Source organism: Sarcophilus harrisii, chromosome 5 (genome assembly GCF_902635505.1).
Source record: "Sarcophilus harrisii chromosome 5, mSarHar1.11, whole genome shotgun sequence".
Classification (NCBI taxonomy): Eukaryota; Metazoa; Chordata; class Mammalia; order Dasyuromorphia; family Dasyuridae; genus Sarcophilus; species Sarcophilus harrisii.
In genome coordinates, this window is record NC_045430.1 from 207,746,508 (window position 1) to 208,034,865 (window position 288,358).

At 34.8% G+C, this 288,358-nt stretch overlaps 1 protein-coding gene across 4 annotated transcripts; it reads left to right on the forward strand.

Moving 5' to 3' along the window:
- Positions 1 to 38,022: 38,022 nt before the first annotated feature.
- Positions 38,023 to 203,501, forward strand: UBE3C (ubiquitin protein ligase E3C). Of its 4 annotated transcripts, none has more exons than XM_031939550.1 (23): positions 38,023 to 38,586; positions 68,460 to 68,513; positions 72,629 to 72,703; positions 73,307 to 73,453; positions 73,857 to 73,972; positions 77,607 to 77,764; positions 80,819 to 80,972; positions 83,554 to 83,774; positions 85,162 to 85,316; positions 87,859 to 88,046; positions 109,764 to 109,850; positions 118,102 to 118,259; positions 118,413 to 118,645; positions 130,064 to 130,168; positions 132,709 to 132,808; positions 142,016 to 142,113; positions 143,203 to 143,335; positions 149,708 to 149,955; positions 176,048 to 176,260; positions 190,541 to 190,729; positions 190,822 to 190,888; positions 193,220 to 193,350; positions 201,786 to 203,501. In XM_031939550.1, the coding sequence occupies exons 1-23, from the start codon at positions 38,521 to 38,523 to the stop codon at positions 201,954 to 201,956; spliced, it is 3,267 nt and encodes a 1,088-aa protein (XP_031795410.1). In that variant the 5' UTR covers positions 38,023 to 38,520; the 3' UTR covers positions 201,957 to 203,501. The 4 variants fall into 4 exon arrangements, with proteins under 4 accessions (XP_031795410.1, XP_031795411.1, XP_031795412.1 ...); XM_031939551.1 differs by having other exon boundaries at positions 132,709 to 132,796; XM_031939552.1 differs by having other exon boundaries at positions 132,709 to 132,796; positions 142,019 to 142,113.
- The last annotated feature ends 84,857 nt before the right edge of the window (positions 203,502 to 288,358 follow it).

Sequence of the window (288,358 nt, forward strand, 5' to 3'; positions counted from 1 at the left end):
AAAAGTTCTTAAGCATATCTTACCATGTTACTTCCTTGCTCAAGAAGATTCCAAGACTCCCACTTTTCTCTTGAGTAATGTATGAACTTCTCCATTAGACATTTAAAGCCCTTCAAAATTTGGTTCTTATTTATCTTTCTAGACTGATTGCACATTCTCCAACTTATAGCTTCTCACTTGCTATTGTCTATGCATGATCTTCTATTTTCTATTTCTGCCGTTACACAGGTCCCATTCTTCCAAATGAACATGTCACTTCTCCTATCACATCCCCCCATGTTAACTCCTGCAGCATAAAGCATGTTTTATTTTTGTACTTGTATCTCCATTGCTTAGACCAGTGGCTGCCACTCAGTAGGTGTTTAATAAATGTTTGATATATTTAAAAAAAGTAGTAGACTCTCACCAATTGTAGATTCAGATCCTACTCAGTTGCGCCAGTGCCACAAATGTGTTGACTTCAGGTCTAGTTATACTCTATTTAAGTAGTGCTATAATGGGAATAGTTCTGAATTTGGAGTCAAAAGCCCCAGCTTGTGGTTCTGGTGATATGAGAGTTAAGTGGTCTTGGCCATTCCTCGCTATTGTCCATTCTTCCCAATGAGACACTGTGTCTTTTGGAACAGTATACAGCAGGTTTTTGGGAGGAATATTTTATTAGCAGCCTTTGTTAGTAAATGTCTTGGCTTTGAGCCATTCGTTACTACTGACTCTCAATGGGAAGCCCACAATTCATAAGCTACAGAGTTAGGTGTGGATACAGGAGGGTACCTCTAGAACATTAGTTAATAGCCAATCTCAGAGACCTAGATACTAATGTGAGTATTTGCTGGGAGATCCCTAGGGGAGGGATGTACCTATGGAAGAAGAGGAAAAGGAAGAAGGGAAGTTATAATTCTACTGTACCCTGATCAGATCTCATCTGGAGGAATGTGTTCTGTTCCAGGCAACACATTTTAAGAAGGACATTAACAAGCTAGAGAATAACTAGAAGATGGTAACCCAGATGATGAAGAGACTGGATACCATATCATATGGAGATGGTTAGCACAAAAGTAGAGAAGACTGGAAATCTTTATCTCCAAGTATTTATTTGATGGATAGTGATGGGAAAGAGATGTTTGACTTATTTTGTTTGACCCTGAAGGCAGAATTAGGAAAGTGGATGCATGTTGAAGACGTAGGTTGGTGGATATTGAAGAAAAGAAATTCCTAATAATTAAGAGTTTTCAAAAAATGGAATAGGTTGCATTGGGAGGAACTGGACTCACCATTATTAGGGTAAGGATTCTTATCCTGGGATCCATGAACTTGCTCTTTTAACAGTTTGACAACTGCCTTTCAACATAATTGGCTTCATCTGTAATTCTAGGTATATTATATGATGCATTTAAAAATAGTATTCTCTTTTTTTAATTAAAATATTATTCTCAAAGGAATCTATAGGTTTCACTAGACTATCAAAGGGGTCTATGATATACAAAAAAAGTTAAGAGCTTCTGAATTACAAATGGGATAATTTGTTAGATGTATTATAGAGATTTCTGTTCAGGTAAATTTTAGAGGAGATGACTTCTAAGGTTGCTTCCAATTCAGAGACTGTAAAAATGTAAAATGAAGAGAAGTTCATATGTCAGTTCATAAGATCAGGGTTGAGTTAGATAGGGATGAAAAAAAATTGAAAAATTAGAAACACACACACACACACACACACACACACACACACACCTGTTTTTCCTTTTCTATTTGAGAAAAATAATCTGGGAACTTGAAAACATTCCAACATAAGTTTGAAATCAAGAGCTATGTATTTAAGCCATCCAGAAACTAATCTACTACTGCTTACCTCTGCAGAATTTTAGGTAAATTCCACCTGGGACACATCCCTGTGGCTTTGAAAATTAGCAAACATGACCAGAGAAATGATGTATGGCCAGGGAAAGGTGAATGGATTTATGTTGAACTCAGATCCACAGGAATGTTTTTTTGAGTATCAAAGGCTCACTTTGCACTCAGATGACACTCTTGAGTCAAACCATCATTAGTTTAAAATGTGAGACCTTATAGTCCTCAATCTAATCAAAAGCATGTGGTTAGTTGCCCCATAAATGTGCACTTTGGCCTTTAGTACAATAGTGACAGGAGCCATAATTCAACCCCTTGGCTGTTAGCAATTAATGATTTTCTAAAGAATGAAGTGTTTTCTAACTTTTGATTCTAAGATAGAATTTCTAGAAAGCAGAGATACTAGTGAGTTGACATTGGGATCAATTAGAAAAGAGCTTGTTACAGTAGTATTAAGACTCTTCATCTGAGTTTTTATTTTTTTTTAGGATAAAAGTATAGTCTTGAGTATGTGAGAGAGATGTAGTATGCTTTGTGAAACTTTGAAAATACTTGCAAAGACGAGATCAACCAAATCATTTCTAATGGAGCAGTAATGAACTGAACTAGCTATGCCCAGAAAAATAACTCTGGGAGATGACTAAAAACCATTACATTGAATTCCCAATCCCTATTTATGCACACATGCATTTTTGATTTCCTTCACAAGCTAATTGTACAATAATTCAGAGTCTGATTCTTTTTGTACAGCAAAATAATGTTCTGGTCATGTATACTTATTGTGTATCTAAGTTATATTTTAATATATTTAACATCTACTGGTCATCCTGCCATCTAGGGGAGGGGATGGGGGGGGCGGTAAGAGGTGAAAAATTGGAACAAGAGGTTTGGCAATTGTTAATGCTGTAAAGTTACCCATGTATATATCCTGTAAATAAAAGGCTATTAAATTTAAAAAAAAAAAAAAAAAAAAAAAAAAAAGAAAATACTTGCAAAGAAACACAATCAGGTTTTTAAAAAAAATTGGTGGGGAAGGCTTGTTCCATGTGCCTTCAGCTTATGTGGTGATCCAGGGATTTGATTCTTTCTTTGCTAGATGTGGAGTTAGTTTGTATTGGAGACAAGTCTAAACCTGTATGTAGGTGACCAGAGAAGGAAGGGATAAAATATAAAAGATAAAGGTAAATTCTGTCAACTTTTACAACTTTTCCTAAGCTGGGTTCCGGTTATAGAAATGATCTAGATTTCCTAAGGACAGTAATGTTCCCTAAATCTTGAAATACTTAAATGTAGGGACACTTTATGAAACTTGATTAAGGCTCCCCTTACTCTTTGCAGAGTAAGAAACTATAGTTGTGCAACACTGCATGTAATGTCAGACTTTTAAAAAAAATTTTGCCCACCTCCCCCCCTTTTTTATTCCTTATTATATGGGATTGCTTTTTGGGAAGGGAAAAGTTATACTGGGAAATGTAGGTGATATTTTTTTAAAAGATTGCAATAATCTTGTTTAAAAAAAAATAAACTGAGTTGAGGTAAAAGGAATATAAATAAAAGACAGCATGGCTAAAGAAAATGATTAGAATAGGAGGAGTCAATCAAACGATGGGTTTGGATTAATTAGATTATATTTAAAGTCCCTTCCATCTGAAAAATCTAAGATTCTATATTATAAATTCAGTCTGGGATATTCTTCTCAAGAGTCTTTTTCTATTTCTATTTACAAGAAGTCTGTGATTTTAGGGGCAAGTACACAAGAATATAGCAGGAAAACTTTAATGAGTTTTCCAGCAAGTTTTCATTTTCTACCCCCTTCTCCCCCTGAAAAGCCACAGCTGATATCCGTTAATATATTTTTCCTCTTCAGGCCCTCTGGCAAATGTTTCACCATACCTCAGTGGAGTTGTATATGGAAGAATAATGCCTTGTTTGCAGCAAACTGGAATAATTTCCCAGCTTACTTTGGAAATTTAAAAAAAAAAAAAGATACCAGCTGGGCTTTAGATATTTCACTCTTAGATTCTAAGTCAGGGGAATATATCCAGGACATGAACCTCAATATAAACTCAACTATGAAAAGCAGAAATAGAGTGAATGCCTCCCTTCCATTCCACATGGAATAAGTCAGGGGAAGGACTATACCTTCATGACCTAATTTAATATCATCTTCAATTTCTCATCTTCCCCAGAAACAACTATTAAATGTAAATGTATAGCTATGAAATCCTTATTAACAGGAATGAAGGGTGGAAACCAATCCACTACCTTTTTTAATAGTAAAAAGCTATCTGCCTAACCAGAAGGATTCAGTGGTAAAAGTAAGAGCAGAGGAGTCTAGCATTTAAGATATCCCCTTAAGGGGTGAGAAGATAAATTTGAATTTGGCTTTTTTTTTTTTTAATTGGAAAAAAAAAAGGATGGAGCTGGATAGCCCCTCCGTTCCTTTCCTTTAATGTTAGCAATTCAAATGTATTGGCCAATCTTAAGTATACCCCAGGAAGAGTCAGATAAGTTCCTCCTCCTCTTTTGTCTCCTTAACAAAGTATGGTCTTTGGTGTGAATTATTATTGCACTGAGTTCTCATTGCTCCTCTGAGACTTGTTTTGGCAGTGACGAGTTCATAGCTGGTTTCATCTTTTTTAAAAGGAGTCAGGAGAGTCAGAGGTCTGAAGTTAGACACGGCATGGACCTGGGACAGACTCAGTTTCCTGGAGAGATGCCTAGTGAGTCCATGTAGCCCTTCTAAGGAACCTTGTCAGTAAGGAATTCGAACCAGATAGAAGAACAAACCAGTGCAGGGAGTCCCAGACATAGTCCCTTTTCAGGAATCTATTACCACAACCAGGAGGGCAAAGCAACTGATCTGGGAAGCAAGAAAGCAACAGCCCTTGCCAATAAAAAGGTGATCCTTTCTGAGGTGATCCTATAAGTAGACTATAGGGGTAGCCTGTCCACTTCAGCTAAGGTGTTTTCTACCATCATCATGGAGATAATCAAAGTTGAAGAGTTTCCCTGTGTTTTTTTGCAAGTGACAGTGTGCTGGTTTCCTCAAGCCCAGACTCTGTAAAAACCTTTTTAGTTTTATGGATCTTTATCTATAGCCACTTGAAAGAATTGCTACTAACATTCACAGAGGAAAAACCATATGAATGAATGTCTATTGCCTGGGGTATCCATGAGTTTCCTGGATACCATCTATATATCAGAATATGTATGTGTATAATATATATGTGTGTGGTTCAGACAGCATTTAAAAAAAAAGCTGGAGAGATACCTAGAAGCAGAGCAAAGTTTATTATACGATCTCGAGAATCGGGCGTCCCACCCATGGAGCAGACAATCCAAGGGAGGAAGCGCCCTAGGGGGCAGGGTCAACACTTCTTATCCCTAACGCAAATACCCCCTCCCACCACTGACCCTCATCCTTATTGGCTGAGGATCTTACATTCTAAACGAGGGAACTACCCAAGAAATTGAACTTGATCAATAAGTACATAGTTGCCCATATTTGACCTAAACAGAAAGACACTGATATCATAGGAGGATAACAAAGGGACTTAAGTATGCCCTTAGGGGATAGCAGGGAGGGGACTTAAGTATGTCCTTGACTTGATCCTTCAGGCCTACTCCAACTCTGAAATAGATGAAGCCTTACTCAGTTTTCACAACTCTCTTGAAAGATCTCACCTCATCTCGTTCATATGTATACACACACATATATATATATACACACAATATGTATACATAGAATTATAATATATATAATACAGCACTGGATACATACATACATATTCCAGCTTGAACAACTTAGGAAAGCCATTTATTAAATTTTTAATGTCAGCATTTATATCTAAGAAACTGGTTAACTCAAGGCTTGATTTAGTGTTTATTGATTATCTAGACTTAAGAGACTGAAGGAGAAGAATGTTACCAATGCAAATTAAACTTAAAAACATGCCCTGGGGACTTTTTTTTTCTGAAGAGTTGATTGTTTACTATCATCCTCCTGTACATACAGATATATAGCACGCTAGGTGGGGTCATAGTGCATAGAGTGTCAGGCCTGAAGTCAGGAAGACTCATCTTCCTGAGTTCAAATGTGGCCTTAGATTTATTAGCTGTGTGAATCTGAGCAAGTCATTTAAGCCTGTTACATGCTTTAGATATTTCACTCTTAGATTCTAAGTCAGGGGACTATATCCAGGACATGAACCCCAATATAAACTCAACTATGAAAAGCAGAATTTTCTTTCAATTTCTTATTTATAAAATGAGCTGGAGAAATGGCAAACCACCCCAGTATCATTGCTAAGAAAAGCCCAAATGTGGTCACAGAGAACTGAAATGACTCAATAACAAAAACTGGACACATATATAATGTCTGAAGACTATTAGATGGTATCTAATAGATTCCTACTTATTAGCTATACAATCCTTGGCAAGTTATTTAATCTCTTTCTGACTCAGTTTCTTCATCTGTAAGATGAAAATAATAAGAGCATTTCTTCCCAGCATTTTTGTTAGGATCAAATGAGATAATAATATTTGTTAAGTACTTAACAAACCTTAACGTGCTATAGAAATACTAGCAATCAGCGAGCATATCTATAGAGAACTATCTATTTACCTATCAACCTATGACAAATAATACAAAGGGACAATAAGGAAACTACAGAGATCTTTTAATGACTCTAAACTTTTCCCCAAAATAAAGGATTTCAGAAAAAGACATAAATCAAGATTGACAGTATATACAATATTCTACATCCACAGTCTTCCATTTCTGCAAAGAAAGGGAAAAAGTACATTTTCTTAATTTTTTTCTAGGGAAAGGTTTATATTTTTATACCAGAATTCTATTGCCCTTTCAGGTCTGTCATCCTGGAATATCCCTCTGTTCCTACATATATATCTCATGCTAGATGACCTTTCTTTTCCTTTAGCCTTCTCACAATGGAAGGTCCTTCTGCCCCTGTGGACCCTCTTGCTCTGAGTAGTGATTACCTCTTGGAATTTCCATTTTAAGGAAGAGCTTCCAAGTAGTCATGTTTGCTCTTTTCTTACTCTCTGAGCATCCAGTTCCTTCCTGGCTCTGGATTTCTTTCTCCATCTCCACATCTTTCCTCTTCCTTTAAGCTTTTTTTTAATGTATTGTCTTCCTCCATTAAACTATAAACAGGATAGGCTTTCTTTAGCTTCTATTTGTATCCCCAAAGCATTTTCTGTCCAACTCTTCATGACCTCATTATGGGATTTTCTCTGCAAAGATGCTGGTTTGCCATTTCCTTCTCTGGGATTAAGGAAAATAGAAGTAAAATGATTTGCCTAAAGAAACTGGAAACTGAATGTTCATCAATTGGAGAATGGCTGAATAAATTGTGGTATATGAATGTTATGGAATATTATTGTTCTGTAAGAAACAACCAGCATGATGAATACAGAGAGGCCTAGAGAGAATTACATGAATTAATGCTGAGTGAAATGAGCAGAACCAGGAGATCATTATACATGGCAACAAGATGATCAATTTTGATAGATGTGGCTCTCTTCAACAATGAGATGATTCAAACCAGTTCCAATGATCTTGTGATGAAGAGAGCCATCTGGACCCAGAGAGAGGACCATGGGAACTGAATATGATTCACAAGATAACATTTTCACTCTTTTTGTTGTTATTTGCTTGCATTTTCTTCTTTTTAAATTGGTTTGATTTGATTTTTCTTGTGCGGTACAATAATTGTATAAATATGTATGCATATATTGGGTTTTTTTTTTAATGAATCGCCTAGAGTCACACAGCTGGTAAATGTCTAATCAGGTCCTCCTGACTCTAGTCCCAGCACTTTCTCCTTTAAGCCAACTTGCTATACCCTCCTTAATTTCCTCCCCTATTTTATTCCTTAAGAAAAGTTTGATAGAGGTATAAAATATCAAATGGGCTAGGCTGCAAAGGGCCGACTATGATACAAGTAACACAGTACTTGGTCATTAGAGTGAGAAAGAAAACTGCAGCAGGCCCCTGGCATGGCTGTTGCCCCAAGAGAGAAGAATGGTCTGAATAAATCAGGCTCCAAGAGGAGAGGACTTGCCCAACTATCCCACATTATCTGGGCTTCCTCTACAAAGACCTTCTAGTTGAAAACCTAGGGAAGAATCAAGCATGTTTGTTTTTTACCTGCAGACAATAGTAAGTGCTTACTATATGCCCGTAGATTTAAATAGCTATGAGACATGGAATAAATAGTCTTTGAGGAACAGAAGATGAAAATGAGTTATTTCACAAAAAGCAATGGAAAAGTGCTTGGCTTCTTGAACAGTACAACTATTCAAAGAATATTAGGAATAATGGATATCACTTGGGAAAAGATAAGGTTAAAAAAAAGAAGACAATAGCCATCAACATTTGGACAGTGGTAATCGATTCTGCTTCCCCTAGTAAATGATGACATCTTTTGAATCCTTTCCTTTGCTCAGATAATCCTGAGATCCCTTGCAGCCAGAGGTTGTAAGATCTTGACAGTATTCCACAATTTTATGTAGAATCAAAATAGATCCAAAGAAAAACAAGGAAATAAAGATGATTCACTAACCCAAAAAATAAAAAAGAAGAAGAAGGAAGTAGAGCTATTTTAAATGGTTTAGATTTTAAGTGAAATTCAAAGATTTTATTTTCAAAAGTACATGATTCTAGATGGCTTTTAAAATGGCAAGGCAAAATGAGAAGCTCTTGGAGCAGCAACTTTGGTTTAAAACTCTTGGGGCAGCTAGTTGGTATAGCAGATAGAGAGAGCACCAGCCCTGGAGTCAGGAGGACCTGAGTTCAAATTTGCTCTCAGACACTTAATACTTCCTGGTTGTGTGACCCTGGGCAAGTCACTTAACCCCATTGCCTCCGCAAAAAAATAATGATAATAAAATAAAACTATTTCTGCAAGTACATAGTGATAATAAGTCTGTTTTTTACATATAAGATGTTGTTATCTAGCAACAGCATGAGCTCTGAGTTGTTTTTTTCCCAGGGATGGGGGGTATATTTGTACATTCTTATTTATTCACCTGACACTCTTTGTGATCAACAAAATAAAATCTTTAGGTAACAATGCTATCCTCCCTGCCCCTAAACAAATCCACTTGGAATTAAACCCATAGCCATCATATTCCTAGTCCCCATCTTGCTTATAATATGCACAGTTGTACATATCGGATTCTATTAATACTATCCATCATGCTAGATAGATCTCCATGGAGGATTATTAAAAGAAGCCAAAAAGAATCATGGCAGGTTGAAAAGGTATGATAATGAACATAAGTAAAAGGAGTACCAAAAGAAATTATCAATTCACTTGAGGATCAAAATTTGCAGATATTAAACAAATGTTTGCTAAATTGAATTAACTAAATCTTGATTAAGTTTAAACCACCATAGTGGGGATTGATTCTGTCTCAGAACACTGAAAAAATCTCTAGCATCTCTGTTTCTTCAGTTAGATACTGGCCATTTCTTTAGGGTTATTACTGCCTTTGGCCTTGGCTCTTGAATAAACTCCTTGTTTCAGAAGAGATTTACTACCCTAACTATATCTGTATCTCAATTTAATGAAAATGTTAAGGATAATTTGATGGTCTCTTGCCAGTGTAATTTTAAATAAAATGTCTTCATTCTTTGGCAACATGTGCTGGCCTGATGTTTAACTATAGAAAAGTACTTAATTGAAGTGCTCTTTACATTATTGTCTTGCTAGTGTCTCCTTTTACAGAAGATACCCAATTCTCAGCATTTTACTCTGAGTAAATAAGGAAAAGAAAATGGAAACCCACTTATGTTCATTATATCTTTGAACCAAATATTCATATATATTGCTAGAAATGTAACCTTGGCTAGATATAGCATTTGGAATGATTTCAGACTGTAGCATTTTATATACTCTAGGATCTTACCTTAATATTTTTAGGTGACTTTGAACAGAACTGTATTAATCTCAGCAAAACACAAGGCATTTTGAGGCTGCTCAGATAATATGTATTTAGCACTTTCAGGGAGGAATTCTCCTTGACCATTCTGGCTAGCTAACAGATGTTTAAAGCAGTGTAGACCACTTGCAATTTGGCTTCCAGAGTCTCTGTTATTGAATGTCTGCCAAACAAACTGTTAATTGTCTATCCTTTTTAAAAGATGAAAGTGGTGGTGGTGATGATGATAATAGTCAGAAATAGAATTGGTACAATATTAATAAAGAATTACAAGTATTTTGTCTTTATCACTTAAAAAAACCTGAATTCAACATAATGCTCTATTGCATATATTTGGGGCTTATAGCAATACTTTGAAAAATTTCCATTTCCCTCAATTTTTAAATCACAAAAGTAGAGATCTAAGAATTGGAAAATTTCTTAAGAGATCATCTGATCTCCTAATATTCAAGTACATTGGGGTCCATTTAACAAATGAGGTAACTGAAAGTCAGAGAGGTCAAGCCATACAACTTGTAAATATGATTAGAATAATAAGTCAATCAATAAACATTTATTAAGCACTTACTATATGCCAGGCCCCTGCCAGATCACTGTCTTATTGTGGCAGAGGAGATTATGTAATTCAATGAAACTATAGCAGGCTTACCCAAAATGGACAGGTCATATTGGAGAGTCTTGACAAAAGGTGATCCACTGGAGAAGGAAATGGCAAACTACTCCAGTATCTTTGCCAAGAAAACTCCATTCATACTATTAAAATTATAAAAGAGATGACACCAGAAAATGAGCTCCTCAGGTCAGAAGATGCCTAACACACTACTGAGGAAGAATGGAGGACAATTACAAGTAGCTCTAGAACTAATAAAGTGGCTGGGCCAAAGATGTAAGGAAATAGCTGTAGATGTGTCTGGTGATAAAAGAAAAACCTGATGCTGCGTAGGAACCTGGAAAGGAGTTTTGTGAACCAAAGTAAGCTGAATGCGGTCAAACAGATTAAACATCCATATCTTGGGTACCAGTGCACTTAAATGGATAGAAATAGGTGAGTTTAATTCAGGTGATCATTAACAATCTTCTGTGAGTAAGAATCCCTCAGAAGAAGTGGAGCAGATCTCATAGTCAATAGAAGAGTGAGAAAAGTTGTATTAGGATAGTATGTAAAAAATTGCAAAACAATATCTGTTTGAATCCAAGGCAAACCATTCAACATCATTTTAATACAAGTCTGCTCCAACTATAGATGTTGAAAAGGTCAAAGTTGATCAGTTCTATGAAGACCTACAATATCTTCTAGAAATAATACCAAAAAAAGATATCATTTTCATTTTATGGGATTGGAATATTTAAGCAGGAAATAAAAAGATAATTGGAATAACAGACAAATTTGGCTTTGGAGTACAAAATGAAGTATGGCAGAGACTAATAGAGTTTTGTTAAAATAACTCACTGGTTATAACAAACACTCTTTTTTTTTTTAACAACCCAAAGATGACTTTACAGATGAACATCACCAGATGGTCAATTTCAAAATCAAACTGTTTATATACTCTACAGCCAAAGATGGAAAAGCTCTGTGCAACCAGTTAAAACAAGATCTGGAGTTGACTATGGCTCAGATCATGAGCTTCTGATTGCAAAATTCAAACTTAAATTCAAAAATTAAGGAAAATTACCAGAATGTACAGGCATAATCTAAATAACCACCAAAATTATGAATATGTAGTGGAAGTGAAGAAGAAACTTAAGGGGTTAAATTTGGTAGATAAGAGTTCCTGAAGAACTACAAAGTTTTCCAGTATTGTACAGGAAAAAACAACAACAAAAAGCTTTCCAAAGAAAAGGAGTATGATGTATAACTTATATCAGATTAGGAAGGGAGGAGGGGAAGGAGGAGGAAGAAAAAATTTGGAACCCAAAATCTTGCAAAAATGAAAGCTGATATTTCTAGCCATATGAAAAGATGCTCCAAGTTATTATTAATCAGAGAAATGCAAATTAAGACAACTCTGAGATACCACTACACACCTGTTAGATATTTATTATTGGCCTTAGATAAGGGCAATGGCTAGAATGACAGGGAAAGATAATGTGGAATGTTGGAGGGGATGTGGGAAAACAATACATTGTTGGTGGAATTGTGAATACATCCAACCATTCTGGAGAGCAATTTGGAACTATGCTCAAAAAGTTATCAAACTGTGCATACCCTTTGATCCAGCAGTGTTTCTACTGGGCTTATATCCCAAAGAGATTTTAAAGAAGGGAAAATTTTCCACATGTGCAAAAATGTTTGTGGCAGCTCTCTTGTAGTGGCCAGAAACTGAAAACTGAGTGGATGCCCATCAATTGGAGAATGGCTGAATAAATTGTGGTATATGAATGTTATGGAATATTATTGTTCTGTAAGAAACGACCAACAGGAGGATTTCAGAAAGTCCTGGAGAGACTTACATGAACTGATGCTGAGTGAAATGAGCAGGCCCAGGAGATCATTATATACTTCAACAACAATATTATATGATGATCAATTCTGATGGACCTGGCCATCTTCAGCAATGAGATGAACCAAATCAGTTCCAATGGCGCAGTAAAGAACTGAACCAGCTATACCCTTTTACATAAACCTTTGCAATATTATTACAATTCTTAGCTCAACATAAAACAGTCTGAATTCTGGTTCCTCTTTGAATTTATTTCTGAACTTTATTTTGAACAAAAATAAAGTGAAAATAACATACTGTTGAGAAAAAGCGAATCATGATATAACAGATGGATTAAAGGGGAAAAATGAACAAAAAACAATGTACAAATTTTGTAATGAAATTTAGCTACATGTGGAAAAACTTAAAAAGGCAATAATAGACAAGTTAATTTAAAATAAATATTATTAAACAATTCAAAGGAAAAAAAAAGAATCTACCTGTACCTCAATTTCACACTAAGTCTTTTTAGGATTCTAAATTCTTTTTATGGTTAGCTAGCCAGTCAAGAGAATTCATTAGTAACTTGTCATGCCTTAATGGCAGCTTCCTCCTTAATAGACCATACTTTATGGTGTCCTTTCATTGCTATAGCTAACCTGTATTAAAACCCTAACTCCTTTTTAGGGATAGTCTACCAATCAATGGTGTAATCCTCCAATTCTTTGCAGGTTCAATCAGAATTTTCTATACCTAATGGCATCTTCTGCTATTATATGCCTTCCCCTGGTTAATTGTGAATTCTGCTAGGAAACTTAGCTCTCATTTTTCCCCTTGATAATGGCTAAAAATGGAATATGGATTTTAGCTTTCTGTTAGCAGTGTAATAAAATCTTTGCCTCTTGATTTGGAGATGGTATAAGCAAGCCTACAAATTCCTTCAAAACACTTGATGACACCAGCCATAATTCCAATATGCTTTTGGGGTCCAACACTCACTCATTGGTGGCTAATCCCATCGCAAAAAAACTAAGTATGTACAAATAAGCTGCATATAAGATAAATAGGACATAATGAAAAGAGGGAAGTCATTAAAAGGAAGAGGGATTGGGAAAGACTTCCTGTAGTAAAGGTGTGATTTGATCAGTCAGATCTGCTTTTTAGAAATATCAATTTGCTACTGTGTGAAGAATGAGTTAGAGAAATAGGATTATAAACTAAGAGTCAACTGTGATAATCCTGACAAGCAATAATGATGATCTGAGATATGCTGTGTAAATTAAGCGGCTATACAAGTGAACATAGGATAGACGTGAGAGATGGACAGGGAAAACAGAGAATATATAATTGCTTACATATGAGAAAGGCAAGAAGAAAGAAGACTCAAAGATGATTCTGAGATTGTTGAATTTAGTTACTGGAAGGATGGTGGTATCTCCAAACAGAAATAGGGAGATTTGGAGAGAAATGCCTATGAGAAATCTAGATGGAGATCAGGTGATAATATAAGTTCAAGAAAGAGATTTTGGCTAGATACATGGTTTAGGGAGAAAGAGGCTTAAAATGATGGTGATTTAATTTATGGAAACTATTGAGATAATCAGAGAAAGAAGAGGACCAGGATAGAACCTTGAGTGATTCCCACATTTAGTATGATGTAGGATGATGATGCAGCAAAGGAATTGAACACATATATTGCTGACTTCAATTCAAGAGAAAACAGCCAAAATATAGTAAAATGGAGGTCTTTAATTAGGACAAGTGAACTGCAGCTCAGGATGCTATACATGAAATGCTGAGCCACCTAAGGTGGCTAGAAACAGGATTTATAGAGGTAGTAAGTCAGAGTAGATGGTCAAACTGCAAGTGGGAGAAGTTGGGGTGAATTCACTGTTTCATAAAGTAATTTGTTTTGCATAATAAGCATAACTTCCTAGAGAAAGCTTGGGAATCTGGAGAGAAAGTTAGGGAGATTTACAAAATAATCAGGACCCCCAAATGACCAAGTCTGGTCAGCTCCAGGCAATTCATTGATCTGGTAACAGAGACAGAGTCAGCTATAGTCAATCTTGCAAGGTCAGCTCAGGTTCAGTAAGTTCATAGTCAATTGTGTTTATTGCAGCCAAAGATGGTATAGTGAACAAAGAATCAGGAAGACTTGAATTCAAATTCTATCTATTGTGATCTTTAAAATGTTTGAGACATAGTTTCTGGGTAATTTAATAATTTTATTAATAAAACCAGTAAGTTATTAATGAAAGGATAGTCATTTGATTATCTCTCTTAGACCAAAAACAATTATGGAAGTGAACTTACAGTTCAAAACCAACAAGTGGTCCATAAAACAGTAATCAAATCTAATTGATTACATGATGGGAGGTGGAGTATATTAAAATGAAGGGCTGAGTATCTCTTGAATAGGGAAAAATATCTCTATACTAGACCACCCATAGCTTTAAGCTATCCATTCAAAGAAGGTATACCCCATCCAAGGCTGAACAGAATACAGTGTTTCCCCACCCTAGATTAAATTCCTTGAAAGGCTGGGTGAGGTCTGACCAAGATGGGGTGAGGTCTGACCAAGATGAGGTGAGTCAATGCAATCTCATTATCAGTAATGATAAGGGGTTATGATTTTGAAACTCTAGCTTACACCACTAGGTTTGCCTAGTCCTTAAAATCCTATATTATATGGAGTTGGAGGCAGAGGAGTAGAATTTGAATCCTGTTAGAATATTTAGTTAGCTATGTGGTTTAATATCTATCCAACTTAGTTTTCTTAAAATGAGGTTAGCCTAAATGTCAGTTAGTGTATAAGGAAGTTAGGTAATCTTATAGCTATTAGCTTAAAAATATAGATCACCAATCTTAGTAGATGTTGGTTTTAGATTGGTCTTAACTTGATTGTTTTTAATGCATAAAAGTCTGTCTCCCAATGTATTTGGGGTCCAGTGTTGAGGAGGGTGACTGGTTCAAATTTGTTAATGTTTTCTTGGCAAAGATACTCATGTGGTTTTCCATTTCCTTTTCAATCTCATTTTATAGCTGAAGAAACTGAAATAAACAGGGTTAAATGCCCTGAGTTACAAGTTAATAAGTGCTTGAGGCCAGATTTGAACTCAGAAAGATGAATTTTCCTAACTGCAAACCTGGAAATCTATCCCCTATGTCACCTAGCTACCCACTGGCATTTAATAGACATTTAAATTCTTATGGGTATTCCAATACATTTGTGATGGAGCAAGCCATCTGCATTTCACCCTTGTTGTTTGTTTGTTTTTTTTTCTTTTTGATCTAATTTTTCTTGTGCAACAAGATAAATGTGGAAATATGTATACAAGAATTGCACATGCTTAATATATATTGGATTACTTGCTGTATAGGGGAGGGAATGAGGGAAAATATTTGGAATACAAGGTTTTGCAAGGGTGAATGTTGAAAACTATTTTTGTTAAGCAACTGACGTGTATTAGTTAATAAATCTGAGAGTAAAAAGATTGAAGATTAATCATTGTAAATATTTTAATGAGTTTTGAGATACTGCTGCAGAACTTGTTTTAAGGAAAACTAAGAATTAAATTTTGCAAAGTTTTAGGGGTAAATAGAAGTTAGATAATCCTTACTGTTTGGGACAAAAAGACCTATCCAAACTGACTAGTCAGAGATCACTCATAGAATGAGCCAAATTTGCAGCAGGAGAGAGCCACTCCCTTGAAAATGTTTACAGCTTTTATACATTTCAGAAAAAGAACCTCCAAAATTCTACGTTCTATATGTTGTGATTGGTCACATAAACCTTTATTCCCCTATTTGGTCAGTGGAATGCAGTAGACAAGGTGATATACAGCTTCTTCAGCCATGTAATTCCTTCTTTGGACAATGGAATACAGTTCAGGCCTTATGTAAAAAAATCACATGACTGGGGCCTATAGGCTTGATCTAACAGTCTCTGATCAATAGGTGCTTAATCTGTAAGTTCTTCACCTTTCCACACATTACCTACCCAACCCAATAAACCTTTTATTTTAGTGAATTGAAGAAAGGCAGCGAGATTGAAAGTAATCCAGAATAAATATATCGCATACATACATATAAATGTATGTGTTATCGTGTGGGATGGGTGCTAGACCCCCTTTCCCAAATTAACTGATCAGAGACATCTTCAGGTACAAAGAGAAATCACTTATTTAATCCCTGCAGGGAGAGGTCCAGATACAAACCTGGGAGCCATCCTAACTCCCACCATGTGCTCCTGGAACCTGGCCAGCTTCCACTTTGTCCAGGACTTAAAAACAAAAGACCCCAGCCTTTTCATTAAATAGACTAAAATGACATAACCATCTTTGACCAATGGTCAGCAATGTTGTCTGCTTCCTGTGGGTCATGTCACTTCCTATAACTTCACTAACTTCTTGCATCCCAGGATTCAAGGCTGGGAATAGGGATCATATGATTTAGGCCCAGTCCCACAAACTTGGGGAAACTTCATCCAATCAGTTCCATTCATTATCAAAAGACCCCATGGAACTCAGGAAGGTTGGGGGATAAGCCTGGAATGAGCTGTCACTGTCCATTGCTTCCCCAGCTGCAAGCTAATCCAGGAGTAAAGTTATAACTAACAGCCTTTTTAGAATGAGTCCTTTATTTAGCATTTCTCATGAGAAGTGGGTGTGCTCCCGATTGAGACATACAACAAATACAGAAGTGAGGAGCAAGCAAGCTTTATACAGTTAGTTTGGTTCCTTACTCTTTCCTTCAAGGTTCCAATTGGTCAGATTTACCATGCTTGTTACAATTGGTTGGATTTATAATCCAAGTTACAAATCTTTCTTATCGGCCCATTCCTTATGTCAGAAAATGTCGGCTGTCCTCTCCTCCAGGGTGTCAGTTAATATGTATGAGATACTTGCAAAAAGCTTGTGCCTTATAGCTACTTTAGGCCTGGCTCCTTTATCAGGAACTGTGTTGTTTAGCAGGTTTGTTGACACATAAAATGATTAGTTGGAGATCTCTTAACATGATATTTTACCTCTCTCTTCATCCTTCTTTTGGCAATATTTGTGGAAACCAAACTTTTCATACTCCTCACAAATGTATGTATGTATGTGTGTGTATATATTTATGTATGTATGTATGTATGTAAGGTTGTCGTGAGGATCAAAATGATATAATGATTCTGCAGTGCTCACATAGAAAGTGGTATATGGTAAGCACTATATATAAATGTCAACTATTATTATTTAATTGGATGTAATTACTCTATACTTGATAATTATATATCAGATTTTAGATGTGATAGTGTAAAATGTCAAGGTAAAAAGATTAATGATTTTCTATTTAAGATAGTTTGGAAATGCATTAAGGTGGATTAAGATGATGTCATCTGACTGGTAATAAGTTTTGTTTCATGTTTTAAATATATAGTATCATGTGTTTATTATTGGGTTTCTGAAATTTTCTCTTATGTTTTTAAATTTGTGAAATCATTGCACTAGTATCTGGATGCTGTTAAATTATAAATTGAAAAATAGATTTTTGAAATGTTTAATGGGGTATATTTTGTTTTAAAGCAGGTAATAAATTTACTATAATAGGGAGTTTTCATGTAAACATTTTTTGCTATCACTATAGAAATTATGAAAGTGTATAGGTTTAAAGATACAATTTCAATTTGATATGATTTTGTAGTCCTCTGAATTTAGGGGAGGCTTCTGTTCTAACAATAAGTCAGTAAATCCCAAATCTTCTGGTTTTGGAGTCTGCCTCAGGGCCTCCCCATACTCCTAATCTAAGAATAACAATCTATCTGATTCTGAAGAGACCATTCGTCAATTCATTGCTGACTGACAATACTGTCTATGATAATCTGGTCAGTGAGAACCAAATTTCAGAGAGCCCTCCTCTCCTACCTCAGGGTCATAGAATTAGCAGGTCAGTGATAGAAAGCTGGAAAAATGTGTCTCTTTGCTTCTATTTCCTTGTCAATTTCTTCTGGAGTTAGCCTGCTTGTTACAATTACAATGGTGTTACAGTTACAATAAACTTTCCCCCTTGACAAGGAAATGGGTTCAAGCCTGCACATTCTTTTGAGACATCTCATCATTCCAGTCTGTGACCCCAAACTTTTGGGGTCTCTTCCCAACTTCAACAAATTTTTTTAATATGAGTCAATTATCATCTATTTGTTCTATGTAGGAAACCCCAGAATGAGGTTTGTTTTAATTTATAAATAAAGAATAAATGAAACATTACTGTTAGGGAGACATGAAATTAATATTATCCAAGCCCTAAACTGTGGTTGGAAAAACTTTGCTATTTAAGATGAAAATTCTTAAGATTATCATTTATTATTGTTTTGGGTTTTTGATTACAGGAATGATTGTCTGCATTGTCATGAAACAAGTTAAGAAAGGGGCATGTGAAAAAACTCTGAGGTACCACCTCACATCTCTCAGATTGACTAAGATGACAAGAAAAGATGATAAGATTTTGGAAAGGATGTGGGAAAACTAGAATACTAATACATTGTTGGTATTAGTGTGAAATCATTCAACTGTTAAGGACCATGCCAAAATGTGAAGGGGTAGGTCAATTCTCCAAAAACAACCCCACAGCTATGAATCATACCACCCCTGAAGAAATTGCAAATTAGCTTTTACTGACACAGATGTTGCTTGTGGATTGGGAGTGAAATAAAGTGGAAGCAAGAGGGAAGAGGAGAGAAATCAGAAAATGTAACTGCTTCTCAGTCTTCTTGTATCATTATCATCCTCTCACATGAAGGGATCTATTCTGCTGGTCAGAATTAGATTCCCCAGGAGCCACTAGCAGGTTGCTCCTCTAACAAATGGCACTCAAATAGAGACACAAAAAACATAAGAAATAAAGAAGCAGCACTACTGGAGAGCTGCTTGTGAATAGGATCCTTCTAGGAGAGTTTCTTCGGTAACCTTTGGGGAAGGAAAGGGAGAAGAGACCCGATAAGGCTTTTCAGTCAGGGTTATTAAAATGGCCAACACATCAAAGGGCCGAGCCAAGAGACTGATAATCTTGTGAAAAATGCCTACTCTGACTACAATCCTACTTTTCCTTTTGTCAGAAAGTTTGCCTCCATGATGAACTATTATAATGTTAGAGCAAATGACATCTCACAAGATTCAACATCTGCTATAGCATCTCACCCTGCAACCATTTCAGAGGAATAGGAAGGAAAAGACTTTGATAGTGCTATTTGCATTCCTCAGCATATGGACTCAGATAACAGCTGCTTCACAATATCGGACAAACTTATTGATCATGTTGTTGGAAGGGAAATAATCATGTTCCCATAAAACAAAAAATGGGGAATTGTTAAGGACCATACCAAAGTGTGAAGAGGTAGGTCAATTCTCCAAAAGCCCCCCACACCTGTGAATCATAATTCCTCTGAAGGAATTGTAAATCAGCTTTTACTGATGTAGATGTTGCTTGTAGATTGGGAATAAAATAAATTGGAGGACAAGAGAGAAGAGGAGAAAAGTCAGACAATCCAACTGCCTCTCAGTCACTAGCCAGTTGCTCCCATAACAATTCAGCCATTCCAAAGACCAATTTGAACAATACCCAAAGGACTATAAAACTATTGAAACAGCAGTCTCATTAAAGCGTCTGTGTCCTAAAGAAATGATAAAAAAGGGCAAAGGACCCATACGTACAAAAATGTTTGTAGCAACTTTTTTGAAGTGGCAAGGAACTAGACATTGAATGTATGCTCATCAGTTGGGGAGTGACTGGATAAATTGTGATGTGAATGTAGAAATATTATTGCTCTATAAGAAATGATGAGCAGAACGATTTCAGAAAAGCCTGGAAAAATCTACATGAACTGATGCTGAGTGAAGTAAGCAAAACCAGGAAAACATTGTATACAGTAATAACAAGATTATGTGATGATCAACTGTGATGGACTTGGTTCTTCTTGACAATGTAATGAGGATTCAAGAGGCAAAGCATAGTATTTTCACCTTTTTTTTTCTTTATTATGGTTCCCTGTCCCTACCTTTTGGTCTGATTTTTCTTGTACAACAAGACAAATATGGAAATATGCTTAAAAGGATTACATTTATTTAACAGGTATCAGATTGTTTACTGTCTTGGGGAGGAGAGAAAAAAAATTAGAAAGTTTTGCAAAAACGAATGTTGAAAACTATCTTTTAGAAAAATAAAACAATATACAAAAAAGAAAGAAAGAAAGTGGCCTATATTGTAGTCTGAGAACAGCTGGAGGTAGATGTTTGCCCCTGGGAAAAGTTGAGGGGTTGACTTTGATATGGCCTAGGGTAGGATCCTCTTAATTCAGTCTTACCATTGTATTATTTCCTTTCTGAACAGGAAATTTCCCCATCTACTTAGTAGTCTGGTTTCTTGATTCCCTATTACTACATGATTAGCTAACAGATATGACTCATATCTAGAATGAAACTAAGCCAGTTTTTTTCTTGTTATAGTATATGTCAGATCAGTCTGTACTATTGAAGGAGGAGCCTTAATAATTATTTCCCATCTTTACTTTTATAACAAATTTTTAAATACAGGACAGGTGAGCAATAGAATCTTTATAAGTACAATACTAAATCCAATAGATTTATACTGGAATAAAATGGAAAAATAAATTTTGAGAAAGTAACAAGATTAGATTGTTTTCTCTGAAAACTATATGCATATGTATATGATTGACTTCTAAATGTATCTAGTAGGGAAATTCAGTTCTGAGTATGTTTTAGTAATAATTTCTCAAAATTGAATTAAGGATTTTACATATTACATTCACAATTGTAAAAAAAAAAAGAATAAATATTTTCCTATTTTTAAAGTATCTAATAATTTTAAAAGATTGAAGAGTTAATTTTGTAAGTTAGATCCTCAAATTTTTTTTTTAAAGATTCTTGTATCAGGTACAAGGTTTAGGTAAAGATAAAAACAGCAGTATATGAAAATTTCTAAAGTCTCAGGTGAAGTATGGGTTCCTAATTTGGTGTTCTTTTTTATAGCTCTATAGTTAATGGTTAGCTCCATTAGAATTTATCTAGTTTTCAACACATAAAAAACTAAATATAGTAGGGTGTATTAAATTATATTGCTTTGTTACTAGCAGATTTTAGCAGAATTATTTAGGAATTTCTACAAGTAAATTGGAAACCAGAAAAACAGAACCCCATTCAGAGCTGCCTTGAGAACAATGCCTATTCCAAATGTACCAATGAAGATATTCAGTAACTAGAGATGACTATATAATACACCTGGGATTCATGTTGTGATGTTTAAATGGATACTGGGAGTGAATTACTGAGATACAAAGAGACTGAATGTTAGTTAATATTGATCATCATTGTACTGTTTTGATTTTCTGTTTTATGCTTACGTTTTAAGTTTTCTTGGTTACCTTGATGACATGTAAAATTCTCTCCTCAAATTAATCCTTGGTCAAACTTATGAATAGTTGGATCTACAGTCTGACCTATATAAACTTTATTAGATTTGATTTATAGGTAAGTCATCAATGATGGGGGGTTGCTACTCCTCTATGAATCAAAAGGAAGGAGTGAAGCAATTGAGGGGATTTAAATCTGTCTTCCCTTATATTTAGGGTCTGGTGCTGAAGCTGAGGAAGGTGACTGGTTCAAACTTTTTAGGCAATTGACATGCATTCCTTACCAAATCCATATGTTTGTAAACTTGAACCTTTGTTTCCTCAGTCATTTAATTTTTTACCTGATACACTGGTCAAAAATCATCAGCGGCTCACTAAGTCCTGTAATATAAAAATATGGGGGCCCTAGAATCAGGAAAGCCAGAGTTCAAGTCTGGCCTCAAACACTCACTAGCTATGTGATCCTGGGCAAATCATTTAACACCATTTGCCTTGATTTCCTCTTTTGTAAAATAAGCTGGAGAAGGAAATGGCAAATTACTCCAGTACCTTTGCCAAGCAAATCTCAGATGGGGTCACAGAATGTCAACAGCACTCAACAGCACTCAACAGCAATAAATATCTTACTCCATAGCCCATTTCCAATTTGCCTTTCTTGCCTTGGAAATTACATAGCATATCTCTTCATCAAATATATATTCCAGTCAACCAGGACTGCAAGCATGATGATCTTCTATCTCTCAGCATTCGCATAAGGTTGTTCTCATGACCAGAATAAACTGCCTTTCAACTACTTTTTTTCAGAATCATTTTGAATGGGACCAGGTGAAATTTTCTCAAAAAGTCTGTGAGATGGAGTAGATCAGACCTTAGGCCCAAGTTGCAGGAAGTCACATGATCTATTAGGCCTAGAATTCTCCAGGGCAAGAAAGGCCAGACCCTAGGAAGTGACAGGAAGTGATGTGACTCACAGGAATCAGACAACATTGGTGACCATTGGTCAATAATAATTACTTCCTTTTTAGTCCACTCAATGAAAAGACTAGTGTCTTTTGCTATTTAACCAGCTTTACTATTTCCACCTTGCCAGGTCAGGCACATGCTGGGAAATGGGAGCTGATGTTTGCCTGGGCGTGCTTGGGTCTCTCCTTGCCAGGACTGAATAAATGCTTTCTCTTTGTATCTTAAGATATCTCTGATTGGTTAATTTGGGCAAGGGGATCTAGCACCCGTCCCATACAGTTTATGGGGGCTTGTCCAGGATCTGTGACTTCCCAGAGAGATGGCTAGGGTTCTGATTCAAGGAAGATAACAGGTTGGATTTTCTCTGATTGTCCTTGGGATCATACCTTCAGCCTCCCTCTCTGTGGAGTATGGGAAGAAGGCATTTGAGAGAATGCAAGGGCATGAGGAAACCACCTCTGAGTTCTTAGAGATTAAAAGAAAGTACGAGAAAATATTCCAGTCTGGATCTCTCAGACCCAGACAATGGGTCTATGTTTAGGATACATTTTGTAACAAACCAGACATAAGCAGAAAGTTACAAAAGATAGACATATGGAATCATAGGCCATTAGGAGACATTGGAGGAAGGATGATTTGGCCAAAATATGGATCTTTTGAGGATTAGAAACTAAACTTGTATGAGAATGGGAAGAACCTCTAAATCCAGAAGAAGTAGTTTATACAAACCTCTGACTGCTTGAGGCTCCTTTTGTAATGTCAGCGTTAGCTTTCTGGAGGTCCTCTGAAAGGGCCTTGGTCTCAGCAAAATAGTCACCACGAGGATGGACAAGAACAGAGTCCAAAGTCTTTATTGTCTCCTTTCATAGTCTATGTCTGTCATAGTCTGAGCCAGTCTCAGTCTGACGCAGTTTCCTCCAGCAGTCTCAACCAATCTCAATCTGAGTCTGCCTTTGTCCCCAGTTCTCTCAGCCCTTAAATACCCAATTACAATTACAACATTACAGTACACTGAGCATAAGCCAATCTAGAGTGATTATATCATTATATCAAACTAGAGCGATTATATCATATCATACTACATATATGTGAACTAGAGAACCATTATCTCATCAATTCCACTGAGTTAATACCTTGTTTCAAGTATACTTCTCCAGAGTTCTGGCCCTCTACATCCTTTCACAAATAAAGGAGAAAGGGAAAGAATTAACTCCCCTTCTTCCCCCCTGCTTCTTAGAAGTAAGAACAAAACTGCACTCACAGGAGCTCAACCCTCTCCCCCCACTGGTTGACACGTTAGTTGCTTTTATTGTTTAAAGGAATAGCTTACATTTACATGCTGTTAATAACTGAAAGTTTGTTTTTATTTTTCAAGTCTATGGCTGCTTTAAGGCAAGGTCATTTTTGATGTTTTATCAAAAATTCCACTGCTTAGCAATGCAAGAAACTTTTAAGAGGTTTGCTAGAATTGTTAGGTCTCTGAAAGTGATTACCAAGATCTCCATCTGAATGCAGCAAATTATTTAATATTTATTTAAGTGCATAATCATCTCCTTGTTTAGTGAATATGATAACAAATGTGATCTATAGCTTTCTTGAAGTACCTAGAGACTCTGAAATACCTTGAAGTACCGAATTTTAACCTGATTTGATGGGGTATGCAAAATTGTTTATGAGACTTTTTGTTTTTATGTGGACCTAATGCCCCTGGTTGTTGTATCTGTTATTTATATTTCCAAAAAGTTTATAGGGACTCCTCAATTAGAGGAAGTTGAACTAATATTTTTTTAGAATAAAGAAATTATTAATGTTAATGCTGATAAAGTTCTTTGTGTGAAATTAGGATATTCTGTATTCTGTATGAGTGATTAATTGATTAAAGTTGTACCCATTATTTAAAGGGACTCTGAGAATAACAGTTTTTGCCTTTGTCCCTTTGAACATGTTTCTGTTATGGGCAATATGCAATTTAGAATTTTTCTATGTATTGAGCATTTTAAAAGCAAAATGATTTGTGTAATGTTGAACTTAAAACCATCTACTTAGATATTAACATAAGCTGTGAACTTTCTAGAATGAATTTCTTACTATCAATATAAGGTCATAATCAGTATCTACTCAGGATATGTGATCCTTGAGACCTAGATTCAGCTGAAGCTTTGATTAATTAGAATTGCTATTGGAGATAAAATCTTTTAGGACTGTAGTTAATATTATTTGGAATTTTATATTCAGGTCTACTGTCTGATAGATCATCAAGCCAGTGATTCACTATCTGAAAAGAATATGTCACAAGCTACTCAGAAGAATGTGATCCTCAACTGTTACAGGTGGAAGTTAGTATCTGTGCAAGAGTTGTGAGAACAACTTTAGCCTCTGTTGAGGTAGAATCCTTCTGATTCAGTTTCCCAGTAGTATTCTTTTGAATAAGAACCTACCTGATTATTCCTGAGTCTGGCTTAAGGTGGAATTGTTACTACATGATCAATTGAAAACTAGGACAATTACCTGAAGTAAAACTGAGTTAAAGATGCTTTATCCCATATCATGAATGTGCTCTCAGGTCAAGACCTGAAGGACCAGTTTTGACACTAGTTAAATCATATCCCTGTTTTTCTCTCTTATAGCAAATTTCTGTAATCAGAGCAAGTGGTCTGTGGAAGATATGAGGTACAATACAAGTATATAGATGATATTTTGATTTACAGTCCAGCCCTGGAGGATTCTCTGGCTACAGCAATAAAATCTTTAACTTTCTTGCTTCCTGGAGTTAGAGCTTCTTTGTCTGAAGGCCCACTTTGCTAAGTATTTGGGGCCACCTCTCACCTTCTCTTTTGCTCACTGGAGAAAGCAGACAATCTTAGCATGCCCTAATCAGGGCAAGGTTTTTAGGACTCTGAAAGCTAAACTAATCTTCTACCTAAAATCTTTTACACTGTACATTGATGGAAGGCAGATCTAGGTCCTAGGGGATCTCTGGAACCATATCTTAGACCCCTTGCCTACTTCTCAAAGATCTATGCTGACTTTAAATATGCTTTTATGATTATGGGGGCTATATGGAAAGAAAGAGGATTTTTGACAGACAAACAATCTCCTATTAAGTATTCAAGGGAAATAATTACTGCAAGCTGTACATGGACGTAGCGAGGTTTCTGTTTCCTAAAGGAAGGGGAATTCATTTCAGGTCAAGGGAAACAAGCTTACAGATCAGCTGTCTGTGCTACTGCCTGTTTGCCCTTAATCACGCTCCTGACTCCTGCATTCCCTCATATAGTTCCCAGGCAAGTAAATTCTGAAAGAAATATTAAAAAAGGCCTACACATATGCCCCCTTGCAGGAACTTCAAACTGTTTTTGCTTTTATTAACACCTGTACTAATTGGGTAAAAGCCTTCCCTTGTAAAACTGAAATTGGGTAAAAGCCTTCCCTTGTAAAACTGAAAAGGGCTCTAAGATTATTGCTAAAAGAGAGCATACTCACTGAAGGCCATAATGTTCCACCCATTGCCCCACTCCTTTAAGGAAACAAAAACAGGAATTTGGGGAAAACATTCTTTGGTATTTATCCTAGGAAAAGCTGTTTGAATGAGAGGCATTCATGATAGTCTCATTTTCTTCTCTCTCCCCCACTCCCTCCCATCTTCCTCTGGGTGGGATTCCTTGGTACTGTCCCTAGTAACCTCCCTAGTAACTCCACTTTTGTTTATTCTGTTTCTTTTGCTCATATTTGGTTCTTGTATTTTTAATATACTTGTCAGAGTTGTTTCTTCCAGACTCCAGGTCATAAAATTCCAACTACTTGGTCAACCTGAAATCACCTGATACCTGATTCTGACACTCAGCTGCTGAAGTCTACAAGTCACTTGTCTCCCCTCCTCAGTCCCCTCCTCACCCTTGGGCCATGGCCAGCTATACTATACGTCCCTTGTCAGCTTGAAGCAGCTCCAGAAGATGAGACCTTCGCTCTTTTGTCGCAAATGAATCTGGGTCTGGACTGCTTGAGGTGGGAATGATGCAACAATGGCCCTGAGGCCTCCTGGGCCTCCACCACAGTGTTGTAGTTCTATGGATAACTGGCTGCTAGTTGCCAATTGTTGGTCTGTGATAACTGGGTTTCCAAGACAGATAGTGGAAAATGATGGAAGCGGAGTCTCTGATTCCTACTCATTGTTTTAAGCAGCAATATCCTGTCACCGGCTTGCTTATGTGCTTAATCCTAAGAATAGTTCAAGATTTCTTAGCTAAAGTGGTTCCTGAAAGTGCAGGTATTGGTTCTAAATGGTAGAGGACACGTTACAGTTAATACTGAAGAGAGGGATGAGCCTGAAGGCCTGGGTCACAAAGATGTAGTGGAAGTGATATATCAGGACTGGTGTGAGAAATCTTCAAACGTTTGAAAAAGACGGGGACTGAGTGAGACCAGGTGAAGTTTTCTCAAAAAGTCTATGAGATGGAGTGGGTCAGACTTTAGGCCCAAGTTGCAGGAAGTCACATGATCTCTAAGCCTAGAGTTCTCTAGGGCAAGAAAGGCCAGCTTCAGGAAGTGACAGGAAGTAGCATGACCCACAGGAAGCAGACATTGGTGACCATTGATCAATAAGGCTACTTATTTTTTAGTTTATTTAATGAAAAGATTTGGGTCTTTTGCTATTTAACCATCTTTACTATTTCTAGCTTGTCAGGTCTAGCAAATGTTGGGAGCTGAGATGCCTCCCAGGTGTGGGCCTCTCTCTGAAGGGACTAAATAAATGCTTAATCTTTGTATCTAAAGATGTCTCTGATTAGTTACTTTGGGTAAGGGGGTCTAGCACCCATCTCACACAGTTTTCCTTGAAGGCTCACATCAGCTGCCAACTCTTATAGGAGTGGGCCTTTGTAAAAAAGAAAAAATGATTTCTATCATAAATCACTGAAGAGAAGATTTGTTTGACTTTAACACCACAAGGATATGCAATATATAAGCAGGGTTAAGCTTCTGTAGCAAAGTTCCATCTCTCCTCTACTTATACTATATACTTATACCAGAAATTTGTCTGGTAGTTGGAAGGATGTGGTAACTCTAGGTGAGTAGAACTACTTTTGTCCTTGGTGGACCAGGAAGCTAAAGAGAGACTGGGGCTAATTAGTTTCCAGAGACACCCACCTCTCTCTGTTGTTATTGCTTGCATTTTGTTTTTCTCAGTTTTTCTTTTTCTTCCTTCTTGATCTGATTTTTCTTGCGCAACAAGATAATTGTATACATTTGTATACACATATTGGATCTAACATGTATTTCAACATATTTAACATGTATTGGATTATCCGCCAGATATGGCAGGGAGTGGGGGAAAGAAGGGGAAAATTTGGAACAAAAAGTTATGCAAGGGTCAATGTTGGAAAAATTACCCATGAATGTACTTTGTAAATGAAAAGCATATATATATATATAGGCATAAAGGCATAATGTTCAACATTCACCCTTGCAAAACATTGTATTTCAAAATTTTTTTCCCTCCTTTCCCCTAAGTAATCCTATATAAGTTAAACATGAGCAATTCTTCTATATATATTTCCCCAATTATCATGCTGCACAAGAAAAATCAGATCAAAAAGGGAAAAAATGAGAAAGAAAACAAAATACAAAATACAAACAACAACAACAAAAACAATAACAAAATACTATGTTGTGATTCATACTCAGTCCTCATTGTCCTCTCTCTGGCTGCAAATGGCTCCTGGAAAGATTTTATTTAACATTTTTGCAAGAATGCGTTCCTAAGCCAGTAGGCACACTTTTAGTCTTTTGGGTTTTTTTTGAAACTACAAAATTAGTCTTTCATTTCCCACCTTGAAGGGCAAGTTTCTCCCCCATTCTTAGTTAACTGGATGTTACAATAGTTACAGAATATGAATTTCCTCTCCTCTTTACTTAAACCAGTCCTTGCTCTCAAGAAACATTCTTTTGGGGAAAGATAACCAGGGTAGGGGAAGGGGGCAAAGTCCATAGGGTTCCTTTTCAAATCGATTTTGTAATTAGAATGTAATTCAAATCACATTACAAAAGTCAGTCCCTTTTCTCAAGGAGCTTACATTCTTTTGGAGAAAAATAATGAGAATTGTGAGAAATGACTTCCAGTGGCATTTTCTCAGTCCCACAGTCTTATTTATACATACAGGTTCAGCTTTACAACTCAAGATGAGGTAATGCAAAAGCCCCCTTTCAATTGGATGCTTTCAAATTTGGTGAAAGGAAATATGTGATAAGCATTTGTTGAATATTGTGTTCTGATAGGTCATAGATGGCTATGAATAATTAGGATAATGAAGGATTAATATTGTCTTGCATGATTTAGTTAAGAAAATTGTGAGCTTTCTTATCAGCAAATGGTAGGGTGAGATTGGGAGTGCTGGGGACTCCATTTAAAAATAAAAGTTTTGCTTTTTGTTAAGTTCTTTGCACTCCCTGGCTGTAGTTGTTTGAATAATGGGGGTTGTGCTCTTTTTATCATGAGTAAGAATAAAGATCATTTCTGATCTCTGACTCAGACTCCAAACTTTTGATTATGGTGACTTTTTGTCTCATACATAAGGAACCAGAGAGGGGGAAGGGGGCAAAATCCAGAGGATTCCTTTTCAAACATTCTTTGAGTCCTTGTGGATCCCAATCTTCTATTTCTTTTTTTTTTTTTTTAATTTTTTTAAAATTTTATTTATTTATTTTTTTAATAGCCTTTTATTTACAGGTTATATGCATGGGTAACTTTATAGCATTAACAATTGCCAAACCTCTTGTTCCAATTTTTCACCTCTTACCCTCCACCCCCTCCCCTAGATGGCAGGATGACCAGTAGATGTTAAATACATTAAAATATAAATTAGATACACAATAAGTATACATGACCAAAACGTTATTTTGCTGTACAAAAAGAATCAGACTCCGAAATATTGTACAATTAGCTTGTGAAGGAAATAAAAAATGCAGGTGGGCATAAATATAGGGATTGGGAATTCAATGTAATGGTTTTTAGTCATCTCCCAGAGTTCTTTCGCTGGGCGTAGCTGGTTCAGTTCATTACTGTTCCATTGGAAATGATTTGGTTGATCTTGTTGCTGAGGATGGCCAGGTCCATCAGAACTGGTCATCATATAGTATTATTGTTGAAGTATATAATGATCTCCTGGTCCTGCTCATTTCACTCAGCATCAGTTCATGTAAGTCTCTCCAGGCCTTTCTGAAATCATCCTCCAACCTTCTATTTCTTAAGATTCAATTTTCTAACGTTTCATTTTTCCAATTAAATTTTTCATAACTCTGGAAATTAAATCACCATCCAACAACCAATCACCAATACATCTAACATTAAAATTATTAAGTAATGCCTCCTTAGATTAAGTGGTAAACTCCTCAGGTCAGATTTTCATTGCTTGTTCATCACTTTGTGGGGCATTTAATTAACGATATATAGAGTTTAGAAATGCAAAAAAAATTTATAGAATATCTAATCCAACTACCTTATCTTTAAAAAGGTCATAACAGCAATCCTATCCTGGATAATGCTTTATTGTGGTAGAAGGATTTGTGTAGCTCAGTGGAAAGAATTATCTTAAGCAGGCTCATCTAAGGTGGGCAGGTCATAATGGAGAGTTGTATGTATCAAAAGATAATCCACTGGAGAAGGAAATGGCAAACTACTCCAGTATCTTTGCTAAGAAAACCCCATTCATATTATTAAAATGATAAAAGAGATGACACCAGAAAATGAGTTACTCAGGTCATCAGATATTCAACACTACTGATGCAGTTAGTAGCAGTGCAGAGAGTTGTGGGAACCCCTTCTGGTTGACTCAGGTGCAAAATGAAAAGAATTCCTGAACCCTAACAGTTTGAATGGCCAAAGGGAAGTTTATTCTGTTGGCTGAGAAGCCAGCTTTGCTAGGAAGACTGACTTCTGAGTGGCAAGGTTCTGGCAGAGCAATGAGAAGTTTTCACTAAGAAGAAGGTCTCTTCACAGCGGGCAGGAATCCTGGTAGGCAGGACTATATTATTACATATTATATATAATTAATTAAGCATCAACCCACACTTAACACCATACACACCAAGATAAGGTCAAAATGGGTTCATGAACTAAACATAAAGAATGAGATTATAAATAATTAGAGGAACACAGGACAGTTTACCTTTCAGACCTGTGAAAGAAGGAATTTATGACCAAAGAAGAACTAGAGATCATTACTGATCATAAAATAGAAAATTTTGATTATATCAAACTGAAAAGTTTTTGTACAAACAAAACTAATGCAGACAAGATTAGAAAGGAAGCAATAAACTGGGAAAATATTTTTACAGTCAAAGGTTCTGATAAAGGACTCATTTCCAAAATATATAGAGAATTGACTCTAATTTATAAGAAATCAAGCCATTCTCCAAATGATAAATGGTCAAAGGATATGAACAGACAATTCTCAAACGAAGAAATTGAAACTATTTCTAGCCATATGAAAAAATGCTCCAAGTCATTATTAATCAGACAAATGCAAATTAAGACAATTCTGAGATACCACTATACACCTGTCAGACTGGCTAGAATGACAGGGAAAGATAATGTGGAATGTTGGAGGGGATGTGGGAAAACAGGGACACTAATACATTGTTGGTGAAACTGTGAATACATCCAGCCATTCTGGAGAGTGATTTGGAACTATGCTCAAAACGCTATCAAACTGTGCATACTCTTTGATCCAGCAGTGCTACTACTGGGCTTATATCCCAGAGATCATAAAGAAGGGAAAGGGACCTGTATGTGCAAGAATGTTTGTGGCAGCCCTTTTTATAGTGGCCAGAAACTGGAAACTGAGTAGATGCCCATTAATTGGAGAATGGCTGAATAAATTGTGGTATATGAATAATATGGAATATTATTGCTCTGTAAGGAATGACCAACAGGATGATTTCAGAAAGGCCTGGAGAGACTTACATGAACTGATGCTGAGTGAAACGAGCAGGGCTTACCTATATAGTATAGTCTATATAATAATATAGTAATAATGAATATTATTAATTAATATTAATAATTTATATGTACTATATATATATACCTATATTATATACTTCAACAACAATACTATATGATGATCAATTCTGATGAACCTGACCATCTTCAGCAATGGGATGAACCAAATCAGTTCCAATGGAGCAGTAATGAACTGAACCACCTACGCCCAGCAAAAGAACTCTGGGAGATGACTAAGAACCATTACATTGAATTCCCAATCCCTATATTTTTGCCCACCTGCATTTTGGATTTCCTTCACAGGCTAATTGTACAATATTTCAGAGTCCGATTCTTTTTGTACAGCAAACAACGGCTTGGTCATGTTTACTTATGGTGTATCTAATTTATACTTTTAATATATTTAACATCTACTGGTCATCCTGCCATCTAGGGAAAGGGGTGGGAGGAAGGAGGGGAAAAATTGGAACAAAAGGTTTGGCAATTGTCAATGCTGTAAAATTACCCATACATATAACTTGTAAATAAAAAGCTATTATTTAAAAAAAAAAAAGAAAGAAAGAATACACCATGAGGTAGGAATATGCTATTGACTGGCAGTACCCTAAAAGAATTAGTTATAAGGAGAAATATGTAATGGGCTGAAGCTCTTGAAGTTCTCCTTGCACTGAGGTCCCTCTTAGCAGTTGAGGCTAATTAGCAATTGGACAATACTCATATGCTTGGAGCAAGAATGGCCCCGCCCATTCTCTGTGCAAGTTTGATTTGTTGTATAGGAGATTGTGTAAATGATTTGGTGGGTGGAGTGAGAGGCAGAGGCACTGCTGGCTGCATTGGTGTTGTGATTGCTCTCACTTCCTATTGTCATTCCTCTTCACCTCTGCAAAGAATAAAGATCAAGCATTTTCCCTTATTCTGACTCCGGTTGATTTTAATATACTCTAGGTGCTAAACTTGGTCTTCACAGAAAGACATGGCGAGGCATGGGGAAGGGGATGAGAGGAAAGACAACCATAGGCAGAACGCTATTAACAGGTTAACCTGTAATACTGAAGAAACTGAGCAAGACAGAGGTTAGACACCAATTTAATAGTTTATTAAATGGAGAGATATACTGAGACCAAATGGATCTTGGTCCCAGGGCTGGATGAGATTATCATCTCAAAGACTCCAGCCCCAATAGTGGGACAGCAAGATTTTTATAGGATAACAAGAACAATGACATAATGGGGGAGGTACCTGGATGGGGATAACCTAATGGGGGGAGGCACCTAGGATGACACAATGGAGGGAGGTACTGGAGAGGTTACTGATATTCTAATGGCATCTAAAATAGATAAACCTTTATCCTGTCAAACATTAAGAAGGAATGACTATAATCTAAAGATATAAAACCTTTATCTCATCAACCATTTAAGAGGGAATGATGGGGCAGAGAGCAAGTGAGGTAGACTTTTATCTCATCAAACAAGTGGGAAAGGTGATAACCTGAGGCAGAGTAACTAAATAGGACAATTAGGGAAACTCAGGACATCAAAAGGGAACTGTGGCACAACAAACCCAAAAGGGATTCAGTCAAGATGACATGAGCCATAGACAGATTTATAAAACTTCTTCACCAAGACCTGATCACTGCTGTGGGCAAGAATCCCTCAGAAAAAAATATGGATTAATTTTCAGTCAATAGAAGGGTGAGAAAAGTCATACTGGTGATGAGGTCCTGATTAACTAGGTGGGGTTGGCAGAGAAAGCCCTGAAATATTGATAAAAATACTTTCTAAGGCAAGCAGGGAAAGGCAATGATGGGGATCAGTTCAAAGTTATAGTCCCACCCTCTGTGGAAGTTGTAGGTAGTCACACCCTGCTGGATCCAGTCAGAACTCCAAGTTATATTAAACCCCCATTTAATTTCCTCTATAAATCTGTCCATGGCCCATGCCATCTTGGCTAAATCCTTCTTAGGTCAAATCTTCCGTAGCAGCATTCTGCCTTTTTTTTTTTTTTTTTTAATTTAATAGCCTTTTATTTACAGGATATATGCATGGGTAACTTTACTGCATTAATAATTGCCAAACTTCTTGTTCCAATTTTTCACCTCTTACCCCCCACCCCCTGTAGCATTCTGCCTTATGGTGACTTTCTCTTCCCCTTTCCCCCCACCACCTTGCTTGCCCTAGCCCATGCCTCATGGTGTCTTTCCTTTTTATAGATAACTTTTTTAGGGTGCTAAATCTCTGTTTGGATTTAGTCCTGCCAGTTAAGGGCATGCACCCACCTCATAGACAATAGTCTTTCTCCTAGTTAATTGTGAGTTCCACTAGGGAACTTTTCCTTTCCATTGTTAATTTTAAAAATCTCTTTCCTTGCTAATTTATATGCTCTCCCAACTCTATTTCATATTTACCATTCCTTGTTGTCTATTGAATCTCTTCCATGCGGTGCTAGTGGTGTGAGAATTGAGGTGGGGAATTCCCTCTGTTCGGTGATGCAGGTCCAATTGGAAAGAATTAAAAAACCCGAAAATCTGAGGCAAAAGGGAATTTTATTGGCGCTAAGAAGCCAGCTTTGCTAGGAAAGACAGACTTCTCAGTGGGTAAGATCCTGTCAGGGAAAATGGCAAAGGTTAACACTGAGAGGAGAATATTTTCACAGTGGGCAGGAGTCATGCTAAGAAGAGAACTTCATTGGCAAAGCATAATCCTACTTTGGACTTTTGCAGAGATCTGGAGTTCAGAATTGTCTTTTATTAGAGCCCTAGAGAAGCTAGGGCTTCCATTCAAAATTGAATGAGAATCCCTCAATGTTGTCAATGCCCTGAGGCCTAGATTTCCAGTTGAAAAGACTACTTGTCTTGGAGTTTCTAGCCACTCAATAGGAATATCAGGTTAAGATTTCCAACTAAATGAAACCACTTGTCTTGATTCCCTGAGGGTGGGCCTCTCCCAGAGGAGAGTTTCTCAGAGTTCACCCCCATTTCTTCCCCCCAAAACTCAAGGGGGGCCCAATTTAAATAATCTTCATTTTGTATGTAATCTCCTCTCCAAAATAAATCTATCTTTTGCCAAAGAGAATGGCTATTATAAATTCTTCACATGACTAAACTCCAACAATTGCTTTTTTCCTAAATCTCATCATCTGGTGACTGAACCTGTCTCATTATTTGCTGCTAGAAAGTGCTGACCTCCCAAACACATCATTTGGCTAGGAGAGGAAAGACAACCATAGGCAGAAAGCTATAACAAGTTAACCTGTAATACCGGAGAAACTGAAAAAGACAGAGGTTAGACACCAATTTAATAATTTATTAGATGGAGAAATATACTGGGACCAAATGGATTTTGATCCCAGGGCTGGATGAGATTATCATTTCAAAGACTCCAGCCCCGAATAGTGGGACAGCAAGCTTTTTTATAGGATAACAAGAACAATGACATGATGAACATACTTGTGAAAAATAATACTCGGACCCTTCACAATAGCTGTGGTGAATGAACAAACTTGGGATGAGTGAAGCAGTTTAAACTTTTTAATATGTTCCAAAACGCCATATGAATTTAAGCACACAAGTCAGATATCAGAGTTAAATCCTCAGCGTTTCTACTGGAACCCCTTCAGAAGTCACACATGTCATTCCATTCCCACTATATATACTCCTCAATATGTCCTCTCATTCCTGATCAAACATCCCATGTGCAAAGATAGCAACTAATCCCACCTTAAGGGTGTGTCAGTTAATATACATGAGGTTTGTTAAGCATATGTGCTTGCAAAAAGCTTGCCAAAAAATAAAAAGACAAGATATCAGCTGGTTTCAGTCCTGGGCCTTATCAGAAATTTAGATCAATTCTATGAAAACCTACAACATTTTCTAGAAATAACACTAAAAAAAGACAGCACATTCTTCATAGCTGATTGGAATGCTAAAGCAGGAAGTCAAAAAAATAATTGGAATAACAGTCAAGTTCAACCTTGGAATACAAAGTGAAGCAGGGCAAAGACAAATAGAGTTTTGTCAAGATACTTAGCGGACACTTTTCTTTGAAAACCCAAAGATGACACTACAGATTGTCATGATCACAGTCAGTCTGACTATATTCTTTGCAGCCAAAAAAAACTACATAGTGCCTTGTACATAATAAGCACTTAACAAATGAATGGAATTGAACAGGTTCTAAACTTTGTTGTTTGTGCCTTGGCCCACCTGGGCAGTCTGGCAGATCTCATTTCAGACTGTTTTTAAATGAATACCACAAAATACATTTTATCAAACATAAAATGAACAATACGGACATCTATAAGTTTATGTAAACACTCAGTGTATATATGAACAGTATAAATAAGCACATATACACACACACAAGCATGTTTATACAAATGTTATGTTTATTTCTATATATATAAAAGCAGGCACACCTCTATGTACACACATGTGTATATATAATATATATCCATATATATATATATACCCATCCATCCATATCCATTCATATATGTATACCCATCTATCCATCATATATATCTCTATATATAGTATTTATCCATATATCTGCGATCCTATCGTATCCTTTCCATATGATGACCATCTATTCATCCGTATATATGTCCTATGTATCCAGTCACATCTGACTATATTCTTGATATATATATAACTCATGCCTTGATATCAGCATCCATATCGTAATGTATGACTAGGTCTATCATCATCCATTATGTATGCCCATTGCTAGTCCAGTCTGATATCCATCAGTACTATTTATACCATCATCTATCATCTATATATATATCCATAAATATGCCAATCATATATATATATCATCATCGTATATATCCATCCATATAGTATACACCATCTATCCATCTATCATGTTAATCATCATCCATCTTACGTCCATCTATCTATATATGTCCATCCAAATCATGTCTGTCTATATAATGTCCATCCATCCATCATCTATCTGTCTACTATATGCCCATCCATCTGTCACTCCATTCATCTATCTATATATCCATCCATCTATAATACCCATCCATCTTATCCATCCATCTGTATCTGATCTATCATGTAATCCATCCATCTATATATCTATCTATATATCCATCCATCTATATCTATCTATCTATATATCCATCCATCTATATACATATATATCTATATATCCATCCATCTATATATCTATCTATCTATGTATATATCCATCCATCTATATATCTATCTATATATCCATCCATCTATATACATATATATCTATATATCCATCCATCTATATACATATATATCTATATATCCATCCATCTATATATATATCTCCGTCTGTATGCATCATCTCCAGTCATGTATTATGATCATGTATCCAAATCCGTCTTATGTCGCATGTATCTGTCTGTCACGTCCGTCTGTATGCTGTATCTGTGTATCCGTCCGTCTATGTGCATATGTATCTGTGTATCCGTCCGATCTGTATCATATCCTTCTGATAGTATCCGTCCGTCTGTATGCGTCATGATTATCATCTTGTAATCCGTCCGTCTATGTCTATATCCGATCCATCTATGTACTGATAATCCTATAATACTTATATCCATCCGTCTATGCTATGTATCTATGTATCCGTCCATCTAGTATGCGTATTAATACAGTCATTATATCACTCCATCTTATCCATATCATATCTATATCCAGTCTCTCATATATCTATCTTATGTATCCAGTCCGTCTGTATGCTATGTATCATGTATCCATCCGTCTGTATGCATATCGTATCTATATATCCATCCATCTATCTATCTATATATCCATCCATCTATATCTATCTATCTATCCATCCATCTATCTATCTATATATCCATCCATGTATATATCTATATATACATCCATCTATATCTATCTATATATCCATCTATATCTATCTATCTATCTATATATCCATCCATCTATATCTATCTATCTATATATCCATCCATCTATATCTACCTATATATCCATCCATATATATATATACATATATATCCATATATCCATCCATCCGTATCCATCCATATATATCTATATACCCATTTATCCATCCGTATACATGGTTTTGGGACCCGTGACTTAATCCAATACGGAAAGTTTCCTAAAAGGCTTACAACTGCACCAAGACTCTCGGGACAGTGCGTGACACAGATGGGGGGAGGGAGGCGCGTACACGGGTAGAACCGCGGGAACCCAGAGGACCCCGACCTTGAGGACCCCAGGCTCAGCAAAGCCGGCTCCCGTTTCCGCGTTTCAGAGGCGCTAGCGCGAGCCCCCAGTTCTGGTACGTGCCTCCCGGGGGCGCGCACGCCGGGACGTGCTCTCGCCGGGTCGATTCCTTTGGCCTGCGCGGAGCGAGGATCGCCGTTGTCATCGATGGCGGGGGCGCGCTCGCTCGCCGGGCCGCGGGGCCGCGGACGGGAACTGCAGTCGGCGGCCATCTTCTTTCCCAAGCCGGCTGCTTCCTAGTGCGGCTCCGGGAGTCCGCCCCCTCGGGTCCGGGTGCCCCGCGGCCTCGGCGGTGACCTGTAGTGGTGGTGCCTACGGTGGCGGCCGGGGACGAGGGAGGGAGGAGAGGCGCCCTCGGCCCGGGTCACCGTTACTCCCCTTCAGCGCGCTCACTCCCCCCCAATTTCCTTCGGCCGCCCCCCAGCGGTCCCAGAGGGCAGAGGGAGCGGTGGGAGTCCCCGCTCCCTGACCCAGCCCCCTCGCTAGGCAGCCCGAGCCCGTCCTCGCGTCTCCTCGCCTCGGGTCCTGGGCTGGCCGAGCTGAGCTGGGTCCGCTACCCCCTCTCTCTGCCTCCCCCAGCCCCCGCGGCCGCACCTGCCCTCCCCCGCCCCCCGACCCTCCAGGCCGTGCGGGGGTCGCGCCCACCTCCTCCTAGATGGGATAAGCTGTAAAGATGTTTAGCTTTGAAGGGGAGTTCAAAACCAGGCCCAAGGTGTCCCTTGGAGGTGCAAGTAGGAAGGTAAGAGACCTGCCTCTTCTCTCGGCCGCTTCTCCCCCTCTCCCTCTCCCCCCCCTCCCTCTGCCCCCCGCCCCCCCCCCCCCCGCCCCCGCCCCCCCCGCCTCCCCCCCCCCCCCCCCCCAAAGACCGGGGCTTCCTCTTTGTTGTTAGTCATTGCACGGCTGGTTCCGCTGTCTTAAGTTTTCAATCAGATGGAAAAAACTTCTCGCCCCTGAGAGGCCGGCTTCCTTTCGTTTTGCTGCTTTTAGAGGGAAGATGCGAGTTTTTTTAAAAGGGGCAGAGGGAAGTGATTTGGCTGCATCAGTCTCGGGCCTTCTTAATAGCATTTTGCTGTTTTAGAGCTGTTTAAAAAAGAGCCGCAAGAGAAGTAATTTGGTTGAGTTTTATTTAGCTTTACTATTCCCATTGGCCCTATAGGGGAAGGTCAAAACCAACCGAAAATAGTTCTAGTTAGCAACATTGGCACTTCCTAGGAACGGCAATCAATGATTTCTGTGTTGTCATCATAGGTGAGGAGCTGTTTGTAACAGTAGTGATGCAACATTCTTCTATGATAGATTTAAAGAGGATACAAAAACTCTTGAACGCTAGTATTTTAAAATTGACAGTTTGAAGTTATGAAGTAATTCTTCCATTAGAATCGGAGAATTCCTGTGCATTGCATTTCACAGACAGCAAGTATGCTTTTATTATAATCCTTGCTATCGGTCTTAAGGAAGCCACATTTTAAGCGGTTTTTTGAGTCTCAAAGTTAAGAAATTTTTGTTCGCAGAGGTGGCAATTGGAAGAACATAACTTTCTTTAGGAACAAACAAACATTAGGTATTTTTTGTAACTGACATCAAACTGTGATTGCTTTTTAAAATTACTTCAGTACAATAAATATCAAGCTTAATTGTGTGTAGAGTAGCAAAGCTACAATTTTAAGATACAAAGTTTAGATTAAGCTTGGTCCATTTCTTCCGGGAATTTAGAGTCTAATAGAGGATACAACAGCTGGAATTGCATAAAAGTTGCAAGACAAAGTGCAGTGTGGAACTTGAGGAGTAATACTGTTAATGCTTGTGTGGGAATCTGACTTATAATTGGAGCAGACAGTTGAGTTGGGCTTTAAAGGATGCAACAAGTTAAGTGCGGAAGGGAAACTTTGTGGGGGTGGGGAGTGGGATAGCAGCATAAGCAAAGGTACCCAAGTAGAATGCAGCCAAGTTGGGGTGGGGTGGGTGCCAGACTGAAGAGTGGTTCAATTTGGCTAAAATGTAGAATTCACAGAGATGGGGTTAAAATTAAACGGTCAACAAACATTTATTATGTAGTTACTCTGGACCAGGCATCCGGGGATACAAATAGAAATAATAAAACTCACAACTTTTGATTTGGGGCAGCTAGTTGGTGTTCTGGAAGACTACTATTCCTGAGTTCAAATCTGGACTTACACACTTACTAGCTGTGTGATCCTGGGCAAGTCACCTGATTTTGCTTTCCTCGGGTTCCTCTTCTGTAAAATGAACTGGAGAAGCTAATGGCAAACAACTCTTTGCCAAAAAACCAAACCACACCAAAAGCAAAAACAAAACCAATGCCACAAAATGGGCTCAGGAAGGGTCTGATATGATTGGATAGCAACACTTATATGTATATATGTTATTTGCACATATGCCTTTTGGACATTTTCAATTGTCCAAAGCAGAACTCATTAACTTTCCTGTCAAGCTTATTCGTTTCTTTGGAGAGCCATTTCTGCTCAGGAACAATTAGGTGGCAAGGTTGACTGGGCAAGGAGTCGGGAAGACTTGTGTTCAAATTCAGCCTCAGACATTCACTTTCTCTCAACCCCATATCCTGTATATTGCCAAGATTTGCTGATATCTACTGGTGGATAGAACCCCTAGAATAAATACAAAATAATCTGGTATTCAAAAGCTAGTTCCCACCTATCTTTCCAAGTTTACACCCAATTCTGCCACCATAAGCTTTGGCTTCCTGGCTGTACCTTGCATTTGGATATTTTCCAAGGGTCTATGTTGGGATTTCAGGATTCTACCACTGCCCTGGCTTCCTTTAAGTCTCAACCTTTTGTAAGCTTTCCCTATTCCTTTTAATTCCCAGTTTCCCTCTTAATTATTTACTATTTATTTTGTATATTTGTATGTATATGTATATATTTATTGCCTCCTCATTAGATTGTAAGATCCTTGGGAGCAGGGACTGTCTTTTCAGGGTGCTCAAAAGTAAGTGCTTAAATAGTGGTTAATGAATTACTGTGTGACCTTGGGCAAGTCACTTAACTTGTTTGCTCCAGTTTCCTCTCCTGTTAAGTGGTAATCATAATAAGTCCTACCTTCAAATAAATAAGACAATATTGTAAAGTGTTTAGTAGACTATACACTATTATAAATGCTATTATTATTTATCAAGATGCCACCATCCATTCAGTCACCTTGGCATTGTCCTTTACTTCTCACTTTGTCATCACCATCCATATGTAATCAGTTGCCAAACTTTGTGGTTTCTAACTCTACAACATGTCTCAAATTTGACTTCCTTCATGTTTATACAACTACCACATTAATTCATGCTTTTATCATCTCTATAATTCTAATTGATCTTCAGGTCTCAAATGTTTCTTCATTCCACTTCCCATTCACACAACTACCAAATGTACTCCTTAAGAACGTGTCTGGTCTTGCCACAGTCTTTGCTCAATAAACTGAATAGTTTGTTCAATCACAGTTTGTCTCCAGTCTACCTTTCCAATCTCTTTATACACTGTTCTCCTTTACAAACACAATAATCAGTTAACATGGCTTTCTTGATAGTTTCTTAAAAAGCTCTTTTCATGTGACACCCACTGGAAGGTATTCCCGATTTCCCCAGGATTGTTATGGGTTTGTTGTTCATTCAGTTCTCTCTAATTGGACCCCTGGGACAAACTGTTGATGGAGGTTTTCTTAGTAAAGATCCTAGAATGCTTTACTATTTCCTTCTTCAGTTTTATGTGGGCAATAGTTAAATGACGTGTCCAGGGACACACAGGTAATGCTGAGGTCAAATTTGAATTCTGTTCTAGTGCTCTATCCATTATCTACAACTCTGCCTATCTAGATGCTCCAGGATAATCTGTATAAAGACATTTCAAATTCAACATGTTTAACAAATTCAAACTCTTCTCCTAAGCCCTTACCTTTTTCCTAAATTGTTTTTCTGTTGAGGACTACAATTATTTTTCTCGATAGAAATTTTTTTTTCTCAAATACATGTAAAGATAGTTTTCAACATTCATTTTTGTAAGATTTTGCATCCCCCATTTTTTTCTCCTTTCCTCTCTTCCTTCCCTCCGCAAGACAGCAAACAATCGAATATAGTTTATACATGTTAAACCTATTTCCATATTTGGAAAACAACTTATTGGTCTTATTACTCAGGCTTTGCAATTTCTGTCATCCATTCTAACTTGCTACATCATCCTCTTTTGCCTTCATTCCTTTCTCTTCACGCAGTCTTCATTGTAGCTTATGTGCTATTACCTCTACTTTGGCCTATTCTAATAGCATCCTAATTGAGCTTTACTTCTAATCTCTCTTCCAATTCATCCACACACCAGCCAACGTGAAAGTCCTCAAACATAGATCTAATCACATCAGTGAGTTCCAGCGGCTCCTTACAAATACATGTGAAAACAATTTTTAACATTTGTTTTTTAATATTTCGAGTTCACAATTCTCTTTCCCTGTCCTTGAGAAGTTTTGATATAGATTACACATGTTCCCTGTTAGCCATGTTGCAAAAGAAAATAGACCACTCCCCCCTCCAAAAAAAAAACAATAAAAAGAATATTTTTATATATATATATATATATATATATATATATGTATATTCTATACACACAGATATGTGTGTGTGTATACTATTCTATACTATTCTGTGTATACTATTCTATACACACACCATAACTTGACTCTAACATAACTGATCTAATTTTGGTCCTCTTAGAGAATGGACAGCAACTGTTGTTGAGTCAAAGGGTGTGCATAATTTATAATCCTTCGGACATAGGTCCAAATTGCCTTCCAGAATGGTTAGATTAATACACAATTCTACCAACAGTGCTTTAGTGTCTCAGTTTTTTTGCATCTCTAACATTTATTATTTTCCTTTTCTATTCTGTTAGGTAATTTGATAGATGTGAGGTGGTACCTCAAATTTGCATTTCCCTAATCAATAGTGATTTGGAATATTTTTTAAAATTTATTTAAAGGATTGTACATGTTTAACTTATATCAGATTGCTGTCTTGGGAAGAGGGAGAGAAAAATTTGAAACACAAAATCTTACAGAAATGAATGTTAAAATCGATCTTTATGAGAATTTGAAAAAAATTACTATTGAGGAAACAAGTAAAAATTTTTATTTAGTATTTTAATTTTCTCGTTACATGCATAACAATTTTAATTCATTTTAAAAACTTTGAATTCCAAATTCTCTTCCTTGCTTCATTCCCTTCTCCCCCACCCTAATTGAGAAGGTAAGCAATTTTATACCAGTTATACATGTGCAGTTAAACATTTTCATAATAGTCATGTTGTGAAGGAAAACAGACCAAAAAGAACTACAAACAAAAAACATCAAATCTCAAGAAAAATAAAGACAATTTTTGAAAGTATACTTCAACCTTCATTCAGATACCATGAGTTATTTGGGTATGGGAAGCATTTTTTCATCATAAGTCTGAGAGCATCCTGTTCTCTCCCCTCTCCTTATTTAATAGTTTATTTTTTCCAATTACATGTAAAGATAATTTTTTAAATAACATTCACTTTTATGAGATTTTAAATTCCATTTTTTTTTATCTTTCTCTTTCCCCCTCTCTAAGGTGCCAAGTGATTTGAAATAGGTTACACATGCACAAGCATGTTAAACATTTCTACATTAGTCATGTTGTGAAAAAAGAAAGAAAAAAAACAAAAAAAGTGAAAATAGTGTACTTCAATATACATTCAGACTATAGTTCTTTCTCTAGATGAGGATAGCATTTTCCATCATGAGGCTTTTGGAATTGTCTTGAGATGAATCATTGTATTAACTGAGAAGAGCAAAGTCTATCAGAGTTGATCATTGCACAATGTTGCTGCTATTGTGTATAATGAATGTTCTCCTGGTTCTGCTCATTTCATTCAGCATCAGTTCATGTAAGTCTTTTCCAGGTTTTTCTGAAATCTGCCTGCTCATTCTTTCTTATAGTACAGTAGTATTCCATCATAGTTAAATATCGCATTTTGTTAAGCCGTTTCCCAGTTGGTGGGCATCTCCTCAATCTCCAATCTTTGCTTCCCCAAAATAACTGCTATGAGTATTTTTCTCTATATAGGTCCTTTTTTGTTTTTTATCTCTTTGAGAATGCAGTTCTAGTAGTGGCATTACTCTTTGGACATAATTGCAAATTATTCTACAAAATGGTTGAATCAGTTTACAACTCCAACATTTGTAATTCCCTTTTCTGTCCTATTAGCTAATATAATAGCTACGAGGTGGTACCTGAGAATTGTTTTGATTTGAGTTCCTCCAGTCAATAAGATAGAACTTTTTTTTCCTATGGCTATTACTTTGATTATTACTTATCTGAAAATTGTTTATATCTTTTAAAAATTATATCTTTAGATCGTTTGTGGAGAATAGCTCTTATTTTTTAAATTTGACTCAGTTCTGAGTCATTTGACTGAGACATTTATCAGAGAAACCTGATTCAAATTTTTTTTTCAATTACTATTGCTCTGTTTCTCTCCATTATTTCCTCCTCTTTTATTTTCTCTTCTTACATTGTCCCACTTCCAAAGTGTTTTGTTGATTACTCTCCCTCAGTCAGCCCTCCCTTCTAACATCCCTCAACCCTGTTCCCTTCTCTGCCTACTTTCTATACTCAGTTGAGTGTATATTTATTTCTTCTTTGAGTCAATTTTGAAGAGAGTAAGATTCACTCACTCCCTTCCCCTCTACTGTAAAAACTTTTTTTTGTCTCTTTTATATGAGATAATTTACCCCATTTTACTCTCCCTGTCCCTTTATTCCAGTACATTCCTCTCTCACTTCTTAATTTTTGTTTTTGATCTCATCTCTTATTCAATTCATATCTGTCCCTTTTGTCCATATATATTCCTAACTGTCCTAATAATGAGAAAGTTCTTAGGATTACAAGTATCCTCTTCCCATGTAGTAATGTAAATAGTTAAACCATATTAAGCCCTTTATGATTTCCCTTCTCTGTTTACTATTTTATGCTTCTCTTGAGTCTTGTATTTGAAAATCAAATTTTCTCTTAATTTCTGATCTTTTTTTCCATCAAGAATGTTTGAAAGTAAAGGGAAAAGGACCTATATATACAAAAATGTTTGTAGTAGTACTTTCTAGTAGCAAAGAACTAGAAACTAAGTAGATCCCCATCACTTGAGGAATGGCTGAAAAAATTATGGCATATGAGTGTTATGAAATATTGCTGTTCTATAACACGATCAGCAGGCTGATTTCAGAAAGGCCAGGAGACACTTACATGAAGTGATGCTAAGTGGAGTCAGTAGAACCAAGAGAACATTGTACACAGCAACAGCAAGATTATGTGATGACCAACTCATAGAGGTGGCTCTTTGCAACAATGAGGTGATTTCAGGCTAATTCCAGTAGATTTGTGATGGAGAGAGCCATTTGCACCCAGAGAGAGATCTATTGGGACTGAATGTGGATCGCGACATAGTATTTTCACTTTTGTTGTTGATTGCTTGTTTTTTTTCTTTCTCATTTTTTCCTCCTTTTGATATGATTTTTCATGTGCAGCAAGATAAATGTGGAAGTAGATTTAGGAGAATTGCACATCTTTAATCTATATGGGATTACTTTTATGTTTAGGGGAAAGGGGAGATGGGGAGGGAGAAAAATTTGGAACATAACGTTTTGTAAGAGTGAATGTTGAACATTATCTTTGTATGTATTTTGAAAAATAAAAAGTTATTACCAAAAAGGAATAGCAATAAATAAATAAATTACAGGAAACAAAAAGTTTGAAAGTCCTTTATTTCATTGAATATCCATTTTCCTTCCCTGTGATTCTTGTGATCCTACAGCTTCTCCTCTGGAATATCATCTTTTATGCCCTCTGAACCTTTAATGTGTAGAAACTGTTAAATATCATGTTATCTTGACTGTGGCTCCCAATACTTGAATTATTTCTTTCTGGTGGCTTGCAGTGTGTTTCTTCCTTGATCTGGGAGCTCTAGAATTTGACTATGATATTCCTGGGTGTTTTTATTTTGTGATCTTTTTCAGAAGGTGGTTATTGGATTCTTTTTAATTTATATTTTTGCTGTCTGGGTAGTTTTCCTTGATAATTTTTTGAAAAATTATGTCTAGGCTCTTTTCTTGATCAAAGATTTTAGGTAGTCCAATAATTTAAAAATTATCTCTCCTGGATCTGTGTTCCAAGTCACTTGTTTTTCCATTGAGATATTTTACATTGTCGAGTATTTTTTCATTATTTTGGTTTTGTTTGAATGTTTAATTTCTTTTGAAGTCATTAGCTTCTATTTGCTCAATTCTAATTTTTAAGGAATTATTTTTTTCATTGAATTTTTGTACTTTTCTATTTGGCTAGTTCTACTTTTTAAGGAGTACTTTTCTGCTTCTCATTCTATTTGGCTAGTTTTGATTTTTTAAGGCATTCTTCTCATTGGCTTTTTGGCCCTCCTTTTATCATTTGACCTGATTGGTTTTTTAAGTCTGAAATTTTCTTCAGTATTTTTTGTCTCCTTTATCAATCTTTTGACTCATTTTTCTTTTCTTTCCCCTCTACTTAGTAGTATATTGTTTTCTAATTGCATGCAGAACTAAGTTTTTTAACATTTATTTTTATTTTTTTGGTAATATTTATCTTTTTTTAAATTATAGCTTTTTATTTAAAAGATATATGCATGGGTAATTTTTCGGCATTGACAATTGCAAAACCTTTTGTTCCAACTTTTCCCCTCCTCCCCACTCCTTCCCCCAAATGGCAGGTTGACTAATACATGTTAAATATGTTAAAGTATAAATTAAATACAATATATGTATACATGTCCAAACAGTTATTTTGCTGTACAAAAAGAATTGGACTTTGAAATAGTGTACAATTAGCTTTTGAAGGAAATAAAAAAATACAGGCGGACAAAAATAAAGGGATTGGGAATTCTATGTAGTGGTTCTTAGTCATCTTCCAGAGTTCTTTCGCTGGATGTAGCTGGTTCAATTCATTACTGCTCTATTGGAACTGATTTGGTTCATCTCATTGCTGAGGATGGCCATGTCCATCAGAATTGATCATCATATAGTATTGTTGTTGAAGTATATAATAACTCCTGGTCCTGCTCATTTCACTCAGCATCAGTTCATGTAAGTCTCTTCAGGCGTTTCTGAAATCATCCTGCTGGTCATTTCTTACAGGACAATAATATTCCATAATATTCATATACCACAATTAACATTTACTTTTATAAGATTTTGATTTCCATTTTTTTCCCTCCCTTCCTCTTCTCTCCCTCCCCCAGAAGGCATGGAGTCTGAAATGGGTTTCATTTTATTCATTTCATGAATAACCACGTATGGTCAAATTAAATATTTCCATTTTAGTTATGTTGGGAAAGATGAATTAGAACAAAAAAGAGAAACTTTAGAAAAATTTTAAAAATAAGAATAGTATGCTTCAATCTGCATTCAGATTTCATATTTCTTTATGTGGATATGGATAATATTTTTTCATCATGAGTCTTTTGGAATTGTCTTCACTCATTTTTCATGATTTTCTTGCATCACTCTCATTTTTCTTCCTAATTTTTTCTCTACCTCTCCTTTTTTGATTTTCAAAATCCTTTTTGTTCTCTTCAATGACCTGAGACCAATACATATTTTTCTTGGAGGCTTTGGATGTGGGAGCTTTGACTTTGTTATCTTCAAAGTGTGGGTTTTGATCTCAGTATCACCATAGTAATTTTCTATGTTCCGAATTTTTTTTTTCCCGCTATTTGCTCAGTCCTCCAGTCTATTTCTTGACTTTCAGTTAATTTTTGATGTAGGGTTCCGTTTCCAGGCTGGAGGGTGCGTTGTCCTAAGCTTCTACGGTTTTGTGCAGCTGTTTGAAGAGGTATTTCTAGGGACCTTTAAGTTTTCAGTTCTTTCAAGGTAGTGTGATCTAAGGAGAGGTGTTTACTACTTCCCTAGACTATGAGCTGGTCTGTGAGTGATCAAAAGCAGTTCTTTTCTTCCTGGTTCCACTGTGACAGCAAACTCAGTTTTGTTCCTCTGTTTCTCTCCATCATATTTCCCCCTCTTTTATTCTTTTCTCTTCTTACACTGTCCCACCTCAAAAGTGTTTTGTTGACTACTCTCCCTCAGTCTGCCCTCCCTTCTAACATCCCTCAACCCCATTCCCTTCTTTTTGTGGAAGGAATGGAAACCCCATTTCCCTTCCCTTTGGATTCACATCCAAGACTGCAACAGGAGTTTGAACTAAGCAAGAGTCCTGTCTCAGTGCTAACAAAGAGGTGCTTTAATCTTCTGTTCAACTCTTAGCTTCTGTGGGCTGAGACCTCCCCAGCTTCCACTTCTAATTCAGTGCCTCCCAAGACCTGCTTCTGGTTTATTGGTGAGTGCGGCTGTGATTATGCATCTTGTGCTGGCCTTTGCTGCACTCTCCCCTTGGTGCAATAGAACTTTTGTGCCGACCTTCTAAATTATCTTTGGATTCTTTTGGCTGAAAGGTCTGGAAACTTCTAATGCTGCCACTGATTCAATCACCTGGAGGCCTGCTCCTTGTTTGCAGGGCTGGACTGAGCTCCACTCATCCTGATGTAATAGCCCTTTTCTACCGACCTTCTAAATTGCTGGGCTGGAAAATTTATTTTACACTGTCTTTTTGTGGGTTCTGATGCTCTAGAATTTGGTTAGTCATCATTTAAAGTTACATGGTGGGGTTTTGAAGGGAGAACTCAGAAAGGTCCCTGCCTTTACCATCTTGGCTATGCTTTCCTAGAACATTTTTCATTTGACTATAGAAAACTTTGATTATTTTTTTCTTCTGAAAACTACCTGTTCATATCCTTTGACCATTTATGTATTGGGAATGACTCATTCTTATAAATTTGACTCAGTTCTCCATACATTTGAGAAATGGGGCTTTTGTCAGAGAGGCTTGCTATAAAAATATCCCCCCAGTTTTTTGCTTTCTTTCCCAATCTTAACTATGTTGGTTTTATTTGTACAAAAATCTTTTTAATGTAACCTAATTTAATCAAAATTATCCATTTTATAACTTGTAATGCTCTCCATCTCCTTTGATCCCAAATTCTTATCTAGATCTGACATGTAAAATATTCCATATTCCCCTCATTTGCTTTTTGTTTTTACCTTTTTTTGTTTAAATTGTGAACTCATTTTGACCTTATCTTGGTATACAGTGTCAGCTGTTGTTATATACCTAGTTTTAGCCAAACTTTTATTTAGTTTTCTCAGCAATATTTGTCAGATAATTGAGCTCTTGTCCCAAAAGTTTGGATGTGTAGAATATTGAAATTTCTTGATACTCTAACTTAGATTTCCAGGCTTATTACACGTTGCCTTTCCACAAACCTTTTAGGGTCCTGCCAGATTAACCTCTTTATTTTTCAGTGTTGGATGACATCTTCCCCCATTTTTTTGGATGAGTTATTCTCCTGCCTAGAATGTGATCCCTGCACTCCTCCACCTTGTGGAAAGCCTAGCTTTCTTTAAAGCTCAATTATAGTTCCAGCTTCTACATTAACTTTTATCTTGATCCCTCACTTGTCATCCATTCTTTCATTATTTTGTATTGATTTTGTGTTTGTGTATAGATAGATGGGTAGCTTTTATTTATTTACTTATTCCTGTTTTCATGTATTAGAATATAAATTCCTTAAAAGACGGTTCTGCTTTAGTTATGTCTTTGCATCCTCATTTAAAAAAAAATTGTATCCCCTTTAAGTGAGTGATTGACATATAGTAGTTTAATAAATAGTAAATGAATTATGAAGTTGATTATTGAACAGATTAATCCAACTAAGTTTGTGCTGGAAAGAGGATTATTCGGTCTATGATGTGTAAAGGGTTGTTTGGAGAAAGGAAGAAAGCACTGTTGGGCTATTGTAATATTATCTATGGGTAGAAAGAATGAGAACCTATGTATTTTATTAGCAAGTGGTTCTGGTCATGGAGAGGAGGGGAAGGATGCCAGATATGGTGCTGAAGTTGGATTAAAAATAGTGACTGAGATATTTGGGACTTTGTGTTGTGTGGAACAGTATCATCCACAAAAACAACCAGAGACTCTCAGAGTAAGAAAAAGCAAAAAAGAAATTTAGTACAGTCGTACAGGAAAGGGCATCTTCCATCTGACAAGGTGTTTGTCAGCAAAGAACAACTTGGAAGAACAAGATTAAATACTCTGCATGCAGAAGCCTCCATTTCCCCACACTGATCTTTTCTCCCATTGGAGAAATCCTGGCTAACTCATGGAAATCTAACCCAAAAACAAAAGAATACAGATCAATAATAAAAAAAAAACTCTAAATTTAAATTTCTCCAGAGAACTGTTATGCTAGCAGTTACAGAATTCAAAACCATCTTCACCTTTAAAAGAAGTGTTTAAATTCTAATTAAGAAGTGGTGGTGAAGGAGATGGAGGGGATCTCTCAAGACAATTGTGAAAATCCAGTAAGGCTTCACCAAGACCCATTAGGACATAGTTTACATCCCCTTCTTGCTATTCCATGACATTCACTTCTACCTTAACCTAAACCAAATATGGCCAGCTGTGCTCTTATTGGCCAAACTTCAGTTTCCTCACATTTAGAATGTAAGATCCTCAACCAATGAGGATAAGGGTCAGTAGTGGGAGGGATTTTTGCCTTAGGGACTATTTAATCTGCTATTCTGTCCATAAGGCACTTCCTCCCTTTGATTGCTTGCTTGACTAGATTGAGTGATGGCTGCTTTTTTGGGAGATCGTATAATAAGCCTTCATTTTTGTCCTAGAGCTCACTTCTCTGAGCCACACAGTGGGAAATAGGAGGGGACAATAGCTGTAACTCTAACTATTTTTCTATTTGCTATACTAAAGTATAGTTTAAGATTATATTCCTGGGTTAGTGTCTTCATTCTGTTAATTCCACAATTCATCCACTGTGTGATGAAAAATATAGTTTAAAAGAGCAATAGGTTTGGGGGGATAAATGTTCTCTGAGTAGTTGGAAACTTATATCTGGAACCCAAAAGATAAGTTACTACTAGGAGTGTGTGTGTGTGTGTGTGTGTGTGTGTGTGTGTGTGTGTGTGAATAGGTATTTGGGAGTTATTTGCATAGAGATCATGATATGATTTAGGATAGCAATTTCTGGTTCCAAATGATGTGTTTGACATTTTTAACACCAGATGTTGGGATTCGGTTATGTGAAGAATTCACAATGACCATTCTCTTTGGCAAAAGATAAATTTATTTAAAAGAGGTTACAGATAAAATGAACAGACACAATAGACATTAGGAATGGTAAATATGAAGTACAGTTGGGAGAGCATGTAGATAGCAAGGAAAGGGGTTTTCAACACTGAACAATGGAAAGGGCAAGTTCTCTGTGGAACTCACAATTAACCCAGAGAAAGGGATATGGAGGTTGGAGTATGCCCTTAGCTGGCAGGTATGGGGGATGGGGAAAGGGGAAAGATAACAAGTGGCCTTAGACAAATTTATAGGGGAAATTTAACATCTGGATTTGACATAATTTGAATTTCCCACTGAACATAACAAGATAGGGCTATCATTGACCTCCACAGTGGTTAAACTGATCCCCATCAGTATGCTTCCCAATTTGCTTCGTGGGAGTAATTCCATTAATACTTCCATCTTTCTCTTCCAGCCTAGTTACTCCAAATCTCATCAGTGATAATTGAAGTCTTCGATGTCAAAGAAAATGGCCAAAGATAGAACTCTGGGGAACACTCTTACCTGTATTAAGAAGACAGGAAGAGAATGGGAGCCAGTAAAGGAAGTAGAGTAAAATTTATTGGGAAAGAATAAGAGTATCTGGGAAACTGAGGGAACAGAATATTTTTTGTGAGGGAGTGGTCTGCAGACTTCTGTAACCTTAGGCGACTCACTTAATCCCTTTATTCTCCTTATTTACAAAGTAGAATTAATTGCGCACTACTGATCTTTTACAGAATCACTTGTGAGAACTATTATTACATCAAGAATAAAAGTCATTGAGAGAGATTTGGAAATTTTTGGACTAAGTGCACATTGTCTTTATTTTTATTTATAAATATTAACTTTTTTTAATTAAAGGTTTTTATTGTCAAAATATATGCATGGATAATTTTTCACTATTGACCCTTGCAAAACCCTTGTGTTCTGTTTTTCCCTCCTTCCTTCCACCCCCTCTCCTACATGACAACTAATCCAATATATATTAAATATGTTAAATCCAATATATGTATATATATATTTATACAATTATTTTGCTGTACAAGAAAAATCAGCTCAAAAAGGAAAAAAAATGAGAAAGAAAACAAAATGCAAGCAAACAACAATAAAAAGAGGGAAAATGCTATGTTGTCTTTCCCCACAGTCCTCTCTCTGGCTGTGGCTCTTTTCACAAGAGAGGACCTGGCCTCAATCATTTCATTGTTGGAAAGAATCACATCTATCAGAATTGATCATCCTATAATCTTGTTACCATGTACAATGATCTTCTAGTTCTGCTCATTTTACTTGGCATCAATTCATGTTAAGTCTCTCCAGACCTTTCAAAAATCATTCTGCTGATCATTTTGTTGAGGTTGAGGAGCAAACCGGTGTTGCAAATTGTCTCAGAAAAATTTGCAGGCTTGAATCTATCTTCTAGTCAAGAGGGCAAAGTTTGCTTTTCTTTTCTTTCCTTTTCTTTAATTAATTAATTAATTAACAAAGCTTATGTCTGGGTAATTTTTCCAACATTGACCTTGCAAAATCTTTTGTTCCAAAGTTTCCCGTCCTTCCCCCCACCCCCTCCCCTAGTTGGCAGGTAGTCCAATACATGTTAAATATGTTGAAATACATGTTAAATTCAAGATATGTATACATATTTATACAGTTACCTTCCTTGCACACAAGAAAAATCTGATCAAGAAGGAAGAAAAAGGAAAAACTGAGAATGAAAACAAATTGCAAGCAAACAACAACAGAGAGAATGAAAATGCTATGTTGTATTCCACACTCTGTTCCCACAGTTTTCTTTCCAGATGTAGATGGAATCTCTTCACCACTGCACAAGTGGAACTGGTTTGAAATCCTCTCATTGTTGAAGAGAGTCACATCCATCAGAATTGATCTCTGTGTAGTCTTCTTGTTGCCATGTATAATGATCTCCTGGTTCTGATGAGGTTTAGAATTTACAGACCCCACACATTTGAACAACCAGTTTTCATCAAAGCTTAAACAGACAAGAAAGGAAGGAATCGAACCCCCAAAAAGTTGATTTCAAGTCAACCCCATAACCATTATGACTTTCTCCAAAAGATATTAGTAATAACAATTACATAACTTTGCCACAGCTTAGGGTTTCTAGTGGTCAGGGAGTTAAATGAGGTCTAGTGGCAGTGCAAGAGTCTCCTGGTAAAGGAATTTACAGACCCCAAAACCTAGAATGATAAAGAGGTTTATTATGGGGATTGGAAGTAAGGTTAAAGTCTAGTTAGTAAAAGGTGTTGGGTAAAGAGAAGAGGGCACTGGAAACAGTATTCCAGTGGGCAGAAGCTCCTTGGGGTGCCAATCATGGTACTGGCATTTTTGGAACCTCTTCAAAGAGAGGATTTTAGTTTTGCTCTTCTTTGTATAATGAGAGATTTAGCTAAAGGGGGGCCGTGGATGGGGTCCCAAGTTGGCTCAGATCCGGTGGGAGCTGGGACAAGCCCTGATCTCCTATTGGAATTCAAAGGGGTGCTTTGTGAATCAAAGATGCAGGCTTCCTGAACTGATAATGCATCAGCCAGGAGGGGTTGGGGGTTATCTGAATCACAAATCAGTTTCTTAAAGGGACCACAACCCACTTCATTACCCCTCTCAAGCAGTTAAAACTTTTTTTTCTTTTTTTTATTTTGAAAAAAATTTCTTTACAACATTATCCCTTGCACTCACTTCTGTTCCAATTTTTTCCCTCCCTCCCTCCACCCCCTCCCCCATATGGCGAGCAGTCCTATACATGTTAAATATGTCACAGTATATCCTAGGTACAGTATATATGTGCAGAACCAAACAGTTCTCTTGTTGCACAGGGAGAATTGGATGCAGAAGGTAAAAATAACCTGGGAAGCAAAACAAAAATGCAAACAGTTTACATTCATTTCCCAGTGTTCTTTCTTTGGGTGTAGCTGCTTCTGTACATCATTGATTAATTGAAACTGAGTTAGGTCTTCTCTTTGTCGAAGAAATCCACTTCTGTCAGAATATATCCTCATACAGTATCGTTGTTGAAGTATATAATGACCTCCTGGTTCTATTCATTTAACTCAGCATCAGTTCATGTAAATCTCTCCAAGTCTCTCTGTATTCATCCTGCTGGTCATTTCTTACAGAACAATAATATTCCATAACATTCATATACCAAAATTTATCCAACCATTCTCCAATTGATGGGCATCCACTCAGTTTCCAGTTTCTAGCCATTACAAAGAGGGCTGCCACAAACATTTTGGCACATACAGGTCCCTTTCCCTTCTTTAGTATCTCTTTGGGGTATAGCACTGCTAGATCAAAGGGTATTACCGTTTGATAACTTTTTGGGCATAATTCCAGATTGTTCTCCAGAATGGTTGGATACATTCACAATTCCACCAACAATGCATTAGTGTCTCAGTTTTCTCGCATTCCCTCCCACATTCATCATTATTTTTTCCTGTCATCTTAGCCCATCTGACAGGTGTATAGTGGTATCTCAGAGTTGTCTTAATTTGCATTTCTCTGATCAATAGTGATTTGGATCACACTTTCCAATGAGTGGAAATAGTTTCAATTTCATCATCTGAAAATTGCCTGTTCATATCCTTTGACCGTTTATCGATTAGAGAATGGTTTGATTTCTTATAAATTAGAGTCAGTTCTCTATATATTTTGGAAATGAGGCCTTTATCAGAACCTTTAACTGTGAAAATGTTTTCCCAGTTTGTTGCTTCCCTTCTAATCTTATTTGCATCAGTTTTGTTTGTACAAAGGCTTTTTAATTTGACATAATCAAAATTTTCTATTTTGTGATCAATAATGATCTCTAGTTCATCTTTGGTCACAAATTTCTTCCTCTAATTTATTTATAATCTCATTCTTTATTCCTAAATCATGGACCCATTTTGAGCTTATCCTGGTATACAGTGTTAAGTGTGGGTCCATGCCTAATTTCTGCCATATTCTAATTTCCAGTTTTCCCAGCAGTTTTTGTCAAATAATGAATTCTTATCCCAAAAGTTAGGATCTTTGGGTTTTGTCAAACACTGGATTACTATAGTTGACTATTTTGTCTTGTGAAACTAACCTATTCCACTGACCAACTAATCTATTTCTTAGCCAATACCAAATAGTTTGGTGATTGCTGCTTTATAATAATAGTTTTAGATCAGGTACAGCTAGACCACCTTCATTTGATTTTTTTTTTTCATTAATTCCCTTGAGATTCTCGACCTTTTGTTCTTCAATATGAATTTTGTTGTAATTTTTTTCTAGGTCATTAAAATATTTTCTTGGTTGGTATAGCACTAAATAAATAGATTAGTTTAGGGAGTATTGTCATCTTTATTATATTTGCTCAGCCTATCCAAGAGTACTTAATATTTTTCCAGTTATTTAAATCTGACTTTATTTGTGTGGAAAGTTTTTTGTAATTTTGCTCATATAATTCCTGACTTTCCTTTGGTAGGTAGATTCCCAAATATTTTATGCTATCGACAGTTATTTTGAATGGAATTTCTCTTTATATCTCTTGCTATTGGATTTTGTTGGTTATGTATAAAAATGCTGAGGATTTATGTGGATTTATTTTGTATCCTGCAACTTTGCTTAAAGTTATGAATTATTTCTAATGCTTTTTAGTAGAATCTCTGGGGTTCTCTAAGTATACCTTCATATCATCTGCAAAGAGTGATAATTTGGTTTCCTCACCTACTCTAATTCCTTTAATCTCTTTCTCCACTTTTATTGCCAAGGCTAGCATTTCTAATACAATGTCTAATAATGCTGATAATGGGCAACCTAAGTAGTTAAAACTTAAATTCATTTAAGAGGAAAAAAAGGACTTGGGGCATTGAGGCAGAATTGAAGATTTTCTCCTTTAAGGATTTTCAGAGTTCCGGGGTCCCCTCTTTAGTTCTGCCCATTTCACTTAGCATCAGTTCATGTAGGTCTCTCCAAGCCTATCTGAAATCATCCTCCTGGTTGTTTCTAAGAGAAATAGTATTTCATAGCATTCATATACCATAATTTATTAGACCATTCTCCATTGATGAGCATCCACTCAGTTTTCAGTTTCTTGCCACTATAAAAAGGGCTGTCACAAACATTTTTGCACAACACATTGTCTTTAAAAAATGATTTTTTTTTTCTAGAGAATATTATTTGCCTTTTCCAGTTCCATGTGTACAGTAGACCCTAAGTAAGTTAATAAGTGTCCTCATCTCTTCATCTCCAAAAATTGGTTGTATTGTTGAGATGTGAGAAATGAGATTGAGAGATTCCCAGACAACACTGGGGTCCCTGGTGGGTGTTGCAGGCTTTGCAAAAGAATTCGCAATCCCCAAAGGTGAGGTTTGTGGCAAAAATGGGTTTATTACACTGAGATAAAACAACTTCTTCAGTGGGCTAAATTCTGAAAGGAATTTTTGCAAAAGCAGGTTTTTAGCAAAGATGACATGGTGAAGAACCAACTTCTCAGTAGGCCAATTCCAATTAAGATCTTTAGCAAAGGGTTTGGGGTTTCAGCCTTTGATTATTGGTTTTTTTGTGTCCTGGAGCTAGGGAGCTATCTCCAGATGAGTTTGGGGGAGTAATTTTCAATTCTATAAAGGGTGGTGATTATGCCCCAGGCTAAGATCTCCAATTGAATTGTAGGAGGAGATTACCACCTGGGAGTTCCCCCAGGAGGGGTTGAGTTTTTAGGGTTTCTCAACCCCCCCCCCCCAAAAAAAAAAAAAAAAAAGATCAAGGGGACACAGTTTACATCAGTGTTAGATGATTTTTAATGTTTCTTTTCGCTTTAAGATCTATGATACAAAGTTAAAGTATAGCAAAGTTTTGATTATTGTGTTTGGATAATATTCAGTGAGGAAGATGCAGAGTGCTGAAAGTAATTTTCAGGGTTTTTTAAGTTAGTATGTATGAAACCATTGGCTCAAATAAATAAATTAAGGAGATTTCTCAAGGTGAAAATAGAAAGGAATTTTATTGCAATCTTGTGAGAAAGGGCTTCTCTCTTCCAACAAGTAAGTTAGGCAAGAAGGGGCATGGCCCAGTTAACAGACAAGAACTATGTAGGGACCTGGGATAACAACACTCCCTTTAGGTTGGATATTTCCCTCATTAGCCAGGACAAATGACCTCACATTCTAAGTCATAAATGAGGAAAAACTTTCAACCTAACAACATCTTTAGTATTACTAAATTACCTTATATGGGAATTTCATTGTCAAGGTGGCCCCAACTTAATCTCACAAAGAAAAGGGCTATATGGTTCCAAGTGATCTTTGGATAAAAACTTGCCCCTGGGGCACAGCTGACCACTCAATTTTTAGAACACTATCTCCATCTTGTGAGACAGCTTTCACAGTTCACTTCATTCAAACACATAGGTTTCTTGGGAACATGATTTTATTATCCATTTCTCATTCAAACCACTTTGTTTTACAATTAAGGAAGTTGAGCCCCAAAGAAGTTTGAATTTCCTAATACTTATCACATTGTTCTTTTGCTTTTTGTCTGTAAGACATCAGGAGAGTGATATCTTGACTTCCAAGTGAATTGGATTTAAGTGAGGTGGGCTGTGCCAAGTTATCCACCTTCCTCTCTTCTCCAGGGTCACCTGAGACCATTAGCAAGACATAGGTCAGAATGAGTGGAGATGCTCCCAGATGCAGTGGGAGACCTTATTTGTCTGTCTATCTAAGCCAGTGGTTCTCAAACTTTTGTTCTCAGTACCTTCATGTTGTTAAAAAAAACTATGGAGGATCTGTTCAAAGAGTTTTTGTTTACATGGATTATATTTATAGCTATTTACTATATTAGAAATAAAAATAATTTTGAATTTATAGACCCTCTGAAAGGGTTTCAGAGACCCCAACAATTCTTTGGACTGCACTTTGAGGACCACTGATCTAAGGTGTGGTTCCAGCCATTTAAGGCTAGGTAAGAAATGAGGGGAAAATGGTCTAGGTTGTCTACTCAAAAAAAAAAAAAGAAAAGAAAAGAAAAATGAAACTGGGAGGGAAAGAACTTCAGGATTTCTGGGCAGAACTGAACAATTACTCTTTTTTTTTTTTTTATTAATAGCTTTTTATTTACAAGTTACATGGATGGGTAATTTTACAGCATTGACAATTAACAAACCTTTTGTTCCAATTTTTCCCCTCTTTCCCCCCATCCCCTCCCCCTGATGGCAGGTTGACCAATACATGTTAAGTATGTTAAAATATACAATATAAGCATACATGTCCTAACAGTTATTTTGCTTTACAAAAAGAATCGGTTTGAAATAGTGTACTATTAGCCTTGAACAATTACTTTTTACTTATTTATTTATTTAATAGCCTTTTATTTACAGGTTATATGTATGGGTAACTTTACAGCATTGACAATTGCCAAACCTCTTGTTTCAATTTTTCCCCTCTTTCCTTTTCCCCCCCCCCCCCCCCCCCCCCCCCCCCCCCAGATGGCAGGATGACCAGTAGATGTTAAATATATTAAAATATAAATTAGATACACAATTAGATATTCATGACCAAACCGTTATTTTGCTGTACAAAAACAATCAGACTCTGAAATATTGTACAATTAGCTTGTGAAGGAAATCAAAAATGCAGGTGTGCATAAATATAGGGATTGGGAATTCAATGTAATGGTTTTTAGTCATCACCCAGAGTTCTTTCTCTGGGCGTAGCTGGTTCAGTTCATTACTGCTCCATTGGAAATGATTTGGTTCATCTCATTGCTGAGGATGGCCAAGTCCATCAGAATTGGTCATCATATAGTATTGTTGAAGTATATAATGATCTCTTGGCCCTGCTTTGAGCAATTACTTTTTACACTAATTCTTTGCCATCAAAACCCAAACCTATTGGGGAGTTTCCCTGGGAATTATTGCCTAATTTGTGAGAGCCTGAATGATTTGAGTTTAAGGTATGATCCAGTAGCTCTATTTGAATACAAATGAACCTTCTCAAGCCTAGTTTTCCATAGCCCTATTTCTAGAAATTATAAATGAATGAAACTACTTGGGACAAGAGTTAATTGTCACAGTTCAAAAAAAAAAACCCAATAAGTTTATGGGCAGAGCTTGACAAGGGGAGCCCCGAAACTCTCTAAAGCTCCTTGAAGGAGAGATTCTCCTTGAATCCTGCCTCTGAGACCCGCCCCAGGAACCAAGATAAAGTGGTTTATCTAGGTGGGGCTTGTTGAGTCTAGAGCTGGAGAATTCCAACCTTATTGAATTAAAGAAAGACTCATTCAATTCAATACTATTCCAGCTCAAGTCCACCTAGTCCCTATTAAGAGCAAACCCAGCTTGTAGCCAAAGCTTTTATTATGAAGAGCCAATTTTAAACTCAGTCCTTGCAGAGGATCTAACATGCCATGCCATGCATAGCAGCAACCTCTGCTTGCTGAAATGATATTTTCTTTCAGCTTTATCCTCTCTTTATCTTTCTTACCTATTTCCTTAACAAGACTTTATACCTCTCTGTTGGGATTTCTCCACTAGAAACTTTATATCTCTCTGCCAGGACCTTGCTACTTAAGGAATTCAGTCTTTTTATTCATGCATGGCAAAGGCTGACTTCCCAAATGCTAATGACAAACTTCTTTTTATCAGTCTAGCTTTTCGAGTTCATACATTCCTTTACGAGGGACCTCTGTGCTGCCAGAAGGGTTCCCACGACTCTCTACCTTGTGCCGACTCCTAAGGGGATTAAGGGGAGCCAAACCTCTTCTTTCCCTGAGCCCTGAACTTGCCACTAACCTCATCATCTAACTCCCTGACCACCAGGAACCTTAACCGTAATCTCATCAAACTGAAGTTAGAATGTCTTCTGAATAACAGTTTCTTTTTACTAACCATATTGTCCTGGTATTCTTTGCTTTTTGTACATGTATTGAAACTGCCTTCTAATCTGAATCATTTCTTAGACATTAAGATAGCATTTTGTATCCTTTCTTCCACCCCCAATAATTTTCCATTAAAAGTCTCCAGGGAAAATTATACAAGCTGCCTTTTTTACCCCTCCTTCTCCTCCCCCCCCCCCTACAATTGGGCTTAAGTGACTTGCCCAAGGTCACACAGCTAGGAAGTCTTAAGTGTCTGAGACTAGAATTGAACCTCAGGTCTTACTAACTTCAAGGCTAGTGCTCTAAACACTGTGTCACTTAGCTGCCCCAAGCTGCCTTTTAAAACTTGTGTCTGTTTTTTAAATCTCATAATTAGAAAAAGTTCTTCATGATATCTAAAATTGGAGGTGGAAAGTCAAACATATAGTCAAGGAAAATGACCTTGCTCACCCCATTCAGACCATGAAAGAACTTGAAAGAGTTATCTAGTATATAATAAAGATTTTTGAGCTAGGGAAAGGGAAAAAAAGTGTTTCATTGATGTTTTAGAAAGATAATCTTGCCATCTACACCCAGAGAGAGAACCGTGGGAACAGAGTGTGGAACACATCATAGCATTCTCACTCACTCTGTTGTTTGCTTGCATTTTGTTTTCTTTCTCAGTTTTTCTTTTCCTTCTTGACCTGATTTTTCTTGTGCATTAAGATAACTGTATAAATATATATACATATATTGGATTTAACATGTATTGGACTCCTGCCAGGTAGGGGAAGGGGTGGGGAGGAGGGAAAAATTTGAAACAAAAGGTTTTGCAAGGGTCAGTGTTGGAAAAATTACCCAATGCATATGCTTTATAAATAAGTAAATAAAAAAAAAAGAAAGAAAAGAAAGATAGTCTTGGCATTTGTGTTCTTGCGGAATAAAAAAGAGGTACTAGAAGCTAAAGCCAGAATAGCAATTGAAGATGGAAATAATTGAATTCGTGCAGGAATTTTTGCGTTGCCTAGTAGTTTGGATTCCTTTGCTTCTTGACTCCTAACAGAATCATTGTGAAATTAATTGAGGTTGAAAGGTTAATTTTTAATGTGTCAAGCATTTATTCAATGTCAACTTTGTTCCTGGGCTAGTTATGCTAAGCTTAGGTGATCATGATAGACAAAAGCAATCTTTACTTCTTTCCAGCTTTCTTGGATTTCTGGTTCAGAATTTGTTCTGCTTTCTAGATCCATATGGAGGAATTTTTTTTGAAGGGAGAGCTCACTATTCTTCCTGGTATTCTACCATCTTGGTTTCACCCCCAAGTCCTTTCTGAGAAATAGATAGCTGAACCATCACAGAGAATGGAAAACCTCCAAATTGAGGAGAAATTGAGGTGTTTTTCTAGGGCATATGGACTCCTGAAGGACCAAGGGCTTGGGGAGTTTAAGTGATGTTGCGCTGGGGGAGGAATAAGTAAATGCTTGAGGAGATCACCCAGAATTCTGTTCAAAAGTTGTCCATTTAGTCTAATTAGAGACTTATTCTATAAAGCTTCTAGATCATGACTTAGGAAGTAGAACATCCTACTTGGGCAGTCCGGGACATAGTTGGACATTGACTTGATCAGATATTTTATTTGCTTACACAATGTTTTTTGCAGTTGTATAAATCATTCTCTTGGTCCTACTCACAAATCTTCATCAGTTTGTACAAGTCTGTGAAACCAGTGTGTTCATCATTTTGGGGCGCATAGTAGCATTACCTACCCATTTTATTTTTTGATTAGGCATCTATTTTCTCGATCTCCCCTGTCACCTCAATTTAAAAGAAAAACAACCCCCGCCTTGTCTTGTATATGAATTGTCAGACAAAACAAAATTACCCACATTGAGTATATCCCAAAATTGATATGATTTTGTATATTGACTCCATCAGTCTGCTGGAATCATGATTGGTCACTACGTTTATTAGAGTTCTTAAGTCTTTCAAAATTGATTTATAGAGGTGGTATTGTATAAATTGTACTAGTCTTAATAATTCACTTCTTTCTGTATCAGATCATAAAATCTTCACTTCATCTCTTTGCTTTTATATTCTATCATGTATATTCAGCCTATCCCCAAATTAGTTGCCACTGCCTTAGTTTTCACTTTTTTGCCACTACAATAAAAGTTTCTGTAAATCTTTTTATACATAGCAATCTTTTTTCTTTTCTTTGTTCTCTTTGAGGAATAAGCCTCATGGTGGTATCATCAAAGGGTATGTAGAATTTGATGTCTTTTTAGACAGTTTCCTGAAGCCTCTTTAATATTTTTTTTTGTTGTCTTTGTCATTTTCATGGGTATGAGGTATAAGTTCATAATTGTTTTAATTTGTATTTCTCTAATATATTTTAAAATTTTTTATTTTTTAAACAATAAATTTAAAAGTATGAATTTTAAAAAGATGATTGCACATGAAACTGCAGCTCTTTTAGGTATAATTGCTATTCCCGTGAAAGATATAATAGTTATCATCTAAATTGCTTTTTTTCCTTTACTTCCACCGTACTCCCCTTGGTGACAACCATCAAACACAAATGTGTAAAGGGCTGAAACCTCTTGCACTGAGGTCGGACAACCAAGCACTTAAGGCTAACTACCGATTGTACAATACTCTATTAGCATATGCTTGGAAAATGTCCCTTCTCACTATTCTGTGCTGGTTCAATCTTTTGGTGTATACAGAGAATTGTAGGAGGGATTAAAGGATGGAGTAAGACAAGCCAGAGTGACTTCTGGGCGGGAGATGAAGAGGAGATGTTGGGGAGATCCTGCATCCATCCAATTCACTTCTACCCATAAAGACCAAGGACTTTCCCTTATCCTGACTCCAGCTGATTCTAAGGCATCTGGGATGCTAACTCAGTCTTCACACAAATATATGTGTGTCTGTATATACACATACATGTATTTATCAGTTCTTTCTCTGGATGCAGATAGTGTTTTCTATATTCACTTATTTATTCAAAACTATTGTTAAAACAGTATTGTTATTCTATAGAGCATTCTTTTGGTTTTGCTCATTTTACTGAAGCCAAAAATATTTAGGATTTAGATTTAGGATGTAAAATTTGAAAAGGCCTTAAAGATTATCTAGTTCAGTCATCTCATTTTTTAGATGAGGAAACTGAGATAAAAAAAACTTAAAATGATTTATACACATGTAGTAAGCAAAAAAATTGGGCTTTGGATCCAGGTTCCGAGGTTCCAGATTCTGTACTCTTCATGCTTTTTCTTAATGTCATCTGACTCACTGGTATTTGTAAGGGTACCCAACTGCATGTTTTCCCTCTTCACATCTCTCCAGCATTGGTAGTGATGTTTTAACTAAAGTAATAATAATAATAATGATAATAAAACCCATGTAGCTAATATGGGTGCTACATGGGTTTTATTATTATTATTATTATTACATTAGCTAAAACATCATTACCAAAGTGATTCCTCTCTCCCTATTTTTTTTGTGAATTTAGCTGTCATTAATAGTTATTTCAAGATATAAAGAAAAGGGAAGAGAATTACGTAAAATTATAAACTTTTAGTAAATAAGTTTTTTTGTTTTTTTTAAAGAAATATATAAGGTTTAGCAAGGTAGTAATTTTTGTGTCCCTGTCTGCATTTTGTTTCTTAATGTACATTTAAAATATTTTTTGATGTGCTTGTTCTCTCTTTTTCCCCTCTCTAGATCTATTTTTACCCACTCCCCTGTACAAATTAAAAGTTCTCTCCTAACTAATCTAGTTAATCAAATAACAAATTCAAAGTTGGTCATGTCTAATTCTGTACCTCTATTCTATCATTTCTCTAAGAAGGTAATTGCTCTTTAAAATGATTTTTGTTGGTTTTTTATTTTTTGGACCAAATATGTCTAATGCAGATCAAATAACTGTTTGAATTTGTCTTAGGGAGTTTACCTGTAACACTTAAGTAGGTTAAGTGCCTTGTCCTCGGGGTCACACAGTCACTATGTCAGAATCCGGACTTGAATTCAGGCCTTTCTAATTTTAAGGCTATCTATCTGTGACCTGCTACCTATCTGAATGGTATATTTTTCTTCATCAGTCTTTTGAAATGATTAGTTATGATTTTGGCTGAGTTCTGAGTTCTTTCAAAGTTGTTTTTCTTCATATTGTCATTGTGTATCTTATTCTCCTAGTTCTCTTCATTTCACTGTATCAATTCATTTATAATTAGAATAAATTTTTGTTATATTTATACTCTACAGATTGCAGTATTCAGTTATAAGATTTGTGGTGTTTGCGAGGTTTTTGCTACAATAAAAGTAATGATGTAAAATTGTCTTGCTTATTTGAATCCTTTCCCTTTGTCCTTGCCTTCATTTGCTACGTGCCTAACAATAGTATTGCTGGGTCATAGGATATGTATATTTTCATGCTTTAGGGTTATAATACTAAATTTTTTCTAGAATAGTGGACCCATTTCATAGCTTCACTCACTGTGCATTACTGTGCTTATTCTCTCACAATCCCAATCATTTCTTTTTTTTTCCTCTGACAAAATGCTTTTCTTTCAACAGTCTTGTGAGGTTAATGCAAGTCTCCTTTTATATACAAGGAGACGATGTCAGAAAAGTATAGGGACTTGTCTATTGTAATGTATCTGGTTTTTGCTTTGACATCAAATACAAATTCATCATGTTGTAGGACTCCAAATCCTCTCTTCTTTCTGATACTTTTCTGCTTTCTTGTGAATCTGAAGGCCTAAGAAAGAATTGCAGGGTTTTGTTAACATGTGAACAACTTTTTTATGCATATAAATGAAAAAAACTATTTCAAAGTATTTTTATTAGCAGCTGAATAGGATCCTCAGTTCCTGACTCAGAGAACTGTTTTTCTCTTATGTATTGATTCAGTTCAATCTCTTTTAATGTCTGATAATGATACTAAGGAATGTTTCATAAGAGGATGTGGATTTCCTAGATGTACACTTCCAAAGTTTAGTTTACTTAAAAATCTTCATCTCTTTTACTATACATAATGATATTTGAAATAAACAAATTTTTTTGAACATGTTTATATAATTTTTTCTTTTAGTAGGACAAATTATTAAAATAATTTCCTATTAGGTAAAATTTTTTACTTTATAAAAATTACATGTTACTTGTAAGCTTTAGAAGTTTTCTGCAGTTTGATCAAAGACTTTTTAATGGGTTTTATGTAATGTTTCAAGATTCAGTTTAAATGTCAATTTCTTATAAGAGGCTTTTCCTAGTGTCTATAGCTATTGGTACCCTCAGCTCTAAGGTCACTTTCCATCTTTTCTGTATTTAATCTTTTAAGTCCCTGTTTATATTTATATTTTGTGGAGGATTCTTTTTTCCTTTTTAAAAAAAATCTCTCCAGCACTTAGCTCAGTGCCTGGGATATAGCTGTGTAATAGATACTTCTTGATTGAGTTTTGTATGATGCTTATTATTTCATTTGAAGTAGTAGGTTCTACAGATGTCATCAAGTTGAGATTTTTAGAGAGATGTGCCTAGAAGCAGTATTTGAACCCAAGTCTCCTAAGATTTTAAGTTCAGGGTTTTTTCTTCTATACTATACTAGGTCTCATAATAACTCACATTTACCTAGCATTTTAAGATTTATAAATAATTGCTTTACAACAACCCAGTGACTAAATGTTCTTGAAGGGCCCTTCTAATTCCCAGTCCTTTGATACTTTGATCCTTCTAACATCTAATGACTTATTGTTATCAAGGGCTCTGTACAGGTATTAGCTCTTCAGACAATTTCTTTCAGATACTAAATTCTTAGAGTCTATCTTGACCTGACTTTGTTAAAGTAATGCCTATGTCTGTTTATTATCTCCTCAGACCAGATTGAAAGCTGCCTCCAGAAAAGTAATTTTGGGTGCCTGGTACTGACTGCCCAATGGTTCTTTAATCTATTTCTCTCAAGGGTATTACCGTCCCTTCTAGTCGTTCAGATTTGAAACCTTGAGTGTCATCCTTTGTAATGGGCTGAAGCTTGAGTTGATGCCCTCAGGTCCCAAGCATGTGAGGTGAAATAGCAATTGGAAGATACTCTATTAATATATCCTTGGAGAAAGAATGGCCCCGCCCACTCTTTGTGCAAGTTTTGATGTGTTGTATGGGAAATGATGGAGAGACAATTTTGAGGGGTGGAGTGATAGAGGCAGAGAGACTGCTGGTTTGAGTTCGTGTAGCGGCTGCTCACACTTCTTATCCCCATCCCCCTTCACCTCCCCAAAGAATAAAGATCTAGAATTTTCCCTTAACCTGAATTCTTGACGCTGGCTGATTTTAAAATATGTGGTCATCACAATCCTTGACTTCCTCACTCTCACTCATCCTACATATCTAGTCAGTTGCCAGATCTTATTTCTTAGCTACTATAATCTAGCCCTTATTACTTCTTGTAATATCCTTCTAATTGATCCTACTTCAAGGCTCTTTCCCTTTCAGTCCCATTGAACTGAAAACAATTTTTTCCCTATGTCTGCCAAAGATTTTTTCATAAGTTTGACTGAGTCACTATTTCTAAATTGTAATGGCTTCTGATTATTTGAAGGAGCACATATAAAACCATAGGTTGGCATTTAAAACTTTCTACAATCTGGTCTAAGTTTATCTTTCCAGTTACTTTTATTGCATGTATTCTCTCATTCTGGGGCCCAACCATATGGCCTAATTGTTGTGCTTTGTTACCTAGTGCGTAAATCCATTTGGTCCTGCAGATTTTTTCTTAGGAAGTTCATTGATTATTGAATTTCTTTTTTTCTAAAAGGAGATTATTTAAGTATTCTATTTCCTCTTCTGTTAATCTGGGAAGAAAGCCTTCATATTTGTTTCATTGGATTGTTTAGGTTTTTTGGTTTTTGCCCCTTGCCTACTTTTTTTAAAAAAAGTATTTCATGTCTTTGCAATGGACTCTTTTTGTTTCATATGTATTTTTTCATATATATAATTTTCTCCCAATTACATATTAAAACACTTTTAAAACTTTGGTTTTCCAAGTTTTATCCCTTCCTCCACCTGTCCTCCCTGAGACATTAAGTATTCAATTACAGGTTATAAATGTGATAATCACATAAAACATTTCTATATTAGTCATTGTATAAAAAGACTCAAAACAAAAGAACAAATGTCAGTTCTTTCTTAAGAGGTGGGTAACATTTTTCTACAAGAATCCTTTGGGATTGTGTTGGATTAGCCTCTTGAGGGCAAAAATCGTTGTTTTGCTTTTATCTTTGTATTGGCATATAGAAGGCATTTAATTAAAGGCTTGTTAATTGGTTGCATTGAGCAGGTTTATAAATACAAATTAAGTATTTGGAATGTATTCCTGAAGCCAGCATTAACTTTATATTCACAGACAAAAGAAATAAAAATTAGGAATATTTATTTGACTCCAATTTGAAATTTTATAAATTACTCATTTATTTCTGTGTTTTGTTTTTTTGTCCACAAAGAAACAGGTTTAAATGGGTTAATTTGTCCACTAATACTCTTTTCATAAGTTGTTTTTGCTTAATGTCTTCTCTTGTGCTTTCTTGTGCTTCTCTAGTGCTTCTCTAGTGACTCCTTATTTTCTCCAAGATCAAATATAAAATTGGCTTTTTTTTAAGTGCCTCATAATCTGGACCCTTCCTATCTTTCCAGTTTTATCTTATTCCAAAGCAATCCAGTTATTATGGCCTCCTTACTACTCCTTACTTCATCCATTTTCCAACTGATTCGTTTTTATTGGCTGCCCTGTAAGCCTGAAATTTTCTTCTCCTGCCTCCTTTTGGCTTTCCTGGCTTCCTGTCTCAGCTAAAATCCCATCTTTCGCAAGAAACCTTTCCCGGACCTCTTTAATGTTAGTATCTTCCTTCTGAGACTGTCCTGAGCTTATAGTGTATCTATATTGTTTGTACAAAGTTGTATAGTAGTTTGCATGTTGTTTTCCCCATTAAACTGTGAATTGAGAACTGGGGCTTTTTGAAGGGGGTGGGGAGAGAGAGAGGTTTGGCTTTTGTTTTTTACTTCCTTTGTATGCCTAACACAGCATACTCCTCCGTATGTCAAGTGTCATCTTTTTTTTTTTTTTTTTTTAAACCCATCTTTTGGATTGTCTTGGATAATTTATTGTTTTGCCTAAATTCTTTGCAACTCTTGACTAGTATTGTTAAGAATTCCATTTTTACTTATATGAAGAAATAATTTTCAGTGACTCTATTTAGAGTCATCAGATGTTATTAGAAAACCACTGAAACACAAAACCTCTAATTTGCTTTTTCCTCTGTATTGTGCTTTAATTTTACATTCTGTAAAAATGAGCATTTTCTGTCATTCATATCTGTATGATAGAGTAGAATTTGAAAGCTTTAAAAAATGTGATAGTGTTTTAAAAAAAATTGTTGAATATATTTACTGGATAGGTCTTTCTAGCTCAAGTCTTGTGATTTTTATAAAGAGATATTTGAAAGCAAAAAATAATACTTTTCTCTTTTGTATTTTGGTTTTAGGAAGAAAAGGCATCTCTCTTGCATCGTACTCAGGAGGAAAGAAGGAAAAGAGAGGTAAAACAGGTTTTATAAAGATCTTTGCATTATATTTACTTGTCATAGATGTATATACATTTTAAATTTTGTTTGACTTTCAAACCAATTAAACAGATATTTAATAAGTACCCATTGTTTGCAAGGTGCTAGGAACTTCAGACACAGACTGGGAACTGGGGCTAATGGTTAATTATATTACTTATTATATTATATTACTTTTAATTACATGTGCTTTTCTACTAGGAAACATCTGGGAAAATGTTTTAAAATGTAGTTTCTTAATGATAACTGACATGGCACTTCTAGGTTTGCTGATCTTATTTGGGAATCTAACATTACAAAGAAATGGGTATTATTACTTCCATTGTACAGCTCAGGAATCTGAAATGGCAGAGGTCACTTGATCAGATGAGGTGTCAAAGATGAGATATGAACTTGGGTATTCCTTACAACAACAGCTGGAAAACACCTCCACCTTCTGCCTCTCCACCACAGTTGAAAGGATTGCCTCCTTTTTGTGGTTCAGAATAGAAAAAGAGGAAAGTTATTGACTAACTTGCTTATTTGTCTAGAAGATAGGTGCAGATATACTTTGGTGATGTTGCTGGTTTGTATCCAAACTATTTCAGTAAAGTGACTTATCACATGAATTTTTTTGTTTCCCAGTGCATATAAAAGCTATGTTTACAATATACTGTAATCTGTTAAATGTGCAGTGAGTGGTATAGCTAAAAAATTTTATATACTTTAATTAAAAATTACTGTATTGGCTTAAAAATGCTAACCATCATCTGAACCTTTGGCAAGATGTAATGTTTTTGCTGGTGGAGGGTTTTGCCTTGATGTCAATGGCTGCTGATTGATCAGGTTGGTGGCTGCTGAAGGCTGGAGTGATTAGCAATTTCTTAAAATAAGAAAACAATGAAGTTTGCTACATCAATTTGTTTTGTTTGAAGTTTGCTACGTCTTCTTTTCATTTGAACACTTACAGGTCATTGTAAGATTATTAATTTACTTAATTTCAATATTATTATGTCTCGGGGGATGGAAGTCTGAGGAAAAGAGAAAGATGAGGGAATGGGAAGTCAGTAGGACATTCAGAACACACATTATTTGTTATTTTTTGTCTTATATGAGTACAGTTCCCTAAACCCCAAACAGTTGCAATAATAACATCACCTTAAGAGATACAGTGAGCCTCAGTCCCATTAATGTCCTTCAATACTGCAAAGCTTAGGTTCTAATAATATTAGTGGGTTTTTGCTAAGTTTTTTTCCATATGTTTCAGATTTGTCATTTTCTTGTTCAGAGTCTCTACTTCTTTGGAAAGATGATCTTGTTTTCTAAGTTCTGTATTATTTTTGTTTTGTTAAAATTTTTGAGAGCTCTTGATTTCTGAACTAATTTTATTCATATACTAATCATCAAACAATTTCTCTTTTCAATCCTTCTGGAGTTTCTGCTGATCTCTTTGATGAGTGGTTTTTGTTTAATTTTTCTTCACAATATATAATGACTTTTTCATTGTACTTTGACTTTTTTTTAACCTATCCTTGTGTGTTTTTGAGCTTTTCTTCTGACTTATCTGGCAGTGAATATTTTCCTTTGAGTTTTGTTCTTTTGAGTATTTTTTTCTCTTTTCTGAATTCCCTTTTCACTCTTTGGCCCCTACCCCTTCCACTGCTGCAGAGATCCATGAGATTGATCTTCTGTAGCCTGCCTAAGGAGGTGGAGGGTATTAGCATTATACTGGGGTTCCTGATCGGACTTAGCTAGAGATAAGGGGTAGAACTGGATCCTGTGGGTTTCCAGATAGTTTCCATTCTCTGAGGAATGAGAGTTTTTTTTCCCCTGAGGATACTCTATACAACCTGCATTTGAAAAATTGAAAAAAGACCATTAAATTTACTAATTAAGAGATTGTTGGTAATTTTGGAGAGAATAATTTCAGTTGACGTATAACTAAGTGGGAGGTAAGGAAGAAGAGACAGTGTAGATAGGTTTTTTCTAGGAGTTTGGCCAAAAAATTAAGTTGTGGAAGGATAAGTTAAGGAGATGACCATATTAAGTTAGACTTAAAAAAAAATAATAGCTTTTTCTTTTCCTTTTTTTTTTTTTTTAATTATAGCTTTTTATATACTAAACATATGCATGGGTAATTTTTCAGCATATTGGACTTGGCCTGAATAACGTCATTGTTGAAAAGGGCCAAGTCCATCATAGTTGATGATCATATAATCTTGTTGTTGCCATGTACAATGATTCCCCTAGTTCTGCTCATTTCACTTAGCCTCATTCATGTAAATTTCTCTAGGCCTCTCTGAAATCATCCTTCTTGTCGTTTTTTAAAGAACGATAATATTCCATAACATTCATATACCACAATTTATTCAGCCATTCCCCAACTGATGGGCATCTATTCAATTTCCAGTTTCTTGCCATTATAAAAAGGGCTGCCACAAGCATTTTTGCACATGTGGATCCCTTTCCCTTCTTTAAGATCTCTTTAGGATATAGGCCCAGTGGAAACACTGCTGGATTAAAGGGTAGGCACAGTTTTGATAACTTTTTGAGCATAGTTTCAAATTGCTCTCCAGAATGGTTGGATCAGTTTACAACTCCACCAACAAGGCATCAGTGTCCCAGTTTTCCTGCATCCCCTCCAACATTCATCACTATCTTTTCCTATCATCTTAGTCAATTTGAGAGGTGTGAAGTGGTACCTCAGAATTATCTTAATTTGCATTTCTCTCTCTCTCTCTTTTAAATGATGAGGAAGAACTGAGCACATTTGTAGCAGAAGTACACTGAATAGAGAGAGAGATAATACAACAAGCTCTCCAAAGGGATGAGCTTGCAGTGGCAAGAGTCACTTCTTTCATAGTTATCAGAGCAAAGTAGGAGAAATGGGAAGTGAGATTGGATCAGTTAGCATTAATAAGTACTAATTTATGTGCCAGACACTATGTTAAAGGCTAGGGGTACAAAGAAAAGTAACCTACTCCTTTCACCACTACTGTTCCCCTGTTCTTCCTGTCTGGGACCTTTAGGAGCTGTGTGTGTGTATGTGAGTGTGTGAGATATAACATGCAAACACATATACAAACAAAAAAGATGCAAGATAAATTGGAGACAGTATCAAAAGGAGGGCACTAAGATTGAGCAGGACAAGAAGGATTTTTTTGTGAAAGGTGGGACTGGGAAGGAACCAAGGAAGCTATGAGGTAAGATATGGGGACAGAAAGAATCCAAGGTTGAGGACAGCCAATGTTGGGAAAATGGAATCTGTGGGAGTAACTTGAGCCTAGTGTCACTGGATGGCAGAATCAGTGGAGAGATTGAAAAGGTGTGAGGAAATGGAAAGGTATAAGCATTTATTAATCACTCACTGTGTACCAGACAATAGGCTAAATACTTTAGAATATTATCTCATTTGATTCTCAGAACAACCCTGCCAGGTCATGAGCCTGTGTGATTAGGATGGTGGTAATAGGGAAGTTACCACCTATACTCTACAGATAGAGGATTTGAGGGAATAAATAATAAGTTCAGATAAAAGTCTTTAATATGTAGAATTTGGGAGAAAAAAAGTTCATTAAGGATTGCTTCAGTTTCCTTGGTAAAGTATGAGGCAAGGAATTCTATTGAGTGGATTGGTGGAAGAGAGAGTATAGGTGACTTAGGAGTTTGGAATAGAGGCCTAAGAGAGTTATACAGTCAGTTACAGAAGAGTAGAACTATTGCTGTGGAGAGGTAAGTTGAGATTAGACAATATTAATTTTTACTGGATTCAATTAACATTATAATGTGACTTCTTTCAGGAGGATTAAGAAGAATTAGCAGTAGTATTCCCATACTGGCTTTGGTATGGTAGGACCTTGGTCAAAGCAGTTAATCTCTCTAATCTAGATTCCTTATTTTTAAAATGTATAATATAGGAATATTAATAATTCTTTTGTCTACCTCACAGGGTTCTGGTGAGAATAAAATATGAGATCACATTTATGAAGTCTCTCTGAAATTATTAAACATTTCTAAAAAGAAAGGAGTATTAGTATCTGTATTATTTTTATAGTCACTTTATAGTCACTTCAGTTCCTACCAGTTGAATGATTTTTTCTTTAATTATTTAGGAAGAAAGGAGAAGGCTGAAAAATGCAATAATTATTCAGTCCTTTGTTCGAGGTTATAGGGACAGAAAACAGCAAGTAAGTATTTTTAATACTATAAAATATTTAAGAGAAAATGTGTAATCTTTTATTTTGATATGCCTTGGTTACTACTCGTTATGTTCATTTAATATGTCTATTAAAATGTAAGTGAAGAGTTATGTTTTTTCCTTAAAAACAAATTTTCACTAGAATAGATTTAAGATTTTAACATCAGAAGTGTTGTTTATATGATGTCATCTTTAAGATATTTTTAATTTTAACTTTAAAATACTTTGTAATTATTTTTGCATGAAAGTATAAGTGAAAGCAGAATAATACAAGATATTTTTTCCTAAGATTTTATGAGGTAGGTTTTTTTTTTTTTTTTATTGCTTAGCAACAGTTTGAATGCAGATAACAAAATATAAACAGGTTAAAATTACATATAAACAGAGCTGATAATAGAAGGAAGCTGTGGATAATTATGTTTTAGTAGGTATTTAAGAGCCTTGTATTACACTGAGTTTTTATTGAACTTCTAAAGATAAGATAAATTAAAAGTAATAGCAACTTAATTGTTAATATTCCCCATAGTAATAAAAATAGTTTAAAATTAATTCAGGACATAATTGAAAGTTTGTACTTTTTTTCTTTTTAAAGTATTCTATCCAAAGAAGTGAATTTGATCAGTGTGCTAATTTGGCACAATCTGGTGGATCTTTTTCTGTTGCTAATGGGCCCAACCTGACCCTTTTAGTTCGGCAGCTTCTGTTTTTTTATAAACAGAATGAAGATTCAAAACGTTTGGTAAGTTTCTACATAAAACTTTACAAAATCTTTAAATATTTTCAAATAGCCTTTTAAAGTTGAAGTATTAATCAGCTAATTAAAATATTGAATTACCTTTCTAACACATGAAGTAAAGACTTCTTTGTTAACAAGTCTAAGATTGGTTGTTTTTATCACATTTACTAAAAACATTGCTATAAATTTATAGATTGGAAATATTTATGCTTATATATTATTTTAAGATAAAAACTTTATACTTGTTTAGTAAGTATGAACTCATTTTTTAATAGATTTATATGGCTATAGGTGATTTATATCACTTCTAATTTTGTTGAGCTTTATAATATATCCAGAAAATTACAGGAACATAAAAATTGTGGTTAAATATTTTTATTAATTTTAAGTATGCATTTTGTTTCAGATATGGATGTGTCAGAATTTAATTAAACAAAATTCTCAGTTCCTTAAGCAACTGGATGGTCCTGACAGACTTACCTGCTTATTTCAAATAAAGAGGCTATTGGGCTTATGTTGCAGGTAAAGTTCTTATCATTTAACAGTGATTATAATAGAATATATTAATATCTTTTCCTTAAGAGTTTGTGTCTTATCTTTTCAGGACAGTGGCTTAAAAATGAAATCTTTTTGAGTCTTTGAAAAAAAAATTAGTGTTGGACAGGGCCCCCAATTATAAAATGTAGACAGAGACATATCTGAAATGACTATATTTTATTTTGAGGAATCCATGGAAATGCTTTTTAGATCCCTGGATTTCCACATAAAGAAGAAATTGGTTCATTGTGTGATTGAAGGTATCTTTGCAGTGACATTTTTGTCACTGTTTAAAGTCCCTATTGGAGTTTTATTTGTTGTTTTAAGATAGGTCTTTTCTTTTTTCTTTTTCTTTTTCTTTCTTTTTTTTTTTTGCTGTAATATACATATGTGAATTGTAAAAACCCTAGTTAACTTTTATGTCTTTTAAATTTAATTTAGCAGTGAACTGTGAATTGCATTTGATCTTTATGCACAGCTCTGAATATGCATGAACATCAGACATAAATATAAAATTTAATAATATTTTTAAAATCCTTTCAGTCTTTTTAAAATGCTAGACCTTTATTTATTTATTTATTTATTTTGGAAAGCTTATACAAATCAATTATTTAATTAGGCCTGCTCTTAAAAAACAAATTTTCTTTTTCTTTTCTTTTTCTTTTCTTTTCTTTTCTTTCTTTCTTTCTTTCTTTCTTTCTTTCTTTCTTTCTTTCTTTCTTTCTTTCTTTCTTTCTTTCTTTCTTTCTTTCTTTCTGTCTTTCTGTCTTTCTGTCTTTCTGTCTTTCTGTCTTTCTTTTTTTTTTTTTTTTTTTTTTTTTGGCTGAGGCAAGTGGGGTTAAGTGACTTGCCCAGGGTCACACAGTTAAGCTGGATTAAGTGTCTGAGACCAGATTTAAACTCGGGTCCTCCTGACTTCAGGGCTGGTGCTCTACTGATTGTACCACCTAGCCGCCTCCAGAAACAAATTTCTTTTGTCCTCAGATGACACATATTTCTTTGGGACTTCTTGGTCTTTCCAGAGAGTCCGTTTATACAATCTTATTACAGTTTCTTCTCAGGTAAACAGAAAGTGGGAATGAAAAAGTTGAGATGGAACCATAAGATGGATGGTTTAGTTTGAAACATTTATTGAGCTCAAATATAAAAAGGTGTTCTTATCTTCCCTTCTGTTGCTTTTCAAAGAATTTCAAAACAAATGCTACTCATATTTACTGTAACTAATGTGTCTTTGAAGATAATAATCTTTAAAATATTATTCAAATGCTTGGTATTTTAGAATAACAGTAATTGTTTTTCAGACTTTTTGAGATCATAGCATTGCTTTGTATCTATAATTTATATTTATATTAAATTGGTCCTTTTTCTATCATTTTTTATACTGAAGTAATGAATTAACAATAAAGATTTTCTGGTACTACAGAACTACAATAAACATTGTGGTGAAATGACAGAGGAAGAACAGACACATTTCTTTTCTTTATAGATTATAGTTAGACTAGGTTCTTAAATTCCATACTTTTCCTGAGTTATTGTTAGAGTAGAAGCTCAGTCCATTAAAACATCAATTGGTATTAGTGACCTAAAAGTCATACTGAAAATGCTGCATATTTATTGCACCTAATATTCTGTTTTCAGCTTTAGTATTTTAATTTTCTGAATTTTTTGTTTCTATCCTTACTGCTAGTAGTATTCACTCCAAGATTACCCACAATCTTCTGTATATTTGTCTTACATGTTTTAATTTATATATGTTGTCTTTTCCTTGATATAGAAGCTGCATAGAATTAAAGACTTTAATGCACAAACATGCATTTCCATGGCAAAGGTGTTTTCAAAATGCTCAACATTGGCACAATTGTTACTTTCACATTTCTTATTACATTTATTAATTTGTAAGTTTTTCTTGCCAATTGATCAACATTTTTGATGTGGTTAGTAATAATCATATGATAGTTAGCTAGCAGTATTATGGCAGATAGGTTCTGACTTTGACACTGATAAACAAATTTCCAGTAGATTTTTGGGGTCAGGGATCTTGATGTTTTTCTCAATTATCTGGAAACAAGCATCTGGATAGATCATTTCCAGAAGGTAGTTTAAAATCAAGTTTTCTTTAATATACTTTATTCCACAGTAGCATATGTCATTCTGTTGAAATGCAAAATATTTGTACATTCCTCTCCAAAGAACAGATGCAGATTAACAATGCTAGTCCAAAGCACATTTACTAACATGAGGCTTTTCTAGCCAACTAGTATCATGTCATCTGGATCTTTGCATTCCACACTGAGCATCTAGAGCAGGGGTCTTCAAACTTTTTAAATAGGGGGCCAGTTCACTATCCCACAGACTGTTGGAGGGCTGGACTATAGTAAAAACAAGAAACTTCATAGCCCTAGGTGAGGGGAATAAACGTCCTCAGCTGCTGCAACTGGCCCATGGGCCGTAGTTTGAGGACCCCTGAATTCTAGAGGGATAGTGAATGTATCCTCAACACCTTTGGGCTCTGTTCTTGTCTTCTTTTAAAGTTCACTTTTGCTACATTGGCTTCTCTGCTGCTGCCTATCTATAAGTGGTGGCTGTGATGCTTTCTGAGGTTCCAGCAAAGGCATTTCTTCTGAATTCTGCCTCTATTTACTCATTCTACCCTTGCTTCATTGCTGCTGCTGAGGTTCTTGCTCCTGCCCAAACTTTTAAGGCAGGAGACCTCACTATTGGAATTTCAAGTCAAAAGACCTGGTTTTAAATCCCAGTTGTACCATTTTTACTAACTTTTTTGATCTTAAGGAAGCTTCCTAAACCTCTCTGAATTTCAGTTTCCTCATCTGTAATCAATGGGTGTTGATTTTAAAGTTTCCTTTAATTCTAAATCCTGTAATCTTGTGAATGTGGGCTGCATCCATAATAAAATCTTTGAAAGGGAAAACAAAATGATTAGAGGAAAAAAATATAAAGTAGTAAAAACTATCAAGAAAAAATTTGTGGGTTTTTTTTAATTTATTTTTCAAAAGAAAGTATATACAAAAACAATTTAATGTCACTATTTTTGCCTTCCTTATTTTCTTTGATTCTCTTCTTGATCATCTCGGAGGATAGCTTCATAACTGTAGGTGATACTTCGATTTTATTTTATTTATTTATTTTTTTCCTCTTTTTTCTCCTGAGGCAGTTGGAGTTAAGTGACTTGCTAAGACACTTAACAACTACGAATTGTTAAATGTCTAAGACCAGATTTGAACTCTGGTCCTCCAAACTTTAGGGTTGGTGCTCTATCCACTGTGTCACCTAGCTGCCCCAGATACTTTAGTTTTCTTTAAAAATTTTGGAGTGGGGGGAAGCAAAATTTTGGGCCAGGATGAGCTTACAAACATCTCTAGCAAACTATATATTTATTACATATGTCTTTTTATATTTATACATATGTTTATATATATTACATATATGTCTTTATATTTATATATATATATATATATATATATATATATGTCTTTTGGAAGGGTAGTCTGGAATAGAAGATGAACATATTCTGAATTTTAGAAAGTCAGAGATACTTTTTTGTTACATATGATTGAGTTCCTGCTGTTTAGTAAATGTGTTAATTCTGTTTCCTTTACAGGTTACTACAGAACTGTAATGATGACAGTTTGAATGTTGCACTTCCTATGAGAATGCTTGAAGTATTTTCATCTGAGAATACATATTTATCTGTTTTGCAAGATGCCAGCTATGTGGCATCATTAATTGAACAAATTTTGCACTACATGATTCAAAAAGGTCAGTAATAGGTAATATAGGAGTACTATAGTCTTTTTAATATGTATAAATAAATGAAGGTTATATCATCTAACCACATTTAAAAATAGATTTGAATAAATTCTATTTAAACACTGCTTTAGAATCATTATCTTGTAAAAGAATTTTTGAACATCTTTTGTTGAAGAGAGTACTATGTAAGATGTAAAATTTTGACCTTTGCTTTGTAGAGAAGTCACAGATTTATTTTCTTTCTATATTAGAAATGAGGCAATGTTTACTACTCCAGATTCTGTTCATATTTTCAATTTTGGCTAAAAGGATTCAAAATACACTGTAACTTTCAAGAGATGAGACTGATTTCTGTTTGTGATTTAAGGGAATTAATTTCAGAGAGGCAGCCTGCTGTGTTAGAGAGGACACCTAGATGCTAGTCTTGACTCTACTGTCATTTTTTAGTCATATAATTAGGACAAGGAATTTAAGCTATTTAAGCATGTTTTCTTATCTGCAATATGAGGATAATGATACTTTATAAAGTATATAATGCTTTGAAAACCAGAAAACACTATATGGATGTGAATTCCCATGATCACTTTTATTGTAGATATAACACACAAACACACATGCAAGAGATAGTAAATACACACATTTATATGTGTTTTTAAATACACAGGCAATATTTATGTATATTATGTAATATATATTCCATACATTTAAACAAATGTTTAAAAATTTTAAAATGCATACTACATGTACAAACTATATTTATTTCATACACATCTAACAAACTATTACATATATGTCACATGCCATAGTGTGTGTGTGATTATTAATATCCTGATTACAGGATATTATACACCTTTGTTTAATAGATTAGTATTTTTTTTTAAAGTAGACCTGATAAAAGAAAGCCTTATTGAAAGAATGGCACAATAACAATAATGTGTCAGGAATTGGGAATGCTAATTTATGTCTGACTTGTCTCTAGTAAGGCTTCTCCTAAAATACTTAAAGTGTACAAATTTGGTTTTTTTTTATTTTTCAAGGTTAAAAAAAAAGTTCCATTTGGTAAATCAGCTAGAGTGTCAACAAACTTTAAAGGAGTTCTCCTTAACATGTGAGTTAGGGATATTTCTTAAAGGTGTTGATATGATTGGAAAATAACTGTTAGAATTAATAATGAAAATAAAATTTTGCAAGAATTTTTTTTAATTAGACAGTAAAAAGCTAAATTGAGTAAATTCATCTCCCCCCCTCCCCCCCACTACACTTATATAGCATTTCAGTGTTAGTATAATAAAAATCAAGTTGTATGGATGACAAACAATATTATTTGAGTGTATATTTTCAGTGTATGTTTAGGTTTATGTTTTAATATAAGAATGAATAGTGCCAGGAAGGAGAATAATGCTTTGTTTTAGTTTCATTGAGGTATATAGTACAACTTTTACCCCTGTAGAACACCCAAGTTTGCAAGAGATTGTCATTTCCCTTTTGTCACACACAATTGGCATCTGATTCAAACTCAGCACTTGACTACTTTTTTTTTCCATTTTGTCATGCTGCCTCATTTGATATAACTAAATTAAAACTGTTTTCAAAATTCTTTGTAGTATAGCTCTTTTCAGTTATCCTTTAAAACATAAATTGTTATCTGAAACTATTAGTGCTTAAAACTGTAGCATTTTATACTTTGTGTATTTTGGGGGGTACCCATTATAACTTATACTTTCAGTTTGTATATTTCATATTCTAATGGTGTTCATAACAAATGGATTTGATAATGTAAATATTATTAAAATGTGATTCTTTTGAAGCATAGTTGTGTTCTCTTAAAAATTCAGCAGCTATTTTGACTTTTATACTCTCTTTGCGAAAAAGTATTGTGTTTAGCTTTTTTTTTTTTTCTGGTTTCAAATGTAATAAATACAATGCCACATCAAAAGTGATTTTATAATTAAATCCTGCATTATTTTTAGATTTCTGTTTACATATGGGTGTTTAATATTATGTAAGAATATAAAATGCCCAACATCAGTACAGTGTTTTATTTAGCTTAGTATTTTGTTTTTATTATGGACAGCAAAGGACATATCGACCTAAAGTCATTATTCATTTACCTATCTAATGTCATGACAAAATCTTTAAGGGGAGAAAATAAATTAAAATTTCAGCTCTGTGATTCACTATTTAGGTAACTTTGGGTGAATTACTTAACTGTTTAACTTTTTAGTTTCCTTATTTGTGGAATGAGATTGAATTAGTTGTCAACTAGGACATCTATGTCCCTTACTTTGATTCTAAATCTCCTTCAAGGATTTTCATTGTATTTATATTGCTATTTTTCATGTTTAGAGCTTGATACTATTGTTAATCATTATGATATATATCTATTGTTTTAGTTGAAGAGAACTGTAAGAATCATGTGGCATTTTTGATCACATTTTTCATCAAATAGACTTAGTACTTACTGTCAAAAAAAATCCCAATTTATAGAAAAACAAACAATAACTAAATACTAGTAGAATAATGGATATAATAGGGGACATTTTTAGAGCACTTAAGATGTTTCCAAGGTTCTTTTCATGCTTAATAATTCTATTAATTTATTATGCATTGTAAGCTTTATACCAATATGGACACAATGTCAAACTTCTTGGTGAAATTATGATGATAGGTTTCTAATTTGTACGAAAGTATTATGAGGTTTACTAGTTTTACAGGACACACCTCATTCATTAAATTATAGTCACATTCCTTATATATGGTACTCAGATTATTTAGTTTGGATAAATGGGGCTTTGAAGAAGTGATGCTTCTTACAGTTATATATATTATATAAATATGGGTATGGATACACAGATATACACATACACCACTCTTATAAAAATTAAAGTTTAGAAAAGGTGATACCGGTTTAAACACATACTACTGCTTCTAAAAACCTGTACTTACTTTAAATGGGTTTTTTATAGACTTATTATAGACTAATGGAAACTAAGTCACTGAAAACTTTTTATAATCTAATTTTTAAGTCTTAGAAATTTGATTATGTAATTTTGTTTCTTTCAGGATATTACAGGTCTCTTTATTTGTTAATTAATAATAAGCTTCCACCAAGTATTGAATATTCTGATGCATCTCGAATTCCTATAGCAAAAATTTTATTGGAGAACATTCTGAAACCATTGCACTTTACTTATAGCTCCTGTCCAGAAGGCGCAAGGTAAGATTTGGGTAACGTGCCTTAATTTTGTGATTTTATGACATCTACACTAATTGTATGACTTTAAGGCAAATTTATCATTCAGAACTTCAGTTTCTTAAATTTTAAAAAAAGGTTAATTTATTTAAAAGTAAACATAAAAATAAAAAAATTAGAAAAAGATAGACAAAGGAAAAATTAAAAAAAAATTTACAGATTTATTTAAAACTAAGTACAAAATAAGAAAAAAACAAAATAGAAAAAAGATAAAATGGTTATCTATTTACACACACACACACACACCAAAATATGCACACATACATGCACCTACATTGAGATATACATGCATACACACAAAATACATGCATATACATAGACATATACCTAAAAGAGTATTAATAACAATCTTGGGGCAGCTAAATGGCACAGTGGATAGGGATACATCCTAGAGACAAGAGGATTTCAATTCAAATCTGGCTTCAGATACTTAACACTGTCTGATCCTGGGCATGTCACTTAAACCCAATTACCTCACAAAAGAAAAAACAAAGATTTAAAAAACAAACAATAATCCTGTACAATTGTAGCTCTAGCATGTTTGAATTATTATTATTATTTTGTTATAAAATTATCTCTTTTGATCTGGGGCTTTTGAAATTTAGCAATAATGTTCCTATGTGGTTTTTTTTGGTAGGATCTCTTTGAGGTGAAGATCTGTGATTATTTTTTCCCCCCCCTATTTCTGCTTTTTCTTCTTTATCACTTTAGGATAATTTTCTTTGATTATTCCTCATATTACTGTGTCAAGTTTCCTTTTTTGGTCATAGATTTCAGGTAGTCCAATTATTATTTTTTCTTTTTGATCTGTTCTCCAATCTGTTGTTTTTCGTATGTTTCACATTCTCTTCTATTTTTTTCATTCTTTATATTTTGTTGTGTTATTTCTTGGTCTCTTACAACTTCACTGGCTTTCTCTTGCTCAGTTTTGATTTTCTTTTTTCTTTTCCTTTTTTTTTTTTTTCTTTTTCTTTTTTCTTTTTTGCTGAGGCAATTGGGGTTAAGTGACTTGCCAAGGAACACACAGCTAGGTGTTAAGTGTCTGGGTCCAGATTTGAACTCAGGTCCTCTTGACTTCAGGGCTGGTGCTCTATCCACTGTACCAACTAGCTGTACCTCAGTTCTAATTTTCTAAGAATCATTTTCTTTTAAGAAGTTGGTTTACTTTTCTTTTCATAATCTTGTTTTTTTTTTTTTTTTTTTTTTTGGATGATTCTTACTTTTTAGTTTTCCCCCAATCTCTCTCATTTGATTTTTAGTCTCTTTTGAATTCTTTTATAAATTCTTTCTGGGCAGGTAAAGGTACCCTTTAGGCTAGAAGAAGCTTTTTTTACTCCTCCTCAGAAGATGAATCTAGTCTTCCCTATTACCATAGTAAACTTCTTTCTATAGTTGGGTTTTTTTTCCTTTGCACATTTTTTTTTTTTTATGAGGACTTATTAGTGTATCCACTTCTAATTCTGGGGTGGGGGTAGGGGATGGTGCCTCTGATTTCACTTAAGTTCTCTCCTCTGGCCTGGACCCCAAATCAAGCACCTTCCTCCACATGACTGCAAAGAGCAGCTTCTCTGCCTCATGGCTTCTGCACTCACCAGGTGTGCTGGATCCTTCTTCCTCAGAGCTGAATTAGATGGGGCTGAAGCTGAAATTCCTTATCAGGAAAGATTCCCTCAATCTTCCTTGACTCAGACCCCTGATTCCCCACACTTTCTGGGAGATGATGTTCCTATGGTTTGGGCTGAGGCCATCTCCAAATCCAGCTAGCTTCAAAGTTCCCCACTTGCTATTTCTATGGGGCTAGTCTGGAAGTGTTTATACTTTATACTGGTTGAGGCTCAATCTTGGACTATTTCTTCAGGGTTTTTCAGTAGAATCCCTGTTCTGCCCCAAGTCTTATTTGTTTTTCATCACCTGTATTCACCGAGGCACAATTTTGTTTTGTTTGGGGGTGGGGGGAGAAGGGTGACTGGGGATCTAACCTATTCCACCATTTTCCCAAAATCCTCTTCCTATCCTCCCCTTTTCTTTCTTTAAAAAGAAGATTGGAATAGATAATTTCCAATTTTTTCCAAGTCTAAGATTTTAGGATTTTGTGATCCTAAAATAATTCTTCTATGGAGGGATCATGTATACATCCTTTTCCTGTGATGCTTATCATGTATGATTACATATCAATTACTTGATACTTCCAAAGTCTTGGAAGCTGAATTTCCTAAAATATAAAATGAAAGTAATATTTATGCTACTATTCTCAAAGGATTGTTTTGAGGTAAACCTTTGTAAATCTTAAACATTCTATTTTCTTAGACTTAATAGTTCCTGTAGAAATATGAAAAAAAAAATCCTAGTATTCAGTTTAATTGTGAAAAGATAGAATCTAGTTAATTTTATAGTAAACTAATTTGTAATATTAGGTGGATCAGTTTTGGTTGATTTAGTATTAATGGATTACATAGAAATATATTAATGTAGTTTTGTTCAGGAAATTTATGGAAAAGTTGATTTTGTTTCAAATCATATTTTTTCTTTTTATTTTTTTTTGCAGGCAACAGATTTTTGCAGCCTTCACAGAGGAGTTTCTGGCAGCACCTTTTACAGATCAAATTTTTCATTTCATCATTCCAGCATTAACAGATGTACAAACCATTTTCCCATATGAACTTTTTCTGAATGCACTGGTGGTAACAGAGAGTAGATACTCAAAAAAAAGTGACAGAGCACCATGGCTTTTCTACTTCGTTTTAACTATTGGCGAAACATATTTGGGTATGAAGACAATAGTGTATATACACACACACGCGCACGCACACAAACACAGAGAGAGATACACACACAAATAGTTTAGCCATAAGCTGTTGATCCTCTGTGGGGCTTAAGGAAACAGAGGAGTTTGGAGAGTATAATGGAGGATAGATATCACTTTGTAAAGGGATTGTTACCTCTTTAAAAAGTGATGTCCTCATGGATTAGTTGTAATTTTTATTTATTTATTTATTTTTAATGACTTTTTATTGACAGAACCCATGCCAGGGTAATTTTTTACAACATTATCCCTTGCACTCATTTCTGTTCTGACTTTTTCCCTCCCTCCCTCCACCCTCCCCACCCCCCAGATGGCAAGCAGTCATACATGTTAAATAGGTTACAGTATATCCTAGATACAGTGTATGTGTGCAGAACCGAACAGTTTCTTGTTGCTGGGGAGAATTGGTTCAGAAGGTATAAATAACCTGGAAAGAAAAACAAAAATGCAAGCAGTTTACATTCATTTCCCATTTTCTTTCTTTGGTTATTTCTTCTATCCTTGATCAATTGAAACTGAGTTAGATCTTCTCTTTGTCAGGGAAATCCACTTCCATCAGCATCCCTCTATTGTTGTTGAGGTATATAATGATCTCCTGGTTCTGCTCATTTCATAGCATCAGTTCAAAGTCTCTCCAACCTCTCTGTATTCTCCTGCTGGTTTTCTTGCAATAATATTCCCAAATATTCATATACAATTTACCCAACCATTCTCCAATTGTGGGCATCCATTCATTTTCCACTTCTAGCACTACAAAACAGGGCTGCCACAAACATTTTGGCACATACAGGCCTTTCCTTTCTTTATATCTCTTTGGGAATGCCCAGTAGAAACACTACTGGGTCAAAGGGTATGCACAGTTTGATAACTTTTTGAGCATAGTTCCAAATTGCTCTCCAGAATGGCTGGATGTGTTCACAATTCCATCAACAATGTATCAGTGTCTGTGGATTAGTTTTAATTTAGAATGTGCCACTAATGGAAAATTTGTGATTTTTGTATGAGCATTTGGCAATTTTTTTTTTTAGGATCATAAAGATCAAAGAAAAGTATTTTCAAGTATGGTTAGATGGTTCTGAAACTTTTTTATTTTTTATTTTTACCCCTTATAAATCTTCGAACTACATTTTTCTGGCCCCAACTGTTACATTTCTTGACAATTTTTAATGGTAATAATTTTATTATTATTTTAAATATCAGTAGTAAAGATACATAAATGCTTATAAGTTTAGGACTGTTTAATTTCTAGCCAGAAATTCTTTTTGAGTATAAGAAAAAAATATACTTAACCAGGGTTTTCCAGTGTTTTATAATTTCAGTGATATTGTTTTAATTGGTTGTTTTACAAAGGGACTCTGTCTGAGGAAGGACTACTTGTGTATTTAAGAGTACTCCAGACCTTTCTTTCTCAATTGCCTGTTTCTACTGTTGGTGCAAACAATCAAGATTCTACCAGTGACTCTGAAGATGAGGATGAAGAGATTGATAGCATGATGACAAAACCTGTAAGCATTATGGGGTTGCCTAGAAAAGCTAAAGCTTGCTTACACGCACGCATATTTGTATTAGTGTATGTGTGTGTGTAATGTTCTAGGTGACCACTCAAAAAATTGGGTTATTTTCAAATCACTATTTCATGGTTAGTAGTTGTGAAACTTTTATTTGGACTAGATAATTACACTCCTAAATATTTTATGTATAGTTCTACAAAGTATACTTCTAGTCCTAAAAATAGACCTGGAAGGCCCTGATGGGTATTAGTAGGACAAATCATTTATATAGGAACTTGCAATAAGAAAGGAGTAAAAGTATGATAGAAAGTAAGTCACTGGTCCTGTAGTACAGATGAGCAATGATAGGTAAATAATGAGATTTTTCCATTGATACCCTCTTGATATTAGGAAAAATCAAAAATAACCTTACGTTGTATTACCTCCCTTTAAAGAAGGGACATAGACTAGAGGTATATTATGGGCAGGCATGCCAAGATAATTGAAAGGAACTCTGGAAACAGTGAAATCACAGATCTAAGTGTAGTCTTATAATACATAAATTATTCTTTTATAATTACTCATTTTGAGGAGGTTAATTATCAGAACATCATTTTAGTACATGTATATGTGTGTCTATTTTATAAGTGAAAAATTTTGCTTATCTCTGAGATTGTTAATAATAGTTATAATAATAATAATATTTACCTAACTTAGCTAAATTCTTCACTCCCAGAAAGACAGAATCATGCCTTTAATCTTCAAAAGTTGCTAAGATATGGATAACATTTCCTTAAAGAAGGAAGTTCTATAAATTCTTAATGTTAAAATGCCTTCTGAATAAAGAAATTCCAGTTTTAACATTATATAGCTGTGTAGATCTTTTTCTTGTTTGAAGATTAGATTATTAAGAGCGACCATTGTCTCCGAGTGTAGCTAAAATGAAAATTAAAGATTCTTTTTTTGCTATGTGTACCCAGAAATGTCACAAAAAACACTCTTATTTGAAGCCTAAAATAGAAGAAAATGCCAAAAGCAATCACAATGAGGTTAATGGCTTGCTCAAGGTCATGTAAGTAGTAATGGTGATTAAATTTATTGACAGTGCAATTAGCATATTAAACAGTGTCCAGTTTTGTGTTCTTGAAAACATATTCAGAAGTGTCTTTACTTATGTTCATGTATTTAGTGGCATAAATGAATAGGTATCCATTGATATTTACTTGACAGATTTTACTCAAAAGAACTAACTTTGTTGAATATATTTCCAGAAAAAGATAAATTGAAACTCTTTTCTGTTTTGTCATTTGGATTTTGAAAATTTTCTAATGACCTAATACAAAATTCAGCCTTTGTAGTATAATATTTTGTTTGGAACTTCATCCCTGAACAAATTTGCAATGGAATTTCTCTTTAGTTTATCTTATCACTGTTTAGTTTTATCTGCTGCTTTGCTATAATATGGCTTTACAAAAAAAAGGGATTTATATTTAAAAAAAAAAAATTAGACACACACCTGTCTACTTAGAGAATAGTCTTGCTATGTAGGGTAGATCTAGAAGTAGAAAATATTAAATTGACTCCTTCAATAAGTTAGCATTTATGAAAGTTTCTACAGCATTCCATTCACTGTCTTAAGTAATGTGTGTACATGGATAAAATTGAAACGGCCTTTTTCATCAAGTAACTTATTCTCTGTTAGGGGAGACAAGGTGCATGTATATAGCAGCGCGTAAGATATTTACAAAGTAAATACAACATAATTTTGAGAAGAAAAGCGCCACTGACTGGGGAGAATCTGTAATAATTCCATGTAGAAGGTGGTAGTTGGACTGAATGTTGAAAAAAAACTAAGAATTTTGAGAGGTGAAAATGAGAAAACAATATATTTCAAGAATGAAGGACAACCAGTACAAAAGCATATGGACAGGAAATGGGAGTTGTAGTGTGTGAAGAACAGGAAAAAAAAATTTTAATTGACTGCCAAGTATGGGGAGGGGGAATAATAATGGTTGGAAAGTAGTTTGAGTTCAGGTTGTTGAGGCTTTAAATGTCAAATAGGAAAGTTTATATTTGCTGCAATAGGAAGTCATGAGAACTTGAGTAGGGGAATACCATTGTCAGACTTGGCTTTAGAAAAACTTTTTGGCAGCAATGTGTAATGTGGATTGGAGGGGATTAAAACTAGAGAAAAGTTGCCTGTGGTCACTGAACTGGGATGGTAGTTCTGTGAGTAGAGATAAAAAGATGTGTTAGTGGAGACAAAGGGATGTATTTTGAGGTAGAATTAACAAGATTTGGCAACTCATTTAAGATTAAGGATGAGTTAGAGTTTGTGTCAGTGATGACTATGAAGTTGTGAATCTTAGTGATTTAGAAGAGTGGTGCTGTCTGGAACAGAAATAAGGAAGTTTGGAAGAAAGTTGTATTTGCTGATTTATGTGATGATGATTTATTAGAGAAAGAGATTAAAAGTTAACAATATGTTATGTAAACTCAAAACTTTGACTAATTTCTAACAAAGCATCATTAATGTTTTTTTCTGGTGCATTTTTAGGGAGATGGTAGAATATCTGTGCAGTACATAACAGAGGAATGTCTAAAAAAGTTGGATACAAAACAACAGACAAACACCCTACTAAATATGGTGTGGAGGGATTCAGCCAGTGAAGATGTATTTACAATGATGGCATCTATCTGCCACACACTAATGGTGCAACACCGAATGATGGTGCCAAGAGTTAGGTAAGTATAAACCAGTATTATTATTAAGTGAGCAAATATAGTCCTGGTTAGGCAAAAATAAAATTTTATGATAATTTGTTGTGACCTTTTCGCATGTACATCAAAATTTTTTTTGCATGTACATCAAATTTAATTTTCTGAGTATTTTATAGATAACTAAAACATTTGTTTCAAAAGCAAATGAGTATTTGTTCATATGATTGTTTCCTTTGAGCTGTGAGATGGGAAATAAATACAATGAAAATAGATTTCTTAATTTCTGGGCATTCTGAAGAATGAAGAAGAGGATTTAGTGTTTGCTTTATAGAAAATATTGCCTTAATTTCATTAAAAAATACAAGATTTTATTGATACTGATTCTTATACTGTAGGAGTTGTCTTATTAGAGACTGTTTTATTATAGCTTTTTTATAGCTAAGTTTTTGCCAGTTTAGCTGCCCTTTTAAATTTAAACATCATCAGAAGGTGGGCCAGGACTGTTTTTCTCTTTTCTTCCTCCTTTCTCTCCTTTCCTTCATTCCTCCCTTTCTTCCAATGGTTTGTTTCATAATAGACAATTTAATAAATTTTAAATTTACTTTCAATTAAATTTGCTCTTAATAACCTGGACCTCTTTCCCATCATTTCTCTAAAGCTGTTTGTAATAAATGGAAATTTAAAATATATAGTGATATAATTTTATCTTTAGCTACAATTTTTTTTCACATTTATTATATTTGTCAGAGTCTGTATAGCTTGCACTTTGTTACATGTGTTTCTTATGTATCATTATTTGAAGGATTCCAAAAAAAGCCCATGATTGAACTGTCTTCTTAATTGGTACCTGAGTCATTGTGATCTGTGACTGAAAAGCCATTATGTACATAATATTTTTTTCCTGTCCAATATCAGTTGTTGAAGAAAAATGTATAATTTCCTACTTTTAAATATATTGAAAAAAATTTACTGCTTAGGAATGATTGTGTGCATGTGTAGCTGAAATGGTGTGTAGTTTGCAGACCAGAAATTAATAAAAATCCTTTCATCAATTAAATGTTTTATGATTCAATCAAATGAATTAAATTGCCCATTGCTGTTAATTATTAGGGTACAGCATATCCATAATGAATCCATTATTATTTATATTAAATATACCTCACTGTTCCATAAAATATGAGATGCTTCTCTTGGTTAGGAAAGCATGCATTGAGACAAAATGAATGTATGGAAAGCATCATCAGTTGAAACTGCCTTGTAAACAGTAATATAGCAAACTAATTAGGTGCTATCTTAGCTTACTGGTGTTTATTGCTATTGGAGGAAGTAAGATGTCAGTGAAACTGTGATCTCTCGATTAGGTAATTAGTTCTTTGTAGACTAATTGTATTAGAGCAGGATGTAAGATTTGAGGATCCTAGCAGCTGAACTGGGACACTTAGCTTTATTGTTGCAGTCCATTGCCTTATTTGGTAATTACTGGATTTAAATGCATCACTGCTCTGGCTTGAGGTTTACTATTGAACTATTTCCAGAAGGTGCATAATGAGTAAAGAAACCTTATATATATAGCCTTAATTTTATGAGTACAGCACCTATTTCCTCTGAGAAACAACTCTTGGAATTTTATTTATGGTTCAAATATATTAGGTTTTCAGTGTTTGAATGTCTTTCATGGTACAATGGTGAGACTCATGTTAGCTGGCTGTTAGATTTGCAGTAGAACTTCAATTAAAACTCATGCAGAAAGATTATGGGAAAACAATTTGCGATTCTGTAGGTCTTGCTTGGTCATAACAGTGATCTCCTATTCTCATTTTATGTTTTTCTTTTTGCAATACATATTAAAATTTTAGCTGAAGTTAAATATTTTAAAAATTTTTAACTCAAATTTATTTTGCTTCTAGTTATTCAGAACTGCTTATTTGTTTCCATTTATTTGTACTGTTGCCTTTTTATAACAGGTTGAGGAAAGTATTATTACACTACTTCATTTTTCAAAATAAAACTTCAATTCACAGTCCTCTTTTACAATGAGAGAAAAGACTTCAAGAGCTCACATTGTTTAGCAGTTTGAAAATTTTAAGTGGTTAGTTAGGTTTTAAAATTTTATTTTTTTTCAGCGATTTAAAAAATATATGTAAAATAACAATATTTAAGAAGTACCATTTTATTTAGATAGATAACCTGTTGGGGGGAGGGGGAATTGTTAGGTATTTTAAAGGCAGCATATTTGAAGTTTTCATGATGCCTTTTTTAAAAATTATTATTATAAATTGTGATTTTACCAAAACACATATCTTTAGAGTTTTTACTGAGTATATTCAGTTAAATCAATTTATGCTCAAAATTTTTGAGAGACTTAGAATAAAATTATTAGAGTCTGGAAAACTTGGGTTCAAATTTTGTCTCTTGATTTTTACATATTATCTCTGCAAAGTCACGAAACTTGAGGGGATGCCCAGACAGTTCTTCAGACTAAAAATTTGTAGATTTCAGATTCCATTTGCCATCCTACTTGGAAATCCCATCTAGAATGATATCATAGATCTGGAATGAAAATATAGGAAAGGGGATTGAACATGCCTTGGATTTTATTGTTATTGGGAGTTCTTTGTAAAGACCGTCCCTACCAGTACAGGTCAGCAATTTCTTCATGATACTTTAGAGAACTTGCTTAGGACCCTGAAAGGCCAACTATTACAGGTCATAAAGCTCATTTTTGTCAAAAGTGTGACTTGAATCCAGCTCTTTGTGGCTCGGAATACAGCTCTCTAAACATTGTGGCTCAACTCCTTCCAGAATAAGACAAACTATTGCAAACTTTTATACTTTATAAGTAAAATAAAAGTAGAGAAATAAAATTTGACATTGGTGAGAGATGGTTTATGAAGAAAATAAGGCATGAAATTATGGAATTATAACATCATAGATTTAGAATTGAAAGGTACCACAGAGGTTACTGAATCCAGTCTTCCCATTTTATAAGTTAGAAAACTTAAGGCACAGAAGGATCAAGTGAGTTGCTGTGTAAGTGTCTGACTCACTTTAAAAATAGTTTATCTACTGTATCTTGTAACTGTAGTTTACTTTTACCAAAATAGTTGTAATAGGATAAAGATTAAAGTTAAATTTTACATTAATTTTTACACATAAATCCAAAGGGATATCTACTTACATAATACTATTCTTTCTAGAACTTCAAATTTTATAATACCAACATATCAGAGAGACTAAGGCTATTTGTGTTTTAAAGATTTTATAATGGTAGAATAAGAAGCATAACTTAAGTTATGACTTCAAGCCTAATGATTTTTCTCCTAGATCATATTTTTTTCCTTTGGGTATTATAGTCAGACCTATTACCTCATTTCCCTTTCTTCTGCCTTTTTTTTTCTTTCTAGAAGTATATGTGAATAATATACATTTACAATGTCTTTAGTAGCACAAAATAAAAATATCTTATATTTTTAGTAGGAGGAATTGAATTGGGAAAGTTGTTTTGGTTAGAATAGTAGGATGAATATTCAATTAAAATTAAAATGTAAATAGTTCATTAAATTGTGGTGAATTTTTAACCTTCTTGAGAAAGAATACCTATGTGACTTGAAGAATAATAGTAAAATAAAGATTGACACGAATGGACTCTGGGTGATTTTTATTTGAATGAGTGGTTTTTTTCCTTCTTTTTATTTATTTAGTACTCTAGTATAATTAAATATAATGAACACTTTTTTTTTTGTCACTGAAGTTATTAAAAATAGCTTTTAATGAAGTTTGTATTTGTTTTCAAATTGATGACTTCTTTTAATTATGTTCCATATCCTTGAGGAGATGGGAGGAAGGGTGGTATGACATATTATCAAATTGTTTGGGAAACATGGTAGGAATTTGTATGTGTACATTTTCTCAGAATACATGATTGTCAATTTATGTAAGAGAAGTCAAACTTTTTTTAAAAATTTGTGACATAAGCTGTGTTGATGAAACAGATATTCTGTAAAGTTCTTGTCATTTTCTTTATTAATAGAATTTTTTCAAGTGACATTTTATGTTAGAAATAAATTTAGTTGCTTTTCTGAGCATATATAGAGAGGTTGCTAAAGTGGAAACAGTGTAGGACTTAAACTGAGGAAACATTTTCTGATTTGGCTCAGAAAAACACTAGCTTTGAAGCCATCAGTGAATCACAATTAAATCCCCAGTTTGCTAATTTTTAAAACAAATAAGAATATTGTACTACTCAGCACAGCTTAAAGAAAAATTATGTATATTATAATGGTTTGAAAGAACCTTAGATGGCTTTAATAACTTTTTTTAAAATTGAATTTTTAAAATGAATTTTTTTGGTTATATTTTAAATTTCAAACTGCCTCCTTCCCTTCCCACCCCTCACTAATTAGAGGTTACCATTTCACACAAATTTATAAATATATGTAAAACCGTAGTGTGCATACTTCTATTTATCACTTCCTTCTCTGGAATTGGATAGCATCTTCATGGTCTTTTGTAGTTTGAGTATTTATAATATTCAGGATAACTTGATCTCCACAGTTCTTCAAATGGTATAGCTATTACTGTGTACACTGTTCTCTTGGTTCTGCTCATTCATTTTCATTACTTCATGCAAGTCTTTCCATATTTTTTACTCTAAAACCTGTTGAGAGACTTGATTTGGTGTTGATCTGAAGGGAGTCAAAGCTCAGTGACCCGTCTGAATTTCTGCCATCTTGGCTCTGCCCCTTATATATTTTTCTAAAATCATCCAGCTCATAATATCTTGCAACATAGTAGTATTCTATCACAATCATAAACCATTATATGTTTATCCATTCCCCAATTGATGAGCATCCCCTCAATTTTCATTTCTTTTTCCACCCAAAAGGAGCTGTTGTAACTATTTTAGAATATAATTCTTTTTCTTTTTCCCTGATCACATTGGGAAATTGACCTAATAGTGGTATTGCTGGGTCAAAGGACATAATGGTAATATATCTTTTGAAATAATAATCTGTACTTGTCTAGGTAGTTTAAATTGCAAGGAGACATGTACATCATAAATATCAGCATTTGACTGCAGTTGCCATGCAAAGGCATGAAATGAGGTTGTGAAAGTTTCAAATGGAGTTCCCTAATGTTCACATGTGCTTAACTTTTGTGCCAAGTATTTTTTAAAATAAGCTGCTTAAATTGCCCTCTTATGCTGAATGTTTATAAAATATTTTAAGCACACTCAAAACTGGAAATCTTTGTTTTAGTAATTACAATTCATCACCACTAGGATTAGAAGTTCAGTTCTTTTGCTTCAAAAATAGTTCTTGGATAGAATGATGATTTAAATTTTAGAAGTGAAGAAAAATTAATTTATCTTTCAATTTGCCTGAAAATATGAGAATAATAATTTGTTGCCATTTTTATTAAGTTTTATTTAAAACATAGCTTGGTAGGAAGGAATCTCAGGTTATGCTCAAAGATCAAGAAGTATTCTGGGAAATTAGCCACATCACATTTTTTTTTCTAAGTCTATTGATATAAAGTTAATAAATCTACTTTTGATTTTTAAAATAAGGTCAATAAATAAAAAAAAAAACCTGATAAGTTAACCCCTTTCAAGCCTGGGATTAATATATATTCTACATAAAGCTTAGATTTTAAGTTAAGTTATGCTATAAACTACCCTGAGAGGAAGCATAATATTAATTTAATAAAGTTTTGAAGAAATTTAGTCATCTTTGGTATACTTTAATAGAACTGTGATTTCTTTGACTTTTTGCAACAGTGCATATCTCATCCCTATATGACTCTTGTAAATGACCCATAGATTTTCAGGTTGTCTACCCACTATTCTGAGAATCTTTTAGGATCCAAGAGTGTGATCAGTTCACCTTTTTTTTCCTTCCTTTTCTCATGTGGCCAACCTGCTTTATTTCTTGGTTATTCTTATGTGACTAACCTAATTTGTTTCTTGGTCATAATATATTATTTGCTTTTTAGACATATACTGTAGCCTTGGTTAGTGCTCTATCAAATGTTATAAGTGTTCAATAAATTGCTAACTCTGATGGCTTTTTTTCCCCCCTTTCTTTTCTCACTCTACATCCTTCTTGACTTCTGCTTTGGGGCAGGGTTTATCATTTTATTTCCATTTGACTATTCTCTCTCTCTCTTTCTCTCTCTCTCTCTTTTCTGAGGCAATTGGGGTTAAGTTACTTGCCTAGTGTCACAAAGCTAGGGAAGTGGTAAGTGTCTGGGGTTGGATTTGAACTCTGACTCCAAGGCCTATGCTCTGTCCACTGCACCACCTAGCTGCCCCTACTCCTTTCTGACTTTGGTGACACTGCTTTCTCCCGATTCTCGTCCTACTGGTCTGACCTTATCTTTCTCCTCTGTTAGATTTTCATCAAGGGAATGCCCACTAACCATGAGTAGCCTTCAAGGCTCTGGCCTATAATTGATCTCATCAGCTTCCATGAATTCAATTATCATCTATTCAAGTGATCCTCATATCTATTTATCCAGTCCTAATTCTGCTCTCCTCCAGTGTTTCAACTCAGTCTCAAACTAAATATTTTTTTAATTCCCTATGTGCAAAACTGAACTCATCTTTTCTTCTTAAATTCTCTTCTATTCCTAATTTCCCTATTACTATTTAGGGCACCACTATCTGCCCAGTCATGAAAATTTGCTTCCTATGTATTTAGGAGTATTTAACTCCTCATTCTCAAACTATATAAATATAGACTTTTGGGATACCCTATATATAATCTTTTGGCTTTTAAAGCCTTTTATAACCTGGTTTTCTTCCTAACTTTTTTCATTGTGAAATAAGATAAATACCAAAGTAACAAAAACTCATATCTTTAAATTGAGGCAAAGAGATTACTGTCATTCAGGACATTCCACAATACAGAAGTCCTGAAGTGCCCATAAGGGACTGAAAGGATAGGGTGTAAATAAGTTTTAAGCAAGGAGGAGTCTCATCGAATGCACAACCTGGCATTATACAAGTTATACAAGCTGTTTTGCTTAATAATCAAAAGTTCAATAGAAAAGCTATAGAGATAGGGGAGTGGTGATATTTGGTCAGAACAGTAGGCTCCAGGTGCAGCATAAGGGAGTTTCACAAGCTTGGCTACAACTGATTTGGAACTGTTCCAACTATGTAGTCCAGGTCAGACAGGTAGCTCCTCTGAGGGCTTCTTCATTCAACATTTTCCAATATTCTTTAACACCTTGCTCTAATGCATTTTGAAATCCGGTGAATTCTGACTTTCTTGCTTTTCCTTATAAGAAAAAAGCTATATTTCTCAACTTTAGAATTTTTATAGGCTGTGCCTACATATCTGGAATTCCCTACTTCCTCATTTATGCTTCCTTGGGTCTCTGACTTTCTTCAAGTTTTTTCCATCTTGTTTAATGTTAGTCTTCTCTTTGAGATCATCTCAATTTATTGGTCTCTGATCATTAGTGTCTTAGGAGTAACAGTTTGAGGATTAACTGGTCTTACTCCATTAAAATGTAAAAAATCATGCTGTGCTAGATCACTTCCCTTATTGGTCAGTTCCTTCTCAGGCCTCTACTTTGAGGAGGGGGGCCCAGCTTGGCCACTTTTTATTCCCCTCTTGACTCTACTTTTTGACCTTCTAGATTTTGATTTTCCTTGAACTTATTAAGTTTAATAAATGTTTTCAGATTTGATTTAGATACAATCCGCAACTCTCCATTGTTCTTTGGCTCACCTAAAATTTTCGCTTTTTGGAGATTAAGATTCAACATACATACGGATGATGACTCTTCAAGTACTCTATTCTGCCAGTTCCTCAGGTTACTAATTCTCTTTTCATAACTTATTCTGCTACCCCATCTTTATTCTGTACTTCACTTAGATGGCTAGACTGTCACTAATGTGATTTATAGCCATAGAGCATCACTTATCTTAAGCTTCTCTGTGAAATGAAAAGCCACAATTTAAAAAACCAAATCTGTAAATGGCTTCTTAATTCAAAGAGGAGCTTGAGATTATTGAATGTAGTATTCATTTTCCCATTTACAATGTCTAGGACATTTTACTGATCGTGGCTGTATAGGTTGTCAATCCAACTAGATGTCTTATTTTGAACAATAGGGACATTTCATCCACTTACATTTTCCTGTGTAGATTAGGCCATGTTATTTTGAGTGATAATAGGCTTTCATTTATGAGGCTTTCTGCAGTATTGTCTGAACTAATATGATAGTTATGTATATAGGTTATCTGTTTTATTTTACAAGTTAATAGCTTCTGATAATGTACATTAACATACAGTATTGTTTTCTACATTTAAATTATTAAAGAGCTTTGTGGGCTTTGAATATAATACATATAAGATATCTAATATATTATATGCTAGGATTCAAAGGAAAAATGTGGTGTATTTGGAAAAAAACAAGTAGTTCTTTTTATTCTTTGAAAAACCATTTTCAATCACTCAGTAAATACTAAATTTAACATTCATACTGGGAATGATTAATTCATTAATTAATGCTGCAACCATTGCTGTTAGTGTCTTAGAAGTAACAGTTTGAGGAGTAAATTTTCAGTTAATAATTAGATTTCATAATTGGAGAGGAATGGAATGTAGTGAGTTGCATTTCTTTAAGCAAATTATCATTATGGTTTTATTTTTTTGAATAAATGCAAATTTTCTGTGTAACTTGTTTCCAAATGATGGTACTTCTTTCCTTTTGTGATTTCTCATTCTACTAATCTTTATCCTTAGAAAATGAAAGTTGAGAAATTAACATGGTGGTATAACTTTAAGGAAAATTTCGTAGAGTATTTCCTTAAGGAAACAATTGCAAAACATTTTAGATTTCCTTTTTTTTTTTTCTTTTTTTTTTTTTTAAAGAAATGTTTATTTGTGTTTATTTTAAAGTCAAAACTTCTTTATCCATAAGATATAACTAAGAAACTTGGAATTTCTTTTTAACTTGAATTATGTCTGAAGCTTTAGAATCTTTTTGTGAAGGACCTTATTCAATAGAAAACAGAAAAGTATCTTTCATGTGTAGTTGTATACTAGTTGTTGAATGGTTGTCTTCTACCTGGAACATCTTGCTATTCAAAGAAGGTGTTGAAATATGCTTAGTCTGTTTTGGTGACCTTTATTACTCTGCTTAAACTTGTCTCTTCTATTGTGTCCTCTTCATTAACTTAAATGATCTCTGGGGGAAACTGGTCTCAATTTATGACTTGGGCTGAAAATATGGCCTTTAACTAATTAACTTATAGTGGTTTCTCAGCTAAATAAAGCTTAATGGATAAGTTTTAATCTATCCCTTTGCTGGGAAAGAAATGGTTCTCTACTAGGATAGATGCTCTTATCTTCATCAAAAGAAGGGATCTTAAAGTCCAGACTAGCATATAAAGGTTTTTAATGTTTGTAGTTTATGTAAGCAATTAATGCTCATTAGGTACTCTCAAAAATAATTCACTTCTTTTTATTAGGTATTATTAGCTATTCTTGATATAATTTCAATAGTCGTGATGCCAGTTAGATGTCTATACTTCTAATTTAAAGTTAAGATTTTTAGAAAGCAACCTACATTATTTGTATAAAATTTTATGTTTTTCAGTACTTAGGGTATTTTTTTGCTTGAAGAATTGCTTTATTATGAGATTTTTCCTCCAAAATTTATGGTGCAATTTTGCATATATTTCAAGATACAGGAATATTTAAAAGGAACATGATTTTTAAAAATTCTTTGATTAATAACTTTCATATCTACAAGATATGTTGTAGTGGAAAGAGCTGCAAACTTGGAGTCAGAAGACTTAGGTTTGGGTCCTTGCTCAGACACTTTTTAGCTGTGTAATCCTGGACAAGTCACTTTATGTTTTTCAATTTCCTTATTTGACAAATAAGAAATTGATAGCTCTTAAACCTTTCCAGCTATAGATCTATGGTTGCTATGAATTGATTTCAAATCTTTGAGCTATATTTGATACTTAAGTTGGACAAATCATTATTCGTCAGCTTCACTTTCCAGATTGTAAGTCTTACATGAGAGACAGTGGTAAGTTAAAGAACTGACCTTGGCATCAGAAAAAAACTAGCTAGGATTGAGGTGTTGAAATTGATAGAACTCTGGGCATTGAGTCAGCAAGATCTGAGTTCAAAGAGGGCCTCAGACTCTAGATATATCTTAACCAACTAAGATAAACCTTAATCAAATAACAGACTTACTGATAAACCTTGGCAAATCCTGAAATCTTTAATCTGTTTGCCTCTTTCCTCGGGTGTAAAACTCAGGTGTAAAAAATAGGTAGTAACCCTATCCTATGTGCCACCTACCTGCCTAAAATATAATTACAATGTTTAATTGAAAAAAATGTTAACTCTTAAAACTAAAACATTTATACACTGAAATCTCATTGGCCTAAGGGTAGTTATATTTCTGATATTCAATAGAAAATGGTTATGTAGTCCTGAAGTTTATCTTTTAATGATGATGGAAATAAGGATTTGTCTGTGATTTTATCAGACTAAGGAACATTCAGGTGAGAAAACTTCCTCTACTAGTAAAGATTCTTTTTCAAAATCTTCTCCATTTTATGTTCCTGGAAAACTCCCCGCTGAGTCCTGTAACAGATTGACATGTAATTTGATAATGTGTAACAAAATATATAAAAATATAATAAAAAAGTAATGTGAATCTGTGGGATTCTAAGTCACTGCCTGTGTGTGTTTCTATGAGAGTTTGACATTATTGGCCCAGAAGCATCAGAGACTTTAAATTACTTTTCTAGGGCCACATAGCCAATATATGTCGGAGGTAAAACTTTAACCCCTATCTTCTTACTTTAGGGGCTTAGAAAATGTTAATTGCTTTTTCCCAGCTTGTCTTTCACTTCACTATATTTGTAATCCCAATTATTCTCCTATGCCAGGCCATAAATTCTGCCATTTCTTCTTTTCATTCAAGATTTCTCTTGAGTCATGAAGGAACATTCTTCTGCTTGTGGTTTAGTGCTAGTGTGGAAATTCACAGAGTTGTTCTCTCTCTTCCATTGTTGGTTCAATTTCTTTTGTCTTGCATATTTATTTAGAGATGTTTGTAGTCTTGTAGATGTTTTGTAGCTATTTTTCTTTCTGTATAATATCTTCCTTCTTGATTTGTATGCTTCTACAGGTAACTTGAGTTTTCCTTCTCCTGAGATCTTTGGTGTTTTTGGTCCTTTTTTTCTTATATTTTCTTATTGTTGATTTTGCTCCTCCCTCCCCTTTTATGACAGATTTATTCTTAAGGGAGAATTTTCATTTATGGTTTCTTGTGTCAATGCTTTTTTTTTTTTTTTTTTTGAATTATAGTTCTCAGAAATTCATGATTCTTAAAATCACTCTTATCTTGTTTTCTAGATTAGTTTTTTTTTTAACATTGAATGATCTTTCTGTGTTAATCTCCACTTTATATTTTTTAAATTCAACTTTTAAATTTTGTTCTAATTTTTTGTTGTTGCTGTCTCATGTATTGTATTCTTGAAGGTGGAACACCCACTTCATCATTTTTTATCTGATTGTTCTTTTGGACTTTATCGTTTTCAGAAACTTCTTGCAAGATCACATCACTGCTGAACATCACACTATCTTCATATCCCCTATCCCTGGGGCTTCTCCTTTCTTCTCATTTTGGAGGGGGTGAAAGGTGAACAATGGAAAGCTTCTCCCAGATTCTCTATTTTAGCAAAGGACCCAGGGGACCTATTCCATTTCCTACCAGGTACTTAGCACAGTGTCTGGCACATAGTAGGCATCTAATAAATGTTTATTGACTGGCTCTTTGTTCTACTTTTCAGAGAGTCTGTTTGATTAAGATTTATCACTTTCACTTGAATAAAGTTTACTACTTTCTCTTCTAAGTTCTTTATAAATCTTGACTCGAAGGCTTTTAATTTTTTAATCTCTCTACTTATTTTTTCTTAAGTATTCATGTAGCTCTTCCCCTTTTACCCCCCTTTGAGACTGCTTATAACTTTATTGGAGCTGTATTCCAATTGCTGGGTTGTATTTTCTTTTGATTTACTTATCCCCATATCTTTAGTTGCTAAATTAGGGGGTTGTTCCAGAATCAGACTTCACCATCTGTTGCCTTTTAGGATTATGTTGGTGGTCTCTGCTCAGTCTTTTTTTGAATCTTCTGGGTTTCTGTGCAGATATCTGTTTCCTGGAGTTAGACACCCCCCACCCCATCCCTGGACTTTGTAGTTGAAAGTGCTAAATATTCAGGGCCTTCTCTTGTATCCCAGTACAGTTAGTTACCCAAAGTCTCGAGGCCTGAGTTGTGCTGTTCTTGGTGTCATAGCACTAAGTTATATACTACATTGTATGCTGCCGTTTTCTTTTCCTTGAGACTTCTAGGGTCTCCCACCTGGGACTTTCTGACCACCCTGAGGCTTTCTCAAAGGAGTTCTTCAATCTTAGTGTCTCTGAACACAGAGCATTGTAAGCTACAAGTGTTTCATCTCTAGTAACACTCTCTTTATACTCTGTATTTGCTGGGGGTACAGGGACAAAGTGCTTTTCTTTTTCTAATGGACTTCTGGCCGATTTTTTAATATAGTATTTTGTAGTATTTTTATGTAACATTTAGTTTTTCATTTGGTTTCTTCATTATTTAGTCTAGTGTGAACTTCAGGGTTTTGCTAGAGTTTTTTTCTGTGGGAGCTGAGTGACCTGCCTGTAGTTCAGATAATTATCTTTTCTACAACTCTGTAGAATGATATTTACAAACTGGCACTTGTAGAGAGGAGGCTAATCTACATCGTAGATTGGGTTGGGAAATCTAGTTTTATGAGATATTGTGGAGGGAGGAATCTGGAAAAAAGATTTATTGGAGATAAAATGGCTGTTGCATTTATTTAAAAGGCTGTCATATGGGAAAGGGATTATACCTTGTATATTGAAAGAATTCTGTATTTGGAGACAAATTACCTGGGTTCAATTCTAATATCTGCTAGTTGATTTATGAGACTCAGTAAGTTCTTTCATCTTTCTGGGCTCCACTGTACTTAAAACAGTATGATTATAGATTGATAGATGCAAAAGACTTCAAAGCTCACCTAGCTTATAGATGAAGAAATTAATAGCCAGAGAGATTTAGTAAGTTGTCTAAGATTCCACAGATGGCAAGACATTCCTATTTCTAATCAAGTACTTGGATTCCAATTCTAGCACTTTTCCCACCTCGTCTTTGTTTATGAAACAGAAATAAAAGTTATCTGCTGAATTCTTGGCTGCTTTCATTAAGACAGCAAAAGTGAAGAACAGAGGAATAGCTGAGCTCTTTTATTTGCTGGAATTAAGCTTTTTTTTTTTTTTTTTTTTTTTTTTACACTGCTGCTCTCAGAATTGACCTAACTCCCAAACCCACTAAAAGCAAACAAGAACAGAGACTTCTCTGTTCTTGAGAACACTTTAGATCATTAGCTCAGATGAATCATAGATTAAGAAGTTGAAAGGATCTTGATACTTTTGTCCAAAATGTACCCCTACTTCCAAGGAATTTGCAGTTCAAATACGATCAGTGTAAATGAATGTAAAAAATTATATGAGGGTTCCAAACAATTAGTATAAATTGAATTGTGCATAATAGCATAAATAACATGAGTATCCATGAAGTTTTTCCTGGTTAAAAGTAATCCTTTCTTACTTTCTGTTCCTATGGTTGGTCAGTTTGTTGTTTTTCTTTATTCTCTAAGAGGATTAAAATGACATCATTATGTTAGAGTTGTGTTACAGAATGTCTGACTTTGGCTGATCAGACCAATACGAGTTTGGAATGCTGCACTGTAGGTTGGACACAAGTAGTCCCTATGAGCATTTGGTTTGGCTTCTCTAACTTGGCGCATCTCATGTTTCTTCTGGGATAATTCCATTCTGCTTTGCTTCTAGAGCACAGCACCTTTTCTGATGAGGGCACATCATGCTGGGTTGTCCTATGCCATTGTCTCCCAGGTCATACAATTGATTCTAAAGTTCTTAAGAGAAAGTGTTTTTCTATTGCTTAAGAGTGTTACTTAAGTATTAATTAAGTATTAAATATTACTTAATCTTAACTATTACTCTTAAGAGTGTTCTTGTATTGCTTTTCCTGACAATCTTGTAACTCTTTCCCTGTTTGAGTTCTCCATAAAATGATTTTTTTGGCAAGCGTACATTTGGTATTCAAATGCCTTCAATGAGGACAAGCATGAAATCAAAGTGACACTGATGGTAAATTCTTCAACTTGAAAATGCTACAAGCCAAAACTAAAGGGAGAGAGGATTGTGTGTGCATGATTTTTTTGTTTGTTGGTGTTTGTATACTTAATGAAGTCTCCAAAGCTGAGATGCATGAAAATACAGAAGAATTCTCTACTGTTTGTGCTCATTTTGGCTTAATAACACCAAGAAAACAGGGATACTCCACTAGTCAGCATCACACCATCCTATCCATGTGGAACAATCAGATACCTCAAATGAAGTTTTGAATGTTGTGCTAAGACTTTTCTGACCCTTGGCTACTAGTATATACTTTCCAGAGATGTCCACATTGATAATGAGATTGTCACATGCATTGCCAAAAGTTTTCTGTTCCGACAGTACTTATTGTAACATAAGTTCTGTAACATATAAACTATGTATACTGCATATATTACAAATATTTTTAACTCATGCTATATTCTGTATCAAATCAAAGTCAACTTATACCCATACTCTGTTTATGTATATTCCTTCTAACTGCCTTAATAGAGATGGAGTTCTTAAAGAGTTACCCATAAAGATTTTGGATTAACTTTAAAAAATTAATTATGGCAAACTTCATTGTGTGTGTGTGTTTTTGTACAGGCACATCTATTATTAGAATTATTAACTAAATAAGACAGTCAGTTCACTTATGTAACTTGAATACATTCATTCTGGGAACACTGCAAAACTTTTTGTTTTTGTTTTTTTTTTGGGGGGGGTACTTTTATTTTAATAGCTTTTTATTTGCAAGTTTGGGTAATTTTTTACAAGCATGGGTAATTTTACAGCATTGACAATTGCTAAACCTTTTGTTCCAGTTTTTCCCCTCCTTCCCCCCCTTCCCCTCCCCCAAATGGCAGGTTGACCAATACATGTTAAATATGTTAAAGTATAAGTTAAATACAATATATATATATATATATATATATATATATATATATATAATATATATGTCCAAACAGTTATTTTGCTGTACAAAAAGAATCGGACTGTGAAATAGTGTACTATTAGCCTGTGAAGGAAATCAAAAATGCAGGCGGACAAAAACAGGAATTGGGAATTCTATGTAATGGTTCATAGTCATCTCCCATAGTTCTTTCGCTGAGTGTAGCTGGTTCAATTCATTACTGCTCTATTGGAACTGATTTGGTTCATCTCATTGATGAAGATGGCCACGTCCATCAGAATTGATCATCATATAGTATTGTTGTTGAAGTATATAACGATGGTCCTGCTCATTTCACTCAGCATCAGTTCATGTAAGTCTCTCCAGGCCTTTCTGAAATCATCCTGTTGGTCATTTCTTACCAAACAATAATATTCCATAATATTCCTATACCATAATTTATCCAGTCATTCTCCAATTGATGGGCATCTACTCAGTTTCTAGTTTCTAGTCACTACAAAGAGAGACCTGCCACAAACATTCGTAAACATACAGGTCCCTTTCCCTTCTTTAAGATTTCTTTGGGATATAAGCCCAGTAGAAACGCTGCTGGATTAAAGGGCATGCACAGTTTGATAACTTTTTGAGCATAGTTCCAAATCGCTCTCCAGAATGGCTGGATGTATTCACAATTCCACCAACAATGTATTAGTGTCCCTGTTTTCCCACATCCCCTCCAACATTCTGCATTATCTTTTCCTGTCATTCTAGCCAATCTGACAGGTGTGTAGTGGTATCTCAGAGTTGTCTTAATTCACTGCAAAACTTTTAAAAATGAAATCTATAATCACCCAAAATAATGTGATTTAATAATCTACATGGGAAAATCTAAATGGTTTAAGAATCACTATTGTTCAGACCATGATAACCTAGTTGGATAGATAGCCTCTGGAACTATTCCATCAATACGTATGTCTTAATTAATTAAGTATATCCAATTAAGACATTACAGATGGAGAAATGAAGAGCACTTTTAACAGTCCCCAGTTTCTCTTTGAAACAAAGCCATTCATGACTGTTTAAAAGAATTAGATTTTTTTCTTTATTTCAAGGAGATACTTGGGATAAGAGAGACTCCTTGGCTTTGAATTATAGAATATGACAGTCTCCTAAAAAATCAATGTATCAGGTTCTGGAGTTTTTCATCTGGATGCCTAGAAAGATAATATTTGTACCCTTAAGAGATATGGGTAAGTTCAGAAGAGAGGTAGATTTTTGGGTAGACATAATGAGTTTTATTTTAAATATCATAATAATAGATAACTTTGATATATAACAATTTAGGTTTAAGAATAAAGGAATTTTAGAATTTATAATCATCAGAGTGGAACAATGATGGTGAAATGGAGGTTATGGTCATCTTAATAGTTTAGTAGTTTGACTAATGCAGACAAGATTAGAAGGGAAGCAATAAACTGGGAAAATATTTTTACAGTCAAAGGTTCTGATAAAGGCCTCATTTCCAAAATATATAGAGAATTAACTCTAATTTATAAAAAATCAAGCCATTCTCCAATTGAAAAATGGTCAAAGGATATGAACAGACAATTCTCAGATGAAGAAATTGAAACTATTTCTAGTCATATGAAAAGATGCTCCAAGTCATTATTAATCAGAGAAACAAATTAAGAAACTCAAGAATTTACCACACACCTTCGATTGGTAAGATGACAGGAAAAAATAATGATGATTGTTGGGGGAGGGAAAACTGGGACATTATTCATTGTTGGTGGAGTTGTGAACAATCCAACCATTTTAATAGTTTGGAACTATGCTCAAAAAGTTATCAAACTGTATACCCTTTATCCAGCAGTGTTACTACTGGGATTATATCCCAAAGAATTATAAAGAAGGGAAAGGGACCATGTCACGAATGTTTGTGGCAGTTTTTGTAGTGGAGAAACTGAAACTGAATGGATGTCCATCAGTTGAGAATGGCTGAATAAATTGTGGTATATGAAAATTATGGAATATTATGTTCAAATGACCAAAGGATGATTTCAGAAAGGCCTGGAGAGACTTACAACTGATGCTGAGTAAATGAGCAGGACCAGGAGATATTAATTACTAAAAAATACTAGATGATGACCAGTTTGATGGATCAGGGCCACCCCTCAGCAACGAATCAACCAAACATTTCTAATGGAGCAGTAATGAATGAACTAGCTATACCAGAAAAAGAACCTGGGAAACTAAAACCATTTTGAATTCCCAATCCCTATATTTTACACCTGCATTTTGATTTCCAAGTTAATTGTACAATAATTCAGAGTCTGATTCTTTTTTTTAGCAAAATAATGTTTTGGTTGTATACTTATTATGTATCTGTTATATTTTAATATATTTAACATCTAGTCATCCTGCCATTTAGGGAGGGGTGGGGGGGTAAGAGGGAAAAAATTGGAACAAGAGGTTTGGCAATTGTTAATGCTGTAAAGTTACCCATGTATATATCCTGTAAATAAAAGGCTATTAAATTAAAAAAAAAATAGTTTGGTAGTTTGAAAGAATGGATCATGGGAGTTTGAAAAGATTTAGAGTCTAGAATGTTTGAGGGCACATCAATGTGTATAATAAAGTTCCCTAGTATAAGGACAGTGTCTCAGTCTGGTAGGTGAGTAGAGGTTAGTAGATAACTATTCCAAGGATATTTAGATAGAATAAACTTCATAGGCAGAGAGAATGCTTAGGGATGACAACAAGACCTGGGTCAGAAATGACAATGGGGAGTAAAGAAACAGTCACGTTCCTATTTTAGGATCAGTATGTAGGAGAGATATGAAAGGAAATATAGTTTTTTTTTTTTTGTTTGTTTGTTTGTTTGTTTATTTATTTATTTATTATAGTAACTTTTTATTGACAGAATCCATGCCAGGGTAATTTTTTTTTTTTTTTTACAACATTATCCTTACCATTTTCTGTTCCATTTTTCCCTCCCACCCTCCACCCCTCCCCTAGATGGCAAGAGTCCATATATGTTGACTATGTCCTAGTATATCCTAGATACAATGTATTGTGCAGATCCAAACAGTTTTCTTGTTGACAGGGAGAATTGGATTCAGTAGGTAAAAAACCCGGAAGAAAAAAAAAATGCAAATAATTTACATTCTTTTTCCAGTGTTTTTTCTTTGGGTGTAGCCCTTTGTCCCATTGATCAATTGAAACTGTATTAGGTCTCTTTTGAAAAAATCCATTCCATCAGATTACATCTTTACAGATCGGTTGGTTTATAAATCTTTGGTTTTCTTTCTTAGCATCAGTTCATGTAATTTTTCCAAACCTTCTGTATTCATCCTGTGATCATTTCTTACAAACAATAATATTCCATAAATTCTATACCACAATTTATCCAACATTCTCCAATTGATGGGCATCCATAGTTTCCAGCTTCTAGCCACTACAAACAAGGGTGCCCCAAACATTTTCACATACTGGTCCCTTTCCTTCTTTAGTATCTCCTTGGGGTATAAGCCCAGTAGAAACACTGTGGAGCAAAGGGTATAAGTTTGATAACTTTTGGGCTAATTAGATTGTTCCAGAATGGTTGGGTTTGTTCACCTCCCCAACAATGTATCAGTGTCCCAGTTTTCCCGCATCCCCTCCAACAATCATCATTATTTTTTCCTGTCATCTTAGCCATCTGAAGGTGTGAGTGGTATCTAGGTTGTCTTTTAATTTGCATTTCTCTGATTTAATGATTTGGAAACTTTCATATATGGAAATAGTTTCAATTTCTATCTGAAAATTGTCTGTTAATATCCTTGACCATTTATCAATTGGGAGAATGGTTGGTTTCTTAAATTGACGCTTATATTTTGGAAATGAGGCCTTTATCAGAACCTTTAACTGTGAAGATGTTTTCCCAGTTTCTTGCTTCCGAAAGGAAATATAGTGAGAGTCACCATGAAAGAGTGATGAGAATGCTAAAATTGGATCACTAAAAGTATATCAAAGCTTCTTCCATCTTTTCAGTTTATCTTTAGGTTTCTTAGATTGATTGAAACCACTTCTAATTTTCCTTTAAGTGATTTAACATGCTTTGCTTTTATCTTTTGTCTACCAAGATTGATTTCTAAACTGTCTTTTCACTGTAATTGGAAGATTTTTCCTTACAGTGTTCTATTTTTCATAAATTTTCTTTAATTTTAGCCTCTATGATTTTAATAATAACAATAGAAATATAATTCATGTTCATATTTCATTGGATCTGTGATCTCATTAAAATGAATTCCCTCAGTAATACAAACCATAACCTATCATGCCTTTTTGTACATGTCTTCACATAAAGTTTCATATGAGATTTACCCAAACTGCCTGGGCAATTTGCTCTAGATTTTATGACTTAATGTGAATTCTAGTGCAATTTGGGATTGTGAACCTGTTGTTTCCTTACTCAGTTTGCAAAATTATTCCACCTCCTTTTCCAGTCTTTTTTCTCTTTGATATCAAAGAAAAATGACAATATGCTATAGGCTTTTTATTCCTGTCACATTTCTCTACGTTGCCCTTTGATTCACTTGGAACTTTTGATTCCCTAGAAACTGTTTTATTTGAGTCAATTAATTCCCATTAATAATGGGAGTATTGGTGTTAAAAATGAAGATTTTCTTTTAGATAGAAGCTTGGAGGTATTAAATATACTATACAATATCCAAATGCAATCTAACCCACTCTCTAGTTCCTGTTCAATTATGGGTTCAGTGGAGTGTCCACAGTGTCTTTTTAAGGTATGTGACCTAAAAGGTCATACTTTTGCCTTATAGGATCATGTGTTTAGAACCAGAAGAATTCATAGAGATCATAAGTTCCAATCTTTTCATTTTACAGATGAGAAAATAGACTTGGTGAGGGTCAGTGACTTGCACAAGGTCAGTTCAATTAATAAGACATAGTTGAATCAAAGATTTCCTAATTCCAAGTGCAACTTTTTATCAACTACATCATGCTATCCTCTCTTGCCATAGTTTAGCAAAATTCTAAATTTACTTGGTTTTTCCTGTGTAAATTGTTAGACTTATTCGTTAATGTTAGATTTCATTTAATTAGCTGTGCAGTGTTCTGAGTTAGTAATAGTTCTGATAGTAATATTCAGAAAATCATTGAATAAATTTATCTCATTCTATGAAGAAATCATTTACAATTTTAATGTATCCACAGGAGACCTGTTATTGGTGACCATCATTTTTTGTTCTACTAAATGAAACAAATTAATAATAGATTCAGTAGAACCTCATATTCTTTTTATATTTTAAGCAGTTGTATCAGTGTAAACATGGGGTTTGTTCTAGAATGTGTTTGTAAACCTACTTGTTTTCTTCTCATGAATTAATCAAGAATCTTACGTGTAAATTTCTCAGAAATTTTATGGAGATGTATAAGTTATTAGTATGGTCACTAGTTTTTTGTTGTTGTTGTTATTTTTTGCTTTTATATTTTTTGCTTTTATACTCTGAAATTGAGGGAAGTTAAGAGGGCGGGCTTTTGGGAAATGTCTTATCTGTTTGTTAGCTATTGAATTGGTTGATGTATTTTGCCTAGGTTTGTCTGTACTCAGTTGGCCTTTTTATCACTTAGGAACCCTTCAGTTTTATGCCAGTCATTCTAATTGAGTAAATTAAATTAAAATGATTAGCTACTGTGAGATGGTACTATGTATTAGTAACTCCCAATGAGAAATATTGCAGTGTATTAGAAATAATATGGTATAACGGCATTGTTGTACTGATGGTGTGACTTGTATTCTGATTTGTCTGTACCATTACCATTTAGCCTTTATCTGCATTTATATATCTATATCAAGCTGAATTCTAATCAAATCAACAAGAATTTCAATGCTTACTTTTTGCCAGGCAGTGGGAATGCAAAGAAAAACAAACTGATTGCTCACTATCTAATTAGGGGAAAGCAACATGCAAGCAATTAAACAATAAGATACACAGGATAGCAGATCAGGAAAGACTTCATGCAGAAGGTAGGCTTTCATCTGAAACTTTAAGGATTTCACAGGGCATAAGGAGGGAGAATGATCCAGGAATGGAAGACAGCCAATAAAGGTGCATGGAGTAGAGAGAGACAATTCTGTGTGAGTTGCATTTCAAGGAGGCTAGTTTCACTTAATTAGAGTATGTGAGGGATCAGGAAAGAGTAGGTTGTAGGAGTGTTGGAAAGGTCAGAGGCTATGCAGGTTATGAAGGGTTTGTCAAACAGCATATTATGTTTGATACTGGAGTCTATTGTTTGGGGCATGACAGAGAGCTATTTGATGGCCTGAGTGGGAAATGGACTGAATGGGTTTGATGCTCAGAGAATAACCAACAAATTATTGTAATGATCTTGACGTGATCTAATGAGGGCTTGCACCGTGATTGTTTATGTTAAATGCCTTTTTAGCTTATGACTATTAGCTATTAAAGCCCCCATGAAATTATTATGTTAAAAGTGTAAATATTTTGCACATCACGTTATCCATGAAAAATAAATATGTATTGTATGAATTTACTTACTGTCATTTTTTTTCTTTCTTTTTAGGCTTCTCTACAGTTTAGCCTTTAATGCCAGGTTTCTGAGACACCTTTGGTATCTAATATCATCAATGACAACCCGGATGATTACAGGGTGTGTATTTTAAATGCTTGCAAAATGAGATGAAATGATATGGGGCAATCAAGTTTTGATATACAAAGTGGATGAATATGGACAAAACTATTGCAAGTAGGCATTTTGCTAGTCATTTTAATATATTTGTAATTGGAAATAATTTTAAATGCTTTCTGTTCCTAAAATAAGGAGAATTTTAAATATGTACCTGTATCTTTTTTATGTTGGTACACATAATCTATTTCCACGGCTGCTTTAAAAATGTGGAATTAAAAACGTTTTCTTTTCTCTTTATTTCTTCTTAATTTTTTTCCCTGGTTATATATGTACATTCAATTTTTTTTCTTTTTAATACATTTCTTTATGAATCATGTTGGTAGAGAAAAATCAGAACAAAAGGGAACAAAAGGGAAAAACTACCAGAAAAAGACAAATAAGAAAAAGAAAAAAAATGAACATAGCATGTATTGATTTACATTCAGTGTTCATGGTGTACTCTCTCTGGTTGTAGATGGTGTTTTTCATCCAAAGTTTATTGGATTACTTTGGATCATTGAACCACTGAGAAGTCTTTTATAGTTGATCATTTCATAATCTTCCTGTTATCGTGTACAATGTATTCCTGGTTATGCTTGTTTTGCTCAGCATTAGTTTATGTAAATCTTTCCACACCTCTCTAAAATCAACTTGTTCATCATTTTTTATAAAATAACAATATTCCATTACTTTCACATGCCATAATTTATTCAGCTATTCCCCAATTGATGGGTATCTGCTCATTTTCCCATTCTTTGCATCCAGAAAAAGAGCTGCTACAAACATTTTTTGCACATATGGGTCCTTTTCCCCTTTTTGTGATTTCCTTGAGATTCAGACCCAGTAATGTCACTACTGGATCATAGGGTATGGACAATTTTATAGCCCTTTGGGCATCGTTCCAAATTTCTCTCCAAAATGGTTCGATCAGTTCACAACTCTACCAGCAGTCTATTAGTGTCCCACATCCCTTCCAACATTTATCATTATATTTTCCTGTCATCTTAGCAAATCTGAGAGATGTAAGGTAGTATCTCAGAGTTGTTTTAATTTGCATTTATTTAATCAATAGTTATTTAAACTTTGTTTTTTATTTAAAGTTTGTTCATGACTATAGATGGCTTTATTTTCTTCATCTGAAAATTGTCTGTTCTTATCATTTGACCTTTCCTCTTTGGTAAAAATCTCTGAATTTTCCTTTCTTTTGTAACTTACTTTTAAAAAAACACTTTAAAATTGGATAAATGCATTACCAAAGTGCCATGTATATTATTTCTTTTGAGGCTCCCAATAACCTATTAAGTATATACTATAGATATGATTATTTTCATTTTACTTATGAGTAAATTGAGGCTTAAAATTTAAACACAGATCTTTTTGATTTTTTTTTGTTCTCAAACTATATACCACATTGTTCCTAGAAAAATTTTCATGTTTACCTGACAATCCATATATATCAGCCAAAATTTATTAAATTCACTTATTTAAATGTCAGTTGAACAAAATATCACATTCATTCTTTATTTCTTTATTTTTGCTGAGGCATTTGGGGTTAAGTGACTTGCTCAGGGTCACACAGCTAGGAAGTGTTAAGTGTCTGAGATCAGATTTGAACTCAGGTCCTCTTGACTTCAGGGTTGATGCTCTATCCACTGCACCACCTAGCTGCTTCTATTACATTCATTCTTAAATTCAAAGAAACTCGTTTAAAAATATGTATCATTGTAATCTCTACTAGACAATAGGAAGTAGAGATTTTCCTGTATAAAAGACCATTATTAGAAAGTACTGTGTGCTAGTAACATACAGATTAAATTTTTCTATTTTCAGGAGTGAAGTGTAGATGTTCTCCAAAGTAATAAAAAGTCAAGCAATTTCTAGATTTGAATATAGTTTGAAATGAGTATTTCTTCTGTTATTACTTATTAATTTTTATTTCTTTGAATTGTAATAGATTCTAGAAGCTTCATCTTATTGTTTCTAGTTCCCATTCTACTGTTTTCGATAAGAGGTTTCCTTGTTCTTTCTGTTGATTGCAAAGTAGTTCTACTTAGAAGCCAGTCAGAGTAGATTTTATTTAATACCTGTTATCCCAAGGAGGGTTTTGTTGTTGTTAAAAAAAGAAAAAAGGAGAAAAGGAAAGTAAAACCTATTTTCTAAGTGGGAAAAACTATACATATGAAAATGGTGTAGTTGGAGGGAATTGAAGTATTCAAATCACAGTTACAAGCTAACTTTGGAAGACCAAAGACTCACTTCACACCTTGAATACCTATATTATCAGGAACTATTCCGACTACTGAAGTCATGTTCTTTGTTGGTACAAAATTAAATGCTACTGCAGTTGTTGCAGCATCTTGTGAAGCCCACATCTGTATGGTGGCATAGTGCTCCAAGATGAAAAAACTTAGAGATGATGCCATGAAAGCTGAGGAGTCTTATAGGGAAATCATTTTTGCCTTTTAGAGCCTTTTGACATTGACCATAGAAATCCCTACCTTGACTAGACTTATTTAACTCTCCTTTCTAAGAAAGAAATAGATGTTACTACTGTCAAAGAATGTATACTTAGGTTGAATAGCTTGCTCCATTAAAACACTGAAGTTGTCATTTAATCCTTTGGTTCTCATAATAATACTATTTGGTGCTATGATATTATGTATCATTTTTACTGTTAATAAATGATATTAAAAATCAGGTTATTATAAAGGTCTGCACTAACTAAATTAGTGCTCAAACCAGATTTAAAATTCAGTATATCTTTACTCATACTTTACAGTATTTTATAGGAAATCACATAAAAGAATGAATTTGTTATTTAAATTAACTTTCTTCACTCTAGAGTGGTGCAAACTTTCATTTGTTGAGGTTTGAAGTTGACTTTTTGCCTTTTAACCTGTTATGGCTTACCACCTGTTGGCTCTATTAAGCTTTGCTTAATAGAGAATGAGATTGGGAGTCAGGATGACAGGAAATTTTCACTTACTTGTTGTAGTGTCACAGCTTAGCAACAGATATTGCTTTTAACTCTGCTTGATTATTTCTTATTTGTTAGGAACACATGCACCTTAGCCAGGAAGTGGAGCTATGATCTGTGAAAGAAAAATAGGATATTAATTTTACAGATTCTTAATTAACAGCATGGTGCCTTCTCTCCTCCTCTCCTCCCTCCCCCCCCTTTTCCCCCAACAATTATTGATAGGATTAGTGTAGTTATGACAGGTTTTAAAATTACGATTTTGGTGTGTTTAATTCATGAAAATATTTAAGTAAACTAATACAGGGCTAGAGTAAACTGAATTTTCTTAACGCTTCAGGCAAAAATTATCTATGTACACTAAATGTTTAGATTGTGTTAAATGGTTAAATGTTTCTTATAATCTGGGAAGGGAGCAAGCAGTTTATTAAGCAGCTACGATGTGACAGGCTCTGTGGTAATTGTTTCACAAATATTATCACATTTGATTGTCTGATTTGTTTTACTGAACTCATTTATATGTTACTCAGTATATGAAGTCTTATGTAAGGAGAATTGCAATCAACAACGATTAGAAGTTAATTTTTAAGACTTCTTGCTGTAAAATACTTTTTCTGGGAGAGGACAGAGAAATTATTTTTGTGTTTAATTTGAAAATAATTACTCAAAATTGTAATACAAGGTAGTATTAAATAAGCATTTAAATAAGCATTAAAGCTTCAAATTGCCCTCAATATTGGGCATATATTGTATGTTATAGTTCTAGAAGAAATCTCTTTAAGTTTTCTAGTTCTCCCTTCCTTATTTACAGGAGAATTATTTTTAAACTATTCTAAAAGGGTAACCATGCTATTTTTAAAAGAATTCAGTACTTAATTTCACATTTTAAAAATGCGTATTACAATAATTAAAATCACTTGAACAAAAAATAAATGGTATTTGCATAACTACATTTTATAGTTGGTTCAGGAATGGGTATAGCTTTTGCATATTACTGTTTTAACTAGATTTACTTGTTTATTATTCACTGTGTGAAATACCAGTTGCTATCCAGGCAGGCAGATGCCAAGACAGCACAATGAAGTCTTTACCCAATATCACTTAGTCAACCATTATTCTTTTGCTTTTGAAAGAGACAGTTAAACTCTTTGCAACCTCCTTGTGTCTGACAATGTGAAGTAGTAGCTAAAAGAGGAGGTAGGGCAAAAGTCATTGGATTGACCAATTTTGGGGTCTCCTATTGCATCTATGGAATGTAGTGAGTTTTTCTATTATGATTCTGCCTGCATTGTTTTAGATTTGTTGAAATTGTAATTATCGGCTATAGCAGGTTTGACAGGTATTTTTGCTGATAAGGCATTGATGGGTGGGGTACATCTGTAATTTTGGTCCCTAAGGGGAAGCTCTTAACTTTATATTGTTTTAAAAACTGTTCCAGAAGAGGAATGTTATCAGGCTGCTTTAGTTACTTAAAGATCCCTTGCAAAACAGGTTTTCCATATATATGTGATCTCTATTTATCCTCCTGAAATTCAAATCCATTTGTTATTAAAATATAAATGAATAAAAAGTTGGTGAGGAATCTTTTATAGAGCCTTTTACTAAAGATGTTAAATATTTATTTCCCTAAAACACTCTATTATTGTGAGATCATAAAACCATTTATAATGTGATTTCATATTATATTTTTGTTGTCTTAATGCAACTTTTCTCAAACACTTATATAAAAAGCTAATATTCTTTGCAGTGCAAATAGAAAAATGTGCCACTAAGTACTTTCTATTTAAAAATATTAAATATAAATGGCCAGAAATATCAATATGCAACAAATTATTGGTATCAAAATAAGCTTAATTTCTTAGATTGTGCTTTAAAATCTGCCTTCCCTTCCTAGACATAGGGAACATAATTCCTCAACCCCCTAACAACCCAAGACTGTCATATTCAGATCCATTTCTTCCTCTTTATACTAGCTTGAATACAGATCTTAATAACTTTTCTAAGTTTTAATTTCATCAATAATAGGAGGATAAATATTCCTATCCTCTCTGCACCATTGAAGATGGTGATAATAACAAAGGAAAGCAGTTGTAAACGAGTGTTTTTTTTTCCTTTTTTTTCTTTCTTTTTGTTTATTTATTTAATAGCCTTTTATTTACAGGTTATATGCATGGGTAACTTTACAGCATTAACAATTGCCAAACCTCTTGTTCCAATTTTTCACCTCTTACCCCCTACCCCCTCCCCCAGATGGCAGGATGACCAGTAGATGTTAAATATATTAAAATATAAATTAGATACACAATAAGTATACATGACCAAAACGTTATTTTGCTGTACAAAAAGAATCAGACTCTGAAATATTGTACAATTAGCTTGTGAAGGAAATCAAAAATGCAAGTGGGCATAAATATAGGGATTGGGAGTTCAATGTAATGGTTTTTAGTCATCACCCAGAGTTCTTTCTCTGGGCGTAGCTGGTTCAGTTCATTACTGCTCCATTGGAAATAATTTGGTTGATCTCATTGCTGAGGATGGCCAGGTTCATCAGAACTAGTCATCATATAGTATTGTTTTTGAACTATATAATGATCTCCAGGTCCTGCTCATTTCACTCAGCATCAGTTCGTGTAGGTCTCTCCAGGCCTTTCTGAAATCATCTTGTTGGTCATTTCTTACAGAACAATAATATTCCTTAACATTCATATACCACAATTTATTCAGCCATTCTCCAATTGATGGGCATCCACTCAGTTTCCAGTTTCTAGCCACTACAAAAAGGGCTGCCACAAACATTCATGCACATACAGGTCCCTTTCCCTTCTTTATGATCTCTTTGGGATATAAGCCCAGTAGTAACCTGCTGGATCAAAGGGTATGCAAGTTTGATAACTTTTTGAGCATAGTTCCAAGAAAGTGCTTTTTAAAAAAACAATTCAATTTTGTTTATATTCTGTTCCATGTTCTTTCCTTCACCTTTACCTATCCCTGCCCATTGAAAAAGCAAGGAAAAGAAACCTCATTGGAAATATTTATAGCTATGTAAAACATGATATTGCATTAATTATGTTCCAAAGGAAAAACAAGAAAAGGAAAGAAATAGAAGGAAATATGCTCCCCCCTGCACTTTGAGTTTACTAGTTCTGTTTATAGAGTTGGATAGTAGGTTTCAGCATGAATCCTTTGGAATTGTGTTCCATAAGCATTACTAAATCTTTCAGAGTTACTATCTCCACAATATTGCTTTTACTGTAGAAATTGTTTTCCTGGTTCTGTTATTTCATTTAGCAATAGTTCATGTAAGTCTTTTGTTTTTTCTGAAACTATCCTCTTCGTTATTTCTTATAACACAATAGTATTCTACCACATTCACATGCTATTATCTGTTCAATCATTCCCCAGCTTATATGAACATACTTTCCAAAGGCAAGCTGTTAGCCTACCACATTTTTAGAAGTAGCAATATTTGTTTTGTTGTTTGTTTCTGTTTTTTTTTTTTTGTTTTGTTTTGTTTTGTTTTTTGCCCCCTCCATAAGAAAGATTTGTATGCTGTATCTTTTCAATGTAGGGATGAATTCTGTGAATTCACCAAAGGGTGCTCTTAGAAAATTAGTTTGGGATGCTGATCCAATCAAAATCTTGTTATTTTATAGTGCTTGAATAAATGGTGTAGTAAATACAGGGATTTCTATTTAGGGTTCAGTCTGGACTCAAGTTAGGTCTTTACACATTCCTTTTATTATCCTGGATAAATCATTTAATTCCTCAATGCTTTAGGAAGCTATGAATATATGTTGGAGAAAATACAGCTAGATAGATGTTTTCTCACTAGTAATTGCCAACACTAGTGAAATGACAGCTCTAGGGTCACCGTTCTTATTCCTATCTTAAATTTATGTACTTGGATGATTGATGCTGAATCCTTTTTCTCACATCTTTGAAAAGTTGTAAAGGGACTGTTAAGAGTTTGAATTACACTGAAGTTATTAGGTACAGAAATTAAAGTTTTTATGTAAGATATTAAAGTCTGTAATAGATCCTCTTATGTTAAATTTTCTGGCTCCTAAACTATTATTATTTCCAATACAGTAACATTAACTCCTATTTGTTTAAAACTATTTGAAGTTGATCCATTTAAAAATGAGTTTCAATTGAATTGAAGTATGTAATGAGAGAAATCAATAGGAAAAAAAAAATTTGTGTTTCCTTAACCCCTGTCTTAAGCCTCTTTTTAAGGATCCTTTTTGTCAGTCTTATTCTTGTTTCCCAGAAGTTTATGGGCTATTTAAAACAAAGTCAGGATTGTTTATTATTAAAGTATCCTTTTCTATTTATCTGCTTCTCTAAAATAATTGAATTTTGGATTTAGGAAAGAGATCTTAAAGGTCATTTTAATTAAGATCTTTCCTTTAACTATCAAAAAAGCTGAATCAAGGAGAATTAAATGATTTGTCCAGAATCATACAGTTACTGATTACAGATTCACAAATCTGTGGTATTGGAGCCTCTGTATGTGACTATAGAGAAAAGTCAGAATTATAATTAGGTCAGAGTCAGAGGAAAAGATGTTTTTTCAAAACTCCTTAATTACTTTCTGGAGCAAGAGAGTAAGCACAAACATTTATTAGAACTCTAAAATTTATTCAAAATGAAAAAAATAAAGAACTTTTAATGTCAGCAAAGATTTATGATGAAACACCCATTGTTTTACAAGGCAGTAAATTTGGTTGCTAAAACAGTTACTAAGAATGAAGCATCTGTCCTCATAGAAATTGATGACTTAAAAGAAAAGGTAAACATTTCTTGTGTTGGGATTATTTGTCAGACTCCTAAAATATATTGGCAGGATGATGATGACTTTTACAGGATATCATCTGCAGACATAGGAGTTTCAAACCTCAGTATTTTTTAGGATTATGCTAATTAATTGTTTTTCTGGTAAGATTATTTTTTAGGCTTCACATACCTTTTGTCCCATTGAATTTTGTACCAGTAAAGGAAGCAAAGTTACCAAGTGTTTTGTAAAACTATGGAGTCTTTGGGTTGGAAGGGACTTTATAGGCCATATAGGAATCACTCCTACGTCTCAGTCTTTTTTTTTTTTTTTTTTTTTTTTTAATACTCTACATCAGGAAATAATCTTTTCCATTTTCAGGCTGCCCTAATTGGTTCTTAGTTGCTAACCATCATTAATTGATACACACACACTAATCTTACATGGATTGTAAATTTTCTTTTTTGTTCCCTCAATTCAAGGTCCATGGTACCATTGCTTCAGGTCATATCAAGAGGTTCTCCCATGTCCTTAGAAGATTCCAGTCGAATCATCCCACTCTTTTACCTTTTTAGTTCCTTGTTTAGTCATTCGCTAATTTCCATTCATGATAATGAATTCTTCGGTGATCCCATAGAAGGTAAGCATTTTGAAGATTGGCTTTCCCTGATTATATTGCTTAATAAATTTAGAAAATAGTGTGAGAGTAATAGAGTTCACCAGACAATTAACTTTCTATGAAAAATGACACTAATTTTACAAGAAAATATAACAGGTTTTTTTTTTCTTTCAGTTGTAGGTCAAAGACAATCATCAATGATGCCTTTTACATTACAAGAGCTTATAATATTATCACGATGCCTTCGAGATGCTTGTTTAGGAATCATCAAATTGGCTTATCCTGAAACCAAACCAGAAGTTCGTGAAGAATATATTGTAGCATTTAAAAGTGTGGGAGTTACAACTAATACTGAAATGCAGCAATGTATACAAATGGAACAAAAACGATGGATTCAGTTATTCAAGGTACAGTGTGTGCATTCTTCCTTTTAAATGAGTATAATTCAAAGGAAATAAACCTTTTTTCCCAGCTTGTTTCTGTTTTAATGAAGAAATAATTTTTTTAGAGTACCATTGGAATTCAGCAAATTTTCCAGTTGTCAAATTATTCATGTTACTTTGTTGCCATATTATTTTTATAAGATTTTTTATAGATTTGCTTTTTCTAATTGTCACCTTTTACTTGATATGCTGCAGTAAAAATAAGAATATTAATTTAATGTGGGCTTAATGTAAATTATTTCAAAATGTCTTCAGTATATTCTTATTCTTTAATATGGTAGGCAAGAAGTAGTAAGTTATAGTGTCTGGAATATTGGCAAGAAACCACCACTACTAAGAATTTAACTATTGGAGAGGAAAAAAAGAGAAAAGGGGTGCTTGACTTGCCATGAAATTTCTGCCGCAAACATATCTAGTCAGCTAAAATTGTTCATTAACAGACTGAGAGCAGAAGAAATGCATTTTCCAAATTGAATGCTAGATTTACAGTCCGTTTAATACCAGCGACCTCTCGCACACTAATGTTCAGTTCGAGTCATCAGCTGTCCCTTCAGGTCTTTTATCACTGCTTTTGTCAAGCTATCTATTTAATTGAAAGAAGTTAATTGAATGAAAATGATCAACTAAGCTTGTATTAATATTGCTAATGGAACTTTCTTCTTGGCCATGTTTGGAGAAAGATGTCATGCTAGACTTTAGGAAAGGCCCATTAATGCTTGCACTTAACCTGATGGGCTAATTAAGGAATGCTTATTCATTCTACAAGTCTACTATAGTCTCTATCCAGCCCATTCTGCCTGATTTTACAACACATTTCACTTATGAGGATCAGCATTAGTAGCAGTGAGGATAGCTGATAATGTTTTGATTGCACTGACTATAGTTACTAATGCATCCCTGAATTTACAATTTGTACAGATTGCTGTAATATAGATTTGCACAATTTAATTAAATTACTTGTATTTTCTATTTCTAAATAAACTTGAAATATAAAGGTATTCCTTGTGTCTCTTTAAAAAATTAGTACTTCATTAGAACTTAGTTTCTTAATTGAAATAATCCATTTTGTATATTTGGTACTTTTAATTATTTATCTTTGCCAGTTATAATATGTAAGTCTTCTTTTGTAGCTGTAATTATTATAACAGATGTTATTTTTCTTTAAGCATTTAAGTAGATCTCAGGATCTTGTTAAATGATACCAGATTTCATATGTGATGTCAAAAAGTGTTTTTTTTTTTTCAGTTGTGACATTGTGTGTGTGTGTGTGTGTGTGTGTGTGTGTGTGTGTTGTGGGCCCCACACATGCATGCAAAGGGCATTAAGGATTTTTTGTTTTTGTTTTAGGCTATAAAAATGCAAATGATTGTTTTAGAATTCCTAGTTAAGCTCCAGAATCTCTTACTGTCAATTAATTCTTACAGTTCTTAAAGAAAAAAAAATAAAAGTCATCTTTGCAAAAGATTTGGATTTTTAAAATTATTAATTTCAGTAGCCACAGTGAGTTGAAAATTAATTCTTCCAAAGATAAGGAAATTTAGATTGCTAATATTGGATGAAAAACACATAGCACAAAAAAGAAAGACAAAGGCAATCTCTTCCCCTTGTTTCTACCTCTCCTGTGAATTTAATATATTCCTGGAAGGGGGGAAAATAGCACTTAAAAAACTGTATAACCAAGAGAAGGTTCTAGATTTAGTACAAATTCCACCTTCTAAATGAAGTCTTTTCTTTCCCTAACTACAAGAACTCTTCTCATTCCAAGTAATTATTTTTAAATGTACATATATACATTCTTATACATATATACACATATGTATGCATGCATAAGTGCATATTATTTTGGACTAGAATATTCATTACTTACTGGCAGACTTTTTTGGTTTTTTTATCTTTGCATATGTAGTGCCTGTTCCAAAGTAGGTACTTAATAAATGCTTTTTTTGACTAATTAAAGCAAAATCTTATTTACACTGAGCAAGATTTTATTGTCTTAGAAAAATTTGTTATTTAATATAGATTATATAGATGTCTTAGCTGTATTTGAAATAAAACTGCTTATTTTTATGAAAAGGCAAATTAAAGAAAAATTTTACCTTAAATTTTTTTTTGACTTTAATGGATTTTCTTAAATTTCAAAGTAGGAATATCTAGGTTTTAACCACTATTTTCATTTTCTAGCATTATGATAAACCGTCTGAAATAATTTGTGTGAGAGGTTTTGTTGGCTGATAGCACAACATTGAGTTTTAAGTGGATATAGTCATCTTTCTTTGTCATGATAAGAATTGAGGTCAATTTGCTAAACCTTCCATTGACACTACTAAAACAGTTTACACATTTATCACATTTACCAACTCTTCCTGAAGTTTAATTTACAGCCGTAATTGCTTTTGCTTTATGATGAGAAAGAAAATCCTATTTTTGATGTGCCCTTTTGTAGGCCCAAATGAGTATCTTGTACTTAATGTTAACTTCTGAGAAATCAGTCACAGAAGCCAAAATGTACTTGAATTCTACAGTAAGATTTTCTATACGTTGCTGAAAATAGTGGGGTATAGACAAAGGAGTAAATAAGAGGAAATAGAATCTCAAACCCTTGGTATGGTGATAAAAGCAATAACTTTTCTAGTCAAATGGTTGCTTTAAAAGAAATGTTGGTTGATCCTTTAAATCAAGTTTTTGACTATAAAGATTTATTGATATCTTAGAACTTCTGTTTAATTATTTGTATGTATATTTTATCTCTCCTATAGAATGTAAGGTTCTGTAGGACAGGAACTGATTTGATTTTTGTTAATATATCCCTAACACCCAGAAAATAGTAGGGATAGAGATGGAGATTAGACCTGTAGTCTCTTTGGTTCAAGGAAATCCCAAATGAGGAAACTCTACTGATGCAAATCAGCACCTTAGAGAATTGCTTAGAGCAAAGCTTCTTATGCTGTGAGTTGAAACCGTCACATAGCTGAATGTGGGGATTATGAAAAATTTGACAACAGTTAAAGATTTCTGAACACAATTGCTAATAATTAATTCAAAGTCAAATACATAATGAATCTGAAGTGTTTCTGACAGGGCTTTGTCCGTATTACAATGCAAAACTTCATTGCAGCCTTGGTTTGAACTCAAAACACTGTGCTTTGCACTGTGCATACATATATGCTGTCAGAAACATCTTGACTCAGACTTGAGACAGGGTTGCATAAAAACTTCTCTGACAAAAAGAGGTTGTAAATGGAAAACATTTCAGAAGCCGTAGCTTAGACTATAGACAGGTTAAGTGACTTGTCCAAGATCACACAGCTAGTGTGTTTCAGAGATTGACTTCAAGATTGGAGGCCAGTTCTATCCATTGTGTCTCTAGTAAGGACTTAATAAATGATTGGATTGAACCCACGGTTTTTCTGTGGTTCAGATAAGAAAATTAAGGTAATAGCAGTATTTTCTCTAAAATATTTACTCTGAACATATATAATTATAAATTATGCAAACCCTTGGAGTGAAGCCTAAAATGATAATAGAATTGTAATGATGAACATCTAGGTTCTGTCTTACATAGATGAAGAGACTGAGACAGAGAAATTAGTGATTTTCCCAAGATAATAATGGGATATGGCTTACTACCTTCAATGTTAATATAGTTTTGGACTTCCTAACTGAATACTTATTTTATTTGTGACAGTGTATATTTGAAGATTGACTTTTTTCCCCCCGTTTTTCTTAATTCTTCATCTCAGGGACATTCTGTACTCTTAGACTTTTCTTTTTAAAAGTTTTTGCTCCCCCCCCCCCCTTTTTAAAACAGCATCTACATTTTCCTATATGACTCTCTCCTTTCCTTCCCAGAGTCATTCCTTATATCAAAGAATGGAAAGACAAAAACAAAACACCACTTGTATATAGCTTAAAAAAATAGATCAAATAATTATAGTAATAGTTCTTTTTTTGAAAAATACATTTTTATAGATACTCCTTGTTTTTACATTGCTTAAATTCCTTCTGATGTCACTCTCCAACAAGAATGAGCAAAGATTTTTTTTATTTCAAAAAAAAAAGGAAGAAAAGGAAGGAAACGGGCATTTATTAAGCCACCCCTTCTGTATTCCAGGCACAGTACTAAACTCTTCACAAATATTATCTCATTTGATCCTTACAGCCCTTATCCACATTTTACAGTTGGGGAAATTGAAAGAAACAAAGGTTAAGTGACTTCCTCAGAGTCACACAGCTGGTAAGTGTCTGAAGCACAATCTGAACTCAAGTCTTCCTGACACCAAGACAGTATTTTTCATCTATCTGAAAAGAAAAATTCCACACAATACTTTTGGGGGGGAAGAACAACCCCTTGATTTGCAAAAGAATGGAGAGGTGGCTTTTCATATCTCTTTGGGGCTTAGTTTGTTCTTTGCTCTTTATTTTTTATAATTTTGAAACATTTATTTTCAATTTGTTTTTGTTTGTTTTTTTCATTTATGTCATTGGAGAAATTTGTTTATTATTTTCTTGGCTCTGCTTGCTTTACTTGACAAATTCAAATAAGGCTTTCCATAACTTATTCAACATTTTTATATACATAATTATATACATTATATACATAATTATATACAACAGGTATTACTGATGAAACTGAGTCAGTATATCTGTTTTATAGAGCAATTTGGAATTATATACTGACTCAGTTTCACCAGTAATACCTGTTTTCACACAATTCCTATTTTTATATTTGCCAGTTGAGCTATATGTTAGATGAACCCAGAAGGTTGTATTGATTTGCATTATTGTCATTATTAAAGATGTGGAACATATTTTCATTTAGTTGTTAAAAGGTTACAGGGTGTTTTTTTTGTTGTTGTTGTTGTTGTTTTTTAAGAATTGTTTCTGTCCTTTGACTAGCTAACTATTGAAGAATGCCTTTATCTTATATATTTCTTGTTTCCTTTTTGTTATCGATGGCGACAAACTTGCTAGAGATAATTGATCCAAAATTTATCCCATTGACCACTTGGCTTCTCATTCTAAATGCTTTAATTTTATTTGTGTAGAAACGTACATTTTATGTAATCAAAATGATTAACTTTGTATTTTGTAATTGTCTCTATCCATAACATGTTAGAGATCAATTTTTTATCTTTATTCCCTGGTATATGATATTCGTTTCTAATAATTTTTTGGGATGTTCATTAACATCAGAACATATATACATTTTGAATTTATTTCAAACCATGAAATGTCAATCTAGGTCTAATTTCTGCCTGACTGCTTTCCAATTTTCCTATCCTTATCAAATAGGGAGTTTTTTCTAGGCAATTTGTTTTGGGATTTACTAAAGATCAGACTTATCAAATTCTATTATTTATGATTGTCCTTTGTCTTATCCATTCTACCAATCTCCATTTCTGTTTTTAACGATTATCAAATATTTTTTGATTCCTGTCATTAATGTATTTTGAAATCTGGAAATGCTACTCTTCCTTTTTTACCACAATCTTCCTTTTTCATTATTTGATATATTATTTTGGTACATGGTTTTAGATCCTACATTAAAGATTCATTTTAAAGAAGGTTTTTTTTTTTTTTTTTGGTTGTTGTTGTTTTGTACGGAATATTTTGTAGCAGTCCTGTTATTAGACTTAATCCATGGTAGTAGCAATAATTCTTTCAGCCTAGTTCAAGACTCAGTTTTAGTTATTTCTCATAGTTTTAACCTCAAAAGAGGATTTTGTTTTTTTTTTTTTTTTTAAAGATAATCACAGTATGCTAATCAGATAGCACCTAAGTAAACCACAGCTTTGTTCTTTCAAAGCTATTTATCTTATTTCTAAACCAAAATAAATTATAACCAGTCTAGATTATTTTATTTTTTATAATTTGTTAGTTTGTCTGTATAATATTTAAATGTGTAAATATTGATGTTATTTTATAGTGCTTTATAATTTTCAAAGAACTTACATGGTTATTATATGGTCACTTATTTTTAAATTTTCTTTTAATATTTTTAAATATTTTATTTTTTAAATATATGAAAAGATAGTTTTCAGCATTTGCCTCTGCAAAGCCGTGTGTTCCAAATTTTTCTCTTCCCTTCCCCCCTTTCCAAGACTTTTAGTAGTCTGATATAGGTTAAATATGTGCAGTTCTTCTAAGCATTCTCATATTTGTCATGCTGTGCAAGAAAAATCAGATTAAAAGGGTGAAAAAATAAGAAAAAAAGCAAAAAGCAACAAAAAGGTAAAAATGCTATGCTTTGAACTGCATTCAGTCTCCATAGTCCACTTTCTGGGTGCAGGTGACCCTTCCCATCACAAGTATTAGAATTTCCTTGAATCATCTCATTATTGAAAAGAGTCGTTTCATCACAGTTGGTCATCACATAATCTTGTTACTGTGTACAGTGTTCTCTTGGTTCTGCTCACTTCACTTAGCATCAGTTTAACACATTGTTATTTTTCTCCAACTTTAAAAAATATTATCAAAACTATTTACTTTTGCCATTCATTCATTCTAGTTTGATCTACTATCTTTTTTTAATCTTATATTTCTATCTGTACTCAAAATTTAAATTGGTAACCATATCCAGAAGAGCTATGATTATTTAAATAAAAAAGTTTTTTTGTTTTAAATTCTAAACCTAAACATCCCCCAAAGAACATTTCCATACACACACACACACAAGAAAATACAATTTTATGTGAATCAATAATGTCTGTTTCATATTACTTGAAAGTATTTATTAAACTTTATATATTACTTTGAAAATGATTTTGCTTCTTTGTATCAAAGATTCAGATTTCTGAATTTCCTATTTTTTTTTCTTTAGTTCATTTAAATAAAGTTTCATTGACTTTTTGACATACCTTTTTGCTACCTTTCCTTCATTATAATCCCTCACCTCTCAATTAAAAATGAACTAGAGCTAAGGGAAGAGTCCTTATAACTAGAAATAGTCAAGAAAAACAAATGCATACTGTGGCCGTGTCTCAAACTGTATGTATCTCTTTTCGTTTCATTCTTTTTCCTCTGATATCTTGAATCTGTAGCTTCTCTATCCGGAGATTGATAACATATTTCATCATAGTTCCTCTGGAGATGATGTTGGATGTTGCATTTTTCAGGTTTTTTAATTGTTTTTCTTGACAATTGTTATTTTAAAAAATATTTTCCTGGTTCTGTTTGCTTAACTTTGTTTCAATTCATAGTATTTCAAGATTCTTTGAAATGATCTCTTCTATAATTTTCTCATGCAGTAATATTGAATTACATACCATAATTTGTTCAGCCATTTCCTAATGGAGGCATACAGTCTCCCTCAGATGCTAGTTCTTCACTTTTACTTTATTTCCTTCCCTTTTAATCCTTCCTACCCATTCAGGGTCTAGAAATTTATTTTGCTTGTAGCTCTTCCTTTCACCAGTATTTACCATCATCTTTAACTGTCCTTTCTCCATCTTTTTGCCTTTGTCCACTGTCCAAGGTATATACCTTTGGGCTGTGATCTTCCTGTGGCCTTCTGGGTAGGAAGGCCTTCACCCTTGCCTCTAGACTTTGAGCACTGTATGCTTTAGAAATCTTTGTCTTATTTCTGGTTATTCTAGAAAGGTGGACTTGTTTCACTACTGGGTAACGACTCTAGTTTTGTTGGTGATCCTGTTTCTACTTGCCTATGGACTCCTGGCAGACATTTTATGCCTATCTGTGGAGGAAAAAGTTAAGTCACTATAATTTATCATTTGTTTTACTTTAAATTTCTTTTTGGGGGGAGGGTATGTGTGAGGCAGTTGGGGTATGTGACTTGCCCAGGGTCACACAACTAGGAAGTATTAAGTGTCTAAGACTGGGTTTGAACTCATGCCTTCCTGACTTAAGGGCCTAAGTTCTGTCCACTGTGCCATCTGGCTGTTTGTGCTTTTAATTTTTGATGGCTGAAATCAGGTCTCATTAGCATGGGATTGTGTAAAGTATACTTAAATTCTTTGTTTGATCATCTCTAAGACTGGGTGTGGGAAGTTAGACTAGATCAATCTGAAATTCAGTATTTGTATCAAATTTCAGTGCAGCTTTCTTTAAGGATCGCTTTTATAACCACATGCTTTCCAAAGGACTTTCTTGAAAAATAATTATATACTTTTGATCATAGAGTTATAAATTCAGATTCAGAGGGGACTTACAGGGTGTCTAGCCTAACTTCCTCATTTTGTCATCACATATTCAGAAAGATGAAGGGACTTATCCAGTGTCATACAGCTCTAAATAGCAGGACATTAAGTATTTTGAGTTAATTGTGAGGGAGGATGGGTTCTTTTTTCTATATACAATGTTGTAGTATATTTTTCCTGGTCCTCATTCTACATCATTTGGTACCTCTCTTGTTTTTCTGATTTCTTTTGTATTTATAGTTCTTCATTGCTATGTTTTACTTATATACAAAATTTTCATTATATTAATACACAGTTGTTTATACATTTCTCAGTTGATAGGCATATACTTTATTGTTCTTTACTAATTGATTGATTTTGATATCATATCTTTTCATTTTTCCAACACTGCAGATTTGTTACAAAAATCAGAATAGTGGTAATGAAAGTTAATTTTGAAGAAATAAAACTCACTTTAATAATAGTGACAACAGGATGCTGGATTTTAGGATTGTGTTTGAAAATTTTGTTCCTTTGATGCTTATTTTGTCTTCTTAAGATTTTAAGGACAGACAAAAATGTTTAATTAGAGGAAATGTTTTCCTTAGAGAAAATTGTTATTACATGTAATATCTCTGTGATATGTGATATGGCTCTTTGAAGAATTCTTATAGATTAGAATTTAGCCCAGCATTTGCTTTGTTCTTTACTATTAAACTTTTAGTTTTCACCATCTTTTTTTTTTTTCTTTCTTTCTTTTTTTGGTAGCCTCTCTCTTTTCTTTTTCTGACTTATTTTTCTAGAAAGGCCATTAAGTAATTCCTTCTTTCATTCTTTTTTCTTTGTTAGGGAGAAGAGTAATTTTTTTTTTTTTTAGTCTTTTTGATTTCTACCATATACATAGGTAGTTTTTCATTGTCTTATTAAACTAAAGAGTGTGAAAGAATATAATCACATTTAGAATTAAAACAGTCTCCTCAGTGAATTCTTTAAATCTTAAGATTAGCATATTTTGGTTTAGTTTTACATTTAAGTATAGCAGGAATGTGAGGAAACAAAATTTAATCTAGAGAAATAATTGTTCTGTAACTTGTAATTTATGTTAAAAGATAAATTTTATACTTTTACCATATTTGTAGTAGAACCAGGAAAATTGTATGTATGTATGTATATATGTATGTATGTATGTATGATGACCACAACAGTATAAACCAAAAGAAGAAAACAAAAGAAGCCCAATACTGGTATTTGTTGTGATATTATGGCCCCTGTTGAGAAAATATACTCCCTTATTCTCTTTCTGTGGATGAGGTCTTTCTGTAGATGTGAAATATTTCATATTATCAGATACTATTGATGAGTTGTTTGGTTTTCTTGAACTTTTTTTTTTTTTTTCTTTTTAAAATCTTTTTTTACTATGGGTGTCTATTGGGTAAGGTAGAAGAAGAGATAGATTTCCAAGTAAAAATGAAGTAATAACTCCTGTCAATTAATAATTAGATTTTTAAAAATGCAGAAGTGGATTGAAGTCTTTTCAGACATTGCTTCTTTTGTGTTGTGTTTCTTAGAAATATTTCATAAGGAATTTTAGCAGAACCTACATAAATATTTTCTTCACAAGATTTTAATGATATATGTGGAATATGAATGTGGCCAGTTAACAGATGTGCTTCCGTTTTCCAAAGATGGTATGATTTCTTTTGATGTGGGTACTTTGTCCATTTATGCCACAGATTGCAGCCCTTCCATACTTTGGTAAACAGAGTTAATCTCTACCACTTCTCCAGAACTCGGCACTCTTAGGCCAGCTTAGTCAGCTTAATAGAGAAAAATTTCCCTAGATATATACCATTGTCAGGTTCTTGCTAAAATATATGAATGTATAGGTTCATAATCTCTTTTGCTAATTTCTATAGGCATAGGCTATCTCCTCCAGGCTAGTTTCTGAAATCATTTCTTCTTTCACATTCTTCACCAAGATACTTGTTCCACTTTAGCTGATGGATTGCCATGCCATCTATTACCCATGGATTGGGGACTTTCTGTTCTACTGTTGATTCTCAAAGGTCCAATGGCTGGGCATTTTGTCTTTCTGTTTTTGTTGTGTTCCCAAGCATACCTATTTTGTACTTACAAGTATAAAATTACTTAATCTTAAAATTAAGATTATTATTAACTTATGATCAAAATTAATTATAGGTATCAAATTTTATACCCAACAAGTTGTATTTTTAGAAAGCATTTTTAGTCAGTATTATTAGATGTCTTCAGATCATTCAATATACAATTCTGCTCTTATTAATTAAATTATTTTTTGGGTGCACAACCCACTACTTGTGTTAGGTACTGATAAGACCTTTGTAACAGTCCTCAAAAACACACACACACACACACACGTACACGCACACATGTGCATGAACATGCACACACACATCTATATATAATATTAAAAGTGATTCTCAAAATGATAATGGGTAAATGTTTCAGAAAAGGAACAAAAATCTCAAGCAAGATTTTGTATGAGTATGAAACTTAGATAAATAAAATAAATGAGAACCAAAGCATAAAAATGAGACAGTTGGATAGATTGTTTTGACAAAAGCAAGATGTTTTTTAATATATGTGGTATAGTGAGAATTAATATTAATTTGGGGGAAATAATGCTGTCGAATAATTTTGTGGGTCTGTTGAGTTTTTCCAGCCTAGATAGATTGAATATATGATTATATATGCAAATGGAACAAAAGTCAGTACTTTTGTGAGTTTAATTAGAAAAAGTAAAAAAGGGCTTTTTCAGTTATATGGATTGGTCTTGGGCAAAATGCATACTTTTTACTTTTGTGATTGTGCATCATGCAATTTTTAATGAGCTTTTACCAAATGTTTCCATTTTAAAATTAGGAACAAAATTTCTTATAGTTTTTATAAATTATCTTGAACAAGTCATTTGCTGCTACTTCTGTTAATTTTGGCTCCTTTTCTCTGGCAGATAACTGCTTTGTATGTAAGATACATTGCTGTGATTTGCGAAAGGAAGCACTTTTAGGTAAACTGGTTCTAGTGCTGATATATATAGCTAATTTTAAAGTTATTTAATGTGTACTTTTAAGTTATTTAAGTGAAAGAATTTTGTAGTGTCCTGTTGAATTTGTTTGCCTTTGATTTCTAATTGATAGTGTTGCTTGCCTTTGCACAATTTTTCTAGAATGACTTATTTATATTGAATAGATGTATTCTGTCTACCTAGGTTATTACCACTCTAGTAAAAATGTTGAAGTCCAGAGACACAAGACGAAATTTTTGTCCACCAAATCACTGGCTGTCAGAACAGGAGAATATTAAAGCAGATAAGGTATTCGTGAAATGTTTTTGTAATCTTTTGCATAAAACCCACCCTGTTCAAGTTCCTTTTTAAAGATGACCTTTTCATAAAAGTTCTGTTCACTGTTGAGATTTAGGTTTTGCTTTTCAATATATGTGTGTGTGTGTGTGTGTGTGTGTGTGTGTGTGTGTGTGTGTGTGTGTGAGAGAGAGAGAGAGAGAGAGAGTGAGTGTGTGAAAGTGAGTGAGAGAGTGTGAGTGACTTTATATTGATGGCTATAAGGTCAAATAGTAGAAGGCATAAATATTGTCAGTTAACATAATTTAATTGCCTTTTTGTTATTAGGTTTGTTCTGTAATAAGGTGTTATGGTTGAATTCCTGTGTTTAATATAAAATTACATTGAATTTTTCCAGGAGTGAGAAAACTGGCCTATCAGCTTAAAGAAGATAGAACTAATTCTTATTCTTATATGAAAATTATTTGTAGGAAGTAGAAACTAAGATTTAGTAACTGTCTGTGATCTTCTTCTAGCACTGTTATCATTTTTCTAAATTATATGTCACAATTCCCTTGTAAATTGAATGATAGTTTTAGTTTGGCCATAAGATCATGACTGATTGAATTTTATAGCCACCTTTGGTAACTTCTGTAGATTAGTTTTTAATAGTGGGGCTATTATAGTTCGGAGTCCTGTACTAATGAGAATGTTTAAATAGAAATATGTTTTTAAAACTATTTAAAATATGACATTATGACTCTTAATTCTGTCATTGGCAGTGCACATAGTAGCTTCTCAATAAATGTTTGTTTTTGATGGTGGTGATGAAATACACACATGGATGAAGTGTGCATACTCACACAAATTTCTTCTGCTTCACTTTAAGAATGCCCACTGTACCATGGAATCAATCAGTCAGCAAATACTTATTGAGCTTGTACTATGTACCTAGCACTGTGCTGGGTGCTGGGAGGAACACAAAAGAAGTAGAGGACATGTTCCCTGCCATCAAGAAAGTTACAGTCTTATTGGGGAGAAAAGATGTAAATATTAGAAACATCTAGAGAACAAGATGGTATAAGGGATTCAGTATAAGGTAGGGTTACCTTGTAATCTGTTCATGGCAGCTTAATACTAGAAGTACCAGAAGGATCTCATTAGTAGACTGCATCATTTTTAGCATAATTCCACAGTATGGACCTAAAGAACAGGATGGGTGTTAGGCCAAATCACAAAATTTAATAACCATTGGCTCATATGCTGAGGTGGCATTCTTAGAAATTTTGAGTGGTACAATGAGGGTTAGGACTAGACAGAACTATTGAAGCAGGTTAAATTTAACTTTGGTGCTCTACCACATTGCCTGTATTCTGCCTAGTACCCCGTTTTCCCTAAAACATCTCTCCTATTTGTTAGCTTTTGCCAATTTCTTTTAAAGGATTAATTGAAAACAACCCTTGTCTTTGGGTAGTTTTATTATACTGATATATCTATGTCATATACCCTCATGCAGGAAGGAATCTTTGTTGCCTAAGTCTTCAGATTTAATGAAGACTTGGCATTGTGGGTGACATTCTTAGTCACATTTGATAACTAATATGTTGTAAAGATTTCATTGTGAAAAAGACATCTGTGGAAAATCAAATAAAATATCCCCTTAAAGAAATAAAATAATTTATTATGAGATCTATATCTTTATTAAGAGCCATAAATAAGCAAATGTTCTAGTTAATTATTTGTTTGCCAAACAAGAGGTTCTGCTTTGATGAATCTGTATTATTTGAGTATAAGTAAATAAATATTTGATATTTAGATTTTTGAGGTTTTTATATATATCACTGGGAAGCCATCTCAATAAATATAAATATGTTGATACCTGATCAGAACTGATAGAGTGATTAAAAATAAATAACTTTTAGAATTGATAGGTAAATTCAGAATTTTTTCATCAAATCCTTAGAATGTTTATCCAATGAAAAGTTTTTAATCTTTGAAAATTTTGCTATGGATTTGAACTTTCTATCAACAGAATATTTGTGTATGATTTAATTAATGAGGAATTGACACAATTTATGTTCTTTCTTTGGTAATCATATGATCATTTGCCTTACTTGCCGTCATCGTTTGAAGGCTTATTGGTCTTTAGCTTGGTTACCTGATTTTTTTTTTTTTTTTTTTTTGTTTTGTTTTGTTTTGTTTTGTTTTGTTTTTTTTCTCATCATTGTACTCATAAGTGGCAGTTTTCCCATTTATTTTGAATATAATTTTTTAACTTATGTACATCCACAAATGAAGTCTTAGCTATCAAGTAGAATAAGATTTAATGTATGTATTAGGGAAAAAAGATCTAATGTCATGTTAAATATGCAAAAAGAATACCTAGGCTAAGAAATAGAGGTACCAAAAAATATCTAGAAGAATTTGAAGGAAAATATTTGTGATGCAAGAATGGGATTTGTAATGATATAGTATATGTTATGTATCTAAGCTTCAGCTTAGAAACTGTAAAATTAAGTTAAAGTTTCAGATTTAATATAGGACCTCATTAACAAGGTTTGATCATTACATAGGTTACACAGCTCTATGTACCATCAGCTAGACACGTATGGAGAGTCCGAAGAATGGGAAGAATAGGTCCATTGCAGTCTACCCTGGATGGTGAGTTCAAATGTGGGTTCATTTCCTCCTTATCCTGCTTTTGTTAACTGCTATATTATTGCCATATCTGAAGTATACATCTCAAAGCACATGATTTTTCATGGCTTTTGCTTTTCTCTCCTATGTGTTGTCATTACACAAGGCAGCAGGAAATTTGTTGAGTCTTTGATCTTGTAATGATAATGTTCTTGTTTAGTCATTTTTTGTCATGTTTGATTCTTTGTGACTCCATATGGAGGTTTTTCTTGGCAGAGACACTGCAATGGTTTGCCATTTCCTTTTCAAGCTCATTTTACAATTGAGTAAACTGAGGCAAAGTGACTTGCTCACAGTTACACAGCTAATGAGTATCTGAAGCCAGATTTGAATTTAGGTATTTTAGCACTTATTCTCTACTACTTGGAAGCTTGGATACTAGATTTTTAAAAGTCTGGAGACTTGTTGAGTTTATTCTGGCCATTTTTATCATATATCCTATAACATGTTCTATAACATATGTGAAACAGTCATTTATAAATATTAAGTGATAATTATGGAGTGGATACACTGCTAATTGATGTTAGTTAATCCTTCAGTAACTAGCACAAGTATTGAATACTAGATAGAGATCTACCATTGGCATGAGGAGGACTAGGCTCATATCTTTTCACTTTTCTCTACAAACTTATGTGACTATGGACAAATTATTTAACATCTTGCTAATATATATCAGATGACAGCAACACATTAGCTGATGGTAGGGACTTTTCTTACCCTGGTGAAATCATATGTTTGATACAGAAGAAGGAAGGGAAAGCAAAATTGGTTTTAAAATCTAATATTATTAAAATTTTGACAAGTAACCCTTCAATTAATTATCTTCTAAATATTTTAATTTTTATATTTATAATTCTATATTCATGTTTCTCTTCCTGTTTCACCTAAACACTTGTCAGCAGTATGTGGTTTTTTGGTTGTTTATTCGTGTCTAACTCTTCGTGACCCCATTTGGAATTTTCTTGGCAAATATGCTGGAGTGGCTTGCCATTTTCTTCTCCAGATCATTTTACATATGAAGAACTGAGGCAAACAGAATTAAGTGACTTGCCCAGGGTCGCCCAACTAATACGTAACAGAGACCTTATTTGAAATCAGAAAGATGAGTCTTCTAACTCCAGTTCTGGTACTCTTAACTACTGTGAGCCCTAGCTTCGCCAGTATATGATTAGGGTTTCCTTATTTTCTAATATGATGGTATTGATGAGGAATTAATTTGTGTAGAACTTGTACTAATGAGATATTTAACTCAGTTTTTTTTTTTAATAACATAAGATGAAAATTCTTTTTAGTAATCAGAATGTTATTTTCTTTTGTTACCATTATTTCAGTTCATTTCATTTCAGTTGATTGTCTTATAACTAATGCAGTAACAATAAATAGCATTTAGGAGGCCTAAATGTTTTTAAAAAGAAATTTAAAGAAAATTAAAAGCCAAAAGTTTCTCCTATTTACTTATTAACAATATTCATTGTAGCTGATAAATTTTTTAAAAAAGAGATCCTATTCTGAGGTTGAATTTAATTTGTGATATTTAGACAGTTGAATCATTTTGAATAGTAGCCATTAGGTAAATTGTCATTAATTTGTTTGTGGAGAATGTAAATAATTGAATATAAGAATTGTATGTAAATAAGCAATAGTCATGCTCCAGATTTCTTTCTTTAAAACTTATATTTGACAAGTGTTCTATATTTATAGTAGCTAAAGTGCTAATACTTCAAGTTGTTTATGTTTAAAAAAAAAAAAAAAAAACTCTTGTAGTTTTGTCATACTTCTGCACATGGGTCCTATTACCCTGATCTCTTTTGATCTCTGATCCAGAACCACCAATATTCCAAAGTCATCTCAAGTTCAAATACTGAAACAGCTCACAGATTCATTTCCTCTCACAGTCATTACTCTAGATTTAGGCCTTTCTGTCTTTCTTCTCTACAATTTCAATGGTTTAATAATTGTTTTCTTTGGCTACATTCTTTTAGTCTTCAATCCACCATTCACATGCTCTTCTGATTCAGCTGCCCCTCTGTTCAAGAAATTATAGTGGCATTTTCTTGCCTCTTGGATAACATAAAAATTCCTCAAATTTGGCTTTAAAAAACCCTTCAGAAACTAGCTTTTTATACTGTATTTCCAGATAACTAACTCCCTTTGTGCATTGTATGATTCAACCAAATTAGCCAACCTTACTGTTTCTCATAGGTAGTAGTTCTTCTCCAGTGCCTGGGATGTTCTTCTTATTCTCCCTGGTGGAATTATTTTGTTTTTCCCAAACCTCAAAACCTTTTTAATTTAATGCAATCAAAATTATTTTATATTTCATAGACTTACTAAATTGGTTAAATAAATTTGTTAAATAAAATTTAATATAGTACAATAGTTGCAAACATTTTGGTTATTCAGTTTAGTATACCAATCTTTTATTTTTATATTGGCTTATTTTATTTTACTATTTCCCTAACCACTGGCCATTCCTTATATCAAAGAGTCAATAAAACATAGCTGATTAAAACCATCTAAAATTTGAGCAAATTATTCCATACTTTTAATGACCTACCTGCTAAAATAGTAGGCTAGGAGGAGTAACTTCTTTATTTTCTTTTAGAGTCAAGATTTTGATCATTATAATTATGTTTAGTTTTGTTGTGCTTGTACTTCTTGTTAAGAATGGGCTTCTGTTGTTAAATCATTTCAGTGATGTCTATACTTGGTGACCCTGTTTTGGATTTTTTTTTAAAATGTTAAATATGGGGAAAATGTAAATCCAATATAAGACTAACATATTTATACAATTATCTTGCTGCACAAGAAGAATCAGATCAAAAAGGGAAAAAAATGAGAAAATAAAATTCAAGTAAACAACAATAAAAGAAGTGAAAATGCTATGTTGTAATCCACCCTCAGTTCCCACAGTCCTCTCTCTCTGGATGTAGTTGGTTCTTATCACAAGATCATTGGAATTGGCCTGAATTGTCTCATTGTTAAGAAGAGCCATGTCCTTCAGAAATGATCATCGTATAATCTTGCTATTGCCTTGTACAATGAAATCCTGCTTCTGTTCAATTTACTTAAGATTAGTTCATGTAATTCTCTCCAGGTCTCTCTAACTTCATGAGGCAATTGGGGTTAAGTGACTTGTCCAGGGTCACACAGCTAGGAAGTGTTAAGTGTCTGAGGCCAGATTTGAACACAGTCCTCCTGACTTCAGGGCTCGTGCTCTATCCCCTGCACCACCTAGCTGCCCACGCTGATTGTTTTTTAGAGAACGATAATATTCCATAACATTCATATACCATAACTTATTCAGCCATCCTCCAGCTGATGGGCATCCACTCAGTGTCCATTTTCTTGCCACTATGAAAAGGCTGCCACAAACATTTTTGCACATGTGGTCCCTTTCCCTCCTTTAGAATATCATTGGGATACAAGAATATTATCTTGAGAATGGCCAGATCCATTCCCAACTTCACCAACAGTGTATCAGTGTCCCAGTTTTCCCACATCCCCTCCAACATTCCTCTTTATCTTTTCCTGCCATTTTAGCCAATCTGAGAAGTGTGTAAGTGACCTCTTTGGGAATTTTTGCCAAAGATGCTGAAGTGGTTTGTCATTTCCTTCTCCAATTCATTTTGCAGATGAGGAAACAGACAAACAGGATTAAATGACTTGCTCAGGGTCACAGCTAGCAAATGTCTGAGGTCAGATTTGAGTCAGGAAGATGAGTCTTCTTCATTCCAGGCCTGATACTTTTATGTACTATCACCCGTTTTCTCTAGTTGTGTACTACTAACTGTTTAACAACTTGCTGAGAGTGATGGTGGTGAAAAATGTTTGTATTTAATACTTTCTAAATTTAGTCTGTGTGTTATTACCATTTTCTCTATCAAATTTTTAAGTCTCAAGACAAAAAAAACTCCCTATTTTGCAGTGAATACTTTTCTAATCAGTACCGCTTCTGACTGCTTATGATTGATCTAACCTGCTGACACTGATCATTAATCTGCACTATGAAAAGTGCTTAATGAATTCCAAAGTACATACTTTGGATCAAGCATTTTACACTAACTCATTTCAATTTAGTTTCTTTTTTTTTTCTTCAGTCAAAACAATAAGTCAAGCCACGATTTATAGGATTTGTAAACTTCCAAAGTGAAATGTTCACACTGAAAATTTTCATTGTTAACATTGAAATTTAACAGTCCCTTTGCGGCTCAGGAACACTCCCAATTGTTCTATTGTCGTGGTTCTGCTTACCTTCCTCTTTTATTAGATTACAGAGGTCTTCTAGTATTCCCCTGAATTCTTCATATTCATACTTCATAAAGCATGTTATCAAATTATATTTACATTGTATAATTTTTCCCCAGATGATAGAAATTGACTTGTTTCCAGTATATCCTACTACAAAAAAAATGTTTCTGTGAATACTTACATTTCTTTCACTGAGTGGTAGGCCTAACAGTGGCATCTCTGAAAAAAGTTATTTGGACATTTTAATCAAGCACTTAAAAAAACCCAAACATTTTAACTTATTTTTTGGAATATTCTTAATGATTGATTCATGTCTTCATCCACAGTGTATTTGTTTTGCTTATATTGCCACATATTTCGTTTTCTCCCTCTCCTCATTCCCTACCCTTTCCCCCATCCCCTAACTGTTCCCATCTTGTCATTTTGGCCATTTTGTTGAGTATAAATCTTATAGTTCATGCAGTGGAGAATGAGTCTCTTCCCCCCCCCCACCCCCCCATAATTTGTTACTTATTTTTCTTGGATCTCACTTATTATTTCTTGTTCATTCATTGTCTGACTCTTCATGACTCCACTTGAGGTTTTCTTGGCAAAGAAACTGGCATGGTTTGTCATTTTCTTTGCAGATGAGGAAACTGATGCAAACAGAATTGATTGACTTGCCCAGGGTTGTACTGAGTCCAAATTTGAAATCAGGAAGATATTTCTTTCTGATTCCAGTTCTGATACTCCATCCATTGAGCTATCTAGTTACCTATCAGATTCTGATTAGAGATATTTAATACAGTTTTTTTTCTCATTTGTTACTTTACTTTCTTATTCTAGCTGTATTGATCTTGTTTCTATAGAAAGAGAGGAATCCTATTGTATTTGTATTCGTGTTCTCTTAAATGCTCTATAACAAATTTATCCCACATGAAGGAAGTGTTTTATGGGTACTAGTGTACATTGCTCATTTGTAATTTCTTGTTCTTGCTGTTTGACTACACTACCTACTTTTCTGAGCCTACATTTCCTATATCATAGCTTCTAGATCTCTTTCTCTGGGCAAATTTTCATTGGGAATTTACTGTAGCCTATTTATATCCACCAAGCATTTCTTCTTTGCTTGTTAGGCGAGCCATAAAATTTGATACTTTGTCGGTTATGGCAGTCATATATCAGTTCTAGGAAGATTCTGGTACTATAGTATTGGTGCAGGTGTAGTCCCTTTAAGAATTGATTATTCCTTTCTTTCTGATTCCCAACCCCTCTTAGTTGATCAATCCAGGATCTTTTGATTCACAAATTCTGGTCCCTTTGAATTCCAGTAGAAGATCAAGGCCTGTCCCAACCCCACCCTTATCTGAGCCAACTTGGGACTCCACCCACAGGCCCCTCTAGCTGAATCTCTCATTATAAAAGAGTTACTGGAATCCTCTCTTTGCAGAGGTTCCAAACATGCCAGCCTGGCATGCCAAGACCTTCTGTCTACTGGAATCCTGTTTCTGGTGCCCTTCTTATTTCTACCTTCACCTGTTTCCTTAATTATACTTTAATCTTATCTCCAAACCCCATAATAAACCTCTTTTATCAATCTAACTTTTTGGGCCTATAAATTCCTTTATAGGGAACTCTTGCGCCTCCACTAGACATCATTTAACTCCGTATCCTTGCACCAAATCCAAAGGAATTGCAGGGGAGCTCTATTTGACTCCCTGTATCCCAAACCTGCCACTAGACTTCAATTAAATCCTAATTTCATTTAGGTACCCCATATCTAGATCTCATCAGTATATCTGTGATTTCATTTATAGGAGTGATCCATCAGTTATGCAGATTTCATTCCAGTAGCTAGATGGCGTGGTAAATAGAGCACTAGATTCAGGATGTTCTGAGTTCAAATCCAATCTCGTATACTTAATAGCTCTGTCTGGACTAGTTAATCCTTTATACCTCAGTTTCCTCAGCTTTGAAAAAATGGGGATAATAATACTAGCACATTCCTTTCAGGGCTGTTCTGCGGAACAAATGAGACAATACAATATATGTAAAACACCTATTTATCACAGTGCCTGGCATATAGTAGATGCTGTATAAATGTTAGCTATTATTCCTGCTGCTGTTACCACTACCACTCTCTTAATTATGTCCTGTCATAAAATCACCAATAAGACTCTCCTTGAATTTCCTTCTCATAGCATAAATAGTAATGTATGTAGTCGTTCCATCTTCTTTTGGTTGAGTCTAATGAAATGTGATTTGTCTATCATCTTTTCCTCCTCAAATATCTGAGAATTTTCTTTACTTCAGAAGTGTCAAAGTCAAAGAAGAAAGGATTCTGCAGCTGCATATTGCCTTCGAATATCTCAAATTAACATTATTCTTGTCTTATTACGTTTTTATTTATTTTGTTAAACATTTCCCAATTACAGTTTTTTCTACTTTACTAGGAACTTTACTAGTAATTGTGCCCAGGGCAGTAAGTTTGACAGATCAGGTTTATATCACTTCTGGTAATTCTTTCTTTCAAGAATTGAAGCCAAGAATTGAAGCATGTTCAGTATTTGTCATGTGCCTCTTCATTGTCCTTTGAGTATTCTTCAGTTTCATTTGTTTTTAAGATTATAGCAATTCCTGACTTAAATGCCAAAAATATATTATGCTAAAAATATTAATTTTCATTATTAAGAAAAAGTTCAAAAATGTATGTGTGTGCATGTATGTTTGCAACAGTCAACATTATTTACAAAGAAGAAATACTAGAAACTTTCTGAATGTATGTGTGTGTAGTGATAAAGCAAGGCTGTCCCCTCTTTTTATTATTTAACATAATTGCAGAATCTAGTTATTGCAGTAAGACAAGAAATAAATGAGACAAGAAATAAATGAAATGTATAAATATTAACAAAAGAGAGGAATATATTTATTAATGGATGACATGATAGTTTTCATAGAAAACTGTAAAGAATCAACAATAGAAAGTAATTAAGATAATTAGCAGTTTCAGTGAAATAACAGCATAAAAATTTAATAAAAATTGCCAGCCTTTTTCCACAAGAGTAGCAGAAACAAAGAAGAAAATCTCCAAGCTTAGTGAGGCATGCCTAAAGCATTTATAAATACAGTAGCAAAGAAAGAATTAAATAATTTAATGTATTATTGCTCATGGTTGTACCAGAGAAATATAATAATGTTTATTATATTACCAAAATTAATTGGCAGCCAAGCTGCCAATAAAAATTTATTTGGGGAATAAATGTTTTAGTAATTTTGGGTCAGTAGTAAAAAAAAAAAATAATAAGACAACACTCAAAACACTAAAAAAAATAGCATTGCATTTCCAGGTTTCTGAGTATATCATTGCTTCTTAGAAGCCCCATCTTCATTTAGAACCCAGTTCATATGCCACCTCCTGTATGAGAACGTTGGTAATTCAGCTGCCAGCACCTCAACTCCCCCCTTATCTCGTATACATTTTATCTTCTGTGTGTACATATCATTTTCCTATTCCCATTCCCATTCCTTTAGTTCAGGAGTTGTTTCATTATTGTGTTTATGTCCTCAGTACTTTGCATTATACTTGAGACATAGGTACTTAGCAGATGCTGGCTGATCATACATAAATTCATTTCTTTAAGAAAGACATTGTAGGGGGCAGCTAGATGGCACAGTGGATATCAGCCCTGAGGTCAGCAGTATCTGCATTCAAATCTGATCTCAAGACACTTAACACTTCCTAGCTGTATGACCTTGGGCAAGTCACTTAACCCCAATTGCCTCAGCCAAAAAAAAAAAAATAGAAAAGAAAGAAAGATGTTGTAACCCAGTATTTCTGTTGAGTGATGTACAGTTGCATTGTGCAGGGTTACAACCTTTTTCTAGATAGAAGAATGTAGATAATTCCTTTCCTCTGAGATTGTTTTCTATTTGCCTTGTATTCTATGTATGTAGCTGTTTTCATATTGTTATCCCCACTAGAATGTGAACTGTTTGGAGGCAGAGACAATACTTTTGCCCTTTTTGAAAGTAAACAAGGGCTTGAAACAGTTCCTGACATATTAAGTGCTTAATACATGTTTGTTAACTGATTTACAATACAAATAACTTTAATAAAAGATCATAAGAGTTTATAAATCTGATGGTCTAATTTCAGCAGTCCTAGAATATAGGGATAAAGGATTACTGATATGTATGGTCATTGTGGATGGTTTCATAAAGAAGCCAAGAGAGCAGAGGAGAGTATATTGGACTTAGGACAAAAGTCTTTGGCCATTGACTTCTTGTGGTACTTCAGCTATCAGTGATATATAGTGTAAAGCATGACTGTATTTTAAGAGAAAGTACTTGAATTAAAAGATTGGTTTTGCTAATTTTTTTTAGAAAATATAGCATATGGTAAGTGATTCAACCCCTCTAGGCTCAGTTTCTTCAGCTGCAAAATAAAGTGTGATTGGGTTAGTTGACTTTTAGTATCCTTGTAGCACTAGATCTGTGTTTATTTTTTGATATCTTTTAAAAAGATTGGAAAGACACTGAAATGGGAAGATGGAACAAGAGACATGAATAGAGAGCATGACATGAGCAAAGGCATAGGATCAGAGCATATCTTAGGTAGAACAGATAAGAAACAGATTGAGAAGGTAAGACAAGATAGGGTGAAAATTCAATGAATTATTAATGCAGGCAAAGAATTAATTGCATAGATAAAAGAACCATTGAACATCTTGAAAAAAGGAAATGGCAACAATAATTCATAATTCATGATTATCAATCAAAACAATGGTTTTTAGAAAATGAATTTTATATCAATGTGTGGCATTGGAATTATAGAATTTTATAAAGAGAGAGATTTTTGGGATTATTGCAGGACAGAAGCTGAATCTGATAAAAAAAAAGGGGGGGGGGAGGTTATGAATGAAATAACCAAACTTTACATTTTTATTTTTATAGTAGGTGTGGAACCAGCACCACTTTCAGTATCTGAGGAAAGGCAGCTTGCAATTCTCACAGAATTGCCTTTTGTAGTTCCATTTGAAGAAAGAGTAAAGGTAAGTAAATTCATTTATTTTGCATCTCTAATCACTATCTTTCTCAGATACTTTGTTTTATTGTTGAGAACGCAGAAAATGCTAAGTATGGTTTTATTAAATTATCTTCTTTTTAGCCACCTTTTAAAAAATTTTGTGATGTTAGGTTATAGAGCATTGAAGGTTTTTAAATTTTTATTTTTAACCTTATTTAAAGAAACCATGTTAAATATCCATTGTTTACTAACACTTACCTTAAGGTGCCATTATTTCCAAGTAAAATTCTGAAAAGATAATGGTCTGCCTGTAAACATGTATCAAATAGCAGTATTTCAAAGAGAGTTAACTATTGTTTGCAATAATATTACCCAGTTTGTTCAAGTAGAACTATTTTGAAGGTGATCATTGTACATTAGACATCCATTATAAATACTGGTTTTAAAAAAAACATAAAGGAATGAAGACACATTGTAAGAAAACTTATATCTTTACACCAAATAATGGTTTGCAAAAATACTTTCCTCACCCTAGTCCTGTGAATTAGTTAGTGCAAGTATTATCTCCATTTTATGTATGAGGAAGCTAAAACAAAGAGGCTAAATGAATTGCACTACAACTCTGTTCTAGAAAGTATTGACTCTGGAGTGGGCATTTAGCCTGGTCTCCTGATCCTGAGACTACCACCTGGCCTAGGACAGAATGCTGCTGTCCTAATCCTAATTTCAAGTGTTCATTGATTAACTTAATCAGAATCATTCGTAGTCTTTATGAGTTTTTTAGGAAAATGAATGCCTTAAAATCAGATATAAGTATAATGATCCTCTGTTTATCATGACTATCTTTTTTGTATTATGTAGAAAATGGTCGCTGGAGAGATCCTTTCCCCAGTCCTACTGTGCTTAGTGAATATCTTTTAGAATGACTAGTGTTTCTTATACATGTATTTCAAAAAAAGAAAAAAAAATCCTAAAATTTACTGTACATTTTCTGAGCTCCCTCTGCTGGATCCTTCTGTACTTTTCTGTATTTTTACATATATTGTTTCTCACTAATTGTCAACTGATTTTACCCCACAAACATTTTGTAGTTTTCATTTTTTTTGTTTGTCAGATCTTTCAAAGATTAATTTATGCAGATAAACAAGAAGTACAAGGAGATGGTCCATTTCTGGATGGAATTAATGTTACAATCCGAAGAAATTATATTTATGAAGATGCTTATGATAAACTTTCCCCAGAAAATGGTATGTTTAACAATATCATTTTTCTATAATAATTGATCATCAAAGCAATAAGTTATCTGCATCTTTTTCACTATGGGAAACAGTGTTGCGTAGTTTGAAAATAGTTAGAACTGGGATTAAATCATTTCTTTTCCCTTCTCATTTTTTGAAGAAGTAAACTCATCTTTTGAAATTTTGGTTTACTGATGTGTAAATGAAGAGGATTAGTCTAGTTATTTTTTAGGGTTACTCCAATTAAATCTATAGTCCTAATTTTAAAAATTTTTATAATTTACACATATTGTTATCTGTCTTGAAAGCAAATACATTAAATCTGATTTCAAAAAATATATATTGCCAAGGACTAAAAATACCCAACTTTATATAAAGCTAGGAATTTTTTTCCTATTTTACTAAATGCTTTGAAATTTTAACATTGCTTTCAAAATTCTAGATATATAGCCATTTCAAGGGTTGGTACAAAACCTTGTTTAACTTAAATTCAAGTAAAAAAAAATTATTTTAGATGAGACACAACAGCAGGTATGTTGATCAACATACGTTTCAAATAATAAGTAGAATGTAGGTCAACTTTAGGTAAATTAGTTAAATTTTACAAATTTAGATTTATTTCCAGATTACAAAAATTATAATTGTAACCTTTATTAAAATGATTTGCAATTTTTCAGATGGAGTATATTTCTTAATGCTACCTTTGGCAACTAAGTGGTACAGTGGATAAAGTTCTGAGTCTAGAGTCAGGAAGACATATCTTCCTGAATTCATATCTGGCCTCTTAACACTAGTTGTGTGACCCTGGGTAAATCATTTAACCTTATTTGCCTCAGTTTCTTCATCTGGGTAGGTGGTCTAAATAAACCAGGTTGAAGGTAATCAAAGGGTCTTAAACTCATCAGCAAATTAGGCATAATGTCTACCCCAAGCATGTAAAGACTTTACCTGTTGGATGGATTGATGTGAACAGTTGGTTCCATTGGCCATGAAAGTGGCTGCAGCAGGCATTGTGGAGCATTTAGAGATTGGTTACACATTGAAGATGCCAGGGTCATCCTCTGCATTCTGGGCCATAATCAGTTATCTTCCCACTGAACATGCTCTGGAAGTTTGAGTGAGACTAACTACTTTATGCAAATCTGTCTCACCTTCACAATGTCATTTGTCCTCTCTGAAAATGAGGGATGAATATTTTCTCAAGTAATCTGTACTTTTTATTTGATTACAATCTTTGAAGATGTTGCTGTTGAAGACTTAGAGAGATGATGATCTTTATCAGTGCTTGGATTACCCACTCCTTATCAGTTGAGGATTGATTTGCTAAGGAAATAGATTAAAAAGTGTGATTTCCTGCCTGGGAAGTGTGTGTTCATACATACGCGCTTGCACACGGGCGCACACGTGTGCACACACACACACACACACACACACACAGGATAGGAACCAGCAGGGAAAAATTTACATGGCAAAATGGTAGGTCCATTTATTTTAATAGAACCCACAGTAATATCTGAGCTTTTCCTTGAGTGTCTTGCAATTAACCACTATTAATGTTTTAGTCAACCAAGAAGTATTTTTAAATGTTTCTTTTATTTTAAAAATTCCAATATTTTACTCTAGATGATTAAGGGTAAGACTTGAAGGACCTATCCAAAATCAAACTAAAGGTAACTTTAGAATTATTGTTTTAAGGAAGAGGAAAATTGAACCAGGTATATGTCACCAAGTTTTTATATAGACAATAGTGATATGCTTGAGTAAATTGCTATTTTCATGTGAGATTCTTAAGAAAAAGCCCGGGACAACCCTCTTTGTAGTGTCCAGAAACTGGAAACTGAATGGATGCCCATCATTTGGAGAATGGCTGAAAAAATTGTGGTATATGAATATTATAGAAAATTTTTGTTCTGTAAGAAATGACCAGTAGGATGATTTCAAAAAGACCTGGAGAGACTTACATGAACTGATGCTGAGTGAAATGAGCAAGACTAGGAGATCATTATATACTTCAACAACAATATTATATGATGATCAATTCTGATGGAAGTGGCCCTCTTCAACATCGAGATGAACCAAATCAGTTCCAATAGAGCAGTAATGAACTGAACCAGCTACACCCAGGGAAAGAACTCTGGGAGATGACTAAGAACCGTTACATTGAATTCTCAATCCCTCAATTTTTGTCCGCCTGCATTTTTTATTTCCTTCACAGGCTAATTGTAGACTATTTCAAAGTCTGACTCTTTTTGTACAGCAAAATAACTGTTTGGACATATATATTGTATTTAACTTATACTTTAACATATTTAACATGTATTGGTCAACTTGCCATCTGGGGGAAGGGTTGGGGGAAGGAAAGAAAAAGTTGGAACAAAAGGATTTGCATCTGTCAATGCTAAAAAAATTACCTATGCATATATCTTGTAAATAAAAAGCTATTAAAAAAAAATAGAAAAGCCTGGGAAGTGCCAAGACTGAGACCACCTTGTCTAATTTCAGTTAACCATTATTTAACTGAACTTTTTTTTTTTCTGTTATCATCCTTTTCTTCACTTTCCCCTTTTCTCTTATCAGATGTTTGACAAGAATATTTAGTGTACTAGTTCTTGTAGATTATCTGATAATTGATTTGACTCACTGGTACCTAAAGTAGGAGGAGAGAAATAGGATACTTATCTTCTGGATTTTTTTTTTTTAATGATATATTACAATACCATAATTATCAATTATGATAATTCCCATATTACAATTGGGAATAACATATTTTTTTGAAAATTATAGCCCAGCATTTTGTCTTTAAATATTACTTAAAGATTTAAATATCTTTAAATATAATTAAATATATAAATTAAATAATTAAATATACTTTAAATATTACTTAAAGATTAGTAGGTCTGAAAGTTACAAGTACTGCATTCTGCTTTTAAAAAGATAATATTGACATTTATAGCACTTATACAAGTTAATAAATCATATCATAAAATATATTTGCTAACCAGTTATTCTCATATGATTGTAAAGTATAATGGATTTTGCCTGGGAAGAAATCACAGATAGAACAATAGAGACACCATCCATTTCACATAAGCTAGAGTATAAACAACAACATAAACAGCTTGAGAATTTGTATCAGAATTCTGGAATAAAAATAAATATATCTTGAATATTTAAACTAAATAAAAAGAAACATCCTAGTGACAATTGGCATTGTTTATCTAATAAGAGTATTTTCATAATTACACTCTTGAAGATGTCATATACCTTTTGGATTGAATTTTAGTCTTTATTCCAAATGTTTTGAAATATATTTTCCCAAAATTTTGGGTGTCTATCTTATTTACTTTTATTTTCTTCTGTAACAGCTCTAGGAAGAAGTGAACACTTCTTCCCAGGATTATATAATTTCTACCTAACAGACAGTTCTACTGTGTAAATGAGAATCAGAGCAATTATATAATATGCTCCACCATGCTTTTATTTAATCCTTTTCTTTTGAATAAGGTTTCCATCCAGAGCCATGTTCCAAATTTGAAATGAATTCTACCAAGTTTCATGATACCTATTAGGTAAAATTTGCTTCCTTGTGGCCTTTAGTTCTTTTTGCATGTTGCTTTTGCTCTGGGCATTTGTCCATGGATATCTAAGGCAATGAGTTTTATTTCTGGCTTCTTTTTTTAGTCTTCTGAATCGAGGTAGGCATTTGCTAAACATACTAACCACTAGAACTTATGATTTTCTGGACTGCTAAATTTTAAAATTGCTACTTATTTTTAGCTTTTTTTTTTTTTTTTTTTTTTTGGGTAAAAAATCTGGTTTTCAAACTCTCTCCCTTCCAGCTCTTTATGTCACAATCAGTTCTATCAGTTATACATATGAAATCATGGAAAACATTTTCATATTAGTCATATTGGCAAAAAAAAAAAGGGGGGGGGAGTGCAGATGCAAGAAAAAGAAAGTGAAAAAAATTATGCTTCAGTTTGCATTCAAGCTCTCAAAAATTCCTTTTCTGGAAGTGAATGGCATCTTTCTTCATAAGTCCTTCAAAATTGTCTTGGATAATTGAATTGATCAGAATAGCTAAGTCATCTACAGTTGAACATTACACAATTTTGATGTTACTGTGTTCATTCTTCTCATTTTCCTGATATAACTTTGTATCAGTTCATTGTTTTCCCAACTGCTATACTTCCTTAATTGCAGCTACTTTTTGTAATACCTATTTTGGTGTGTGTATGTAGTTTTCTCTTTCTCTCATCTTTTAAATTTTAAAACACTTTTGATAGTTTTATTAAATACTAGGCAAATGCATTTTGTTTGATTTTTATAGATATATTTTCTCTGTCATTAGCCATTAGTCCAGTCCATTATTCCCATTTTAAGTCTTAGTCCAACAATCCTCATCACATTCTTAAATTTCATTTTCTTAGTCACCTGTTCACTTCTGAAATCTATTTTTCTCTTCTCTCTCTCTTGCCATCAGTGGGTAGCTGTGAGAAAGAAACAACACAAACACTGTAGGACTTTGGTTTTCACACCAGGACTTTGTGAAGTATGAATGAATAAAAAAAAAAAAATGAACAGGCCTTTGCTAAACATATGTTTAACCACTAGAGATATAAATATAGAAAGGTTCTAGGAGTTTCTCGTCTGCTAAGAGTGTTATAACATAGGGAAAGGAATTTTATCTAGGGAATCACAGGTTTTGTGAGTAGAAAAATAAGACAATCTGTTATCTCATTCTGTCTAATAGATCACTTAGGTAGTATTGATTTGACTATTGTTCCCAGAACAAGCAATAGAGATTGAAAACAACTGAAAAGCATGTTTGTGTATAAGTGTCTGCTAGGCTGATGGCAAATTGCTTTTACTGAGTAGGCCCTAGTTTTCTGATGATTAGGGACAGCCAACTGCAGTGAGTATGAGTATCTCAGGTGAATGAAACTTCCCCAGAGTAGTGAAATGATCTTTATGGAAGGGGTTATTCAGGTAAAGATTGCAGTACCTTAGATTCCTGCTGAGTGAGGGAGTGTTGGACAAGAATTGCCCTAAAATTATAAACCATTGTGACAGAAAATAGGTTTTTACACTATATATTGCAACAATCTCTAAATTAAAAATAATTACTAGCAAGAAGATACGTCATCAATCATCTCTTCTAACCTCATTTTTAAACCGAGAAAACAGATTCATAGTAGTAACTACTGATACTTATTTTATATAGCATTTTGAAGGATTTGTTTACAAACATTACTCCATTCAAGACACTCAAAAGCTTTGTGATGTAAGTACTAAAGAAACTGCATATCTATTTTAAAAATCAAGAACTTGAGCTTGGACAGTTTGTGTCAAGTTTAAGTGTTTTCTTTGACCACTTAAGTAGGGAAATGACTTCTGTATTTAAATTAGATTTGTGTCAATTCGCAATTTGGATATTAGAATTATTTCAGAGTTGGTTAACATAAAATGTTTTTCTTCTATAGCTTTCTCTTCTTTACATTGTGTTTATTTTGTTTATGCAACAACCCTTAGTGTTATTTAATCAAAATGATATATTTTGTGTTTTATAATCTCTTTGGTTTTGAATTTTCTTTAACTATAGTTGTAAAATTTATATTCTTTAGTTTTTTCCTGTTTTTTTATAATGCATTAAGGAAACTTGAAAATAATCTTAATTTAAAAAATAATGCAAACTGGTAATAGCTATATGTAAAAGTGTTCCAAATCATGAATTACAAAAGAAGTATGCATTATAATAATTCTGATACATTACTTCACACCCATTTTGGCAAGGAGAGTAAAAGGAAAAATAGCCAACTCTGGATTGGTTGTGAGAAAATTTTTATGTTAGTATACTTTTGGTAGGGACATGATTTAATCCAGTTATATTGAAAATTTTATAATGCTTTATATAAATATGTACATATATATATTTTACTTATACATATATTTGTATATTTTATATATTTGTAATTATAATTTTTCCCAAAAAATATTTTCATCGAAATTTTTTCCTGCAGTCTTTCAAAGTGCTTTATTGATCTTTTTTATTACGTAAAAGAAAATTAATACACAACTCTGCCTATTGTCATTAGCTCCTTTTTACTTTGTTGTAATCTTTTTGTTGTGGTATTAGTGTATTCTATGTCAGATTAATTTTATTGTTCATTAAAAACTGGTTTTCCTCCTTACTTTTTTCCTTTTGTATTAATGGTGATTATAGTATTTTCCTATTCTAAACTGGCAAAAAAATGTTTTTGAATTAACATGATGTTGAGTTGATTGTAATTTTGTGGGGTTTTTTTGTATAAATTGTTCTGATACACAAATCTCTTGGATTATTTTCATTTGTCTTTTCCTTCACCTGTTTTTTTTTTTTAGAGCCTGATTTGAAAAAGCGAATTCGTGTACACTTACTGAATGCACATGGCCTGGATGAAGCTGGCATTGATGGTGGGGGCATATTTAGAGAATTCTTGAATGAACTACTAAAATCAGGGTTTAACCCCAACCAAGGATTTTTTAAGACCACTAATGAAGGACTTCTATATCCTAATCCTGCTGCACAGATGCTTGTTGGAGATTCTTTTGCCAGACATTACTATTTTCTTGGCAGAATGCTGGGAAAGGTAAAGAATTTATTTTATTTTGGAATAAATTTGTAAACCTGTGTTTAATTTGCAAAATATCTTCTCAGTTAATGTTGAAAAATATTGAATTTCTTTGTTTTGACCTAACCTGTACATTTTTGCTTAAAGATTTAGATTTACATTAAATACTAAAATGTTATTGAGAAACATTTTACTGCTTTAGAAAATATATAATCTATGAAAGTCAGACATGATATACCTCATGTGTCTTCATCAAATAGGTTTGATTTATAGGCTAGTATGATAGAAATCATGTCCCTCTTTGCTTCCAGAATAAAACTTAAAATTAACAGACTCAAAAAGTGTTCATTTGCTATTACAAGTGTGCTTTCTCTGGAGAGTCAGCTTAGCTTAATATAAGTATAAGGAGGAATCAATAATCATTTGTTTCTAATATAATTATATACCACCAGTGTGCTGTACATAGGGAATACAGTTACAAAGATGATACAGCTTTTGACCTCACATAGCATATATTTTTTCTCAAATATGTTGGCTGTATGACTGCTGGCAAATCTTGCATCTCTGTGCTCCCAGGCAACTTTTCTTAAGACTATTAATTTCAGAAAAGTTACAATATGAATTAGTATTGGGTCCTTACTCCCTGGGATATTCCTACATCATTGATGCCACAAGTCTATACTTATTTCCCTGTCCCAAGTTCCCCAAACAACAAAGAAAAGAAGGAAAAAAATGTTCTGTTCTCTATGGCTGTCTTGCGGGAAAGATATAGATTACTACAAGGTAGAATTTTATTTTTGGCAAAATAGATTTGGTGGGAGTTTTTGTTGATAGCTTCCTTTTTTGTTTTGTTATGTTTTGGGGGGGGGGGGTTGGCCATTTTTTATAAAATAAGACTAGGGCAGTGTTTTAGGTTAAAATTTATCTTGTAAGACAGAGGACCTAAGCTCCAATCCTACCTCTCTCACCTGTGTGTTCTTGGAAAAGTCACTAAATTTCTTTGAGTCTCAGTTTCTTCACCTGCAAAATGGCATGATTGAACCTACTTGATTTTTAAGATTCCTTTAAGCACTAAATCTGTGACTCAAAGGAAACTGGATCTAAGAATGAGGCCATGATGTGTGTTGGCTCCAACAGTCTTGGTGTTGCCAGCAACAACCGTGATGATTGGGAACTGGTGGTAGGTGGTGGGTAATGGTAGTATTTTAGTTTTTTACTTTAAAATCAAGATAGTTATATTCCATTTTTCATCAAAACATAATTACTTTTATGATCTTCACAATCTTAAAGTACTTTCAAGTATTATCAAAGAAAAAATTCAGTTGTTTAGAGTAGTTTTTGTTATATATTAAAATAAATTTTATTCTAATTGATTGAAATTAGTTATGATGATTGATTTGGTAGCTGATATTAATGCTTAAATAAAATCTTGGCTCCCAAGCTTTCCAAGAATGAATGTTTTTGGAGGCTTCTCTATCTCCCCATATTTTGTAACATTAAACATTTTTTGTAGATATATATAATATAATTTGTGATTGAGGAAATACCTAGTAATGATAACAATTGTGAATTCATTAATAAATTGGTATTTTTTTTTTCTTTTTCTTTTTTGTTGAGGCAATTGGGGTTACGTGACTTGCCCAGGGTCACACAGCTAGGAAGTGCTAAGTGTCTGAGATCAAATTTGAACTCAGGTCATCCTGACTTCATGGCTGATCTATCCACTGTGCCACCTAACTGTTCCTAAATTGGTATTTTATAAATCACAGCTACATCTATAGATACGTGCTAGATACCTTGATTCTATTAAGTGTTTTACTAAGGTGACTGCGACTCTGTTTTAGAACTTTCTGAGATTTGAAGTCTAATGTGCACATGAATTCTTTGACTTATTTTTGTGGCTCTTAAGACCCAGTAGTTTACACTCCCATGTTTCGACAGTCAAGTGATATAAAATTTTCTGTTCCCTTACAGTTTTGGTTAAACTAGAGTTTTCTGTATCTTTTTAGTCATTGTCATACCAACTGCTTCTTAAATTTATTTCTTCATGCAACTTATTCTTTTTTTTTTTTTTTTTTTTTAAATAATTATAACTTTTTATTGACAGAACCCATGCCTGGATAATTTTTTACAACATCTCTTGCACTCACTTCTGTTCCAACTTTTCCCCTCCCTCCCTCCACCCCCTCCCCCAGATGGCAATCAGTCCTATACATGTTAAATATGTCACAGTATATCCTAGATACAATATATGTATGCAGAACCGAACAGTTCTCTTGTTGCACAGGGAAAGTTGGATTCAGAAGGTAAAAATAACCCGGGAAGAATAAAAAAATGCAAACAGTTTACGTTCATTTCCCAGTATTCTTTCTTTGATGTAGCTGCTTCTGTCCATCATTGATCAATGGAAACTGAGTTAGATCTTTTATTTGTCGAAGAAATCCACTTCCATCATAATATATCCTCATACAGTATTGCATGCAACTTATTCTTAAGCTTTAATTTTAGACATTTGTTTTATTAGAACTATTTATACTAAAATTGCAAGTATAATTTTAATACCTTGTAAAACTTATTATAAAAGTGAGTTTGTAACCTTGCAGAAACTCTCTGTTATATGTGTTGTAATTCTCATTTTACATACAAAGAAACTGAAGGATGCATTCATGTATTTCCTGGATAGGGAACAGAACAACTGTCCATTTCCCTAATTTAGTTCAACTTATCACAACATAACGTCTTCTGCATCATCGCTTAAGAAGTGTTCCTCTTTCCTAGTTGTATGACCTTGGGCAAGTCACTTAACCCCAATTGCCTCAGCAAATAAAAAGAAAAGAAAAAAGAAATGTTCCTCCAGCCTTGACTTGGAACCTTTGGTGATAAAAATCATCCTGCTGGTCATTTCTTACAGAACAATAATATTCCATAACATCCATATACTATAATTCATTCAGCCATTCTCCAATTGAAGGGCATCCACTCAGTTTCCAGTTTCTTGCCACTACAAAAAGGGCTGCTACAAATGTTTTTTGCACATGTGGGTTCCTTTCCCTCCTTTAAGATCTCTTCTGGATATAAATCCAGTAAACACTGCTGGATCAAATGATATGTACATTTTGATAGCTCTTGGGGAGTTCCAAATTGCTCTCCAGAATGGCTAGATCAGTTCACAATTCCACCAACATTGTATTAGTGTCCCAGTTTCCTCACATCCCCTCCAAGATTCATCATTGTCTTTTCTTGTCATCTTAGTAAATCTGAGGTGTGTAGTGGTACCTCGGAGTTGGTTTAATTTGCATTTTTCTAATCAGTAATGATTTAGAGCACCATTTTATATGACTAGAAATGGTTTTAATTTCTTCATCTGAAAATTGTCTGTTCATATCCTTTGTTGGTCTGATTTTTATAAGCACAACATGACAGATATGGAAATGTGTTTTTAAAATTGCACATATTTAACCTATGTCATATTGCTTGCTGTCTTGGGGTTTGGGGGTAGTGAGGAAGGGAGAAAAATGTGGAACACAATCTTATTACAAAAATATTGAAAGCTATCTTTACCTGTGTTTAGAAAAATAAAATACTATTAAAAAATTTTTTTTTTAAAAAAAGAAAAAGTTGGGAGAAACTATAAAAATGTTTCTTATAAATTAAAACCACAAATCATTTTTTTTTAAAGTACCCTTTCATTCTAGGAACCTACATATTAAAGAATGGAAATGCTCAGAGGAAATCTGGTTGTAGAGAAGAGGGTGTAATTTGTAGATCACCAGGGAAAATTATTCAAATTAATATGCTTACAACTTAGCTTTCAATGAGCACTTAGATATCATATTTCATTTTATAGAAGGAAAATTGAGCCCCCAAATTTTGATGTGAGTTACTCAAAGATACCTTGGTCATAATTTCCTTCTAGATCTTTTGATTATTAAATAGATCACTTTCTACTGTGTAATACTGCCTTCCGCATGTTAAAAATTCAGAATAGCAAAGCAAATGTGAATAGGAGATTTCTGTACAAAAGGGTACTTTTTTATAGAAGAGAATCATTGGAGTGAAACCTTTGAAATCCCAAATCTCCTTATTTTTTATTCATTCCTTAATTGTCTTTCATTCATTTTAGTACTTATGTGATGATTCTTTGGGGAATTGGGGAATTGAGGCAATTGGGGTTAAGTGACTTGCCTAGGGTCATACAGATGGGAGGTGTTAAGTGTCTGAGGCTAGATTTGAACTCTGGTCCTCCTGACTTCAGGGCTGGTGCTCTATCCACTGTGTCACCTAGCTGCCCCTAAGATTATATTTGGAGACAAATATAACTTTGAAACCTTAATGTAGCCATCTTAATATGTCTGATTTACAAAACTTTTTTAAAATTTCAATGTATACCTTCAGGAATAATATGTTTTATATAACACTTATATGTCTAGGTAATATTTTTCCTTCCCAATTTAAGGTGGTTTATTACAGATAAAACCATATCTATTATGTTGTTTGTGCTAAGTACTATATCCAAAAAAAATTGTAATCATAATTTTTTTTTGTCGTGTAATTTCTTTTTACCCTATGATTGATATTTGCCAAAAGTCAGTAATGCAACTTAGAATCTGGGAGATGAAGACAAAAGGCATAATACACCCTGATACAACAACATGAATTTGATGGAGTAATCTGCTTAGGCCTTAAACTGGGTATACAAGAAAGCATACTAGCTCAATTGGGGGGGGAAAAAAATTACATTTTTTTGAGGTGGCATGACTAAAATAATATTAAATAATAAAATCCTTAGGATGATTTGCCAATTTGAAATTTGTATATTTTATGCACATTAACATTTTGAAGGGCTAATATAACTACTCATAAGAGGACTTTTCAGAAACAAAAAATGGTGATAATCTTGGAATTAAAGGAACATAACAAATTAAGTTTTTAAAAATTGCAGCAAAAGAAAACTTTTGATTATTTCTTTAAAATTATACATATTCACCAAAGGATAAAATGATTGTGCTACTAAATAACATCCTCCCCCCAGGTGTGTAGGCACCTCTTTTGTGGCATGTTTGGCAAACTGTCGAATTAAACAAAAAGATAAGGCACGTCTTTGCCGTTCGAAAACTGCCGGCTTTATGGTCTAAGTTAAAGACCTTATTGAATACTCATTCATCCATTTCCAAAGAATGTTTCCATTTATCCATTTGCAGAATATTATTCAAAAGCTTCAGCACATTATTAAAAGGTTCTTTGTAAATAAATTGAACCTGCCACAAAGGAAGCAATTTAGCATCCACAGCAATTTAATATTTGTATGAAAGTAAAATGTAAACATTGTAACCCTGGTGAGTTATCTTAAATCTTACATTATCAAAAAATAAATAACACTAAAATTTTCATAATTTGTATAAAATTGCAGGCATATAGTCATTGCCGATAAAAATTAATATTTCAGCTATATGTGCAATAAACTTTAAAGTTACAATTACTCTATTTTGTTTTCTTGTTCTTTATTTTGAATTTAATTATTTTAATAATAGTAGATGAAATGTTAAGAGTAGATAAAAAGCAAGTGATTTTTTTTAAATATTAAAGTAGTTTTCCAAAGATTGTAATTATTATTCCCTTTCCAAATTTTATTACTTTTCTTTTTTTGTTTGTTTGTTTTAGCTTTATGCTTAGAGTCATGTTTGGACATTATTTTAGAAATTACTGCATTTTAACATTTCGGAGGCTTTTTATTTCAGTGGGGAGTTGGAGAGTCATAATTTCTCTGTGGTCTCAGAAGGTCTGTCTTAAAGAGAATGTTAATCTTAATTTTTCAGACATTTTAGAAATCTTCTAAGATAGAAGTACAGTATTTAAACTCTTTAAAATGAAAGGCTTTTTTATGGTTTTGTTGTAGGCTTATAATTGTCTCCTTAACATTTCCCGCAAGGAGAGGAGCCTGGCTAGAAATTACCTTATTTGATAAATTAAAGAAATACAGCCCTTCCTTTTGTTGGTAAGATCTCTACATCAACTCCCTATAAGACTTTCATAAAGGCATAGGTTCAAAATTTCCTATTATGGGGCAGCTACTTGATGCAGTGGATACAATTACTTATTCTATCCTTTGAGGAATAATTAAAATTTTTTCATAAACAATATTAGACAAACATTTTTATTATTTGTTGAACATATCAAATCAGAGCTGAATTCTTACTTAATTGGACATAATCTCTAAAATAGTATTGGATCATATTCATCCTAGTTAGCCAGATATTATGAAGATACTTAATACATCATTATTCAATTTTGAAAGCTTTTAAAGACTCTGAGAACTGTAAATGATAAGATATTAGCAACATGTTTTTATATTTTTGTGAAGTTGAAAGCAATATGAATATTTCTTATATTTTGTTATTTCTTACACTTATCATTATAGATAGGAGGTGATATCTATACTTTGATAAGGGGCCGTAAGGCAAAGATAAGTACCTGGCTGAAGATAAGTGGTAGTGTTTTGTCCTGAGCTTGTTTATTCTACTCAAAACTATGTTACCAATTAATTTTTAATATGACAGTTTGATTATATTCACCTTCTAAGACCTTTTAACCAATTATTTAAAACCAATTTATTGAATTATATACTGTGGGGTCTTGATATGTCATTTAGCAATTATTTTGATAACTTTTTTTTTGTTTTGATAACTGTTTGAGCAATTCATATTTTTCTAAACGTATTACAATAAATTTTTAGATTTATGTACAATGCTCACCAAAGAATTTTTTTGAGAATAGTTTCCTGCTGTACATAATATACACTGAATTTCAGCTATGATAGTATCAGTTATTAGAAGTAGGCAAGAATACCGATAGTTATGTAAATGCTAGTGGTTTTACTTCAATAGTTTTCATGGAAGCCCAAAGAATTTCGTTCTTAATGATTTTACTTGAATATTTTTGTTTTATCAGTAAATAGGCTCAAATATTTTTCTAGATAGGGTCTAAATAGGAAAGTTCCTGGTTTATGCAGAAGATTCCTTTGGGAAGAAAAAAGAAGGCAATTTTTGCCACAGAAAAGGTTTAGCAGCAACAGCTGAAGTAGCCATTTTTTAAAAATCCTACATTATTCTTAAGACTGAATGAACACTAAAAAAATTGCATCATTTGATTACAGATGCTGATTTATATTTTGTTTTATTTTCAAACTTAAATCAATGCCATTGGGCATTTTTAATATTCAATATGTATTGTAGGTCACTTCACTATGTATAACAAGCATCCTTTTAACTATGACCAGTATAATTTATATCCCTTATGATTTGAAAGTCATTTAAAACTCCCATCTTTCTAACAACCCTATTTGCCAGAAATATATTCTTCTATTTGGTCGGGTTACTTAATTTTACAGTATGGCTTGCAAGTTAGACTGTTAGCAGGATTACTTGCAAGGTGTCTTGTTGGGCTTCAAAAGAAGTATATAAACCTTAAGAACTAGCTACTCTAGCACCTATGAATTCATTCATTTAATTATGTCTTTCAGACATTGAAGAATCAGAGATTGACTCTGAAGTTATAGATTTAGAAAAATAAATTTAAATTCTTGGATAGAGAACAAGAATGCTAATGCCAAACAGCAAGTGTGAAAGACACAATCCTTGGGTATGACCATAAAGAGAATATAACAACAGGAGAGGTGTCCTCTGGTTAGATTACTGAACAAAAGGATACTGTTGAGAGCATAATAAAGTTTCAAAACCAAAAACATTTTTGATACCATTTCTTCTTAGTTTCTTTGTTATTATCCAATGGGTTTGACCTCTCTTTTTCGTGACCTTTGCTAGATCTTTATTTAGGTTATTTATACTAACTGTGAGTATCCTAAAGTTTTTTCTTGGGCTTCTTTCTTTTATCTCCCTGTAGGGATTCTTTATTTGGAATCCATATACTTAAAAAAAAAAATGATGCTTGTATTTCAGTTTAATTGTTTTCCTTTTTAATTGTATGTGTTTTGCTTTTATGAATTTTTATTTGTGAACAGTTTTTGAGGAGTTTGTAGGCTTCACCAGATTCCCAAAAATTTAAGAATCCTTGCTTTATACTGTAACTCTTGGTGATCTCCTAAGCTACCATGGGTTTAATTATCATCTCTGCCTAGATGATTCCTACATCTTTCTGTTCAGCCTTACTCTCTCTCCTAAGTTACAATCTGGTATCAGTCACTCTATTTTTAACATCTTGGATTGGATTTCCTCCATAGGCATCACAAACTCAACTTTTCCAGAACAGAATTCATACTTAACTTTCAAATCTTCCATTCTTCCCCACTTTCCTGTTACTGGCATAAGTACAATTGTCTTCCCATTAGCCTAGAATTAGATGCAAATGTAAAAGTTGACTTTCATTCACTTATTTCATATATCCAATCTGATGTCAAATTTTGATATTTCTACCTTTACAGCATCTTATGTAGTTGTTCCCTTTTCTTTACTCATAGCCACTTCTCTGGTATTCTGATTAGTTTGGCCCAAGTATCTCCTTATCCCAATTAATCTTCCATTCAAATGCCAAAATGATTTTCCAAAAACCCAGGCCAGACCATCTCACTTCTTAGTAAACTCTAATGGCTTCCTATTATTATTATTTTATTTAATAGCCTTTTATTTACAGGATATATACATGGGTAACTTTACAGCATTAACAATTGCCATACCTCTTGTTCCAATTTTTCACCTCTTACCCCCCTCCCCTAGATGGCAGGATGACCAGTAGATGTTAAATATATTAAAATATAAATTAGATACACAATAAGTATACCTGACCAAAACGTTATTTTGCTGTACAAAAAGAATCAGATCTGAAATATTGTACAATTAGCTTGTGAAGGAAATCAAAAATGCAGGTGTGCATAAATATAGGGATTGGGAATTCAATGTAATGGTTTTTAGTCATCTCCCAGAGTTCTTTTTCTGGGCATAGCTAATTCAGTTCATTACTGCTCCATTAGAAATGATTTGGTTGATCTCGTTGCTGATGAAATGCTGACTTTGGCATTTTATAACCTGGCCTCTTTCTACCTTTTTAGTTTTTTACACTTTATTCCTCCCCATGGTACCCTATGATTTAACTATACTGGCATTCTTGCTGGTTCCTTCCAAAGAATACTCTATATACAAATTTGTTACCTTTTTAGTGCCTATCTCCCAAGCCTGGAATGATTTACCCCCCTATTATCACTTCCTGGCTTCCTGCATTATTTAGCTCACATCCTGCTTTCTAAAGTAGGCCTTTTATCTCTCTGTGAGTCTTTCTTCTAAATTTGCTTTCCATTTAACATAATTTCTCTATATATATATACTTTCATATTTAGTTATTTGCATATTATCTCTCTCACTTGAATGTGATCTTGTATATATTCTAGAGGGATCTCTAAAATTATGTAATTAAAACATGTATTTAAAACCAAAACGAAACATATATAGTTGGGGATACCTTCTATGCTTTCCCATTAAATATCAATAATGCAAGTATCCTTTTGATATAGTTCTATAAATTCTAGCAATAACAAGATAAAAAAAAATTATAGTTGCAAAGATAGGCAAAGCAGAAACCAAAAACATGATTTTTAAATAGTCCAGTAATTAAGTTGTCTCTTAATCTTTTTTTCCATGTCAGTTTTTCTACCAAGCTATTTCACATTTGTCTTCTTTTTTTTTCCTTCTAAAATTTTTGTTTTATTCCTTCTATCTCAGTCATTTTTCACTTGTCCAATTCGACTTTTTAAGAGATTATTTTATTCAGTGAAGTTTTGAACCTCCTTTTATATTCTCTTCAGTGTTATCATTTGATCTATTCTGTTTTTTAAGGTGTTTTTTTTTCAGTATTTTGGGGCCTTTTTTTTTTTCATGATTTTCTTGCATTGTTCTCATTTCTCTGTCCAGTTTTTCCTCTATCTCTCTTTTGTGATTTTTAAAATTCTTGTTGAACTCTTCTAGGAGTGTCTTATGTGTCTATATGTATGAGTGTATCTTTGCCTGAGTTCAAGTCACATTTTTCCTTGAGGCTTTAGATGTAGCTATTTTGACTTGATGTTGTCTTCTGAGTTTTCATTTCCCAGAATTACCAGAGTAACTTTATTTGATTATGTTCCTTTTTTTCGTTTGATTGTTTTTCCAGTTTATTTCTTGACTTTTAACTTTATGTTCAAATTTAGCTCTGCTCCCAGGTTGGAGGGACTTCTGTTTCAAGCTTTAGGTCTTTTTGTGTAACTGTTTTCAGAGCTAGTACTGGAAGTCTGTAAGTTTTCAGTTTTTTAAGGTGGTAGAAGAGGTGTAGTCACTACTCTTCTGGCCTGTCCTCTGTTCTCTGATCAACCATAAGCACTCTTTTCCATCCTGAAATTATGACCAGGGTCCATACTCCTCTGTGGGCCATGAGCTCTAAAGGTGCTCCTTGACTCAGGACTTCAGTCCAGAAATAAATATGGGCAGTACAACAGAGGCTAATCTCCAGTCCTGGCACAGACTCTCCTGTAGTCTCCTTCTCATTGGTTGCCTGACCCTTTTACTGTTTGTGGTCTAAAAGCTCTGGAAGCTGCTGCTTTGCCAAATCATATCCTTTGCAGAACTGAGTTTCATTCTCACATTAGTAAAATAGACCTTTTCTGTTAACTTCCTAAGTTTTCTTGGGCTTCAAAATTCTCTCACCCCATCCCTTTGTGTGTTCTTCCTTTCCAAAATATATTCTGAGGGATTATTTTTAAATTGTTTGAAGGGGAATTTGGAAGAAGTATGTGAGTTCCTGACTATATTCTTTTAGCACGATTCTGCCCACTCCGCCTTGTGGTTAAGTTTCTTCTCTTATTCTGGTGTCTTTTACAAAAGCCATAAAATATTTTGAAATATACTCAAAGTTTAGTTGAAAGAAGGTGACAGAAATTAGGTGTGGCCAGGTCATGTGACAATGATACATTGTTCCAATTTCAGAATTTGATTTTTGATCCATCCAAATATCATTGCTAATGGTTGTTTTTTGTTTTTTTTTAATGGCATATTTCTTAAGTCTTTATTAGAGAAGAGTTCACATATTTTGGGGTCTATTTAACTTATCTCTTAGGTAAATATACTTTTAGCTTTTAAATTTTTAATAATTGCTCAAGTGACAAAATGGCCCGTAAACAATGAAGCAATTATTAGAGATTTGCTAGTTTGTAGCATTCATAACCAAAGGCTTGATTTTTTTTGGGAGGGGTGGTAACATGAAAATTAATATGTAATTAATTAATATGAAGAAAGCTCAACAGGAATGGTGGGTGGGTGTTTTTGTCCTGGTTTTGTTTTTTTTTTCCTTTCGTATTTGTTTTTGTTTGTATAAATGTATATATTCTTAAGCCCAGTGAAACATAATTTTCTTATAGAAATCCTTTGACTGACCAAGGGCATAAAACCTGACTTTTTCTTAGAGAAATCCCTAGAAGACACTATTATCCTTGACTCTACACATCATTCAGTCAAGAAGGTGCTTAATATGTTCCAGGCATTGTATTAAGGACTAGAATTCAAATACAGGAAAGAAAAACAGTCTATTTCCTCTAGACACTGAAAGGCCACTGGGGGAAGAGAACAAATAAAAGAAAAAAGGGGGAGAAAAGAGAATGAAGAGATAAAAGGTTATGATGGTGCTGAATATTTCTTCATGTCTTAACTCATTCCTCACTTTTTTCTGGCTTCTGAACTGAAATTACACTCTCTCTTCTCTAGCCAGAAACAATACTTCTGTACACTTTGCACTTCTAAACACATTTTCACTTTGTATCTTGTATTTATATATGTACATGTCCTCTTATTCTAATTGAACTTTAATTTCCATAATGGTAGCAATCATACTATACTATCCTCACAGCTGGTTATACATACTGAATGAAAGACAATTATTGTATTGTACTGTAACACATGATAACATTGAAGATTTATTGAAGTACATAGAGTCCCTTGAACTTATATTCAGTGGTCCTAGATCAGTGTATTCTTATTTCATGCCTCTTCACTTTTATGAGATAGCGTATAGCATACAAGTATCTGCCATAAGTACTTGAAAACTTAACAGTGTTATAAGAATTATAGGATGGAGAAGAAAGTTCCAAGTATGAAGATCAGGAAAGACTTGATATAGAGGGTGGTATTTAAATTGGACCTAAAAGATGAATAAAATCTTCTTCCAACTAGATTGTGAATGTTTACTCTGTATCCAGTAAAGCTTTAGTTTATCTCAGAATATGATAAAATTTGAAGTATTCATATTAATAAAAGCTCATATTCTCCTTCCTAATACCTTCAGCTCGTAAACAGCCATTTTTTCTTGACCTTACAGTTTAATTTGTGCTTCTCTAATTGTACCTCTGATTTATTTTGCATTATAATTATTTTTGTATTATATATATTATAGCTATAGTTATATTTTTTATATTTCATTTCTTCTACTACTCTTTGAACTCCATGAGGGCTTTGTTATCTAAATTCCTTCTCTGTGCCAACACTTCAACAAACACAGAATACATAAATTTCTTGAACTGAAATGAATTGATAGATCAGATTTTGTGAGTTAAAGATCACGGGGTCAGCTATATATCCAGTTCTAGATCGAAATCTTTCAGAAAGAAGAATTATCTCTGCATCTTTTTTCTTTATTATTATGAATTTGACTTCATCAACAATATACTTTTAAAAATATGCCTTCTCTATTTAAAAAAAAAAAATACACACACAAGATTGTTTAGAAAGCCATGACTTTCTACGGTAGATCTTTTTATTTGTCTTTAAGTTTTGCAACAAATTTAATATGATAGTTCCAGAAGTGGGTGAGATGATTGTCTGTCTCCCACTGAATTTTCTGCTGCTTCTGGACATTTAAAAGTGTTTCACTGATATTTTTTCCTTTCTTTCTTCCTTTTTTTTTTTTTTTTTTTTTTTTGATATCCCCTCCTTGAAAATTAAAAGAGAAAAATAACATATATAACATGTAGTATATAAGCCAGCTCAAAACATGGCCCAGCTGTGGGCCATCTTTGAAATTTTATTCTGCAGTACTAATTTATCACCTCTGTCAGAATATGGGAAACATGATTCATAATTGGTCCTCTCAAGTCATGGTTAATCATTGCATTGATTAGAGTTCTTTGGGTTTTCAGAGTACTTCGGGTTTTCAGAGTTCTTTTTCTTTCCATTGTACAAGTAATTCTTCTGCTTCTTTTCTGTCTATTGGTCTTCTTACCTCCTTTTTCATGTAATTATTTTTAGTGCTCATTTAAAAAAAATTTAAGTTCCAAATTTTTCTGCCTTCTGCCTTTTCCCTCACCCTTTGAGAAGGCAAGCAAAGCATTTCCATATTAGCTATGTTATAGATTTCTCCTTTTTATTTAACTATTCCTCATTTGGTGGACAAATTAGTTTCCCACTTTTTGCTATAACAAAAGCTACTATGTATTTTCATCTCTTTGCTTTGATTTCTTTGGCTTCATAGTCCTTTTACATACAGGTATCTCCAGGTTAAAGAGTTTAAACACTTTGGTGACTTTTAGAACATAATTCCAAATTGCTTTTTCTAAAATAGTTTAACTTATTCACTGTTTCACCAACTGTACTTTATAGTATGCCTGTTATTTTACAACACCTTTCCATTCCAATCTTATTTTCCTTTGTTGCCATTTTACTCATGTAGTGAATATAAGATAGAATTTCAAGTTTGCTTTAAGGTATATATCTCTAATAGTGGTTTATGTTAAAATTAGTAAGAATACATGAACTTTTTCTTAATATCACTTAAAACAAAGAACTGGCATTGTTTGTATAGGTTAATGTTAAGAGACTTCAGACCATGAATAAACATGTAGGTGCAACAGTGAACAGCACTACACAGCAGTTTAATAGAGAGATGCTACAATTGATAGAAAATTGAACTTAGAGAGAGGAAAACTCAAATTCAAATTTGACTTCAGTCACTTAATAGCTGTGAGAATCTGGACAAGTTACTTGTTTACCTCAGTTTAGAATTTATTTCATAGGATATTGTGAAGATCAAACTAAATAATCCTAATAAAGTACTTAGAAGAATGAAATGGTAGTTGCTGCTGTTATTGTTACTTTAGTAGTTAAGTCTTTGAATTTATCTATATGTTCTTTTGTTTCCTGGTCTAGTGTTCCTGATCTGTTCTGAGGATCATCTTTTCCATTTTTTAATCAGAACTAATTTATTTTGATGATTACAGCTTCTTCATACTACTTAAGAGCTTGTCCCAATTGTTTGCTTTTTAGTATTTATGTAAAAGACACTAAGATTTTGATACTGCACCTGTTTAATGTGGTCTTAAAAATATCACAACAGCTCACAAGTTAAATCTCTTAGTTCTTTTAAGACATGAAAGTATAGTTCAGGGCTTTATAAACCTTTTTCCAATTCTGACCCTTTTTGTTGAGAAATTTTTACATGGCCCCAATATATAAATATGTAAAATATGCATACAAATCAAACATTTCCTTATAATAAATGAGATCATGTATGGTCACGACCCACAGTTTAAGAAGATGAAATATAGTTAACTTGTAGCAGTTCAGTAAGTCATCAAGGAGGGCTAGTTCTTAACTCCTTTCCTAGTTTTACTATCAATTTCTGTCAATCATTTTCTTCAGTCACTTTCAGCATAAAGGTTATTACTCTTCCTTCCAGAGAAAACAGAAACAAAATAACAATTGAAGAGTTTTGCCTTTTCTCTTTTGTATCCTAACTGTATCCTTATAAATCTTAGCAAATGTGAAATTGCTACCTCAGTGTTATTCATTCATTATTGTGTAGTATAGGGCTGGATTTTAAGGTCCCTGGAGCCTGGCTTCAAATTCTGCTCCTGGAATCAACTGTGTTGCAACTCACTTAAGTTCTCTTATCTTTAGTTTGCTTTCTGAAAAACTGAAATAATATTGCCTCTATGATCTTCCTCTGAAGGTTTTTGTTTGGCTCATGTTTGTTGGAGATCTTTGCAAACTTTAAATCTGTCTATAAATGTTAGTTATTATTGTTAAGCTTTTGATACTGCCCTTTGTCTCATTTACAAAAGTAAATGTTTTTGTACAGTTTGAGAAATAAATTGTATTTTTTTTAAAGTGACAGTATTTTAATTAAAAAAGTATTTTTCTGTCAGCCTTTAAAACAGTTAGGAAAAATAGCTTTGCTTTTATGAGTATAGTCCAAACATAAGTTGAATCTTTCTTGTCTATTTTAGAGAAGGTTATTTATGTTTCTGATGCAATTTTTCATTATGAATATTTATTTAAACTTTAAACATATTTTTTGGGGGGAGAGGGGACTGAGGCAATTGGGGTTAAGTGACTTGCTCAGGGTCACACAGCCAGAAAGTATTAAGTCTGAGTCCAGATTTATACTCACGTCCTCCTGTTTTCAGAGCTGGTGTTCTATCCAATGCATCAACTAGCTGCCCCCACCTTAAAACATTTTTAAAGGAGTTTTATTCTTAATGTGTGAGGTTTAAGAGACTTTTTGAATACTGCATTTCAGGGGAAGGGACAGAGGATATATGTTTGTATACAAGTAAATAGATAAAACACATATGGGTAAATTGAAGACACTTTATCGTCAGACTTTCTTTTGGTTTAATTGCTTAATATGGATAAAGTAGTAAAGTTCTGTAATGAATAAATAAATAAAATCTCATGAGGATAATAGCTTTGGTTGATTAGAATCTATTCAATTGGTTTTATTGTATATGAATTATTAGTTGGTTATGCTGATAATGGTTTACATGATCTGTTCCTTAACATATCCAATTATTGTCTGATTACAAATGGTTAAATTTTGTATTAACATTTTAAGTAAAGTCTCAACCTTAAGAGTATGTTATAATATTAATAGTGTAGGATTTAAACATTAAATCTTTAAGGAGCGAAAACAGTATATTGATTGATTGTGATATTTATTGGGTCATAATGTATTTAAATTTTCTTTAATGCATATGTTAGTGATTGTTTACCGTGATAAAGTGCAAAGAGGTCTTCACAAGCAATCCTATATGGGAAGAATTACCTCATGTCACTGGTCACTTCTCAATTAAAAGTTCCATTAGCAGATGATTCCTGCTTCTGGTTTGTGTAGTGATTGCATTTTATTGCCTGTAAATCAGGCTTCTGGACAGGGAATAAATAAACAGTTAAAGTATGTGGTAATGGCATCTTGATCTTTTTTCACAGTTAGAAGCACCTAGGTCCATTTAAGTCAATTAAGTTCAGAATATTTATTGAAGTAAATCCTTTATCATATTTGAATTCTACTTGAAAATGGCTCCTTTCCGACTATAGAATATTGATTTAATTTGAATGGAATGCTTATAAATCAAACTATTTCATGATATCTTGGTAATATTTTTCAGACATTTAATTGACAGATTATGAAATGTTATGATTTCTAATTTTGTATTTTCAAAGAAGTTGGCAGAGATTGGAAATCTGTATATTTAATAGTATTAAATAATGTATTTAAATATACTCTTCTGTATTGCACGTTAGACTTCTTCTTTTTAAAAGTATTTAGTTACTAATTTTAGTTAATCTAGAGAATGCCGGTGATTTAAAGACAGAAGGAAAAATACTTTCATTTTTAAAATTACTTAGCTTCTCACTGAATATTTCCTTTAGCCTTTTGAATTAAAAAACTGAAGGTCTCTATTGTCGAAAATCTTGATATGGCTATAGTTTCACCAACTTGAATAATGTTATGCAAACTCAGATCTTGTAATGTTCAACTTTCTCACTTCTCCAGCCTCCATTTATCACAAAGCTTTAATCAATTTTAGATTTTTTTTCTTCAAGTTCAGCAAATTTTAACAAGTAAGCTTTCTTTTGAAACATTCAGTTACCCAAAATGCTTATAGTTTTTGTGGTCTTACTTACATTGACCTTCAACTTTTCCATGAGTCAAAAAATCAAACATAGTGTCCATTTACAAATGACTTTTTCTTATCTGAGAATTTTGGCCCTTTTGAGTATTTGTCTTTTGGGGTGGAGGGGAAAGTTGGAGGAAGAGTGTTTGATGTTAACGGGTATCTACCAAGAAGTAGTGGCATTATTCTCTCCCTTCTGTGAAAATGTTTATTTGAATATTGTTCAGAGATGAGTACACTATTATTCAAACCATCTATTTCAAATATGTTTTATGCTCAAATTTGACTTATCTTCCCATGTTGTTTCAACAAAGTTTTTGCCGTTTTGGGGGGGATTCCACATAATTCCATTACCTAAATATTATCATCATCATAATCTGGGAATCCTTATAAAGTGTCATTTACAGTGAGACCTTCCTGACTTAAGACCTCATCTGGAACTGGGAATTAAGGGAGTTGGCTTTATATTCTGTCTCTGCTGCTCACCTCTGTGACCAGGTGCCAGTGACTTAATAATCTCTTTGGATTTCTCAGTTTCTCATTCATTAAATGAAGGAATTGTTATGAGCCTAGATATAGCAAAATATAAATGAGATTCCTCTTTCTTTATTGCTTAGATTTGATGTCATTTGGAATTTGATTTTACACATAACTTTCTAGGATCAAGTCTGCTGAATAAAGAAGCTTAATATCTTGGGCTTCAGTTTCTTGTAGGATGATGGTGTTATATTATTGGCAGTATCCTTTTGAAAAATTGAGTAGTAAATCCAAATTCTACTGAAGATATTTGATTAACCTAATTGGTTACCCTTTTTGATGAAGCCTGATACCGTAAAGATTTCACTTCATATTGCTATAGTGTACTTACTTATAGTTGAAAAATGTTCTCATTTTACTCATTCTGATACCAGAGTACCTAGGGTACTTTTGAATATGAATATCATCATAGAACTAGGGAAAGTAAGAAAGAAGTACATTCAAGATTTGTCTCTTTGACATGGACAACTCATTGCCCTAAGAAAATCTTTTAAAAGACTAGAAGTTTGTTAGTGTGAGTTGGTGGACTTTTCTCATAAACATTCATTTCACAGATGAAATCACAGATATAGAACAAAATTTAATATATAAAACTAGTGCTGGCAATGTTTTAATCAAGGAGAATGAGGTGGAGCTGCTTTAAAGTAACATGTAAATTGAGCTAGGACTTAGTTGTCTTAATTAGATTTGGCTCCTTTCTGGAGTTTGGAGATAGAACTTAATAGTGAGATAGGAAATGCTTAGATTTTGTAAATTCTTTTTGTTGTTTTTGTTTATATTTAACTGCAAATTTCTTGGAGGGATATGCAGGACAATTGCTATATAAAGTCTTATATGATATTTGTAGTAACCCTTGATATCTTAGATTTAGATTTTGGATTATAAGCATCATGGTGATTCAGTATTTTAAGTTCTCCACTTAGGGTCAGGAAGATCAGAGTTCAAGTCCCAATTTAAATACTTAATTGCTATGTGACCCTGGGAGGTCATTTAACCACTTTTAGCTCTAATTTCCTCATTTGTAAAATGGGGGTGATAATAATAGCACTTTGTATTTCCCAGGATTGTTGTGAAGTTTATATGATAAGTTTATATTGGTAAAGCTCTTTGCAAACCTTAAAATACTGTATAAAAGCTAGGTTTTTTTCCTTTTAAGGAAGGAAGAAAACTTACTAAATGCATGGTATTCCTAGGTGTTTGTTATCTGTTATTGTCTATCTTTGGGTGGGTGGGTGTGTGCGTGCGTGTATGTGTGTGTGTGTGTGTGTGTGTGTGTGTGTGCGCGCGCGTGTGCCTGTGCCGGCTCGCCTGTTATGTAAAAATAATCCCTCATGTATTGTCAATATTAACATATCAGATTTCTGGTTTTAAAAAAAAAAAAAAACTTTGTCCACATTCTATTATTGCACTTAGAGCTTCTATGCAGAAAGTGAGAATGAGATATGATTTTTTGCTGTTCTAATTAATGACATTTTATAACAATCTATCCTTGGAAAGTCATTTAACTTTATTCTTCTGCGCTCCATTTTCCTCAGGGTTAAAAAAGGGAAATGGGACTAACTGATATCTTAGATTTTTTACATTCTATTATTCTAAAGTATGGTTTAATTCAATTTATTTAATTCAAGTATTTAATGCCTGTTTACAGGGTCTAATCTAAGCACTGTATTAGCAGGAGATTACACACAAAAAGTTAGCAAATAGATGCTGTTATCCAGGTAGACTCCTCATTAGGGTTTCCTACTGATCTTTGTTCTTGGAAGCTAGAAGATAGGCATTTTAGAAATCATGGTATTTAAGATGCTGAGGTCCAGAGTGTATAGGAGACACACAGCTTTTAAGTTCCCACAGACAGGAAACAAAGAACAATAAAAGATTTTGATTAAGTATCCAAATAACTGTTGAGAGATAAAACTGTCCTATAGGAGTTCAAGGAAAGGAGTTCTTTACAGATTATCTGGGGGAGAGTTCATAGAAGAACTTTTGAGGGCTATGAATACAATCTGCAGAAATGTAAGAGAGGACCAGATGTTTATTAAGCGCCAACAAATGTAATATAATTATGCTGTATAATAAGGGGCACACAATAAAGATTAGCCATAGTATTTGTCATTAAGAATTTAGAGTTTATAAATTATTGCAAATAAACAAAGGTAGGCAAGGGAATGTAATTTTCAGGGCCTAGTTTATTAAAAGAACTCAACTTTAAAATATTTAGAATGTTGACTTGTTATCCTCTTTATTTTCCCTTATGGGTTTGTTTTTGAAGATACTTGATTAGTATAATCTGAAATAATTAAAATTATTATCTTCATGCCCAATTAAGATGTCTTTAAAATAGGGCATCATTTCTTATATAGTTTTTAGATTAAGTTATAAATGTTCACTTTAGAAGTACCTGAAGATTGATAGTGATGCATTTGAAAAGCATTATTTTTTTTATTGATTCTTAATGTAGTAAATTACTAAAGTTATTTGGCAGCAAACAGAAGTGGCCTGTGATGTTGCTCACATTTATTCTCCTGATAGCGCCACAATTTGCATTAATTGCATTACTACTGCACTTACTTATATTAAAAGGCTTCTTCTATAATTAATCCTTTTTATTTCAAATCATCTTGGCACAATTTCTAGCAATAAACACTCATAAAAGACAGACACTTGAAAAATAACTTACAAGTTTCTTCAATATACCTATTGCTATTTTTTTCATGACATGAAGTTATTGATAGGCTTCTAGGAGCAAATGTTGTATGTGGCTAAGAATTAAGACCAATATGAAAAATGCTAAGTGGATTATTTTGCATAAAAATAGACACTTTTTGAAGTTGTGTAATTAACCTGTGTTTAGAAAATACCTTGATTTATGTTTGCATTTGTATCTAACTTGCATACATTATGGAAATTTAATTTATAATCCATTTAGCTGATGCAATCATAGTTTTTAGTGCTATCATTTATTAGTGCTTGTATATTAAATGCTTTAAAGGTTTAAACCTGCCTTTTGTAAAAAATTATACCTCTACATTTACATTTTATGACTCATAGATGGGATTTCCATTTAAAATTCAGGTAGCTCTGATATATTTAAAGAATTACAATGGTTTATTGTTACTAATGCAGGGATGGAAAACATTGACCTTATACAGTGAACATCAATGATTTATATTTCCAGTTTACTTTTAAAGTCAGCTGCACAGTTGAAGGCGTTTGCCTTCAACACCTTGAATAAATCATGCAGTTTTCTGCAGACTGCTCACTTTGGTTTGGACTCATTATTCATACAGCATTAATGGTGGATCCAAATGATCTACGGGGCTATGTGATGAGGTTAAATATTTCAAAGTTTAAGCAACTTTAGGGACACTTGTCTCAGAATAATACAAAACAAGCTTTATTTTAATGAGTCCTGCCAGAAGTTTTTGTTTTATCTAAGAGAAATTGGATAAGCCATATGGAGTATTCCATAGTTAAAAGGGAAAATAACACAATTTAAACCATTTGTGCCTTTAAAAAAAATTGTTCATACATGTATTATATATACATGGATATATATATGGATATGTATATATGTATATGTATATGTATATATGTATATACATGGATAATAAAAACCATTTTCATTGATAGCATTGGTAACAAATGATGAGCTTAGGTTTGAGTATAGTGATGATAGTAGCTTACATTTAGATAGGTGCCAACACTTAGATAATACTTATGGATATAAAGCACTTTATTTACATTGTCTATGTTTAGCTTTACAACAATGAAGTGTAACTAATGCTATTTTTTAGAGAGGAAGAAAGAGACTCAAGTGTTAATTTCCTTCCTTAGTGGCTGACACAGGACTTGAACATAAATCTTTTTATTCCAACTTCATTGCTCTCAGTCAGTAGACATTTATTAAACACCTGCTTTGTGCCAAGTTCTAGAGGCAAAAGATGGTTCCTGACCTCAAGGAGCATACAACAGAGGGAAGACAACAAACAAAAATGTATAAACAAGCTATAAATAGGATAAAAAGGAAATAAATGAAAAGGGAAAAGCACTAGAATTAAGAGGGATTAGGAAAGACTTTCCTGTAGAGGTAGGGGATTTAATTGGGCCTTAGGAAGCCAGTAGGCAAAATTGAGGAGGGAGAGAATTTCAGGCAGGGGGGACAATCAGAGAAAATACCTGGAAGTGATGAAGTGTTTTGTTCTTGGAGCAGCACACAGTAAAGGATGTGTCACTGGATCAAGGTAAGTGCCAGTGAATAAAGTGTAAGAAATCTGGAAAGATAGATTGGCAATATTATGAAGGGTTTTGAAGATCAAACAAAGGATTTTATAGATCCTAGAGGTGATAGTGAGCCACTGGAATTTATCAAGTAGTAGGAATGATGTGGTCAGACATGCTTTTTAGGATCAGAATTTGTTCTGTGTTCTAATGTATGAGAGGAAAAGTAAATGAGAAGGAATAGATAAAGAATACTGATGGAAACTTAAAGTGACTGAAAAGTTCTTTTATTTTTATTCTAATTTTATTTATCTTAATATTTTCCCCAGTTAAATTCAAAACTTTTTTCCCATTTATTTTTAAGATTTTTGAGTTCTAGGCTTTCTCCCTTCCCCCTACCCACAATTAAGAAACCACCTGTGACATTATGTAAAACATTTCCATAAAAGTTATGTTGTGAAAGAAAACATAGATCTCTCACCCTAATGAAAATAAAAATGCTCAAGACAAATTCAGTGAGAGAGAGAGAGAATGAGAGAGAATGAATATGAATGAGAATGAATGCTTCGATCTATATTCAGGCTCAATCAGTTCCTCCTCTGGATATGGCTAGAAGTTTTCATCACAAGTCCTTCAGAGTAGTTGTAGATGATTGTATTACTGAGAATAACAAAGTTGTTTACAGCTGATCATCCCAGAACATTGCTATTATTTTGCATACAGTATATTTCATTTTGTCCATGGAGAATTTTCCTGTTTTTGTTTTTTTCCTGAGAGACTCATATTCATCATTTTCTAAGAGAACAATATTATTCCATCAGAGAAATTTGCTTTAAATTTTTTTTTAATTACCTGTCCTTCCTCAAAAATATTTTGATACTGACCATTCCCTCCCCTAATATGCTTCTCTTTTATCACTCACACCCCCCTTCTCATATCCCATTCTCCTCCTATTTTCCTGCAGGGAAAGATAGAGTCTTATACCTCTATTGCGTATATATGTTATTTCCTATTTGAGGCAATTCTAACCCTCAGGTTCCTTTAATGTAGAAGCTGCTAGATCTTGTGTTATTCTGACTGTAGATCCACCATACTTGATGTTTCTTTCTGGATAATTGCAATATTTTCTCCTTGACCTGGGACTTCTGGAATTTGGCTATAACATTCATGGGAGTTACTATTTTGGTATCTCTTTCAGGAGGTGATCAGTGGAGTCTTTCAATTTCTTTGTTATTCCCTCTGGTTATAGAATAGCAAGACAGTTTTCCTTCCTTCCTTCCTTCCTTCCTTCCTTCCTTCCTTCCTTCCTTCCTTCCTTCCTTCCTTCCTTCCTTCCTTCCTTCCTTCCTTCCTTCCTTCCTCCCTTCCTCCCTTCCTCCCTTCCTCCTTCCTCCCTTCCTCCCTTCCTCCTTCCTCCCTTCCTCCCTTCCTCCTTCCTCCTTCCTCCCTTCCTCCCTTCCTCCCTTCCTCCCTTCCTCCCTTCCTCCCTTCCTCCCTTCCTCCCTTCATCCCTCCCAATTGCGGTTAAATGACTTGCCCAGCATCACACAGCTAAGACTGTTAAGTGTCTGAAACCAGATTTCAACTCAGGTCCTCTTGACTTCAGGGCTGGTGCTCTATCCATTGTACTACCTAAGTGCCTCATCCTTGATAATTTCTTGAAAGATAATATCCATGTAAACTTATTTTGTATTTAATTTATACTTTAATATATTTAACATGTATTGGTCATCCTGCCATCTAGGGGAGGGGGTAGGAGAAAGGAGGGGAAAAATTGGAACAAAAGGTTTGGCAATTGTCAATTCTGTAAAATTACCCATGCATATAACTTGTAAATAAAAAGCTATAATAAAAAAAAAGAAAAGAAAGATAATGTCCAGATTCTTTTTTTTAATCACGATTTTCCGGTAGACCAATAATTTTTAAATTATCTCTTCTATTTTCCAGTTCCAGTCATTTGTTTTTCCAGTGAGATTTCACCTTTTTCTACTTTTTATTTTTGTTTTGCTTTAGTGTATCTTGATTTCTCATGAAATTATTAGTTTTCATTTGTTCAAAAAAAATTTTTTTTTGGTTGATGCAATTGGGGTTAAGTGACTTGCCCAGTATCACACAGCTAGGAAGTATTAAGTGCCTGAGCCCAAATTTGAACTAAGGTCCTCCTGATTTGAGGGCTGGCACTCTATCCACTGCACCACCTAGCTGTCCCTCAATTCTATTTTTTTCTCCCTTCCCCCTAAAAATACTAAGGAATTATTTTCCTCAGTAAGCTTTTGTACTTCCTTTCCCAGTTGCCCAATTTTCCTTTTTCAAACATTCTTCTCTTCATTAGTTTTTAAGTTTCCTTTTGTACCCCTCTCAGTTCTTCCCCTAATTTTTCTTCTAGCTCTCTTACTTGATTTCCAAAGTCCCTTTTGATCTCTTTCATGACCTGAACCCATTCTTATTCTTGGAGGCTTTGGATGTAGGAGCTTCTACTATCATCTTCTGTGTGTTTGATCCTCCTTGTCATCTTGTCATAATAGCTTTCAAAAAGTTATTATGTCAGAAACTTTTTTTGTTTTGTGCTCATTGTCCTAGGCTGTTGCTCTGCTTTTAAATTTTGTGTAAGGAGGGCTGTGTTTGCTGGGTGGAGGGTGCAGCTTGGGTTTTGTGTAGCTGTTTTCAGACATCCTTTTAGTGTTCTGAGCATAAGCACCTTTTTTTGCCCTGGAATTGTTAGATGTGTCCGCATCCTACTGTAGCTGTAAGATCTAATGTGCTGGCCAAGCTGTGCACTGGTACTGCACACCATACTCTCATCCAGTTGCCCCAGACCCTCTCCCGTGACCTTCCTAGTCCTCCCTGGTGTCTCTGGGTTGAGAAGTCCAGAAGCCTCCAGCACTGCTGCTGATTCAGAGGTCCTGCCTCACTGACTTTGGGGTCTGGGCCAGCACTGGAGCCAGGGCCAGGCCTGTGCTGGGATCACACCCCAGGGTCCTACTCTGGTTGCACAGACATTTTCTGCTGACATTCCAACTCCTGTTTGGTGTCTCTGAGCTGAGAAGTCTGGAAGCCACCAGGACTGCTGCTGATTCAGAGACTGAGTGGGGCTGATGAGGCCAGGCCCAGGGCTGCATGCTGGACTCCCACTTTTTTTGCTGAGCTTCTAAGTTACCTTCTACTGGAAAATGTTCTCTTTGTTTTTTTGAGTATTTTTATGCACTAAAATTTACTTAGAGTCAATATTTAAAGATATTTAGAGCAGTTTTTATTATTTAACATGTATGGGGGGAGAGGTTGGGCAAGTTCCTGCCTTTACTCTACCATCTTGGCTCCATTTCCTGAAAAGTTCTTTTTAATGACTTGAAAGTAATTTAATGGAGGCAGCTAGGTGGGTCAGTGGATAGAGCACCAGTCCTGGATTGGAGTATCTGAGTTCAAATCTGGTCTCAGACACTTTGACACTTCCTAGCTGTGTGACCCTGAGCAAGTCACTTAACCCCAATTGCCTCAGCAAAAAAAAAATAATAATAATAATAAAAGAAAGTAATTGTTGGAAATATTTATTAAGCAAGTTTAATTAGCTGCATACTTATAAATGATTTAATCAGAAATTGTAATAAGCTAGTGGTATGACTTAAAGCAGTTTACTCAATCACTTGAACCTTGATTTCTTCATCTGTAAAATAGTGAATTAGCTGATCCCTTAGACTCTTCCTCAAAAATTCTATAAAATCATGGTGGTATATCCCTGTTGTAAGTGTTGTGGAAAAATGATACAGTTTTCATGGAAAGATGTCCACATTAGAATAAGGAGAAATCCTATCTATTTCAGAAGCAAATAGAGTTTGTTATTTTAAAAAAAATTTAGTGATGCTTTTTGTTTTTGCATCACATTTATTCCAAGTATATTCCTTCCTCTTCAGTGAATCATTCTTATAACAAAGATAGTTGGGGGGAAAAACCATCTTATACATTTGATCATATCTGACAATATTATAATAATCAATATCAAAGTCCATCATATTAGCAATAAAAACAGATGAAAGCATGGAAGAAAGTATCTTTTGAAATATCAAGCTTGATTATCATAATTTTCCAACATGCAGTTTTATTTTATCATTTCCTTTTATGTTGTAGTGTTTATCTATATTGTTTTCCTTGTTCTTCTTTCTCTAGTCTGTATCAGTTTATTTAGTTCTTCCTCTACTTTCTGGGATTCTTCATATTCATTTTCTTGTAACACATTAATATCTCATTAATTCCATGTAGCAGGCAATTCCCTATTCAGGGAATTCCTCTTTTTTCCTGTCATAAAAGATGCTGCTATGAATATTTTGGTAGACATAGATTGTTTTAGGGTATATTTTTAGTAGTGGGATTTTGAGTAAAAGAGTACAGACATTTAATAAATATAAATTTTCAATAAGTTGTATTGTCTATTCTCATTTATAGGCTCTCTATGAAAACATGCTAGTGGAGCTGCCCTTTGCTGGCTTTTTCCTTTCCAAGCTGCTTGGGACAAGTGCTGATGTGGACATTCATCACCTGGCATCATTAGATCCTGAAATGTACAAAAATTTGCTTTTCCTCAAGAGCTATGAAGGTGATGTGGAGGAACTTGGGCTAAACTTTACTGTGGTGAATAATGATCTTGGAGAGGCACAGGTAAGATTGGGCATTTGATGTGTCTTTTTATTTCTTCTTAGCAAAGCAAGTTAATTATTACTTCCTAACCCATGCTGCCTTTAGGCAATAAAAGAGATAAGGCATATATTGAAAAATCACATTTGTGTCATTCTTAATATAGGTCTAGCCTCTATTATTTCAGAGTTTGGTGAGCATAATAATGACTCTTAAGTTTAGAAATAAAGAAAAAGATTTCTATTTCATGATTGCATATGGCTTTGGCTTCTTTAATTAGCTTTTGGAAGTCATTGTTGAAGCATATGATAATAAGGGTCCACTGAAGGAACCTTGGATGTTTAGCCCAGGGAAGACAGAATGTAGCTGACAGGGGGATATGAGAATGTTTTTCAGTGTTTGAAGGAATATCGTATTGAAGAGGGATTAATAGTATTTTGCTTGGTTTTAAGGTGCAATTATAATTGTCTAACTAGCTGTTTTTTTCAAATAATAGAACAGAGTGGACTCTAAACATGAATAAGTTTGACTTTTTTTTCCCCCTGAGGCAATTGGGGCTAAGTGACTTGCCCAGGGTCACACAGCTAGGAAGTGTTAAGTGTCTGAGACCAGATTTGAATTTAACTCCTCCTTACTTCAGGCGGGTGCTCTAGCTACTGTGCCATCTAGCTGCCCATAAGTTTGACTTACATCTTGGTAACCTTCTGTAATACATTAGAAGGACTGTTTGTGACCAATCACAAGGAAAATGATGAAAAAGAATGAGTATGACTTCATTAAGAACAAGTCATAACAAACTTCATCCCTTTATTTTTAACAATATAACACAAGTAGTAGCTCTGTAAATACAGTATATTTAGATTTCAGGATAGCATTTAATAAAATCACTCATGCTATGGTTGTGGATAAGCTTGAGAAAATTAATTATGTGCTAGAGTTATGTATATTTGTGACTGGACGTAGTTATTAATGAACTTCTTGTCAATTTGATAGTTAAGTAGTGGTTCACTTCTATTGATATAGGAGTAATAACGTATCCCTAAACAAGTTAGATTGCTTTTCTCCTTGAAAGATAGTAAAATCTTCTTTAAGACTTAATGAGTATATGTTGCTTCCTAGGGCCCTAGGTACAAAAACAGCCCCCAAGGAAGCAACAGTTGCTGGCTCCAACACAAGTAGGAAAGCTATTTTCAATTGAATCAATGCTATGTCCTTGCTGAGTATCTTTTCCATGCTATGACTAAGTGAACTATTAGATGGTCAGTGAATGTCTTGTTTTGTTCCAGTTCCAAATTCCAAATCACTTGTGTGAATCGGGCCTAACCTATGACATCCAAATGGATATTCTTGGCCCTGTGCTAGTCAACATTTCTATCAATGACTTGGGCAAAGACAGAGACTGGTATGCATGTCAGATTAGCAGACAGTGTTAATCTAGGCGGGATTTCTAATACTTTGGATGATAGGTTACAAAAAAATCTCAGCTTGAAATAATACTGTGTTCAGATTGGAATGCCATATTTTAAGAAAAATATAGATAAGCTAGAGATTGTCAATAAGAGAGTGACCAAAATTAATTGTTGAGACCTGAGAGATTCTCCTGATTGGGGAGTCAGGAAGACTTAAAGGGGAACATGAAAGAAAGGAGAGACAGGATGGCACATTGTAAGAGACATGATGTTGGTATCAGAGAGACGTGGGTTCAAGACCTGGCTCTGCCAGTTAGTGATTATCTTACTCTGAACTTAGAACTTAACTTTTTAGTGTCCCAGGAAATTCTCAAAGACTTGAATTCAAGAGTAAGTGCCGTTTTTGCATTGGTAGAGGGAGTTATCTATCTCATTGGGGGTTTCCTTATGAAATCAAATTTTGGTCCCTCTTTTTTCCACAAATAAACCACTGTGGGGAATGAGGAAAGAAAACAGTACTTGTGTTCAAGTATTTAAAGTGTAATATGGAAAAGGTACCATAGAGACTTAATCATCTTGATCCTAGCAGAATTAGGGGTAATGGATAGAAATCATAGAAGAATATTTACGTTTGATGTAAAGAAAAGCTTTTCTGACATTAAGAAATATTAAAAAGTGGAATGTGTTGTTTCAGAAGATGATGAATTTCCTCTCAATGGAAGCTTTGAAGTCAGAAACTTTGATGAGCTAGTTGGAGATTTTAGGGATTCTTGGGCTCATTGGCCTCTGAATCCCTTCAGGACAAAGTGAAGATGGAGAACACATCTGTTTAATCTCCCTAAAGATAATAATCATTCATCCCTTAATCTTTTCATAACCTTTCTAATAAACTTCACCTTCTTTAATAATTTCCCTGTAGGATATGTTTTCTCTATGTGTGTTTGTCTTATGATTCTTTTACTTATTTAGTTTTTCCATCTGTTTTTTTTTTAAATGCAAACACATTTTATGAAATTCTCTCAGATAAAAAGTAGAACTACTGCCATCTAGGGGAAGGTATGGGGGAAAGGGGAGAATTGAAACACAGGGTTTTGCAAGGGCTAATGTTGAATAATTGTTCACTGTTCTGAAAAATAAAAATTACTGTTTATATTTTTCTAGTATAGTGTTAGGGGTTTTCCAAACGATAGCACTATAATTCTGACTACTTGTCATTGAATATGTGTGTTTTTATGCCTTATTTTACCCTAGTTTGGATGTTAGAAAACATAGGTTCTAATTAGGGACCTGCTACTTACTAACTAAATGTCACTGGCTCTAAACTCATAAGTTTAACAGTTGAGAAAATTATCCTTAGTTGGCAGTCAATTATTTTTTTTTTTTTTAAATTTAATAGCCTTTTATTTACAGGATATATACATGGGTAACTTTACAGCATTAACAATTGCCAAAGCTCTTCTTCCAATTTTTCACCTCTTACCCCCACCCTCTCCCTAAATGGCAGGATGACCAGTAGATGTTAAATATATTAAAATATAACTTAGATACACAATAAGTATACATGACCAAAACATTATTTTGCTGTACAAAAAGAATCAGACTCTGGCAGTCAATTATTAACTGACATTTCTGTTGAGGAACATTTCTGTCTAGGCATTTTAGCTGGGGCCTGGAATCAAAAGGACCCAAGTTCCAAATCCAGCCTCAGACATTAGCTATGCAACTCTGGCAAGTCATTTAACTTCTGTTTGCCTGTTTCCTCAACTGTAAAATAGGTATAGTAATAGTACCTGGGATTATTGTGTGAATAAAGTAATAAGTATAAAGCACAGTAATAAGTAAAAAGCATAGTATTTGGCACATAGTATGTTAATTAAATGTTAGATATTATTGTTATTATAACAACATGTAATCTGCAAATGTAATCCACAATACACATACCAATTAAATCTGTATTTCTATTATCTGTTACTTTTAACTAACATTGAAGAGAAATCCGTTGAATGTATCACAAAAGATGATAGCATAAAATTACTGTACTCATAGAAATTGAGAGAACTATATGTATAACATAAAGAGAATCATGCACTGATAAATAAGTTAGGTAGAAATAGATAACCGTATTAACTTTCTGACATCAGTTGAGTGCTTTAACCTAATGAACCCAAGCAAACTTCTAAGATTACAATTTATAGAAGTCTTGATTATGTGTATTTTAGTAGAAGAAATTACGTATGTTAGCTATGCTGATATGAAAAAATAAAAGCAGTAAAAATGTTGAACTTTATTTGCATGGAAATGTTTAGTATTGTTATAGTGTATTGGACAGAAGTTTCCAATTTTTCCCTAGTTACTTTCTTGTTACCTTGAGTATGTCCAGTTAGTTTGGGTTATAATTGTCTTTGTATGAGGACTTGATTTCATTTTACATATTTCTTGTTTTCAAAATCACTTTAATTTTTTTTCTTGGTTTTCCAAGTATTAGAAAATGCATTTCTTTCACTCATTTCACTATGCAGACCCTTATACTAGTAGTATAAATAACTAATTTTGTTGTAGACTTAGTAAGCATATTTTAAGAAAGCTTGAATTAGTGTAAATTTCATGATTATTATCTAATCACTTATATAGCATTGCTTTCTTTTTATTTTCTTTGCCCAACATTTAATGTTACACATATCATAAGCAAAATAGAGTGCAATTGAGTTATTAGTGAATAAGAGAATTTCTGTAATATGTCAGATCTTGCCAGAGATTTTTCTCTAGCAGTGTACATAAAGAACATTATGAAAAATATGGGAAAATTTGATTATTCTCTTTTATGTTAGCTTCAAATAATTTAACTGAAACTTTATTATTAAATTATTTATATGATCAGTTTGACTTCTCCCATAAGTTTACTCCATTCTATACTTTTAATTTATTAAATTTTATTTAATTTAGCATTCTCAATTTACATTGTTCTCCCTACTTATCACTCAACAATCATATATTAAGTTCTTACTATTTTATTAATACTGAGTGCTTGGGATGCAAAGAAAGACAAAAATACACTTCCTGCTCTCTAAAAATTCATAGTCTAATGAGGGAAATAATATGCCAATAACCATGACTTAGAAGATGTATAAAGAGCTGATATAAAATAATTTCAGAGAAATCATCTGCAGGCCTGGAGACCAGAGAAGCCCTTTTGCAGAAGATGGCTTCTTGCAGAAGGTAGAATTTGTTGACTAAACCCATTCCTTTCATAATGAGGAAGCTATGTAGTATTATAAAAAAAGGAAAGACATTAAGCTGAGTCACATGGCCTTATTTCCAGTTCCAGTTCTACCACTGATTGCAGACTTTAGGAAAATCACATCTTTTCTCTTTGTTTCAGTTTCTTCACCTATAAAATGAGGATAATGATACTTGTATTGCCCCTCAGACAGCATTATCTGAAGTAAGAACATATTATAAAGTGCTTTGTTATCCAAAAATACTATATTTAAAGTATAAGAAAGATGGTGATTATTATAGATTTCTGTCATATCACACAATCCCAGTCACAGGCTAGCCTAGTAACTACAACTGTAAATTCCAAAAGACCAAAAGCACATATACTGGCTGCTGTTAGGAAGCTGATAGTTTGGAAATGGAAAGGCATACTGTCATTTAAGAGGTGGGGGGAAGAACTACTGAAAACAAGGAGTAATTAAAAATAAAAGACCCACTCATTTATCCCAGATTTAGTCTTTATTTGGCCTTGACCATCAGCATAAGCTTCACATCTTTTTGTTTGGCTTTGCTGCCCTCTCATTTGAAAGAAAGATAAAAATAAGGTCTAAATGCATTGCTTAGAAGAGAATCATGTGGCCTCTGTTCCAAAGCTGTATTATACCATTTCTACCTGTTCTGCAGCTTAAAATTATAAAACATTATAAAACAAACGGTTTTTATTTTGACTAGACTAGTTGGTTTGAAATTGTTCTTTTATGGACAGAGTGAGGAGGATGGTGGAGGGGGGTGTTTATTTTAGGTGCCATTTGGAATTTCCTAAAGGAAAATATAAGCATATCTTTTCCACCCACTTTTCCTGACGGTGATCCTAGGCTTTTTCAGGAATCATATTCCATGACCTGGAGTAAACCTACTCAACTCCCCACGTATTCTTTTTTGATTTCCAGAAATGAAGACAAAAACAATATATTATGTTCTAGAAAGACTCTAATCTCTGTTTCTTCAGATAGATGCTTTCTAGCTTTCTTAAGTCCTTTTAGATATTCAGAGGAGAAAATGAAGGAATTAAACTGACAATAGTCTGGTTATTATATTATAAATAGTCAGACTATACTTAGCATCATTATATGTCCTAGCTGCTACCTTGTTTTGAGGTGGATATATATATATATATATATATATATATATATATATATATTCTGATGTAAACTAAATTTGTAGAGCAACTAAAATTCCTATAATAAAAGCACCTAAGAATTTAGTTCTGTTATTAAAATTGTTTGAGAAATTTAAATTTGGTTGATTTTCAAATATATTCTTTAGAAGACCTAGAAAAGGGTTTGACAAAAGTACATTTAGGAAGTAGTTCTAGATTATTTCTGAGAATCTTCTGAATGACTTGTTTCTTTTTAGTTTAGTGTGAAAGGACTAGTTATCCTTTAAATTCATGATAATATCTGTATCTTAAGTGATCTTATGGATTTCTAACATTTTTATTAGAACATTTGATTTTCACACAAAACCCATTGTCTCATTCCCCCCCCTTTTTTTTATAAAATTGATATAAAGGCAAACCTTATGTCTTAATTTCTTTAAGTTAATGTGCCAAATTTTGCCAAATTAACTTGGAAGAAAATTGTACTCAATTTCTTATTCTCACTTCATTATCATACTTCAATTAACAACAAGTCAAAAATTACATATTTTCCTCACTCATCACATCCTTTAAAACTTGCTAGGATAAAAGTAATCTTAACTGTTAGAACTAGTCAGTACATATCAGCAAATGTCAGCCCTCAGTGAGGTTTTATCAGTTACATTGAAGAGAGAGAATTCTATTATTTATGAAAGTCATAAAATTTCAAAGTACAACTAATAACTGATACCTGTTATAAGCTGTCTTTATTATCAAAATATTCATGGTAGTGACCCACACATCTCAGTATTTTGTCCCTGATAGTAGCATTCAGAGAATATGTACTTGTTCTTTGTGAAACTGATACCATATCCCTAATCAAGATATCTTTAAGTGGTTCACATTAAAACAGAAAATTCAATAGTGTCTGAAGCTGACATATTTTAATCAAGTCAGATTTTATGTCATTACAATGATAAAGCTTGATTTTTAAGGGGATTTAATGAAAAGTAAAAGTAGTTTTAACAGTGATTTAGTTATTTAAATAATTAAGTTGTGACCTCAGTACTTAATTTGAGTAACCAATTTTATCTTGATGCATAACTCAGGAGTGGTTATGGCTACAGAGCCATAGAAATAAACTGCATTTTTAAAGCCTTGAAAGTTTTCCAGCTGCTCTGTTAAATTGCTTTTGCTACTGCAATGACTTGCTAATAGCATTTTCCCCATTAATATAGATTGGTTACCCTAAAAGAAAATACCAAAGACACTTCCCTCATGCTACATGATCATCTCTGCCTTTCATCTATATTCATTATAGTTGAATAATTACTATATTATGAATATGGTGGTTGAAGATATGAATATTGGAACTTGCAATAATCTATAGTCCAATAACATTTTCCACAATATTTATCCAATGTCTGTTTTCTCCTAGAATTGTTAAAAACATTACAAAGTACTGAGTGGAATCAGTCAACATTAAATTCTTCCATAGCAATCTAATGCATAGGTTTTTCTTCTGCTGGTTTCTATTTTATTGTGCAATGTTCTTTCCAAGATTGTTGTACTAGTGGGAGATAACTGAATTACTTGGAAAGTATGAGTTTAATTTTTAAAATCACATAGCCAGTTTTTCATTTATTATTGTTAATAATAATTATCCTAATGAAAAATCAGTGTAGAAGCTGTCAATTATTCATTTGAGTTGCATTTTTTTATGGGGCTCTTGTTGGAGAATAAATTGTTGTATAACTGAATTATTGTAAAACTAAAGCTTAAATCAGGGAAATAGTGTTTTTTAAATTTTATTTTGTTATTTTTAACACACATTGCTTTATGAATCATGTTGGGAGGGAAAAATCAGAGCAAAAGGGAAAAACGATAGGAGAGGAAAAAAAATCCAGGAAAAAAAAAGAAGTGAAACATCACATGGTGTTAATTTACTTTCAGTCTATATAGTTCTTCTAATGGATGCAGATGGTATTTTCTGTCCCAAAATTTATTGGGATTGCTTTGGATCACTGAACCTGAATTTCATAGTTGATCACGGCACATTTTTGTTGTTATTGTGTACAATGTATTCCTGGTTCTGCTTGTTTCGCTCAAGCATCAGTTTGTGTAAATATTTCCAGGCTTTTCTAAAATCAGCTGGTTCATCATTTTTTATAGAATAATAATATTCCATTCCCTTCATATGCCATTACTTCTTCAGTCATTTCCCAATTGATGGGCATCTACTCATTGTTCAATTCTTTGCTACCATAAAAAGAGCTACTACAAACATTTTTGAAAATTTAGATCCCTTTCCCTTCTTTCTGATTTCCTTGGGATATAGACCCAGTAATGGCACAGTTTTGTGGACACAGTTTTTGTAGCCCTTTGGCCATAGTTCTAGATTGTTCTCCAGAATGGTTCAGTCATTTTGGAACTCCACTAACAATGTATTAGTGTCGGGGAAATCATTTTTTATTTTTCATTTTTTCCCATTTATTAAAGCTTTTTATTTTTCAAAACATATGCGTGGACAGTTATTCAACATTAGCCCTTGCAAAGCCTTGTGTTCCGATTTCTCCCATCTTCCCCCACCCACTCCCATATGGCAAGTAGTCCAATATATGTTTAACATTGTAGAAATATATGTTAAATCCAATATATGCATCCATGTTTATACAATTATCTTGCACAAGAAAAATCAAATCAAACCAGTAAAAAAAAAAAAAAAAAAGAAAAAAAGAAAAGGTGAAGCAAAATAAAATGCAAGCAAGCAACAACAAAAAAGAGTGAAAATGCTATGTTGTGAACCACACTCAGTCCCCATTGTTCTCTCTCTGGGTATAGATGGCTCTCTTCATCATTAAACAATTGTTGAAGAGAACCACGTCCATCAGAATTGATCGTCATGTAGTCTTGTTGCTGTCGTGTATGATGATCTCCTAGTTCTGCTCATTTCACTTAGCATCAGTTCATGTAAGTCTCTTCAGGCCTCTCTGAAATCATCCTACTGGTTGTTTTTTACAGAACAATAATATTCATATACCACAACTTATTCAGCCATTCTCCAATTGATGGGCTTCCACTCAGTTTCCAATTCCTTGCCACTACAAAAAGGGCTAGCATAATCATTTTTGCACACGTGGGTCTCTTTTCCTCCTTTAAGATCTCTTTGGGATATAAGCCCAGTAAAAACACTTCTGGGTCAAAGGGTATGTACCAGGGAAATAATTTTAATGCAAATATTTTAAAAGATTTTATTAATGTCTTTTATTTTTACATATACTTCATAGCCCCCTATGTGTCTCCCTTCTAACAAGGGAATTTTTTTTTTAAAGGAAAAAATACAAGAGCTTAAACCAAAATCATATCAAAAAAATCTGTCATTATATCCAGTGTTCCACACCCATGGACCTTTCCAACCTCTTCAAAGAAGGAGAAGGGAGAGTGCCTTCTCATATCTTTTTTGCAGCCAAGCTTGGTTATTCTAATTTCACAACAGGTGTGATTGCTTTGTGTTTTGTTTTTTTTTCCTTCTACATTCATGTGGGGCAGTTTTCTTAAATGGTTATTCTCCTTTATCATCAGTGGGACAGTGGACAGCTGCTTTGTTTCTACTACAAGTAGAAAAAAAAAATGCTACTTTAAGTAATTTGGTGTTCAGAGAGTCTTTGTTAATGTCCTTCCTTGAGACATATACCTAAATAGTGGAATTTTTAGATCAAAGGATATGAACATTTGTCACTTTATTTACATAATTCCAAAAATGCTTTCCAGAATAGTTGTATCAGTTTATTACTCTACCAAAAGTGTGTAGGTTTTGATAACTCCTCTGACTCTTTCCAGCTTGCTTTATGGCATTCCATTTTTTTTTTTTTAAACAATACTTCCCTTCTAGCTCACCAGTAACTAAAATTCTCTTCCTCTCCATATCATAACTCCAGGCCTTTCACTTCTACTTTATTTATTGTCTTCTTCCATTTATATTTAATTTCTGTGAGGTGAGTGGTTGTCTTTCTTCTTTTTCAAGACTACTGACCCATTTTTAGTGTCTACCGATCGTCCAGCTCACAAAGCCATCTGCTGCTCGTAGCTGTTGCTGGTCATCCTGACTTTTGTCCTGTGGCTAGACGTATCTCTGGAAGAAAAAGTGAGGCTCGTGGTTTGTGCAACTCTGCCTCACTCAAATCTAATTCACCCACAAGTGAAGATATCACTCATTCGTGATGTCACTGATCTTCAGAATCAAAGAATGAATAGCAACATGTCTTTCTTCCATGTGATTCCTGTATTTCCAGCTAGAGAATAGTTACAACAGTTCCTGGCATATAGTACTTGCTATATGCTTCATTTATCTATTACCTATCAAAATTTTTTGATGTTCAGTTGTGTCTGACTCTTTGTGTCTTACCACAGCACGCCAGTATTGTCCACAGTTTTTTCCAAGAATGGTTTGCCATTTCCTTTTGCAGTAGATTAAGGCAAATAGGTTAGCCAAAAGTAAATGTTTGAAACTGACATATTGAATTCAAGCCTTCCTGAATGCACCCATGCATTCTATCCATTGAACTACTAGCTGCCTCCTACCTATCAAAATGAATTATTCTCATATTTTGTCATCTTGAATAGATGTATTTCTGAAGCTTGTTATGTACATCCCTTTTAGAATAACATTTTTAGTCTCTCTTGATTACTCAGCGTCATTCTCCTGAACATTTATTATTGTACAGACCTTAGTTTTTGTTGAGTGTTGTCTTCTCATCGGTGCGCCTTTAGTATGAGATGATAAAACAGGAACTGTTTTTGGCAGAAATGCTCTGATTTTCTTCTGTAGTTTGAGCTATGTCAGTTACTTCTTGTGACTTCCCTCTTTCTGGCATCTTACTTTTTTCCTCTTTCCATATTACTTCATAGCATTTCTACTTGGCTTTTCTGGTTGTTATTAATCTAGCAAGAGTATTTGTTTCTTCCTTCTTGCTGAGCTAACTCATAAAATCTTTTTTTTTTTTTTAATAATTTTGAGATCACAAAATATCTTCATAGTTGAAAAGAAACTATCACTTTGTTTCTGTCTTTTGCATCTATCGACTAAATTCTTTTTTTTTTTTTTTAATTTAATAGCCTTTTATTTACAGGTTATATGCATGGGTAACTTTACAGAGTTAACAATTGCCAAACCTCTTGTTCCAATTTTTCACCTCTTACCCCCCCCCCACCCCCTCCCCTAGATGACAGGATGGCCAGTAGATGTTAAATACATTAAAACATAAATTAGATACACAATAAGTATACATGACCAAAACATTATTTTGCTGTATAAAAAGAATCAGACTTTGAAATATTGTACAATTAGCTTGTGAAGGAAATCAAAAATGCAGGTGGGCATAAATATAGGGATTGGGAATTCAATGTAATGGTTTTTAGTCATCTCCCAGAGTTCTTTCTCTGGGCGTATCGACTATATTCTTTCTGGTTGCTGCTGTCTGACCTCCAGATAAATTGAAGCAGTATTAAATCTTTGTAAACTTTGTTTCCCAACTGGTATTACAATTATTTCTCCCTCTTTTTATCTGGAAAAAGTTATAGTACAGATAATCAGTTTCTAGGTTCATTGTTTACAATTAAAATAAAGATACTATTTCCTTTTCTGTATGTTTTTTCTCCTTAATTCTCCTCAAATTCGTTTATCCATTCATTATTCAATAAGTTTTCGTTGATTGTTCATATATATGAAGTCTGACTATGGTTTGGAAGAAGGATTGGGATAAGATACTGTAATATATTTGTGTCCCGCTGCCTTTGATTCCTTTCTTCTTTAATCTTTAAGTAACATAATAAATTAGAGATTTTTTTTCCCCATTTCTTATAAATATATTGTTTTAGGAAGATTGAGTTTTCTTAGAGTCTCAAGCTTTTGCATATATTTTTCTCTCAGAAAGGAAGGCTTCTAATGAGGTAGCTAAGGAAAAGTCATGGGTTCTGGAAGTAGAACCATGAACTGAACCATGTTCACTTGCCATCTCCCAGACTGTAATGTTATTTAGGCCATAATAGGAAAGAGGCTTGACATTAGTGTTAGTCTAGAGAGGCCACCCCTGAACAGGGCATATTTTAGTCCTCCTAAGCTTTTGATCTTTCTACTTCAACAGTGTATAAGATTCTTGTGTCTTCTTGTCTCTCATGTAATTGGACAGTTCAAATCCCACACAGAAGTTTTGATTTTTTTTTTTTTGATAGAAATGGTTACAGAATTCTGATTCTTTCCTTCACTTGCCCCTTTCTTTAGAAGTTAGAAGTAGGGAAACATAACAAAAGCCAATAAATCTTTGCCATCAAGGAAGGAATCATTTCCAATAGGGTTCCACAAATAGTTGCTAGGATTGGTTATTATATAAGAATATGTATTTGTAAGGTCTTTGCATAGAGACATTAGTCATCTGTACTGTCTATAACATTCTGTCATCAAATATATAGATTCCCTCCAAGGTTAGCCAAATGATATTTTGTTTTTTCCAAAATGGAATTCAATAAATAGAAGCAATAGAACATACACACACACACACACACACACACACTCATACTCATACTCATTTATTTTTGTTAGCCACAACAAAGTAACATGACAGGGTGAATATAGTCATTCATTGGAAAAGATTTAGTTGTTTTTACTACAAATTTCTTCCATATTTTATACTGTAGTTTCACTGTAATGACAGTTCAGTCTTCAACGAACACATATGCTTATTCAAAAGGCAAGATTCTCTATAGAGAGAGAAACCAGCTGTAAACCTGTGATCCCATATAATTTGCCTTCTTGAGAATGCTTATTAAGAGAAGTCATGTCATAAAAATATATGCACTGTTGCCTTGCACCATCTAGTGGTATTAGTTGAATATAGAATAAAATCTTCACATCACCAATTCTTTAATGAATTTTCCAAAGCCATTGCTAAAGGGCATATTTCATACTCTTCCAACTGAAATAGATTGCAGTAACTTAGCTGTTACACAGTAATTTCATTAAAGTTGTGTGCAAATATTGGAATCTGTTAAAAAGGAAAAATGGGATGTTGTATTCTAATTCTTTATATAGATATACAAATGAATTTTAAAAGTAAGAATGATAATATAAGGTGGTAATTATATTAAGGAAAATGCCAACCTCTTCAGGTTAGATGTTAAGTAGAACTCTTTATTATTATTATTATTTTTTTTTTGAATTATAAAATTTTCATTAAAATACTTTCAATTTTACTATTTAATATTGTAAAAACACTTTGGTTTTATGTTTTTAATATAGGAATCATAAATAGAATTATGATTTATTACATTTTGGCCATTTTAAAGTTCGTAAATTATTAATATTTTTAAATATATAGATTGTTTTTAAATGTTGGGGTTTTTTTTTTTTTACTAGTTCTTTCATATTAGATATTGATCCATTAATAACATGATAACTAATTTCACAAGAGTTAGTTAACAAATGGAATATGATCTGAGAAAGGAAGAAATGAAGGTAATAAATACAATTTTAAAATTAGAATCAATTAAGAGCATGGATTCAATACATCTGAGATCTGATGATCCAAATTGATTGCATTGTATTCTTTTATTTTGGCATTGTAAAGGCAAGAGCAGTTCCTATGTTTTTTGTTTTTGCTTTTTCAAAAATTTCTCTATTAAAATGTGAAAGAATCATTTGGAAAAAAACAGTAGCTTTTTGAAGTATACTTTCCATAACTTCTCATGTTTCCTCATAAAATACTGGGTAGTTTTCTAGAGCGTCCACATAATTCAGATATTATGGGTAACTGATCAAACTATTATTTTTTAACAGTATTCAAATAGGTAGAAAATAAGCTCATTATAAACAGTCTCAGATGCATCCACTAATATATTGTGTGGTTTTCTCTAATTACCATTCTCTCACAAGGGAAAGTGCATTTTGGATGAAAGAAGATTTCTCTAGTTACTTTAGAATGATCTTGACTAGCTATTGTGTAAGTGCAAATGTGTATAAAATAAGCTAGCCTGCTCTTGATTCTTAGTCGAGACTAAGTATAGATGAAATGAAATCTGAATCATGTAGAGAATCTAATCCTCTTATCATTAAGACCACAGAAATAATTTCTCACTTCATCAAGTTCATTTTCATTTTCCCAAGATGAATTTCTAAGTTGAGTTCTGTCATAATTTCTAACTCATTTCAGGCTTTCTGATTTGTTATTTTTACTTTATGAAATAGTCAATTTTTTTTTTTTTACTAGTAAATTATTAACAGAGGTGTGAATCACAGAAATACATTTCTTTTTTGAAGATAGGACACAAGGCTAACTCCCTATAGAATCCCAACAGATGTATTGTTTAAATATACAAGTGTCTGTTTAAGATTATTTGTTTCCTAGTTTGAACAGTTGTAGGTTTTAGGATGCCATTTCATACAATGCATTTCCTTTGAAGTATTTCCATCTCAATTTCATTGCAAGTTTCCAAACACATTTTGAGTATTATTAATATGTATATGTTTCCATTTTTTAATGTTTATAGGTAGTTGAACTGAAGCCAGGTGGAAAGGATATTCCTGTCACTAGTGCTAACCGAATTGCATATATCCATCTGGTAGCAGATTATAGACTAAACAAACAGATCCGACAGCATTGTCTAGCCTTCAGACAAGGTTTGGCCAATGTTGTGAATCTTGAATGGCTCAGAATGTTTGACCAGCAAGAAATCCAGGTATCATACTTGTTTAAAAGAGATTTCTTCACTGTCATAGACAAGTTTCTCATTTTTACCCTAAACTTAAAATTTTAAACTTGTCGTTTCAGGTGTTAATTTCTGGTGCTCAAGTGCCCATCAGTTTAGAGGACCTTAAATCTTTCACAAATTATTCAGGTATGTTATTACTACTCTGCCATAAATAGCTTTTATTTATTATAGTTTAGTTCTTTTCTTTCAGGAGACCTCCCAAGTGTTCCATAAGTTCTTTCAGGTTAAATATAACTTTGCTTTGAAACATGAACAACTTTATGTTGGAAATGATCAATTGTATCTTTACTGAAGGAAGATGATTCTAGTCAGTAAATGAGAAACATCAGAGAACAATAATTATTATACATAATTAGAAAATAGACCATTCTAATTAGTCAAGATATTCTAGCTAACTATAAATTGCCATATGTATCTCCTTGATTTACCAATTTTCAGGTCACCAAAATAGAGTGAAATATAAAATATTCAGGATTACATTGAAGTTATTTAATTATTCATTTTTAAATTAGATAGTGCTTTGTCATATTTTAAGTCCTTTGGGGGATAATAATCATTATGAATCATCTATTATTATTGTACCAAATGTTTACATAAATATGAATTCATGGAACATTCTTGTACATGCATCTTTTCTCCCAAACTAGATTTTAAATTTCATGATATTAAGAGCCATGTCCTTTTTAAAATTTTGTTTTATTGTTTCTTTCAAGTAACATACTTTTTCCCCCTTCACTCTTCCCCACTTGAACAAAAAATGAAATAGAAAGAAAACTTTTATAACAAATAGGGATAGTCGAGCAAAGTAAATTACATTGGGTATTTCCAAAAATCTATGCAATATATCTATTACATGTAGTCAGCATTTTGAGTTTACCATCTCATTATCAGGATCTGAATACCAGTTTTCACATTTCATCTTTTGTATAATAAGAACTGTATCATATCCTTTATTTTTTCCACAGCATACCTTCCCCAGTCCTCTCCATAAAATGATTTATCCATAATTAGATGTCTCATAAATATTTTTTAATTGATAGAATGTCAGGTAATAGTTATATTATTTAAAGTTCTGTTTTATACTCTTCCAGATAGTAAATAGCATTGTAATAGAATGAATAATATGGAACAGTGCTATGTATCAGAAAGAGAATTGAATTTGGAAATCGGGAGACGTGGATCCTGGTCTTGACTGACATTAAAAAGCAGTAATCTTAAACTTATCTTAAGAAAATAAATCTTATTTATTCATCTGAATTTATTAAATTTTAAAATCTTAAACAGATTCAACCTACAGCAAGTCTTTTTTAGTTTCTTCAAGAAATAGTAAAATTGGATTATTACTCTATCATTATTTCTAATCCCAAAATTCTTTGATCAAGTGTTTCTTTGCCATTTATCTTGTTTAAAGTTATCTTTTTAAAAGTCTTTACAACAGTAACTCAGTTCCATAAATGAACTTCAGTCAGTCAGATCTCAATACCTTCCTCAAAGGTTGCAAGGCATTAGTTTCCACTATCAAGTCATAATTTTTAAAAATTCATTGATCTTACCTTGTCTTATTGTGTTATTGTTCTTATCTGTATTGAGAACTTTTAGCTTTTAAGGATCCTGGCTATTCTAGTAAGTAGATTTAAAATATTACATTTTCACTTAAGTGCCAGTTAAGACACTTGAGATTTTGTTGATGTTATTCCTGAGTACATTGACAGTAAAAACAATTATTTAATTTTAATAATCACTTATCTTGATTAAAAACTATTAACAACCTTGTGCTGTATATTCTCAAATAAGGTCTAATAAAATTCCTGGGAGTAGATTGTTAGTCCTGTTTTTAGCATCACCAATAGCAGTTAACAGCCTCCTGATAGAATTAATTTAGATTCAGAAACCATTGACATGAAGACTTATTTTGAGTTAAGAATAGTAAAATATTCTGTATGTAACTAGACATGTATACTTTATGAAAAATGGAAAATAACCCTTTTTATTCCAGTCATAAGAATATCAAACATTTAATTATTGTATGTAATTTTGTCATCCTTAGTTATTATTTAGGGCTTTCACAAATGAGGTATAAGAAATATGATGTAGTTATATTTGTGGTTCCTTAAGGTAAATTTCTTAAAATCTCTAGTTACCAACATTACTTCCTTAGAGATATTTTTCCATTTTCCAACTTTGAAGATTGGATTGGTTAGATCACAATTACATGCTATAATGTCTTCTTTTCTTCTCACCCTTGTTCTTCCTAAATTTTCTCCACTTAGCCTTGGTGTTAAATTCTTTGTATCTTGATGACCAAGAAAACAGGTATTACTTCACAATCTGCTTGTATTTTTCTGGCACAAGGATAGAGAGAGTGGACCTCCAAGCATGACCATAAACTAGTCAATCTGAAGTCTTTAGTTAACAAGACATTATAATTGTAATAAAATAGTCTTCATTTTTTCATAGGAGGCTATTCTGCAGATCATCCAGTAATTAAGATTTTTTGGAAAGTTGTAGAAAGTTTCACTGATGAAGAAAAGCGCAAATTGCTCAAGTTTGTAACAAGTTGTTCTCGACCACCTCTTTTAGGGTTTAAGGTATGGCCTTTTACTATACTTGACTTTTAAGCATTCATTGACACAAAGGTAACAGAAGATGTATAATGGGAATTTAACTAACAAATAATTATGAACTATTTTATAAGGAAGAGAAGATATCTTGAAATTACATTTGTGTTTGGGTGAACACATCATTTTTTGCTTTGGTTCCTAAAAGATTGAATTCCCAAAATTGTCCATTTTAAATGATTAGATTTTTTAAGAAGTTATTTTTATGGGTAATTTTCAGTGTGAGACAGACATACACAGAGTAACATTTGTGTTAATGTTTATAAATTTTGACACAGTAGTAGAGTCTACTACTTAAATTTTGTTGTCACTGAAATTCAGAGAGACTTCTAAATAGAATAAGGTGGAGTAAGCTGGTAGTTGAATGCAAAATTTAAAAATGCATAGTATAATAGGAGATAACCTTTCAGTTTGGGGTCATTTAATGTTCTGTGTTGTTCCGTGTTGTTTTTTGTTTTTTTTTTTAATGTCTAGCATCTTCTCATATGGCAGTTGTATATCATAACTATAATACCTTCGAGTAAATTCTTCCATTTTTAAACTGTGTTTTAGGTACATACATAATGATGTTCTGAAATTGTGTTTATTCTTTGTCACATATATTGATCTTTGTCAAATTCTGAACTGTATTTATAAGTAGAATGTTAAAAATTGAAATACTGCTTAGCTTCTTATGAAGAGTATTATTATGTAGGTTTTTACTGTTGCTTGTCTTTAAATTAGAGTACATAGGCCTCTTTATTTTACCATCCCTAAAAGGTTACCTCATGTAAATTTGCCTGCTCTCTTTTGCTTTAAAATAGTCTAGTAAATATTGACTAGTTTTTTGTTTATTTTATACATGTACAAACATACATACATTGTGTGTATATATTTTAAAAGAATAATAGGACAAGGTTTAACTCTCTTAATAAAGGAATTATTTGTGTATTAATTAATAGGCTAAGACACTACACTATCAGTTATATGTGTGCTCATATATAATATGTAGATAAATATTTTCAATATAATCTATATTTTAAAAGTTCTGTTGAGTTCTTATTTTGCAGTGTTGCTAAATGAAAATTTTCTTAATCTTTCCTATTCACACAATTTTAACAGTTTTAGGTTGTGAAACTAGCAAAAAGGTGTATTTCTCTGAATAAATCTAAGTCTGTTAACCAGATGCTTTTCAACGAAAGTTTTATAGTATATTGGTAGCATAACTAATTGAAAGATTATTCACTTCCAATTGTTGTTTGTCCTTCGTTCTGGAAGAGGATAGGGAAAGCTCTGGAACTAAGAAGGGTTAGGGAAAACTTCCTGTAGAAGGTGTGATTTTAGTTGGAACTTCAAACTAGTGAGGTCAAAGTCAGAATGGAGGAGGAAAAGCATTCCAAGCATCTAGATAGCCAGGGGAGAACCTAGAGCCAAGACACAGAGCATTTCTTTTGTGGAACAGTTGGGAAGCTTTCATTGGATTGAAGCTTATGTGTTGGGGAATAAGGTGGAGGAATTCTGCAAACAGGAAGGCAACATTTTGTTTTTTCTCAGCATCAGAAATATTTATTTCATTGATAAAGTAATTTAGGTCAGTGAATTATACAAAGTATCATAGATCTTCCATTTGAGGTTTTCTTTGATTTAATTCACTTCTTGGAAAGTGAGTAAATCAGAAGTATCTAAGAGGACAGGAGGAAGAAGTGGGGAATGAGGAAAAGAAGGAAGAAATGAGACAGGATTGTGTGGAAAATGAGGAGCTTAAATAGAATATTGCAAAAATAAAGGACAATCCAGAATGAGGTAGGCGGCTCTAAAACAGCCTAAGAAGGCTAAATAAAGAGCAACAGATTCCCAGCACTATCCTCCATCTGTCCCAAGTCAGGAGACCATGTGAACTGTTGTCTTTGGCATGTTGTAAGTTGGAGTAATTATACTCTTAATGAAAACACGGCAAAGAAAATAGCCATGTCAGTAAGCTACACTTGGGTTCACAGGTCTGATTGACATTCTTACAATAAATACTTTGTAGGTATTCAAATCATGAAAATATAAAGTTTTGATTTCCAGGGTCAAAGAGGTTCTCTGACCTAAGATGCCTCAGAACTTATTGTATTATGCCACTTCCTCCAGGATTGAATTGATTGTAAGAAATGATACTGTAGGGCAGGGGTCCTCAAACTTTTTAAATAGGGAGCTAGTTCACTGTCCCTCAGACTGTTGGAGGTCCGGACTATAGTAAAAACAAAAACTTTGTTTTGTGGGCCTTTAAATAAAGAAACTACATAGCCCTGGGTGAGGGGGATAAACCCTCAGCTGCTGCATCTGGCCCGCGGGGCATAGTTTGAGGACCCCTGCTGTAGGGTATTCAACATCTTTAGCCCTGTCTTCTAGTTCAGAATTTAAGTTTGTTTACCTAGAACTCATTGAGAAAAAAGCTGGTGACAGTGCTGATATCCAGGCTTAGAGGGTGCCATTTCCATCAGTGAGAATTCCTTTTTTCTAGCTATCATAACCATTTTACATCTGGATAAAGCCCAGTGTAGATAGATGTTTTTACGCTGTCATAAGTAGTTTTTTGATTTGTCCAAACACCACAACCTGAGCTTATAAACAAGCACTTTACTTGGGAGGAGAGTGAATAGTCAGTGCGTCATTTCCTCTATCAAGTTACCTTTGATTTGCTGGAAATTTTTTTTGGATCTGATAGTACTTGTTCCCTATCTACAGTATAAATTCAGTCATTGATATCTTCAAAATTTGGGACTGGATCTGCTCTTCCTTGTTCTAGGGTACCCAGATCTGACAGTTATTCCTCTAAAGGACAAATGATGGAGAACAGGAAGGCTTTTCTGAATAATAAGTTTGTGTTTCAGTTAGTCAGAAAACGCTGTAATTCCACGATAACTCTTCTTATGTTAAATAAGGTTTTATGTTATCAACAATCCTTATGTGTTTTTTTTTAATGATTATAGATATATAATGGTAGATTAAATATGAAAATTGATTAATAGCTTTATATATTTACAATTTGTAATGATCTTAAGTTATATAAGAAAATCTTGTTTTTTAAATGACTTTTAAAATTGAGAATTTTTGATTTTTTTACTCAGTACCCTTAGCAAAATAACTACCTTTGTTAGAATTAGTTCCAGTTTATTTTAAAAAAGAGACTATCTTTTAGTTCTGAGACTATAAATAGAACAAGCAAGGAAGCTGCATTTGAAAGTTATGAGAACCTTTAGTACCAGATTATTGGAGAAGAATAACATTTGCTAAAGCTAATTAAAGTTTAATAAGTTTAATAAATGTGATTGTTACAGACCAAAAAAAATCATTAAAGTGCTGTAGAAAATTGTTAAGTTACCATCAGGTCACATAATAAATTGTTGATGATTCTCATTTTGAGCCATTGCAAATTCCCGGTCTACTATGTTTAATTATGCAAGAAATGGTGCCCTTGACTTAGCATTTCAATGTAGAACTTCATTTTAACACTTTTAAGACTCAAAGTAGAAATTTCAATTAGCATTATGAAAGGAACAGTAAAATGCATCATTTAGCTGTGAAATATGTTTTAAGCTTTCCCCTTACACAATAACTTAACTAGTGCTTCTGACTTGACCTCCTACCGTCAGAGTTTTTTTTTGTTGTTGTTGTTGTTTTTTGTTTTTGTTTTTAAGGCTACATAGCCTATATATATATATATATATATATTTTTTTTTTAAATGAAATTCTCTCTTTTCAGTGTTGTGGTTTTGAAAATAATGTTCTTCTGTTAGTAATATTGGCAAAAAGTTTTAATAATATCCTTTCTGTGCCCTCTTTTGCCTTTCTTTCAGCTTTATTTTCATGTGAAATATTCATATGTGTTATTCCCCTCTGGGCTTCTTGAAGATTGAGACCCCTTATTAACAAAATTAACACAGATTAGGGGATTAGATTAGAGAATCTAATTCTCTCAGTAACTGTATGTATGTATGTATTTTGATTTGATGAATTGAAATGCATGTAATGTACGATCCATAGCAAGTTAAGAGTATTAAGAAGAATCCCGTTTACTGGAAGAAGAAATATATAAATCATATTCTTTATGCTCTGTATATATGTACAAAGCTCTATTGATTCTTACATATTATATGTATATCCAGAAATACAGTTGTTCTGGTTCAGTATTAGGAAAACTCAGCATAATTGACCATATCAACTACAAAAACATCCAAAAATCATATGATTATGTCAATCAATATGGAAAAGGCCTTTGACAAAATATAACACCTCTTCCTATTTGAAACACTAGAAATCATAGGAATCAATGGAACCTTTCTTAAAATGATAACCAGTATCAATCTAAAACCAAGAGCAAACTTGAAGCCTTCCCAATAAGATCAAAAGTGAAGCAAGAATATCCAGTATTACCATTATGAATTAAGTATTGTACTAGGAATGCTAGCTATAGCAATGAAACAACAAAAAGAAATTGAAGGAATAAAAAATGGCAAAGAAGAAACAAAACTATAACTCTTTGCAGCACATAATATGATGGTTTACTTAGAGAATCCACTGTGAAAACGTTATTAGAAACAATGTCAGCAGAGTTGTAGGTTATAAAATAAACCACATAATCATCAACATTTCTATATATTACCAACATAATTCAGCAGGAAAAGATGGGAAAATTCCATTTAAACTACTGGCAATAAAAAATACTTGGAAGTCTCCTTAACCAAGATAAACCTAGGGGTTATATGAATAAAATTTCAAAATACTTTTCACATAGATACTTTTTTTCATGGATCTAAACAGTTGGAGAAATATTAATTGCTCATAGGTAGATCAAATTAGGGTAATAAAGATGACAATCATCCCAAAATTAATTTACTTATTCAGTGCGAAGAGCTATAAAATTGTGCGTATCCTTAGACCCAACAATACCATGACTAAGTCTGTGTACCAGAGAAATCAAAGAAAAGGAAAAAGAACTTACTTGAAGAATATTTATAGCAATTATGTTTTTGATGGCAAAGAATTGGAAATCAAGGAAATGCCTAAACAAGTTGTAGTAATATGACTGTGATGGAATATTGTTGTGCTATAAAAAATAACCAGTAGGATCATTTCAGAAAAATCTGGAAAGAACGTAAACACATGCAAATACACTTTAGAGCTTGCCTTATTTTTCTTATTTTTTGTCTTTGATTTCTTTTGCAAAATGGTTGACATGGAAATACATTTTGCATGACTTTACATGTATCTATAGTCAATATCAAACTTCTTGTTTTCTCATGGAAGGGCAGGAAAGAGGAAGAGAATTTGAAAATCAAAATATTTTAATAAAATAAAAATATATTATAAAAAAAAGTTCCCTGCTCCTATATATACATATATGCGTGCGTGTGTAGTCATTTTTATTTATAGTCATTCAGAGCCAGACCACTATCAAACTTGTCACATTTAGTTGTATTAAGGATGCATTTAATAATTCCTAACACCATAATTTTGTAGAGTTTCTGTTGTGAAAACCAAATGGGATAATGAAAGATAAACAGGGAACTGAGTGAGTATATTAATACTTTTTTAGTGATAGGGAAAATAAGAATAAGAAAAGTAGATACATGGAACTTAGAGGAGTTTATTGAAATAAATTATTATTTATAATTTAACATTCTTGAATCCAGAATGGTATATATATCATTTCCATCAACTTCTTGCAGCAATTTTTATTGAATATTTGTTTGTTCAGTTCTTTCTGGTAGTTTTGATATATGTGGACAAACTCCAACCATACCAGAAGACTTCAGTTTATAAATTGTAATAGCTTCTCATTTCTCCATAGCAGGACCAACCTTTCGTATAATAAGAATACATAATTGCCTATATTATGTTCTTGTAAGATATTCAAAGAGGTGCCTGCCCAGGCCCAAAATATTTTTCTTACAAACTTGTCATGGTGCCTGAAATTCTAGGTTGATTGTTTCAGATTAGAGCAATTTGTCTTTATGAGTCTTCTGGTAAAGTACAAGTGTTACCATCATCACTAATACCTAGTATTGGTTGTCATGATAATTGTGCTTAGAAATAAGGGCCTGGGATGGGCAGAATGAATGAATAATAAAACTAGAAAATTAACCTTAGCCAATCAGTCCAGTAGAAAGTCCCCTGAGATGTAGAGTTATAAAACTTCGGTTTTAGCCTTGGCTTTGCCATTGACTTGGTTTATGAACTTGAATAAGAATCTCAATTTCTGCACTAGGCAAAAATAATGATGATGATGATGATGATGATGGTTTCTGAAACTTTCAGAGATTAAAGTGTTATTTTTATTCTATAGGAAGTTGTTTGGCTTAAAAGGTTTTAAACAGGAATTGACATGTTCCAGTTGACTGGTTTTGAGCAGATAATTCTCTTTCTGTTCTTGGATAGAGAAGTTAGATTTGAAGTTGATTTTAAAAATAATTTTGAAAGAGACATTCTTTTGGTACTAATTTTTAAAGTCATAGTAATAATGGATCATTACCGTATTGCTGTCAGTGTCTAAAAGTAGTGTAAATCAACACTTGCTATGGTCAAGACAAAATGCATTTATTTCATGCTGCCTTTTCCCAAAGTAATAGATTTCTCATATTTGATTGAAGGGCTTCAGGGAAAAAAATAAGCTCCACCTTCAAGAAAAATTTCAGCAAACAACTCATGCCATGCTTTACCACATTTTATCCTTTGCATTTTGGAAAGATTTAACTGTATTCTTCTCTGGATATTAGCAGGGCCAACAAAATAGACAGAAAGCGGAAAGTTAAATTGTTGGCTGGCAATAGAAAAATGCAGTAAGACTTATTTTAAGGGACCTTGAGATTCTTTTCATTGTGTTACTTCAGTGTTAGATCCCTTTCATTATAGATGTTGAGCCCAGGCTAATTTTAAATATATACCGTTATGAAAGTGTGCTAAGGCACAGCAACAATAAGTTTAAAATAAGTATATTTTAGGATATCTGTTTTTACTAGCATTAACACTTAGAAGTTCTTTTCCAATTTTAAGTAAATATAGCCCTCTTTCTGTTTTACCTGAATGTCCTTCCCTATTCTTCATAGCTCCCACTAAGACTGGATTTTAAGAAGCATGAAAAATTCAAAGAAGTAAGGAAAGATTTAAATGAATTAATGTAGATTAAAAACAAAACAAAACCATTTCCCAAAGAGAAATGCACATATTAACTACAAGTAGGTAAATCAAAAGCTAGAAGTAGTCTATGATTTCTTTGGTAAAGGGAATTCCCAGATAAGAAAATTTTGTTTACAAATGCAGATTAGCATCTTCCCTGCCTTTTGTGGGATATCAAGAAATACCTGAAATACTGGGAGGTAACATGATTTCCCTAGCCACTGTTTGTTACAAGCTGGATGTTAACCCTGGTGTTCCTAGCTCTCAGAGCAGTTCTCCATCCATTAAAACATTCTGCTTTTGTAGAAAAAACGAACTTTAAAAGGCAATAAAAGACAAATTACATGTAACTGAAAATCATTGTTCGTTCTATATTACTTGAATTAAGCTTTTAATAAATAGTAAATTTTAAAATTGGGCACATTGGACTGCGATGTAAAAAACAATATATCAGTTAATAAAGCAGAATCTGAATATAATTCACTCTGAATGCATACACTTATTTAAATAATCATAAAACCAAATCAAAAAATTCTCATTTTTTAGTTTGAAGAAAAAGAGATTAGAAGGGAATGTGGAAGCAAACAGGATGTTTCAATCATGTGGAAATTATGGTACTATGCATGTTCATTTTTGGTTATTAGAACATTTTTTTTGGTTGGCAGATAGCTAGACTTAGAATTTTCATTTTTCCCAAAAAAAGGAGGAGTGCTATTTGTGGATAAGACTCAGCTGAATTTCTGCCTAAAATTTTCTATATGACTGGTTTCCATATTGATCCAATTTTCCATATTCAATATTCCATATTGAATACAGGGCCAAGTACATGATATTCCTATACATAATGTAATAAGGATGCCCAAAAAAGAGATGGTAATAATGACATCTCACATTTTTCTAGTGCTTGAAGGTCTATAAAGCACTTTGTTCCTATTAATCCTTTGAAGTAAATAGTAATATACCCATTTTATAGTTGAGACAGAGACACCGTGAGGTTAAGTGATTTGCTTATCGTGGTCCATTGTGGAGCCAAGATTCAAACCCAGGGCTTCTTTGTGCAACACTGTTTTTCACTGTTGCCTTTTAATATGGTTCTTAGTTCACCAACAGAAAGAAAATATTCTTCGCAAAATATGAATGCAGTGTTCTCTAATGTCTAGTTGGACAAACTGGAGCAAGATTTCTTTGTTGACTTTTAATGGTTGTAATTTTAAATTAAACTTAAAAAACAAAAATGACTTTTCCTAATTAATGTATTCTTTCAGGAATTGTATCCTGCATTTTGCATTCACAATGGGGGCTCTGACCTAGACCGACTTCCCACTGCCAGTACCTGCATGAACCTCCTGAAGCTGCCTGAGTTTTACGACGAGAATCTTCTCCGTAGTAAGCTCCTGTATGCCATCGAATGTGCTGCTGGATTTGAGCTAAGCTGAGTTGTACAGAGGCTAAATGTAGTGTTCTGCAGAGAGAAACTAAGCAGTGCCTCCACCATTAGCAGCACCCCTACCAACCAACCAAGGGATCTCAGGCTAGGTTTCTGCAGCTCTTCTTTCTTATCAGATGTCCTAGGTTTATTTTTTAAAACACACATGATTTTATTAAGTAACTCATTTATTTACATGGACACCGCTTTCCAGTGACTCAAAATAACCAATGCTGTGTGCAGTGTGGCTGGTTTAGTGTTTATGCCAAGAAGAGCACATTTTAAGAACAGTGGCAAACTCAGTATATACAATGAATTAACCAAAGATGAAGCTTTTCGCTCTGTGCTGTTCAAATAAAGATAACTTTATGAGCTAGCAATAAAGTTATGGTGCAGCACGTTGCTTAATGGGATATAGCTGGGAAAATGTCATCTTGAAGATGTATGCAAACCTCCTGGGCCTGGAAGATTAAAAATGCTTACCATTAAGCCCCCCCCTTATTGCTTTTCATGTGGTTGAATTGTTTACAATCCTTAGTTGTTGCAACTAAAACCTAAATGCATCTCTTTTCTGCTGCCTTCTCCTGAAATGGTAAGCTTGAAAAATATGTAACATTGGTAATATTTTATTTGTGCTTTTTGAACACACATTTCTGAATCCCAGAAATGGGATTAGCATGCTTATTTTAAGTACTACATTGGGCTGCATCATGATGAGTTGGACATTATATTAAATAGATGTGAAGTATACATGCTTCTTTGTTCTGTTTTCCCCCCTTTTCCCATCCCTCATTCCTGTACAGATTTCTTTTGGTATGTATCCTCTTCCCATGACATACACACTACCTGCAATAGTAATGATTTTGAAAGAAAGTACATTGTAACATCTATTAAAATCATTTGAACCGAAGTAACAGGCTTTATCTTTTGTATCTGTAGCCTGCTATGATCATATTCTTTCTATAACTTCACTCCCTTCAGTTGTCATTTCTGGGCTGTAGAAACCAACTTATTAGTTATTATTTTTTGTGACTTAGCAGTTTTTGTTTCAGCTGCTGAGTTAAGTGCTGCTGTTTAGACAAGGCGGTGGGAGGGAACATGTTGCTGAATATGATTTGATTGCCAGGGTAGCATCTTCCTTTGATATAGGAAAGAAGCTATTCTTTAATAATAAGGCACTTTATGGGTTCAAGATTTGTGTTCATATCTAATTTAGCTGATTAAAAACAGTAAGCTACTCAGAGCATCTTCTCTAAGGTTAGATAGGGAAGGGGTGGGGGTGGAGGGTGGGCAATCACCAGAATTTATAATCAGTTTCTTGGTCATCTCTTATGCTGAAAATATTTTACTGTCACTGGAGTGTCTGTTGGATGTCATATTTAATTGACAGTAACCAGCAATATACTTATAAACGTGGGAAGACTAAATGATGCTTGTAAGATCTTTACCAGTATCTATATAAATTGTATAATTTCTTAATTTGGGGTAATAAATGAAGTGTTCAAATGCTATTTGTAGTCTTGGTATACAGAAATAAAATAATTGTTTTTCTTTTTCTTTTGCTTTAGACTGCTTTATTTATGTTGAATGTTGCATACTCCACATATTTTCTTTAAGTTGGTTTCATGTATGTCAGTATTATGAAAATTAAATATTTAGGATGTAAGATAATTCAGTGGTTGCTATTATTAGCTTCCTTTTATTTTAATCTGAGACTGTTTATTTGTTCCCCTTATTCTTTAAATATTTTAAAGTTATCTTGATATTTTTTCTTTTTTTTATCTCAACTATTGTTTTAAGTTCTGGTGCAAATTAAATTTTTGTATTAAATATTCATATTTCCAAGGTTGTGTCAGTCATGCTCCAAGTTAATGTGGTTGATTGTATATAAGTAAATACACTGATGCAGATTCTTTTATAAGCACCCTCTCTTTCATCACTAGTTAATGCAGTCTTTACAGTATAGATTCTTTACAATATAGATTCACAAGTAAGTTAAAAATCTATGCCTAAAACCCAATACCATAATGGAAAAAAAAACCTGACATAGCATGTATAGGTTATAAGGCAAATTTATTAGGTCCCTAATACCAGCATTATTAGAGGCTTCTTTTTTTCTTAGCTTTTTAAGATATTTGTTTCCTTATAATATGCAACCATGACCTACTAAAATAAAAACACTTCCATATTCTCCCCAGATCTTTGTATAGTCATGGAAAATAATGTGGAATAGATTTAATTGTCAGTCCATTATCTTTTTATAGTATAGGATTTTTGTTACAAGGAAAGTACCCCTCATCCCCAATGATAGGATTTCTACCACTTTTTTTAGGAAACAACTTCAAGCCTATTTTAGTGGTTTAGTTAGATAGTAGGTAAATCCTTATAATCATCGATCACTGTTGTTCTTTTTGGTACTCTGCTATTTATCTGTATTGTACTGACAATTGTCTGCCTGAAACTAAAAGCCTTATTATGGTCATTTTAGATTTATCTGTTGAAGACTTCTCCATGGTTCTAATGTATTGTGGCTCCTTTGTCATGTGCTTAAATTAACCTTTGTACATTGACTTCATTTTTAAAGATGTTTTTATTACCATGATTCTCACAGTAAATCTAACTGCTAAATTTCATATTTGAAAGATACTTTTTGCTAGGGTTCCTAGCTATTGAAAATATTATTTAGCAAGAATTCATTGTGAACAATATTAGTTCACTAGTTTCATGTAGAATAAGACCTTATAAAGTAGATGGTGCACATTGACAAGCATTCAGTCTAGTTGATCAAAGTAGAACAAACACATGAAATGGCCAGAGAGCCTTAAAATGACAGAGAATTTAAAAGGTATATGTGAAGGGGACATGATCAAAATAGCATCTGTCCAGGAAAACCTTTTGAAGTAGCTGGATTTTAAGCCGGGTCTTTAAGTATTTGACAAGAATTGGTGAGAAGGAGAAACATTCCAAGTTAAGGAGAATAGTGTGAAAGTAGGAATTGGTATTTTCTGTGAGTGACAGAAAATAAAATGTCTTAAGTTATTAGGGAGCAGTGATAAACTGTCTTTCTATGATTTTGTTTTCCCTGGAAAAGTACTGTGTCTGTTGCGTAAAGCTCTTTGTAGCTCTTTGGTCATTGTATCTATGATGAAAAGATAGTAGCTACCCACTGAAAAAGAATTGAGAAAGAAAATAAACTGGTTTTTTTGAAAGGTCCATATTAGCACCCTGTCCCTTGTCAATTTAATCCAGTCTAATTTATGGTGCTATAATGGAAGAGAAAATCTTTGCCATAATCTCCAAAGTCTTGCTCTGGATTCCTACCTTCACCTCCGTTCTTTACTTGAGTATAACTTACCCAAGGAGCCAGAGGAGGTCTCAGTCTTGTAGAAGAATGCCTGTTCTAAGTGAGAATTCTGGGTTCCAAAGACTTTGCCCCCATTTCACAAGTAACCTATTTATTGATGCCATTATCCTTCACACATTTTCTCATCTGTGACTAACAAAACAGCTGTTCCAACAGTCTGACTCATGAGAAGATGAAGTGGGTTTTTTGGCCAAGATGTTGTTGTGCCAGTCTCATGTTCTGGAAAGCAGTTTTTTGACATCAAGGAGAAACAATTTAAGTATCATCCTCCATATCAAAACCATCACTGATATAGGAGGGAATTTGCTCTTATGTGGAAAACATAAAGGAAATAATAAGAATTCTCTTCGTTCTCAGGGTTAGCTCACCTATTAATTATTGGAGAGAAGGTCTCATTAAAGCTAATAAAAGAATCAGTGCAATGTAACACATAGGTTTCCAAGATGTAGCTACTTTGTGGTATTCAATTAAAAAAATCCTATTTAACTAAAGAATTTGTATGATTCCCTTGATTCCATTACAAGATCCTTCTCTCAGTGGTTATTAGAACAATTAGTAATTTCTTGAGGCTGTCTTGCCAGATAATCTCCTATAGAGGGGTAGGTTAAGAAACCAAGTACATCTTTCATAAAAAGCTTAGAAAATTTTTAGAAAAGTTTTATGGTATGAAAATAAAAGATTTCCCAGGAAGACATGAGAGACAAGACCAGTAAAAACGGGGAATTGTGAGGATAATATAATCAATATCTATTACTATTGACTGGAACTAAGGCGTTAGACCTTGGGATCCCTTCCACAAAGATTGTCAGAAAGCAGTATGCTCCTTACACGATTATGTTTGCAAACAACTATTTTGATATGCCTTGTTGAAGCTCAGGAAGTCTTTTTCATCATTTTCAAAAAGTTAATGAAATCAAGGGGCTTTCACTGACTTGGTAATGTAAGAATGAGCATAGAGAAAGATAAAAGGCACTGATATAATCTAGGTGAATAAATAAGTATTCATTCGAACACTTGAAAAGGAATTGTTTTGAGAGTAGTGGTCCCAGTTCTGATTCTCTATTTGAAACAGATAATCTGTGATTCCCTTTCATCCTCAGACTTACCAGATTGTTCCAAGATGAGTATAAAAGGTGAGTATACTTTGAGGAGGGACCATGGAGTAGAGGTGGGGAATATTATATAATTATAATAGAACACTGTTAAAAATATCTCACTATTGAGCAGGACCAAGAGGTCATTATATACTTCAACAACAACACTATATGATGATCAATTCTGATGGACCTGGCCATCTTCAGCAATGAGATGAACCAAATCAGTTCTAATGGAGCAGTAATGAACTGAACCAGCTACACCCAGTGAAAGAATTCTGGGAGATGACTAAGAACATTACATTGAATTCCCAATTCCCATATTTTTGCCCACCTGCATTTTTTATTTCCTTCACAGGCTAACTGTACAATATTTTGGAGTCTGATTCTTTTTGAACAACAAAATAATGGTTTGGTCATGTATACTTATTGTGTATCTAATTTGTATTTTAATATATTTAACCATCTACTGGTCATCCTGCCATCTAGGGGAGGGGGTGGGGGGAAGGAGGGAAAAATTGGAACAAGAGGTTTGGCAATTGTCAATGCTGTAAAATTACCCATGCATATAACTTGTAAATAAAAAGCTATTAAAATTTTTTTAAAAAGGCAAAGCCTGATTTAGGAGGGATTACCTCAGCAGTGTTTTGAGGGAAGTCATAAGAGATGAAGGCAAAGAGGAAAACATTCTAGGTGTGATAGACAATTTGTACAAATGCATGAAGGCTGGATATAAAATGTTACTTGTGGGGAAAATCTAGCATGCCAATTTGACTAATATGAGGAATATATAACCAGAAAAATATGCAATAAGATTTAAAAGATAGGTCAGAGCCATGTTATTTGGGATTTTCAATGCCAAATGATTTTGTACTTTATCTAAGGAACAATAAGGAGCCACTGAAATTTTTTGAATAGTGAAACCTATAGACAAATCTATTTTGTGGAATTGTCAATTTGGCAGCTATTTGGAATAAAGATTAGAGAAAGGAGAAACTGAAAATCATAAGATGATTTAGAGTATTAGATTAGACCAGAAGAAAAGTGATGGTTTGAATTAGTGTGATAACTTTGAGGAGAGAGAAGAGAACAAAAAAAAAACCAAAAAACCCCTCATTATCTAATATCTGTTATCCAAGAATTAGTGTGGCCAGTTCAGAAACTAGCTCAGTCCCCTCAAAGCTGATCAGCAAGTAAATTTTTCTTCTCTTTCTCCCTGTTACCCCTCTTCCCCCTCCTCCAAGAAAGAGCTAGGTATACTCTGATTATTCACTGACCAATTCTCAGATGCCCAAAATGTTATCTTTTGTCTGACCTTTCTGTCTTTATTGGTTATGGAACATCCAGCAACTTTGATATTTACTATAAAAGAAAGTTAAAGGAGCAATTAAATATTTGTCCAAAGTTATCACTATAATGAGAAGAAACTATTTGATTTCATATTATCCATGCAAATACAAAAAAAAAAAAGGTTTTCCATAAATTACATTTGTTTTTTTAATATATTTTTTATTAATGCTTTTTTATTTTCAAAATATATGCATGGATAATTCTTTAACATTAACCCTTGCAAAACCATGTGTTCCCATTTTTCCCCACCTTCCCCCCACCTCCTCCCCTAGATGGCAAGTAATCCAATATATGTTTTTAAAAAAAAATTCTTCCCAGCCATTTGCTTGTCCACTGGTTGCTTCATTAGCATAAGTTGATTGTATAGAAGTGAAAGTTAGAGAAGAATGGACAGGATAGGGGTGAGGCACTAAGTGAACTTCAATGAAGATCAGAAAAAGTATTGAAGGGGAAACTGATGAGAAGAGCCCCGAAACACTCTTCCCCGATTTTGTGGGGGAAAGCTTGGGAAACTCCCTCAGAGAACCTCTCCCCTAAATTCACGCCCCAGGAAATCAAGATAAAGTGGTTTCATTCTGTTATTGTAAAGCTGGAAAAACTGAGGCAATATAGAGATTAGAGAGTATTTAAGAATTTATTTAATGGGAGAGATTTACTGGGACCAAATGGATCCATGATTTGGTCCCAGGGCTGAATGAGACTATCATCTTTAAGAAATCCAGCAAACAATGTGAGACTTACATACACAGGGCTCAGAGTCGGAGTAGACTGAGGCAGGAGTCAGGATGCTGAGAGTGGGAACAGGACTCTGACAATCTGGTTCTGACAGGATGAAGGGGAGGCGTGGGGGGAGGAACCCCAGACATGGGGAGAGGCTTCTGGATAGGAGGCATCCAGTAGCTTGGGATGGGAAGAGGCATTCTGATATTCTAAAACATAAGATCTTTTGTCCTTATCAAATATTCTGATAAAGAGGGAGGGGAGGTTTTGCAGAACTGAGCTTTGAGAAGTAGGGAAACTGAGTCAGGATTGGGTCAGGATAATTAGGGAAACTGAGAACTGTGGCATAACTATCTGGGTGGGACTAGTTGAGTCCAGGAATACTCCTACTTAGCCCCAGCTGGAGATCAAGATTTCTATCCAGCTCTATTGAGTTGGAGATTAGTCCAGGGACACTCATTTAACTCCAAGATTCTCTATTCTGATTCCAGCTCAAACTGCTCCCAGCCCTCACCAAGAACTACCCATATGACAAGCCTAGTCCAACTCCTTGCAGAGACCTAATTGTGCCAAGGAACCTCTCTCTCCCCTTGGCATAACTTCGACCCTCTGACTGATGAAAAGACATTTTCTTTCAGCATTACTCCCTCTTTATCCCTCAACCATTTTCCTAACAGGACCTTATTCACCTCTCTGTCAGGATTTCTCTCCTAGATCTTTATTTCTCTGTCGGGACCCTGCCACTAAAAAAGTCAGCCTGCAACAGCTGACTTCTCAGTTCTAATAATAAACTTCTTTTGCCAGTTTAACTTTTCGGGTTTGTAAATTCATTTACAAAGGACTGTGCTGAACCTCATCAAAACCAGCCTTTAAAAAAAAATTCAAACCAGTTCTCATTCCAGGTCATTTTTCCTCCTTTTTTTTTTTCCAGTAACCCTGTACTTAGCTCATTTTTCTTGTCCTAAACACTGTGAGACTTTCATATATATTTTGATTTTGTTTCAAACATTGTCCTTCTAGTTCATCATCAATTTTGAGACATCCTTGATTGTAGTATCAACCATAGGTTGCATTCTAGAAATCCAATTCTGAAGGTAAACCTGCTATCAATTCATCTTTTCCTTATGCCTCATCCCTAATCTATCTTCATCCTCACAATGACTTCATTTTCTCTCAAGTTCTCTTACTATCTGTGTTTTGGCTTTACTTTCCTCCCCTTCAAATCTTGTTCAACTTTATACCATTCTCTATTCTTAGAATTCTCTCCATCACCATTTCCTGCCTTGCTAGACCCCAACCCCAGATTACCATCATCATCTGTATTCTCTATTGCTACTCATGCTTCTGAACAATTCTGGAAGAAGTCATATACATTCTGTCCAGATTTTTTACAAGTCTGTATTTCTGTAATCTCAGCTGTGCCCTCACATAGTAAGGCTGTTTTTTTCACTCTTTAAAATTAATATTCCAATTCTCCACTAAAGCTCTTTCAAGTTGCTTTTCTTCTCATACTATTCCCCTTCTTCCTATACGTAAAGAACACTGATTTCATATATATATACTTTGCTGGGAAAATAAAGGCCATGTGCCTTTAGCTTCTCCCCTACTTTGCATATCAAAACCCCTTGTATTCTCTCCTTTATTTCAGTTTGTAATGAAGAGGCCAGTTTGTACCCTTGATCCCATCTTTGGCAGATGAGCCTTGCAATTTTGCCCCTTCTAATTTCCTCAATTTTTTTTTCTCTCCATTGACTCCTTCCCGGATGCCTACAAACATGCTCAAGTTTCCTCCATATTTAAATATTTGACTACGTCCACAAGTTATCTTATTTTTTTTCCCTCTTCTGTCAGCTAAACTCCTAAAAATGCCATTCGTATTCACTGCTTCCACTTCCAGCTACTGAAAATATGGCTTCCAAGCCTCATCATTTCACTGAAATCTCTCTCAAAAGTTATTGATGATATTTCAATTGCTCAATCCAATGGCCTTTAATCATTTCTCATTTTTCTAGACTTCTCAGATGCATTAGACACTTTAATATCCCTTTCTGGATATTCTCTCCTCTCTCTCTTTTTTTTTTTTTTTTTTTTTTTGTGATGTTGCCTCTTGGTTCTGTCTGTCTGATCACTCTTCAGTCTATTTTATTTTGCTAGATCATCATACATGTCCCACTCACATCCCCAACTGTAGGTATACATCAAAACTGTCCTGGCTAACACATATCTATATTCTCTTGTAATGCAAATATCAACTTTGCAACTATGCAAATAACTTGCAGATTTATATATCAAACACTACTCTTTTGCTAAGAACTAGTTGTATCACCTATTGAGTATTTTTAAATGGATGTCCCATAACGGGTCACTCAAGATGGACATTCAGAAGTGAACTCTCCTTTCCGTTCATAGTCATCTTTTTTCTGAATGGAATTCCCAATTTTTGACAAGGGCACCTCCCATCTTTCCAATCACCCACATATCTAACTTCAAAGACATTTTCAACCCTTTAACTTTTCCCTAATCCCCCATAACTAATCAATTGCCAAGTTTTCTTGATTGCATCCTATATTTGTCTCATCTGACCACTTCTCTCCGTTTGTAGTCTGTTATTGGGCCAGAACTCTGAACTTGAAACAAAGGATTCTTACAAGGTGCTAACTAAGTGGAATTGATAGAGACAATAGTTATCTGGTTTAGCATGGTTCAGTATGATTGATTTAATCTTATAACAAATAATGGTTTCCTAGTGATAAAATGATTGGTTTATACTCAGAGTAGAGCATATAAACTGGGACTCAGAAAACCCTCAGGGGCAGAGGCAGAGAAGACAAAGGACTGGTGGAAGGAGCTTAAGCTCTCAGAACCAAGAGGAGAAATTCAATTGATCTTTGGTGACTGGGCTGTCCTCCTGCACTTCCCCCCCTAAGACCTAGGCCAGACTGAAAAGATCTCCAAAAAGCTGCTCAGCATCGGCAAAGAGATTTGGATTTTGACCCCTGGCTACTCCTGTGGTGATTACTCTCCTGAAACAAAGGCTGCTCCCAGAGATCCCAAGAAAACCAAAACAAAAGAACATTATAATAGTCACTACTTTACTCCTTAGCACATTTCACTTGGACTAGCATAACTTCCTGATTGGCTTCCTACCTCAAGGCTCCCTTCTTCAGCCCATCCTCCATAGAGCTGACTAAGTGATATTCTTAAAACATATGATGTAACTACACCATTCTGTTGTTCAGAAAACTGCATGGCCCCCTAGTACTTCCAGAATAAAATTCCATCTCTTCTAGATTCCTTCTCTAGGTTTGTTATTTGTTACTTCTCCATATGTGTACTTTTGCCCAGCCAGATGGATCTATTGCTATTCTTTATTCGCAACTTTCCATCTTCTGCCTCTCAACCTTTTGAGATAGGCTGTCCTTCACATGTGGAAGAAATTTCCTCTTCAAAACTAATCTTGAGAGCAACAAAGGCCTTTCCTAATTTCCCCTTCTTCCTAGATACTAATACTTGCTTGCTTCATCCCCTAAAGTCGCTCAAATTTACTTGAACTTACTTATTCAGTGCTTTCATTTTTTTTGCTTTTGTATCCCCCATGTATAGGATACCGAAGATTGTTTATTCTAGTAGTAAAAGAGATTACCATTTGTTACAATTTGCTAACAGAAACTGTTTTTAACATTTTCATTTATTGTACCTTTGTCACAGATGGAGGAAATTGAGCGTCACAGAGGTTAAATGAGTTGTCCATAGTTGCACAGCTTGTTGTACTTGTTTTTTCAGTTATCTCTACTTCTTTGTGACCCCATTTTAGGTTTTGTTGGCAAAGATATTGGAGTGGTTTGTCAATTTTTTTCCCAGTTCATTTTACAGATGAGGAAACCGAGGCAAACAGGATCAATTGACTTTCTCACAGTCACATAGGTAGAAAATGTATGAGGCCATCAAGTCTTCCTGACTCTGGGCCCAGCACTCTGGGCATAACTGAACCAGCTACGCCTAGAGAAAGAACTCTGGGAGATGACTAAAACCATTACATTGAATTCCCAATCCCTATATTTTTGCCCACCTGCATTTTTGATTTCCTTCACAAGCTAATTGTACAATATTTCAGAGTCTGATTCTTTTTGTACAGCAAAATAACAGTTTGGTCATGTATACTTATTGTGTATCTAATTTATATTTTAATATATTTAACATCTACTGGTCATCCTGCCATCTGGGGGAGGGGGTGGGGAGTAAGAGGTGAAAAATTGGAACAAGAGGTTTGGCAATTGTCAATGCTGTAAAGTTACCCATACATATAACCTGTAAATAAAAGGCTATTAAATTTAAAAAAAAAAAAAAAAGAGAGAGAGACAAAAAAAAAAAATTGTCCCTATGTACACTTGGGATGCTTCTCTAATTCTGTGCATCTCCCATTTCTTCTGAGTTAATTCAATTCTGCTTTGCTCATAGAGCACAGCACCTTCTCTGCAGGGTATGTTTTCCATTTCACATAATCAATATTAAAATTCTTGAGAGACCATGAAGGTGTCCTTACATTTCTCTTTCTGAGCATCTTGCAAGCACTTACCTTTGTGAGTAGGAGTAGGAGTACAAACTCCTATGCCAATAGGCAGTTAGATGGTATAGTGATACCTATGACACCCATGATACCCACAATCACAGAGGCTCATTGTTTCTTTTAATTTAAACCTGAAAAGGTCGAAAAGATTTTTTTTTTTTTTTTTTTTTTTTTTTTTTGCTTTATAAAAATTAAGTACAAAGGAAAAAAAAATCTAGTTAATGAATTTTGATTGTGGCTAATCCTGACAACTACCATTTGTTTCTTATTTCTCCGTATACCTGCCTAATGCCCATTCTCTGATGGATGGAACGGAAATAGTGGTGGCTAGTCACCCGGTTATGGCAAAGTCTTTTAACACCTATAGAACTGGAAAATCAACCCTTATCCTACCCTACCTACTCTGTAGTTAGTGAAAAAACTCTGCAAACTTTAAAGCACTATGTTAATTGAGTTATTATCAATCCTCCCTTAATTCCTAGTTGATATGGGTAATTCTGAGTTCTTAAAGTTTACAATAATGGACCATTAAAAAAGTTTAAGTTTTGACCAGCTGGTCACCTCTATCATGACTTTCACAGCAAGTCTAAAATCTGAATAGTTCCTTTCCGTTAAGTATGGAAAGCAGGTTGCTGTCCTTCATCCTTGATCACCAAAATGACATCGCTTTGTTAGAGTCTAGTTACTGTCTCCTACTGTGGCTGATTAGCTCAATATGAGATTGGAATGCTCTGCCACAAGTTGGACACAAATAGTCCCTATGGGACGCTGATACATTGTTGGTGGAATTGTGAATATATCCAGCCATTCTGGAGAGCAAGTTGGAACTATGCTCAAAAAGTTATCAAACTGTGCATACCCTTTGATCCAGCAGTGTTACTACTGGGTTTATATCCCAAAGAAATCTTAAAGAAGGGAAAGGGACCTGTATGTGCACGAATGTTTGTGGCAGCCCTTTTTGTGGTGGCTAGAAACTGGAAACTGAGTGGATGCCCATCAGTTGGAGAATGGCTGAATAAATTGTGGTATATGAATGTTATAGAATATAATTGTTCTGTTAGAAACGACCAACAGGATGATTTCAGAAAGGCCTGGAGAGACTTACACGAACTGATGCTGAGTGAAATGAGCAGGACCAGGAGATCATTATATACTTCAACAACAATACTATATGATGACCAGTTCTGATGGTCCTGTCTTTCCTCAGCAATGAGATCAATTCATTTCCAATGGAGCAGTAATGAACTGAACCAGCTATGCCTAGAGAAAGAACTCTGGGAGATGACTAAAAACCATTACATTGAATTCCCAATCCCTATATTTTTGCCCACCTGCATTTTTGATTTCCTTCACAAGCTAATTGTACAATATTTCAAAGTCTGATTCTTTTTGTACAGCAAAATAACGGTTTGGTCATGTATACTTATTGTGTATCTAAGTTATATTTTAATATATTTAACATCTACTGGTCATCCTGCCATTTAGGGAGGGGTGGGGGTAAGAGGTGAAAAATTGGAACAAGAGGTTTGGCAATTGTTAATGCTGTAAAGTTACCATGTATATATCCTGTAAATAAAAGGCTATTAAATTAAAAAAAAAATAAAATAAAGTAAAAAAAAAAAATATATATATATATATATATATATATATATATATATATATTTAACATCTACTGGTCATCCTGCCATCTGGGGGAGGGGGTAGGGAGTAAGAGGTGAAAAATTGGAACAAGAGGTTTGGCAATTGTCAATGCTGTAAAGTTACCCATACATATAACCTGTAAATAAAAGGCTATTAAATTTAAAAAAAAAAAAAAAAAAAAAAAAAAAAAATTGTCCCTATGTACACTTGGGATGCTTCTCTAATTCTGTGCATCTCCCATTTCTTCTGAGTTAATTCAATTCTGCTTTGCTCATAGAGCACAGCACCTTCTCTGGAGGGTATGTCTTCCATTTCACATAATCAATATTAAAATTCTTGAGAGACCATGAAGGTGTCCTTACAATTCTCTTTCTGAGCATCTTGCAAGCACTTACCTTTGTGAGTTCTCCATGAAATAATCTTGCCAAGCGAACATTTGCCATTCAAACAGTGTGGCCAGTCCAATGCAGTTGTGCTCTTTGCAGAAAGTCGGAATGCTCAGCAGTTTAGTTTGAGAAAGGCCCTCAGTGTCTGGTGATTTATCAGTGTCAGGTGATTTTTAGAAGCTTCCTAAGACAATCCAAATGGAAGCGATTCAGTTTCCTGGCATGGGGCTGGTCCAGATTTCACAGGCGTACAGCAATGAGATCAACATTATTGCTCTGTAGTAGGCTTTCAGTTTGGTAGTACTGGTACGTGGTTTTTTATTTGCAGATGATTGTGTATTCAATTCGTCCTCCGAAGCTGAGATGCAAGAAAGATTGATTTTCTGCTGCTGTTGCTAATTTTGGCCTAGCAATACCAGGAAAACGCAAGTCCTCCATCAGCCAGCCCCACCCCATCCATATGTGGAACCATAATTACAGCAAATGGGAAATTCACGTTTTCAATGCTGTGGATAAGTGTCCACTTACCTTGGCAAGATAACTTTCCAGGGATGAACCCATTGACGAGGAGACTGAGACATGCATTATCAGAGCTAGCTCAATGGTTGGGAAGGTCTGAAGGAAATTGTGGGAGAGAAGTATGGAAAGCAGAGACTACATATGAATGACTTTTATAGAATGAGTGATACTTACATTTTTGCCATAGCTAAAAGAGTAAGAGCTGCTCAAAGTGCAGATTGGTTTTCCTCCTAGAAGAGGTCAAAGGGCTCATTCTCTTGCTCATCCATCAGTGTTCCCGTTAGAATAAAAAAATGGAAGGTGGATTTCTACATGAAAACCAAGAAGAAAAAAGGATCTGAAGAGGCAAAGAGAAATCCTAACTTTTGTCAGGAGGTGGAAGAAGTCCTAGAGGAAGGAAAAACTGGATTTCATTTTATTATTTCATTGGGGTGGATACTCCAACTGAACTAGATTGTAACTCTTTATACTTTTTAGTAAGTTGTCTTCAACATTTGCTGTGACCAGAACATTCATTACTCTTTGGCCAACCTGGGACCAAACCTCTCCAAATTTATCTAGACTATCCTCCAAGTGACAGATGGATGGGACCCACATTGAAAACTTTTCCATTGAATTTAATTTATTAGAGTGATTATTTTGCTGTCATATCTTTGGAGAACCCTAGGTCTCTTCTATGTCAAAAAACATTGAGACATCAGATAGTAACACATCAAATTAACTGGAAGTTGGAGCTCTGAAGACCTGAAGGGATAAGTAAAAATTTAAATGAGGGTGGGAGGAGGGAACCAGCAAAGAGTTCCCTACCCAGACATTCACAGGGAGAAGGCAAAGAAGATAGATTGCATCCATTTCTTAGTTTTGTACCAACTTGCTCTGAGAACTAAAACTCATCCTAAGAAGTAGGTCTGTGGTATCTGTATTGATTGATGGAAGTATTTGAAAGTTGTCTGTGCTCCCTGAAAAACCAACAACTTCCTCTCCCTGAAGCGTAGGTTTTGGGCCCTGGACAGCATTGAGGAAACAAGGGAAGCAAAAGAAAAAGGTTAGAAGAAAACCAGGGAAGACTTGAAGGGTGGGAGGTCTGGGTCATCTGTAAACTTGTTGGCTCTATTATAATACCTGTTTATCTGATGCTCCTACCAAGTAATGCATTATCAAAGCAAACCTATTTTCCCAGACTCTACCTTATTCCCAGAAACTGTGTGTGTATCCATGTGACTATGTGGTTTGTGTGTTGTGGTGCAGAAGAGAGGGAGTTATATGACTTTGCACCAGACACTCTCTTTTGTTCTTCCCACCCCTGCCAGCTCAATCTCTTGCTCTTGCCACCTCATGCCCTGACCCCATCTTCCCAAAGTCAACTTTGTTTCTCATCATTCTGTTTGCCTTTCACTCTAAACAGAGCTGCCCTGCCTGCTCCCTGGTAATAGTTCTGAGTTCACCTGTCATATTTCATAAAAACAAGAAAAGCTAAGAGCTGCAAAATAATAATTAGCTCATCACATGTCAGGGCTGAATTATACTCTATCATATATTTTGGGATGCCTTGTTTTCTTTTCCATGTGGTTAGACTATGTCAGGAAGAATGAGTGATTCAGAAAGATTCAGGTCCAGTGGCTAAAATGATGGCAGAGAGATGGGACAACAAGGCCATAAGATATAAATATATATATATATATTTATGTGCGTGTGTATCTGATTAAAATATGTATCTGATAAAAATAGCTCTCTAGCTAATAAGCCACTCATTTTAAAGGTGGGGGTACTGACAATCAGTGAAGGGAAATGATTTATCTAAGGTCATTTAATTCAACTTCTGCTCCATTCCCCAAACATATTATGGGTGCAGTGAGCAGATTAACACTCATTGAGAGACTTGTTCAGCACTTCATACTACAAGATGTCTTAAGACTGGACACATCAGTTCATTGGCTACTACACAATGCTACTAGCACTATCTCTTCACAACTTTAATAGGAATGACAGATCATTTATGGTGCTTTAAGATTGCAAAGTGCTTCATATGTATTATTTCATTTTAGTCTCAAAACAATCCTGTTAAGGTAAGAGTTATCCCATTTTATAGACAAGAAAACTGAGCCTCAGATTCAGTGACTTAGTTATGGTATTGAAAAAGTAGCATGATACAGTGGAGTCTCTGTTCTGGCTCTGTCACAATCAATTAACAAGAATTTATTAAGTGCTGACTCTCCCAGCCACTGTTCTAAGTGCTAAAGGAGCAAAGTCAAAAGTGAAAATAATTCTCACTCTCAAAGCTCTCAAAGAGCTTACCTTATATATCATATAGATAGATAGATAGAGACAAGATAGAAAGTAGATACAAGTAAACGTCTGATTACTCTCTGGCCATTAGCCTACTTCCTCTGGGCTCTGACAGATAATCTTTACCTTGCCTTGCTGGATCCAAGCCTCTGCCTCATTTCCTGGTTATCGACATACCATGTAGCTGGATGGATTTCCCAAGCACTTCCCAGCTCCTCTCAATGTGCTATCTTTCTCAACTGGAATGTAATTGCCTTGGGAAAAGAGACTTGTCCAGCTTCTAGTCTTTCTTCTTAGCCCAGTGGTCAGTATTTTACAAGTTCTCAGGCAGTTTTGTTGTTTTTTTTGGGGGGGTTGATTTTGGGGGGTTTTGGACATAGTGGATAGAGTACTGGGTCTGGAGTTGGGAAGACCTGAGTTCAAATATAGCCTCGGCCACCTTGTAGCTGGGTGACTCTGGGCAAGTAAGTGTCTGAGGTCAAATTAGAACTCAGATCTTGAAATGGAGAGAGTACAAGGCATGAATGGCCACAGAATACTTCCTCGCTGTGTGACCCTAGGCAAGTCACTTAGCCCACCTGCCTCAGTTTCCTCTTCTGTAAAATCACCTGAAGAAAGAAATGGCAAACTATTCCCATATCTTTGCCAACAAAAGCCCAAATGGTGTCATGAATCAGACATAACTGAAAAATGTCTGAACAACAATACTAGATAATTTTAGAGGGGATAGCCTTTATAAATGGGAGGTGGTAAGAAGAAGCTGAGGTGAAGAAGAAAATCATTCCAGGTATGGGGGATGCTGCTACAAAGGAATATAGATGGGGAAAGGAGTTATGTATATGAAGAACTGCAAGAGGACTAGTTCAATCCACACAAGCATCTACTTATGGGAAGATCAATAGATATATAAGGAGAAGCAAATTATATGAGCAAAGATGTAGAGTTAGAAATGTTGAAAGTGTCTGGGGAGTAGTAAGTAGTCCACTTCGTCTGGAGCTTGGAGTGAATATAGGATGAGCTGGAAGAAAGTTGGAAAGTTTATTCATGACTAGATAGTGGAAGTCCTTAAATATTAGGTTAAACAGTTTGGACTATAGTCTATAGGTGATAAGGAGTTAATGAAGGTTTTGAATTAATAAACATCATCATAAAGGTGCATTCAGAGAATTAATCTGATATTGGTATGAAAGATGTATTAGGAGTAGGGGAAACTAGAGTGAATGAATGAATGAATGAAAAATCATTAAGTGCTTATTATTATCAGTCATTGGGCTAACTGCTAGACAGATAAATACAAGTAATCAAGAGTTCCCTGCCTTTGAGGGCAGGAGTGTGCTGTTAAATGTTTAGCAACCAGCTGTTGTTAAAATGCATAGACAATACATTTTTTGAGGAGCAGTCCCCCAGCTGAATTCTTCCAACATTCTCTTCCAAACAACTTTAAAATAATACCTCAAATCAAATTCTGGAGTTGCAGAGCCAACAAAAAGTTAGGGTGAACCATTTTCCTAGCCTAAAAAAATTTTTAAGGGATCAGCAAAAGTTTTGACCTCAGGGAACAAGCCTGTCAGAGCCCACACACATAGCATAAGTAACAGTAACCATAGCAACAACAGCAAGCAACAGTTTGGGGAGCTCTCACCCCATAGACAGTTAGGTTGTTAGACAATTGGCCATAAAGAGATTACAGGGAACCTGTTGCTAGCACTGGATATAGCTGATGCTGACTGGCAATATTGCCTATACCAATTTTGGGTCAGCATTTCAGCATGGAGAGGACCACTTACTGTCTGTCACAAGAGAACAGGGATTCTGGTCACAGTTCCAAAGGAAAGAGGATCATTTATTCTTAAGGGACCCTTCCTGGCTAAAGTTCTAGTTCAAACTAGGAGCGCAGCGACCAAAATTCTCCCAAATCATACCATCTTGTAAGCACCAAAAGTGCTTTCTGATCCCAAGAACTCACGCTGAAAACAGCAGCACAAAAAAAGCCTGAAATCTGGGGATAGTGCCTCCCCATCCCGAGATAAGCAGAGCATAACTTCAAGTTCAATGTCAAGAAATAGGCTGGAAAAATGAGCAAACAATAACAAATCTGACCATAAAAAGCTAATAGGGTGGCAGGGAAGACGAAGACAAATTGAAGACAATATGAAAACAGGTACCCAAAAAAACCTCAAAGAAAAATGCTAAATGGGCCCAAACCCAACAAGAATTTCTGGAAGAGCTAAAGAGATAAGAGTGGTAGAGGGAAAAACTGGAAAAAGAAATGAGAGTTGCAAGAGAGATGCAAGAAAATTATGAAAATAGAATTAATTGATTGGTAAAAGAGACACTAAAAATACTGAAGAAAATATCTTAAAAACAGGAATTGATCAAATGGAAAAAGAGGTTTAAAAAAATCACTAAAGAACAGAACTCTTTAAAAAGAATTGCCTAAATGGAAGAAATACAAAAGCTCACTGAAGAAAATAATTCCTTAAAAATTAGAATTGTGTGAGTGGAAATGAATGACTCCCTGAGATATCAAGAAACAATAAAACAAAGTCAGAAGAATAGGGGGAAAAAGAAAATTTGAAATATCTCATCAGAAAAAAATTAGACGTAAAACACAGAGAGATAAGAGGAGAGATAAGAATTTTGGACTCCCTAAAAGCTATAATCTAAAACAAGAGCCTAGACATAGTATTTTAAGAAACTATTAAGCAAACAGTCTTGATATTGAGATAATGAAAGTAAAATAGAAATTGAAAGAATCCACAGATAATCTCCTAAAAGACATTCTAAAATGAAAACTCGCAGGAATATTATAGCCCAGTCCCAGAGATTCCAGATCAAGAAGAAAATACTTCAAGCAGTCAGTAAGGAACAGTTCAAATATCATGGAGGCACAGATAGAATTACATAAGATTCAGTGGGAATGAGCTCATATTAAAACCAAGGATAATCTATTCAGCAAAACAATGCAATTCTTAAGGTGTAAGGGGAAGAGAGATGAGATGGCTATTTAATGAAATAGAAAACTTTCAAACATTCCTGATGAAAAGACCAGAGCTAATTAGAAAATCTGACTTTCATATATGAGACTCAAAAGAAGCATAAAAAGATAAATAGAAATCATGAGGAATTCAATAAGGTTAAACTGTTTATATTCCTACATGATAATTATAACTCCTAAGAACTTCATAATTATCAGGCACTTAAAGGAATATACATAGTCAGAGGTACAGGTATCAGTGGAATATTTTTGGGATGATATCTAAAGGAATAAAATTATGGGATGAAAAAGAGGGTGAAAGGTAGAAAGGAGAGGTAAACTGGGGGTGACAGTGGAATTTTCTGACTTAAAAGAAGTGAGCAAGGAAAAGCTTTTTATAATAGAGGGAGAAGTGGAGGACATGATGGTGAATAGTGCTTGAGTTTCACTCTTATCAGAATATGCTCCATTATATGTAAAAATTTAACTTACCCAATTGAGAAATAGTAGGGAAAAGGTGGGGATAGCAGGAGGAATAATAAAGAAATGGGAAGATTAAGGGAGACAGTGATTAGAAGCAAAATAGACTTTTGAAGAAAGACTGAATAAAAAGAGAGAAAAGGAAGAAACAGAAGAAAATGGGATGAAGGGAAATAACATAGTAATCAAAACTGGGAATGTGAATGGAATGAACTCACCCATAAAAAGGAAGCAGACAACAGAATGGATTAGAAACCATTATCCAACAATATGTTATTTACAAGAGACACATTTGAAATGGAAAAACATACCCAGACTTAAAATAAAGGGCTAAAGCAGAGTCTAATATGCCTCAGCCAAACTAAAAAATTCAGAAGATAGCAATCATAATTTCAGATGAATCAAAAGCAAACAGACCAAATTTAAAAAGATAATCAATGAAACTACATTATGTTAAAAGGTACCATAGATAATGAACTAATATCAAATAATTTTACAGCAAGATTCTCCAATAATAACTTCATTTCTCAAATACTGAATATAGAACTGAGTAAATTTTGTAAAAATAAGAGCTAATCTTTGATTAATAACAAAGAATATAAACAATTTTCAGAAATTATAACTATTTATAGTCATATGGAAAAAAATGCTCTTAATCACTATTGATTAGATTAAAGCAAAATAGAATAACTCTGAAGTACTACTTTTCACATACCAGAAATGACAAATGCTGGAGAGGATGAGAGAAGCATAGATACCCTAATGAACTGGTGGTAGAGTAGTGAATTGGTCTAATCATTGTGGAAAACTCTGTAAATATGCCCAAAGGGCTATAAAATTGTGGATATCCTTAGATCCAACAATACCACAACTAAGTCTGTACTCCAAAGTGATCAAAGGAAAAGGACCTATTTGAACAAAAGTATTTATAATAGCCCTTTTCTGTGAAGCAAAGAATTGGAAATTGAGGGGATGCTTGTCAATTGGGAAATGACAGAACAAGTTGTGGCATATACTTGTAATGGAGTACTATTTTATTACAAGAAATAATGAGGGGATTGGTTTCAGAAAAATATGACAAAACCTGTTTGAATCAGTGCAAACTGAAGAAAGAAGAACCAGAAGAACATTGTGCATAGTAACAGAATTGTTGTAATGATGGTCACCTGTGAAAGACTTAGTTACTCTAATTAATTCAATGATCCAAATCAATTTCAAAGGTCTCATAATGAAAAAAATGCTATTAATCTCTAGAGAAAGAATTGATAATGCATATTGAAGGATAATACTCTATTTTTCTTGCTTTAAAAAAAAGAAATATGGCTAATGTGGAAATATATTTTGCATGATTACACATATATAATTATTATCTATATTGCTTGCCTTCTCTGGAGGCATAAAAGGGCATGGGAGGGAGGGAGAAAGAATTGAGAATTTAAAATTTAAAAGAAGAAATGTTTAAATTAATGGATTTAAACATTAAAAAATCAGTAAATAAAAATAAACATTTGTTGACAAAAATGTGTTAGTAACATTTTTCTTCATCAATTTCTTAGTTCTAATCAATCAACAAAACAGTAAATGAAGCCTTGATTTATAGCTTGCTGATTTTCAAGGCGTAAATGCTCACATTGAAAATATAGCCATCCACTCTCTCAATTTTGAGCAGATTACAAGCAGAATCACATATACAGAGGAGATGGGGAAGGAGAGGCAGATGAAGAGAATAGCGATATGATTTGAAAATGGCTGGGAAATGATAGTAGTGAGGGTTCTGAGCAAAATAATACAAAAGCTCCCCTATCAACTAGAAAGAGTTCTTCCTCTGCTGTCTTTTCAATGGATTTACTTGGGAAGTTTTGTTTGTAGTGCAGTTGGTGATGAAGTGTTAAATGTGCCAGATAGTAAGAAGGTAGAAAGGACTAGCTATTATTTGATGGAGAGAAAGAAAATTTGGTTAATGAGTACTTACAAGAGAGACAACAAGAGTTAAAAGACATAGGAAGGCTGTCTTAAGTATTTGTCTTAATTTCAGTAGAGTTGGGATAAAAAAATGCCATCTGTATCTAGAGACAGAACTATGGAGACTCAGTGCAGATTGAAGCATACTATTTTCATCTTTTTTTTGGAGGGGAGTTGCTTTTTCTTTCTTGTGGTTCCCCCCTTCCCTTTTGTTCTGATATTTCTTTCACAGCATGACCAAAGCATGTTTTAAATGACTGAACATGTATAACCTATCTCAGAGAAAGCAAGGTAAGGGAGAAAGGGAGAAAAACAACTTGGTACTCAAAAATTTCACAAAAATGAGTGTTGATGATGAATATGAAAATGTGTTTAGAAGAATTGCACATGTTTAACCTATATCAGATTGCTTGCTGTCTTGGAGATGAAGGAGGGAGAAAGAGAGAGAAAATTTTAAAACAAAAGGTTTTGCAAAGATGAATGTTGAAAACTATTTTTGCATTTATTTAGAAAAAATAAAAAACTATTAAAATAAAAAACCGAATTCTTGAAATTATCTTTACATGCAATTGGAAAAATAAAATAATATTGAAATGTAAAAAAAAATTTAAATATTAACAAATTTGTCTTGGGCTTTCCTTACTTCTTTTGACATGATAGTAGGGAAAGGGCTGTTCAAGGATGTCATTCCAGTATCCCTACAAGGGAGGTAGAGAACAAGGATCTGAATTGTACCAGCTAAATTACATGCCAATTCTATTCTTGAATAAGTTAGCACAAAGCTTGCCCAAGAATTATATCAAGACTACAGTGACATGTCCTCTTTTTTATTGGATTGCTTGGAGGAGCACTTCTATCTTCTCTGGATCAGTATTCAATCCTTGCTGATAAATGTATGAAACAAGGAGCTCATCAATGATCCCAGCTCTTATGAGCATATGCAGAATGTTCAGGTAAAGCATGTGTAAACATTCTGAAACAGGTTTCAGCTCTTTGAGAGCATAGTTATAAGTGAGAGGCCCCTCAAAGACATCAGTTGCCTAAAATCTTTATCTTCTCTTGGTTTGATCTCTCATTGCCTCTCGCATTCCAGTGAAAGAAGAGACACGATACAATAAGGGAAGAAGCCCCTGGCCTTCTCCAAGAATCACATGTGGCTCTGGCATTTCTCCTTTCATTTTAGGCAAAGGATTTTGGATGTATACATCCAGAAGTTGAATACATGCCAGGGTTTGCAGCCATTCCAGCCATCAATGCCTTGAGGATCAGGGGCCAAACTTTGAGAACCATCCCAGTGGTAAGTAGGTGAAGACAATCTTTTGGTCTTTGTCCATGAATCTGGAGTAAAGCTACGTTAAGTCTGAGCCCCTTGTCCTAGAGATCAAGGCGGCATATGGAATAGTGAAGCTGCTAGTTGTTGGCACAATATGTTCTGTTCTGGCTATATCTTTGAAATAAATATCTCATTGTGAAAGCAAATTTATGGGCCCATTTTACTTTTGGCCAATTCCTTTCTTCTTTGATTCTGTATCAGCCAAGCAGTGCCATAACTTGAATGGAGTCAAAAGCCCTATTGCTTTTCCCACGGGTGCTAAAATTTAGGGGTGCTGTTAGCCATTATACTCTTTCAGCAGAAAAAAGATAAAATGACTGAACCTAGCACTGAATTTTCAAGAACAATTAGCTAAAATAGAAAGCTATTAGATTGCCAAACTTTGCCCTCCCTTGTTTGCTTTAAATCATTCACCTCCTTGATCCCTACCATGGCTGAACTGGAGTCCCTGTTACCACCACTCTTGCCCTATAAAGGTGATTTGAGGGTTTTTATGTTGCTTCTTGTCTTTTGTAAAGCCTTCTCTAAGGCACAAAAATTACCAATGTTCCCAAAGGAAACCAATTCACCTTCATAAATTTCTTCTTTGGTGAATCAGTGATCATTTGGATCATCAAATGTATCACTTATCATTGTAATATAATCATGTCTTATAATTTTTTGTATCCACCTACCCCAACCCTTGCACTTAATATGTTCCCAGTAATTTCTTTTCTAGGGAATCTGTTCTGTATAATGCATCCCTTTGGCAATTTAGTCAAGCCTATAGAACTTTTCTCAAAATAGTTTTTTTTTAAATACATAAGATAAAATATATAGGATTCCAAAGGGAGTCAATACAGTTATTGAAATAGTAAAAAGAAAAAAAAAAACCCAAACTCAAGTTCATGGGCCTCAGATTAAGAATTCCAGCTCTATCCAGTTTTACTTAAGGATCCAGAATTTTAATTTAGCCATTGATGAGTATTTTTGGATTTTCTGTCATTCCCATGGGGACAATCAAAGTAGGAAAGTGATGGTCTTATGGGCATATCAGGTGAAGCAGCTTTTAGAGACGAGTTGGGGGTTTACAGGACTGGGCTCTGACTGATAATCTGAGAGTTTATCTGTAAATAAGGGCCTCAGAAGAACTCACTGTTTCACTGATCTCAACTCCATCTCTAACATTTGGTGTCAGAGATTGGCTATAAATCAGCATGACTGGTAATCTGGAAGCACTTCAGCTAAATGTGTGGGGCTGTTGAATCACATAATCATTGTAAGTGATACATTTAAAACGAGTTGACAGCCAAGATGATCATTGATTAGCCACAGAGCCCAAAGAGGAGATTTATAGAGGTGGACTTGTCCCCTTTGGGACACTTGACTAGCCCAGGGTGAAAGAAAAAGGGAATGAGCATAATTCAGACTTCTAAGTGATATCATTTAAAAATGATGATTAAGATGGTGAAGCTTAGTGTTTATGTAGGTCCTTTCTTTCAAAGCACTTCTCAACCATCATTTCATTTATCTTTGTATTTTGCTTCTTTTCCTGGAATCATAAGATCAGAGATTTAGAGCTGAAAGGGACCTCAGAGGTCATTAAGCCCCAACACCCCAATTTAGTCTCAGATGAGCAAACTGTGGCTGACAGGTTAAGTACTTTCCCAAAGTAACATAGCTAATAATTGCAGGAGGAAGAATTTGAACTCAAGTCTTTCTTATCACAAGCTTAGTAATTTATCCACTGTTTCATCTAGATTCCTCTAGGGTGACTATGAACTTTTCAGATTGACATCCTGGGAGGTATTTCCATAATTTACCTCATCCACTGCCTAGTCAGTGGTGTGTTTCTAAAGATCTCCAGGAAGGAAGGAAGGAAGGAAAGAAAAGAGGAAAGAAGGGAGGGAGGAAGGAAGGAAAGGAGAGAGGGATGAAGGAAAGGAAGGAAGGAAGGAAAGAAAAGAGGAAAGAAGGGAGGGAGGAAGGAAGGAAAGGAGAGAGGGATGAAGGAAAGGAAGGAAGGAAGGAAAGAAAAGAGGAAAGAAGGGAGGGAGGAAGGAAGGAAAGGAGAGAGGGATGAAGGAAAGGAAGGAAGGAAGGAAAGAAGGGAGAGAGAGGGGAAAGGATGGAGGAAAGGAAGGAGAGAAAGAAGGAAGAGAGAAAGAGGGAAAAAGGGAGAAAGGGGGTAGAAGGAAGCAAAGAGAAGAGGGAGGGAGAGAGAGAGAGAGAGAGAGAGAGAAAGAGAGAGAAAGGAGGGAAGAGAGAAACTTTCGAATTTAGAAAGGTAGATTTAGAGTAGATATTTCTACTCTCTCTCCTTACAACAATTACACTCTAGTCCTAGTTCCTGGGTTTTATTCTATTTTCTTAGTCCGTTAAACCCTTATCAATCATCTACTAAGTACCAGGAATGGTGCTAATCCCTGGGATTGCAAACAAAGGTAAAAAACAATCTTTTTCCTCCTCAAGCAGCTCATAGACTATTGGGTGAGACCCTATAGAGAACTATTTGCAAATAAGATACATACAGAATTAATTGGAGATAATCACAGGGGAAAAGCCCTTGTAAGGGGTGAATCGAGAAAGGCTTCTTAGAATACTGGATTTGGAGTAAGAGGTTGTTGTTTAGTTGTTCGTTCGCATCTGACTCTTCATGACCTAGTGGACCATATTGTCCATGGAGATTTCTTGGCAAAGATCCTAGAGCTGTCTGCCATTTCCTTTCTATTAGCTATAGGACTTAGGTCCAAATATTAGCTGTACTCTTTACTACTATTTCTGTAAACTCAAGCAAAACATTTCAGTTCTCTAGGTCTCAGTTTCCTCATCTGCAAAAGGAAGTGGTTCATGTAGAATTCAGGGGTCCTCAAACTACAGCCTGCATGCAGCAGCTAAGGACGTTTATCCCCCTCACCCAGGGCTTTCTTTATTTAAAGGCCCACAAAACAAAGTTTTGTTTTTACTATAGTCCGGCCCTCCAACAGTCTGAGGGACAGTGAACTGGCCCCCTATTTAAAAAGTTTGAGGATCCTTGAAACACTAAGGTCCTCTCTGCCTCTTTATTCATGATTTTATAAATTTCTGCCAGATGGAGATATTCATTACAGGCCCCCAGCTATTCTAAATGAGCTCAAATCCACTAACTCAGATAAATTACAACCCAAAGGGGAAAGGCAACCATTTTTTCCCCTGAATATTTCTTCCCATTTTTGCTTGTTGACTTCTTATTCAAATTTTAAAAGACAAATTCATACCTAATCCCTGCCCTATTGGTAATGACTTTCTCCACTGGACCTCATACAACACTGTAGTTCTCTTATAAACTGTTATGTTATGTAATATATTATAGTAATCTATGTTTGTGGTTCCCTTTTCCCCTCCACTATATGTTTCAAGAAGGCAGAAATTCTGTTTTTATTAAAACCCTGTATTTCTGTCTTTAACACACACATCTCTGCATATAGAAGGTGATTAATAAATGCTTAATACATGGTGCTTAATTAATGATTGTTGTTAGAAACACCTCTCTTCCCTCAGCTAGATTATAAGCATCTTTATGGCAGGGACTATGAAATTTTAAATCCCTCCTTCCCTCCCATAACTAGTACTTACACTACACATGGTAGTAATTTTTTAAAAAATAATTTAATATTTTATTTTCTTCTCCAATTACACATAAAAAATAACCTGTAACATTCAATTAAAATTTCTTAATTCCAAACTCTCTCCTTCCCTCTCTTCCCTCTCCTTCACTGAAAAGGCAAGCAATTTGTTACAGTTACAGTTACAGAATATATTTCCATGTTAGTCATGTTACAATACATTGTAATAACTCAATAAACTTTTGTTGAATTGGAATCTGCTATGTAGCTGAGGGGAGGGATTGTGTCTTATCAAGAATTTCTATATTCCCCAGGACCCAGAATAGGCATCTGCTCAAAGAATATCTTAATATTGAAATAGAAATTGAGAATAGATGCTGAATAAAGTTGCCTGTGGATTGACATCTTGAGTCAGGGGAAGGGGTAGTTCCTGAGCATGACCACAAGGTGGCTCAATTACTGCACACTAATATTCTGCAGCCTTCCAGGATCAGAATAATTACTAGAGAGAGAAGGCATTCGGGAAGAACTGCCACTCATTGTCCTGGCTTGTTATAAAATGAGAAACACAAAAAATAAAATGAGAATCACCCACCGTGGGGAAATGAAGAAGAAACCCAGATACGGTTCCCTGCACTCCTCCTTTAAGGAACAGTCTCTCCCTCCCAAGGCAAAGTTTTCACCCTGGAGGTTGGATGCCCAAGTAGGAAATGCTGGGTCAGGGGCATCTCCCGGCATAGTTATATTAGCAGGCTAGAATGTCAGACAGAACTCACTGAAATTTTCTCCCAGAGATTCCTACAGCGTATCTCTCTGTTTCACCCATCCCCAGGACCCTCCTGCCTCCAACCTAGTCCGGACTTTATTTACCCTTTCTCTTCCTAAAGGATCCCCTTGTCCCCAAACTCTTGCTGCTTCAGTCTCTTTTCTCATCATGACCAGACTAATCCTTTAGTATTCGCTCTCCTCATTTCACTACGTGACTCAAAAACTATCAATAATTCCCTGTTGCCTAGCAACTAAACTCCCAATTCCTTAATCTGGCATTCAGAACTCTCCTTGATGACTGCAGCCACCCTTTCCTTTCTCTCATCCCATATGATCCACCTTCAAATGGTCTGTTTCAGACAAATTGTATGATAATTAGGTGGCCCAGTGGATGGAGCGCTTAGAGACTTAAATTCAAATCCAGCTTCAGACACTTCCAGGCTATGTGCCTTTGGACAAATCATTTAACTTGTGTCCGACTCAGTGTGTGCAACTCTAAAATGAGGATAATAATAGTACTCGCCTACCAGGTTTGTTGTAAGGATCACAAGAAATAATATTTATAAAGTGGTTAGGACAGTACCTGGCCCCAGTAGGAATTTAATAAATGCTTGTTCCTTCTTCCACTTTCACCTTCCTTCTTACTGTCCAGAACTTTATATCCTTCTTCCTGGTTGTGCCTATTCCTGGAATGAATATCCTTTTTTTCCTTTTCCACCTATTGAAATCTTTCCCGTCCTTTAAAATTCAGAATAAATTAAGCCTTCATTTAGTCGACTGAGTCAGAAATTATCTCATCTTTCTATAGACTTATCCCTGTACTTTGTTCTTGTCTCTTTCCCAGTGATAGCTCATATTTACATAGTACATAAAGGTTGATGTGCCAACAAATCTGGAATTTATTGTAGGTAATTGTGTATTATCTTACCTTCCCTACTAGTTTATAAATTCCCTGAGGGGAGAGACTAGGTCCTATTGATCACTGAATCTCCAACTAGGTGTAGTACAATGCTTGGCAAAAACTTAATAAATAATGTCATCTCAACATTCATATTGTGCTGTAAGGTTTACAGACTTTTCCCCCTACAATAATCCTTTTAAATGGATACTGTAAAGACTATTTTTTTAATCATAGATTTATAAATGAGATTATAGATAAAATTGATTATGATCAGAGAAGTTAAGGGACGTGGTAGAAAGAGAAATGGATTTAGATTGAGGAAACAGGGTGCTTAAAATCTGTTTTGGAGATTGGGGGAATAGGAACCACAACTATTTCACAATTTCTTGATGGATTAACAATTGATCCCAATCAGTCATTTGGAATGTAGAAATCTCCCAATAACTTGAGGGCCTAAAGTCAGAAAGTTCCCACCCCCAAGCCAGGATATGGTCAAGTGAATATTTTCATCCTTTGTTATGACTACTAACTTGCTCACTGTCCTTGGATAAGAGGCCTTGCAGTTTTGTGTAAAAGGACAGCTTTTACAATCATCTCTTCCCCTGGTTTCCTGTCCTTGAACAAGAATGGTTTCTTATTCTGATTGATAAAACTTGCCACTCTAAATTAAAATACTCCCTCGCTTTTTCTCTTCCTGTCTTTTTCCTGTGAAATGCTTTTTTTTTCTCCTAATGTTACTTGCCTCAGAATGCTTCCAAATGATTATCTGAAAAGTCATAAAAATAAAATCTATGCCCCGATTGCTGGATTTGCCATGAATAAAGTCAGATTTTATAGTATGCTAAGGAAACTTGTTACTTTCAATCTAACCTCCTAATTTTGACCCACAGTCCTTTGATGCCTACTGATGGGTATGGCTCTTTTGTGAGATGGAACAAATTTCCCTTAATGCATAAGAACAAAAAGTTTTAAGGGAGGGAGAAAAAAAATTGGAACATAAGGTTTTTCAAAGGTGAATGTTGAAAATTGTCTATCTATGTATTATGAAAATAAAGTCAAAAAAAAAAAAAAAAGAACAAAAAGTTTTTAAAGAGAAGATAGACCATTTACTAAACATTTCTATGCCAGACACTATGCTAAGCACTAGGGGGACATATAAAATTAAACAGGACAGTCAATCATCTTTGACCCAGAAATCCCATTGTAAAGTACACATCTCAAAGATAATGTTTTTGAGCCTTAGATTCATCATCTGTAAAATGGGAATAATAATATAAATGGGGTTACTATGAGGATGAATTAATGTATACAGAGTACTTTATAAGCCATAAAGGACTAAGTTGATGTCAGCTAATATTATCATGTGATATGTACAAAATGATGTAGAAACAGAACCAAAACTCATGCTCATTTTCTGTAGCTTTCATTGCAAAGCTCTTTTCACTATACAAGGCTGCCTTTTGTTAATAAATATTTGCTGAGTATTTACTGAATGCCTTCCTAGAAAAGGCTGAAACAAAAACTCTGGCAGGCCTATTAGGATTAAAAAAGATGTTTCCTATTCTGATTATAAATTGGATTTGAAATAGAGAAAAATGAAAAAAAATGAGCTTGATTCTTATTCTTCCTTCAGTTCCTTCTTGGCCTACATGCACCCAGGCACCCTAGATATTTATATTTAACCTTATATTTAATTTTCTTAAAGTGTTCTCCTACCTGTAATCTCATTTTATTCTCATCAATTCTATCAGGTAGAAAAGACCTATATAATTATCCCTATTTCACAGAAGTGGTAACTGAGACTTTAGCAAGTGAAGTGACTTGCTTAAGATCACACCACCATGGAGCCATAATTTCCAAGCTTTCTGTCTCTGTCCTTGAAATCCAGCACCCAATAATCTCCTTTCAATCACCTTCCTTTGGGCTTTCCGAGAGCCAGGTAATAAGAGAGAAGACAGATAGGGTAAAGTGGAAAAGGATGGCTATCACGTAGCAGGTACAGAATGAAAGTAAGACTTCCCAAAGGAGCCAGAATCATCACATCACAACACTTAGGATGGAAAGGGACCTTAGAAATCATCCAGTTTCCAATGCCCTTGCATTTTGCTGGTGAGGAAAATGAATGTCTCTGCCCCTTTCCACCACCCATCCTTCCTGCCCCATCTGTGCCCATTTAAGCCTCTGTTTGCCACCGTGAAGACAAAAGGAAGAGTTTTAACCCATCCCTTCTACAACCCACAAGGCAGCCTGGGGCAGCATCAAGGCCAGAGGGATTCCCAGAGTCGTGGGTGGTCTGAAAGTTCTATGACTTCTGTAGCTGATTCTGCACATCTAAAGAGAACTAAGTCCATGTGCTGAAGAGTCTGCTTGCAGAATTATGAGGGCTACTTTGGGAAATACATGCACAAGAATAGCCATGTAATGTGTATAGATATATGAGGGTGACATATTATTATGTGTACTCTGATCGTATATGATACATGTTTACATTTGCTAAACCTTGATTTAGATTTTGGTGTTAAATTTTAGAATCAGTGTGGTCCAGTCAAGATTACTAGACTGGGAGAGGGATTGAACCTGGGATCCTTGGGTGGTCTGTAAATGAGAAAAAATACTTCTTTCTTTCAATTTGACAATATGACCAATATCCTATCGATTTTATTTTATGAATTTAAAAACATTATTCTAAGAAGGGACTCATAAACTTTCCCAGCCTGTCAAAGAGATTCAGGACACACATACACAAACACACACATAAATATAGACACGCACACACACACACACACACAAACTCCTTTTTTTGTTCAGAAATCCTATAATCCCATGACAGCTGGACATAAGTCACAAATCTGAGGTACAACACTGACCTTCAGGTGCAACTCTGGTCTTCTGGCTATTCTTCTGCAAAATGTTCAAAATGAGAGAGGAAGAAGGAGACCCAAAAAACTATAAAAAATACAGTAAATATTATTATTATTAAGACAATCAGGAAAACAACAAGGATGCTGAAAAGAAATGGGAAAGCAAAGGTAGAGCAAGCAGGACAGATGGGACCAATAGCAAAGGAAAGACCTTAGCATTAACCACAAAAGTCCCACCTGGGGCCTCCTTATGATGGAAAATATATGTTTTTATGTAAGTTGTGATCACGGCTTGACCATGTCTGTCCTCTACTTAGTAAATACTACTAGTTCCCTATCACCTCTAGGAGAAAATAAAACAATTGTCTTTGAAAGCCTTTCACAACATGGCTCAAATCTAATTTTTCAGCCTTATTCTCCCTCCCCCCCAGTACTCTACAATCTTGCCAAGCTGGGCTCCCTGCTTTATCTCCTGCCCATCATCTCCTATCTCTGTGTCTTTGTCCATGATAGTGCTTTCTTTGCCTAAACTGCCCCATATTTATTGTGTGTGTGTGTATATGTGTGTAACATAGTTAATCCTCAACATTTGTGTGTTCAAACATTCTTGTGACACTGACTTTTATACTGGCAACTCATACTGTATGGGTTAGAGGAAAAAAAACGAGAGACCCGAAGCATGCAAGTTTGTGAAATAGCTGGTATCCTACTAGATGCTTCACTGGTCCTGTGCACCCCAATGTTCTAGTGTAAAGAGCTTCCCACGCATTCATTGCCTCTTCATTCTATGCCTTTAAGACTCAAGTTTTGTGTGGCAGAATGTCTGTAGCTGTAGTGGGCCCTCAATTTGCTATTAACAAATCTATCACCTGTTATATCTGCAAGAAGGAGGACACTATTTATGGTACTGAGAATATCATTTATTATGAAAAGTGAATATTGTCTGAAATCAATGTTTCTTTTGTATTCAGATATTAGCACAAAAGGTCACAAAATTCTAGGAAATTACTGGTGAGGAAAAAAACATTTTGCATGTTACCAATTTTATTTTGTATACTGCATTTTGTTATTTCATGGTTACTATGTTAGAATAAATGCATATTATCAGAATTAATGTCTTGTTATAAAAAAAAATTGTTTGCCACAAAGTGCATTTTCAGTAGTTTTTGGTGACTGTGGGCATCTAACCCTCTATTTCCCATAGGTTTAATGTATCAATATTTGCATTTTTTAACTTTTTTTCCATTTTTTAGGACTGTTACCACTGCAAAAGTTGAGGATTTACTAAATTTATAAATATATATGTGTGTGCATATATTTAATATATACCACATTATATATTTGTGTATATATAATGTGGGCAACTAGGTATCACCATGGATAGAAGTGCTGGGTTAGAGTCAGGAAAACTTATCTTCCGGAGTTCAGATTTGGTCTCAGACACTTTATTAGCTGTGTGACCCGGGGCAAGTCATATAACTCTTTTTGCTTCAGTTTCCTCATTTATAAAATAAGCTGTAGAAGGAAATGTCAAACCACTCCAGGATCTCCACCAAGAAAGGCACAAATGGGATCAGGAAGAGTCAGACACAACTGCAAACAAACAACATAATGACAACAACAAAGTATATGTGTTATATGTGTGTGTGTGATATGTTGTTACCTCCCTCAAATAGAATACACCCTGCATGAGAGCAGGAACTGACTCTTTTTGTTTGTTCATCCTCAGTACCTAACATAGTAACCAGCAGAGAGTAGATGCTTCATAAATATTTTTTGATTAGTTGATTAATTGATTGAAGCTCTGGCAGACCCATCCACATTAGTAAGCCTTTGAATAATGGACTCAGCAAGTAACCATATGCTAGGATGATTTCCTAGCATCTGGAGAGATTGACATGAATTGATGCTGAATGAAATGAGTAGAACCAGGAGATCATTGTACACGGCAACAGCAATTCTGATGTACATGGCTCTCTTCAATAATGAGATGATTCAGGTCAGTTCCAATGATCTTGTGATGAAGAGAATCATCTACACCCAGAGAGGACTATGGGAACTCACAATATAGTATTTTCACTCTTTTTGTTGTTGTTTGCTTTCATCTTATTTTCTTTCTCATTTTTTCCCTGTTTGATTTGATTTTTTCTTGTGCAGCAAAATAATTGTATAAATATGAATGCATATATTGAATTTAACATATACTTTTACCATTTTTAACATATATTGGACTACTTGCCATCTAGGGGAATGGGAAGAGAGGGGGAATTGGAACACAAGGTTTTGTAAGGATTACTGTCAAAGAATTATCCATGAATATGTTTTGAAAAATAAAAAGCTTTAAAAGAAAAAAAAAAAAAGAAAAGAAAAGCAACCGAATGCTATCCAGAGACCAGCCTAATTAAGAAAACTGGGAATCTTCATGAATAAATCAGTCACCAGGTGGCAAATGTTATGGCTATGACAAAGCATATTCATACAAAACAGCTTTTATCTGCAGTACTATTTCCTCAGTAATCTTGGTGTATTAGAAAAGGAGACAGTAGGTGCTAAGGCTGACACAGTTCCTCAATAATCTGCAAGTGTGGATTTGCTTACTGGGGCTTTTAGTGTGAGTGTGCTAGGACATGGCACCCAAGGTTTGCAGAATATCCCCATTAGCTATAAGGGTGAAAGCACAATGGGCTGGACTCTACCAATTGTTTCCAATATATTGTATAAAGAAGAGGCAATGAGACTGAAGAAGACAAAGTCAGCAAAATATATGACCAAGTACATTAAGAAGTGCTGGAGACAAACAGGGACAAGATAATTTTAAAGGCACCAAGAGTTAATTTGAAGAGAGGAAGATTCTAAAAGAATAGAATAGATTATAAATAATACTATTAGCAGGGGCATTCAGAAAAGTCCTTCTCTTCTCTGCTAACGGGGCCCTTCTGGTGCACATGCCAAAGAAATGCATCCTAGAGCCAGAATATTAGGTCAAACATTCATTTCTCTCTGAGGCACTTCCTGGTCAGCCATCCTATCAATTCCCTGCTCCCCAAACCACCTGAAGTTCTAGAATCACAGAATCTGAGTGATGAAAGGGACTTCAGGGGATTTCTGTTGTCCAGCCCATGTACCCACCATACCACACTCCATGGCAGACTCATTCAGCATCTGGTTGAAGACCTCCAAGGAAGGAAAAGTTATTAGCTCTCTAGGCAGCCATTCCACTCTTGGACAGCTCTGGTGGGGAGAAAACTTTTTCCTGACATCGAGTATAAATTTCTATCTCTCTTCATAAAATTTGCTCCTTATTTCTGATTGCTCCCTCTAGAACCAAATGGAACAAGTCTTCCACGTGATGGCCTTTTCCATACAAGAAGACAGCTCCCATATCTCTCCTGATAGCAGGTAGGTTGCAGACAGACAGAATGTTTGCCCTGAAGTCAGGGAGTTCAAATCCAGCCTCAGATACTTAACTAGCTGTGGGATCTTTAACAATACAGTTAACCACAGTCTGAACACTATTCACAGTAACAGCAACATTGTGTGATCAACTATGCATCTTTCTCTCTCTCAATGGAGTCCAATATTCCATTAGCTTTTATACATCATGCTCCTGACTCTTATTGGTCTTCCTCATGAGCTGCTCATCATATAGATGGAGTACTGGGCCTAGAAACAAGAAGACCTGATCCCCAAACATTTACTAGCTGTATGATCTTGGGCAAATTATAAGCCTACTTCAGCTTCCTCTGGGTAAAATGGGGTCATGGTAGCACCTACCTTCTAAGGTTGTTGTTAGGATAGATGGAATAACTATAAAACTCTGCAAGATTGCAACTATATCCATTCCAGCTATTATTATTTTTGTTGTTATTGTTGTTATGCAGCTAATTTTTAACCCAGTTTCAAAATTTTACACTTGTGCATATTGAATTTTATATTATTAAATTCAATCCAATATCCTAGCACAAGAGTCTTAGCCTTTTCATGTCAAATTCCTCTTGGGCAGCCTGGCGAAATCTATGAACCTCTTTCTCAGAATGTTTTTAAATAATTGAAGGTAACGCTAAATTCCAGTGAGAAGTTAATGAAAATAAAGATTGTTTTTTTCTTCCTTGAAGTTCATGGATCCCCAAAAATCTGTCCATGGAACCAAGATTAAGAATCCTTGGAGTAGCCTATGGAGATCCTTTCATACTCTGACACAGTGAGTATATTAGCTATCTCTGCCAGATTTGTGTTGTTTGCCAACTCAGTGAGCATAGCATCTATTCCTTTATCCAAATCATTAATGAAAACATTAAATAGTATGTGATCTAGAGGTCTCCATTGGAAATTGAAAGAAATGTTGTTAGTTAGGGTTCCACAAATGTTACAAAGAAGGACAAGGAGGAAGGGTGAAGCATCCTGTTAAGATCTCTCCAACCAGTCTTCTTGTGAATCAAGAAGCTAATTAAACCACAAAGTTTCTGATAAGGAGGCCCAGGCCTAGAGTCAAGGACAGGACAGGAGTCTTTAGCAAAGACGCATGCTTAATAAACTTCATCCATATTAACTGATATACCCCAAACATGAGATTAGTCGCCATCTTTGAATGTTGGCTGTATGATCAGGGAGGGGGGACATATTAAGGAGTATATAGAGTGGGAGTGGAATGACGTGTGAGACGTCTGAAGGGTCTCCTTCATTGGAAACTGAGAAAGAAGAGGAAACAGGCTTAGGGCAGGATTACAAAGTATTGTTGACTGATACCTGTGAAGGCGTGTGTGTAAACTCATGTGGAATTTTTATACACTCCCCTGTAGGAACATATTAAAAACTTTAGTAAACTCATGTGAAGTTTTTATATCTGCTCCTGTAGGAGCGTATTCAAAGCTTTAAACTGTTTCACTTATCCTAAGTCTGTTCATTCAAATGTACCCTTTTTGGGATTCAGAATATCATTTCTAACAAAACCTTCTGCTACCGTGATACTGAATTATTAATGATTATTTTTTGAGTTGGGTCACCCAGATAAATCCCTCTGGTTATATTACTGTCTAATCTAAATGTCTCATGGGATATCTGAAAAGAGACCTATATAAGACTGTATTGGAAGTAAGCTTGAACAGATGTATGAGAGTCCATTGTTAAATTTTCAGTGTGAGCATTTACACTTTGGAAATCAGCAAATTTTTCTTGACTTACTGTTTTGTTTATTTTCCAGACTTTTAAAAATAATGGAGAAAATGACGAAATTGATGAAGAAAATGATGAATGATGAAAGGAGAAAATGATGAAAGATCTTCAAAGTTGTATTTTGTAGTAAAAAAGCATTATTGACTTAAGAGCTGAGAAAACTTACAAAGCCACTGAATCCAACTCCCTCACTTTACAGATGAGGAAACTAAGGTCCAAAGAAAAGTAAAGGTCCAAGGACACATAAATTTCAAAGCCAAGATTTGAACCCAATTCTTCCAACTCCAAATCTACTGCCCCAAGATGCCTCCCATCTTTACTTCTCCATTGCTATCATGGAATAACCCAATGATTTAGGATCATCATGGATATCTTTCACCTTTTCTATCTGTAAAATGAGAATATAGCCTATAATTCTTGCCCAGGCTGCTATGTGGCTCAAATGACACAATGGATTAGAAAGTGCTGTATACATGTCAGCAACTAATATCACTATTGTTACTATACATGTCAGCAACTAATATCACTATTGTTACTACTTTTTAGAAAGGCTAGGTGGACACTACACTGGATCTAGAACCAAATGGGCAAGTCAAACAGTTGGAATGCATTTGGGAAATCATGCAGTACCTTCGGTGGTAAGTAACTACGTGCTTGCTGTTACAAAATTTACCTTTTAAATCCCAATGTAATCCCAGTGATGTGACTGTAAATCACCAAATATCTGAGCCTCAGAAAAATCAAAACTATCTAGCAGACAAAGAAGACACATGGTTGGGTATAATCTAGCTGTAGCATGTCACCAAAGAGAATAGGGAATGGATTTAAAAAAAAAATCAAGGTTAATGGTTAACGTTTAAAGGTTAAAGATGGTTTTGCTTTTGTCTTTTCCTTTCTATTATTGGAGCTCAGCAAAGGATCTGCCCTATAAAAGGAACTTAAATAAATGTTTCTTGTTGATTAATTGATTGATGAGCAATGTAGAAAAGTGGATGGGCCAGCAGTCTCATATATATGTTAGCAAGAACTTTGAATCATGGATAGCCTATGAGCTACCCTGGTACCCTCTGAAATATGGAAAGAACTAAAGAGAAGCCTCTATTACTTGGATCTTTGATGGGGACTGATAGACAAATAGCAGAGAATGAGAAGTCAGGTATAGGCTGGACTCTGGTAGAGAATGCCCTTCACAGGAATGAAAATTAAGGAAAGTGAAAAAGGGTGTGGATGGAGTACTATATATTCCTCTCTTTGACTTTGGGATGAATAAATGAGGTCCTTGACAAAGGAATCCATCCTCCTTATGATCATAGATCTAGTTAGAAAGGAACTCAGAAGTTATCAAGAAAATCACTTCACTTGACTAATGAGGAAACTGAGGCACAGAGAAATTAAATGATTTGCCCTAGGTCACACTGAGATGAGATTTGAACCCAGGTTTTCCTACCTCCAAGGTCAGTGTCTTGTAGTTTTGGAGAGAACAAACACCTTTCTCATCCCAGCTAAAGCCTAACAGAACTTGATTCTGTTAAGAGACTCAGAAGGAAGACAGAAGAATGAGCTTTGAGCTCTTGGGAGGAAAGAATCTTAACCTTTGATTCTTAGCTCACTTTGATTTCTCATACAACCAGTCCTTCCAGGGACATCAAAGGGAATGTACAGTATAAGTCACCAGTCATGACCAGAGCCATGAGTTCATTGCAGAAGAATCTTTAATCTGGATTTAGGGATTGGACACCAGGCAGGCTCAAAGAGATTGGTTAAGTTTCATCCTCTGCATTTCCTATGTTCATGTTGGTCAATCACCAAGTCAGGGAGATCCAAGAGATACCTTTCCCCCTTCTTCCTACCCCCACTGTGACTGGAGCAGTTGTTCATTGCGGGGCCACAGGATGGGCAGAGGAGTGAAACTAGGAGATGATCTTCATCTGCTCTTGATCCAGATGAAGAAATCCCAGGAAAAAAGGAACTTGAGGCAGAAGTTGGGCAGACTCTGAAGATTCACTGCAAGCAGTGCAAGCCTCCCAAATTCTCTTAGTGTAACCAGATGAAAAACCTAGGACATTATTACAGCTACCCCCACCCCAGCTGTGGAGCAGCCGATACCAATCTTTTCTCTGCCCTAGTTTCTATCATATGCAAAGAATTAGTTCCCATCTCATTAACTTGGACAATAATTCAGGAATGAAATTCTCATAAATCCATTTTCAGTGTCATAACATTACTAAAATTACCTTATAAAATAAACACCAACAGAAAAGTGGCCATTTCCCTAGTGGATTGATGGTGGGAGTTGCTTAAATTAATTCACTCAATCAATTAATTGCTTTCAGCTTATAATGAATAATCAATAATGCTCAATCATGGAAGAAATATGATGCTTCAGAATGAGCCTTACCTCTCCTCTAATACAAAGAAACTAATCTAACACTGGAAGAGAGGTGTGAGATCATTGGCCCCAAATAAAATCATGCTGCTTCTGAAACTCACCATATTTGAAAGTCATCTGACTCAGCATTTAAACACTTTTTGGGTTTACAATCCGAACAACACATGGCATTTATTCCTGCCTTTAAGCTATAATGCCTGTTAGTCTCCTGCCTATCTGAATTCTATCCATTCTTTAAGGCATAACTTAAATCCCACATTCATAAATTCTTTCCTAACCACTGTTATTACCCACAATTCAGAATTCATACATAGGATAGTGCAATATAGTGGATAGAAAGCTAGTTTTGAAGTTAAGAAGACCTAGGTTAAAGTTTGCTTCTGATCTCTCTTAGTTGTATGACTAGTAAATTACATGGGGATTTTCAGTGCCCATGGTCAATTCTATATAATTGAAATTACAGATAAATGGCCCAACTACATTGGGGAAGAGATTTATGATACCAGGAGTAGTCCATATACATTAAATGCTCCCTCATTCCCAATTCATGTAGCCTTGTGTTGTTTGATCTTGTTTATGTGTATAAATCATTTCTTCCTAGATGAATGATAAATACCTTTAAAAAAATCATGCCTTAAAATCTTACAGGAAGGCACATCTATCTCCCTCTGAGTGTAGATTGTTGGTTAATTAAAGGGCTGAGGGTACTGAGAAGGACACATAACATCTAGCAGGAATGGCATGGAGGAGCACCAAGAAGAAATTAGAAGCTAGGAGAAAACTCTCAGGAACGGGATAATGCTGTGCAGGACATCAAGGAAGAGGAAAAAGTCCTAGTTTCTTCCCAAGCTGGTGTTCCATCCGGAGGAAAACTGGGAAGTTTTGGAGATTATACTGGAGATGGAACCAATAGGAAGGCATCTCTTGACTCCTTTCAGTCTTCACTATTTGACCTTTCTGTAAACCTTACTGTGCAAATAAGACTGTCATGGTTTGAAACTTTGTGAGCTTGAGTATTTATAAGAGGAGCTAATGGTCACCCTTGAGGGAATTCCAAATACAATAAGCAATACTGATAATGCTTTCATAGACTTCTAAATCTTTACATAACACTGAATTTATATAACAATGTTCAATTCAGTTAACCCTTCAAAATGTTAAGGAGGTACCCACAGACTCCCTCATTTAGTTGTAGAAAACTGAGTGTATAAAAATCCTCCTTTCTCTGTGTAGTAATAAATTTTACCTAAACAGCCTCTGCACTGAGGTGGAGAAAGGAAAGTTATATTAGATGTAGGGGTGGATCATGGAGGTTGATGCTAGAGAATGATTTCTTTTATAGTTAGCAAAGAATCCAGAAGGGTGTTGTTTTTTGTTTTTTTTTTTTCCCCAAGCTTTTGTTAGAAGGCCTTGAATCCTAGGAACTTCACTGTTTAGAACCATGACTCAGGACACAAAAAAGAAAGTAGAGCAAATGCAGATTAACATCATGAACTTCTGGGACTGTGTAATGTTTTGCCCTGAGAAAAAGAGTAACTTTAAAATTGAATAGAAGGGGGAATTTTCCAGTGATTTAACAGGCCCTTGTTACAGTTGCTGTAATTCTGACTGGCCCCACCTGAGTGCTGTGACCTACCTTTTATCAGTTTTCACATTTGCATTAGTTTGGAAGTCTCTGTGCAAAAATCTTTAATCAGACACCTAGTATACTCATGCTATTCCTTAAACCACCTGTTCTCTCCTTTCTCCAAAACACCCATAATCTTGCTTTTTTTGAATAAGGAATGACTTATATTCTGGGCCTTCTTTCCAAATTGGTTCTTAAATAGTGGCTCCATACTATTTTCTCTTAAGGTGTTATTGATTTATAATGGCTCAATCTGCTATCCTTCCCAAAACATTCAATTTTTTTTAGAGGCAATTGGAGTTAAGTAACTTGCCCAGGGTCATGCAGCTAACATTAAGTGTTTAGTGTGTGAGGTTAGCTTTGGACTCAGGTCCTCCTGACTCCAGGGCTGGTACTCTATCCACTGTGAGATCTAGCTGCCCCAAAACATGCAATTTTTAAGAAAAAATAATGCCCTAAGCCAAAGAAAGGAACAAGCAATTGTGGTAGTTAAAGAACTGGGAATCAGGAGATCTGAGATAAAGTTTCAGCTTTGTCATCAAAATCTTTATAATCTTGGATACTTACAGTTTTCTTCTCTGTCAACAAAAGATTAGATAAGACTTATCTACCTCGAGCTTATAAAATATGGATGTTGGACTAGATCATTTCTTTTTTTATTCTTTTTTAAATTAAGTATTTTTCTCTTTCATTCTCCCCCAGCTGAAAAGAAAACAACAACAACAAAATGTAAAAAATAAGTACATGGACAAGATAGCTTCTAAAACAACTTTGACACCTATCTTCCCATCTGCGTTGTTGAATGTTGTTATGTTCAACTCTCTATGACCCTATTTTGGGGTTTTCTAGGAAAAGATACTGGATTGGTTAACAATGTTCTTCTCCAGCTTATTTTACATATGAAAAATGGAGGCAAACAGGATTAAGGAAATTGCCCAGAGTCACACAGTAAATGTCTGAAACTGGATTTGAAGTTTAGAAGATGAGTCTTTTTGCTTCCAAGCCTCTTGCTCTATCTAGGGTGCTACCTAGCCACCCTTTCCCATCTAGACAAATTCTTTTTTAGACTCATCTTCACATGAACTGACGCCATCCTCAGGGAGGGTAGGGGCAGGGAACAAGAAACCTTTCCCAAACTATATTCTGTGATGAACCCCATTTTTATCATTTTGCAATTGACTAGCAAAGGTAGAGAATACATGATTTCATTGTTTTTTTTTTTTATTATAAGAGAGCATTTGATTTGATTTGAAGCAGAATAATATATTAACAAATTATTTTCTAAAAAAGAAACAGTATAAAGTCCAAAGTGAAGAATGTTTTCCTATGGATGAGAAACTCTTCCAGATGCTTTTGCTTCTGGCTGACATTGTACTGGTTGCATTAAGCTTTGAAAAATTTCAGTGCCTCCTGGAGGAGATCTGTTAACACTCAAAAGGGTTTGGCTAGACCATCCACCCAAGAGACACCAAGTGGATGAAGAACATCTCTTGTTCAGAAAGCAGTATGCATTTGGATGGATACCTTATAGGTCTTATTCATCAGTATGTAATATTCAGGTCAGACAAATAAAAAGGGGGCAGATAGGGCCCAGAATTGAAAAGGAAAAACAAGAGAAGGCTTGATTGCCTTCAGGAAAAACAACAACAACAAACCAACCTTTAATGACAATGCCCCCACCCACCCACCCAGCTTCTTCTGGAAACAAAAGCTCAGCTTTTAAATATGAACATCCTGCTACTTCTGCTGTATGAGTCCAAGTCCAAGAAATGGAACATAATAGTCTTGGAAAAATTGAAAATAAATATCATACAAAGAACAATCTTTAAAGTGGAGGCACAGGTGAGTGTGATATCTGCGATATCTGACTAATTAGGAACCCAGAGAAAAAGAGCAATAAAAGATTGTCAACAAGAAAATTTGCGACAGGAAGAGACAATGGACTGATCATATGAAAATGGCAATGAACAAAAACCGGACAGGCAGAATGGTCCAGTGGAAAGTGTGAGGAAAAAATGAAGTCCATATTGAGTGGAGTTTTTATGGTGAGATATAAATGAAAGTCAATTTGCAGATGATACTCAAGTGTAAATGGGTTATGATCTGTATCATTAGAAGGAAAATCTACATTAGTGAGAAAACGAATATGTCTGAAGATTTGAATAATTATCGAGGTGTAGGAAATAGGAAATATTTTTGGTCAGATGGAACTTGGTATCTCTCCAATTTTGCCATACAGGAAAGCTGTCACCACAATTCCTAGCATAGAAATGACCCTATCACCTGCTAATGACAGTTTTCATTCTTAGATATGAAATTACTTCTTTCCTGCAAACTTCATCTCGAACAGGATTGGGAAGTACCCAGAACAGGTGAACCAGAATCAGGTACAAACAAATAAGGCCAGTTTTTTGTTCCTCTCAGCTTGGGTAACAAGGTGTTTCGAAGTGATTCTCAGACCTTGAACAGCACAGATATATTATATTCCCAGCTAGCTATCTTCAAACTGGTTGATGATGATGATGATGATAATAATAATAATAATAAACAAATTAGCTACAGTTGTTTTCTTTTCTTTTTTTTTTCTTACTTTTTTTTTTTTTAAGTTCTGGTAAAAACATTTTGTTTGAAATGCCAAATAACTCAGCTATGGAACAGAGTTTAAGTCTCCTTCAATCATTCCAAACATCTGCTGGGCTTGGCTGGGTTTTCTCAAACTTGTCAGTTCTCTGAAAATAGACTTGTTGCTGAGGGGGGAGGGGAAAACCCAGGTAAGAAGTAGGAAGGTGCACCATGGGTGATTTCTACTATCCTTCCCTATAAGTTCAGCCAGACCTTATCTGGAGTAGATTTCATTTGCCCTTCTCTCCATGAGCTTGTCCTAGAATTAGACCTGAAAGAGTTTACAAGCTTTGTTGGCAACTAATTTGGCTCCTTCTGGCAGGGTTGAGAACATGGGCAGCATGAAGTGGGTAATTGGAATGAATGCTTTCTCAGGCACTCAGGAATTCACATTGGCAAAGATGGTTCTGGGGGCATTACAGAAGTTGAAAGAGAGAATAACAGCTTGTGTGGTCTGGTGAAAGCAGTTTGGACCAAAGAGTTAGACCTTTCTATGAGACCTGGTGTTGTTACTGACTAGCTGTGTATTTGTTGGCAAATCACTTGATTTCTTTGGGCCTGATTTCCTTGTTTGCAAAATAAGAATTCAGAGAATCTGAGTTCAACTTCTTCCTCTGAAGCTTATTATCTGTGTGAATTTGGGCAAGTCACGACATCTATGGGTCTCAATTTCTTCATGTTAAAAATAGAAGGGTTAGACTACATGACCTATGAGGTTGCTAACAGCTCTAGACTTATTATCCCATGAAAACAAGTATCTTCTCTAACCCTCAATTCCCTCACAGAAAAATGGGATTGATAAAGGAGGTTATTTGTTTTGTTTTTTTAAGTAAAAATTATATGGTAATCTTCTTCCAAAGAGTTTAAGACACCAAGGTTTAACCATGGAAGCCCATCTAAGAAGTTAAAAAAAGAGTAATCTCTTCCAAAATTTTTGGGAAACACTCATCCACCATTTTTCTTGATCATTCGAAACAGCCTCATAGAATTTAAAACTAGAAAGGACCTTAAAGATTATCTAATCCAACTCCTTTATATAATATAAGAAAGAGAACAGGGATTTACCCAGTAGCTACAAAGTATTGGAGATAGGATTTGAACCTATGTGTCCTTGCTTGGTTCTCTGTGATTCTCAAGATGTACTTCAAGCACACACAAGACTTTAGTAGTATAGATTACAACTTATCCACCCTCTCTCATCGTATGCAATTCTTTTTTCCCTAGCCTCCAAAAGATCCTCCATAAAAGAGCAATCCAAGATGGTGGAGGCTCTTCTTCTGGGTCTTTTAATATTCTGTAGGGACAATATTTGGGCTGGCCATCTGTTATCCCTGCTTCTTACATGGCCAGTCTATTTCCTTTTCCAGTTATGTATGGTTAGGGACTTTAAGTCTTGCCTTCTTCCTAGTCTCTGGTGCCCATGCTGGAGGAAGTCAGTGTCATCTTCTGTTTCCTTCCTAAGCAGCCCTGTAGGATTTGAATAACCTAGCCAAGGGACCTAGAAAAAGATGGAGAATGAAGATGCTTCCCTCAATCCTAAGACCTAGTGACAAGAACTATCAAGAGATGTACACGTCTTAGATTCTGGGGGAGAGAACATAGGGGAGAGAACACAGGGTCGTGCCTGGGATTGGAGATTTGCCAAGTGCAAGTAGGAAGAGTTTCTCTATGATTTGGGGCACAGAAACAATGGTGTGGAAGTTCTGAGCTACAAAGATGAAGATCTGCCTTCATACAGATCCCAGTAAAGAGCTGAGTTCCAGAGAGAGAAATGCTTGGAGAGGATGAGTGCCATCTGCTTAAGAAGAGCTAAACCTCGGAGAGCAGTAAATAGAAGTAGAACCGAATGGTTTCTGCAGAAGGAAATAGCAATTGCTAGAGGAAAACAGAACTGATTGACCTACAGAGGGCGGCAGCCACAGATGGGCACAGAGAAAAGGGGGCAGAATGAGATCTGAGCAGCAGGGAGGAGGGGCTAAGAAGGGCAATCCTGGCAGGGAGACAGCCACCACATGTTAAGAGATAAAGAAAGACAGCAGATGGAAGCCCTGAGAAGGGGCAATGACCCCCAACACCTGCTGAGAGCAGCAGATGGTAAGAGCTGCTAGAAGCAACCAACACGTCTCACATAAAGCAACCATAAAGGAAGCCATAGAGTGTATGTGTGTGTAGGGGGTAGGGAGAGTCTGACTGCCCCCAAGTGAAATCTTCACCAAAGCAGCAATGAAGATCATGGTGACTCCCCAGGTCTTGGAGATGGGGGAGAAGCTTATTTAGTGGGAGGGATCACTATTTTCTAGAAGTTGATATGAGAGTCCTATCAGTTTCCAGTAGCTTATAAATAATGCCGTTTCTATTTTAAACCTTGTGAGTTTATATGCTTGTTAGGAGATCTTGTTATGACTTCCTTTAAATTAGGGGGTGGAGTTTCAGATTTTAAATTCCCAGATCATCTGCGTGGAGGCAGTGAGTAGGAAAAAAAAGGTGATTCACAGGGTTATTATGTGCATCAAATGAGCTAGTATTTGCAAAGATCTCTGAAAACTTTAGAGCACCATATGCAAGTGAGTTATTATTGGATTGTTTTTATCAAGTTTGGGTTGGAGGGTTTTTTTTTTTTTTTGTGGTGGTGGTTGTTACTGATTGCTTATTTTGTTTGTTTTATAATTATGTTTAGGAAAAATAAATGAAAAAAAATGTTTAAAGAAGAGAAGAAAATCCAATAGTAGTAATGTTCAGGCCTTTGAGTATATCCTCCAAATGCTGAGTCAATCACTCAATATCTTAGAGGAAAGAGATTCTGCATTTCGGAATATAAAATCATCTTTTTATTTAGCCTCAGTTTCGGTTTAACCCAAGCCAGTTGAATTAACCTCCTGTGACTCAGTTTCCTCATTTGTCGAGGATAGATAGATAAAACATGTATTAAATTCTTACTGTATACCAGCCACTGTTCTAAACTTAGGAAGTTATAAATAAAATAATCCCTGCTCTCAAGGAGCTTATATTCTTATGAGAGAGTTGGGGAATAACAGGAGAGTGACATAAGAGTGGTACAGCAGAGGAAGAGGAGGAGGAGGAGGAAGAAGAGAAGTTGGAAGAAAGAGTCCATATGTGAGCAAGGTAAAACATGACTGGAATCTTTCCAAAAGGTGGTCCCAGAGAGGGACTCATTAATCAGGAGAGGAGGACCTCAGGGCAGAAGTTTCTTTAAGGTGACAATGCAGCTTATATAGGAGAATCAGGTTGGGAGGCTGCTAAAGTCGCTCAGGAAGTAGATTAGAGATGAGATTTGATCCTAGGTCCTCTGACTACAAGCCATTTTTTTGTTGCTTATTTGTTTTAGTCATATCGGACTCTTTTTTTTTTTTTTCCTGAATTTTGTCTTTATTGTTGCATATTGGACTCTTTGTGACCTCATTTAGGATTTTCTTGGAAAATACTGAAATGGTTTGCCTTTTTCAGCTCATTTTTACAGATGAGAAAACAGGCAAAGAGGTTTAAGTGAGTTGCCTAGGACCAGCTGATTCTGGATTTGAACTCAGATCCTCTTCCAGGCCTGGCACTGTATCGACTTCACATTGCTGCCTAAGAGGCAAGGGAGAGCTGAGTTCCTTAGATACTTACTTACAGGCAAGTCACTTAACCTATCTTTGCTTCAGTTTCCTAAACTGCAAAATGCAGATCATAGCATCCACTCCCAGAGTCATTTGAAGGTTAAATGAGATAATATTTGCAAAGTGCTTAGTATAATGCCTAGCACATAGTAGGCTGTTTTTTTTTTTTTTTGCTGAAGCAATTGGGGTTAAATGACTTGCCCAGGGTCACACAGCCAGGAAGTGTTAAGTGTCTGAGGTCAAATTTGAACTCAGGTCCTTCTGATTTCAGGGCTGGGGCTCTATCCACTGCACCACCTAGCTGCCCTACATACTAGGCTCTTACTAAATGTTTGTTCCCTCCTGGCTAGTCTGTGAAGTCTCCCAATGGGGGGCAAGTACTATTATTTTGGCCTTTCTTCCCTTTCCAGTATTCCCAAGTCTCACTTCCACCCACACCCTCTGAGATCCAAGGATTCAGGCCTCCTTTCAGTTCCTCCCACAAAACTCTTCTTCCCCAGACTCTGGGCCTTTCCACTGGCTGTCCCTGCCAGGTCTGGAATCGTTTCCCTCCTCATTTCTGTCTCCTGACTTTCTTCAAACCAAACCCGGAATCCCTCCTTCTAGGTCAGGAGAAATCTTTCTCATCCCTCTTTCCTCTGTTATCTCCAGTTTAGCTCGTCTGTAGCTTGTTTGGATGTCAGTCATCTCTATTAACCTGGGAGCTTCTTGAGAGTGGAGACTATAGTTTTCCTTTCTTTGTATCCCCAGAACAGCCCAATGCCTGCCACAGAATAGGCAGCTAATAACAACTTACTGAATGGCATAGTATTTAACCAATAGAAATTGTTATTTGATTAAGATGGCCTTTATAAATAGCCAGTATAAGTTGCTATAGTTAAAAAAAAAAAAAAAATCAACACTTAGGGATCAGATTTCTGGGAATGAGCCTCCCTAATTTAAACTGACTCTCAGACCGTCCAGCACCAGGCGGGGACTGTCAGTTTTTAGTTTGGTAGGACAGGTCAGAGCTCAGACTCTGACAGAATGGTTTTAGAGAGCCCAAGGTCAACCTCATACCGTGATAAGGCCTTAGTTTGACTTCAGTGGAGAACAACTCTCATTTAACTTTATAACTCAATTTTCTGAATGGGTTGTGCAAGGTCAAGTTTTATTGGATTGTAAAACAAATTTTAAACTGTCAAATGACTTAAGATACAGTTTCCATTATTTATATCTTCAACAAAACAATTGGTCATATTAAGTAATCTCCTGTCCCTGCAAATAATACTTTGAAATAAGAAGGAATATTCAGCAATGGGAGGGGTGGGGGGAATCTCATTCTCATTAATCACAAAGGAACTGATTAGAAAAGAGCACTGAATCTCTTAAGGTTCGGCAAGGTTCTTACAGGTAAGATTTGATTTGGAAAAGGCCTTAGAAAGATAACCGCAGGGAACCTGAGCCCCAGCCTGCCAGATAACTGGTTTTCTGGGAAGTTGCAAGCTCCATTTTGTGTCTGAGATGAAATCTAAACTCCTTGGTCATTTAAAACCCATTTCCCCACCCAGTTTTGTAGAGAATGAGAGCTCATCCCCAGCAATCTGACCAGTCTTGTTGCAAAATACCAGCCTCCACTGTCTTTAACTTTGTCTCCATTTGTATCTTCAGTGCTTTGTGCAGTGCCCGACACATTGTAAACACTTAATAAAGACCATCCTTCCTTCCTAAATAATAGATATTTCTTTTCCCATCGCCAGGCTTTTGCCTCAGCTGTTTCCCATATCTGGAATGCTCTCTCTCCTCGCTTCTGACTTAGAATCTTTGTTGTCTTCAAGCTTCAAATTAAGTGCCATTTTCTACGTGAAACCTTTCCCGATTCATCCAATGGCTTATGCTTTCCTCCTTATTTTGTTAACCAAAGCAACAATACACAATTAAAAAAAAATAATAATAATAATCCTGAACCTGGTATAGGTTCTCTCTCCCAATGGAATGTAATCTCCTCGAAGGCAGGGATTGTTTTATTTTTGTCCTTATAATTTCTGGCACGGTTTCTTAATTCAGAGAAATGAAACTGAAACATAAGAAATGAAATCTAGGGGTTAGGCTGATGTGGATCAAAGGCAATGAAACTTAGAGAGAGACTGCCAATATAGTCACTCATGGGGAACTATGAGCACATAAGGTGATCTCCAATTGGAGATGTAATCAGCTGCGGGAATTAGGCAAAAGAATAGGCTGTAACTTCCCAAGTATTCAGCCAGTGATTGAAACAGGGGAGGGACTTATATTTTGAGATAGAGAATAAAAGACTGCTTTTGCTATTTAAGAGGGTGCTCCTTAGTTTAGATACCTGGTCTTGCATAATGTAAAATAAAATCTTTCCTGGATTCATCAGTGAGTCAATGAACCAAGAAGCTTATTTCTTACAAATACTGTTTAGGACATTCCTTGTGTTCCTCTGGATTAAGGTAGCATGTAAATTACAAAAACGATAGAGTTAATGTTTGCTGAGAATCTCCAAAGATTTTGACTTTAGCTCTTTAAAAGTTTGAAAGCATTTTACAAATATTATCTTGCTTAATCTTGACTACAACACTTTGAGGTAGAGGTTGTTATTATCCACATTTTGCAAATGGGAAAATAGGCTCAGAGATGTGACAAGACTTCCCAAGTGCATACGGCTGATGTCTAAGGTAGAATTTGAACCAGTTTTTAACCTCTCCAGGTCCAGTGATCTATCCACTGGAACACCTAAGAATTTAGCTGAATTCTTATTTTGTTCTGACATTTCCTTATTTCTTCAATGGAAGTATAAGGAAGGACAAGAAAGACCAGAAGAGGAATCCAGTCAGATAGGAAAGATACAGTCTACACAGCCAAGGGATTGAGTCTAGCAGGACTGGGAAGACGGGGACTGGTCCTTGCCAAGAAAAAAAATCTGCAGTTCAGAAAATCCTTTTAGAGCCAGAAGGGACCTTGAAGATCATGTCTTCCTACATCTTCATTTAACAGGTAGGGACACTGAGGCTTAGGCTTTCTCTCCTCCTATCCAGAAGCAGTTGCAGTTGGAGAGGAACTCTTATCCTAGAGAAAGAGCACTAGGCCCCTACCTTATTTATACCATCTTCTGGGTGGCACAAAACTCGGGCTTGCTGGGAGCTGGAGATCAGAGAAGCCTGATTGAGGCAGAGACGCTTGGTCACTTAGTTTAGATGTGCTTGAATTGCACACATAATTAGCCAAATGAGTGCCCAGTGCACGAAGTGATAGATCAAGGACCACAGTGGGGCAAGGTCAATGCTGCCCTGTAATTGATTACATCCTGCAGGGAATTAGAAGCAGGCTGGCAGTCCACTGCAGGTTTCTGTCTAGGTTTATGATCTCACTGCTGTAGGGAATACCTGATGTAGACATTTCTCTTCATCAAGGCAGATCAGTAACTCTTTCCAAATTTCCTTCTTATTATCAAGGATGTCAGCATCCTTCTCATGACCTAACTTTGCAACCTCAGTGTCATCTGGGAACCCCCTCACTCTCACACACCCCACAGAGTCAACCAGTTGTCAGATCTCATCATTTCTAACTCTACAATCCATCTCGTACTTGTCCCCTCTTCTCTTCATTCATACAACCTCCCCATTATTTCAGGACCTTATTGCCTCTCATGTGTTCTATTGCAGGAACTTCCTAATTGGTCTCCCAGCCTCCCACCTCTCTCCACTCCAATCCATCCTCCATGAGCCACCAAAATAATTTTTCCTAAAATGCAGATCAGACCATGTCACCAATGTGGATCTGGGCCTGTGCCAAGCGCCAGGCACTGTGCTCAGTGCCAGGGACTGTGCTAAGTGTTTTACAAATATTATTCTTCATCAGTAGGGTAAAGACATTGCATTACCCATCAGACTAGAAAGGCTTCATAACCCGCCAACTCTATAAAATTAAGGCAAATATCTTTTCAAAGCACACTCATTTGGGAGAATTTGATTTTGTTGCTGGGAGCTAGATGTAGTTTCACCTGCCTCCCTCTCCATCATATTACCTCCAAATTGGAGCTAGATGTAGCTCTATCTGCCTCCCCATCAGTCCCTTCAAATTGAAAAGCTTCTTTCAGGATAATCAAAACCATTTTCTAATGGTAATGAGCTTGCCCTAGTGCTAAGCAGAATACAAGAATTTCAGCAGTGCAAGTAGGTGCGAAGTGCTGCTTCCTTTTTCTGTCTTCCAAAACCATGAAGATGAAGTTGTCTGGGTTCAGTAAAGCTGTTCAGGACCCTTCCAGGGTCAAGATTTATTGCAAATGATAGGATATTTGCATCATTGAGAGCCTTCTCTCAAAGGTCATTTACTTTAGTTGATTGGAAGTGCTCTAACTTCCTTCCATAATTAGTCTATTAATTTGCAAAAGCAACTAGGTTTTTCCACCTCTGCCTCCACTCCCAATTCTATCCCCAGGTATTGTAGGTTAAAATTCCAGTTATTCTTAGGATTCCCATCCTGCACTGAGCTGTAGTCAATTTCTTTATAATAATGAAAGGAAAATTACTTTCAATATTCTCCAGCTCCTTTTGCCTAATCATTACAGAAACAGATTAGATTGCAAACTCCTCAAGATGTATCTTATTTATTCTCATATCTCTAGTGCTTTAGATGCAGTAGGGACAGGAAATCATGGTACTGATATGGAAAAGAAACTTCCTCTTCCAAAGCAGCTTGATATCTTCTCTGCAGCTCATAGCCCATGTTTGCCTAGATCATTGAAACTTTTAAGTTCTTGCCCAGGGTCACATGGTCAGTATATTGCAGAGATGGAACTTAAATCTATCTTTTTTTCTGGCTTCAAGGCTGGTTTTTTTTCTTTCTTTCATAATTGGGGTTAAGTGACAACCCGGAGTCACACAGCTAGTAAATGTCAAGTGGCTGAGGTCACATGTGAATTCAGGTTGTCTTGATTTCAAGACTGGTGCTTTATCCACTGAGCAATCTAGCTATCTCTCAAGGCTGGTTTTAATCAACTTTTGATTGAAGGAGGCAAATCCTTGAGAGACAGCAGAAAGGCCACAGTGATGGAATTAGGTTGGATGGGTGGGTCCAAATCCCTCTTTAGATACCAGTGATGGACAGTTCCTTTTAATTCTGGGCACCTCAATTTTCTCCTCTGTTAAATGGTGACAATAACATTTTTACTTGCTAATATCACTGTTTTTATGAGAATTTGAAAATGTTAAAGAATTATATTCATGTGATTTATCATTAAATGTTGAATTGAATAAACTTCTTGCCACAGATTGATGAGGTTTGGCAAGGGCAGGGAGTTGTGGGAACCCTCTTCTGGAGGTGCAGGTCCTTTGTAAATGAACTTACTAACCCAAAAAGTTATAGCAATTTATTATTAAAAATCTAGCAGAGAAATTCTCTAGCAGAAAAGGTTTTTGGCAGAGAAATTCCAATAGAGCTGTGAATAAGGTCTTGTTAGGGAAATAGGTGAGAGAGATAAAGAGGGAGTAACACTGAAAGAGGATGTCATTTCAGCAGGCAGAGGGTCAAAGCTATGCCAAGGGGAGAGGGAGGTTCCTTGGCATGGCATGTTAGGTCCTCTGCAAGGGACTGAGTTGAAGGAAACTTGTTTTCTGGGCAGCTCTTGGTGGGGGCTTGGTTTGAGCTGGAATCAGAATAGAGAATCTTGGAATTGAATGAGTGTCTCTGGGCTAATCTCCAACTCAATAGAACTGGATAGAAATCTCATCTCCAGCTTAGGCTAAGTAGGAGTGGTCCTGGACTCAACTAGTCCCACCCACATAACAGAATGAAATCACTTTATCTTGATTTCCTGGGGTGGGTCTCTCAGGGGAGAGCTTCTCTGAGCTTTCCCCCCAAAATCCAAGAGAGAGAGAAAGTGAGAGAGAATTTCAGGACTCCCCTCGTCAAGATGATTAAAACACTAGCTGACCGTTCTACTCTCACCTGGTTTTTGGTGGCCCACAGTGTAAATCCTTAAAGCAGAAATCAGGAAGTACATAAATTCAGTTCAAGAATACATTTATTAAGTACATATTATATGTTAGGAGCTAGGGATACAATCAGCAAATTGATAAAGTGCCTTCTCTCAAGGAGTGAACAATTCACATTCAAAAAAAGTCCATCTTCAAAAATAAAAGGGATATAGGAAGATCTTTTCATTTTGCCCTCTGGGAAACCTGGGAATGTCAGTGGTGCTAGGACTTGGAGAACATACCAAAGGCAAAATGCTGCTAAGACTTTTTGCAAGTGCTTCATGTAATGATACCTATCGATCAAAGGCTCTATAGAATTAACTAATATTCCTCATGGACCCCTAGATGAGGTTTTTTTTTCCAAGTCAATCATAGATCAAGTTAATGAAAGTGAGACATTCAGCATAATTGCCGATGAAGGTCTGGCTGTAAGTAATAAAGAGGAACTCACATTAAGTGTAAGATTTGTTGATCATCTATACATTGTTAAAAGAACTCCTTGGGTTTTAATAGGAGACTTATGTGCTTTTGAAGCTGCCTGGGCAGAACAGAATGTAATTTCCCTGCAGGTTTTTGGCTGTGATTACAATATGCCACTATGTGCAAGACTGAGTGGGGGCAGAATGGAAAAATTAAATCTTTAGATCAAGGGCTGAAAAGGGCCTCCATATCTCCTCATTTTACAGATGAGCAAGTTTAAATACTTAATGTTTGAGGGGATACTTGGCGGTTCAGGGGATAGAGTTCTGGATTTGGAATTAGGAAGACTCCTTATCATAAGTTCAACTCTGGTCTCTGATACTTCCTAGCTATGAGATCTTGGACATGTCATTTAATCCTGTTTCTCTGCATTTCCTTATCTGTAAAATGAGCTGGAAAAGAAAATGGCAAACCACTCCATTATCTTTGCAAAGAAAACTCAAATGAGTTCACTAAGAATCAGGCATGTCTGAAATTATCCAACAACACAAATATTTGCTGAAGGGCACAGACACAGTAAGTGTTGAAGGTGGAATTTGAACCTGGGTCCTCTGACTTCTTGAGAAGATGTTTTCATTACTTTGCCTTGCCTTCCAAGAGGTGACTGTTAACCTATCACCTTCTGGCTCAAGTTCAAACTCCCTGGCCTGGCCTGGCCTGGAAGGTCTTACAGAAACTGGGTCTACTCTTTCTAGTTTTGTCTCTAAGAATTATTATTTTTATGCTCTATGCCTAATGTCAAGAGTTAGAAGGGACCTCAGTTGGCCATGTATCTATCCAGGTCAACCCATTCATTTACAGATGAGAAAAATGAGACCTATAGAGAATAATCAACTTTCTTTTTAATTACCTTATATTCATTTTGCAGTTATTCTGTGCAATATAAACAACCATGGTCCTCATTGCTTGAAAGACTAGGTAGCTTAAATTCTATACCCCTTCCCAGGAATTCTCTAATACCCTTAAGGATATTGGGAATTTAAGCTCTTGGCACATAGTAGAGCCCCCACCAATATTGTTCCCTCATTTATAGGGAGGTAGGTCCGTTGTACCCTAAACCTAGCCAGTTCCATTCAGCCATTAAACAGTTGGATTTGTTAGTTATTGTTGTTTTTTTGGGTGAGGAGGATGTGAGATGATGGGACTAAGTAATTTGCCCAGCTACACTGTTAGGAAGTGTCTGAAACTGGCTTTGAATTCAGGTCCTCCTGACTCCAGGGCTGGTGTTCTATCCACTGTGCCACCTAGCTGCTCTTGAATTAGCTTTTACAAAGAAAAATTTACTTCAAAAGGTATAATCATAAATATAAAAATGTATTTCCTCCCTCCCCCATGGGGAAGGCATAATCTTCCTCCCCCTTACATTTTAGTCCTTGGGAAGTAGAGGAATTAGATTCCTAGCTGAGTTCCTATAGCACAGTGCCAGTTTCAAGTCCAAAAGTCCTTCAGGCTGGAGTCACAGGCACACTGAATTCTCAGGATTTCCATTGTTGGCTTTCTGTGTGGCTGCTCCTTCAACCCCAAGGTCACCACAGCTCAAACTGCTAGTCTTGTGGAGATCACTTCTGGAACCAGAAACTGAAGACAAATGATACAGAACAGAAACAAACACTACCAGCTCTCTTTCTTGGAGCCAAGGGCAAAGGAGAGAGAGAGAACAGATGAAGATCTCTCTTCATCTTCATGGATTCAGGTCATGGTGAGTTGGCCAAGTGAGGAGATGAAGAGATTTCCATTTTATGTCACCTGCACATGCTCCAGAGGCCCCCAGAGAAGTGCTTCCATTAATGGAACCAGCCCAACCTGGCCCAAGCTTTTGTTCCTTAAGGTCAGAAAATGTATTTCCCTGATATATCTCCAATACCAAGCGTAGTTTAGTGGATATTTGTTAGATGATTGATTGTCAAGGTTAAATAGTTAGAATGGGGATTTAGATTAATATTGGATCAAATTGTATCTATCCCCAACGCTTACCACAAAACTACAGAACATAAAGAAGTGTCGGATCCCTCCCTCTAAGACCTGTATGTTTAGTCCAGTCATTTTCAATCATGTCTGACTGTTTGTGACTCATTTGTGGTTTTCATGGCAAAGAGCAGTTTTCCATTTCCTTTTCCAGCTTATTTTACAGATGAAGAAACTGAGGCAAACCAAGTTAGGTGACTTGTCCAGGGTCACACAACTAGGAAGTTTCTGAGGCTACATTTGAATTCAGGGTTTCCTGATTCTAGGCAAGACTTTCTAACCACTTTACCACCTACATGCTGCAGATCAGCATTAAGATGAAGCTTTTCTGAATTATTCTTGTCAGAAGAGATTCTCTGTTTACTCCAAATGGTGGGCAGTTACAGTTGTCCATATCCCCTAATAGCTAGCCCCTTGTGATTCACAGGATTCTAATTTGCCCTGAAAGGGTTTCAGCTTCCGTGACCTAATAAAAAAAAAATTTTAAAACTACTATTACCTGAGCCTGATTTGTAGACTAGCCCTCAGGGAGGCCTCAACATTAAGGAAGGTGATCTGGAAACTAGACAGTCACACAATGGTTTTTTGCTAGCAGGAAGTTGTGGTTCTTTCTCAGACCTGAGTCATATCTTCCCTCCCAGACCTGACCCAGTTACTGGCTCCATGGTGGGCCAGTCCCTCTCTTGTGGTGCTTTGCACACAGGCAAAAAATTAGGCACAGAACTGAGCAATGAAAATTGGACATCTATGGTCTAATGCGTGTAAATACGGGTGTTTGAGGGAAATGCGGCATCCAAGATGAGGCTGTCTTTTTGCATAAAACAATTCATTTGCAGATAGGAACCTATAAAAGCCAGCAATTTACTTAAATAATATATACTCAGGACTTAACTCTCTATAAACTATTAAAAGCTCACTAAAAAGGTTCAGTCACTGGTCAGACCTTACTTAGTTCAACCCCTCTTAAGCACAATAAACAGACAACCTGAAAAGAACAAAGGCGTCTTTTATCCCAACTGTTCTTAGGCTTAGGAATCAGGAAAACAAGCCCATCTTTAGTCAGTCAACATTTTGAGTTCCCAATTGTACATATACAATTGGGTGCATATAGTACTATATATGTGTGTATATAGTGTATATAGTGTATACTATATACTCTTATATATGTGTATATATATATACTTGTGTATATAGTGTATGTAGTACTACTATATGGTGTACTATATACAATATATATATGTGTGTATATAGTAAACTAACTAAACCAAGATTGACAAATAGTAAAATTCTGAAATACATTTGCCTATACCCTTTTCCTCATTTCACCTACTCCCTGATCCCCCAAACACCCTGTGACTCAGTCAGCCTCGTCTTTCCTGCCACAGAGGAAAAGAAAATGTCATTGTCATTATTGGGTTGGAAGTTTAATGGAGAATCAAGACAGTGAAATACTTCCTTTTGGGATTCTGGGTGACTGGGCAATTAACCTCTGAGGTTACCAAAGCCTCAGTTTCCTCATCTACAAAAGGGGGATAATAATAGTATCTACCTCACAGAGTTGTGAGGTTCAAATGTAATAATATTTGTAAAATGCTCTGCAGACTTTACCTAAAAGTGCTACCTACAGAAATGCTAGTTGCTGTTGCTATTGTTATATTATTGTGGTGCTCCAGCAAAGAGGGAAGCTGGGGTTTGCTCCACCCTGTGCATGCTCTGTCTGCTCTGACAACCCTCCTTCAGCTTCTGCTGCCTTTGGATATTCTGTCACTCATTCCAGGAGATGTCCTGGGCCTTCCTCACCATTGCATCATCTCTTCCTGTGTTTAGTTCTCTTTCAGCTAATTAAATCTCTCCTCCAAGGACCACCTCATGCTTGTTTGCTTTTTTAGAACTTGAGTTTAAAAAATGCTTTTGTCACAATGACTTATATCTGTTTTATTGATTAGGAAACTGAGGCTGTGTGTGTGTGTATGTGTGTGTGTGTGTGTGTGTAAAGTAAGAAGCTAAAAAGTGCTGGAGCCAGGAGGACTCCAGAAAACTTTGATCCAGGTTTTTAATCTTAACCTGGAACCCTTTCTGAGCAGTCAGGTGGTATAGTGGATAGAGCTCTGGACTTGGAATTGGGAAGACATAAATTCATAAATTTAAATAAATTTCAAAATTTCATAAATTCGAATCTGGCCTAAGCACATTCTAGCTGTGTGACCCTAAGCAGGTCACTTAACCCTGTTTGCCTCAGTTTCCTCATCTGTTAAAAAACGAGCTGGAGAAGGAAATGGCATATCACCCCTGAATCTTTGGCAAGAAAACCCCAAATGGGGTCACAAAGAATTAGACATGGCTGAATAACAAAGTGTTCTTTCTTCTATACCCACGCTGAAGGCTTCGGGATGGCTGTGAAGGCACTCATTGATAGCTACAGTTTCCTCCAAAAGCCAGTCTTGTTTGACGCTTTTAACTTGTTCGTTAGGTTCAAAATGTACTTCTAAAGAAAAAATAGCTTTTTGTTTTTCAAAATACATGCAAAGATAACTTTCAACATTTATCCTTGCAAAACCTTGTGTTCCAAATTTTTCTCCCTCTCTTGCCCTCACCCCTTTCCCTAGACAGCAAATAATCCAATATAGGTTAAACATATTCAATTCTTCCAAACATATTTCTACATTAAATTGTTCTCTGACAAAGTAGGCTGTGTAACCATAGGCAAAGCACTTGGCTTGACAACTCTCTTCCATAAATAAAATCTCCTCCCTCATCCTGGAAGTTCCTTGAAAACAGAGACACCGTTAAATCCACACCTAGCACAGTGCCTGGCACATAGTAGGCACTCAATAAATGCTTCTTCCCTTCTCCTTCAAAGTTTCTCAGCTAGTAAGAGACAGATGGTGTGCCTTGAAGTTCCGGTGTTCATTCTCTTACATCATGCCTTTCTACAATGTTTATCATCAATCCCCACTTTTCAATCTGTTCCTTTTTTCTAGTGTAATAGAAATGTGTTTCTCCAAAGGCAACTATAGTTAAATTAAGCTTTGTGGTAGTTTCTACCTGTCTGTGGCCTCTCAGTCACTGGGGCCTGGTGGATCTTGTCTTTGCCCTCTTAGCAGGACTCACTTTATATGTACGTGGAGTTTATATTTTATTAGAGTATAAAATTAAATTTTTATCAACAAATACTTTATTGGGAATCAAGACCCTGTGCTCTGAACTTGGAAAAGATTCTTAAGTTCAGGGAACTGGAGGGAAAGAAGTGGGACAAACTTCTCTCCCCTTTACAATTTGTCTAGGGCTAGCCCCCATTCCTAGGAACTTCTTGCATTTCCTTTTCCCATATAAAGACAAGCTATATCCTTTTCCTGTCTTGAGCCTGCCTTCTGCCTTTTCTTGCTGCCTTTGACATTGGCCATTTCTGCTCCTCAGAGGAGATTTCTCCTTCCTCACCCTTCATCACCTAGCCTGATGATTTTTTTGCATGCCCTTCCAGCATCCCTTGGAGAAGAAGTCTCATGTGACTGGCAAAGGGTTATCTTGAATGGTCCTATCTCTATAATGGCTGACATCCTGCCGAGTCTGCCAAGCAGGTTCTGTGTAGAAATCATTAGGAGAGTAGCCGGCTAGATTCTGAGGCTGGAATGGACCTTGACAGGCTATCTACTCTATCTGCCCCTGAGCACAACCACGACTAAGTCATCCCAGACTGGGGAAAGTGTGTTAACAGGTAGGGCTCAGCTCCAAACTAGTCTATTCTTCCTTTCTTCTGAAGAGGAAGTTTCTCTTGAGATGCTTGTATTGAATGGGAGAGGAAGGACTTTAATAATGGGACAAATAAATCCATTGTAGAAGGATAGTATGGTTTAAGGGAAAATTAACTCACCTGACAATCTGGAGACAAGGGTCATTGTATCAGCTTTGCTGTCGATTGATGTGTGACTTTTCTGTTTCTCTTTTTTTCTTATGTAAAGTATGGGAGTTCAATTTTCTGACCTCCAAGGCCTATTCAACCTTGAAGGGCAATGATTCAACCTTCTTTAATTTCCTTTGCCATCAAAATGACTGCTTAACCTATTCACAACCACCTATTGAAATGAGGGGGGGTTGGCGATATCTCTTTGAGCCTATCTGAAGTCTTTTCCTTGTGCCTGCCATTTGTTCCACTGGCAAATTTTGAATTCCACAAAGATTTCTAAAGGAACCTAACTAAGATCAATCGCTCCAAACCTGTCTCCCTTCTCCTCCCCCCCCCCCTCCCCCCCTCCAAATCTCTTTGTTGGTAAAGGCTCCATCAATGGAATTTTCCTTGGGCTTGATACACCCCTCTCTTACCGGAATCCTTATTAGGTATGTAATTCCCCTTCTTGGGTAATGTTAGTATCACCACAGTTTCATAAGATTTTTTTTCTTCTTCTGAGATTTGGATTCACAGAAAAGATTCCCCTCCCAATGAGGAAAGGCTATTAAAGAAAGGGTGTGTCTGCTAGAGTATGGCCCATTGCCAGCCCAGCTGATCTCACGGTGCATTTCTAAGGTATTTGTTGCAAAAGCTCTGGTGTTTTGATTGATGGTTGTGACCTAATACAGCACAATTACTTACTAAGCACACTTAAACAAATAGAGAAATGAGAGTATATCATCTCTTATCAGGTACCAATAAAATGCATTATTCAGCTAGCTATTTAATTTGGCTGCAGGAGAAGCAGCTTAAAGGATGTCCTTGGAGAGATTTATGAACAGAAAAAAAGGTGAGCCAGTCATGCATCAAAAGTGAGAAATAACAGATGGTTAAGTCAAGGTGTTCCACTGGTTTCCATGCAATATCAAGAGAACTAGAGGAAAGTCCCCACCATGTTGGTTATACCCTTTCCCCACTCCCCATTGAAGATTTATAGGAGAACTGAGACAAGAATCCCCTATTATGGACAGGCATAGATGAGTTGAAATCTGTCATTAAAAGAAATATCTTTATGAGATCAAAAATGTGTGGCCCACCAAATAAATGACTTTCATTTTTTTATTGTTTTATTCTGAACTTAAACACTATAAAAGTATTTATACCTGTTTCATATGCATAAAATTCTACTTGCTTTTAAAAAAACATATGTAATGTTGTGCCAAAGTTCCCTTTTTAATGTCGTGACCCAATTTCTCCAATTGTCCAATTTAGTTATTCTGCTTTAGGTTATAATCTTTCCCTCTTAATGTTTGAGATAAAGGTCTTATATCTTTAGGTTATAGACATTCCTACTTAATGTTTGACAAGAAAAAGGTTTATCCATTTTAGATGTCATTAGAATATCAGTAACCTCCCTCCATTGTGTCATCCTAGGGGCCTCCCCCCTCCATTAGGTTATCCCCATCCGGGTACCTCCCCCATTATGTCACTGTTCCTGTTATCCTATAAAAAAGCTTGCTGTCCTGATATTCGGGCTAGACTCTTTGAGATGATAGTCTCATCCAGCCCTGGGATCAAACATGGATCCATTGGTCCCAGTATTTCTCTCCATTTAATAAACTATTGAATTGGTCTCTAATCTCTGTCTTGCTCAGTTTCTTCAGCATTACAGTAATCGATTCAACATTATTTTCAAAACCATCTACTAGTCAATGCTCCCTTCTGTTACATGCATTTTGAAAATGCTTCACTGGTTTTCTTTTTTTGCTAACTCTTTCGCCCCATTTTTTAAAAAGTAAGGAAACAAGCAAATCCTTGCAAGCAAGTGGGATGGATGAAAAAAATTTCAAATGAAGCAGTTTGCTTTCAGTTTTAGGTAGATATTATGGGTAGATATTAGAAGAGGTTGGCTTGTCTGAAACTGTGGTGACAGTAATATCCTAAATTATGATCAACATAATTCCTAATGACAACTTGAGAAAACCAGTTCAGTAGGTTTTATGAAACATGTAATTAATGGAAAAAGCATATTCCATTTTATGTCATTTCCAAATAAAGACAGAAGGCTATTAACTTGCTAATCATGTTAAGGCTGGACCCTGGAGTGATAGTTAGAACTAGTAAGGGACCTGAAAGGTGATCTTGTCCAATTCCCTTCATTTTACAGATGAGTAAACTGAGGCCTAGAAAAGTTAAAGTACTTGCTCAATTTCCCACAGTTGTCTTTGGAATAAGTGACCAAATCAGGATTCAAACTCAGGTCCTCTGGCTCCGAATCCAGTGCTCATATCACTGTCCCATCCATCTTCTTCCCAAGATGTAAAGGTCTGAGCACAGTGATATTTGGAACCTTAGTAGAGCTTCTTGGGCCCTGACTTTCATAGAACATACTATGTATGTAAGAAAGCACTACTTGATTTATCTTTGGTTTATTGTGGGTGGGTAAGGGACTGAGTTGGGAAAAGGAATATTAATGGATTCTTATAGTCTCTCCCATCTCTTATCTCTAGGTAACTCCCAGGATTGTGCTGATAAATGTTTAACAACCAGTTCTCCTAGAAGAAAAACATACCCACGACACTCTTTTAATTTTAATCTATACTATTAAGATATTTCCACTCACTATCATCTTTTTTCTTCTAGTAAATTTATTTATTTTTAATATACATTGCTTTACAGACCATGTTGGGAGAGAAAAATCAGAACAAAAGGAAAAACTATGACAGAGATAAAAAAAAATAGAAAAAAGAAGTGAACATAACATGTGTTGATTTACATTTAGTCTCCTTAGTCCCTTTTCTGGATACAGATGGCAATTTCTGTCCAAAGTCTATTGGGATTGCTTGGGATCACTGAACCACTGAGAATAACCAAGCCTTTCATAGTTGATCATCGCACATTCTCACTATTATTGTGTACAATGTATTCTTGATTCTTCCTGTTTCACTCAAGCATCAATAAATCTTTCTAGGCCTTTTTAAAATCAGCTTGTTCATCATTTTTATAGAACAATAATATTCCATTATCTTCATATACCACAACTTGTTCGGTCATCTCCCAATTTATGGGCATCTACTCATTTTCCAATTTTTTGCTACCACAAAAAGAGCTGCTGCAAACATTCTTGTACATGTATATCCTTTTGCCTGCTTTATGATTTCCTTGGGATACAGACCCAATAATGACACTGCTGGATCAAAGGGTATGCACAGTTTTATAGCCCTTTGGGTATAGTTCCAAATTGCTCTTCAGAATGGTTACATCATTTCACAATTCCACCAACAATGCATTAGTGTCCCAAACCTGTGAAGACCGTGTATTTTTAAATCAGCAGGAGTCAGGAATTCAGGTTAGGGGAAAATTGTCAGTCTTTATTCTCAGTGAAGAAGGATCAGAGGTGGAAGATAATCGGCAATAGCAATGTGTGCAGCTGAGTCAAGAAGCTAGCTAGATCAGCAGCCACACACCCAGCAGCTAGGAGTATAGAACCCAGGCCTAATCCCAGCTTCTCTTCCTGTCTCTCTCTCTGCCTCTACTCACCAAAATCGTCATTTCCTATACAACACATCAGGACTTACACAGAGAGTGGGCAGGGACCATTCTTTATCCAATCATGTATATTAATAGAGTATAGCCCAATTACTATTTAGCCTCACGTACTTGGGACCTCAGTGCATCAACTCAAACTTCAGCCCATTACACAAACCCTTCACTTTCATAAATATAAACAATTAGCAAAACGATAAATTGTCTTAATTTGTAGCATTTGAGTTATCAGAGGTATAAATGATTACATTGAAAATGGAATAACCTGGAACAGATTAGAGCTGATTCCAACACACCCCTAGCTCACTTCTCAGAAGCTATTATAACCTATATCTTAACTACATTTTTCCCCTATCTCCTTTTACATTTTATCAAAGACCAAAATAATGGTCAGCTAAGATCATTGGTTTAAGCTTGGAGAATAGTATGGGGAGGAAAAAGAATATTACTCGGGGGAGATAGGTTATTGTCACGGTTGATATTGAAACTTGTTCTAGTTCCCCTTTCATGCTAGTTCATGCTCTGAGTCTGTAATTAAACTGCTTAGAACTTTATAAAGCAATGTGGTGCAGTAGCCAGAGTGCTAGATTTAGAGTCATGACAACCTAGTTTCACATCCTTCCTTCAAAAAAACATACTGGCTTTGTAACCACAAGCAAGTTGCTTCAACTCTGAGTCTTAATTCCTCATCCATAAAATGGAAAGTAAGGGGCCAGCTAGATGTACACTTACTAGCTCTGTGATCCTAGGCAAGTCAGTTGCCTCAGCAATTGTCCCCCCTCATCAAAAAAAAACCCAAAAAACTCAACAACATAAAATGGAAAAAGGTCTTCATCATGACCTTGGATGGCAGTTGTGAGACTTAAATGACAACGTCTTTGAATTTTAGAAGAATTTCATTTTTCTTAGTTTAAGTTCAACCTTGCAAATATTCACTTACTAGGATAACCGATTTCCCATACCCCCCATGTATCTCTTATTGAAAACATTCCTTATGCATAGATCTGGTTGGTTGTGTCTCATTAGTTAAAAATCTTTCAGTGACTTCCTTCCCTTGAGATAAGGTTCAAGCTGACATTTGATGCTTTTTATAACTAACACCCCCACTCCTTTCTAGATCTTGAATCAATCTGTACTACTCATCATCTCTGAAGATGATTCCCTTTTTTGCCTTATTGTCCCCAACTGAATTCCTGCCTTTTCTTTAAAACTCTACTTTAAAATCTTTCCTGAATGTCCCATAGATGGTTCAAAAAAAGAGCTCATTATTATTATTATTATCCTTCTTTATTATTTATTTTGGCTGTAGAGAGCAATCTGGTCACTAGGACCAGAAGCTCCTCAAAACAACTTAGCATCTTGCAGCTTGATGCTATTATTTGACCAGTCAGATGATACCAGTGACTACTGGCAGTGGAGGTAGGGGAGGCTACAGCCTACAGCAGTCTCAGTGTAGAAAAGAGGTTGAGACTTTATTATTATATTATCCTTCTTTATTTATACCTAGAACATCATTGTTTTTCTAGTCATACAGACTCACAACCTGATCATTCTGGACTTGTTAGTCTTATTTCTCTTCTCCAGTTAATTTCCCAATCTTGTCTATTCCATTTCTTCAGCATCTCTTCCCCTTATGTCCTCTTCTACCTCAACCAGTATAGCTTATGCCCTTATTACATCTCACCTGGATTATTGCAAGAGCTTCCTAATTGATTTCCTAGCATCCAGTCTCTTCTCCAACTCATATGGGTCCATCCCATGCAGAGTATTTGATTGTCTTTACTTTTTACTACCATGCTAGTTCCCTCAAGAGACCTTTTCTCTTGGTAGTGTCCCCCACCAAATCACTGAATACTTATTTTAGATGTGTCTTATAAATTTTAAAATCTGCATATATATTGTATGCTCCTGGTAGAACAAAAGCTTCTTGAAGAAAGGGATGGTCTCATTTGTATTTTTATCCTCAGAGTTTAGCACGATTGTTAGTATATAGAATATACTAAATAAATGCTTGTCTATTGATTGTATGAAAATTGCTTTATATGTAAAGTTCGTATGTATTTGTCAAAGTACTGTTTAAATAAATGCTACAATTATTCTAACATTTGTGTTACAGGTCGGAATACAGGACAAAACGTTACTAACTTTGTCCTGACCTTGCAGTCTTGCTAACTGAATAGCCTAAGGGTGGAAATTTGCATGGGCCACAACTAGCATCATGGGAATTGAAGAATTGCAAGTAATTTTCTTACTGTCAAATAAGAGATTGAATTTACAGAGTAGCAGTTCTGAGAGAATCCAAATCAATTAAAAGACATATTTAATCTAAGCCTGAGGACTTTTACTAGCTTGACACACTACTTATTCCACGAATTTGCCCAGGCTATCACCCATGTCTCCAATGCCTTGATTACTGTTACCTCTTGGAAACTTAAGCTCTCTTAAAGAGGTCTTCTAAAACAATTCAAAACCCCTCAAAAATATCTTTCCTTTAGATATTGTAGTTGTTGCTTGTCCTTCATTCTTGAAGATATCCAGTGGTATCTTGGGATACTGAATGGATTTCAGCAAGGCTGAGTTGCACAGAGTCACCAGCCTCACTCTTTCTTCCTGAGTCATGGAAGTCCACTGGCAAAACAAAAGTCAAGAATGACTGGTGATGGCCCTGGATGCTGGGAATGACCTTGGGGTCTTTCATGTCTGACCAAGCTCTTGTTTTAGCACCTTCATGACCATTGTTCTCAGCTGCCCGTTCCATTAGGGGAAGTCTTCCCATTCTTGGAGTTTCCATTCACTAATGGGTTTGAGGCTTATTGGTTTTCCTCAACTTGGTGAAGGATCGACCAAAATGGCATACCTGGGTGTAGGGCTTTGTGGAGCCACAGGTGAGAGTTAAGTGAATCTGATGTACAAGGTGGCTGAATAGCCATGAAAGGGCTTGGCAAACCCTCACACCAGAGGGGATAGTTCTGAACACCCCAACAACCCTTGTTTGTCCCTCCTTTTGGAAAAGAACCAATGATAACAGGAACAAGTCAATGGAATGTCAGTAGGTGGCAACAGAGAGTAGCCCAAGTCCAGCAGCCTGGTCACTAGGACCAGAAGCTCCTCCAGACAACTCAGCATCCTGCAGCTTGATGCGATTATTTGACCAATCAGATGACACCAGGGACTCCTAGGAGTGGAGGTGGGGTGAGCTACAGCCTACAGCAGCCTCAATATAGAGAAGAGATTCATTTTTGTTGCCTTTCTGTCCCACACATGCTTCCTGTGGTTTTGTTCTCAGCTTATTAGTCTAACCTGGTTATTAATCCCCTGCCAAGGTACACATTAAGAAGGAAGCATGTGGGTCAGATCAGGGACTCCTGGGTTGTTTCATGAACAAAAGATGGATTGTCTTAAAGAGATCAGTTGTTTTATCCCCACCCCCATCCCCCAGAAGGGATTGGATGAAGTTCTGAAATCAAATTATGAATTCTGGGAATTGTAGTGCCAGAGAGAGCACATTCTCTTTTCAACATCAGAGTGAACTCTCAACTTGGGAAAGACTTTCTCTGTAAAAGAGGAATTTTTTTCTTTTTCTTTTTAAGAAATATTTTGACATTTCAATTTATTATTTATTCACTTTTAGCATTTTTTTTTTTTTTACATTTTGAGCTCCAAATTCTGTTCCTTCTTCCAAGCCTTCCTATGCCCATTGACAAGGCAAGCAATATGACATCAATTATATATTTGAAATCATGCAATCCAATATCATCCATATTATCCGTGTCATAAAAAAAAGCAAGAAAAATAAAGTAAGAAAATTACAATTCAATTTGTACTCAGAGTTCATCAAATCCTTCTCTATAGGGAGATAAACTTTTTCTGCCATGAATCCTTTGGAATTGTTTTGAATCATTATATTGATCAGAATAGCCAAATCTTTTCCATTGATCATCATTACAGAATTGCTATTACAATATATACTGATCTCCTGATTCTCACTTAAGCAGGGAATTTAAAATAATTTTTTTTTCCAATTTCACATAAAAACAATTTTTAACATTAAAAAAAATTTTAGTTTCAAATTCTCTCCTCCCCTCCTCCTTCCCTAGAATGGTAATTTGACATAGGTTATACATGTGTGATCATTCAATAGGGAATTTTTAAATAAAAATTTAACACTGTCAATGACAATCATAATGGTATTGTTAGGAGACTTTGAGGCTATATTAGCATAGCGGGAATGGCAGTGTAGCTGGGCCACTGAGGAAGGAAGAGTCCAAAGAGGTCCACCTTCTCTCAGGATGCAAATGCCCAGTTTGGAGGCAACACATTTCAGAAAGGAGAAATGGTTTCCACCATAGGTATTTGGAATACCACATTTGCAGAGCCATAGAGTCAGGGGTATGCTAGAGCCAGTTTGAACTGGGTTCTGGAAAATTAACTCTTAAATTTTCAGTGTGAGAATTTATATCTTGGAACTCAACAAATATTACAAATCAAAACTTGATTTATTGTTTTGTTGATTGTCTAGAGTTAAGAAAATAATAGAGAAAATGTCAATAATGCCATTTGAATTCAAAAGTATGTCATGAGTACCCTTCTCCCCCAGGGAGTCTGATATTGGATTTTTACCAGCATATACTCCCCTTTCTTCCTCACTGCCACATAGAGTTTGAAGTAAGAGGAGAGGAGCTAGATAGGTTTGAACAGGGAAGCTGGAGGGTTTCATGTGCTTCTAAGGCAATAATTATCTATTTTTCCATCTATGAAGATCTTTTCTTTGCCCTGTGAGAGATCCTTAAGAAAAGAGAAGAGCAGATTGTGGGGAATTCTGTTTCTCATTAATCCAGCTATACTCTTGGGCTCATATAGCATTATTGGGGAATGAATTTGCATGGAGTTGATGCTACAGGGTCAACAGAAGCTGGTTTTCTAGATGAATATCTTCTGAGATCACTTCCTCTTTCCCCATAGGACAAGCTTGAAGAGCTTTTGAAGACTGAGTCACAGTTGGTAAAAGTGAGGAACCTTTAACATTTTATTTTAAGAAACAAAGAAAACAGATTAGAAACCTGGGGGATTTAAATCTAGTTAAATGTTGGGCTATGAATTCTATTCAGCATTTAGTAGATGTCTTCTGTATATAATGCAGGGCAAGTAAGTGGTACACAGAGCTCAGGGTCCACAGTCAGGAAGGCTCATTTTCATGAGTTTATATCCAACCTCAGACACTTGCTAGCTGTGAGGCCCTGACAAGTTAATTAATTCCATTGCCTCAGTTTTCTTCTCCGTAAAATGAACTGAAGAAGTCTTGTGATGGAGAGAACCATCTACACCCAGAGAGAGACTGTAGAGACTAAGTGTGGTTCACAATGTATTTTTACCCTTTTTTGTGTTGTTGCTGTTTGCATGCTTGTTTGTTTTTTTTTCCTTTCTCATTTCCCCCCTTTTGATCTGATTTTTCTTGTACATAATAAATGTGAAAATATGTTTAGAAGAATTGTACATGTTTAACCTGTGTTGGATTACTTGCTGCCTAGAAGAGAAAGAAGATGGAGAGGAAGGGAAAAAAATTTGGAACACAAGGTTTTACAAGGGTGAATGTTGAAAACTATCTTTGCATGTATTTTGAAAAATAAAAAGCTATTAAAAATGTATAGTATAGAAATTGAAATACTTCAGTTGATACAGACAAATAAACACAGAATGAGTAACCCTGGATGATAAGAGACCCAAAGTATCAGCTCAGCAATAATCTCCTCTCCAACATAGCTAGCAAATGCTGATCCATTTTGTGCTTGAAAATTCCCAGTGAGGGGCAGCACATAATCTCCTGAAGCAAGACTTTTGGGAAAATCTAATTCTTTTTTTAGAATAGCTTTTTATTGATAAAACATATGCATGGGTAATTTTTCAACATTGACCCTTGCAAAAACTTTGATTCCAACTTTTCCCCTCCTTCCCTCCACCTCCTCCCCTAGATGGCAGGTAGTCCCATACATGTTAAACATGTTAAAGTATAAGTACTATATATATATATATATATATATATATATATACATATTTATACAGTTATATTGCTGCAGAAGAAAAATTGGATTTAGAAAGAAGGTAAAAATAACCTGGGAAGAAAAACAAAAAGCAAGCAAACAATAACAGAAAGTGTGCAAATGCTATGTTGTGGTCCACACTCATTTCCAACTTTTCTTTCTCTGGGGGTAGCTGGTTCTGTTCATTTTACTGGTCATTTGGAACTGATTTGGATCCTCTCATTGTTGAAGAGAGCCACGTCCATCAGAATTGATCATCATATAGTATTGTTGAAGTATATATTGATCTCCTGGTCCTGCTCATTTCACTCAGCATCAGTTCATGTAAGTCTCTCCAGGCCTTTCTGCTTTTCTGAAATCATCCTGCTAGTCATGTCTTGCAGAACAATAATATTCCATAATATTCATATATGTGGGGAAACTATTAAGGGATTGTTTGCCAATATAATGATTGACCGGGTCACAGGGTGGGAATAGGATTGTTTATATTATTTATATAGCTCATACAGAAAAAAAAATATAGAGTATGAGACATACTTTGAGTAGAGCTTCACTGGGAAATCTGCCAAGGATGATATAGTCAAGGGCAGAAAAGGACTTATTTGACTTGTCAAATGCCTTTGGTTCCATCTTCCACCAATATAAGCTATATCTTTCAAGAGGTATTTGGATTTCAAGGGATTTTATGTTAGGCAGGATGAGCGCCTAATTAGGGATGGAGTATACTCCAAAAGGATTGGGAAGAATGTATTTGTTTAGAGTCTCACAAATCTAATCAAAATGGTTTTAACCTAAAAAGAAGAGGACATTTAGAATACTTCTCCCTGCATATATCTATAAAGTTTGATACAAAGGAGAGTAAGTAAGTGCTACGTAGGTATCTGTAATGTTCTGGCTAGCTCTCTGGAGGTCCTCTGAGTGGGCCCTGGTTTCAGCAGAATAATCACCACAAGAATAGTCAGGAATAAAGTCCAAAGTCTTTGTTATCTCCTTCACAGTCTGTTTCCTTTGCCTGGGGCTGGGCTAGCTTTCTGGGGGACCTTCAGATGGGCCTTGGTCTCAGGGGGAAAGTGAAGGAGGACAGGGTAGCCATCACAAGGGTCTCTGTCTTAAAGTCTCTTGGAGTCCTCCTCTTCTAAGTCTGACTCTGACCTCTTAAATACTCTATTACAATTAAATCCCTTCATCACACTGAGTATAAATCAATCATTATATCACTAGGGAACCATTATTTGTTGTAAGATTAATCATCATACTGAACTTAGAGAACTATTAATCACTAGATAACCATTGTCTCATCAATTCCACTGAGTTAACAGCTTGTTGTAAGAATCCTTGCCTCAAGTATATTTCTCCAGAGTTCTGGCTCATTACAGGTATCTTTGGTGCCTTTTTGTCTATTCATTTATTTCATAATAGTTTCTTTTCTGATGCTGAGTCTAAGGTCACTATTATATATATATATATACATTAGTGAAAACAATCCAATTCTAATTCATATTGGTTTAGCGGAAGGATGGCTTCAATCTGCTTTTAGTCCATATTATTACTAAACAACACACTGGGGTGGTTTTCCTGTTGGGAGGTAATCTAGGTATTTATCATTATATGGAAGGAAAACAAAATCCTATAAATGTGTATATTCAGATGACCTAATGTTGATGTACAGAGATAAGGTTCTGATGCAGGTAATAATCTGATATCAAGAAGTCTACAGCAAAATGGATGGTATACTATTTGTACCAGCATTCGCTATATGTTTACCACCCTCCTTAATAGTATTTGTTTTCCCAGAAAACACTTTACTGCCCATGATGGTGAAGAGAAATACGAAACCCTAGGAGATTCTGTAAGATTAAATTTCCCATGATTGACTGATTCAATAAAGAAGTATGCTCAAGTGATCCATGAATTCTACTCATGTCTTGGTAAAAGTTGTTTGTTTTTTTAGTTTGGACTTCATGTTTTAACGAGTCAATATAGCAAAACAGGTCCCATGGAATCTTACTGTGTCATAGAAGTTTTGATCAGCAAATGGTTGAAGTCTAAAAATCCTTTATACTGTGGACTACTAGAGTAGAATAACTCCTTGGTGAATGTGACTAACAAATAGCACTTACTTTATTCACTTATCTAGATATGATTATCAAGTAGACTAGGTGAATTTGTCTCCAATGTGTGGTATGGATGAGAATTTTAGCTAATCTATCTCAATTACTAGAAGGTTTATTGAGGGTTACATTAACTAGCAATACTTCTGACAACCAATTCTCTTCACCAAAGTGGAATGAGGTTATCATTTTACTATTGTTTTGAATGTTGTTCTGAGTCCTTAATATTTTTTTTAATAGCTTTTTATTTACAAGTAATATGTATGGGTAATTTTACAGCATTGATAATTTCCAAATGTTCTGTTCCAATTTTTCCCCTCCTTCCTCCCACCCCCTTCCCTAGATGGCAGGATGACCAGTAGATGTTAAATATATTAAAGTATAAATTACATACACAATAAGTATACATGACCAAACCGTTATTTTGCTGTACAAAAAGAATCGGCTGAGTCCTTAATATAAGGACAAATATATCAATCAAGAGCTTTGATCTTCAGATCCTGTGTCTTTCTGGGAGAGATTTTGGAGGCTGCTTTTATTCTCTCTTACTAAATTGTGATTTCCAAGAAGGCCAGACCTTCATAGCAGAGCTGTTCAAAATGTACATGAGTAACAGTCATATGGCTATATGCTCAGGCAACAAATAGTACAGATAGAATTTTATTTACTCCAGATGATTCCTGGAACTAAACACAATAGCAGAACCCCAGAGGAAAAGTTAAGTTCTTGCCAAGCAGAGTAGGACTGCCACAACCTCAAGTTTTCCTCTCCCCAATATTGCATTTTTAATTTTGTCCTAGCTGTGGAAATAAAGCATTGGCCCTTAATCTAGTGTCCATGGTTATATGGATAGATTTCAAGAGGTCTGAGAACTTGGATCTGAAAAAAAAAGTCTTTATTTTAATGTGATTTATTTGATTTGTAATTTTATGCATTGTACTTTGTGGATTTCAAAATATTAAAGTTCCACAAGCTTCATAAGATTTCCCAAAAGGATCCATTAGAATTCTGAAAGAACTATTTAGTTACTCATCCATATTGTTTTTAAATGGCTCATGAGTTTCCATTTTAATCTTTGAAAAAAAGAACCTTAAAAAAGTGCCAAAAATATGATGGCACTTGTCACTTTTGGTCTCTTGATTTAGTTATAGGAAATGAATAGTTTAGTAGAGATGTTACTTTAGCCTTGATGGAAACTCATCTGAGCTTAGTAGTTGTGTGGTATTTTATAAAACTCACTTCACAGACTTGTATTTTGATCCCCAACAAGCTTTCAGAAAAATGCTATCCTTAATTTTACAAAGCACTACCTATATTTCTCCCTAGTTTAGAGAGGGACCTGAAAGACATTTGGGAGATAAAGTTGCACTAGTTTTCATCAAAGACTTGAATGAAGTCTCAGAAAACACGTTTATCAAGTTTGCCCATGAAACAGAGCTGGGAGAGATAGCTAACATGAGATGACAGATTATAAAATGAAGATTCAAAATGATTTTGACAAATTGGAATACTCAATCCAAACCATGAAGTTGAAATTTAACAGTGTAAAGTGCCATGTTTAGGTTTATTAAAAAAAAAAAAAAAATTACAAAATGGGAGAGACCTAGGGTGTCAGCTGTCTATATATCAAAGTGGCTTTGAGAGGACAATAAAGACTATGAGTTGGTAGTGTCCTGCAGTTAACACATACTTATACTACATGAATACACACTTATTGTTCTGATAACAGGAAGTCATGGTCTAAGTTATGGTTCTGCGCTAATCAGACCACATCTGACAAAACCATCAAAATATAATGGTCATCAACTGAAGTTTTTTTTTTTTTGGCTAGACTCCCTGTAAGATATAATCTGACCAAGTAAGATGGTGGCTAACTAGACATTCTCTTATCAAAACTAACTGGTAGGTTTTTATCCTAGCCAGTATAAGGAAAAATAGTGGCCCAGGAGGGATATACTTCAGGAACAAAGGATATAAACTAGTAGAGGGAACTGAATCAGACAAAGTTCAAATGTGATATTTGAAAAGTGAGAAGAAATAAAGATCACAAATCAGGATGAGGCTATAAAAAAGAGATGAAAGTGGAAGAGAAGAAGAATAAAGGAAGCAGGAAAAGGACATTCCGAATTAAATAACTCAGAACAGAACAATTACTGGTGGATCTGAGATGGATGACATATGGGTCTTGCTTTATTTTGTAGATAAGTAGATATACTAGTTCAGTGTCTGATATACTGATTTCAACTGAGTCCTACACTTGAAGTACACTGATAAATTAGAATGTCATCAGGAAGAATTAAACATAAATCATAAACAGTAATACTACACTAGGCACTGTGGAAGGTGATTTACACACTTTTACTATTACTACTACTACTTAGAAATTTATGATCTGAGACAGACAATTTGGATAATATCAGATATAACACATGTATTGACCATTTTGTGTATTAGATTTTGCTGAGCTAGTCTTCAACCTAAGCCCTATCCCTGCTAAATAAATAAGTGCCATCGTCTTAATGATGGCACTTGGTTTATATCTATGTGGTAAGACTTTTCTAACTATGGATAATGAAGTTAGAAAACATTTTTTTTTTCTATTAAAAATCCCTCTTTCCTAAAATAAGCACATTTTCACTTAGCATTTTAAAGAAAGATACATTAGGTCCTGAATAAATACTTGCTTGATTTTAATTAAATTCAACAAGCTTATTAAGAACATATTGTGTGAGGTGATTCAAGGCAATTCCAATAGACTTATGATGAAAAGAGTCATCCGCATCCAGAGAGAAAACTATGCAGACTGAATGTGTATCCAAGTATAGTATTTTTACCTTTTTTTTTGAGCAAGTTGTTATTTGCTTATTTTTTTCTTTCTCCTGTTTTTCCTTCTTTTGATCTGATTTTTTTCTTGCATAGCATGATGTACATGGAAATATATTTAAAGAAATTGCACATATTTAACTAATATTTGGTTGCTTGCTATCTATGTAAGGGGAAGGGAAATTTGGAACATAAAAATTTGCATGTATTTGGAAGGGAAAAAATGACATTATCTATAAGACATTGTGCTAGGTTAACACCTAGCCACATACAGACACAAATGAAATATTTGGAACCTTCCAGAGCAAAAATAAAAGAAATAAAACTCCCCAAGTACACTATGATCTTTTTATTCAATTTAATAAGTCCCACTGCTATGCTATTTTCTTACCTATTATAGAGAAGGTATTGAGTTAATTACTTTTGAACTCCCAATTAGTCTTTCAAATTTTTTGTGCTTGATCTTCCTTGCATTTTACTTTTAATATTTGGCCTTAAACTGAAAGAGATATTGTCACTTCTTGTAGATCCATTTGGACAATGAAGAATCTGATGTTCTTTGTTCTTTGTAAAACCCTGCTTTTTTTTTTTAAATAGGGAGAGACTACTTTTCTTCTACCTGTTTTATTTCTATTCTGACTTGTACCAAACAGAAAATGTCTCTAGACTAAACTCTACTGTCTTACTATTGCAGCATATATAAATAAGATAGATCTTTAGTAAAACAACTTTTTATTCTAAGAGCATAGATTCTTTTCTCTTAAATGTTTTAAACTCCACAAATGTACAAAACTGAAGTAAAATTGAACAACAAAAACCTTTAAAGAATCTGAAAATGTATGATATTTGTAATAATTTAAACTTCCTTTTTTGGAAGGGGTTTGTTATTTGTATTTGTTCATTCTTTTGTCTTTTTTAGTTTCTATTTGATATATTTTAATGTTTACTTATCAAGAGAAGTTAAAATACAATTTACTGTTATTTTAAAAGTAGAACAGTGGTCTTTCCTTCTGGAGTGTATACCTAGAACTGGTTTCCTTCTGGGGACATATGTCTAGTTAGTTCTTGGAGCTGATCCCTTTTCAAGGACACATTGCCCTGGTCTTTTGTGATGGTCTTGGTAAAAGATATGTACAACCAAAGATATTTGGTTAGTTCTCTGAATCACCTCAAACAATTCCTATCCCCATGGTAGATTTGTCACTGAACCAGAAAAACATAAACTTTCTTCTTCTTCTTTTTTTTTTTTTTGGTCAAGACAATTGGGGTTAAGTGACTTACTTAGGATCACACAACTAATAGGTATTAGGTATCTGAGGCTGTATTTGAATTCAGGTACTCAACAGGATTGCATTCTATCCATTGTGCCATCTACCAGTCTCCCCTTTAGTAGATTTTAAAAGGAGAAACAGCTTCTTTCTACCTTTATTTTCTTCTGAACTTATAACTTGAGATCCTGATTGCTCCCTGCTAGTCTTCCCATAAGAGGAAAGGGAAGGAATTTTTTTCTTCCATTGCCAGTAACTGTAGTGGCTGTTTGCATATGATACAGAACATTTGTGCTATTCTGGACAAGTTTGGGCCTGGACTTCAAGTTTCTGAATACCTCTTCTGTTTTGTTTATTTCTAAGCATAAGTGACCAAAACAATTATCTTAAAATTAACATCACTTTATGAATTTGAGAAGTTGAAAATTCTTGGGTCTAGGGGCTGACTTTGAAACAACTTCTAGAAGACTTTGAAACAATCTAGAAGGTGACTTTGAAACAACTTCTTGTAGTAGATGAATCCCTTCTTCCCTATCCCAGGGGATTGAATCCAGGCTTTGTTAGAAGCTAGATGTTTTTAGAAAAAGATAATGACAAATATTGGAGGAGATGTGGGAAAAGTGGGACACTGATACATTGTTGGTGGAATTCTGAATGGATCCAGCCATTCTGGAGAGCAATGTGGAACTATGCTCAAAAATTATCAAACTGTGCATACCCTTTGACCCAGTAGTGTTTCCACTGGGCCTGTATCCCAAAGAGATTTTAAAGAAGGGAAAGGGACCTGTATGTGCAAGAATGTTTGTGGCAGCCCTTTTTGTAGTGGTAAGAAACTGGAAACTGAGTAAATGCACATCAATTGGAGAATGGCTGAATAAGTTATGGTATATTAATGTTATAGAATATTATTCTGTAAGAATCGACCAGCAGGATGATTGTAGAGGAACTGATGCTGAGTGAAATGACCAGAACCAGGAGATCATTGTACACAGCAACAAAAAGGCTATACGATGATCAATTCTGATGGATGTGACTCTCTTCAGTAATGAGACAATTCAAACCAGTTCCAATGATCTTGTGATGAAGAGAGCATCTACACCCAGAGAGAGGACTGTGGGAACTGAGTATGGACCACAACATAGCATTCTCACTCTTTCTGTTGTTTGCTTGCATTTTCTTTTCCTTCTCAGTTTTTTTTCCCTTCTTGATCCAATTTTTCTTGTGCAGCAAGATAATTGCATAAATATGTATACATATATTGGATTTAACATACACTTTAACATATTTAACACATACTGGATTACCAGCCATCTAGGGAAGGGGGTTGGGAGAGAGGGGAAAATTTGGAACACAAGGCTTCGCAAGGATCAATGTTGAAAAATTACTCACGCATATGTTTTGTAAATTAAAAGCTTTAATAAAAAAAAATTTTAAATAAAGTCAAGATTAAAAAAAAAAAAGATTAGATGTTTTTAGTGAGTTACTCAGACTCTTTAGAGGTGAAATGGTCAGTGAATTGTCTGTTCAACAATTCCACAAAGTGTTTTACATATTAATCTCCTAGGAGGTTAGAATAGGAACTATGAATTACAGTGCTGTATTTGAAGTATTTCAATGGAAACTTATTTCATATTTGAACCGTTCTGCAGTGGAAGAAATCAATAATCTTCTTAACTTGGTCTGTTTTGTACACCATTACTCCATAAGGGACTCTGTTAGTCTCTTTTGAGGAGTCCCTAGATAGGAGACATTATAATGTTTTAGAAAATTTCCCCTATTTTATTCTAAGGTACCAATGTAATTATTGAGACACTATAAGCTTATCTCTCAAAACAGTTTTACTAGGGTGTTGCCACTTGTGTATACTATAGGTTTTTGGAGCCATAGATAAGAATTGGGTGAGAAGTGGACACCAAAGGTGGGTAAACAGCCCTGAAAAGGGCTCAGCAAGCCCTCATCCCAGAGAGACAGCTAGGTGGTATAGTAGATAGAGTGCTGGGCCTGGAGTTAGGAAATTCTGACTTCAACTCAGGCCTCAGACACTTATTAGCTATGTAACACTGGGCAAGTTGTTTAACTCTGTTCATCTCAGTTTCCTTATCTGTAAAATAACTTGAAGAAGGAAATTGTAAAAAATATCTTTAACATGAAAACCCCAAATGAAGTCATGAAAACTCAGATACACTTGAAATGACTGAATGACAAACATTAGAAAGTGGGAAAATCAAATTATTATAGAATACAGTGTAGGAGATGAGTTGGAATTAAGAGTGTGATAATTGGACAGTAGAAATATTGAGTGAATTTCATAGAATCACATAATTTCAGAGTTGGAAGGGAACTCAGTAGATATCTAGTCTATGAATATACCCCAAAAAGAATCCTTTCTATAACATTCTTGATATTGGTCATTCAGCCTTTGCTTAAAGATTCTTGAATGAGAGAGGAATCTACTACCTCCTATGGCAGTAGTTTCACATCAAGATAACTCTAATTATAAAGACAATTTTTCTTAAAATCAAATCTCAAATCTAAATCTGCTTCTGTCAGACTTTTAACCAGTTTCTAATTTGACCTCTAGGATCACGTATTAGAAATGTATCCTTCTCCCACACAACAATATTTCAAATGCTTGAAGATGACTCTTAGACCCTCTGATTCTTCTCTTTTCTATCTAACCTGAACAAGGTGATGGGAATGTAGAAAGAGGAAACTGAAAATTATATTGGAAAGAGTATGGGACTTGGTTGGAGTCAGGAGACCAAGGCACAAATCGTGACTCTGACACTTATTATGTGACCATTAGGAAGAGACTCAACTTCTTAGACTCTGTTTCCTCATCTGTTAAATGGTCATAATACTTGAATTATCTAACTCACAGATTGGTTGGGAGGAAATTGTTATTTTAAAATGAAGTGCTAAAATGAGCGTGAATTCTTACTTATAGTAATATCATTCCATCTCATCTTTATAATGATAGTAAAGGAAGTAAGGCCTTTATAATGTTGATTTGTTTTGTTTACATTTTATTTTATTTATCATGTGTATATTATTATGTTTAATGACTGACAAATAAGGTTTCTTAGACCTCAGTTGCATAATATAGTGTCAGAAAACTGTATAGAGGCAGGTGCTTTGTTGACATTATAAATAGAAAGCAACTTCCACAGTGAAGATTGATTTAAAAGGGCGAATCCTAGAAATGGAAGAGCCAAATAAAGAAGAAGTTATTGAACAGATAAGAGATGACTAAAATTTGGATTAATCAGAGAGATGAGAAGCTGGGATAGAGAACCATTAGGATAAAATGGGATTAGCAGCAGAAAACAAAGGATGATGAATCAAAAATTATTCTTTCTTGCCTGAGAGATTAGTGATTGTGGGATTGATCAGAGAGATTGAAGAAGCTAGCTATATGATTATGCCCAGAGGCCAAGTAGTATAGGGTATGATTTTTACAAATTTATGAAGAAGAATTTAAAAATGCAGGCTTCTACTGAAATAATAGTGTATATAACATAATCTCATTCCAAATGAATAGATGACATAACTGCCACAAACTGGAAGTATCACAATGACCATTGCTCTAGATAGTCAAGAAAGTACCTGATTTAAAAGAAAAATTAGAGATTTAAAACTCACAATACTCATTATTAAAAGCTGAGTTTTATATTGTTTCCAATTCTACTTAATTCTTGGGTTCTAAGTTGAAAATCCAATGTGTACTACCTTTCCAGTTTTTCTTATCTAATGGATTCTGATAAGCTATCAGATCATTAAGCTTGGATTTAATTAATTTTCTAGAATGCATAAAGCTTTGATGACTGTGATTCAATCCCTTTGCTAATTTTAGAAATAACCAGCTGGCATAAATGCTAAACATGCATATATTAAGTAGATAAAATATGCAAAATAGGGTGTGTCTCTCTACTGGACAGAAATAGGAAATGCCTTAGTCATTCTGCATATTTCTCTGGGTAGCTCCTCTGGGAAAGTCCAATGCTTTTACTTCATTATAGTATGGAGTGACCTGGAATTCTTTTTTTTTTTTTTTTTTTTAATTATAGCTTTTGATTTACAAGTTATATGCATGGGTAATTTTACAGCATTGACAATTGCCAAACCTTTTGTTCCAACTTTTCCCCTCCTCCTACCCCCACCCCCAGATGGCAGGTTGACTAATACATGTTAAATATGTTAGCGTATAAATTAAATACAATATATGTATACATGTCCAAACAGTTATTTTGCTGTACAAAAAGAATCGGACTTTGAAATAGTGTAAAATTGGCCTGTGAAGGAAATAAAAAATGCAGGAGGACAAAAATAGAGGGATTGGAAATTCTATGTAGTGGTTCATAGTCATCTCCCAGAGTTCTTTCACTGGGTGTAACTGGTTCAATTCATTACTGCTCTATTGGAATTGATTTGGTTGATCTCATTGCTGAGGATGGCCAGGTCCATCAGAATTGATCATCATATAGTATTGTTGTTAAAGTATATAATGATCTCCTGGTGACCCAGAATTTTGTAAGGCACAGAGTGGAGCACAAGTTCAGGGAAATACTACAAAGTTGAAAAGCTTTGGGTTACAAGAAGCACAAATGATCAGTCTACCTAAGTTTGGAGAGGCTTTTTACCAGCAGCTAAGGAATCAACTTTAATAACTAAAAGATTGACCAGCAATGCCAGCCTTTTTGTTGGTTTGTTTTTGGTTTTGACAACTTACAAAGCTAAAATATACCAGAATGTGAAGAGATCACACATATATGATGTATAAACATTTTGAATTATTGAAATATATACTGGTGGCCTTTCTTTAGCCTTATTTACTTGTCTGATGCAGGTTGTGGTCCCTTTAAGAATTGATTTATTCCTTTCTGATTCCCAACCCCTCCTAGCTGATGCATTATCAATTCAGGAAGCCAGGACCTTTGATTCACAAATCCTGGTCAAAAGCATCCCTTTGAATTCCAATAGGAGATCCAGGCTTACCTCAGCCCCCATTGGATCTGAGCCATCTTGGGCTCTCCCAGCCCCCATTCTAATGATCTGCTCAGGTTTCCCAACCCTCACCAAGCAAACTCTAGCCCTCACTAGAACCCATGGAGGAGCCAACTTGGGACTCCACCCATGGGCCCCTTTAGCTGAATCTCTTATTATAAAAGAGCCAAACTAAAATCCTCTCTTTGCAGAGGTTCCAAACATGCCAGCCTTACTCCTGGCCCGCCAGGGATCTCTGTTCACTAGAACCCTGTTTTCAGTGCCCTCCTCTCTTTACCCTCACCCATTTCTTTAACTAGACGTTAACCTTACTTCCCCCCATAATAAACCTCTTTTATCAATCTAGGTTTTCGGGTCAGTAAATTCCTTTACAGGGGACTCTCGCGCCACTACTAGACCTCATTTAACTCCATATTCTTGTGCCAAATCCAAAGGGGTTGCAGGGAGCTCTATTTGACTCCCTATACCCCAAACCTGCCACTAGACCTCAATTAAACCCTAATTTCATTTAGGTCCCCTATATCTAAACCTCATCATGTTGACCTGTCTCTTAGATTCTAGAGAGACAGGTTGCTACATTTGAAAGTCTAAAGGTTCAATATCTTATCTGCTGTGCCACAATGTAGTAAAAAGGAATATTTGACCTGAATATTAACAGTTACACCATAAAAAGTATTAGAAAAGAAACAAATCATATACTTTTAACATTTATGGGAGGCTAGAGGGGGAATTCTTAACCAAACAAGAAATAAAAGCAACATATTATACTCTAAAACAAATTCTTCTATAATTTTGTTACATAGGGAATTGTAGAGGAAGCAATATCCTAATTCCTGTTCCTAAGACAGATAGGCTACTTAAAAAAATTTTTTTTGGTAATAGATATACATTCATTTTTTTAAAAAACATATTTCTATGTGATTCATGGTAGGAGAGAGAAATCAGAAAAAAAAGGGGAAAACCACAAGAAAGAAAAAAAGCGAAAATGAAAATGCTTTGATCCACTTTCGATCCCCGTAGTTCTGTTTCTGGATGGGGATGGCATTTTCTATCCGAAGTTTATTGGAATTGCCTTGAATCACTGAATTGCTGAGAAAAGCTAAATATCATAATTGACCATCACACAATCTTGCTGTTGCCATGTATGATGTTTTCCTGGTTCTCCTCACTTCAGTCAGCATCAATTCATATGTCTTTCCAGGCTTTTCTGAAATTGGTTTGTTCATCATTTCTTATAGAATAACACTATTCCATTATTTTCATATACCATAACTTATTCAATCATTCCCTAATTGATGGGCATCAAACTCATTTTCCAATTCTTTGTCACTAGTTTTTCCTTAAAAGGTATTGAGATCATACATCCTAGGGACGTGACTGACTCAGGAAACTAAAGACTAGGAACATTAACATTTAATTACCAGAGTCCTGAGTCCCTGGACTTCTGAACAGAAAACAACCTGAGAAGCTTGAGGCACAATTCTGAAGCTTGGCTAGTGGATCATCATGGGCAACTCAGAAAAGGAGCTTCATTCAGCTGAATCAGCTGGAGGTATTCTTAATACTTATGATTAATGAATAGTCTCTTCTTATGGCTAACTATATCTTTTTTAATTAACTTATTTAACTTTTATTAAATTTGGCAAAGATGACAAAAGATGAAAAGAATTAATGTTTCAAGGAGTTGGGGAAAGAGAAGAACACTAAGGTGTCTGAATTCTAGTCCCTGTCCTACCATTCAATTTTGTGTGGTAGAGCTGTGAATTAGTCTAACTATTTTGGAAAGCACTTTGGAATTCTCTCAAGGTGACAAAACGTCTACATAGATTTGATGCAGAGATCCCATTGCTGGACATACATCACAGAGAGGTCAATAATAAAAACAAAACATCCTTGTACATTCAAATATTTACAGCAGCTTCTTTTCTGAGAGCAAAGAACTGAGGGTGGAGTTGGGGTGGAGTAGATGTCTACTGGCTAATATAATGTGGTATGTGAAAGTAATGAAATATTATGGTCGTGTAATTTATGTTAAAAATGATAAACATAGAGGATCATAAACTTACATGAACTGATGACGAAATGAAATAAGCAGAACCAGGATGTCAAGTCAAAAGGATTTGGGCACTATTTGCCAGGCATTGTGCTAAGCAAGAGAAAAAAATATATAGGATGACTACAGAAATATAAATAGAAAGAACAACCAAACAACCAAAATTGAACAGCCATAAAAAAAAAAAAAAAAAAAAAAAAAATTGAATGCCGTGAAAGCACTTCTGCTTCCTTGCAGAAAGGAAGGTACTAAAGTAGGAGCCCTACAAATGTGAAACACTCATTGCATGCGATATCAGACTTTTTTTTTTTTTTTTTTTTTTTTTGATATATTGGCTTCATAGTACCTCCAGAAGCAAATACAAAGTGTTCTGTTTGGCCTTCAAAGTCAAGCAGTCTCTTGTTTTTTCAGGTTTCTTATACATGCTTTTCCATCCAGTGATACTTGTCTCTTAGGTCTTCCATAAATGACATTCCTTCTCAGTCCCGGGCATTTATCTGTCTGTCTCCTTTGCCTGGAATACTCTCCCTCCTCTACTCCAACTAGTGAACTTCCTAGCTTCCCTAAGTCTTGATTAAAATCCTATTTTCTTCAGGAAGCCTTCCCTAACCCCTCTTAATTCTAGTATCTTCCTTCTATTACTTATTTCCTGTATATTGATTGCTTTGTATATAAGTATTTGCATATAGTCTCACCATTAAATTGCAAATTCCTTGTCTTTTACCTCTTTTTGTCTCCATAGCACTTGGCATAGTGCCTGACACATAGCAGACACTTAAAAATGTTTATTGATTGATTATTTGCATATATATATATATATATACATATACATACATATATACTTATATATATATATAATATACGTGCACACAGATGTATATATACTCTCTATATACATATATGGATAATTTAATTTTGATTAATGCTTTTTTTCTTTTCTTTCTTCTCTCAGGCTTGTTGTACTGCTCTCCATATGCTTCCAGAAAGGACCTAAAAGTTATTGTTTTTGTTGCTGTTGTTAAATAAGATATTTCTGTGGGAGAGAAAAACAAAGCTACAAGCTCCTATTGCTTAGTGACATATTTCATTAGTGTTACTGAGTAGAATAATAGATTCCTGAGTATTTCTTTGCATATATTTTAATTTATATCATTATTTATGTTATTTTACTCAGAAAACCTTAAATTGGAATGGGAAAACTTATACATGAATATATACACATACATTTGTGTGTGCAGAAAAGCACATAGTATCTGTCTTTATATTTTTATTTTGTTTTTTCTATTTTATATTGTTTTTTAGAATGCCACACTAATTTCTTTTTTTTATCATTCATGTGAAATTTTTAGGGCCTATTTGTTCTCTGCACACTGCCTCTCTCTTTGACGTTGTTAACAAATTCTATCACCCTATAGGTGAAACATGCATAAAAAATAAATCTCCTCTCTCCTCATGGGTTTGAGGGCAGATGAGAATCCTCAAGTCAAGGCTGAAGAACTACTATAAAATGAAATTTGAAGCTTGGTTTCTGACACCATATTCTCCACATGAAATATATAATTCTTGAAAGTTGGGCAGATGGAACTAAGTTCACGTAGATCACATGTAAAAATAAAACTATTCTGTATATAAAGAAAGACTAAAGTCCTGTCCTAAGGCTGTTAGAATTTGTATGGACTTGTGTCTTGGTTTGTTCTTACTTTACCTGAATCAGTAATGGGTCCAAAGTCTGTAGCCACTGCATTGTTGAAGGAACACACCCCAGTAGTAAAGGTTCAGATGACTTATTTTCAGCAGCCATGTTTCTGCCTACTTGGGATCAAGGATTAGTTGACGGCACTTACAATTTCATTTCATTTATTTTGGATTTAGATTTCATGTTTTTCATTTCCCTAGTGTACCTAGGGTTAGGAAGTTAAATGCTAACTTATTTAAAAACTCCTGAATTCCAATTCAAAGCATTTATTCTAGATATACCTTGTAAGAGTCTCTTTATCTTTGTCATATGTTTGGAAACATTTAAATCTCAAAAAAGTTTGCAGATTCATCAGAAATATTTTGAGAGAATATACTCAACTCAGAGCATCTCTGCAGAGCAGGGCAACAGCTCCTTTCTCCCTAGTAAGCTGTGCACAAGTTGTTAGCAGATGGTTAGAACACTGTTTCAAGTGGCTTGTTAACTGACTAAGCCCTAGGATACCATTTACTATGGATCAGAGCTGCCCAGCCCTGTGGGACTCCCATTGAACCAAGTGACACTTCAGAGCTGAATAGGAAAAACTTGTTAGAGAGCCCTCCTCTCTGAGGAACCCAGAAGTCCTGGGTTTATTATGTGGAGCCAGGGGATATATTAAGCTAGATATTTGTTGCTAAGGTAGGAAGCCTGGCTGGGTAGAGCTAGGACATGAAATCCAATTGGGAAGTATGCTTTGGTGTTAAGTGAGGGAAATGGAATAAACAATTATATAATACCTACTATATGCCAGGCATCATGCTTCTAAAAATATGCTCTTGATTCTCCCAACAACCCTGAGAGATAGGTATTATTATTATTATCTCCATTTTACAATTGAAGAAACTGAGGCAAACAGGTGACTTGCCCAGGATCACATAGTTAATAAGTTTCTGAAGCCAGATTTGGACTTGGTTCTTTTAGAGTCTAGCTCCAGTGCTCTATCCCTTGTACAATCAGCTGCCTCTAAGTGGTTCCAGAGTCTGAGGGGCAGGTTGAAAAGATGTGGTCCGGAGCAGCTGAAAATTTCAGATACCAGGAAAAAAAAGGAGTATTGGTGTTCCACAGAATCCAAAACAATCTGCAGAAGTCTGAGCCACACAGGCTTGATCCAGCTTCTGATTTCACCTGCCCAGCTCCCAGTAGCTGGAGGTACCATTGTTGTTTCTTGCTGTTTGCTCTTCGCTCTAGAAGAGGAACAATGACACATCAGGAAAGTGAAATCTTGACTTGCATTGGATTTGTGAGGCAGGGTAATGAAAAGTCACTAGCCTCACTCTCTCCTGCAGAATTATTGGAGTCCAATGGCAAGACATAAGTCAAGCTGACTGGTGGTCACCTAGGTTACAGTGGGAGACCTTGACCTTTTTAAACTAAAGTCTTTCCCAGCTCTCAGTTTGTCTGAGACAACACCCATTCAATGAGTTAATGCTTGTGAGAATTGAGACAAAAAATGGTCTGGTTTGCCTTCACACCAATCCTGATACAGTTCCTCAACATATAATCTACCTTGCTCTGTAGACTTCCCCTATCTTCCTAACTTATGGTCTCCCACCTCCGATTCCCCATTATTTGAATGTTACAGAAGTTACAGGACATAAATCTCTATCCTTCATTACATAGCCAGTCCCTGTTCCCAAAGAGCTTACATTCTTTTAGGAGAAAATAAACTCCATCCTTGATAATTCCTTGATGTCCTTGTGAGTTTCAGTTTTCTAATTTGTTTCATTTCTCCAATTTAATTTTCATAACTGTGGAAAACAAATGCCCATCCATTTCTCACAATCCCACTTTTTTTTGTTAATCATTTGGTTTCCACATCCTTTTCTAACCCCTCACATTTGGCTAATTTTTTTTTTACATCCCACTCCATAAAAGTCTGTTAACCCCTACATGGATCTGCTTATACAGGATGGATAATTAATCCCTGAATTCTCTGCTAATTCTTCTGATAAAGTGTACTAGGAGTAAAACTTCCAATTGTAACACATTTTCCTCCTGCTGCTGCCATTAACCTTTCTAGAGTCATTCTATTTTCCCATGCCATTCTACCAGTGGCATCTAACTATTCTGTTATCCCCTTCACTGCTTCTCACCAGAGTAGGAGTGACCCTAATCCAGAACTAGATTTCTATTCTTGAATTCATCAGTTATTATCCTTGACTTAATTCTTCCTGATTCAGTCTTTCTTACTTCATCAAATGCCAAATAAAAGGAATAGTCAATTAGCTCAGTGCACAGGTGCCCACTCCATTCCCAGCCAAAGCAGGTTTGCGAGTGCTGCTTCCATAAAACCCTCCAAGATTTGCTTAGGGTACCCTCATCTGAAAAATTGCCAGAGCTACTTTCTGGGATATGCAACTACAGTCTCTAGATTTTGGAATCTTCCCCTTGCCACGAGAGGCAAACTGATTGATCTACAGAGCTAAGGGACTAGTATAAAGCACTGCAACTCTCCCCAGAGATATTATTTTTGGAACAGGAGGAACTCACTCTCATGTTCTTCCATATCCACAGGAAATGATACTATCTGGACATGAGGCAACCTGTAGTACAGACACAGAAAATGCTTTTTGTTCAGCCTCTTTTATAGAGTACTTTACTGATTCTGCCCGGGCAGTGGTGTTTATCACTTGCCTTAAGTCCTTAATTTGATTCCAAATCTTCCTAAGAAATCTATATCTATTACATGTATAATCAACTTGCTCTTTGATCTGCATTTTCTAAATGTCTAGCCTTTGTAGCAAACCAAACATTATTCCAAATTGGACTGGCAGTTCAATAAAAACCTCTTTCTCTATTAGGACACAATTGCACCTACTTGTCAAGGCTAGTCAGACTGCTACAATTCTATAATTTGACAGGCATCAAACTGAATAGTTTATGCAATATCCTTTCCCAATAATATTAACCCACAACTTGACCTAATGTCCTCATCTTAAGCTCCAAATACTGTTGCAACAGGGGAATAGCATTAATCCTACACAACCTCCCCCTTCACAGGATTGATGGACTCCTTACAAGGAACCCACTGGGTAATTTGGGGTCCACTTACCAACTGGGGTCCAGTTCCTTCCCAAACAAATGGGGCCCAAAGTCTTTTAGGGTATGAGGTGATGACCTCATCTTCTGAAACTTCCTGCTGAGAATGGATGTTGAGCTGAGTCATCCTACAGGGTCCCATTTGGAGGGGTTTGAGCTAGTTAAAGATCCAATGGATTGAGTCAGACTTCTGAAGTTGGTCAATACGCTGTCTAGTGCTGGTCATTTGAAAGTGAATTGCTCTCTGACAGCTGTGACTCTTCCAA

Excerpts from the sequence above, each read along its gene's own strand:
- UBE3C (XM_031939550.1), top strand. The coding sequence starts at position 38,521 with ATGTTTAGCTTTGAAGGGGAGTTCAAAACCAGGCCCAAGGTGTCCCTT. Across the intron at positions 85,317-87,858 it reads ATAGCATGATGACAAAACCT|GGAGATGGTAGAATATCTGT; the intron begins GTAAGCATTATG and ends GTGCATTTTTAG. Across the intron at positions 88,047-109,763 it reads ATGATGGTGCCAAGAGTTAG|GCTTCTCTACAGTTTAGCCT; the intron begins GTAAGTATAAAC and ends CTTTCTTTTTAG.